At 45.1% G+C, this 288,358-nt stretch overlaps 3 protein-coding genes and 1 pseudogene across 10 annotated transcripts; 1 reads left to right on the top strand and 3 right to left on the bottom strand.

The window, feature by feature from the left end:
- The first annotated feature begins 497 nt into the window (after nt 1-497).
- INO80 (INO80 complex ATPase subunit) lies at nt 498-127,211 on the top strand. 6 transcript variants are annotated; one of them, XM_059722987.1, is made up of 37 exons: nt 498-821; nt 3,266-3,375; nt 22,063-22,248; nt 23,852-24,018; nt 24,160-24,227; nt 26,257-26,415; nt 27,041-27,161; nt 29,405-29,619; nt 30,770-30,823; nt 32,666-32,869; nt 37,732-37,927; nt 38,154-38,221; nt 38,564-38,773; nt 39,383-39,463; nt 40,122-40,217; nt 43,494-43,553; nt 43,871-44,013; nt 45,054-45,138; nt 45,591-45,708; nt 46,786-46,871; nt 48,451-48,618; nt 49,077-49,210; nt 50,603-50,670; nt 51,796-51,889; nt 53,621-53,795; nt 64,087-64,227; nt 75,370-75,595; nt 83,076-83,203; nt 102,838-102,932; nt 111,435-111,507; nt 115,822-115,980; nt 119,235-119,337; nt 119,869-119,957; nt 120,777-120,932; nt 122,088-122,247; nt 122,970-123,185; nt 125,141-127,211. In XM_059722987.1, the coding sequence occupies exons 3-37, from the start codon at nt 22,106-22,108 to the stop codon at nt 125,356-125,358; spliced, it is 4,677 nt and encodes a 1,558-aa protein (XP_059578970.1). In that variant the 5' UTR covers nt 498-821; nt 3,266-3,375; nt 22,063-22,105; the 3' UTR covers nt 125,359-127,211. The 6 variants fall into 6 exon arrangements, with proteins under 6 accessions (XP_059578970.1, XP_059578969.1, XP_019352103.1 ...); XM_014595487.3 differs by lacking the exon at nt 498-821 and adding an exon at nt 1,251-3,119; XM_059722986.1 differs by lacking the exon at nt 3,266-3,375.
- A 16,810-nt stretch (nt 127,212-144,021) lies between these two features.
- On the bottom strand, nt 144,022-146,627 carry CHAC1 (ChaC glutathione specific gamma-glutamylcyclotransferase 1). Of its 2 annotated transcripts, none has more exons than XM_059722989.1 (3): nt 146,445-146,627; nt 146,229-146,264; nt 144,022-145,944 (listed from the first exon to the last, which is right to left on the bottom strand). In XM_059722989.1, the coding sequence occupies exons 1-3, from the start codon at nt 146,559-146,561 to the stop codon at nt 145,510-145,512; spliced, it is 588 nt and encodes a 195-aa protein (XP_059578972.1). In that variant the 5' UTR covers nt 146,562-146,627; the 3' UTR covers nt 144,022-145,509. The 2 variants fall into 2 exon arrangements, with proteins under 2 accessions (XP_059578972.1, XP_006261435.1); XM_006261373.4 differs by having other exon boundaries at nt 146,373-146,627.
- Nucleotides 146,628-210,213: 63,586 nt separating this feature from the next.
- DLL4 (delta like canonical Notch ligand 4) lies at nt 210,214-223,433 on the bottom strand. Of its 2 annotated transcripts, XR_002093217.2 has the most exons (12): nt 223,230-223,433; nt 222,871-223,134; nt 222,534-222,591; nt 221,139-221,408; nt 220,506-220,566; nt 220,259-220,389; nt 218,347-218,516; nt 216,787-217,006; nt 215,604-216,312; nt 214,638-214,746; nt 212,384-212,456; nt 210,214-212,214 (listed from the first exon to the last, which is right to left on the bottom strand). XR_002093217.2 is itself a non-coding variant. In XM_006260862.4 (11 exons), exons 1-11 carry the CDS (start codon nt 223,293-223,295, stop codon nt 212,209-212,211), a joined length of 2,064 nt encoding a protein of 687 aa, XP_006260924.1. In that variant the 5' UTR covers nt 223,296-223,433; the 3' UTR covers nt 210,214-212,208. The 2 variants fall into 2 exon arrangements, 1 of the variants encoding a protein (XP_006260924.1); XM_006260862.4 differs by lacking the exon at nt 212,384-212,456.
- A 22,460-nt stretch (nt 223,434-245,893) lies between these two features.
- LOC106738228 (probable ATP-dependent RNA helicase DDX5) lies at nt 245,894-248,814 on the bottom strand (annotated as a pseudogene).
- Between the last annotated feature and the right edge of the window lie 39,544 nt (nt 248,815-288,358).

Here is a 288,358-nt window from a genome sequence, read left to right on the forward strand (position 1 = left end):
ACACCACCGAGACCCGCCCCCGCCCTTCCCCGACAGCCCGCGGCGCCGAGGCCCGTCCACCAGCGGGTGGAAGCCCGGTGACGCTCGGCTACGCTGTGCCCTGGGCCGGAGCTGCAGCACAGGAAGCAGCCCCAGGCGACCCCACGTGACAGCCCGGACGGGCGCTAGGGACTGAGAGACTGCTATTGCTTGCGTCACTTCCGGCTGCAGCAACACCCTCAGCTTGTTCCAGCCCTCGCGAGAATTGCCTCCTCCTTCACGCGAGATCTGCTGGCTCACCCGGCCGCTTCGGCCGAACCCCTTCGGCAATTTCCGTCAGCGCCAGGCTCAATCAATCGGCGGCGGGAGCGCATCGATGAGCGCTCGCCCCGCGCGGCCTCCGTGCGGGGGCGGCCCGGGAGAGCGGACGCGGGGGCCCGCAGAGCGGTTTCGGCGGCGCGCGAGGGGCGGCGGCGGCCGGGCGGGGCGCAGGAAGGCGGGTGGGCGTGCGGGGCTCGATTGTTCAGGCCTGGCCATGGCGCCTCTCCTCCCCCCCGCCATGGCTCCCCGTGTCCCTGCTCCTCTCCTCTCAGTGAGCGAAAGTGGCCGCCGCCGCCGTCCCAGCGCCCGCAGCCGCCGCCTCCTCCTCAGCAGCAGCAGCCGCGCGGCCGCCATCTTGGCGAGGCAGGAGCCGAGCGCGCCCCGCGGGAGGACACAGGCAGCGCCCGCCCGCGCAGCGCGGGGCGCCAGGCCGGCTGCAGCGAGCGGGGCAGTGAGCCCCGCTGCCCCCCTCGGGTCCCCGCCGCCCCGCGCCCGGGGCCGCAGCCGGGCCCGACACACAGGTGAGCCGGGGCCGCGGGGCCCCGCCCGGCCCCGCTCCCCCCGCCTTCCCCTCCCCCCGCCGGGCGGCGGCCGCGGCAGCCGGGCCTCTTCTTAAAGGGGCAGGGCCCGTCCCTGCGCCCCGGCCTCGCCCCCACGCCACCCCGCGGGGGGAGCCGTGGGGGACGCGCGCCGGCGGTCCCGTCCCGGGCCCTGCCGCTCGCACGTGCGGGAGGGAAGGAGGGAGGGGGGGCGCGTGGGGCCGCCCCGGGCCAGGGCGAGGCTGCTGCGCGCGGGTTGGCGGTTGATCGGGCCGCGGCGGCCGCCCCATCCGGGCCTCGCGCTCCCGCCGGGGGAGGGCGGGTTGCGGGGTGGAGGCCCAGCCGGCCGTGCGGCAGCGCGGGGCTCACGGGCCGGGCCGGGCGGGGGAAGGGCCCAGGCGCTGCGCTCTGCGCAGAGCCCGGCGCGAGGCTGGAGGAGCCGAGGAGCGCGGGCAGGGCGCGGCGCGGAGCAGGTCCCCTCGGCCTGGCTGTCTTGAACGGGCCGTCCCGTCTTGGGCCGGCCTCAGGGCAGCAGCCTGGGCCCAGCAGCCCTTGGACGTGTCCTGAGCCCGCTCTGCCTGGGCGGTGGCGGCTTGATCCTTGCGCCACCCGTGCATGGATGTAAACCGGATCATGCCAGGCCGCCACAGTCAGAAAGTATTTCAGTAACCGCTCAGGTTTTTCTCCTGAAAACTTTTGTCTCATTTGGGCACCTGGAGCTGCGCTGCGTTGTTTTGTACTAACACATTGCGTTGCAGAAAGTGCTTTTCAGTTTTAACAGGTTTTTCCCAGGAGCAAAGAAGCTGTGTTTGTGTAGTTCAGGCGTTGCCTTCCTGTGCCCCTGCACGTATTAAACGCTTCTTCCTATGTGGTGTAGTTAGGAAGTCTTGGTTCACTGTTATATTCTTAGTACAGGAGCAGTGAAACTGAAAACACCTGCTGCTTTATAATAGATCATGGGGGAAAACCCCTAGAAGTGGGCTGCAACCTGAACTTGGTTGGGTTTTTTTAACTCACTTTTTGCCCATCTGTTCTGGGTCTCATTTATGCCTGCAAGGAACAATTGTAATACTTGTCTTGTTGCCCTTGTCTCCTGGGGGGATAGGGTTTGACCCATCTGGCTACATTGTGGCCAGATGGGTCAACAAGCTCCGCAGGCTGAAGTTTACACTGAGAAACATCCTCTGGAGATGGCAAGGAAAAACATTTTTCCTTTAACTTTCCTTGGACACTTTACCAGGCTCAGGCTGAACAACCTCCCTGTAATTTATACCACAGCTATGTGGGGGGGAAGGGCACGGGTGGCGGCTGTAGCAGTGTGTCAGGGTGACAGCAGATGCCCTGATCATCCTTGGAGCGGGGCAGTGCACGTGGCAGCCCTGTAGGCAGATGCTTCAAAATGTAGAGGATGTGCCTGCCTGCTCTGTGTGGTGTTGCCACAACTGCAGTCCCCTACCTTCTGGAGTCAGCTTTGCTCCTAATTGTATAACAATCTGTTTGATTTCTTCAACTCACTTTCCTAGTTTTTTGTTTACATTTTTGAAGCCTGGGAGCTATATTTCTGGAAAGAGCGCCTGATTTTTGTTTTGGGTGGCTACATGCTCATGTTGTTAGCGCTCTCCTGCACTTGTATGTTTCTAATTACGCTGTCAAATGCATGCATGACATCTGACTCATGAGGCTCCCATAACTACTGTATTCTCTTGAGTTCACTTATAATAAAGTGTTTCTAGTTGGTTGGCATTGATACTAAAATCTAATTCTGTGCCTGTATGAGAGAGAGAGTTTGAAATGGCTAGCAGCATTTAATTGATTTCAGTTTCACTTTTTATTCCTTGGAAAAGAGAGAGTTTCTAGAAAAATTATATAACAAAAGAAAATGCCCTATAAAAGCTAATGGTAAAGTTTTAGCTGGCTTTTAATCAGAGAAGGCAAAGGAATGACTTATTGTTTGTAATCTCAAATTGTGGGGAGATGCAAACTTTTGTTATGTGCGTACAGAATCAGTCAAAAAATCATTTTTACATATGCATGCTCAAAGTGAATGGAGATTAAATACTGTAGGTACATAATGCTAATTTTTATTTCCTTATTTGTGTTTCTTTGCAGAAATTGTTCTTGTGCACTGCAGATATATGCAGGAAAAACAAATGAATGGGGACTGTGCTTGGCTTACTAGTATAGTCTGTACTGTACAGAGCCAGAAGGAGCTGTATGTGTACATACAATCACGTCAGAAAAAGTGCTTTTACTATGGCTTATACCAGTTTTCCAACCAAAGTAAGCTATAGTGGCTAAAGCACTTTTATGTTAGTACTAGCAAATTGCCTATCAAGAGTGATGGATGAATTCCATATAACAAAAACAAACAGATTTTACTTTTTATATTTATTAAATAAATTAAATGTTTATAAAACTTAAAATAGGCTGAACATTTGAAGATACCAATCCCTTCCTGCACTTGCTGTCATCCAGCGGGCTGAGGCGGACCCTCCCATGCTGTCACCTGGCCACCGTCTGTGCGCCTCTTTGCTGGGTAAGGGCAGGCGGGCTCCGCACTTCGCAACAGCCACCCATGCCCCAGGGCTTCCTCCGTGCTGCCCTCAGGCACCTCCTTCCCTGTTTGGGCTGTGGGACGGGGCTGCTACTGCTTGCCCACTACTTCATGACTCTGCCTGGCTCCCACTTTTCTTCAGATGGCCCCCCTCTCTGCCCTCCCTGCTGTCCCAGGCACCTCCTTCCATGCACGGAGTTTGGGATGGGGCCACCACTGCTTGCCCACTGTCTCGTGCCTCTGTCTGGCTCCCGCTTTTCCTTAGCCGGCCCCTCTGCCCTCTCCACCACACTGGGCTCCCAGCGCCCTCCCAGGAGGAGCTCAGTAGAAACAGCCCTGGCCCCTGACTTTTCTTCCCAGCTATGGAAGTTGGGATCATCCTGACATGGTCATTAAACAAATGCTAAAGTTTAACAAAGAAATTTCTCTGAAGACACAAATGTTCTCTCTCTTACAGTTTTCAAGCTATTCACATTTAAGGAGCATTAAGGACAGACAGATGCCTAAGCCCTTATATAGAACTGCATCTATCCAATACCTTTTGCTAGTATACAAATGTAATTTAAAAAAAAAATCACATCCCTAACTGGTGTTATTATATTGGCTTATGTTTTTGGTTGAGATATGGCTTGAGCCTCTACATGTCTGCAAGACTTACCTTGAGAATATTGCTACATTGTGGGATTTTTTTTTTTTGTCCCATGAGTAAATTTCTCCAAAAAAAAGAAAAATGAAATGTGCATCAGCAGAGCAAAATGCAGTGTTTCCAGGATTCATTGGCTGTGAAGACACTCCTGATCACTCTGGGTTTAAATGCAAAGAGCAAAAGGATGGAGGAAGTAAAAGAAAACAATCATAAAAGTCTAAAGGAGCTTTAGTAGTCAGATACGTAGGGTTCTTGCTGTTCAAGAGTTTGGGGTTCAATTTTTAGGTCTAGTCTACATGTAAAACTTGGTCATTTAGCCATTTCAGTTTGGGGTGTAACCAGTGTAGTTAAAAGCCATACACCTTCCTACTATAGACAAGGCTTGGGGCTTGGTCTATACTTCAAAGTTTTATCTGAGTCAGTTAAGAATACAAGGAAAAAATGCATCCCTAACTTATGCAGTTGTGCAGCAAAAGCTCTGTTATCGATATACTTATCCTGGCAAAACATCCCATTGGCATAATTTGGGGCACTGCTTTAAGCTGTACTGCCAAAAGAGCTCTCTTCCTAGCATAGGCTGCACCTTCATGAACTCTGACAAGCCCTTTTAAGTTGAAGAAAGCCTTTAGTTTTGCCTGACTTCCTCTCTTACCCCAGGTCAGTATGCCCATGCAATCAGGTTGATGAGGATGGCCTAGTCCATTATTTTATAACTGGGTGACATTGTTAGAGAGACCCAAGTTAAATAAGGTTGACAGGCTGATATAGTTAACTTAAATTCATGCTAATATGACATATGACTTGTTCATTGTAAATTTAGATCTAAAATGTTAGAGATTTTAAAAGATACTCTCGAACTATACTCTCAAATAGTAGTGTATCTCATTGGAATTCTACAAAACTGTTATAGGTGAAAACAAATTGAAAATGAAGGCCCCACTTCTGTAAAGATTTAGTCGTGTGCATAACTAATTGTACTCATTTACTTCAGTGGGGCTGGTTCTGTTTAAAACTAAATATGTGCTATATGTTTGAAGCGTAAACGGGTAACATTGTATTTTTATTAAATTGTCCTGTTACTAGCATAACATCTTTTTCATTTCAAAACAGTTTCAGTGTTGAGTGTACTTATTTAGACTTGGTGCATTAGCAGAAATAATTGTGCATTTGCTTTATGTATACAAGTCTACAGTAAGGTTTTAAACTTGTATTAAATTGTATAAGCATACAATATTTTAAAAGCATGTAAGTGATTTAAAAGAACAGGTCCCATTGACTTCAGACTGCAGATGTTCAGTGAGCATTTTAATTTCTTGATTTATGGAAGTTCATTATATTAAAGATGGTGTTGCAAATATGCCATTTGTTATTTCAGCAATTCTCAACCAGGGTGCAGCAAGATCCTTCTAAGGGTGTGGTGGGGTGCCAGGTAATATTAGTACTGTTAGATGTGCAGATGACTAGGTTTATCTTGTGAATCATGTATAAGCATCTCAGACAAGAATCCATAGTATCCAAAACCTTCTGACCAGTTGCAGTCTTTCTGGTTTCTTTGCAAGAGGAGAATTGCCCTATTTTTCTGTAGTAAAAAATGAGTGAAAACTAAGAGCTGGCATTTTCAAGGGGTTCCTTGAGTCTAATGAGAGGTGCCATGGCTCTGAAAAGATTGAGAACCATTGGGTTATTTGCTTATCAGCTGTGTTTGCATTTATGATCACACAGTGACAATGTTTACAGAGCCCTGGGTTTGCCTTTGTTCGGATAAAATTTTGAGCTAAATGAAATGTGCACAGAAAAAAATATGTATGTAAAATCTGGATTTCCATTACGAATTAAGAAATTAATAAACTAACAATCTAAAAATATAGATCTGGCAACACTTAATAAAATATTTTAAGTACAAAAAGGATAGAATATATGGTATGTCTTTTTTTTAAATCTCTGCTGTTCAAAAACAACCCATCCATGTGACTAAAGTGTAAAATGGATGGGCTTCCTTGGATTTTATAGCAGTTAAGCTGTAGGATAAATGTGCATTGCACTAGGGAGGCTGGGTTACCATGATGTTTGGCGTCAGTATTAGGTGTAAAGGGAGGGGAAAAGGCAATCCTTTGGGCTTCAGCTGGGAGGAGAGGTCCCATTGGGTTAAAAAAAAAAAAAAAAAGTGAGACAAGGCTATTGAGGAAAGATCCCATGTTACAATTAGACATGCAACAATTTTCTTTGTTCCTGCAGTAAAACATTATTTTTAAATTGTGAATGCATGTATGTAGAGCTTTTGGTTTAAATTGCTGTTTATTGCAAAAGCACATTGCATTCGAGTTCAGTAATAGCTAGTAAATATTTGTTTAACCTGGAAAATTGTACATTTTAAAGTTGAACACTCTCTCCACTTCCAGAAAGGCAGTATGTTTGATGTTGGTGGCTGCAGGATTATAGAAGTAAATGCCAAAACCCAGAAGCCCTTACTGTGAAACATAACTAGCTGCTTTCTGAATGTGTCCTTGGAGAGTTCTTTTCTAACATTTGTTTACTAACTAGCTACACATTAAAATAGACTGATTTAAAAGCAAAACTCTCTCTTCCCCTCCCTTCCCCTCCCAGCTCATTCCATTTAGTTGAGAAAGGGAGGGAAGGGTACTTCAGTTTAAATCTTCCACTGTGGTGTCTTGAAGGTTAATCAAGGTTACTTCTCTCAAGTTAAGGCTAGCTAGGACTCCAAACCTTTTGGCACAACCTCACTTCTGCCTCTCTTAAGGCTGTGGATAGATGTAAAACTAAACTTTTAAAAGTGCAGGGATTTACTGCTTGGGAGAACACACAGTAGTTGAACTGAAGTACAAGGGTGTTCAGAAACTTAAAGGCACAATGGCTGCCTCTACTGCATGTCTGCAACAAATGGGAAATTACACAGCAGGTGGGAGCCCTGGTGGCAGCATGGTCCAATGCACCCATCATTTTGCACTGGACACATGTGACGCTAACAAGTACTTCAACAGCATGCCAGCACAGCTGTTAATGTGCACCAAAGAGCAGCATTCTGTCCTTCATTTTTCATGGGCTGAGGGTGTGCCACCTAGTGAAATTCTCTATAGGATTTGGGCACAGCACAGTGATGGTTTCATGGCTCAGCAGAAGATCTTTGAATGGTGGAGAGAATCAAAAAGCCATGTGTGAAGTGAATGAACCCTAGGCAACTTGCCCCAACACAGCCATGATGGAGGACAGTGTTGCTAAGGTTGATGCTGCTGTATGTACAAACAGGTGAATGAGTATTCCAGATCTAGTGGTGGAGGTAGGCACAAGCGCTGACAGTATCCATGTTGTATGGCTTAATCACCTGAATTACTGGAACTTGTGTGCCCGTTGGCTGCCAAAGCAGCTAACGGATGTGCATACGCGACAATGTGTGGAAGTGCATGCCCAGCTTCTGCAATGTATAGGGTGATTGTGAGGGGTTCCTCTTGCAAATTAACTTTGGGTACAAGGCCTGGGTCCACTGTTACAATCCTGAGAGGAAAAGGCAGAGTGTGCAGTGGAAACGCACATTGTTGCCACCCTCTCTGTAAACACATCCTCTGACACAGTCTCACTCATCTGGCTTTGGTATTGCATAGAAGCACAGGGTCATGATCAACAACTACCTACTGCCACCTTGTCCAAAACCACCTAAAGCCAGCTAGTCAGACTAAATGTCATGGAAAGCTTGAGCAAGGTGTTTTCCATGACAGTGTGAGGCTGCATAGCGCAGACTTTGCACAGGCTGGGCTTTGAAATCTTACCACGTCTGCCCTACAGTACTTATCTTGTGAATATGAATATCACCTGTTTTGGACCACTGAAGAAGTTCTTTGTGGGCACAGGTTCATAATTAATGCAGGGGTGCAACTCACAGTACAGAAGTTGCTGTGACAGCAACCTAAAAGTTTGACTTGCAGGAATACCCGTGTTGCAAAGTAGGGCAGCTGTGTAGAGAAGTGATGTAGTCTAGTGCACATAATGTGGTTTTGTTATGAAATTGCCATTTAGTTTCTGAAACACTGTCATAACTGTTTGGTCCATTTGCTCCTGTGATGGCAAAGTGGAGCTTAACTATTGTAAAATTAAACCCAAATGAAATAATTTAAAGTTATGGAAGTGTACTCTAGATAGAGTGGGATGGAGTGGATGAAGTAGTTTCATAGATTCATAGATTGTAAGGCGCAGTGGTCACTAACCAGTTGACCGGTGGATCTCGGAGCCTCTTGAAGTTGATCCTGGGCTGTGGGGGCTGAACATGTGTGCACGGCACCCTCCCTCCCCCCCAAGTCCAGCTGGTCAGTCAGTGGGGGAGGGAAGGGGGCACATGCATCTGGGCTCAGGGTGCAAAGCCCAGCCTGCAGCTGCAGCCAGCTTGTCCAGAGGGTGCAGGGGTGGGGGGAAGCACATGCCCCTGTATGTGCATGCGGGTAAGTGCTGGGCTGTTCCTGGCTGGGCTGCATTCAGGCTGGGCAGCTGTGGCGGCAGGGCTGCAGCGGGGCCCATAGCCCCCCCAACCCCAACCCCTGTTCCCAGCACCACCACTGAGTGCAGCCATACAAGTCTCTGATCATACGGGTGGCCCTTCTCTGGACTCGAGCTTTACCACGTCCTTGTTAAAGCGCGGCGCCTAAAACTGGATGCAGTACTCCAGCTGCAGTCTCATCAATGCCCAGTAAAGCAGAAGAATCACTTCCTTGGTTTTGTTGGTGATGCATCGATTGATGCATGCCAGCATATTGTTTGCCCTGCTGGCTACAGTGTCACACTGCCAACTCATATTCATACTGTGGTCTATTATTATCCCCAGGTCTCTTTCATTCGTGGTGCTGGTCAGTTTGGCACCGCCAAGCCTGTAGGTGTGTAGGGGGTTGTTCGTCCCCAGGTGGAGCACTTTACATTTCTCAGTGTTGAACTTCATCTGGTTTCGACTTGCCCAACTTGCTAGTCTGTCTAGATCATCCTGTATCTGTAGCCTATCTTTAAGCTTGACCACACTTCTCCATAACTTGGTGCCGTCTGCGAACTTCGCCAGTGAGCTCTTTACCTCCACATCCAAATCATTGATAAATAAGTTGAAAAGTACTGGACCAAGCACTGACCCCTGTGGGACATCACTGGCTGCTTCTTGCCAGGACGACAGCAATCTGTTCATTAGGACTCTCTGGGTCCTACCCTGCAGCCAGCATCATACCCACCTGTCTCGCAGTTAAGCCCACAGTCCTCCAATTTTCTCGCAAGAGCATCATGGGATACCAGATCAAAGGGTTTTTGGAAGTCAAGGCATACAGTGTCAACCTCTTATCCAGGTGGCTAGTTACCTGATCATAAAAGGAGATTAGGTTAGTAAGACAAGGCCTTCCCACGATGAAGCCATGCTGGATGTCCTTCAGGATCCTACCTCTTGCAAGCCTATCGCACACACACTTCTTAATTAATTTTTCCAGGATTTTTCCTGAAATAGAGGTCAGGCAAATTAGCCTATGGTTACCCAGGTCCTCCCTCTTCCACTTCTTTAAGATGGGCACAACATTGGCCCTCTTCCAGTCCTCAGGGACCTCTCTGGAATTCCACCAGTTTGGAAGAGTTTTACCAGGGGCTCTGTGATGATGTTGGCCAGCTCTTTCAGCACTCTTGGATGTAGATCATCCAGTCCTGACTTCTATATGTCTAATTTCTTTAATTGCTCATGCACCAGTTCTACAGCAATAGTAGGAAGGCAGTTGTTCCCGCCCTGCTCATTCTGTACGCTATCTGGCACAAATTTCCCCTTGGGCCAATGAAATACCGAAGCAAAGTAGTCATTCAGGAGTTCAGTTTTCTCCTGAGTGCCAGTAACCAGCTGTCCTCAGTTGTTGACCAATGGCCCCACACTCCCCATTTGTTTTCCTCCTGTTCCCCACATACCTAAAGAAGGACTTCTTGTTGTCCTTGATTCCTGTTGCTAATTTAAGTTCAGTCACTGCCTTCGCTTTTCTAATCTCCTCCCTACAATTGCGGGCCGTTGTTTGTGTAGTCCTCCTTGGGGCCTGTCCCAAGCTTCCATTGTTTGTATGCCTCTTTCTTCTTTCTTAGGAGGACTGTGATTTCCCTGCTTTCTGGTACCTTTCTTTTGCATGGGAATAGACTTCCTATGTGCTTCAAGGGTCATGTCCTTAAGGAATGTCCACGCTCTGTGCACTCCTTTCACCTTCGGTCCCTGGTCCCACAGCACTATTCCTACTAGTGACCTGAGCTTGTTGAAATTTGCATTTTTGAAGTCCGAAACTTCAACCCTGCTATCTGATTTGTCTGCCTTGTGACAGACAGTGAACATGATGGTTTCATGGTTGCTATCACCCAGGGTACCCTCTGTATTTAAGTCAGTCACTAGGTTGTCTCCTTTGGCCAGGACCATGTCTAGGAGCGCTTTACCTCTAGTTGGCCTGTGCACCTCCTAAGCCTTCCCCCCGCTTGCAGCCTGACCCAGAGGGTTTCAAGCCATTCTTTGGAGCTGATGTCGGCCTCCAAGGAAGTGTACTGCTCCTTCACATAGGGACCTACACCTCTACATTTCTTCCTTGCCCGGTCCCCTCTGGCTGTGCTTCACTCATGTGAGGAGTCCCACCTGGTCTCTGTAATCCCTACTAGATTGTAATGCCCAGTTGAGAGCAGGAGGGCTAGCTCCTGCTGCTTGTTTCCCATGCTCCTGGCATTGGTGTATAGGCACCTGAGTTGTCCTATTGAGACCCTCTACTTCCTGTCATGCTGAAAGAGAACTGTTCCTTCAGCTCCTGCAAGAGTGGCTCTCCTAGTGTCCTTATCTACAGAGCTTTCTTGTACGTTGGTCCCCGGGAAAGCTCCAGTCAGTGTTTCCCCTTTTTGCTTGAGATGCATCGATCAACTGTAAAGCGTTGTAATTTTTTTAAGCACTTTAGCTCTGTCTGCAACCTTAGGATATGTGATATTGTTAAATCAGTGTCTGGTAACCTTTACAAGCCATAGGATGGTCCAGTGCAAATCAAGTGGCTTCAGCAAATCATCAGCCACGGGGGGCTTTGCAGGCGCATCAGGGCCAGGTAGTTGAGAGCTGCATCCCAACCACTGCTGCTTCTCTCTCGCCCTAGTTCCCTGGTTGTGGCATGGGCACAGATTCCAGTTAGTGGGCAGTGAACCAGGGCTTAGCTGCTGGATGCTACCCCTGTTCTTCCTCCCCTCCTTCTCTCCTTTAGCCTTCTGACTGCAGCATGAGCACAGCTGGAAGCTGTCCAGCCCTAGCACCAGGGCCGTCCCTGGGGTGGGTGAACAGGGGCAACTGCCCTGGTCCCTGCACTTTGAGGGGATCCACTGGAGTCGGGTGGAGCATCCGCCAGCTTCATGTCCAACCGCTCGGTGCCGCTCAGCACCGAGGACACCCCCACCCCGCCCCCCACCGAATCTGCCGCCGGCTTCCTCGCGTCCGGGGGCAGCGCCCCACACCCTCCTCAGGTTGCTTCTGGAACCTGCTGGAAGCTGTGTCTGCATCGTAGCCAGGGTACCAGAGGTAGAGAGAAGTGGCAGCAGCAAGGGACCAACACACAAGAAAGCTCCCACCTGCATGGCTATAGCCCATGCACAGCCAAAGGTTTTTGGCTCTGAGCTCCAAATCTAGTGGTTTCATGGGCCAGATCCAGCCTATGGGTCATATGTTGCTAACCCCTGTGCTAAATGTTTTACCTGAGCTTTTGGGTTAAGTTCTTTGTTATTCTCAAGTGCCATCTTTGGTACCACTACCAGTTCAGCCACAAGAACTATTTAGAAAAGCTGGACATGTAAAAGTCCATGGGGCCAGACAGGATGCACCTGAGGGTGCTGAAGGTGTTGGCTGATGTGATTGTAGGATCACTGCAATCATCTCAGATGAAAACCCATGGTGATTGGGAGAGATTCCAAACAGTTGGAAAAGGGCAAATACAGTACCCATACTTAAGAAAGGGAAAAAGGAGGATCCAGGGAATTACAGACCGGTCAGCTGCACCTCAGTCCCTGGAAAAATCATGGAACAGATCCTTAAGGAATCCATTTCTAAGCACTTGGAGGAGAAGGTGATTAGGAACAATCAGCATGGATTGACCAAGGGCAAGTCAGGTATGACCAACCTGATTGCCAGCTATGATGAGATGACCAGCTCTGTGGATGTGGTATACCTTGATTTTATCAAAGCTTTTGATATGGTCTCCCACGACTTCCTTGCAGGCAAGGTAAGGAAGTATTGGCTGGCTGATTGGACTGTAGGTGGATAGAAAACTGGCTGGATCATTGGGCTCAGAGGGTAGTAATCAATGGTTTGAAGTCTGGTTGGCAGCTGGTATCAGGAGTGCTCCAGGGGTCCATCCTGGGGCTGATTTTGTTCAGTATCTTCATCAACAGTGTGAAAGATGGCATAGAGCGCACCCTCAGCAAGTTTGCAGATGATGCCAAATAGGGGGAGTAGTAGATATGATGGAGGGTAGGGTTTGGATTCAGAGAGATCTACATAAATTGGAGGATTGGGCCAAAAGAAATGTCCTAAGGTTCAGTAAGGGACCAGTGCAAAGTCCTTCACTTAGGACTAGGGGTGCACCGATAGAGATTTTCTTGGCCAATACCAATAGCCGATCTAATAGCTGGGCAATGTGGAGAGCAGTGCTGTACAGGTATGTCTGTTCAGGAAAAAGGGTATGGGGTAGGGAAGGAGCATGGGGGGCAGATTAAGGCCCCCACAGTGAGGGTGGAGTGGGGTGGGGTGGAGGCTAGGGGTGCTGCCCAGCTAGGGTGGTGAATGGGACCCTGGGGCCAGGGTAGGGAGCAGGACAGAGCTGTGGGCAGCTCATCCATCTGTGGGCAGCTCATCCTGGCACTTAAAAATGATGGTGGGGGTGCTTGAACTAAAGCTCGTCAAATGAGCTTTAGTGCAAGTGCCTCCACTACCATTTTTAAGCATGGGGACGCGTTTAGGAGAAGAGCCAAACGGTGCAAGGGCAGAGGTGGGCTGTTTGCCATGGGCTTGGGTACACGGACGAAAGGCAGGAGGGTGGACATCCCTGAGCCCACAGTGGGCAGCCTGTCTCCACCTGTGCACAAATCTAAGGGGGGTACATGCCCCCCATGCCTTCTGCAGGGGTGCGTGCAGGGGCAGGGAGCCGCCTCCTTCCTTCCTCCCCACCGTGACCCTGGATAAGTCTCTATCCCCTGAGTCCCATTTACTGTCCTGGCTGGACAGCACCCCCAGCCCCTGCTCCTGCCCCACTTCCTTCCTCATCATGGGGGCCTCTGTCTGCACCCCCACACCACCCCCTTCCCCTTCACAGACTTACCCACAAGGCACTGCTCTCCACATTGCCGGGCTGCGCTCCTGGCTGTGTGCATACTGCAGCTGCGTGCATGCATGTGGCATCTGGGGGGCCTTGGCCAGAAGGTGTATTCTATGTATTGGTACATTACTGGCTACACTGGCCACAAAATGCTGATAGCCGATAATGTTAATTTTCCTTTTATTGGTGCCAATCCGATATGGCACCTGTATATTGGTCCACCTCTACTTGGGACAGAGCAATCCCATGCATTGGGAGCTGACTGGCTAGGCTGCAGAAAAGGACTTGGGGGTTACAGTGGACAATAAGCTTGTTGCCAAGAAGGCTAGGGGCATACTGGGCTGCATTAGTAAGAGTGTTGCCAGCAGATTGAGGGAAGTGATTTTTCCCCTCTAATCAGCACTGGTGAGGCCACATCTGGAGTACTGTGTCCAGTTTTGGGCCCCCACGACAGAAAGGATGTGGACAAATTGGACAGAGTCCAGCAGAAGGCAGTGCAAATGGTGAGGGGGCTGGGGACAATGACTTCTGAGGAGAGGCTGAGGGAACTGGGCCTGTTTAGTCTAGGGAAGAGAAGACAGAGGGGATTTAATAGCATCCTTCAACTACCTGAAGTGAGGAGGTTCAAAAGAGGATGGAGCTAGAGTGTTCTCAGTGATGGCAGATGACAGAGCAAGGAGCAATGGTTTCCAGTTACAGCAAGGGAAGTTTAGGTTGGATATTAGGAACATTTTTCTTACTAGGTGGGTAGTAAAACATGGGAACAGGTTACCCAAAGAGTATCATAGTACTTAGGGTCGGAAGGGACCTAAACAGATCATCAAGTCCGACCCCCTGCCCCAGGTTGAGAGGTTGTGGAGTTTCAATCTTTGGAGGTTTTTAAGACCCAGGTAGAAAAAGCCTCATCTGGAATAATCTAGTTGGGGCTGGTCCTGTTTTGAGTAGGGGGTTGGACTGGATGACCTCCTGAGGTCCCTTCCAACCCTAATTTTCTATGATTCTAAGAAATGATGTATAATGTAACTTTCTATTTGTTTTAACACAGATTTTATAAGGGGAATATAAACTATACTTACCACCTAATAAAATGTATGTTCTCTTTTTAACATAAATGTGGAAGTGGATATTGCCTTAAATTAGAAAATTAAACGTCCCACGATACAAAAAAGAAAGCAAGGTAATTGGATAGGATAAGTATCTCATAAGAATTGGATATGCATCCCATAATACTCATCAGTGGGAAAATGTAACAGAAAGGCTTTCTCTTTTTGGTTATTTTCGGTCATTGTAGTTCTGAGAGGATATTACGGATAGCTTTCAGGAATAGTGCTTTGGGATACATATGGCAAATAGTGTGATTTCCCACTTTGATACATTTCTATTTTCTATTGGATTTATTATCTAATTGTTCCCATTATACAAATAACAGATTATTTCTGGGAAGAGCCATTAGTTTAATTCATATATTAAACAAGTGGTTCTCAACCTTTTTTGTACCTGGACCCATTTGTCTTAACCCAATGCCCCTCTCTCCCAACCCATGTGGGGGTGTATGGGGCATTGCGGTGGGGGCAACCAGCCCCTTGCAGACTGGAACTCTGCCTGGTTGCAAGGGAAAAGCTAGTTTCCCATGTTTTTCTCCATTAAAGGAAAATCCATTTTTAATGTTCATTGATCCATTTTTTAAGTTTATCACAACCTTTTGATATATTCTTGCAACCCACTGTCACGACCCACAGGTTGAGAAGCACCGTGATGTGGGCAGCAGTGTACCCCAGGGGTCAGTACTTGGCCAAGTGCTGTTCAATATCTTCATCAGTGACCTGGATGAGGGGGTAAAAAGCCCATTGGCCAAGTTTGTGGATGACACCAAGATATGGGGTTGTGCGGACACTCCTGTAGATAGGCTGCAGATACAAGCAGACCTAGACAGGTTGGTACGTTGGGCAGAATGGAACCAGATGAGGTTCAACATAGAGAAATGTAAAGTGCTGCATCTGGGAAGAAAGAACCCCCAGCACACCTACAGGCTGGGCATTGCTAACCTGACCAGCACTACAGATGAAAGTGATCTGGGGGTATCAATTGACCCCAGCATGAATGTGAGCTGGCAATGTGACGCAGTAGCCACTAGGGCCAATAAAACTCTGGCATGCATCAATCGATGCATCTCCAGTAAATCCAAATAAGTGATTTTCCCACTTTACCGAACATCGGTGTGGCTGCAGCTGGAGTATTGCATCTAGTTCTGGGCGCTGCACTTCAACAAGGACATGCTAAAGCTCGAGAGGGTCCAGAGAAGGGCCACCCGCATGATCAGGGACTTGCATGGCAAGCCATATGAAGAAAGGCTGAGGGATCTTGGACTCTTCAGCCTAAAGAAAAGAAGGCTGAGAGGACACCTGATTGCAGCTTACCACTATATCAAAGGCATGTATCGGGCTCGGTGAACAACTGTTCACCAGGGTGGCCGGGGGGAAAACTAGAAACAATGGCCACAAAATCCTGGAAGATAGTTTCAGGCTGAACATTAGGAAAAACTTGTTTACAGCTAGAGAGTCCAGACTATGGAACAAGCTCCTCCCAAAGGTGGTGCAATCATCTTCCCCAGAGGTCTTCAAGAGAAGACTGGATGGTCACCTGACTGGGGTCGTCTGACCCCAGATGTCTTTCCTGCTCATGCAAGCGGCTGGATGCGTTGATCCTTTGGGGTCCCTTCCAGCTCTATGATTCTTTGAACACACTTCAGCTCAGTTGCTTTTCTGACCATTGTCCCATCTCTCTTCTGCCTTTCATCCTTAAGCTCAGGGGTGGGCAACCCATGGCATGTACGCTGCAGGTAGCATGGGCAACCTGCGTGTGTGACATGGCAGATCAGCGAGGCAGCGGGGAACACAGTGGTAGATAGGTCATGGAGCAGAAAGAGAGCAACAGATCAGGTAGGGAAAAGAGATTGGAGTGGCACTTGGGGAGGGTGCAGGGCTTACTTGGGCACACCTGCCAGAAAGGTTGGCCCACACTGCTCATTAATCAGATAGTCTACAGTCACTAGGGTTCTCCCCACTTACTAGCCAAGACCAACCTATGCCCCGGTTATTCAACTCAAGCCTCTCACCAATTTTTCTAATGACCTTTCTAGCCAAATCTCAGAACAGATATTCCATCCTTATCTCCCTGCTTTGTTGGGAGCTTCCTTTGACACAGATTCATAGACGTTAAGGTCGGAAGGGACCTCAATAGATCATCAAGTCCGACCCCCTGCATAAGCAGGAAAGAGTGCTGGGTCTAGATGACCCCAGCTAGATACTCGTCTAACCTCCTCTTGAAGACCCCCAGGGTAGGGGAGAGCACCACCTCCCTTGGGAGCCCGTTCCAGACCTTGGCCACTCGAACTGTGAAGAAGTTCTTCCTAATGTCCAGTCTAAATCTGCTCTCTGCTAGCTTGTGGCCATTGTTTCTTGTAACCCCCGGGGGCGCCTTGGTGAATAAATCCTCACCAATTCCCTTCTGCGCCCCAGTGATGAACTTATAGGCAGCCACAAGGACCACCGGACTGTGCAGTCATCCACATCACAGCCTCTTAATTTGTTCACCAGTATGGGGTGGGATACCGTATCGAAGACCTTCCTGAAGTCCAAGTATACTACATCCACCCCTCCTCCTGTGTCCAGGCGTTTCGTAACCTGGTCATAGAAAGAGACTAGGTTGGTCAGGCACGATCTGCCTGCCACAAACCCTTGCTGGTTTCCCCTCAGCATAATTTGTCCTGCCGGGCTCTCACAAATGTGAGCCTTGATAATTTTTTCAAATACTTTACCAAGGATGGAGGTGAGACTGACCGGCCTATAGTTGCCTGGGTCCTCCTTCCTCCCCTTTTTGAAAATGGGGACCACGTTAGCCCTTTTCCAGTCCTCCGGGACTTGGCCTGTGCGCCATGAGCATTCGAATATTCCCGCCAGTGGCTCTGCAATGACGTCGGCCAGTGCCTTCAGCACCCTCGGATGGAGCCCATCCGGGCCTGCCGACTTAAAGGCATCCAGTTCTTCCAAGTGACTCTGCACCACCTCAGGATCTACGCATGGAAGTCTGGCGCCTTGCTGCTGCCTCTCTACAACCCCAGTGAGAGACTTGTCGTGCCCCTCGCTTAGGAACACTGAGGCAAAGAACTCGTTGAGGAGTTCAGCCTTGTCCCCCCTGACTGTCACCAATTGCTTCTGCCCATTTAGCAGTGGTCCTATTCCTCCCTGGGCCTTCCTTTTACTCCCTATATATCTAAAAAACAATTTCTTGTTGTCCTTTACTTGGGTGCTAAAAAACAATTTCTTGTTGTCCTTTACTTGAGTGATTGTGGGTTTTCTTGAAGGCTTCTGTGCGTCTGTCATTTCTTGGTTTTCCTCCTTCCTCTCTTATTGTTCCCTTAACATGTCCTTCAGAGGATCTTCCTTATGAGTACTCCAAGTCTCTGTGGAAGTTTTCTGGACTCCGTGGTACTCTCTTCTTGTCCCTCTGTACCTTATCTCTGGATAACCTCACCTACAAGCAAAAATTCATCCATCTCCTGTATATGGATTACTTATGATTCAGATCTGTCTCCTGTATATGGATTACTCTGTTTCAGACCTGTCTCCTTCTGTTCTGACTGAACTCTTTGCTTATCTTCCTGAAATTACCCTATGGATTTCATGATCAAGCTGAGCATGGTTAAAATGGTGCTGTTAGTTGCTGCTTCTTTTCTCAGTCACTTTGGACAGTACAGTTGTCCTGCCATTATCATCATCAACTCTCCAGATCTAATAGAGCTGTGTCGATAAGTAGTAGGGATTATTTCTGCATAACATATCTAAGATAGGGCCTTTCCTTTCTACCTATGTTATTAAAACTCCTGTCCAAGGTGTCTTCATCTCATGTCTCGGTTATTGCAACATCCTTTTCTGTAGCCCTGACAAATGCAATCTTGTCGTCCTTATATCCAGTGATTTTTTTTTCTGTCTCATTTCTCTGATTGTTATCTGTTTGCTGTCTTTGTCTTTTTTTTGAAGAGCAAGCTTCACTAATAAGCTGCTTCACTTTCAGAGCTCTGGTGGCCAGTCCCCACTCCAGCTCTCACTTCTCACTATCAAGAAGTCAGCTTTAGTCTGTGAGCAGTCCATGATGGCAGCACTTTTTCCTGTTTCCTTTCATGCTAGCAAGGAGCTCCTTGTAAGCATCCACAAATACACTTCGTTGTTCTCAGTCGAATCTCTCCTCTGCTGCAGTGCCTACAAAATATGACAGTTTGTTGTCACAGTCGTCTGTCAGGTTGACCAGCATTATTACGTTGTGCTTCCCTAGTTGTTTGTAAGCTTAGCTTGTAAGTTCTGTGGGGCAGGACATTTCTTTGTTTACATGGCACCTATTACAGTGAGATCCTGGTCCATGAATATAGCTTCTAGGTGCTTTGATAATATAGTAATAAATACTAATAATTCACATCATTGCTGATAATCTGCAAATGACCTTAAGACTGTATAAATTGTAAATAATGAAGACAAGTCCCTGATACAGAGCAATCAGGATTGTTAGGTAAGATGGGTATGAACAAAATACTTCCATCTCTGTGTCATCAGATGTAGAGTCTAGCAACTAGAAGCAAAATATATGGACTTCAGAAGGGGGTGGGAAGTAGTGTTTCTGAATAAAGCTTTAGGATCGCAGCAGATAATCGGCTAAATGTAATCTTCCTGGGCAACGCTAAGTTTAAGGGAGCTGTTGTAATCCTCAGCTGTATAAAAAGGGAAATGTTGAGTAGGAGTTGAGGTTGTATTTCCCCTGCAGCTGACATTTCAGTAAAACCACTACTGGAATGTGGTGTCTAATTTTGGTGTCATCATTTTAAAAAGGGTGTTAGGGGGGTTCAGAGAAGTACTAAAAAATGACATGCTCAAGGAGCTCAATCTGTTCGGCTCATCAGAGAAAAAGTTAAGGGGTGAGGTATTTGGTTTATACATGTCTACACCAGTGGTCACCAACCGGTGGATCCCGCTTGTCCTACCACTTGGCCAAGCCAAGCCTATTCCCTCCAGCTCCTGCTCCTGCCTGTGCCCAGCTTCCTCCTTCACCACTGGGGCCTTGATCTGCCCTGGCCCCCCATAGCCCTTTTCCGTCTCCTCCACCCCATTGCTCCACGGGCTTACCTGCTGAGGGGTGACCCCAAATAATTTTTTTCCCCTCTGCCTCGATCCCCCCCCCCCCCCCCCGACTGGCCTCTGGGAGGGGGCAGCACACAGTAGATCAAGATTAATTCAAAAAGTGACCTCCTACTCAAAAAGGTTGGAGACCACTGGTCTACACAAACAAATTTGAAGTTACACTAGTTTAGCCAAGAAAAAGTTTAACTGACGATAAATTTATCATTCAAACATTTTATTGGGTTGTGATGGATTCTCCATGACTACAACAAGATTGGATGTTTTCCTAAAATGCATATGTTGGCTCAAGTGTAACAGGAGTTAATGAAGGGGAATCCTGTGGTTTGTGTTGCCCAGGGAGTTAGAGTAGGTGATCAGAATGGTCTCTTTTGCTTTAAAAGCTTTTGAAAATATGGAGAATCCACTTCAGATCATGCACATGAATACACATGACAAAGAGCACAACACTAAATGCTAGTTCTGCTTGTGTAAGCTTAAAAATATATATATTTGTTTCATTTCCAAGATTTCCCAAAATGATTCTTTGGGCTTGTATTGTATGCTTTATGTGACACAGATCTCAGGGGAGACTATCCCCTCCATAGTTGTAGCAAAGTATTGCTACATTCAGTGACTAAAATGAGCAGATAAGTCTCTTCAACATGCTCTTTAATGCTTCTTGAGAAACATAAGCTCAAGCTTGAACAAATTCAGTTACAACTGCATGTTGCCATATTTAAGTCTTAAGTAGCTCTTTCAGATTAAATAAACTGCTGTGCATGTTTGAAATAACTATGCTATACAAATAAGTTCTCTCACTACTATCATAACTATTATACCTATATTTGTAACAGAAGAATGTAAGTTTTGTTAAACGTTTGTCATTCTAAGTATCAAATGAGCTTTAGTTCAAGTGCTACCACCACTATTTTTAAGTGCGGGGTTGCTTTTAGGAGTGGAGCTAAATAGGGCGAGGGCAGAGGCGAGCTGCCCGCTGTGAGCTTGGGGCTTTCCGCCCTGCTGCCGTTGCCCTGGGAGCCGTGCATTGGCCACATCGTGTCTCCCACCTGACAGTGGGAGGCATAACTCACCGCCCCCCACTGCCGCCAGACAGGCAGGGGGCATGAAGCCAGTGAGTGGCTCCTGGGACAAAGGCAGGAGGATGGAAAGCCCTAAACCTACAGTGGGAAGCCCATGTCTGCCCCATCCGCAAATCTCCCCCCCTGCCCTGCACCCCCTGGACGAGCTGCCTGCAGTTCCTTCCCAATCCCAGCCCTGGGGTCCCATTCACTGCCCTGGCTAGGCAGTGCCCTCAGCTCCAGCCCCTACGTCTGCCCCTACCCCACTCCTTTCCTCACTGTGGGGCGTTCAGTCTCCTCCCCCCCCCCCCCCAACACCCCTTCCCTTCCAAAGATTTACCTCCAGGGCGCTGCTCTCCATGCTGCCCAGCTGTGCTCCTGGCTGCGTGCATGCTGCAGCTGCATGTGTGCATGTGGTGTCTAGAGGCCCCAGCCAGAAGGCATAATTTATTTATTGATATGTTATTGGCTACAACAGCCAAAAAAAGCTGAAAGCTTATAACATTAATTTTCCTTTTATCAGTGTCGATCCGATACGGCACTGATAGATAAGTGCACAGCCTGGTTCAGTCCCCCCAGTGCTGCCCCCAGTCCACAGCAGCAGCCTGCCTTTGCCCTGCACACAGATCTGGGGGGCATAAACACCCTACGACCTCCTGGGGTGCGCACAGCGGCAGGAGCAGCACCCTATTTCCCCTCCCGTGCCGCCGAGACAAGCTGCTTGCAGCTCTGTCCCTGCCCCGCCCTGCCCTGGTTGTGCAGTGCCTGCCCCAGCCCCCCTCCCTCCCTCCCTCCCTTACTGTGGGGACCTCGATCTGCCCACCTCCACTCTTCCCATGCCCCTTCCCTCCCCTCCCCCACAACAGACTTACCAGCCAGATGCTGCTTTCCACGCTGATGAGCTGCACTCCTGCCCACCTTCATGCTGTGCGCATGCATGGGGCATTTATTGGCAACATTATTGGCCACATCAGCCAAACAAAGCTGATTGCCAGTAATGTCAATTTGCCTTGTATCAGTGCCAATGTGATATGGGACTGATGTATTGGTGCACCTCTAGTTTTCTTTAATATTTACTAATCTATACAGGAACCTCTGGGAACCCCATAAAATTGGGCCCCTAATAAAGTCCATGGTCTGTTGTGACCTATTTATAAAACTTTTCTAAAAAGGTTACTTGAATATATTATCTCAAATAGTATATAATTAAAAGTTATAATCTGTATTCTATGATGATATCTTTGAGCTTTAACGCATCTTACATTAAAACTATCTTTATATGGGCTTATAATTTAAAAAAGCATCTTAAAATAAAAAAAAGCTTAAATTAAAAAAATTGTTGATTTTTAATCCAGCCTGTGTAGTGGGTTCCATCAGTTCATCTAGTTTTTTCTCTTTAGCCCTACCTAGGGAGGTGACAATAATGAGTGCACTCTGTTTTCATGCAGCTGTGTGTTTGGAGGCATCTGTGCATGAGGAGAGGTTTGTTCTATGGCCTCAGAGCTGGGTGCCACGGAGGATGGCAGCTGCACAGAGCTGGCAAAGCCCCTCTATCTGCAATATCTGGAAAAAGCTCTACGACTGGATCAGTTTCTCCGACAGACATCTGCCATCTTCAACAGAAGCATATCCAGGTATCAAAATCTTTCCTATTTTAGATATAGGACACCTGGAAAATAAAGATTATGTAATATTGTTTCTGAGTAAACCCACAGTAAAGGGTTAATTATCCAGTATGAGCTCTGCATTTTAAAGCATTTTATATTGCAGTCTTTTCATCTTATATTGATTGGTAACTTGACACATTATAGTAGCAGAAGGAACTCAGGGAGTCATCTAGTCCAACCCCCAGCTCAAGGTAGGAGCATACCCATCTATACCAGCCCAGATAAGTATTTGTCTAACTTGCTCTGAAACTGCCTGCAAAAAAGGTTCCACAGCTTTTCTAGGTACCCTTTCCAGTGCATTGTTAGTCCAGATGCAAATTATCAAAGCCTTTCAAAACTTTTTCTATAGTTCAGTGGTTGATTCTGTTTGTTAGTTTTGTGAAAATTAGGTGAAATTTATTAAATATTAAGTTGATTTTACGAGAAGTTAGCCTTTAACTATCTGTAGCATCACTGTACTGTGGCCAGATAAAGAATTATGTGGTAGGAAACAAATACAAGTATTAAGATACAAATCTCCAAGTATGAAGTACCTTCCAGAAATGATGGATTTTCAAGTTTTTGACTGTTCTAGAATAGGGGTCACAGCACTGAAGCTAGGGTGAGCCATGACATATACACATTAAGACCTGGAGAAGAAATGTGCTCCAGACTTGGCAAAGGGTGAGGCCGATCCCTGCTTACCCTTCCTCCAATTTCCCAACACAGCATAGCTGCTGGGAGATGAGATCAGAAAAACTGTGCTCAGGCTTAGACTTCTCAAGGAAAAGTTCTATGTGTGATAAGCTAAATGAACTCTCCACAAACTGATTCAGCTGGTGACTCAGAGTGATAGTGGGGTGAACTTTCACTTTTACCTTTGAGAGGATGGCAAACTTGGGACTATTACTGTACCTTAACCCTACCTAACCAAATTTGCCACTTTGTCCCGTGATATATTTGGAGGTATGTTGTGTATAATGTGATTATTGTCTTGTTTTATTGCTTCATTGTGTTTGTGGCTGAGAAACAATAGTGTTTATTGAGGCCCATAAATTCCCAGCAGAGCACTGGATGTGTTTCCCTATATAGGACAGCAAGTATATTGCAGAGGCGTTTGCAATGCTTGCCTTAATTGCAATTTCTATAAAGAGTATCATATGTAAGTTATGAGAACTGATCTTCAGAGTTTTTAATTGTGTAGTGGCCATCCGTCAAGCCTGATTTTTCTACAACTTTCCTTTCCAAAATTATTCAAGCTAAATTGCATTACACCCTTCTTCCTATTTTCTTAAGATACTTCCATCTTTCAATCTGTGTTGCATTTCTTTTTTTATTGGATCATTTGTTAAGCTCTTTTAATAAGTTGATAATGCTGTCAAAATACAAAACAATTGCCAAATTCATGGAAAAAAAACTTAGCAATGGCTAAATAATTATTGCATACATATAGAAACCTTTGCAGTCCCTAATTCCCAATCCCCTGTATAAGTGTCAGCCCATAAGAAAATTGGATATTGCAGTTGCAAATTGTCCCTGATTCTGTGTCTTTCTTTCTTGCTGTGATCATGTTTTATTACTCTTATTACAGTGATGAAAGTGAGGATGGACTGGATGACAATCCTTTACTGCCTCAGTCTGGGGGTCCCCTGATGCAAGTTAAGGAGGAACCCCCAAACTCGTTGCTTGGGGAATCTTCTGAAGCAGGGAATTCGGGGATGTTAAATGCACATTCCCTCAATGGGATATTGCAGCCAGGTAAGTTGTTCATCAGACAGAATTCCTGTTTGCTTAAGGTCCGGTGCGGTACAGTAGTATCCTTGATTGGGTTTGTGGAGTGCATTTTTATTATAAAATAATGACTGCTTTTTAAAACAAACGTTCTTTCTTCTTTCTCAGAGCCAAAGTCAGAAAAGGGGAGTCTGTATAACTTTTCCAAACTGAAGAAAAGCAGAAAGTGGCTGAAGGTAAGATTATTGAAAGGGAAGGGGAGCTGTGATCAAAAACTGCTGTAGCATACCCACTAGTAGGTCCCACCCAGAGTTGGGAAATCAAAGGAATTTTGTGATTTTACTCCCTGTTACACTTATGGAGTTCTGAATGCTTTTTAAAGAAACTTGAAGTTGTTAATAACTGTTGATTAAAGTATGTTTCACCCAAATACTAGATTGTACCTACTAAATTGAAGTTGCATGTGGTTCACTCACGTTTTGCCCTCTGTATCTCTTGAGTCCACTTCATTTGACCTCATCTTTTCAAAACTTTAAATTTAATGAAAAGCTGTTGAAAGTATAGTTGCCCTAACGTTCCTGAGCATTGGGGCTTCCTGTCGCTGCACCGGTGATACAGTGAAGACCTCAAGTATGTAGATTCAGCCTCATGGGGAAGCCCTTAACCCAAGGAAATCTTTCCTTAGCGTTGAGACGTGTAGCAATTCTGTACCACCTTTCTTGGGTGTTAGAACAGGGCGTCTGGCTATGAAAATAATGTGTGGCCAGGACTCCATTATGCTTCAACAGCCCCTTGTCAAGAATAGCTTTAGGGAGCCATTAGCAGTTGTTTGAAGGTTTGTGTAATTTACGTCAGGGACCCAACTGGCACAGTATCAGCTCCATGGTAGGAGGAATATAAAAATAGTTCAAAGCCATGTTTGTAACCCCTGCTTTTTAGGTGTACTGTGTGCTTGTTGGACCAGCCAAACTAGAACTATTTTTTCCAAGAGAGAACTTATGAAGATGTGATATCATCTTAATTGGTATATTCACCCCTCTTCATGGGCTGGATCAGGATGTGGCAGTGGGGTGAATGTCAGCAATGGTGGCTGTGGGGCTCAACAAAGCCATCTCCTCCCCTCCTTACCAACACATGTCACCCAACAGTCCTCCCTTTGTAAGATTTTGGTGGTGGGGCCTCTCCCTGCTCACTGTGCCCCCAAGTTCCGAGACCTTCAGAAGGTCCCACAGGCCAGGCAACACAGCTCTGCAGGCCATGCATTTGACATCCCCGGTATAGAACATGTATTTGGAAAGTGTACATATGTGTACAGTAATGTGTGAACATTTTGTATTTCTCTGAAAAGAGGAAGATACTTTGAATTCTTATTTGCTCTTATACTGTCTTGGTCTCCTGGTCCCTGTCAGTCTTCTGCTTTGTATTAAACTGACTACTTATTAAAAAGTTTTGAATACCCTGTTATTGAGAGGGAAGAAGACCTTTAATTTGCACCAAAAAAAATCCCTCCAAAGCTCTAACAAAGCTGAACATTACACTGCACACAGTTCTTGTTCTGGGCAGAGGAAGAAAGAGAGACTGCATGTGACACATACTAGCCACACTGCACTACTGAAAGGTGTTCAGATATTGTCATGTGTGCAGTAGAAGAACCTATGTAAAACAGAACTGTGGTCATCTTGGCCCTGGGATTTAGTTACCTTTCTTTTCTAAAATAGTGATTAAACTGATGAGGCTGAAGGACTAAGAATGTTTTAGTTTAATGATGAGTGTGCATTCAAAAATGTGAAGCAGGTTTGATACAGCATCCACACTACAGTAACTTGTAGTCATAACAAAGAAATGGACATTTGGAGACCATCTCAACCTTGTGCCTATGGAAAGAAAAACACAGAATGATGGCTTTATGTCATTTTTACAACTTTGTTCTGGAGCCAGCTCCACTGAAAATGAAGTTGTTTTAGGAGCCACCTTTATCTAGGCTTCAGACCACGAGTCCATCAAATTTGATGTCTTGCATCTGATACAGATATAAGTAAAGGCAACAGTGTTGAAACTGCTATGGATGTTATATTCCATTTCATAGAAGAGAATAAAAACTGCTTTCCTGCATGGAAATCCATTTTCAGTGGGTTCAGATAGGAAGCATTACCTAAGAACAAAGTATTGTTGTTGAGCCAATCCTGCAGCTATTCTGCCTGAGTAAAGAAGTCAGCAAGTAGGGTCCATAAGTAGTTAAATTAGAGATCATTACACTCTTGTCAGAGCATTCTCCTGAGTGATGACTCCAGCGACACGGATTCACCCAGCGATGAGGATGGAGAGGAAGAGGAATTTTCTCTTTCCAGGGAGGAGCTTCACAATATGCTTCGATTGCACAAGTATAAGAAACTGCATCAAAGTAAATACAGCAAGGACAAAGAGGTAACTATCCCAGTGGCGAACCCCAATTTTTACTTGATTCTTTTTTCCCCTTTTTTCTTTTAATAGGGTGCAATATTTGGATATTAATATGGTAGAATATTTATTCTTCAGCCTATTTGCAAAATTTGTTAAACTTTTGCAGGCTCGGAAAAGATCCTATTCAGCAATCCAAGACAACCTAATATATGGTCCAAACAAGTATAACTTAAATTAGGTCCAGATGAGTGGGCAAGGTGCTGGCCTGCTTTTTATATTCCCTTATAGTAAGAATCCCCCAGTATTACATAAAAAGGTGTACTAGTAGCAGTACATTTCCCTTCCCCAGCCCATATGCTTCTCACTAGAGTGAGCTTACTGTTATAAAGATGAGAATTCATTCAATACAAGCAGTGGCCCCTTGCATCTAGTCTCTACAGGCTGCAGTTCCACTGTTATCAGTGGAGTAGCTGTAATTGTTTTGTAGAATCACATATCATCCAGTGGCTTCACTTTGGGCAACTTGTCTTAACCAATATCAGTGCTAGAAATAGAGGAATACATATTTTCCAAACTTTAGGGACAAGATTTTTATTTCTTTTGCAGTTTTATTTATTTTCATTATTTTTCCTGTTTCCTTCTATTTCAGTTGCAGCAATACCAATACTACAGCGCAGGGTTGCTGTCCACACATGATCCGTACTATGAGCAACAGCGTCATCTCCTTGGGCCCAAGAAAAAGAAATTTAAAGAAGAGAAAAAATTAAAAGGTGAGGAATATACACTGCATTGCTAGCTAGTTTGTGTCTAAATTTGTTCCATACTGTATATTCGTGTAGCATGTTGGGGTCCCAGGGGTGGTTGTAATGCCTCCCTGGTGTCTCTGCAACCGTGCCCCGTTTTGCCCCTAGGGCACCTTTTCTTCTTTCCTGCCACGCCTGGATGTAACAATAATAATAATGGAGAAGCTACCCACAGGCCTTTGTGTGGCCCCCGTCCAACTGGACTCCCACTGGCCTTTACTGCTCCCAGGCCCTTTGCTGGACCTCTCTGGTCTCAGGCCCCCTGCTGGACCTTGCTGGTTGACCATGCCCTGCAGGGCACCTAAAGCCTTAAAAGCTAATTGCATGGTTCAGTCCTTCCCTATACCATGCCCCAAGCCTCATGGATGTTACCGTAACATTGTCCGCTGGTTGGGGGCTTTGGCCTCCTCAGCCTCCACCTCTTTACTCTTGTTAGACCTTCTAGCCCTGGCCCACTGTATTGCACCTGGGTTTGAGGCACTAGCTCTGGTTTGGCCCTTTTGGGCACCTTGCCCCTGGCCCCTATGAGGCTCTGTGGCCTCAGTCTCTGCCCACTCCTGGCTCATTAGTCACTTTAGTCTTGAGCTTGCCCCTGGCTATATCATAACATAAAGCAGAAACAGTCCTCTGCCCCTTTAAGAAGGAAAACTTTCCCTCACCTAGCCTAGCCTCCCAGCCCTGGGCTATATCCTAGTGAGCTCCCCTAGCCTCACCAGAGATCCAGATGTGGCACTGCAAATCCCTTCAGGAACCCAGCTGCCTGGGAGCTCTTCACCCTGTGGCTGTCAGGGAGAGACTAGCCTGCTAGTCCACACCTCTGGCTTACATCCTTCCAGGGCCCTGCCCCCTTCCCATCAGCAGACTGCAGGGTTGCCTGTAGGTGTCTGCTAATTGGCCCAATTGTCCTGTTATCCTAACAGCCTGCAACTGCTGTGTCCTGCCTGGCCTGCTTTTGCCTTGAAGTAAAAGAAGGCCTCAAGCTCTGTGTTACAATCCACCTAACAAACATTATTCTTCAGCACTTTTTAATAGTAGTACAATAGGTAAAACCCCTTTTTATAAAAGAAAGAATATAAGATGCATATTATGGCTTACTTAGCTCCCAGGGAGAATTGGTATGAAAAATGTGATTGGAAAGTAAGAGTTTCTGGCTCCAACTTGTATGTTCAGACCTCCGTATTACACCTATCTACCTCATTCTATAGCAGTTGATTACTCTTTTAGTTGCTTCTTGACTCAGTAATGATTTTGAATCCATAGCTGTCATTGCATTCAGTTTTCTTGTAAATATAGTACATCTTTGAAAAGCTTAAGATGTTGCCAAGAACTTGGCATAGCCCTCCCTATGTGTGTAATTCTTCTGAGCAAGAAATTATGGGGAGTGGGACTGTAGTCTGAAAGCTAAGGGAAGTTTATAGGAAATTGCTATCTGTGAATTAAAATAGAACTATTTCTCTCACCTCTCAGCTGGAGTGTCTCAGATGCTTGCTTGCCAGGAAATACAAGTTTCCTTTTTTGAGTGAGCTGACAAACAGCTGAAAATCTGGGAGGAAACAGGAAAAGAAGTTTGTAGACTATCTGCAAAGCAGATTCTGACTAATGCAACTACTGGAAGTCTGAGATGTGTTGGAGGTTATTTTGGGCATCCTTCCTTCTCTGTTCTTCTGCACATTCTTCCAACTACGTGTGTTTTTCCCCCCAGGACCTTGTAACATACTTGGCTTTGCAGAATCTCAGAAGTGTATTTATTAATAATCTGATCCTAATTTTCTCTTAGTTTGTCTGAACAGCTAGTAACTGTATTGAATTTAAGATCTTTTTCAAATGACACTGCTTGATTTGAGACTTTTGCTACAGAATGCTGATCTTGTTCTTTTCAATATCTGTAAACAGATCTTCATTCAAGTGTAGGAAGTATTGCACTAGATCCCAAATATTTTAATTTAGCAGGTTCATTTATCTGTGGAGAGGATCTAATTGGTGCTGCTGAGCAGTAAGGGGGGTTTCTTTGGTGGTCACATGATGAAAATAGGGCCACTTATAAAGAATATGTAGTCCCAAATATGGTGGACATAGATCCAGTCTTTATGTTTGGTCCCATTTGTTTGAAGTGGCTAGTATGGCAGGGTTAGGCAGAATACATGAACTGACATGGAGGATCACAAATGCTAGGAAAAGAACCTCATCTTGTCACCTTTTTTGCCATGCAGCCAAATTGAAAAAGGTTAAGAAAAAGAGGAGACGGGAAGAAGAACTCTCCTCAGAGGAATCACCACGACGCCACCATCACCAGACCAAAGTTTTTGCCAAGTTTTCGCATGATGCACCTCCACCAGGGTCCAAGAAAAAACACTTGACTATTGAACAGCTCAATGCTCGCCGGCGGAAAGTCTGGCTTAGCATTGTTAAAAAGGAACTGCCAAAGGTGAGTTTGGCCAGTTGAATTGACTTGGAGGATGCTAGAGTCGAGATAAAATAGAGGATTGTGTTATCAAGAAGTCAGCATGATAGAATTAGTAGACCCAGCACTCTTTCCTGCCTATGCAGGGGGTTGGACTCGATCTATTGAGGTCCCTTCCAACCCTAACATCTATGAATCTCTGAATTAATTGACCAGATACCTCTCTGTTATTCCATAATCCATCAGGTGGGATTGGTAAATTTGCAGCTTTTCCTTTTGCTTTTTTTTTAATATATTAAAAGCTTATTAGATTTTAGTTTATTTTTAAGTGAAAGGAATATAAGTGCACTGAAAGAAGGGAAAAGCTGACTGTGGGAAAAGAAAGGGCGGAACAGCAGAAGTGCAAAAACAGAGGAGAAATCTAGGAGTTGTTTCAAAGACAAAGGACATAAGTGAGGCTTTTCTTTGAATTGCCATTGTTCAGCAGTAAAAGAAAATGAAGCATCATTTCAAATAACAATTTTGCCTTCTTTACAATGAAGAAAATTATTTATCATAGAATCATAGAAAATGAGGGTTGGAAAGGGACCTCAGGAGGTTATCTAGTCCACCCCCTGCTCCAAGCAGGACCATCCCCAACTGTATTATCCCAGTATTGTCAAGCCTGATCTTAAAAACCTCCAAGGATGGAAATTGCTCTCAGGGTAGACTGTCCCAGTACTTTACCACCCTCCTACTGAGAACTTTTCCTAATATCTTACCTTAACTTCCTTTGCTTTAGTTTGAGCCCATTGCCCCTTGTCCTGTCATCTGGCACCACTGAGAACAGTCTAGCTCCTCCATCCTCTTTGGAGAACCACCTTTCTCAGGTAGTTGAAGGCTGCTGTTAAATCCCCCACCTTGGTCTTCTCTTTTCAGAGAGCAAAATATTTTTAAAAGTTTAATTTTAAAAAAATCCTTCAACAGTTGCAATGCATGAGTATTTCCTTAGTAGCCAGTAGGAAGACCATTCTTTTGCTTCAGAGAAAAGCAGTATTCCATTTAGTTAATTATACAAGGCCATATAATATTAGGGCTGTTGGGCACACGTGTATTCAAAGCTAGTTAGGTAGCTTCTAAAATGTTACTAAGCCAGACTGCTTATATGGTCATGTAAAATGTTGTCTCCTTGCAGGCATACAAACAGAAAGCTTCAGCACGCAACCTCTTCTTGACTAACAGCAGGAAGGTAAGAGGGGTTCAGCCTTATAGTGTTTGCTTATTATACATTGTGTAAGAAACATTATTTCTATGTTGCTTTCATCTCAGTGCAGTAGTGTGTCTTTAGACCTTTACTGATAAGGTAGCATTTATGGAAATACATAAGTTTTTGTCATTATAAATTTTCTTTCACTCTAGGTCTTTAATTTGTCCCTGTATAAGTAGGAATGTGACTAGAAACTGGTGGTAGTCTCAAATCCAGCTCCTAGGGCCTTTTTTGAAGCTAGCAAAAGTAAATGGGTATCCCCTAATTCAGGAGTGTCAAACCCATTTGGCTGGAGTGCAGGGCTGATCTGTGGGCTGGATCAGGCCTGCAGGCCAGCCTCATGTGCTGGATTCAGCCCCCAGCACTGATCTGGTGTGGGTGCCACATGCAGTGTATGCCCTGACCTTGATTATGTGTGCTGCTTGCACCATGTGCGTGAGGTGTGACTTCGCATGGGGCCAGTTTGGTACATGTGCTGTGCATGGCACCTGTGCTGGACTGGCCCTTTGCCCTGGATCTGGCATGCAGGGCTGGTCTGATTTGGACCAACTCCAAACTAATGTATAAGGCTGGTTTAGTGCAGGCACCACATGTAGCATGCACTCCATACCAGCCCTGGGTCCTGCATATAGCCCATGCCAACTCTAGCTTTGTGGGGCATGTGGCACATAAAGCTGGACTCAGGCGTGTCCTGCATATGGCGCCTGCACCGTACCAGCCATGCTTACCAAGATCCAGCATCGGTTTGTGGGCCTGATCTGGACCAGCCCAGGATCCAGCTTGCAGGGCCGGTCAGGTATGGGCACTGCATGCAGCACATACTGCAGACTGGCCCCAGGCTGTGTGCAGCCTGTGCTAAATGGGCTCAACGCACAGGGCCAAGGCCAGCACATGCGGCATGTGGGGCCAATCAATGATCCGTAAGCAACTCTACGAGCCAGATGTTATGGCTCCATGTGTTGGGTCTGGCCCGTGGACTGTATCTTTCGCACCCCTGCTCTAACCCCTGAATTGAGTAAGATTTTGTGAGCAGGTTGTCCAGGTCACCAAAAATTATTAGTCTTCTTTTTGCGAGAGGCAAGGATTTTTCAGGGTGGTTTCTTTTATTGGACCAGCTGCACAGTTGGAATAAAGTTAGACAAGCTTTCGAATGCAAGACATTCTTCATCAGGTCACTTGGGCTGGTATGTGTGCTGCTTGCAGTGCATGCTCTGGCTCCTTCCCTGCATACCACATGCACGTGAAGCTGGTTCAGTGTGTGCCATGTATGGCACCCATGCTGAACTGGCTTTGTGCACTGGATCCAGCATGCAGGGCTGGTCTTCAGACCCTATTTGGACCAGCCCTGGATCCAGCATTACCTCACGAAGAATGATGCATTCAGAAGCTTGTCTAATTTTATTCCAACCATGCAGCTGGTCCAATAAAAGTTATTGCCCACAAAAATCCTTGCCTTGCATAATTCCTGAACCATCATGGCTACAACATTGCTCTAACACTACGATAGCATTCTTTTTGGCTGTCTCAGAAAAGCAGTTTCAAGTTAGACACCAAGAATAAAAATGGTATTGTCTCCAAATAGAGTTTGGGAGGACAGTAGGAGGAAAGCTGGTATAGCCACTGTCAGTTTTGTAACCTTTAAGAAAGTCTGCATTCTTCCGGTCTGTCAGTGTGGCATGTTTAATGAGCAATAGATGCACCCTAGCAAACAAAATCATGCATTTCTTTTGCAAGATCTGGCTGTTAGAAAACATTGCCTTTTGTCAGTGGTTATTTTAAACCTGTTTTTTTCTTCTGTTTCTCAACTCTGTAATGCCATGTCAGTTGGCCCATCAGTGCATGAGAGAGGTGCGTCGAGCTGCCATACAAGCCCAGAAGAACTGTAAGGAAACTCTACCACGGGCACGTCGCCTCACCAAGGAAATGCTGCTTTACTGGAAGAAGTATGAGAAAGTAGAAAAAGAACACCGCAAACGGGCTGAGAAAGAAGCTCTGGAGCAGCGCAAGCTGGATGAAGAGATGAGAGAGGTAGGATCCAAACCACAGGCAGCTGATAGGTAATCAGGTAGGAGTCAGGACTGAACTGAAGAGATGTAGGAATGACTCCAAAAGTTCAAAGCAAGTGTTTTTTGGTTTTGTTTTTTATATTTTATATTTATATTTTATATTTTATTGGACCAGCTGTGTAGTTGAGATGTTAGACAAACTGTTGGACACAAAGGGCACCTACGCACATGCCTAACGACTGTTCCGACTCATGATAATTAGACATTAATTGAGTCTTTTGGATCATACTACTGAGCATGCTTCAGCAGCCTCAGTGTCTCGTGTATTCAGCGTCTCTATGCTTCAAAATAGTAGCAGGAGCTCTTTAACTAAAGCTGTTTGAGCAAGCTTTAGTTAAAGCACCCCCACCACCATTTTGAAGCATGGGATTCTGAGTTCACAAGATGCTGCAGGCACTTTAATTAAAGCAGCTCTTGGCAGCTGCTTTAATTAAAGCGCAGCCCCCTCACCACAGAGTACATGTAAAGACACCCAAAGTGCCCTTCTTCAGGTCATGCTTTGTGCCCAAAACCGTGTCCAGTATCTCTCCCAACTATGCAGTTGGTGCAGTAAAAGATCTCACAAAAGACCCTTGCCTCTTAGGGCATTTATACACATATCTTTGTCTGCTCCAACATGTTGGAAATCCAGCATGTTGGAGCAGACTCGATTAATCGTCACTGTCGATTAATTGACTCTGCGGAGCATGCAAGCTGATGCTCTTGGTGCTGAATTGCATATATTTGTATAAAAAGCAAAATGCACGTCAGCACACAGAAAATGGTGGCAGTGTGCTTTTGAACTAAAATACCTTTGTGTTTTAGTTCAAATGTGCGCCGCCACCATTTTCTCAGCACTGACACGCATTTCACCATTTATACAGATGCATGCGCTGCAGTGCTGGGCACTTTTAAAAAGTGCCTGGTGCTGTGGCGCACACATGTGCAAATGCCCTTACATTTTTTGGGCCATCACAGTTACAGCAACACTCCAACCTTACCTTAAGTTTGAATTTTTTAAATTGAACAAACTTTCACTTTCTTTTCAGCAGTTTTCAAGAGATTTTCCTTGTGCTTTACTGTCTTATGATTTGCTAGAATCTTCTTATGAGTGGCTAGCTATAACCAGAATCTTTGAACTGCAGGGATTATAGGTTACAGATGATAATATTTAAAGTGTGTGAGACAAGTGCAGATAGTGTGCCTGGTTTGCACATTGCTCAATGCTGCATATTTCTAGTGTACGGTCTTTTGTGATAGTCTGTATTTTTGACCCCTCATCAAGTTCAGAAATGAAGCTGTGTCTAAATCAATATTTTTGCATAAATTGACTTTAAAATGTATATAATTGACAATATCTCTGTGATCCATTTATGTTGATCATAATGCAGAATCTACAAAGCACTCAAATCATTCTCTCAGAACTCAGTGCCAGCTCTGGGTTGGATTCAGGCAAAGCTGGTTATCTCTCAGGAGGTTTTTTAGGACTTTGTATTCTTAACCTCTACAGGTAATAAGGAAACTTGCAGCATGGAGGTTCAGTGGCCTACCTAGGGCCACAAAATCATTACCAGCTGGGATTAGGACTTCGGAACACTTTGTTTCAGTATTGTGCTCATGTCATTAGTCACTTCTGTATCTATTATGTATTCCTCACTCATGCCTCTTAAGCATTTTACGAAAACTTTCTTCTGGTTCAGATTAATGCACAGAATTTCCATAGCACCCTTTCACCTGGATCTAAAAAAAATGGAATTTATACAACAAAATCATATTGAACACTGGCTGTTGCATCTCATTCTTAACTTGTCATCCTGATGCTGTTTTACTTAAAGATGGATTTTGTGTGTTCATAGATTCATAGATGTTAGGGTCGGAAGGGACCTCAATAGATCATCGAGTCCGACCCCCTGCATAAGCAGGAAAGAGTGCTGGGTCTAGATGACCCCAGCTAGATACTCGTCTAACCTCCTCTTGAAGACCCCCAGGGTAGGGGAGAGCACCACCTCCCTTGGGAGCCCGTTCCAGACCTTGGCCACTCGAACTGTGAAGAAGTTCTTCCTAATGTCCAATCTAAATCTGCTCTCTGCTAGCTTGTGGCCATTATTTCTTGTAAACCCCGGGGGCGCCTTGGTGAATAAATACTCACCAATTCCCTTCTGTGCCCCGGTGATGAGCTTATAGGCAGCCACAAGGTCGCCTCTCAACCTTCTCTTGCGGAGGCTGAAAAGATCCAGTTTCTCTAGTCTCTCCTCGTAGGGCTTGGTCTGCAGGTCCTTGACCATACGAGTTGCCCTTCTCTGGACCCTCTCCAGGTTATCCGCATCCTTCTTGAAGTGTGGCGCCCAGAATTGCACGCAGTACTCCAACTGCGGTCTGACCAGCACCCGATAGAGGGGAAGTATCACCTCCTTGGACCTATTTGTCATGCATCTGCTGATGCACGATAAAGTGCCATTGGCTTTTCTGATGGCTTCGCCACACTGCCGGCTCATGTTCATCTTGGAGTCCACTAGGACTCCAAGATCCCTTCCCACCTCTGTGGCACCCAGCAGGTCATTCCCTAGGCTGTAGGTGTGCTGGACATTTTTCCTCCCTAGGTGCAGCACTTTGCATTTCTCCTTGTTGAACTGCATCCTGTTGTTTTCTGCTCACTTGTCCAACCTATCCAGGTCTGCCTGCAGCTGTTCCCTGCCCTCCGGCGTGTCCACTTCTCCCCATAGCTTTGTGTCATCTGCAAACTTGGACAGAGTACATTTGACTCCCTCGTCCAAGTCACTGATGAAGACATTAAAGAGTATCGGTCCAAGGACCAAGCCCTGCGGGACCCCACTGCCCACACCCTTCCAGGTTGAGACCGACCCATCCACCACGACTCTTTGGGTGCGACCCTCTAGCCAATTCGCCACCCACCGGACTGTGTAGTCATCCACATCACAGCCTCTTAGCTTGTTTACCAGTATGGGGTGGGATACCGTATCGAAGGCCTTCCTGAAGTCTAAGTATACAACATCCACCCCTCCTCCTGTGTCCAGGCGTTTCGTAACCTGGTCATAGAAAGAGACTAGATTGGTCAGGCACGATCTGCCCGCCACAAACCCGTGCTGGTTTCCCCTCAGCATAATTTGCCCTGCCGGGCTCTCACAAATGTGAGCCTTGATAATTTTTTCAAAGACTTTACCAACGATGGAGGTGAGACTGACCGGCCTATAGTTGCCCGGGTCCTCCTTCCTCCCCTTTTTGAAAATGGGGACCACGTTAGCCCTTTTCCAGTCCTCCGGGACTTGACCCGTGCGCCACGAGCGTTCGAATATTCCTGCCAGTGGCTCTGCAATGATGTCGGCCAGTGCCTTCAGCACCCTCGGATGGAGCCCATCCGGGCCTGCCGATTTAAAGGCATCCAGTTCTTCCAAATGACTCTGCACCACCTCAGGATTTACGTATGGAAGTCTGGCGCCTTGCTGCTGCCTCTCTACAACCCCAGTGAGAGACTTGTTGTGCCCCTCACTTAGGAACACTGAGGCAAAGAACTCGTTGAGGAGTTCAGCCTTGTCCCCCCTGACTGTCACCAATTGTTTCTGCCCATTTAGCAGTGGTCCTATTCCTCCCTGGGCCTTCCTTTTACTCCCAGTATCTCTAAAAAACAATTTCTTGTTGTCTTTTACTTGGGTTGCCATCCTCAGCTCCATGGTAGCTTTGGCCCGCCTAACTGCCTCCCTACAAGCACGAGCAGAGGAGGTATATTCATCTTTAGTGATCTCACCTTGTTTCCACTTTTTATGTGCTCCCCTTTTGGCCCTTAGGCTGCCCTGGATTTCTCTGGTCAGCCAGGGAAGCCTCCTGGCCCCTTTCCCTTTTTTGCCTCGCTCGGGGATCGTCTTGCTTTGTGCCCGAAGGATTGTTTCCTTAAGGCACAGCCACCCTTCTTGGGCTCCCATCCCTTCAAAACTCCTACTCTGCAGTGCTTCTTTGACTAATCGCCTGAGTGCATTGAGATCAGCTTTCCTAAAGTCTAGCACTTTCACCCTACTAGTTACCCTACCCACTCGCCGTCTTATGTTGAATTCTATTATTAGGTGATCACTGTCTCCCAAATGGCTACCGATCTGGAGGTCCCCTATCATGTCATCCCCTGTTGCCAATACCAGATCCAGTATGGCATTCCCCCTAGTGGGACCATGCACCTCCTGTGTCAGGTGGAGGTCCTGTATACAGGTTAGAAACCTGCGTGAGCGATGGGACCTTGCTGTCTGCGTCTCCCAGCAGATGTCCGGGTAGTTTAGGTCCCCCATGACTACCGCCTCTTTAGCTTTTATGGTCTCCCCGAGAGTTGCCTCAGGAGCCCCGCATCTATTTCTTCCCCTTGGTGTGGGGGTCTGTAGCAGACCCCTACCACCAAATCCCTTTCTCCTTGCCCCCCATGAAGCCTAACCCACAATTTATAGTGGGTTATATTTAATTAATTTATATATTTATAATGATAGTGTTATCACTATCATTATTCACTCTGCCAGAAAAGAGAATAGTGAAGGTTCATGTATACTGCTAACTTAACATGCCGGGCAGTGCCATGCTGAAAAGCACAGCATTGCTCTGCACGCAGTGCCTCCAAACCAGAAATAGTTTAGCCATGTTTGCACAGCAGTGTATCTGAGACCGTCAGCTCAGCCTTTCAACAGGGTATATTTGTTCACCTATAGCATCACAGTAAAGTAAATTAGCAACCATTAATTGTGTTGCCATACCTTTAATATAGGTATTTGGGCTTGCATTTTTGTGTTTTACTTTTTTTTTTTAATATTAAACCTTATCTCACTTTTTTGTTCCTGTGAATTCTCTTTTCAGGCTAAGAGGCAGCAGCGAAAACTTAACTTCCTGATCACACAGACTGAACTATATGCACATTTCATGAGTCGCAAACGAGATATTGGACACGATGGCATACAGGAGGAAATTCTGCGCAAGTTGGAAGATAGCTCAACCCAAAGGCAGATTGATATTGGCGGTGGAGTAGTGGTCAACATCACCCAAGAAGATTATGGTAATACTAGTAACAGAATTCGTGTAGGGTGTGGGAAGCACTGAAAGTGAATTACATAGTCCTGCAGACAATCATGATGCCAAGAGGACTTCAGTGTTTGGGATTATTCCTGAAGAAGCCTTGCAAAATTTCCAGTAAATTAATTGGAATTTATGCAGATGTTACATTGAGTTGGTAATTGCAATGTGGTTAACTGAAGTGTTTAATGTGCTGGTATTGTTTTCAGATAGTAACTACTACAAGGCCCAGGCTCTGAAGAATGCAGAAGATGCTTACCAGATTCATCAGGCCCGGGTGTGTACTTCTTCAGTGCATGAGGTGGAAGGGGAAGTGAAATAAATTGTAGATGCCCTAGAACCAGCCTTTTCTATAGTAGTCTTCTGTCAGGACCCCTGTTTGAATTGTGGATGCCAAAATTATTTTAATTTAATTATGTTGCCCTGTTCATTTGTGAACAGTTGGGAAACTGGAGGGCAGAGGATTGGATGGAAACAAATTGTGTAAGCTATGGAGACAGGCTTGTTTTCCATTACTTACATCACTATGAGTTAACATCAAGACCTTTTCCCAGTGAAATTCTTGATGTGTGCGAGTTTGTCTTGTATCTTACCCCAGTTTTTTCCCCTCCTTGTTTAGACCAGATCGTTTGATGAAGATGCAAAGGAGAGTAGAGCAGCTGCCTTACGAGCTGCCAACAAATCTGGCACTGGCTTTGGAGAGAGCTATAGCCTAGCAAACCCATCTATTCGGGCTGGAGAGGACATTCCACAGCCTACTATTTTCAACGGTAAACTGAAAGGATACCAGTTGAAAGGCATGAATTGGCTGGCCAACCTGTACGAGCAGGTATATTAATACTTCTTGCAGGCATTTACATCAGTACTGAGTTTGTCTCTAAAATGCAATTCTGCTATAGTTAATAGTATAATAGCTAAAATTTGGCTAAAAGTATCATAATAATTAGAAGATCATTTATGGGATGTAGAAATATTTCAGACTTCAAATATGTTGCCTGCCTTTTTAAAAGAAAATAATATGTAGTAGCAAGCAGTACTCTTAATTTCTTTAAGAAATCATAAGATAAAGTACATGTGATATTGTCCTCTAAATTGTTCTCTGCATATATCTATATCCTCTTGCCAAAACTAAATTGTGCCTGAGGGGATTATACCATGCATTCATCATTTTTTATGCCTAGATCAGTCTCTAAATTGGAGACAGCCTTGCTTTTCAATACAAACATGGTTTACACTTACATTGTGAAGAGCAGACTGATTGAGAAAAAAATTGGGCCCAGAAATGGATGAAAATGTAAGAGGGATGAACAGAAGGGGGAAGGAGTAGGAAGCTTCAGACTTGTAAAGTGGGCTGCTGGACCTTGAATTGATGACAGGTGTTCTGATAGTCCTCTGTTTGCAAGTGATGGAGATGTTCATATGCAGATCTTTTTTGCAGGGTATCAATGGAATCCTGGCAGATGAAATGGGTTTGGGTAAAACAGTGCAGAGTATTGCTCTGCTTGCACATCTGGCTGAGGTAGGTGGATTCTTTATGATCAGCATACTTGTTAGAAGTGGTATACTTAACATGAGATTGAACTGAGTTCTAGTTCATAAAATTTGAATGCTTTTAAGATGTGTTTTGGGTAGGGGCCAGAGTAGAAGCTGCAGCAAGTCCCCTGCAACGGCATGATTCCCCCCACATGTCCCCTATGCACCATGCAGTTTCTTCTGCACCCTCTCTCCTACAGCACACTTTCTCTTCTGCCACTCCAGCCACCCTAGCCCCACCAGGTAGCAGTGGCTGTGGCAGCTCTGGCCCTGGCCTCCAGTACTTGAATCCAAGACAAGGCTTTCCCTCCTTGTTGAATGGGGGAAAAAAACCTTGTCTAGATATTACTGTAAATACAGTAACAGTATTGGGCAAAGTTTAGAGATGGGTCAGAGTTTGAACTCATTTTTCAAACCACCAGTGGCTGTTGGTGGAACAACACTGTGGGTTTGAAAATAGACCTTGTCGCATGTTTAATCTGCTGAATGTAGGTGTGCACCACCTTACAATACTGGTAGGAAGCTTTGTTATATAATTTGTATACTTCTCTCTCTTGTGCACACCTTTTGTCATTAAGTAATCATAATGCTATGTGAAATTGTTGGATTCTCTCTTGTTAATTTGGCATTGTTTCCTGTTCTAGAGAGAAAACATCTGGGGACCCTTTTTAATAATTTCACCTGCCTCTACACTCAACAACTGGCATCAGGAATTTGCCAGATTTGTTCCTAAATTTAAGGTAATGTACATGCTTAGGAAATGTATTTCTTTTGGCTCACAAAAACTTAACTTCCATGTTCCATTAAGTTATTTGCCACATCTGAATGATCTGATTTGCTTTCAGTTTGAAGAGGTATAATGGAGCTGATCCTTTTCTCTTGAGTCTTTCTTCCTGGAGTATTACATTGTTTGATGCTTAAATTGTTATGACTTAAAATATATCATTTTAATTTGGGACAGATATTTCTTTTAAATAAATTCTCAATGAGATGTTAAGATTGTGCGGTGGCATAAGAAGGTAATTGACATGCCCTTGTTAAATGTGTATATGCCACAGTAGCAAGCAAGAGTTTGCTTTCTGAATTTAACACGTCGTCTCTTGTCAGTCTTTTGGAGCATTCAAAATTAATGCAGTTGAGTGACAAAGTATTAAATTGTGGACCGAAGCAGAATTCTAAAAAGCCTCAGCATTGTTAAAGGAAAATAAGCCCCAGAGAAAAATAGATAGGAAGTACTAATTAAGAAAAATAGGTAGGAAGTACTAATTTAGGTTGTTGAATGAAAAATAATAAGGCAACAAAGTAAAGAATTACTGATTAATGAAAAAACAACTGCTAACCATATGTGCATGAACAATATTTTGAGTACTGCAAAAGATAATTAAAAAAAAAAACTGAGATCACTGAACAAGTGCTAAGGAAATATTTTAATTAAAGATAAACAAACCAGTAGTAGCTATGAGTGGTAGGAGTTTTATGAATCAAATACATGAGTCATTGTCAAGCATTTAAGTAGCTTCCTGATGCTGGAGAAGTCCTGGTTTGTTGTAAAACAAGAAATTAAGAGGCTTGCATACATGGTGGCTGTGATAAAAGTGGGATTATTTGGAGCAATTTAACAGGAGATGACAAAGTATTTAAATTGGCCCAGGGTTATTATAAATAGAGGTGCACTGATATATTGGTCCATATCGGATTGGCACTGATAAAAGGGAAATTGACATTATCGGCAGCCAGCTTTTTTTGGCTGGTGTAGCTGATAACGTCACTGATAAATGCCGCATACATGTGCACAGCCACAGCATGTACGCAGCCACGAATGCAGCCTGGCAGCTTGGAGAGTGGTGTCTGGCTGGTAAGTCTTGTTGGGGGGAGGGGCAGGGGGGCATGGGAGGCAGATTGAGGTCCCCATGGTGAGGGAGGGAGTGGGGCTGAGGTAGGTGTTGCCTAGTCAGGTTGGAGCATGGGACAAAGCCATGGATGACTCATCTGGGGGGGTGGAGAATAGTGTGGCTCTCACCACTGTGCACACCCCGGGGGGGGGATGTGCCTCCTCAGTTTGTGGGCAGGCTGCCCACTGTAGGCTCATGGCTGGGAGCTATGCTGGCCTCTTTCTGGGGCGGGGGCTGTGCTCGGGGTGGGTGGAGGGGGTCTATGGGAAATTTTGGAGTGCCTGTAGTCCACCCTGTAGCCCCCGTCCCAGCGCTGCCGCCACCACCCTGCTGCGTTCCGCTTCTCCAGCCCTGAGCCTGCAGTGGGCAGCCTGCCCTTGCCCTGCATGCAAATCCAGGGAGGCACATGCCCCCATGCCTCCCCGGGGCCATGCACAGCAGTGAGAGCTGCCCCCTCCCCACATCCCACAGCCTTGGATGAGTCGCCCATGGCTCTGTCTGGCACCTGCCCCGCCCTTGCAGAGACTGCCCCTGTCCCAGCCCCACTCCCTCCCTCACCGTGGGGACCTTGATCTGCCCCCCCCATGCCCCTTCACTCGCCCACGCCCCTTCCCCCCACAGACTTACAGGCCAGATGCTGGACTTCAAGCTGCCAGGCTGCGTTTCGGCTATCAATCAGTATTGGCCAGTGTGGCTGGTTAATAATTGGCCACTGGTATTGGCCAAAAAAATCTTACCAGTGTATCCCTAATTATAAATTAAGCGTGTTGATTTTTGAGGTCACTGAATAGACCAAAGCCAAATCAGATCTGGGTTAGAATAAGAGGTATTAATTTACAGAAAATGAATGTATGGAATAGTTTTCCTAAACAGTTAGTTTTATATGTGGGAATGAAAGGTTGATTTTATTTGGAGGTAAGGAAGAGAGTACATGTGTGGCTATTTTTGTTGATTTACTAATTTATTGTATAACTTTTCCTCATCCCACAGTAAAAAAAAAAAAATAATAATTTTTAAATATTCATTTTTCTAAATATTTATACTTTTTACAAGTTGAAAAATACGTAGGAAAAATTCACCGTTGCATTTTACCGGCCACAAAGAACTCGCACCACTTTCTGGTCATATCTAACTGTATAATTAATTTGCTTATATTGAAATATAAATGGTGAATTTCTTTAGGCCCATGGTATAATTTCTAAAATAATTCTACCTAATCTGACGTCTCTCTCTCAACAGTCTTCTTTCAGCATGGCAGAACACTCAGTATTAACTTAGTTTAATACCAAATACATGCAGTTCTGTGAGGGGCTATAGAAAGTTAGGGTTTATTAGTTGAGATGGCAGGAAGATTAAAGAGATTTTTTTCTGTGCCTCATTTTCCTTTTATTCTCAATCTCAGCCCTAAGCATTTTCTGTATTAGACAACAGGTGGCAGTGTTACACTGTTGATGTTGACCCCATTTTACTGAACTGCAGTGACACTAGATACTAAGCTTAATGCTCTTTTCTGGGGAAACAGGTCAGCTGGATCCTGAGCTGTGAGAGAATTAAGGCCACTTTGGCTGTTGTGCTTACCCTTACTTCTTATGGACACACTCCACTAGAGATTACTTCAGTTTTTGTCCATAGCATAGTATGGAAGCAAGGCCTTAAAATGTAAAAGCAGTTGATCCAGAATGATAGAGGCAGAAGAGAGCAATTAAATAGTAGGGAAGTTAATCTGCTTATCATTCAAGGATGTCCAAAAGTGAGTTTCTAAAGCAGCTAACAGCCTAGGACAGGCTTCTTTCTTACAATACTGAAAGTATCAGTATTGTTTTCTTTAGAAGGTTTAACTGGAAAAGGGCACAGCTTCTTCTGGGTATTAAGGGTTTAATTAAGAAAATTGTTGTCATTTTTGCATTATGTACCAGCTGCTTGAGACTTTTGCTTGTGAGAGGCTATTTCTAAATATGCTTTTTTTTTCCTTTGGGTTAAGGAAAATTTTCTCTTATATTCTTTTTGGGTGTTTGGGGAGGGGGTAGGGTTGTGTTTAGAATATTTTGATTTTGTTTTGCTATGTATGCAGTTTTATTTCAGTAATGTCAGTATTGAAAATAACATTTTTATACTTGTTTTCAGGTGCTACCATACTGGGGAAACCCCCATGACAGAAAAGTGATCAGGAAATTCTGGAGTCAGGTAACATTGGTGCCCCTTTGCTTTTACCAGAGAGTTCCATCTTTTTCATCTCTGTTTCCTTCAACTTTATCATGTGGACGGGCTGCCTGATCAGTCCAAATCTAAGCTTTTTCATTTCAGGAAGTGACTGTGGTTCTGCAAATAAAGTAGAGAATTTAAAGCAGATAATGTTTTAAAACATTAACTTGTGAAAAAATAGACACATTTGTAGACGAGCGTAAGGACTGTGGATACTTATGGAATAGAAGTATGAAAACAAACAGCTTAGACTCTTTCTTCACAATGTGTGCATATCATCTATACTTTTTTTATTATAGAAGACATTGTATACTCAGGATGCCCCCTTTCACGTGGTGATCACCAGTTACCAGCTGGTAGTCCAGGATGTGAAGTATTTCCAGCGAGTGAAGTGGCAATATATGGTACTTGATGAAGCACAGGCACTCAAAAGTAGCTCCAGGTAACATAGACTTAAAATTTGAAAGAAAAGTTAAATTGCATTGGGATCTGACAGAGAAGTAAAGCTTACTGATGATGCTTGAGAGAGGCTGCATTCTTTTATGCACATGTTTTCAAGAGATCCAGTGAGGATTTATCCCTGTTCTCAAGCCTTCCTAACTGACAGGCACTTGTGTCAATAAGGAGGAGTACCAGACACTGTTTCTCCTCTCAAAGGAATATGGATCAAATTAGGGTTGGTCCCTGTCATCCTGATGTTGGTGCTGTTCTGTATCCTGCTGGCCTGTTGCCCCGGCCCACATCGCTGCAAAATCTTGAATTTACTTTGCTTGACATTTTTTAAAATTTCATCTACGTATAGATGAAAAAAATATCATGTGTGAGTAGTATCTGTCTTAAGCATCTAACTGAACCTACATAGATAGTTGTATGGGGGTTTTTTTACTTCATAACAAAGCTTATGTCTAGGGTGGTTCATGTCTATTTCCTTAATAAAGTTTTATTAGCTTGTCTTTTCTTTAATTGCTTTTTCTTGACACTTTCCAGAAATTGGAATTAATACACTTTAATTCTCCTCTGTGTGTTTAAAAACATCTCCAGAGCCAGGTTTATCTACATTAATGAGATAGAAAATTCCCACAGAATGTAAAGAAGCTATTCCAAGGGAGCTAAAACAGATAGTTTAGCTCTCCTTAATTATGGCCTATAAACTTAGTAAAATGTTGCAAAAAATAAGGGCAAATGCTGGGGGTAATTTTGCTAGTTTAAAGGGATACACATTCTGATGTAGTTTTACTGCCAAGTATTTACATGCTACAAAAAGGATGTCTGCTGTGCATACAGTAAGTAAATTTGGTCTCTCTGATACCTGTCATATAATATAGCCAAGTTTTCCAATAGCAGGATAATCTTGTAGCCCCTTAAAATCACTCAGAATTAGGTCCAAAAAGCACTTAATTCTAAACATTGAGTTGATTGCTGTTCTTTTTTCCCTTGTTTTTACTTTGTATTAACAGTTTTTTAAACGTTTTTGTTGGTCAGTGTTCGCTGGAAAATCCTGTTGCAGTTCCAGTGTCGAAATCGACTCTTACTGACTGGAACCCCGATCCAGAACACTATGGCTGAGGTAAGCTGGAGGCTATCTAGGGATGAATTTTGTTCACAGCTGCAATCTATTCAAGTGATAATGAGTTGCTGAGAGGCTTGCTGTTCTTTTGTGCAAATATATGTTTTTGGGCTATGTTTTGGCAAATCAGAGGGAAGCAACTGTGGTATTAGCTTCAAGAAAGAAAATGTGTGCATATTGCTGTCATTGGGATGACATGTAACTGAAGATTGCTGGGATTCAGTCATCCTTAACTCCTGGGATAAAAATACACCCCTTTTGGTTTTTCCTTTACCTCGGTTTGAAAAGTTTTCTGTATCTGGCTTTTTGTCTCTTGTGAAAAGGAAGCTTTTTTTGCCATGCCAAAGAAAAACGTTGCATCTTTTGATGAGATCGCTCAAGATGGTCTGCATTATGTTGAGATTCCTAATAAGCTTTAGCTGATCCACGTGCTCTTTGCTGCTTCTTTGTAGCTGTGGGCTCTGCTGCACTTTATCATGCCGACACTGTTTGATTCCCATGAGGAGTTCAACGAGTGGTTTTCTAAGGATATAGAGAGCCATGCAGAGAACAAATCTGCCATCGATGAGAGTGAGTACAGAGAGTAATCATAGTAGATTTCAGCTCTTAATTTCAGTCTGCCTTCTTATGACCCTCACCCCTGCCCCCAGATCCACTTCAAGTATATCCTTTGCATGTGTTCTGGTACAGAAAGGCAGATTAAGTGGCTCTGATTGTTTGGGCTGTGTGTTCTGTAGGTAGATTTGTGTTTCCAAACCCACTGTATCTTGCTTTATACATAGGAAAAGTTTCACACACAGAGAAAGTACCTGTTTTCATTTTTTTCACCCATTCAACAGAACACACACATGCACGCACACCACTTCACTTTGAAGGAGTCTAAAGTGTTTTGCAGGGGATATATAATATAAGATACCAAGAGATTATACCGTTCAACACTAAATGGAAGCTACCTTTCCATTTTAGGAGAAGGTCATAATTCAATGTCAACAAAACTACAATGAAACACTGGGCAGTTAGGGAGAAGTAAAGAGTTTGTTTTTTTTAAAAAGAAAAAAACTCTGGAGAAATGTAGTTAACCTAGACAGAATAATTAACTGACCTGAAATTGGGCCAGAATAGCAGTTCATTTTACTTTTGCAGCATTTCAGGATTTTTTTAACTATTGGAAAAACATTAGAACTTGGATTTGTATCTCAGCCCAAAGACTGCACATTTCTACTAGTACAGTGCCTTCTTGGCCCATGTTGGTTTAATATGTTCTCTGGGAAAAACTTGCCAAAAATGTTATAGTGACAAGCATTTATTCCAATAATATTGGCCCAGCTGAATAACCAAATATGATCTCCCCTTTTTTTTTAGTTGAAATGAGTGTCTGTTATGTTGCAGCCTTGTTCAGTTTGGGATTGTAACACACTGAATTGTTGCAGAAATTCATTTCTTGAGAGAGAACTCCAGATTTCCATGGTCACCTGTCCATCTCAATATGCTTTTAAAAAGAGTCAGTCAGAGTGGAAGGATCAATCCTGTGTGATAACTTTGTTGAGGAGAAATGGTCAAACAAGAAGCATTTAATTTGCAAGTGGATATGGTACAGTTTCTGTCTACTGGTAAAGTAATTATGCTTTTCTCCCCTTGGCCTTTCAGATCAGCTATCCCGTTTGCACATGATCCTGAAGCCTTTCATGTTGAGAAGAATCAAAAAGGATGTGGAAAATGAGCTGTCAGACAAGGTGCAAAATAAAATAATTTGGAAGCAAACATTTAATCTGACTTTTTAAAGGTCATCTGTTCTCAAACGTTTACATTCATTTGAAAAAAAATATAGACCTCTACCTGAAGTTTAATCAAAGATTGCCCATTTACATCCCTTTCATTTCACCCAGCTCATTACAGTCTTAACATACCTTTGTTTAACTGGAGAACTCAACACAAATCTGTTAATGATCTCTTCCAGAAGTAAAACATTCATGTGAAATGCAGCAAATAAAAGAAACTTAAATCTTATGTTTCACAGCAAAGTAGCTGACAGAAAAAGTAAATGAACTGAAGGAGACTAATACAGCATTAAAATATCAGGAAGAAACAATAATGCCATGCACCTTATCTTTATCTTCCTTTGGTGGTGTGCACTGGGTGTTAATAAAGAAATCATCCTGTAGATATCGCCCACCATTCTAAATACATAACATTCCTGTAACTATAGCAGTTGTCTATATGGAAAACTAGTATTAGGAATGTCTTATTACATTTATTATGTGCTTTTTTTCTAATGCATTTTTGTAGCAAGAGACAAGGAAATAATTCTTAAGCATAAATGAATGATTACACATAATTGAAATGAATGATTACACATGAATGAATAAATGAATGATTACACATAATATTGAAATAATAGGAGGTTTGTCTTGCACTTAATTTAGTTATTTCAGTCCAGTTGCAAGTTTTGCATATACCTATACACAGAACAGCCCATTTTTTATATTTGCACACATACCCATACGTGCTCTGAGACACAAATTCTCATTTCAGTATATGTCTAGAATAAGTAGGGTGCTTGGTAATGACTTCTGCACACAAGCGATTTTGCCCATCATGTCACGGAGTTGCATTGGAGTTAGTATGACTAAATGTTTCCCTGTAGTTTCTACCCTCTCCTTTCCTTCTGTGGATGATGGACCCATGCAGTCCTGTGTCCACCCCTGTACCCCTGTGGTGCCTTCCCTCTTTCCTAGATTTTTCTCTAAACTCTGGGTAAGAGGATAGGGGGACGGGGCCTTGCTGGAGTCTTTAAGGTCAGCAAGAATTTAAGGGGTTCTTCTTTTCTCTGACAGACTTTTAACCTTTTCCATGCTGGAATTCCTCCTTTGCACCTATTTAGTATATGTAAAGACCCTGGTGACTGATGCTTGCTACCCCTCTGGTCAACAGTACTTTACTCAAATGAGGACTGTGGGTCAAAATTTTTCAAGGTATTTAGGCCTTTAAAAATACAAGTGAAGCTTTTCAAAAGTTTCTTAGGTGTCTGCACATTTAATTACCTAAATAACTAAAATCTGCCATCCAGTTGTTGACTGCTTTTCTGCCTCCTTACATCATCAAATAAAGCCTTCCATGGCAGTATCTTCCTCTGTTAGGAAGAGCTGTTCAGGCTAGATCCTAGATTACTTCATTACTGATCAGGAGGAAGTTGCCTATGTATTTCTGGGAGATTCTGAGCATACACCTGTGATATCAGCCTGTCAGCAGTGTGCATTGATCTGATATTACTCTCTGGGATAATAGGCCTTTAACCTCACTTCTGTTTTGCAGATTGAGATTCTTATGTACTGCCAGCAGACTAGCCGACAGAAGCTGCTATACCAGGCTCTAAAGAACAAAATCTCTATTGATGACCTGCTGCAGTCCTCCATGGGCACTACCCAGCAAGCACAGAACACCACTAGTAGTCTCATGAATCTAGTCATGCAGTTCAGAAAGGTAAGGCTAGTACCAAGTGAATAAACATTATTATAATGATCACTATTACAGTAATCATAATTATTATAATACTCATCTTGTAATAAGGGGCTAGGTGATGCATCTTAAAAACACCATATTAAAAATCCTAGAATAGGCTGGCAAATTGCATACAGCCTCAATTATGGCTCTGATGCTTTGCAACCAGCAGTTGGAATATGACCTGAAACACAGCTCCTACCCATGCAGTGCATGTAGCTGACGTCAAGGTCCCTGGCTAATTACTGAAAAAAATCATTTACCTGGTGAGGAGGCAATAAAAGTGATGTGGGCTGAAATTAATGCCACATGGTATTCAGAGTTGGATGGAAATTCTATGAAATATCATTGAGTCCTCATCAGTTGCACAGTTTCAGATTAGGCCATATCCTTAAAGATCAGGGTGGAATCCAGTATTTGATATCCTCTTTTTCTTGTAGGTGTGTAATCACCCAGAGCTGTTTGAGCGACAAGAAACTTGGTCTCCGTTTTACATCTCCTTAAAGCCATACCAGATTTCAAAGTTCATCTACCGTCATGGACAGATCAGGGTCTTTAACCACTCACGGGACAGGCAAGCCAACTCAACCTTCTCTTCAGCTTTTCCAACACCTTTTATTTCTTTTTTAACTTGGTTGCTAACTGTCTCTCTTTACATTGATTTAATTCTGCAGCAGTTTGATTTTTTCATATCAATTTCTCATCCAAAATTTTGGTTTTGGGCAAAATGAAGATGGTACACTTTTAAGCAGAAATACTGAAATAGTAGCCTCCACAGCACTGACATTTCTGTTATATGGCTTGTTTCCTTTCTGCATATCCTCTGTTATTTACATTCACACCTACTGGAAAGCTACCTCAATGAATGGGCATTTAGCATTGCTTAAGTGGACATTAGTACTTGTCTTCTAAATTGTGTGTGTTAGCGTACACCTGTTTCTTATGGAAAGTGACTGGCTGTATTTTTGTGCACTGTTATTTTAAAGAGGTCCTGTAAGGTGAACATTTTGGTTTTTTCCCCTCTCCTAGCTAGTTTCAGTATTGTCCACCCTTCATGCTGGCTAGAGTTACCTGCAGTTCCCTCTCAAGTCAGTTTGACCCCTTTAATATTGGATGAGTTAGATATTACTAGAGAGTAACGAAAGGCAACCCATCTTCCCACAGGCTATATTTGCTGTGTTCACAGCATTCTGCCTTGACTGACTTGCAGCCCATTTAATTGGTGCTACTTGTCATGCCTGCTAGATGATCAGTGCAGCTGTTAAAAGTACCTTGAATTGTGCATTTATAAAGCTATTCAGCTTCCTGTAGCTCTGTAAGTGATGATCAGTCCTGTTGCCTAAGATTCTGAAGTAGCACTAGCCAAAGGACATTTTTCTAGATTTAGTTCACTTTATTCAGTTATTAAATACCCAGTGTCTGATGTTCTTTCATAATAAAAGGCTATCTGATGATCATAGGTTCCAGAAAATATAGTAAAGTAAAGGAATTTAGTCTTTTTCACTTTTCACTGATTCCATGCAACATAATTAACTGGAAAAACCTGATTTCCCTCGAGTGGCTTTTCATATTTAAGGAATTTCAGTGTCAGTTTGCGTTAACATCATATGTTGTGGGCATCTTCTGTTGCTATGTACAGTAGAGCAGCACAGTAGATCACAAACCCTTAATTTAACAATAAGGACAATATTAGCCTTTTCCTAACATGCAAATCAAACAGAAATGATATTCTGGACCATTATGAGGTACATTTAGACTGATGTTTTTCATTAGTTAATCATCATGTGAATCCAAGTTGCTTAACCTTTAAAGAACTACATTTTGTAGAGTCCCTGATAGGAGTCCAGTAAAACTCTTATACTACAACTACATGTCACTTTGGCTTGGGGATATAGCTGTAGTGGTTATGTTATCCCAACTGTGAATGTACTTAGTTTTTCCTTTATTTATTTATTTTTAATTTCAGGTGGTTACGGGTTTTGCTTTCGCCATTCGCACCGGATCACATCCAGCAGTCTCTTTTTCATAGAAGAAGTAAGTTAACATTGTGATGTTGCAAGCACTCGTGTTCAGAGAGAGAATTGAGGTAGATCAACTTGTCCTTAAGGTCAGGAGACATCTGTCTGGTCACAGTTTATTAGAATCCTGTGACCTCAGCCTTTGGTATGAAGTCAGCCAATTTATTTAATCTGATTGATAGGGAGCAAGATAGAAAGATACTATATGAGAATTCTGCTTAATCCTATCACTGTCCTACTTCTCTATCTTTCCCTTTTTTTCCAACTTATTTTAGTCCAGTTTGGGTGAAAGTTTATTTATGAATTCAAGATTGAAATTGTGAATGCTTTATAGGTTTCCGTGAGTGAAATCTCAGGTGCATTCTAGTTCAGTTTCTATTGGGCACTAAACTGCAGGTTCCTCTTTCACTTGAACAAGTTGAAGAATGCATATGATCCTGAATAAGTCAGAATCATTGGATCCAAATCAGAGACAAGATCAGAAAAGAAAACAAGCTTTGTACATTGACTCAGATTTGTCTTTCTCTCTCCCCTTGTGCAAGAGAACTTAATTGTTCAACATGTAGGGGCATAATTTGAGTGGAGAGCAAGAGCATATATACTATGACCAAATTCCTATGTTGAGATCTGTTAGCATGGATCCTTTCATCTGTTTAGGGTTTTGAAGTTACGATTTTGTTTAACCACAGGGGCATGGGCCTCATGGAAGGTTAGTACCTACCTTTATTGTTCTTCTGCAATTAAAACAGGTTTCTCTGTGGGGCATAATTCATTTTAGCATTGATAATGGGCTTTTCATTGGAGACATGTTTTTGGCATTAGAATATAGCCTTGCTGTAAAGTTAACTGTGGTAAGAAAATAAACAAGTGTACCTTTTTGTACCTTTTAAACTTTTCCCATCTTGTCTGTGTTGGAAACAGTGACTTGAAGACGGGGAACAACCAGTAAGGTGAAATTTTAGTATGCCTTAAAAGTCTATCTTAAGTTGGGAGTTCTTGTAAATTGCATATTATTTCTGTATTTGTATATCATGAAACCTGGGGTGAAAGTACATCAAGGCTGTTAAAGTTTGCTTATTGTCTTCCTGTATGTGGGTTTGCAGTAGGTATCAATCTTAACTTTGACATTTTTATGACCTAGGTGCCAATGAAGAAAGCTGTTTTTCTTTCCTCCGGTTTATTGATATGTGTCCGGCAGAAATGGCAAAACTCATGCATCAGGGACATTTAGCCAGGTGTGGAAAGTTTGCTGATCTGATTAATTTTTTGAAAATCACTTATTGGAAAAGTATATGCAATTTAAAAGAGATCGCCTTATGAAACTTGTATTTTTGAAGCTATGAACTTTTACCTATTTGTATTATTATTATTGCTGCTGTTGTTGTTGTTGTTGTTACTACAAATAATGTCTGGAGAAGTGGTGTCCAACTCATTTGGTCCTACAGACTTGATACCACCTCATTCAGCCTATGGTGCTTGAATTTTATGGTGGCGGTGTTAATTGCTGTGGATTCTGGAGCTGCAGCAACCTCCTCTCCTCCCACTGCTAAATGTCTAGCCCCACAGGCAGCCCTGTGGGCCAGATAACACAGCTTCACTGCCTAGCTCCAGCCCATGGGGTTGGAAATTTGTCATCAGGATGAGCCATGGCAGAATTAATTGATTACTGATAGTCTCTACCTCAAAGTGCTTACAGTCCAAATTCACAAAGTAGATGAAGTGAAAGGGAAAGAAAATTGCCCAGGATAACATTGGAGGTCACTAGAATAAACAAGAATACAATCCAGCCCCCCAGAATCCCAAGCCATTGTGCTGTCCAGAGACTGCACTTCATTTCTTATTATGAATTTTTAAATATACAGAGAACAAGATTCTGTTAGAATACTGATCATTCTTTAACTCCACGTATTGCCTGTTTTTGTGTGCCTCTCACAATGTGGAATGTAACTGTAAAACATATTGACAGGACTATGGAGTTTTAACCATGAAGAAATTCATGCTACATCAGTAATATGAGCTCTCTTGTGAAAAGAGGAACAGTTACTTTAGAAATCATAGAATCATAGAGCTAAAGGAGACCTCAGAAAGTCAACCCTCTGTCCTAATCTTGTCTAAACCGTCCCGGGCAAATATTTGTCTAATCTGTATTTAAGAATGTCGTATAACAGATTCCATGGCCTCTCTGGGTACTCTGTTCCAATAATTAACCACTCTTATAGTGAAAAAGTTCTTAATATTCAATCTAAATCTCCCTTTTTGCAATTGTAACCAATTACTTTTTTCCCCTGTGAACATACCAAAGTGTTGATTGCCGTGAAGTATTGGGAGAGGGGGAAGAGTTTAAAGTGAATGTCTAAATGTCAGCACTTTGAAGTGAACCATCTTTGTAAAATGGATTAGTTTTCTTTAACAATGCACTATGTCAGCATAACTGGCATTAGGTATTAATGGAAGATAGCTCAATGTAAAAATGAGTGCTTTATAGTAATCTAGATGCCTTGGTAGGGCCATATCTAAGAATTGCTTACTTTCATGGTCATGGTTATTTGACCAGTCGCTTCAGTTCTTTAGTTTTGTAACATGATACAACTTTCTCCTGAGTTAGCTAGTCACTGAAATGAATTATTGAATGTTGTACACTTATAATGCTGGGTCCTTATCACAAATAACTTTTCTATGCAGGGGCAAAGAGAGGTGTTAAGTAGCAATGGCAACTTCTGAGTTGAGTCTCTGGAGGAAGTGCTTCAGCATGTTTTGACTTATCACTGTAACTCAAGGAAAACTTCTTAGAAAAAACTAAAACAAGACATATGTGTTAGTTTTCCCCTATCCATTTTCTATTTTCCCCAAACCCAGGGTACTGTAAGCATGAACTATTAAAGGAATAAGATTTGTGACAAACCAAACCTTTTTGTATATATGTCAAACCCACATAGAATAAGTGCATGTACTGTGTTTTGTTTCAGATGGTTAGCTCTTTTCCTGTCTCTGAAAGCCGCCTACAGGCTCCATCACCTGCGCTCCTGGACAGAGCCAGGAGAGAACCAGCAGGCATCTCACTGTTTGAGGAACAAAGATTTCTTGCTTGGAGTCAATTTTCCACTCTCTTTCCCCAACCTGCACAGCTGCACTTTGCTGCAGGTAAGTAAAATTTTCAATGACAGGCACATCTTTTATTTAGCAAGTGCTAGCAGGTTGTGAAACAGTGAAAACCTGTGAAAAACATAAATTAATATATCTATCCACAGGAGTGCTAGTTAGCCAATTTATAGGACACAGTGTAAGGCTAATCTTTTCAGCCAAAAATCTGTTTGATCTTCAGGAAAGACTTTGGGAGGTTTTCCTGTTAGGAATGGTTGATGTCAATGGGGTGATTGGGGTTAGACAGTATACTACAGCCTGTGTGGACCTCACAGTTGATGTTTTGTTTTTAAAGTATGTAAAGTATTCAGTGGAGCATAGTAAGTAACTAATATTTCAGTAACTCTTTTGTAAGCTATTCTCATTCATTACCAAAGGGAATATTTTTGCATTTAATTATGGAAGATACAATTACAATTACCTGTGGGAAAGATGAGGAGGAAATAAACAACAAAACCTAATCTAATGTGTTGAGCACATGGTTCCTTTTCAGCCCATATCTTTTACATGTAATATGATGCTGTCACCAAACTATAGACTTGGAAAGGAAAACTCAAGCTACGGTGAGATATCGATCATTCACAGTAAAAAATAGCTGTGCAATTTGTCTGTGGAATTAGGGACTCTTGCTGCTACTCATGAAACACAGCTGTATGTAATGAAGTGATCATCTCTTTCTTTTTTCAGGTCCCCTTTTCAGGTTGTGTTTGAAATATATACAAAGATGCATTTATTCTCTCGCATGTGCTTTATGGTTAGAATTGTAGTGATAGATACTGGTCTTATTTTGGTTGGGTAGCATAAGGTGGCATAGCATAGGATACGAAAGCATAGTTAGCAACAATATGGGTAATCTTTAGCACATCAGATCAATAAAAATGAAGACCTTACATCGCTAGTAAAACTGATACTTAATATCCCAAAGCGTTTAAGTCTTTTTGATAGCTAGGCTTAATCAACTATTTGGATTTGTACATGCCATGAGCATCACCAAGTGATAAAGGATTAACGTAACAGTTCCTAACCCCCTACTCCATCTCAAGCCTGCCCAATCCCCACCCAGTCTCCAGCTGCTTTTAAAGTCCCTTGAGGCCATAAGTATACAACAGCCTTGATGCCACACTCTTGCAGCTGAATTGCTGCCTGCCTGCTGTTCCCATCTTCCTCCAGTCATCCATTGATCGCAGTTTGGCAAGTGTGGTGAATACGGTTCAAAATGTTTTGTAGCCCAGTTTGTACTCACATCTCTTCTATACAGTTAGTTGTCACATGGAATAGACGGTATGTGAATTTATGGAATGGGGAGCATGCTTTATTTTGGGTTATTTGGTAATATCCCAAAAGAGATTTGGGGCCTAGCGGTGGGGAGGAGAGATTTTTATGGTGGGAGATGGAAACATATTGATAAGATGTGCCTTAGGTATAATGTGAAAAGGGTTGATTCTTTAAAACTGAGTTACTGTTATTTTTATGAGGAAATCATCAAGTGCCTATAGGTGCCTACAAAAGGGAGGAAAAAGTGAAGGACTAGGAAACAGCCAGAGAAGAGTAGTTTGCAGTTCTAAGGTACAAAGGAAGTGAACACACAAACTACATAGGGCTAAGAGGCCGGTGTAAACAGAGACCTCAGCCTAACAATGCATAGATTAAATGTGTGAGACGCTGGTAGTCTGACATAGTCACTGGTGTGTCTTTCAGCTCCGGATTTTGCTTTTACTGGGCAGACTGAATCCAAATCTGTTAACTTGTAGCATACAGCATCAAGTTAGTTACTTTTTTCCATGGTTTTGCCTGAAAAAATGTGCGTGTATTCTTTTTTATGATTAGTAGACCTATTAACTTTTTAAAATGTACTGTACTGTTTGGGTTTTGATATTTGATCCCATGTTACAAATATGTTCACAAAAGAATAAGGGTAGAGTAAGCTTGGATAGAGTTGAAATGACTCATCTAGTGGCAGTTAACACATTTACGGAGGGAAACCCTTTTTCTGAAGCAGTGGGATCTTGCTTGAACAGACTCCATTTCTGAAAGGAATGTGGCTTCTCGCCACAACTCTGTGGAGGTAAAGGAGAAAGCCAAAATTCAGCCAGCATGAAGGGGAAGTTTTGTTTCCTGCCTTTACGCATGTGAAATACAATCTTGGGCTTGGTGTTATATTTTGCAGCGTTATCAGAAAGGCCAGCTACCATTAATCTAATATTCAGACAGACAAACAGCTGGCCAACAGTATACATAACTCTGGCTGCACTGGAGTTCAGGTAGAACTTGATTCCAGATCTGATTTGGTGAAATGTCTGCTCTTCTCCTGTGTGGGTTTGACTGATATAAATTTCCTAAGTTTCTGATCGGCCAGGGCAAAAGTCACAAAGGGACTTGGGCTGAGCATCCCCATCCCTGAAAATTAAGTGCCTGACTCCAGGCCTGGGATCCATAAACTTGAGTTAGGTGTCTACGTTCCCTGCATTTTAAATGGGAAGATTAGGTACTTATAACTGGGATTTGCAATGCACAACACGCTGAAGAGGGAGGACACTTAAGTCAGTTAATGGAAGAAGGGTGCATGTCTCTCCCAGATTGATATGGCAGTTTGGTGCCTAACTCAGGGCTGCATTGAGGCATCTGTATGAAATGGGGTTTCGTAGCTTGAAACTCCTGCCTAGACTTAGGCCTAAATGATTTCTTCATGTAGTCTTCAGCTGGTGTTGGTCATCTTTTATGTCATAGATAGTAGGTAGAGAACTTGCATAGGAAATAAGAGACCTGGGTTTTAGGTCCCCCTCTGTCTGAGAGGATTCAAGCTCATCTTCCGCTTCCCAGGAGATTGCCATGACTCAGATGGGCATTTGTTAAAGCTGGACTTCTGGACAGCAAAGAATGGGGCCACAGAGCCCAAGCAAGACGAAGCACGTCTCTTTTTCAGTGAAAGGGGGGGCAGAGAGCTGGAAAGGAAAGAGTGCAGAGATGCCTAATCTGTGAACCTCAAATAGGCTTAAGCAGGACATAGGTAGTGAATTGCTCAGCTCAGCCAGGATGGTGGCAATTCTGTGTAGGTTCTGTTGCAGGATTTTAGGTGCATAAGTCAGTGTTTTCCTAAAAACTTGACTGTCAGTGTCTAGGGGTTCTCTGTTGCCTAACAGGTTTTCTGTGGATCACTTCTTTGGACTTAGGTGGCTAACTTCTGTCAAAGTAATTTAAGAACCAGAATTATTTTGTGAATTTCATGGTTATGGACTACATATGCAGCACTGGTCTAGTAGACCATGCCATAGTGCTGCTTTGTTCAGAAGGACAGTGTGCAATCTCTCTCTCTCTCTGATTCTAATTGCGTATTCAGTTAAAAAAAAAAAAAAAAAAAAAAAAAAAAAAAAAAAAGCTTGTGGATGACCAGAAGCTTTTCACTCTCGCACAGTAAAGGGGGATAAGATGACATGTTCTTGGGCAAGTAGCTTTTTCTAAGTGGGCTGGTGCACCAGCTACTTCAACAGAGCTCTACTGATCTAGAGAAAGTGGTCTAACAGTGTTACTTTTATATGGACCAGCGAATTCGGATACTAACATTCGCTCAGAGTAGGGCCCCCTAATATGATTATCTGCAGGCTGGAATCTTTAGGTTTCATTTACTATATTTTCAAGACTTTTTCTGATTATAGCTGGCCCAAGGTCTGTGTCCCATACAGCTATTAATGGAGTCCCATATGAACAACTAGCTAATAAATGACTATTAGCTTCAAGTTGATTTCGGGCATTTGGTTGTTCAAATTTCCTTTTGAGGTTAGTATAGGAGAGCTAAGAGTAAAATGTGCAGCTGTATAGCTATTTCGGTTTGGCTGTATAAATGTTTAAATGACAGAGAATGTCTTACTATTTTAAATGGAAGAGAGCAGAAAAGTTTGTTTTGGGTAGTGAATTATGGTTTTATATGCTTTCCAGGATGTATAGCTAGCTGCTGTTAATACTAATGAATAACAAGCACATGTGAGGAATATAACCTCATCCATATGTGAACCTAGCCAGACTTAAGTAGAGGTACATCGATACATCGGTCCAATATTGAATCAGTACTGCTATAAAGAAAATTTACTGTATTGAAAATCAGCTTTTTTTTTTGCCTGATGTGGCTGATAAATGCCCTGTGCACGCACACAGCCACAGAGGAGCACAGCCCAGCAGCATAGAGAGCTGCATCCAGCTGGTAAGTCTGTTGTGGTGGAAGGGGAGGGGGGAGGGAAGAGGCGTTGAGGGGCAAATCAAGGCCCCTGCAGTGAGGGAGGGAGTGGGGTTGGGGCTGGGGCAGGCGCTGCCCAGGTGGGGCGGGGCATGGGACAGAGCCATGGCTCATATGGAGGGCTTAGGGAGGGGGGGTGGCTCCTGCTGCTGTGCACACCCCAGGAGAGCACCAGAAGGGGTGTACCCTGGATCTGGGCTGGGTGGGGCGGGCTGAAGCTGCGGGCTGTGGCACGGCTGCACTGAGCTCTTCCCAGCAGGAGGCTGGCCAGGCTGCGCTTGAGTAAGGCAGTAGCGGTGCTTGGAGTGGGGGGTTGGGGTGGCTACAGCAAATTTTGGGGTGGCTGCAGCCCTCTCCTTCCACCGTAGCCTCCCTCCCAGTGCTGCTGCCACGCAACCCAAGTTCAGTGTGGCCTAGCTCCCACCAGGAGCAGTTCGGTATAGACCCAGCCTGCAGTGGCAGCTCACCCTCACCCCATGCAGATCTGGGGGCACCCCCGCACCCTCTGGGGTTGTGCGCAGTGGCAGGAGCCACCTTCCTTCCCCTCCCTGTGCCCCCTGGACAAGCCACGGCAACATCCCATGCCCCAGCCCCACTCCCTCCCTCACTGCAGGGGCCTCAATTTATGCCCCCCCTTCCCCCCCCCTCCCTTTTTTCCACCACAACATACTTACCAGCTGAACACTGCTCTTCAAGCTGCCAGGCTGCATATTGGATCAGTATCAGAAGCTGATATGCCTCCTTAAAAATCGGCTATCAGTATCGGCCCCAAAAATCTCTGTTGGTGCACCCCTAGACTTAAGTACAGTTCAGTTCTTCAAGCCCTCTCTATCATTATTTTTTACCCGTTGCTGTCAGGTGGCTCAGCTTTTTCTGCAAAATCTGCTGGATTCACCAAAGTCATAAGACCAGTAGTAAGTACAACAAAGCATGCCTGGTTGCACTCACAGGTCTAATGGAAATTCAGCTTGGGAATGTGAAGGATTCCCGAGAGCTTTGTCCAAAACTCTGAGCTATAGTATGTTGAACCTTGAGTTTAGCTGCAATTGTTTAAAAATGGTATGATAAATTAAAGCATCTCTTCACAAAAAAGGATTTCATTATTGTATCGCATGCACACCTTACGTGCTTACAGAGTCTCTTCTGACACTTCATATGTAGAATTGAAATTTACTTCTTTCAGCAGCCTGAAACCAAAGTAATAGTTGATCTATATGCTATTGGTCAGATTTGCCATATTTTTATGTTGTGTGAACTGGAAAAATGGAACTCCTGTTCTTAACATGAGCTTGTTTTGAGATGTTCGCACAGAGAAGTTCCTTAAGTTTGTATCTAGGCTTAAGCAAGAGAAAAGCATATAGACAACCCCACAGAAAAAAAAGAAATAGGGGAAGTCTCTTCCTACGTGCTTCAAGTCAACACTTCAATTTCAAGTTAAAATAGGAATTTATGGCAATTGGTAAAAAGAAAAACTGGGATTCTTTTATACATGTTTTTTTCTGAGACTGAAATATGGTGGTAAGTTAAACATCTTCAGCAAGTTTTGCTCATATTGGCATTGGAATTGCAATTATGAGTGTGTGTTGTTGAGAAGATATTTTATCTGCAGTTGCGCATACATGCTTTTACTGTGTACATTATAAATATAGCATTTGAGAGTAAGGCCTCTTCCTTTTGCTTTCCTTATTTTTAAAGCAGGGGTACCCGAGTTTTTTTCCTGGAGGGCACATCTCGCTGGGGCCCGCATAAAAAGAGTCTGCAAAGCAGTATTTTTTTATGTTCGGTAGATGTAACATCATAAGTCTGTGTAACACATCGGGGTCCCAGGGGTGGCTGACACACCCCCCGGTGGCTCCACGACTATGCCTTGCACCGCTCCGAAGGTGCTCTCCCCATCTCTCCTGTGTCTTGTTGGAAAATAAGTAGATAAAGGGAGGCTGCTCCCGGACCTTGGTCTTAGGCTCACTGGTATTAGTCTCTGTAATCTCAGGCCCCAGACTGATCCTCTGTAGTCTATGGTGCCCAGCTGGGCACCCAAAGCTTTATGGGCTAATTGCGTGGCTCTATAACATCCCCTTTACTATGCCCCATGCCTCGTGGGTGTTACCAGTATGATGTCCCTTTGTTGGGGCCTCAGCTTCCTTGGCCTCTGCCCCATCACTCTTGCTAGGCCTACCAGCCTAGGCCCACTGAGTAGGACCTGGCTTTGAGGCACTAGCTTCTCTTATCCACTCTCAAGTTATTGAGCCCCTGGCTCCTGTATATAGGGCCCCTAGCCCCTCTGTCTGCACCCCCTTGCTGGCGCTGGGCCCCTGGCCCCTGTGTGGCTCGCTTAGCACTCCAGGCCTGAGCCTGCCCCTGGCAGGTCTCAAGGTGGTCAAGTGCCCCCCTGGATACTAGTGAGGTCTCCACCTCCCCTACAGCCTCTTCCACAAACCAAGGGTGAACATAACATAAATACAAGCCCCCAGGCTATAACTTAAATAATAACATGCAGCAGCCTTCTGTCCCTTTAAGCATATAAGCCTCTGCTTAGCCCAGTGTCCTGTCTTCCCTGAGCAGGAGCTCCTCTTCTGGTGGAAGCCACGGAGAGACTGCCCGTGCTAGCCCCAGCCCTGGGCTTAAATGCTCCCCTGGTGCTACCTGCATCCGACCGGCTGCAGGTGCTGGCCAATTACCGCATTGGCCAGTCGCACTGGCAACCTGCAGCTGTGGCCCCCTGCTTGCCTGCAGAGCTCCTTTGCTAGGCTATTTCCTCCTGCAAGTAACAGGTCCTGGGGCTGTCTGTTATGGTCTAACATATACACAGTTACAATGAGGAAAATCACTGGGCTGCTGCTAATGTTTGTCAAGTCAGTTACTGCTGAGCAGGCAGTGCCCAGCCTCACTGACCACCTGATTCCTCTGAAGGTAGGCACTATTAAAATGTCCTTTTGCAGGCTGGATACAGATGCTTTCATGGGCAGCACTTTAGGAATCCTGTTTTTAGAGCATGGATGGCCAGCCCGTAGCCTGGGTGCCACAAGTGGCACAGGCAGACTGTGTGTGTAGCACATGGTAGACTGGGGATGGGACAGGCAGCACAGCAGCAAATAGTGCAGGGAGCAGAAAGCAGAGCATCAGATCAGGCAGGGAACAGCTCAGGAAGCAGTAAACTGAGCAGCAGATTGCATATGGCAAAGGGATTGGAGTGGTACTTGGGGTATGGGCCTTATTTGTGGCACACCTGGCAAAAAGGCCCCCACTGTTTTAGAGAATGGTGGGAACCATACTGTGAAGGATCTGGAAGCCTTTGTTCCATATTGTTTGCAGTCAATTTTGCTGCGCAGAGAAGGCTGGTGACTGCACGTTTGTGACAGTTATGCACATTCTTATTGATATTTCCACCTTTGTTTCCTGGTTTCTTGAATGGAGGTAGATAGTCTTAGAGCTGTATCTGTATTTTGTTCTGTAATTTTATCCAGTCCTTTCCCACGTTTGTGAATCTGGTGGGAAGCTATTTTTCCACTGTCTGCTTCATCCTCAAATATATACTGGAAGTACATGTCATGAAATTCACATAGGATTATTTCTCATGCGACTTGCTCATGTTACACAAAAAAAATGGAGTTGAGAACTAGGACTTATGTGCACATACAAAAAAACATTGAGTGACTTCCTATAAAGGGGCCCAGGGCATATGCATGTACAAACTATTCTTCAAAATCTTTCCTTTGTTTTTTCCTGTGCTTCTAATTGGGCTGAAGCCAACATAGCTTACCCTTTGATATCAGTGACCAATGAAGAAACAGTGAAGATATCCTTGGGAAAGTGGGTATGGAATTAACATTTCTTAGCAAATTGTTGCTGTCTAGTAGGGATGTGCAAAATGGGCCGTATTCGATTCTGATTCAGATTCGGCCTGAACTGGGGACAGAGACTCGATTAGTTGTTTCAGATCACTGTCCCGATTCGATTCAGTCAAATCCGAATCTGGAGATTCAATGCTGATTCAGAGAATCAGTGATTCGGCCATAGACACAGCTTTAAATGTTTTTTCTACATACCTTGAAGTACCAACCGTGGCTCGTGAATGCTGCAGTGGTGGGGCAGATGGAGCATCCCACAGGAGCGCGGGGCGGTGCCCTGTGTGCTCAGTGGCAAACCCGGAACTGGACCAGAAGTACTTCCAGTCCACTTCTGGGTCCGCCTCCGAGCGTGCAGGGGGGGCCCCCCTATGCACCCCCAGCTTGGTGATCAGCCACGGGGGGGACCCCAGGTGCCCTCCCCAGACCCAGAAGGCACCAGTCGCCAAGCCAGCAGGGCGTAGGGGGTTCCCCCTGCGCACTCCCCAGTGGACCTGGAAGTGCTTCTGGTCTACTTCTGGGTCTAATGCCAAGCGCACTGGGGACCCCCTCGCACTCCTGGGGGATTGTTCTGTCCACCCCAGCATCTCAGCATTCATGAGCCACCTGGTACCTTGAGGTATGTAGAAAAACATTTAAAGTGGTGTCTATGTCTGAATCATCGAATCTCTCCAAATCGATTCAGAGGGTTCCGATTTGGTTCAAAGAGATTAAAGGATCTCCTGATTCTGTTCGTTTTCAGATATTTGGCCACCAAATCAGGCCAAACCTCCACCCAATCAGATCAGCAACCAAAGCTTCGCACAGCCCTGCTGTCTAGTACCCCAAGAGACCTCTCTAGGTTTTGCGTGGGGAGAGATTCTGTTTTCCCACCAGTTCATATATTACTCTCTGGGAAGTAAAATGTTTATGTGCATGTATGTATATAAACACCTGCAACAGTTACAGTGGCTGCATCTACATGAGACACCGACTGCGCAGTCATTACTGCACAGCCATTTAGTACTTGTATAAATGAGTACTAAATGACTATGTAGTAACGAGTTACTGCGCAGTAGTGTCGCCAAACAGCTTTTTCATGATGCTGACTGCACAGTAGCTTGTTACTACTGTGCAGTAGCATCGTATCATGCTTCCTGATATATGACCCTACTGGACAGAAGTAATGGGCTATTGCACAGTCAGCATCTCATGTTGATATGGCCGGTATCACAGTACTGTACGTATTGTCATGGGACTTGTGGAAAAATTCTTGCTCCTGCACAAATCTTAGGGAAGCACAAATTCAGAGTTCATGAATATGCTTGTTGCTAGCTCTAAGTGAGAAGCTGACCTAAGTGCTGCAGCTCTGTTTTCAGAGTTGGATCTGACTGTGTGTGCTTGGAGTTCTTTGCTAGTAGCAGGCAGGGCTACTAGCAGAGATTTGCCATGAAAATAGTTACTTCCCTTACATTTAAGAGTTTAAAGTTATTGAGGCAAAATAACAGATTTTGTCTTGCCTTTAATGTGAATTTGCAGCTCTGGTATTTTTCGTTAGTGCTTGCTTGGACTGTGAAGTAGTAGTATCCAGCTAAAGGCCCACTGATGGCTCATACATCTCTGACTGCCCCCCCTTTCCCCCCCTTTTTTTTGTCAAATTTTGTGTGGGGGGCACTGAGGGACCTGATGATAAATTTAGAGGAATTTTGCCTAGGAAAATAACAAACATTGGAAAAGGGATGCATATAGAAACATAATAGTCTGTTAGTTTCTGATGTTTTTGTAGTGCTCTGTCTTGCTCAGGATTTTTCTATCCATGTATGGTGTCCTATAAAGATTATGGGAGGGTCATTTCTACTGGAATAGGTGCATGCTTTTCTGACACCAAGAGCTACACTGAAAATGTGCTGAGGAAGAAAAATAATGTCTCCAATTCTAGAATCTGTCAAAATGAAGAAGAGAAAACTAGGCCAGCTCCCTTCGGATTAAAAAAAAGTGTTTGTCAGTGTCCCGCCTTAGCAAGGTTTGAGAAAACTGAATAAAGGACCCTCCTCTAATAACTAGGGGCACAGAGAATCCTTTTCATATTCAGTGACAGGACTATGTCGAGGTCTGTGTTTCTGAGGGAGATGTTTGGTGATTGTTAATTATCAATTATTTTTTCTTACCCAGGGTTAAACAACTTGAAATCATTTTGCTATTGACTAAACTAATATTTTTTGGTTAATTTTGTTTTTAGAACCTTGTGTTCAGTAGCCACTGTAAAGCAGTTACTGGCTTTTCAGACCACGTAATACATCGAAGGAGATCAGCTACCTCATGTGTACGGTGCTGTCAGGTCACTGAGCTGCCGTCCTTTCTGTGCATGGCCAGTCCACGGGTAAGTCCTGCAAAAGATACTACTGCAATAATGGAATGTATTCTTTTGAGTAACTGCTTAAGAAGCTGTTCACTTTTGTAAAGAATCCTGTCTTTGGACATAAAATTATTTTGTGTACTTAAAGTGCATTCTGAAGTCCTGTCCCCACAAAGTTACAATTTCATCTACTCTTGGACTAAATTCAGGAATACGTTGGTGTGTTTGACCTGGGGAAGTTATACAGCACTTGTTCGCAAACAGTTTTCTCTCTCAGACCTGTCTCTAAGTTTTCTACATAGCTGTGCACCCCATAATGCCATGGCATAAAGAATGAACAAAGTAACAACTGTCACTGTAACTACGCTGTAAGGTCTCCAGGAACTCTAGAAATATTCTGAAGTTGTTCATTGTTTCTTTTTCTTCCTTTTCCTCCATTTAGCTTCTCTCTATTCCTGTCTTTCACATACTTTTTAGAACAGTGATTCTTAATCATGATGCTGTAAAATACTTTAAAGCAGAGGTGGGCAAAATGCAGCCCACGGGCTATTCTGTCCAGCCTGCAGGACCCCTAAAAAATTTAGAAAATTAATATTTATCTGCCCTGGGCTGCCTGTCATGCGGCCCTTGATGGCTTGCCAAAACTCAGTAAGCAGCCCTCCACCCAAAATAATTGCCCACCCCTGCTTTAAAGGGTGCTATGAGGTGCTGTGCAAAAAAAAAGGACAGAGCATTTACGAGATAATCCCAGAAATTTCAAATAAGAGTCCACAATGTCAAAAATATGCTGAGTTCTTTGCAACCGAAAAATTGCTGTATACTTTTCCATAGTAAAAAATGAAGAGGGGGCATTTTCCTGAGGTGCCTTAAGTCTTATGGGATGGACAACCGCTGCCCTAGAAATGTGCTATGTAGCCCTGTTTGAAAAATACTGTTATACAGAACTGATAAGATAGTAACTAATGCAGTTCTATAGAAACCACCCCAGCTATGTAGTTAAAGAAAATATTTCTTTCTGTTCTAGGGATAGAATTATCCATTAAATGGCTGGTTAAAAAATGTAGTAAAGTTATACTTTGCTATTAAATTCTCAAATACTTTTTTAAAAAGGGAAGTGAGCATAGCATACATATTGAGGGGGAGGAAGGACAAAATTGTAGTAAGGCACAACCAACTGGAATTTGCAACAGTAATGGTTGTTCCTTCTACCACTCTGTCCACTATGAGCATTGAAAAACTATCTTTTTCTATTATAATGGTGTTTTTCTTTTGCTCCTTGGCATGTAACTTGCACCATGTATCACTTTTGATCTATAGTATTCTCTGCAGCTGTGATGTTTGTGTAATCCCTTACTTAAATTCAAATCAATTATAGCGGCAAAATGTCTGGCCAGTAGCATTCTGTTTTCTTGCAGCATGTTTTGCCTATTCCAGTAAGATGTCTCTCTTTAAATTCTCTCCTAGTCTCCAACATTATAAAATACAGTGTAGTACTTGGTCAAGCAGACTACAGGCAAACTTTTAGGCTCAAAGTACTGGGCTATTTGAAGAGGCTAGAGAGCTTTTTATCAACAGCAATCTTTAGTGAGGAGGAGTGTGAGATCTGTTTGATGGTTGAGGGCCTATATGATGGTTCTTATTAGTTTAGCTTGTACTTCAGCATCCCAGTATTTAGAAATTTCTCTTTCTGGCATTTCCAAACACTTCTAAGGGTAAGTGGCACTGGCCAGACAGGTTTCCAATACCACTTACCTTATTAAACAGCATTTTTAAATTATGTGCAACACTCCTTGTCTTATGAAACTCTTGTTCCTCATTGCTTTGTTTTCTGATGTTGTATTCTCTTAGTTTCTGCTGCTTTCCTTTTTATTCATACTTGTCCTCATCTTGCCTAACTGCAATAAACATGATGGGACTCTGGGGACCCCAGTGAGAAGCTGTTTCCTTTTGTCAGTTTGAAAACACATGGACACTTATCTTTATTTCCTATCCTCCTCTAACGCATACCTTTCTTTGTAATATATGCAGTATATTTCTCAATGAAAGTTATTTAGGAAGAATGGAGACTGCTTATCCAGAATGTTGTTACAGAGACTGAATTTAGCAAATATTCTTGTATTCATTGCATCCCATATGAATGTGTGGGTTTTCTTTAAATCAGAGACTTTGCCCCTCCTTATAATACTGTAGGAAACCCATCTTTACTAGACTTTAATTGCAGCACTCTAGAGATACAGTTGTCTTGCTTATGAATTCACAGCTCTGTAAGTATAACTTTTTTGTAATGGGAAGCTTCTGACGCACTGCTTTTTAATACAAGCTGATCCCTTGAGTCCTGGTTTTCCCAGGTGCTTGGATGACCTGCAATTTTTGTGAAACAGCAGAAAGTGAGAAAAGTGATGGTGTTTGTTTAACTGCATGCATTATGCTAGGCCTCACAGCACAGTGATGGGCCACAGTATAAAGGTAATTGCGCTGCAGAAGTCTGATCTGAACATATTCTACACTGCCCTTAAAATCGATGGAAAGTGAGGGTGCTCAGCCCCAAGCACGCAGCTCACAGCCAAGGACCAAAATTGCTCCCGTAGGTTGTCAAGTTTCCTGACTTGAGAACTTAATAATCACCACGACCAATAGAGACTTGAGGGTCTCAAATGACCACAAGATGAACATGTGCCACCGATGCAATGCCATAACCAGCAAAGCAAACCAAACTCTGGCATGCATCCACCGATGCATCTCTAGCAAAACCAGTGATGTTATCCTCCCATTTTACATTGTCGTAATGAGGCCATAGCTGGATTACTGTGTCCAGTTTTGGGCCCCCCACTTCATGAGGGACGTGGATAAGCTGGAGAGAGTTCAAAGGAGAGCCACCCATATGATCAAAGGCTAAGAGAGCTAGCCTTATGAGGAGAGGCTGAGGGACATGGGACTCTTCAGCCTGGAGAAGAGAAGGCTCGGGGGGATTTGGTGGCACCCTATAAGTGTATAAGGGGTGTGCATCAGGATCTGGGAGAACAGTTGTTCACCAAGGCTCCCCAAGGGATAACAAGGTCTAATGGCCACAAACTTCTGAAAGGCCGATTTGGACTAGACGTAAGGAAAAACTTCTTTATAGTCTGAGTGTCCAGGATCTGGAACAGACTCCACCTAGAGGTGGTGCATTCACCTACTCTGGACTCATTCAAGAAGTGTTTGGATGTTTATCTTGCTGGGATCATTTGACCCCCCCAGCAGATTTCCTGCCTTTGGCAGAGGGGCTGAACTTGATGATTTCGCAAGGTCCCTTCCAGCCCCTTATGTCTATGAAATCATCCTCTACTTCAGGGGTCATATCTGGGCCAAAAAGCTCTAATCCAGCCCATATTTTACTAACAGCGGGCTGATCCCCTCCTGCTGTTCAGAGCGGTGCTCCCTTCCGTCCCCTCTGCACACTGCAGTATCTGCTTATCACTACTGAAATTTGCCCCTCCAAATTGTTGATCACTGTGCTTTTCGGTGGTGTGTTTTTTCAGTGGAGGCTGCAGTAAGAGGAAAAGAGCAGGGATGGCTGGGGTGGCAGCAGGAATTTGGCAGCCTGTGGGGATGACCAGCTTGCAAAGAATAGCTTGCCATTATTAAAAAGGTTGCCAATGCCTGCAGTGCTTCACTGCGAGTAAGGAGTTGTACTCGGAGAATAAGAAACAGCTTAAGTGGGGCAAAACCCCAGATATGCAAGGAATGACTCATGTAGCATGCTTGTCTTCTACTCCCTTTATCTTATGGTTCAATAAAATGTGAAATCTTTCACTCTTATGAGCAGTAATTACTTTTATGGCTATGAAAAGCCTTTGCATATTATCCTGTATAGCTCCAGAAGTCCAGTCAACCACCTGCTCTTGTAGGGGGAAAAAAACACCCTAAATGCAGTGGAGGCTGGGTGCAAAGGAGTTGGGAGTGAAGACATCTGCTTCCAATTAGTCTGCATTTTCAAGCCTGATGTCTGCTTGGAAGTGATAGCAAGCCAATAAAACCCTTTCTGCTTGGGGAGAGGCAGCAATAGTAGTAAACATACAGAGACAGGCTGGGAGCAGAAGTCCCTTATCATCAAGCTACCCAAATGTTCCACTTCTAATCTGTGTTTGTGTTATAGCTGGATTTACCACCAAGGTTCATTGAACGTGTAGGTGTGGGTACTTATGCACTGCTGCCTGTCGAAAGGAACTTAGCAAATAACACTCTGCACCCATGACCTGGGTTCTTCTCTTTTGTACCTTCTGACATGAGTTCATCTTGTCCCTTGATTCTGGGGCCAAGTGTCTGTCTAGATCAGAGATTCCCAAACTTTTTTTTATTGTGCACCCTTTCCAGATTTACCAGCTGCCCGCGTATCCCTACCAGCATACGTTTTATATTTTACATGCCAATTGTTATAATGAAAATTAAATCCGCCATTATACAATTTGTCCTGTATACCCCCCAGCGATGTCTTGTGCACCCCCAAGGGTATGAGTACCACTGTTTGGGAGCCTCTGGTCTAGATCTTCCAGAGCGGCAGTGGCACATGCATAAGTTCCATTATATCAGAGCTGTCCAACTGACAGCCTATGGGCTGCATTTGGCTTGCAGAAGGGTAATTTATGGTCCTTGGGCTCCCATCTGGCTGCTGCTCCACCCCATCACTTTAGCTGCAGCCCTTCAGGATTCCTCTCCCTTTTTCATCTTCCTTTTCTGCTCCCTGCTCCTGCCCTAGGAGGTTTGGTGGTATGGCACTGCACTGCACAGCACAGCCTTGGAGTTCATGGCACAGAGCAGCAGGGAAGCCCAGGACTGAGAAGCTGAGAGTGAGAGGCCTCTACAGTGTGGTGTAGTGGGGGGTTCATGACCCATATTGGTGTGGTCTGTGCAGCAAGCAACCTCAGCCAGCCCTGCATTAGTTCAGGGATTGACAGTCAGCCAAAAAAATAGATGTGGATGAAACACAACTTTGCTTTAGTTCCATTTTATATTGTAAAGGCTTTTTTACTGCTATCTGTAACTAAATTGGGGGGGGTGTGGAGGCAAGTACAGCATAGTTAAAATGCCAATTTAAGAACTGACCTGTTAATCCACAGATATGGGGAAATTAGGTCTGCAGTCTATTTTGTCAGAAATCTTGTGCATGAGAAATTATTTTAGCTTGGTAGGCATGTAGAAAGCGTTAATAGGGGCATGGCTTTGCTCTCCTAGGAAGCTGAAAACTTTTCACACTTGTACATTCTTGTCAGAAGCTACAAAGTCTTTAAACAGCAGAAACCAAAATGCTCCCAGAATGAATGTTCTGATGTTGTTGATATGGTCTGGAAAGGTAATGGAGTGAGTGATAGAGGTTAGGACTGTATGTGGATGATGGTGGTGTGAGTTTATTTTGAATGTTAGAGGAAAGTAACACTTTGTATCCATGGGCAAGCCCTAATACTGAATCAGACAGGCTTGGAATATGAAAAGTGATTCAGAGGATGGATATGTCTCCTGTTCCCACTTAGTGGGAAATATGTTTGTTTTCTTCGATCATTTTATTTCAGGAGCTTGATAGACCCTTGTATGTAGCCTTTATCACAATGATAGGTAATTTTTAAACTCTTAATCACACAAAAAAGGGAAAGCAAGGTGGCACCTTGGAGACTAACTATATGCCTGGTTAACATGGCATGAAAAGATGTGGTTTGGGAAGATTAGGAATCTTCATCTTGATCTCAGTAGCCAAAATAGGTTCCTTTTTAGGATCTGTCATCTTCACTAACCATAGTCCTATATTAAATGTGAATGACTATGATCTTCCCTGTTTTATGTAAAATGGCTCTCTCAGTCTCTTTGCAAGTAATAAATGTGCTGGTTGGATTGAAAAATTTTGGACACTCCTGTTTTAAGGAGTATTGTTTTCTGTTCTCACTTAGGTTTATCCGGAATAGAAACATGAATTAAAACTTAGAGGTAAATAATGTCCTGTGAAGGAAGGATATGCCATTGTAAATCTTTGCTGTTATCACTGGGGAAGTAAGTGGTCAGGCACCAAGGCTGAGTTTTTCATCACAAGAAACCTTGGCTCCTTGTGTTAAAAGATCATGCCCTGCTTTAACTGCAGATGGCAGTGCAGTATAACAGATCCTCATAGATTCAGTGTGAAGTAAGTGCTCAACCCTGCCCTTTTGATTCTGGGTAATTTAAATTGTTCATCATAGTATTCAATTGAGTTATCAGAAAGTGAGCTGTTATGTATCCCTTTGTGATTTTAGATCCTGAAGCTCTGAGCTTCCTTTTCTACTCTCCCCAATTCCTATTTCTTGGTGTTAAGAGTTGTAGCTTTGTGCACCTGCACTGCTTCTGTGCAAAGAGGTTGTCTTTTTTTACTCCAGGAGTAGACTAGGCACTGGGCACCTCAATACTGGGTGTTGAGTAACACCTGTATACTCAAGACATACCCTTTAACTCTGGGGGCTTAGCATCTGGGTCTGAGCCACCTAGGTTAGCCTAATCTGTGTGTTTAGTGCCTCTACCCCAAAGCTTTGCCTGTTTTACTTAGTCCTTGCTCTTTCCACACTTGCCTGTGCATGCCTAAAGTCAAATTCTCTGCTGCTTTGTGCTGAGATGCCCATAGTTCTTCTTAGTCAAAGAAGAATTTCTTTCGGAGGAAATTGCAGGGAGGTTATTCGAAATTGTTGCCAGCTGAGTGATTTTGCTTATGTCCTTCCAAAGTGGTCGGGTTCTAGTTGGATTAAAGCTGAGTGTAGGATCTTACCCAACAAAGTGAATTTGCCCAGACCGTAACACACGTCCAGATCTGTTTTAGGGAATTTTATATAGGGATGGCTGGGAATGTGAGGCTAAAACTCAGGTAAAAGTACAGATTTACTTTTCAGTTAAGAGCTGTCTTAACCCCTGTTAAATTAGTCCTTCTTTGCTCTGGTGTCTTTGGTGCATCACCTCTGGTATGCACCTATTCATTGGGCTGTAGAGTGGCTCTTGGTGACTTGTAAATCTGTGTCCTTGTCATCATTGGCATGACCTTGTCTGTATTGAAAAGCAGAAACAAATGCTTGCATTTTTCTGTCTTGTATTTGTATTATAATTTTGCTCAAGAACCAGTCTACTTAAAAAAAAAACCAAACAAACCAAGCAACCAACCCCCCCCCCCCAAAAAAAAAACCAAACAAACCCCAAAACAAATGCTCTAACCTTTGTGGTTGGCATAAAAAACCTTGCATTTATGAAACCACAAGTTGTATGTTTAACAAAAAGCGGTAAAAATTAGGTACAGATTAACTGATACATTAGCCACAGTCTTTCCTATAGATAAATGTAGGTTAAATGCTGAGATTTGTGAGCTAATCCAGTTATTGCATGAGTCTGTTAACTTTGAAGTTCAATAAGGATACTTTAAATGTCAGCAATATTAACTGTATATTAACTAATATTCATTGTTTATCATTTAATAAAAAAATCCTTGTCCTTCATCTCTACCTGATATAGTAGTTTGTGAGCCATGGAGGGGTCAGATGGCTACATTTTATCAAATTTCTCCACACTACAAATTTTTTGATTTGTAGTGATGGCTTTCATAGCTGTCCCTTGAGTCAGTCTAGTTTTGCCTGACTGCTGGGAACTGGAGCAGAGAATTTCTAGTTTTACATAGACCTGCATCAATCCTTTTTCCAATATATAACAGTTTGGCTGCTTGCAGACATGGAAAAAAAACCCAAAACAAAATGGTGCTTTACTTTAAGTTTGGTGCTGGACCATGCTGAGCCCAGCACATGCCCAGAAGAGGCAGTGCATTAGTTGGACCCAACTTTTCCAACATCTTTATAGATCAGGCACTTTAGTGGGGCTTTTTTGGCACCTTTATCTAATAGTTGATTGAATCAGCATTAGCTGAAAATGCCAAAAAGCCCTGCTGAAAGGCCCAATCTATAGACACTGAGGAGCCGGGTCAAAGTAATGTGCTGCTGCTTCCGGTAAAGTGTGGGGTTTCCCGTGGGTGACTGGTGTCTCCTAATACTGGGGCGGCACCAGCCAATCGCAGACCGGATTGGGGGGGGGGGGGGAGGCTGTTGTGCATGCATGCGTGCACCCCCCTCCGTGCAAAAGTCTCTGGGGGAAGGGGAAAGGGCCATGGGTGGGGACGGGGCAGGGAGGAAGCAAAGCTGAAGCTGGTACTGGGCAGGGCTTGGGCTTGGGGCCAGGGTCGGCTGTACCCATGCAGCTGCTCCTTACCCTGCGTCAGGGATCATTGCTCAGCACTGGCATCCACCTTCCCCCGGCCCTTTACTGGCCCTGGCTGCCTCCCTGAACTGGCCCTGGTCTGGCCCCAGCCCCACACGGCCCAGGGAGGGGCGCCTGGAGCTTGAGCATGGCCAGCCTTGGCTGCACCGCCAGGCCAGAGGAGACGGAGTCCCTGGGACCCCCTGCCCTGCCCTGTTTAAGTCATCCCTGGGAAGAGCCCGGTGGCTCCTGCAGAGTCACGGCGCCAGGGAGCCAAGGGGGGCACGTGGCACCCGCCCCTGATCTTTGCACAGGGCAAGGGTGGGCTGCAGCTGTGAGGCAAGCTGGGCTCTGCCTACTTCACGCCTCGCTGCAGCCTTTGAAAGTGGTGTGTCCCACCACTATGTGGGCCAGGCAGCGAGGCACATGGCGCTATGCCACGCCACTTTCAAAGGCTGCAGCAAGGCGTGGAGCAGACAGAGCCCAGCTTACCTCGCAGCTGCAGCCTGCCCTTGCTCCGTGCAGAGATTGAGGAGGGGCACATGTCCCCCTTGGCTCCCCGGCGCCACAACTGAGGAGCCATAGGGCTCCGCTTGTCCCACAACCTGGCCTGGCCAGGGGGCTCCATTCACCATGAATGGGGCCCCAACTGGGCCAGGTTGTGGGGCAATCAGAGCCCAGCAGCTCATCCAGGGCAGCCGCGTATTGGAGCCAAGGTTTTGGGGGAATGTGCCTCCCCTTGGGCTCCAATTGTCCCATGAACCCGCCCGGCTGGGTTCATGGGACAATTCTCATTCTCTGTGAATGAGGCCTCAGCCAGGCCAGGTTGGGGGACAGTCCCCACAGTGCAGCAGGGAACGGGGCAGGGGTGAATGATTTGGCTGCCCCTACCCCACTCCTTCCTGCACTGTGGGGGTCTTGATCCCCCTCCCTTGACACTTCCCCCTCAAGCCTAGAAACTAGAGGAAGAAAAGAAATCTTACCTACCTGCCTGCTGGGCTGGGCTGGCTGCAAGCCTGGCGTGCCTGTCCCCCCTGCTGCAGCAGCCTGAAGTCAGGTTGCCCTGGCGTTTGGGGGGTCTGAGCCCTGTTAACCTCCCCTTCCGTCGCCCCCCAGTACTTCTCTTGTGGGGCACTGCCAGTCTCAAGGGGTGCACGTGCATCTATGGGCACTACCCCCTACATGTTGCCAGTGGGGTTTCCTGTTTTGCTTGGTTTTTTTGCAGGGTGGGGGGGGACTCAGTACCCTGTATCTTCTAATGTGGTTTTCTGGATTATAAAAGAAACCAATAAGTTGACCATTATCAATAAATAACTTGCTTTTAAAGTTTAGGGAGTCATTTTTACAATGTGCGTTCAGATATTGAGATTTAGTTTGGAAGTTCTTGGGATAAATAGAAGTCAGAGAGCATTTTCCAGTTGTGAAAAATACACAAACTTCTGTCTTTCTTATACTAAGTGAAATGAATTTAAAGAGCTCTTGGATACCTTTTTCCCAAGAATGCTTGGTCCCGAACAGACCTGAACTAAGAAAAGTAGAAGGAAGTTATCACTCAGTTTACCTCTTGTAAAGAACTGTAGCTAATTAATGTTGGTGTTTTTTAATTTTGAGTGAGAGAGAGAATAAATATGTGCAGTTTGCTTTGGATGGTATTCTTTAACTGTTTGGTAAAAGATATGAAGGATGTTGACAGAGCAGTGGTACCCATCTTATCACAGTATGTGTCAGAGATTTGTTTGTTATTCCTCCTGTTTTCATCATTTCAGTGAAATGGAGAGAAGAAGAAACTGTCAGATTGCATTTGGGTCCCTGCATTACAATAGAATTGTACTTTTTTTTCCCCTCCAACCCTCCATTTAGGCAAAAATGGAGTGTATGGGATTGCGTAGTATAGTGTTCCCTGTCTTTCCTGTTGTTTCTTGTATCCAGTTCAGTTCTTTGCCCTTCTTTGGCCAGCAGTGAAAATGTGTGTTCAGAGCAATTATCTGCTTCACAGGATGGCACCTCAGAGTTGCCTGCTATCCTGGTGAGGAGAGATAAGAGAATACTATAGAATGTATAAAAAAAACCCCACAACCTTGTTTACTCTTTGTCAAGAGACTTTACAGCCATCTGAACACGTGACTGTTTGGCCAAGAAATACCTTCTACTCTGTCCAGATATCAGAAAAGATTATAATGATGGAGACAGTCCAAGATAGCTAGCCTAGTGTAAAGCCCGGGTTTCTGTGTTGTCAAGACTGTCCTCTATGATTGGGTGGTGTGTGCTGGAGCAAGGGGCACAGAATAACCAGATGAAAAGACCATGTGGACTACTGAGACCGTATATTCCTCGTATGGTTTAAAGTGCTTGTTAAGTTTATAACTAAACCCAAGAAATGTACTGTCTCTAAAAAGCCTCCCAAAATGTATGACTTTTTTTTTTTTAATCTCTTTTTTTATCTCCCCTCCCTCCTTTCTGATTGATTCTTTATTTTTGTCTTCAGAATTTCAAATTTAGATGAGTTCTTGCTAAAATAAAAAATCCTCTCTTCGCATACAGAAAAAGCTTGCAATGATTGTTCAGAGCTGGACTCTGACACACAAATACTTAATAGAAAGAGAGTAATTAAAATCAAATGTAGATGAAATGAATTATGCAACAATGCTGTCTGTTTTCTTCATTTTTGTCCAAAATCTTGCAACAGTGGCTCTAAGTGCAGGTCACAGCACAAATCATCAGGACAGTTGTTCATGCTTGAATATTTATTAATCATGTTTCTGAAGCTCTAGCTATTTTAAATTAGGCTAAGATTTTATTACCATCTGTATATTTCCGTAGTGACTTAACTTTTAAGTCTTGCTTCTCTGGGAAGCTAATATAACTGAAGAGGGATACTTGGGAAGAAAGTGATAATGTGAATGTGTGTCTTCATTATTATTTTATTTTGGTTTTCACTTGTAGGTGACAGCTGTGCCACTGGATTTCTACTGCAATGATCAAAGTGCAGAATATGAGCGTAAAGCACTAAAGGAAGGAGGAAGTCTTGAAGCAAAGCAGTGTGTATTAAATGGTTCTCCTGAACTTGCAGCTGATTGGCAGAAGCAAAGCTCCCAGTTCTTCCCAGAATATCCAGGAGGGTTGTTAGGGATTAGGCCTCAGAATGGTTGGTCTTTCATCCGGATACCAGGTGAGTTTTTGAGACCTTTGGTGGAATGCTAATGAGGTGAAGGAAAGGGGGCAGCTACACTTTTTCCCCTCTTCTTAGTGAAAAACATTCCAATGGTTGTGGAGAATGCTATTATTTTATTACTTGTGTATTGTGTGAAACAAATAGCCAGCAAAGACAGAAAACCTAACATAACCTCCTTTGGTGCATAAATCAACTAGTGCTTGTGGGTGGATAAATAGAGAGCTTTGCTTGTTAATCCACAGCGCTTTTTCTTGCTCCATCCCTTTCCCTCTGCCCTTCAGCTGGGAGGATATTAAAAATATTTCTTCCACCACAACTCCCAGAACTAAAGACTGTTTTAAGATTGGTATCTGGTGGTTGCCACCTTTTATCAGTGCATCCTACCAGGAGGTCTGCTGAAACACCTTGGTATTGGCCTAGGAGGATCATTTGTCAGTCCTCCCAACTGGAGAGAAAACATTATGCCTGCAGCAGTCTAAAAAGAGAAGTAATAGTCTGGGGACAAAATGGAATGAAAAATAGCCTGGAAAACAGTCTGGATGCTTTTCCAGTCTTTGACTGGACCTTGGTTGGAAAACTGCAGAAATGCCTTTAAATTCTGGAGCCAGGGTTGGAAAAGGATACCAATGCAGTAATAAAGCAAATTTAGTCTTTGTTTCCGTTCTTGGGATTAGACCTGGGTTCTTGCCACGGGTAACTAACTCTCAGGAGTTTGATTAACAGTGCTACAATGACATTCAGTGGTGAGAACTACTGTTGCCTTGTAGTATGATGGTGCTGAACAGTGAAAAGTATCTTCAGTGAAGCACTGGAGATCTGAGAGATGGCCAGGAGGAAATGTAGCTCATATTCCCAAAGTACTAACTTGTTCCCAGACTGTTATTGGTCAAAGATGTTTGTAGGAGGAAATGAAGAGGATGGAAGCAAAATGGGCTTCTGCTTGCTGGGGTCTGGTTTAGTGAGAGTGCTCATAAGGAAATTGGATCCAAGTAATCCAGAGGGATATGCATGTGTACTGGGGTAGCGTTTCAGATTAAACTGATTCAGTACCACGTGATAACACATTTTACAGCTTGTTTGTCTTGGCAGAATATTGGGTTGTTATTAGCAGTTAAAAGAAAATGGGAGAGGATACAAATGCTGGGATACAATGGATAGGAAGAAAGGCATGAAAGGAGGTGTGCATGAGTGCGAGAGGCTTTGGAGTAGTGATGGTGCTCAAAAGGGTAGCTTCTGTTCTGAAAATGGTCCTGTGTTCTTAAAACCCTGACTTCTGGCTGTGTTACTAGGAAAGCTTTATTAAAGAAGATGATAGGAATTAAACAAATGTATTTTGAATAATAAAACACAAGAGTCTTTTGGGAGTGAATGTGCTGAACGGCACATATGCAAGCATAAACATGGATGTCCAGGTGGGGGAGAACAATGTTAAGCAGGTGGTTGGGGAGTGAGTAATAAAGAATTAAGTTTAGTTGGTGGCTGTTGGCTTTTAACAAGTGTGTTCAGGAACAGATTTATGCAGGTTGGTGTTAGCTAGGTCAGAAGTAAGTTTGAGAGCGGATAGGAAGGAATGTAGATGCAAGGACAGTGCAGCTATGTATATAGGTATAATGGAGACCAGTACAGAAGGTGAATAATGATTAACTTGAAGTGGACTGTAGGGATAAAGTCCAATGAAGGTAACAGAACCAAAGGCATGAAGTTCTGTACTAAGTAGGCAAAGAGAACAAAGAAGTGGTTTCTATCTGTCTTAACCCTGCCTTCCCGTCTCTGACAGAGTTCCCAGTACCCTGGCAGCAGGCTCAGTTGCCTTCACTGTGGGAATCTCTTGAGGCTTTTCCTGTTCTTTGAAAGAAAAATGGTCCTGGATTAAATGGCAGGAAGTGTCTGAGTCCTTTTAGCATCGATAAAAAGTACCGGCCTCACTGGCTGTTTACTGTGAGAGCCAGCTCCTCACTGACCCCATTGTGCTGTGTAGACTGCTGCAGAGTAGGGCCAGGGTGGGGGGTGCACTGGAACCCACACTTTGTCTCCCTTCTCTCCAAATTTTTACATATTCAGAAGGGCATTTTCTAATTCCCCAGAGGAGCCTGGGCCTAGCCCCAAGGTACAGTCACCCACCCTGGTGATTTTCAAAAAGCATCTTGATGCCTGCCTTGCTGGGGTCATGTAACCCCAGCAGTCTTTCCTGTCCAAATGCAGGGGGGCTGGACCTGATGATCTTGTAAGGTCCCTTCCAGCCCCTAACATCTATGAATCAATTGGAGCTCCTCACTAGGGTTATTTTGAGTGATAATCAGTAGTGATTACCTCTGTTCCACAGGCATTAGTATCCCATAGCACCCCTAGACAACCAGCTTGAAGTTCATCCCCTACTAGCCTGGCAATAGTTCTGCATTCTGCTGGCTAAAGAGTCACCATTTGATCCATTGGCACTAGCTTGTTGATTCTGACCAGGCTGCTTTTCCTCTTCGCTTTCCATAGTACCAAAGGAATAAATTCAGTGATTGTTACCCAGAAGGCAGAATTTGCTATCAGATCTGTTGGGATAAATTACAAGTTTGATTTTTTTTTTTTAATTTATAATGAAAAATGGAATTTAATTGACAAGCTTTATATGGGAAAAAAACATTTCAAAATGAAATCTTGGTTAGAAAATAGAGATTTAAAAAAAAAAATTGGAGAAAATCCTACTGAAAGTATTTTTCCATGGGGAATAGTAGAAATTAAAAGCAAAGGGACATTAGAGGGTGAGAGGTATTCTTACCTTTTTGGATCAGCTCTAAGTTTCACAGTGGTGTTCTCTCTTGGGGATGATAGGAATACAGTCAGTCATGGGTCTCTCAAAGCAGTCTCTGTTATGACGTCAACACTAGATGGCAGCCTTTAAACAGGCAAAGGTTTTTTAAGTTTTAAATAACTAATACTGTTAGGACAGGGCACTGCAAAACATCAAATTAAAATGAACCATCTTTATTTCAGGAGTATTCTGCCATTAATTTTTACTCGCTTTCATTTAGGAATTTTGGCTGTGATCTCAGCAGCTTAGTCTGTTCCATTTGCCAGGAATTAAGCAAACTAGGGTTTTGTTGTCAGGTGGTTTTTGTGGTGTTCATTCTTGACACTGTGACCCCCTGCTTGCTTGATATGAAAGAGTTAAAAACCATCTGCTAAGAGGTCCTCCTTCATGCACAGTGTGCATTTTGTTGCTGTTTAAGCTACTGACATAGAGACATAAGGAACGAATAATAATCCATATAATGTTTCCAGTTACCAAAATGTAAAGCAGCCTGTTCACACTTTAAGAGACTGCAAAAGAAAAACGGTAGCATTTTGTCTTTTGAAACATCCCAGAAACTCTACTCAAGTTTTCAAGTCTATCTTAATTGACTTTGGACAGATTTATTTATAAACCCACTGTTCACTTCATTCCTTTTTTATTCTCATCACACTTTTAATAGACTATCACATTGGCTCTTTTTTGTGTCTATGCTCCTCATATTGCATTACTAAATAATTAAATGCATGCTGCAGTTGGAATCTAACATACTGGGAAAAGCACAAAAGTAAATGGGGTCTTTGGTTTAAAGGTAAATTTAATATAGTTTTTATTGTTTTTAAGGTCTCACCTGTGGAAACTTTAAAACATTATATATACACATTTTGAAACCATTTTGTTCTTAAATCATTTTCTCCACTTATCTGTCAAGACCTTAGTTAGGATTCAGTTTTTCTTATGAAACTTAATGAAATTACTTGATAGCATGTAAGGAATTGTGGTTGGGCTCTGTTGTAGAAATCCAAATTCTACTTATGTTGGCTAGAAAACACTTGCAGCCCTGAACTTGGGTCTTGTTCTATCCTTACTGGTGACTCTAGTCTGAGCATTCCCGAGATATGGGTCTAAAAGGATTCTAACTCTGAATTGCTGGTTAGCATGTTGCTAAGTCTTGGTAACACATGCTGATCACCCCCAGAAGTTCCCCACTGGACAAATGGGAGGAAGGGTATAATTGACAAACTGTGCATACAGGAAAACCAAAAGAAAAGATCATTAAAGTAACCTAAACAAGACAGACAAAGGCATGAAAAGTTGTCTGCATCAGTAAAAGATAAATGAAGACAAACTCTGACACCATTCCTAATATGGTAAGAGGCTGATTATACCAGAACAGAAAACATCCCAGGCTTAACTTAATAGTACAAAGATAATGGCTAATAATTTTACATATTGTTACCAACTCATAACATTAGGCCCAAAAAGAATTGTTCATGTGGTTTGATGTCTTGCATAGCAAAGGCCCAACATTTCACCCAATAATTCCTGTATCAAACCCATAACTTCTGGTTGACCTAGAGGATGTCATTTAGAAAGACATCTACAGTCTTGATTTTACAGACTTGAAGTGCTAGAAAATATGCCACATCCTATAAAGGTTTCCAATGGTTAATTTTCCTTACTGTTAAAAAAAAATCTGCCTTTTTTCTAAACACATTTTATTTAGTCTCAGTCACTGGATTTTATACCTTTCCTAGATTAGACAGACTCTTTACTATCAATAATTTTTTTTCTGTGTAGGTTCCGAGAGACTATTACCAAATTATTTCTTAACTCCCACAACATTCCTGCAGGTGAGCTAAGGCAGTACAGGTTGGATGAATAGGCTGTAAGGTGGATAGAAAACTGGCTGGATCATTGGGCTCAGAGGGTAATCAATGACTCGATGTCTAGTTGACAGCTGGTATCAAGTGGAGTGCCCAAGGGTTTGGTCCTGGGGCCAGTTTTGTTCAATATCTTCATCAATGACCTGGAAGATGACATAGAGTGCATCCTCAGCAAATTTGCAGATGACACCAAGGTGTGGGGGTAGTAGATACACTGGACGGTAGGGTCAGGATTCAGAGAGACCTTGACAAATTGGAGGATTGGACCACAAGAAATCTCATGAGATTCAATAAGGACATGTACAAAGTCCTGCACTTGGGATGGAACAGTCCCATAAATTGGTACAAGCTGGGGCTGACTGGTTAGGCAGTAGTTCTGCACAAAAGAACCTGGGGGTTACGGTGGACAACAAGCTGAATACGAGCCAACAATGTGCCTTTGTTGTCAAGAAGCCTAACAGCATACTGGGCTTCACTGGTAGGTGTGTTGCCAGCAGATCAAAGTGATTATTCTCCTTTATTTGGCACTGGTGAGGCCACATCTGGAGTATGGTATTCAGTTTTGGGCCCCCCACTACAGATTGGAAAAAGTCCAGCAGAGGGCAGTGAAAACAGTTCAGGGGCACATGACTTGTAAGGAGAGGCTGAGGGAACTGGGCTTATTTAGTCTAAAGAAGAGAAGCAGCCTTCAACTACTTAAAGGGTGGTTCGAAAGAGGATGGAGCTAGACTGTCAGTGGTGGAAGATGACAGAACAAGGAGCAATGGTCTCAGGTTGCAGCAAGGGAAGTTTAAGTTGGATATTAGGGAGAACTTTATCACTATGAGGGTAGTAAATCACTGGAACAGGTTACCCGGAGAGGTTATGGACTCTCCATCCTTGGAGGTTTTTAACACCTGAGTAGATAAAGGTTTGGCTGGGATGATATAGTTGGGGATGGTCCTGCTTTGAACAGGGGGTTGGACTAGATGACCTCCTGAGGTCCCTTCCAACCCTAGTTTTCTTTGATTCTATGATTCTAACTGCTTCTTGGATAACCAACATAGATTGAACATCTTAGTTCCCTCACTAAAGGTAGGCTTTCCAGGCCTTAAAGTAGTCTTATAATTCTTTTCTAACTCTTTTTCAGTTTTTCAGCAACATCTTTAAAGTGTGGACACTAGACCTAATCATGTTATTTCAACAAAATTCTCATTTATGCATTGTACAAATAAAATGCCACCTCCCTGCTCCTACTGGATAATCCTCTCTTTATTCATTCTTTTTAGTCCTCTTAGCCACATGATTGCATGAGAAACTCCATACTCAATTGGCTATCCTCCATAACCCATGTCTTATTCCAAAATATTACTTTTCCAGGGTACGGTCTCCTTTCCCTTTGCTTGATCTGCAGCCTGTGTTACTGAATACACAATCTTGCATTTATCTATATTAAAGTACACATCTTTATATGTTAATTGATTTGTTTAAGTAAACCTTTGCTTGTTGTTTACCTGTTCAGAAATTTGTGTCATATTCAAATGTTACCATCAATGATCTTACTTTTTTCCAGACTATTGATAAATATATTAGCACTCAGACTAAGAACAGATCATTTGTTCTGTTCTCACTAAAACAGAATCTCACCAAAAATGTTCCCAGTGGATGAAGATTCCTCATTATTAATTGTTCTTTTCTTAGATCTATCAGTTGTTCTGTTTTACTGAATTTAATCTGTGCTACAATCATTTTGTGTATTGCTAATTTTTCATCATGTTATGAAATACTAAATTAAAATTCCTTGTAGAAATAATTAGGTCAGTCCATCAGGTCAGGCTGAATTTGTATATCCCAAAGTATAAAATGGCATCTCTACATAATAGGGAGCTGGACTCGGAGAGTGGTTGCAGTCCACCCCAACATGAACCACCTGCAGTTGTCAGCTTTCCATTATGGTTTTAAGGCTGCGATTCAGGCATCAAAAGAATAAAAAGTCCTGTGTGCCCTTTCAGCTAAGAAGTTTTTTGAAGAAACATATCCTTTATCGCCACTTATCCCCTTTTCACTGGCAGTACATTGTTTATTAAAGATTATGTACACAGTCTACAAACAGGAAGTTCTCCTTCCTGGAAAATATTGCATGAGTAGTACTGAAGGAGAGGTCATGAAAAATAAGATTTCATGCATCTTTAAGATTGCCAGCTGGAAGCATTCTTAAAAAAACCCCTAACAATAGAGAGAGACTAGAAGAGTTGGACGTTGTTCTGAATTGTATTTCATTTTATATAAATGAGGGAAATGTGTTTCTGTGTCTGTGCGTCGGTGATGGATGTGGTTTTGCAAATAGATTAGTGACATGAAGGCTATAACCAAACCTCAAAGGCTATAGTACTGAATGTCCAAAAGACAGAATTTGAATGTCAGGCATGAAAATAAACAGACTGCTTTAAATGCTAGTTTGCACCATAAAAAAACATGTGAATGTGCTCCTGATAATACTTCAGATAAGGCCTTAAGTGGAACATGCCTGTCCAAATAAAGGCAGTTCCTTACTTGTGTGAACCTGTTTCCTAGAATGGCGGAAATGGAGCTTTTTAATTATAGCTGAGTGAGTATCCATTTAGACTTCAGTCCCAGCCCAGACCAGCAAGTTCCTGTCAATAGTAACGTTAGAAGTGTCAGTGAGGAGGGAGGTTGCAGCTCTTCCAATCACTTTAAGGAGATGCTACTGTATGAATATGCTGCAAAGTTTTAGAAGTATTTTTATCTCGGCTTGTTTTATGCAGGTGTTTCAGGCTTTTAAGTTGCCTTTTTCTTTTCCTCTCCTCCTCAGACAAAGAGAGCCTTATCACGGACAGTGGGAAGCTTTATGCTCTTGATCTTCTGTTGACACGGCTGAAATCTCAAGGACACAGAGTTCTAATCTACTCTCAGATGACACGGATGATTGACTTACTGGAGGTAGGAGAGGCTTTGCCTGATAGGAAGGGACTTCTGAAGAAACAGATTTGACATCTATCACTTCTGTAATTTGTATCAGGCAAGCCTGACACAAGTAATTGCATGGATAATTGCCTATTTAAGACATTCCCATAAAAGAAAGCCAGTGGACATTAATGATGAGGAGATGAATGGGAGATTTAGGTATATAATATATATAATAAACTAGCGAATTGCGCATCAAGAATAACGGGGGCGGAGCTGGGATGGAGTGCCGCCACCTAATGCCCCATGCTGCCGCAGTGCCTCTTTCAGGGAGTGGGGTGGGGGAGCTAAGGCCGGCGCTGGAGATGCTGTCACCAACGCGTGTTGTTGGAGCAGCATCTCTAGCTCTGGTGCAGAGCATATGGCAGTGACAGCTCTGGCTTCAGGTCTGGTATGTTGTGGCAGCAAGGCCAGTAGCTGAGGAGCTGGGGCCACAGCAGTGGCAATGGGTGGAGCAGCCAGAGGGTGACCAGGGCTGTGTCAGCTCTCGCTTGCCCCGCCCTCCCTCCCCCCCGCCACTGATCACCATGTCTACTTGAGCTCAAAGGTCCCAGATTCTATGGCAGGCCATTCCTTCTCCCCTTCCCCAAGTCATGGCCCTCAACTTCTGCTGGCCTGTTGGTAACCCAGCAGGTCAGATGCAGCAGCTCCATAGGCTGGCCCATATATTTGACACCCCTGCCTTACAGGAAACAAGGTCACTAGTCCCTTCTGTCTAAAGCCAGTAGGGCCTGGGATTCTTGCTGGAGCAGCATACATACACAAGAACCATGGAAAGAAGTGCCTTGTTTTATAGTTCCTCTGTTTTGTGAATGATCGACACTGATAGCTTTTGTGTCCATGCAGTTTTCCTCAAATAAAAAAATAATTGACATAATATATGTTAGATGGGAAATGGCTTTTGGGGGTTTTGAAAACCATTGGAATGTGTTTGAGTGGGGTAATTGGCAAAGAGGAAAAATACATGCTTTTAAGAAGCAGTGGAGTTTCACTGTGGCTGGAACGCCAGGGTCTTGGACCTCTATAGCCTAGTGATTAGAGCACTCCCTGGAACAAGGGAAGTCCTGGGTTTAGTCTCTACCAGCAGAATTATTTTTGTTTTTTATCCAATGATTGTCTTAATATAAAATGCTTGAACAGCATTGGGAGCAAGCAGGGTAGCCTGTGTCTGTAGCTTACTAGTTAGGGCATACTAGATGAGAGTTCTTGGTTCTTCCCAGAATTAAACAATATACACTATTTGTGCATTTTTCATTAGCCAGTCATTAGTAGAAAATGGAAATTATCCTATAGGAACCAAAATCCAGGATTCCACTGCCTCCATGGGTGCTCTCATTCCTTAGCTACAGAGGCAGGTTCCTTTTTAGTTAGTTCTCCTTCTGGCTTCATGACTTGCATTCTTCTCTGCCCAGCTTCAACAGGAGGGCTGGAGATTGCCTCTCTCAGGCTATTCTGTAGTCTAATGGCTAAGGCACTCTCTTGGGAAATGGGATATCTGGGTTCCTCATGGTGTGTTGGAGGTTTCCCAGGTCCAAGGAAAATAACCACCCAGACAGCATGAATCACTTGTTCCCAGAAACTCAGTATGCTGCCTCAGAAATGTGATTAGGTTTGTATCATAAGTAAACAGCAATGCTGAATGGACAGCTTGAGAAGAACAGGAGTTCAGAAGTAAACCTGGGCTTTAGAATTTCCCATTGGCCACCTCCTAAGTGTTTTATAAACCATTCTTTAGAGCATGAAATGCTCTCTATCTTGTGTAAAGACTTATATTCCTAAACCTGAATAGCTCATGCATCTCTAAGATCTTTCCACTGACTCTGGTGGAGATGCTAGACAACTAACTGGCTTATTTTGAATTTCCCTCGAGGCAGGCACTCAAAAGTTAGGCAGAGCAAGTTTAATCACATACCATTACAATTTGAATTCTGTCAAATACTTTTAGGCTTAAAAACATGAAAATTTTGAATCGGTATCCAAGTGTTTAGAAACCAATTGCTGCAATCTATTTGTGATAGATTTTAAACACAGAAACATGATTTTTGTGTATGCTCAGTTTTTCTTTCTGCTGCTCACAGATGACCATGCATTTCCAAATGAGAGGACAGTAGACTGTCTTTCTGAATCCTGGTCACTTCATCAGCCTGAGATGTTTAGGCTATACCTCTTTTCCTGCAAATACTGGCTGCAGTACAGTTTTGTGCCCAAACGTCAGGGGTTGTCTGCACTCCGCAGACCAAAGAATGAGGTAGTTTAAAGCCCCTACCTTGTTATTAGCATTCTATCCTTTAAATATTTTGAGGCACCAATGACCATTTGTTTTCCTGTTCAATCCCTTTCCACCAAAGAACCAGTATTCCAAGGCCTTATTACCTAGATTGATCTGTCTGCCAAGAGCTGTTTATATTCCCTTTCCCCACCCCCCACAGTTATGGTGGAAAAGTTCAAGGTGAGCAAGATGAAGCCCCAGAAGTCTTCTTTTTGTGAGAGAACTTGTTTGGAGCTGTACAGGGAGGGAGCTAGGCTACCGTTGCTCCTAGCCCTTAAATCCTTATTCTACCAAAGGAAAAGAATGGTCGTCTGGATGGCATGTTTGGGGCATTTGCCCCTTTCTGTACTGGTCAAAACATCATCAGTGACAGTTCTGGAAAGGTGGGCCTGTCTTTCTGAATGCCAAGGGAAGAGCAAACCTGATGTTCACTACACAGAAATGGGATTTCTCAGAGTTAAATCCCTGAACTTCTCACCATATTCAAGTCTACTGCAAAAAAGAAAAGCTCTGGGGCAATGGTTCTCAACTTCTCTAGAGTCGGAGCACTCCTTCAAAACTCTACCCTGGAGCCGGGGCATGCAGGCTGCAACTCACGGCTCTGCCCTGGCTGCGGACCACACTATCACCGCCACAAGATCCCAGCCTGGCTCCAGAGCAGCTCCCCACCCTGCCAGCAGGAGTGGTGCTAGGGGGGGACTTGGGGCTATAGCCACCCCAAAATTCCCTGTAGTCATCCCTCCCAGCAGTGCCACTGCCACTGCCCTCCCTGCATAGACGGTGGCAGCTGAACATGCCCTGCTCCTGCCCGCAGTACAGTCCCCTTCAGCCCCTCCACCAGGAAGAGGCTGGTGCTGCTGCTGCCTGCCAGTGCAACAGAGACCAGTCTCCTTGGAAACCCTGGCCCCGTGCTATCACAGGGCGCCTGCTGCTGGGGTCTCCATGGAAATCGGCCCCAGCCACGCAGGCAGGGGCTGCTGGGAACTGGAGTCCACTGCTGGCCAGATCTTGCCTGCAGTCTGGACTTTGCCTGCCTTTGCTCTATGGGAAGCCCCACCTCACTGTGGCTACTGCTTGAGCTCTGGCTGTGGTAACAGCTTCTGACTATTGTGCTGCTGAGGCTGCCTGGGTCCTAGCAAAAGCTGGGGCTCGGACTGCTCCTAGAAGCCCCACCACTTTGGCCAAAGCCCTGGCGCTGCCTGTGGTGCTGCCTGCCAGCATCCCAGCTCTCACCAGGGCACTGTCTGTCTTTAGCTTGTTTAGTTCAGTAGAGTGGAGAGAAACTGTGGACCCAAAGGCTTGATGTCAGATTGCAGAAGCAGAGTGAATTTACCAAGTTAAAACACATTTTGCATATGGGAAACATCAAAACCAATAAATTACATTAGTCACCAAGACTCACTAGATTCTTATGTTCTGTGAGCACATGTGTAGTAGCTGGAAGATGCAAACTGTATTCCTCACCTACCTCTTGCTGCCTAATATGTTTTGATTAAAGAAAAGATGAGGCTTGGTTTTCTGAAGATTCAGAAGTTGTAAAGCTTGTGTATTTCACTGGTCTCTATACTGCAGACAGGCAGAGCAGGAGGTACAAACATATAATTCCATTGTGCATTATCATGTGTCCTCCTTCCATTGCAGAGCTTTGCTGGTAGAAATCAGCAGAGAAGCTGATTTCCCGTTCCCTACACCCTCCAAGTTTTCAGGTTATATTTTAGAGAAAGAGCTGTTGTGTGTTTGGTACAGGAAAAAGAGTGGAAAAATTAAATGGCATAAAAGCAAGTGATATAGTGTGCTTGCTGGCTTTGATTGTCTGCAAGCATGATTTATAGTGTAATACATTTTTGGGTTTTTCATTTCACAGAGGTATAGAAAAGGCAAGCATCCTTATTTGGAACAGTTTTGTAACAGTAATGTCTTTACTGCTTGATAGAGCAGAAGTTTAATCAACCAAGGGGAAATACTTTTGGTTAAAGGGGAAGATCCTTGGATAAAAGTCCAAAGATGATTAATAATAGTGATAGTTTATTGCTGCTTTTCTGGTTTATTGACTTTTGCAAAATAATATTGGAGCAAAGGTGGCATGTTCCCAAAAGTGAAAGTAAAATTTAAGTACTTGGCGTTCAAGAATTTTTCAAAGCTGGTAGAATCACAATAACCATAGTTCAGCACATCCTAAAAGATGGAAATTCCACAATTTAGTATGATTCCTTTCAGCTTAATTTTTTTAAAAAAAATGTTTATTGTACATCAACAAAATCATAATAAGCTATCTCCACCTAATCAGAAACTAATGGCCTTACAAATCAATTTGGCATGTAACTAGAAAAAATAGCAATTAGAGAAATGTAATAAAATATTAAAGATGATGAAAAAAATCTAACTCATCAGAGTTTATTACCCTCAAAAGGGAGACCTGCTAAGAGACTCCATGGAGTCCCCTAGAGTCTTTGCTGTTGCTGTAGATTTTTATGTGGGAGGTGTTGGAGATGAGCGGAAGAATAAAACCAGAGATGTCAGTTATACAAAATAGTGTCACTGATTTAATATTATAATAGATGATGTAATAATGCTGAAATAAGAAGCTGTTCTTATTTAAATAAGAGGAATAGCCAAGGAGTCTATTCCTTCCCAGTACATAAGACTAATTTTGTAAAATACCCAATACCCCAAGTGAAAAATAGAATAACCACAGCCAGGTTATTTCTGTGGGTACTGACTAGTGCATATATCCCAAGTGACCTTATTTTTCTTTTCATTCTTTTGGATGAGAGTGAGAGATTAACTTTCCTGTTCCTCTCCATTTCAAGAATTTATTGAAAAGAAACCTTTGTCAAATGCCTTTCCCTCTATAGCTTCAGTATCCAAAACACGCCCTTTATGTGCTGTTCTATTTTTTTAATTATATTTCATATCAGAATAACAGTGGAAATGAGAGTTAACTGCTCTAACAGTGAGAACACCAAAATCCTAGACCTATGGGTATTTTGTATGGCAAGGAAACAATTTTTAATTCTGCTATTACAGAGCAGGAGATACAAAAAGCATAAATGAGGGAGAAAAGCAAATTTATTACAACTAATTCAGTGTTCATAAAGAAATAGCATTTTATGTGAGTGACTGCATACATGTTATATATTTTGCATCCTAGTTTAATCTGATTCTTACTTTATGGTATATAATTCTCTCCTCCGAGTACACAAGCAATCTCCTCTGTCTTCAGCACATTTATTTATCAAAGGACACAAACTGGCCTATCTTTAGAAGGAAGTAAAATTGTTGGTTTGTATTCTTCATATGATCATGTCAGCATTAAACGAATATTTCATTTCAAGGGATAATAACATTTTTGCAAACTGATTCATACACAAAAATTACATTAGAACCAAAAATTTCGAGGCGTTATAGACAAGTCTAGCACCTAAGCATGGTGCAGCTTCCCATTATCATGATACTGCAACATCTTGTTTCTGCTAGAACCCATGCATTTATTTCTAAACCGTCAATTCCCTGGTTTATATGGGTTTTGAAATTATTAATACTTCTATTGTCATTTTGTCATGTTAATGACCCAATCTGTAATATAGACAATATGTTGTAATTTTCAACAGTGTTGTTATGTTCCTGGATTGTAACTTTGGCTCAATTTATATATGGCTTTCCCAGTGTAAAAGAGGAATTTATCAGCAGGGACCCTGCTTTTCTCTGATAAAGTAGAAATTCTCTGATAAAAATTCACAAATTCTCTAATAAACCCCCCAAAATCCATTATTAAAATTAAAGGCCCCACTGGCCCTGCTCCCCCAGCCCTGCTGGAGGGAGCCTACAGGTTCCAAGCTTATGGGGCCAGGGACCCAGGTCCACAGCCTCCTGCCTCCCCAACAGGAGGTGGAGGCTGCCGCAGTGGAGCGGAGCCTGGCTCCCCCCACCCTTTCCCCTGGTGTCTGCTATGGGCTTAGGCAGGGTTGGCCCAGCTCCCCACCATGGCACGCACTCCCTGGGGGCAGGAGGAACTTCTCTCCCAAATTGGTGCGTGGGAGTGGGGGCAGGCATGGGCTGTGGGCTTGGGCTCCTGCCTTGCTGCGCGTCCCCGGGACCTCTAGTCCAGTGACCCAGCGTACCAGGGAAGAGTGGAGCCACATGGAGAAGCTGCTGCTGTGAGCTCCATGCTGCCCTGGCGACGTGCCCCCCTGCATGCATGGCTGCAGTGAGGGCAGCAGCATGGGCTTGTGCTCCTAACTGCTGCCACACACACAGGGAATATGTTGCCAGGGCAGCGTGTAGCTCGCAACAGTAAGCAGCTTTTCTTGCATGGCTGGCTGCACTTTGCCCTGCCATGCCGGGTCACACCCGCTGGGCTGTGGAGGCCCCAGGGAGGGCAGCAGGGCGGGAGCCCATGCCTGCAGAGTGCAGCCCACCCCCAGCCCTGCTCCACACGTAGATCTGGGGGGCACAGGCCCCCCCCTGCCTCCTGGGAGTGCGCGCCGTGGAAGGGACCTGGCCCTGTGGCCTGTCCCACTCCCCACTGGGGCCCTGCAGCTGCGCGTTGCAGCCCTGGTCCCAACCCCAGCCCTGCCCAGCTCCTTCTGTCCCTTCCTACAGGGGCCTCAATTCCCACCCCCCACCACTTACCTGTGGGAGCTGCTCTCCATGGCGCCCCCTGTCTGACTGCCCTCATCTAGCTCTCTCCCAGCCCTCTTCGGGCTGAAACTCTGCCAGCCTGCAGAGGGCTCGCTGCAAAATCTGTAGGTTTCTCTGCTAAAATAACAAATCAGTGTTTCCCTCCAGTAAGGAGGGAAATCTGTGTTTTACTCCGTTTTTCTGTGGGAAATGGAAAACCCGGCTCCCTGCTTATCAGCAATGCTGCCTGTGGACCAATAGTCACAGAGTAGCTGAGAATGCAATTGGCAGCTGAAGGTTCCTCCCTTTTATGGGTTTCATTTCTCCCAAGGATAAAATAAGACCTTGCCCACAAGGGTCCAGTTTTAGGGCAGTGAAGATTTTGCCAGCCATAAACACTGGACCAGTTTCCAGGGTTAAGCAAGGAGTGTGCAATGAGATCTCTACCAACTTAAATTGGCTTTTTGCTCATGATCTTTCTGTCCTATCTATTCTTTGCTGTGAGCATTGATTTATGGCCATCACATTGATAACATAATCTGCTGAAAGAAAGAGGTGGAATGGTTAGAAAGTTTTTCAATTTTTGCTAATGCTAGCATTTTTATTTCCTCCTGCTTAGTGTGGAGTCCCTGCTTTTTCTGACCAGCTCACAGTTCTCTTTCCTCTGACAGAAAGTTGCTTGGGTTGATAAGAGTAGAGCCAAAAATGTGGAAATAACAAATACCTGAAATAGTAAGACCACTTGTACCTACTTGATTTGGGTGTTCAGTGCTGCTAAGGGTTGGTAAGAGAGGCAGTTAGCAGTGTTCATCTGAGATTAGTCAAGAGGTATGGTAGATGTGTACCTTTATAGACTAAATAATTCAGATACATCTTTTGTGAACCCAAGTTCACTTCATCAGATACTGTGAAAGGATGTGCATAAAGCAGAGTATAAGGAGAGAGAACTAGATCACTGTGATAGAGGATTGCCTTCATGAGCTTAAGCTGTCATTTATATAAGTAGTTTAATTTAATAGGACCCCTTCTTGTTTCTAACAATGCCAAATAGGTTGCAAGATAGATTATTTACATTAAATAAGGAAGGGGTGTGAAGGTCAGTCACATCATTAATGGAGAATTGCAAATTCTAATTGTCCGCTTCATGGGAGGAGGAGGATAAATCTACCTGAAGCCTTGCTGTCAAGGGAAGAACCATTATTGTAGTTAGCAAATTTTCCTTATCTATTCATAGTTTACTTTTTCATGGAACCAATAATAGGTGTGACAAGAAATTGAAGAAACAATACAGCACTGTGAATTCTGAAAACCAGGGCAATGGGTTAATCAGTAAAAACCATGAGTGTCTTCTTCCATATGTAGATAGAGATGCTTTTCTGGCAGCATCACAGATGTACAAAAGCTTGTGGAAAATGGCTAATTAACTTAGACTCAGCTGTTAAGCTGTAGTTTATTAGTAAGTGCTTTGGAATGAGGATATGCAAGTAAACAAGGACAGAGTTATTCCTGTGGATAGTTTGGGTTTTTAAGGCTGATCCTGGAGATGTTGGTGATAAAACTTAATTTAGCCTTTCAAGTAATTGTCCACGTACATGTCATTTGTAGGTGTTTCTCATGCCCCTGAACTTTGATCAGTGACTTCTTTCTTTAGCAGTATCTGGTGCTCTGTTCCCACCTCTTGTACCACTCCCATGCCAAAGGCAAAAGTGCATTTTGTGCTTCTTAGGGTACTGTGTTGTCTGGCCCTCCTCTAATTTTATTGGCTAACTGATAATGTATACCTAGCTTGGAACAGCTCAGGGAGCACAGGGGCTGTGCACAGACCTGCTTGGACACAGCTGCTACTGGGAGATGCTCCCCAGAGCCTTTGATGGGGTGGGAGGGGGAAGGAGAAGTCAGCGGCAAGTCCTGACAGACAGCACAGCTCACATGAAGCTGTGGGCTGTAGTAGCAGCAGGCAAGAGCCTTTCCCAGCCCCAAGTTTGCTAGGAGAGAGTGAACAGACTACCTATGGGTACAACTCCCCTTCTCATCCCTCTCCTCCCTACTTCCCTGCCACCTTTCTTCCTGAGGCACTGCCCAGCTTCCCTTTCTCACCAGACTGTGCTCCATTCTAAACATTAACCAGTAATGCATTATCAATACAAATATACTTGTTTAAATGTTTAACTTTTCACATCCCTAATTCAATTCTGCCTCCTGGTTTCCTAGGAGCCTGTCTTCCACCCTCTCCTGGCTGAGCTGTTAGAGACCTGACTCCGAACAAGCATTGCTCCCTCCCAGTATTACTTGCTTGATATTCTGCTTTGTCCTAAGCCATCTAAGGTTGTACTGCCCATTAATGATGTGGTCATAAAACCTACTGTACTCATATAGCAAGCCCCTATGTCATGGCCCCTACTGATAAGAAAGTAGACAAGAAAGTACCATGTCACTCCAAAAGCAGCAACCTTTTTTTTATTTCTATTGTGCTCCATCATCACTAAGTGTAATGTTGGCTAATGAGAGAGCTTCTTTGTACAAGTCAGTTTCTAAAGAGAAAGTGCTGCTGAGATTGGACCTCTTAGGTCAAAGGTCTTCCTCCTCTGCAAGCTTACAATTTAGGATGGTGAGCTATCAAGCTGCACTGAACTACTTTGGTTTTAATTTTTTGACATATTGCATTTTTAGCTAAGGATCTTCGCAGAGGTTATGCAGACTCCCTCCTCTCTCCAGTGTTGAGGGGCACGAACCTACATTAGATGTCATGGGCTTGCTCTGTGGCACTGTGGTGGTCGTAAGGGGATCCTACTAGTTTTAAGGTTCCAGACTCCATAACAAGATCCCTCTCCCTTCCAGAGCCAGTTGGCCCTCTTTTATCTGGCCTGTGTCCAGAAAGCATTGGAACATTGAGTCCTGGACACAGTACACTATACAATTCCACATGCTCCCTACCACAAACCTGTATCTTTCCAACAACCGTTCTTGCGAGTGTTTCCTTCTGGAGGAAGGTCTGCTCCTTGTTGGCCTTGAAGGAAAGGGGTTTTACAGCAGTTAATTCCTGGTTCCAAAAACGAAAGAAGAATGGTGCCCCATGCTGAACTCACTGGAGCTCAGCTGGTTTATCTGCAGGCTCAAGTTCAAGTTGATGATACCGGTGACCATAATTCCATCCATGCACCAAAGTAACTAGCTGGCATGCCATAAGATCCCCTAAAGTGAGACAGGATGGTTTGTCATACAGGGCCCTCCTGTTTGGACTTTCCACTGTCCCATGTATTTTCTTTTTTTTACTGAGCACTTTCAAGTGGTAGCTGGAAATGGGATTGTAGTCTTTTCCCTGATTTGACAAAGGGGCTCCACAGAACATGTTAGAGTAGGAGTGAAAAAATATATGGCCCACAGAGCCTCTCTGTCCAGCCCACTGGACCACAGCACACACCAGAAATTGGGGATGTGGCCTGCCCCAAAATCCAGAGCCCTTTTGTCCCTGCTGGGCATGGACATCAGTGGTGAGCATGGCTTGCCGCCAGCACCACTGGACTCATTCCCCCAGACCCTATATTGCCACCATCAAACTCCTTGTTGCCACCTCTTCAGTGACCACTGCAGCAGCCCTCATACCCTGGGCTGGATCTGGTTTTCAGGGAACCCTGTGGCCCAGATCTAGTCCAGGGCCCCAAGTGAGTTTGTCACCCCTTTGTTAGAGAATCTTCACACAGCTACATGCCTCTTTAATGTCTTTTGTCTGAGAAATACCATCTTTGACCCTAGTATGCAACGGCTTTGGTTAATAGGGGTGACTCTAGAGTCAGTATCAACAAAGGTTTACTTTCTACAGGAGGACAATGAGCTCATGGAATAACTTATCTTATGTATCAAAAAACATGCTATGGAAATAGTAGGCTATTAGTTTGCTTGGAACATGACTTTTTCATCTTTGCAATACTGCACATCAGATATCATCTCAAGGTTATGCAAACCTGCTAGTGCAAAATATCTCCCGGGAGACATTCCCTCAGTATGGTTGCCACAGTCTTTCAGATTTTGTTGTGTTCCACATACTGGTAAAAAGACTCAAGAAATATATTTTAAAGGGTTCTCTCTCTGTTTCTCTCTGCCTCTCTCTGCCCTGATCCATACCTGTCATTAAAAATGCATACCCATCTGTACATTACTGTCAATACAAATGCCTCTTTTCTCGGATGGGGGGTGCCCACATAAAACTTCTAGGTTCAGAGTATCTGGATACTGGAGGAGATATAGCAAGCACCACATCAGTGTGGCTCAGGGCAACACAGAAGGCTTTCAGAACTTTTTCACAGGGGTGTCATATCCAAATAATGAAGAAAAGCACCACAACTATATTTAAATCAACAAACTCACTGGGCAGGGAAGCTGTCCATCTAGCAGCATTGTATCTATTACCAGATTCATATGCTGAAAGTGCATTGGGCTGGCCTGGCCTTCAGAACCCTGGGGTGAACCTTCGTAGCAAAGCTATCTCCATCATAAGTGAGAGATCCAACAGCTCTGCTATTTAGAGTAGATTTATCCAGGTGTGGGCCTCTTTGATGTAGATTGCCAACACATGTCAAAGCTTTTATGCTAGCAGAGGCCTCAGTCCAGGTCCTCTTCCTGGTCTTGTGGTGAAAGGTGTTCTGTCTGCCTTTCTTTGCCTCTGATCCCCTGAATACACTGCAGGGAGAGTCGGCTCTCAACTCTTCTGTTTCCTGCGGGACTAAGATAGTTTTGGTGCAGCGCCTTCTGCTGCTGAGGTCACCAGGGTATTCCTACTAGTATTGTTGACCCAAACAAGAGAGAGTGAGCTGCACCCAACCTTATACTCCCTTCATCTCAGCCTGGAGGCTGAATGGTTCTTGCAAATATAGCAAGAATGTTCTGCCCATATAAGGAGCATTCTCATACACAGCAGAAAGACCCCCTAACAGATGTCTATGCCAATGCCCTCTCTGTTGGCTATTACCCAAGCCAGATGGGTAGGTGAGATCTAGGATCTTATGATGGAGCTTCCCTCTACCACCTTTTACCTGTATATGGTGACCCTGAGACTCACCCATATTTCTACCTAAGGTGGTCTCTCAGTTAGGTTAACTTGCTTGTATTCTTTCCAAAATCTTATTCCTCCAGAACTGAGGCTTCTCTGTATTCATTAAATGTTAAAAGCTCTGGCTTATTATCTGGGGAGAATTAGGCCATTCCAAAACTCCATTGCTTTTTATTTCTACAGCAAAAAGATCTTAAAGCACTTGATATCAGCCCAAACTAAATGGATCTCTTCATAAAATTGTGCTATGACATTACCAGAACGGAACTGTCCTTTATGTGGGTTGGACAAGAGCCTAACCCACTCCCATAGCCTCCCTGATGGATGTTTCCAAAAGTGACATCTGCAAAGCAGTCACCTGGAGCTCAATGCTTACTTTTATTAATATTACACTATGGCAGACGCCTCAGCAGCATATACTGCATTTGGTAGAGCAGTCCTGCACTCAGAGTCCAGCCTAGGGGGACCACATACGTATGAGCACTGCTGGGAGTTGCTCACAAGTGAGAATGTGTGTAAGGTTACCTAATGGAGTTCTTTGAAATGCATTGTCTACATGTGCATTCACATTCTGCCCTCCTTCCCTTTTTTCCTCAGTTCAGTTTGGGACTCTCTGGTTAAGAGGGAACTGAGCAGGAAGTGTGCATTATCCTCTACCTTCAGCTTGGAGGACTGTGAGGGTGGACGTGGAATAGGGTGCAGATGCTGCTAAAGCAAAGTCTCCAGTGAAAGCTCAGAGGCATGGGATGTCAACAAGTGAGAATACGTATGTGAACAGTGCATCTCAAGGAACTAGTCTACTTACCGACAAGCAGCTTCATTTTCAATAAACAGTGTGAGGTAGTTAGCTAACTATGTTAGTTTACCCTGCCTTCATTTTCAATGATTCATAAGGAATATGAACTCATATATGCCTCTGAATGGATTAGTCTCTAAGGTGCCACCCTGCCTTGCCCCTCTGTTTTGACTTCAGACTAACACAGCTAACTTTCTCGCTCTAAAAAAGATAAGAACTACCTCTGTCTGCTTTCTGTACAAGAGAAACTAAACATTTCAGTGCGCTAAATTAGTTGTTTAATGAATTCAAACCTTGTAGACAGTGCATATAAAGCATTACAACTTCTGGGTATGGGAGATAGCACCATGTGCATACATAAGATAGAATGATGTGTTTCTGCATATAATCAGGGTCCCGTCTGTAAACTAGATGGAAATTCACAGCTGCAACTGGGATTTATAGGTGGGAAACTTGAGATTTGTTCATTCTTTCTCTTAACCCCTCAAGTGTGTGTGTCATCTGACAAGAGCTTACTGCAAAGGGATCTTCACTGCTTGTTGGATCTAAATTGCTTTGCCAATTACAACACTTGAGCATTTGGGGGTTTTCAACAAATATATCTGCATAGCATGTAAAGTTTTTCTATCATGCAGAAATCCCTGTAGGTTCCAGTGGATAAATGGGGGGAAGGAGAAGTGATAGCTTGACTGCTCTGTTGCCTCAGTAACAGAATTGCAGCCAGGGTTGATTTCATCATTTTCCTGGGTTAATACCCTTGGTGTCACACTGACCCCGTCAGCTAAACAAGATTAACAGAAGGATTTTCAGGCAGGTTTAATGTAGGTAGTCCAAACGGGATTAATCAACAGCTTCTGTTTTACTATTAAAAACATACTAGCCTGTATTTGGTTAGGGAGGTTGAACGGCTTTCTCTTAGTTATCACAGTGTAGTATTTGGACCATTTGGTGCCCTTATATTTGGCTCACTTTGTCTCTGTTGGGGTACCCTCTGTTCAATACGTTTGAGATTTTCTGAATCCCTCCATGTGTCTTGAAGTAAAATAACATTCCAGTCCATGGTCATTGTGTTTTTCTGGATTCCCCTCTTTAAGGGAGCTAGAATCCTGGATTATAAATGAACCTTCCCTCCAACCCCTTGTTTATCACTACCATTGATATATGTATAGCTTCTTTGTGCTTAGAATTATCTCCCCAGGGCTTTACAGTGTGTTGCAATGTCTGAATATTTCTAAAAAACACATTTAGGGAAACAAGGGCACTAAACTAAGTATGGGTGAATCATAGTAAAGTGTGTGTGTGTGCGCATGTGTGTGTGTGTACCTGTATTTCAAGTGAGAGAGAAATGTTAGTTGAAAAGGTTGAGGTTATCAAATAAGAAAGAAATCACCAAATTGGGTGTTTCATGGATGCAATGTTAGAATAGCTAGAGCAGGGGTGAGTAAAATACAGGTCTCAGTCTGCATCTGACCCACCAGATGATCCTATCCAGCCCACCAGCTGCTGCTGGGAGCCCAGGGAGGAAGGACTGTACTCCACTCCCTTCCACTTTGCTACAGCTGGGGCCAGGCCACACAGTGCACAGATTCTTCTGCCCCCACCCAGCTCCCTTTTGGGAGCTTACAGTCCTGGCATTGCCGCCACTGGCATTCAGGCCCTCCCAGCATGGAGTGTGATGCACCGTGCTGAGTAGCTGTCCTGCCTGCTATGATGAGCTGCTGCTACTGCAGCGCCAGTCGGAGGCGAGTCTGTGCTGGGCATGGAGGTTCAGCTCGGGACAGCTGCCCCAACTTTCCTGGCACAGAGTGGCAGCAGCAGCTCAACGTGGTAGGCACGCAGGGTGGCTACTCAGCACGCTGAATCGCACACTGTCTGATGTGGGCCTGGAGGCCTGGAGGCTGCAGTGCCAGAACTACACACAACCAACAGGAACTGGGGGTGGGGGGTGGAAATGACTTGGATGCAGGGGGGTAGAGAGGTCTGTGCCCTGTGTGACCTGGCCCCATCTGCAGCAGACCAGCGCAGGGCACAGCCCTCCCTGCTCAGGCTGGATAGGATCAATTAGCATCTTCCCATCCCTTCCCCTTCCCCCCGCCCTCTCTGTCCTTGGTCCTCAACAGCTCACTAATCATTCGTGAAGTGGTCCTCCAGCCCAAATAATTGCCCACTCCTGAGCCTGTAGGCTTTGTTACTTAGCATGGAGAAGTAGATGGGAAAGAGGGACTAAAGCCAGCAAAGTGATATAGTCAAATGGAGATGTATGAAAGATTAGGTTGGTGAGCTAATTTTTTATTAAAATTTGAAAGCTGGGATGCAAATATTGAATAGTGCTGTTTGGGAAATTGTGATTTAGTCAAAATCTCTAAAGCCCATGGCAATGGGTCACATAAATTTAATGAAGTGTGGATAGCTGTCTTAGTCATGCTGACGTTTTGTTAGGAGACTCTTGGAAAGATCAGTGGATGGACAGATGGTTATAACAAGTAAGATGAAAGAAGAGGATGGCATTGGTTAGGATGCTAACCAAGGGAATCAGGATCAGGACAGATGTGGGAAATTTCACAGAGGTGAAGAGGGAAAGGTCTTGTTGATAAGAGAAAAGGACAGTGCAATATCCAGAATAGTATGGGGCGTCATTCAGCATTGTATCACTCTGCTGTTACAAAGCAGTGTAAGAGTGGTGTAAGAATGGAGTTGATCAGTTGTGAATCAGGGACCCAAGATTTTTGGCCTTCTAAGTTAAACAAGTATTCTGGATTCTAATTTTTCACTCAGTTTCTTGGAGGTACTTTATTCATAGAAAATTCTAGGGCTAAGTCTCGCTCTTAATTTCCTTCTGCTAGGTTCTGTATCTAGAGGTGGAACTGTTTCGGTGGCTGAACTTTGCCATCTTTATTTTACAGGCAATTTATGTATTTTCTTTCTCCCTCTCTCCTTCCTCTTGTGTTGGAGAGCTTGACTGTACAAAGGCACATGTTCCCACTAAGCCCTTCTGTGTAGCACCTTGTACCTTCCCTACAATAGCAAAGCAGACTGAAAACACAAAAGGAAAAATGGAAAGGTCATTGAGGTAACATCCTCAGACTTTACTATTCCATTTCACAGCATATCAACTCTTACTTTGCTGAGGGTGGGAGCTTGGAGCCAGACCAATCGAATGACATTTGAACAGTATAACTACTCTCTTTTGCCACATCTGCATAAGGGGAAGTTACAACTTCTCAAAAACATGATGCATTAACAGCAGTTTTGCTTCTTCAACAAAGGACTTTAGTGATTGGAAAATTAGAGTGTCCTTTGGAGATATTTCAAGGCCACTACTACAGCCAAAAGTTTCCATCACAATTCATGTTTTGTTTGCATATCATAGCATTATTGCCAGAAAGTGGTAAAATATTTCCAAACCATGAAAATTTCTCATAATACTAAGAAGAAACTTAGGGTATAGTATTCTTGCTGCTACCATTTGATTTATGTACCAGTGGACTCAAATGTTAAGGCTTCTGTAATCATTTCTGTGTGTGCTAAAAATTCACAATTCCCTAATAGCAAGAGAAAAATTGCAGAAAATATCAATATAGCAAACATACTTGTCAGATGATCTTCAAAGAAATATTAGTCTTCTGCCAGGCAGAAATACTCCTTTCACTCCCACCAAACTAAGGTCACATCCTGTTTCAGAGAATGATAAGTAACTGGAAACCGTTCACATCCTTCAAACCAAAAATTCAGAACAACACTCTCAGCAACCACATACTTATCTGTACAGCCAAATCGCTTGTTTTCCAAATGCCCAGTGTAATGTAACAGAGACCTCCAACTCCTGTTACTTAAAGGGAGAGAGGGCAGTGTTATATAGCTGCAGATAGCTGTAAATTTCTGACTTGGGGGGGGGGGGGCAGGGGCGGCCAAAGGGAGCCAAGGACAAGAGCTACAGAGTTGCAGAGATGGCTGATACAAACTGTAGACAGCAGCAGAACTGAGGTGACTGGCAAAATTGAGGGAGAGTTGCAGTCTCCAAATGGACCCCTGCAACCCCTGTACCTGGTTAGGAGAGTTACAGAAGACGCTCTGTTTCAAAAAGCCTTCCTTTGATCCCTCATGCAGTGAGGGTTCAGACTTTCACCCAGTTGGCCATTTTTGAAGTGGTCTGAAGCTGTGTTCTTGTTTGGTCATATCTGTAGACTTCTTTCTGTGGCCAGATCAGGCAAAAATTGTCACTTCTGTCTGCACCCATGCCCCAAACATGTTACACCATTCAGTGTAGACAAATGAATGCTGGTGATGATTTATTGTTGTTGCCTCCTTGTCCATTCTTTATTCTATCCTGGTAATGGTAGACTCAGTAAAACATCAGATTATTGTGAAGAAACCATACACTTTTTGGAAAAAGGAAAAATATAGCCTTTTGATTTGGGAAAATAATTCTTAAGACTTTATTCTATATTCATGTTACAGGCAAAGTGAGGGGAGGGGGAAGCATCAAGTACCTACACAGTTTAACAGCTGAATGAAGATTAAGTTTTGCATATAGAAACTCATGTTTCCAGCTCAAGCTTTACCATTAAATGACTTCACATTTTCCATCCTTAGAGGCTTCATGAAGACATTAGTAAAGCTGCAATCCCAGGGGACACACCTGTGTACCTTTCTGGACAGCCTATTATAATAAATAAATAATCAATAATTATAATAAATAAATAATCATCCTGAATAGTTTCTTGCAAAGAGACAGATCTGTTTTTGACGATGCTTCTCTGAGTGCATGGAGTCTCGAGTAATAACAGAACCTGCCATCTGGGAGTGGTAATACATAAGGCAGTAGTTAAGATGACCCATAATGAGATTTCCAAAGATCCCAGCACTTGTATAATTGCAGCAAATCCATTCTCAGTGATACTGCTTTGCCTTTCACATTTTGAGCCTGCTAGCTGCCTACCATGAGTAAGTTTCAAAGTAAGAAGTTTTTGATTGGGATCTGAAACTTCTGGCCAGGTGTGATACAATTGTCAGGTTCCTCCTTTCAATGTGTATTTCAGTCATCAGACTAGTGGACCATCACTAAAAGCATATTCAGAGACTCTCTGTTTTAACAACTGGAATCTCATAGAGATGATTGATATAAGATGGGGAGAAAATTATATTGTATCACTTGAGAATTATGGGATCCAAGTGAAAGAAACGAGGGAGTTAAAACCATAAATCTACTTTTCTTGAGGGTGATGACCAGAGAAGTGCCAGACTCTTGGTACAGTCAGACAGCACTACAGCTTTGGCATGTCTGTACAAGTAAGGGCAGAGAACAGGACAATGCTGTAGTGATTCTACTCCCCCTTCTCCCATAGCATATATTTCCATAGCTTTGGAAGAGGTTTTCTGGCAGGTGAATGCAAGTGGCCCAGCTTATTGTTAGCAATAATGCCATGCTGTCTGTCAGATCCACGTGGATGAAGGAGTGGTATGTTGGTCACAGATTGGTGTATATGTTAATACTAGAGCAGAAGTCCAGGTACCATATTCTCTGGAGTTAAGAATGCCAGTGTGTTATTTTATTTTTGATAGTTGCATTTTACAATCTAGCCAAAGTTTGGCAGAAGCAAGCATTGACTGGAGAAATTAATTAAGGCAGAGATGTCTTCATAAGAGTTAAGCAAGAAAAATAATGGTGTTAAAGGAAAGAAATGTAATATTAAACTAACAAATATAATTGGAAGTCATTGCTGAATGGAAAGCTCTTGCAATATGCTTAATAGTTTCAGAAATTAATAAACAGGTTATGGCAAAACTACTGAGAACTGGGTGACTGGCTTTCTCAGTAAATAAAGGGACAAAAGAATAGGTAGTAACTGAAGAGTCCATTGCACTCTAACTGATTCAAAATCTGCAGGCTTTATTAATAATATAAGGGATAACTTATAGATTCATAGACATTGGGTCTGGAAGGGACCTTGCAAGATCGTTGGGTCCAGCCCCCTGCCCAAAGGGTAAGAAGTCAGCTGGGGTCAGATGACCTTAGCAAGGTGAGCATCCAGGCATTTCTTGAATGTATCCAAAGTAGGTGCTTGCACCACTTCTGGGGGGAGTCTATTCCAGACTTTGTACACTGGGATGGTAAAGAAGTTTTTCTTTATGTCCAGTCTAAAACGGTCTTCCACCAGTTTGTGATGCTAGACCTTGTCTTTCCTTGGGGTGCCCTGGTAAACAGACGTTCTAGTTCCTGATGCACACCACTTATATACTATAGGCTGCCACCAAGTCCCCCCATGAGCCTTCTCTTCTCCAGGCTAAAGAGTCCCATGCCTCTCAGCCTCTTCTCATAAGGCCTACTCTCTTGACCTCTAATCGTGCATGTGGCTCTCCTCTGGACTCTCTTGAATGAAGGGTTACTTAAAGAGAGAAACTGACAGTGCAGAATTTGGTCTTAAACTTTGATTTTGTAAAAACAAGCCTTAGTTTTAATAATCACACCAGAAGTATGTTCATGAGGTTTTTTTGTAGTGCATTTTTCCTTAGAAAAAAAGAATGCATATTCACAGAGGCAGTACCTCAGACCCAGGTATTTTAACCTTAGGATCCTGAAAATGAAACCTTAAATTAACAAACATTAAACAAACTTAATTTGTCATTCCCAATTTGAGTGAAACATAGAAAATAAAAAACAAATGATGGAATGTAACTTGGCTTTTTAAACTTATTTTATTAATCTTAGGTACTACTAATATGAATTAGATGGACACTATCAACTTAATCTTATGGTGATATTTCTTAGTCTTTTGGTTATACTTTAATTCCATTGCTAGCATTTTTGTTTGCAGAGTCAGAATGATGTGACTTCACAAAACCAACTCATATTTTTGTGTTTCTGTGTGCTTTATTAGGAGTACATGGTTTATAGGAAACATACCTATATGCGGCTGGATGGTTCTTCAAAGATCTCTGAGAGGAGAGACATGGTAGCTGACTTTCAGAACAGGTAACCTGTGTATAAAAGCGCTGAGTTAAGCCCTTTAGAGATGTTAAGACAACTTATTTTTTAAAAAAACCTTAAATGTAAAATAGACAATTAACATATGATATTTGAGAAAGGGATTTAAAGGGTGTCATTCTGATTAACCACTGAAGTTGAGTTCACATCATTTTAGAGCCATAATTTTAATTTAATTTTTTGTTTTTTATTTGAAGTTAACACAGTTTATCTAAAGGGTTTGTTGAACATATAAAACATTTAGATATTTGTTGTTTCATTAACTGGGATTTCCTTTCTTGTGGAATTTAGAAACTTATCCTTCTGTGAAAGTGTAGCATAAAGCAACTTTAGTGGACCAGAAAATCTTATTCTTACTGTCTTGAATATTTTATATTCTATAGATTGTCCCAGAGGTAATAAAGTGGTGGTACGTTGACTGTAGTATGTTCTAGGAAGTAATACTGAGGATTACATTGAAATGTCATGGATATGCTAAGCCTTTTGAAACTAGGACCCCCATTTCCCATGAAATTAAACAATGGTCTGTTCAGTGCTGTGTGTTTCATAGAACAGCTAAAGAAATAAACTATTATGTGTAATGTAGTGGGATCTACTAAAACCTTGACATTAAACTATAGCAATTGAATTTATATAATAAGCTGTATTGATCAATCCAGTTTACTGAAGTAAAGCTTCTAAATAAGTGCCTGTAAGTTAGCCGTATACTATAACAAGGGAAGGGGGTCTGCATAATCTTATAGGATTCCATATTGTGACACAACTTCATCTCCATTGATGCATGTCATAAATAGTGGCTATATATTAGGCCTGTGTGAAGTGGCAAGTATTCGATTCAGACTTGGCCAATTTGGAGGGACAGTGATTCAATTCAGTTATTTGAATCACTGTCCCAATTTGATTCAGCCGAATTGGATCCAAAGATTTGGCACCACTTCAGAGATTTGGCCATAGACTAAACAGGCAGCAGTAATCAGTGATGGACACAGGGCTGCGCTGGGCAGAAGGCCTTGGGAGCAGGGGCTATGCCCCCACCCCCACTGGTAGCCCAGCCAGCGTGGGGCTGGTGCAAGTCTGAAAAGCAGTGCACAGCGGCAGGAGCCAGCCCGGCCTCCCCACACCTCACGAAGTGGCTTCACCGCAGCTGGGCGAGCAACAGCAGGGCATGGGAGGGGCATATGCCTCCTGAAAACTCACTGCAGCCCTCTATAGCCCCTGCTCCGCTGCCTGCCCCGCCCCGATCCAGAGGCACGTGCCCTTCCCCCTGCATGCTCTGCCTCTGCTCGCCCAGCCAGGGCAAAGCCACTGCTTGTCTGGGAGTTGCAGGGAGTCTGGGCCAGCTCATGCCACTGCGCACTGCTTGTCTGGAGGCAGCACAGTGGCTCAGTCTCGCACTGGCCCTGCACCGGCTGAGTGAGCGGCGGGGGGACATAGCCCCTGCTCCCAGCACCTTCTGCCTTGCACGCGCCCATGTCCTCCTGGACCGGTGGCAGGAGCAGTGGCAAGAGCTGCTGGACAAGCTGCCACACAAGCAGCTCTGAGACCAGTGGCGTGCAGCAGCATGAGCTGCCCCACCCCCTCCCTGGATAGTGCTTGCCCCAGCCTGGGTCCCAGCCCCAATCTCTCCCTTGTTGTGGGGGCATCGATTTGCCTCCCCCCACGCTCCTTCCCTCCTCCCTCCATCCACCACAAAAGACCTATCAACTGGAGGCAGCTGTGTCCAGCATGGTGAGGACCGTTGCCTGTTTAGTGCATGGCCAAATCTTTTCTGAATTGATTTGGAGGCTTCCTGTTCAATTTGGACCTTTTAATGGGTCTTCCAATTTGATTTGGATTCGGAGATTCAGCTGCCAAATTCGGCCACATCGCCTCCAAATCGAATCGGCTACCAAAGCTTCACTCAGCCTTATCGTATATATGGTTACTAAAATTATCTTGGATGGGACACAATATATAACTTGATAAGATGTTTTTATAACATGTAGTATGTGGTCTGAGATGATATGATACCTTACTAAAATGAACCTTCTGAATGAATTCTGACAGTCATTAAGAGCAAGGTCACTGTTTTTTCACAGTGGTAAGATTCATAGATTATGGTTGTTCCACCATTATCAAGAGAGGAAAAAAAGAGACAGAAAAAAAGAACAATCTGGGTTGGCCTCAGAGTAGAATCATAGTTCTGAAGGTAGATTAGAATCCACGTGTGAACCCTGGAAGTCTGAAAATCAAATCAAGCACTGATGCCATTGAGGCAAAAAGCTTAAAAGAGGTTGTGTGCGATGTAGACATTTTATTAAGTAGGCCCCTCTAATAAGCACTGTTTGGAAAGGGATAGATGTGTGCAAATCAGAACCACAGTGAAGTAGGGCTTAAAGGGAACTTTAAATATTTAAAGCAAGTGAAATGACTGTGCACTGCCCTAATCTTTGATTGGGTCCATTTTCAAAAACTAGATTTTTAAATGATTATGATCTCTTCCCCACTAGTATTCTAGCATTTGTTCCTGTAAGAAGTTTTAACCAAGAATGCCTACCAAATTATATTTTATTAATGAATAGAACAACTAAAGAAAAATAAGCATTTTAGCTGGAAGTCCCTTTGATATAAAGGTTGGCCAGTCTAAACAAGAATTCCTATAAAGGTATTTAAATTCCTCTTGTGCTATGTTTGTTTATGAAGAATACTTCCAGGAAAAAGTCTGACTGAAACTACAGACAGTTCTGCAGGATGTCCTGGCAGGTCATGGCTGTAGAATTATAATCTCTTCATAAATTTTGAGGAAAAATCCTCCTTCCCCTCCCTGTGTCATTTTTCACCTTTGAAAGCTGTTGATCCTCCTTCTAATGATTGTTCATATCAGAGGTGGACAAAATCTGGCCCGCCAAGGGATTTTATCTGGCTTGCGGTGGGTCCCTTGGCCCTGCCCAGTCTAGGCATGGGGGGCAGCCCAGGCCATGGCATGTGCAGCCTGTCCTGCTGCACCCAGGCATGCAGCAGGGCTAGGGCAGTACTTCCTGACAGGGCTGTGGACTCCACTTCCCAACAGCCCTGGCAGCGGCTCTTTCAAGGTGCCACAACTAGTTTCACTGCTGCCCGGGCACCCTAGCCTGTCTGCCCTGCACTCAGTGCCTGGGGGTGCTGGACAGAGCAGACAGGCGTGGTCTAAAATGGAGACCAGATGGGACCCTTAGAGGCAGGGCATGCTTGGCTGGGTGTATGGGATGGGGCTGAGGGTGGTTTTTAGGAGTTTCGGTGAGCTGTGGGGTTCATTGGGGTTCTGACCTAGCCCGCTACAGCCTGTGGTGCGTTCGAGTTCTGACCTTCATAGATTCATAGATGCTAGGGTTGGAAGGGACCTCGATAGATCATTGAGTCCGACCCTCTGCATAGGCAGGAAAGAGTGCTGGGTCTAGATGACCCCAGCTAGATCCCTATCTAACCTCCTCTTGAAGACCCCCAGGGTAGGGGAGAGCACCACCTCCCTTGGGAGCCCATTCCAGACCTTGGCCACTCTAACTGTGAAGAAGTTCTTCCTAATGTCAAGTCTAAATCTGCTCTCTGCTAGCTTGTGGCCATTATTTCTTGTAACCCCCGGGGGCGCCTTGGTGGATAAAACCTCACCAATTCCCTTCTGTGCCCCTGTGATGAACTTATAGGCAGCCACAAGGTCGCCTCTCAACCTTCTCTTGCGGAGGCTGAAGAGGTCGAGGTGCCCCAGTCTCTCCTCATAGGGCTTGGCCTACAAGCCCTTAACCATACGAGTGGCCCTTCTCTGGACCCTCTCCAGGTTATCCACATCCCTCTTGAAGTGTGGTGCCCAAAATTGCACGCAGTACTCCAACTGCGGTCTGACCAGCGCCCTATAGAGGGGAAGTATTACCTCCTTGGACCTATTCGTCATGCATCTGCTGATGCACGATAACTGCCATTGGCTTTTCTGATGGCTTCGTCACACTGCCGACTCATGTTCATCTTGGAGTCCACTAGGACTCCAAGATCCCTTTCCACCTCTGTGGCACCCAGCAGGTCATTCCCTAGGCTGTAGGTGTGCTGGACATTTTTCCTCCCTAGGTGCAGCACTTTGCATTTCTCCTTGTTGAACTGCATCCTGTTGTTTTCTGCCCACTTGTCCAACCTATCCAGGTCTGCTTGCAGCTGTTCCCTGCCCTCCGGCGTGTCCACTTCTCCCCATAGCTTTGTGTCATCTGCAGACTTGGACAGAGTACATTTGACTCCCTCGTCCAAGTCACTGATGAAGACATTAAAGAGTATCGGTCCAAGGACCGAGCCCTGCGGGACCCCACTGCCCACACCCTTCCAGGTCGAGACCGACCCATCCACCATGACTATCTGGGTGCGACCCTCTAAGCCAATTCGCCACCCACCGGACTGTGTAGTCATCCACATCACAGCCTCCTAGCTTGTTCACCAGTATGGGGTGGGATACCGTATCGAAGGCCTTCCTGAAGTCTAAGTATACGACATCCACCCCTCCTCCTGTGTCCAGGCGTTTCGTAACCTGGTCATAGAAAGAGACTAGATTGGTCAGGCACGATCTGCCCGCCACAAACCCGTGCTGGTTTCCCCTCAGCATAATTTGCCCTGCCGGGCTCTCACAAATGTGAGCCTTGATAATTTTTTCAAAGACTTTACCAAGGATGGAGGTGAGACTGACTGGCCTATAGTTGCCCGGGTCCTCCTTCCTCCCCTTTTTGAAAATGGGGACCACGTTAGCCCTTTTCCAGTCCTCCGGGACTTGGCCCGTGCGCCACGAGCATTCGAATATTCCCGCCAGTGGCTCTGCAATGATGTCGGCCAGTGCCTTCAGCACCCTCGGATGGAGCCCATCTGGGCCTGCCGATTTAAAGGCATCCAGTTCTTCCAAGTGACTCTGCACCACCTCAGGATCTACGTATGGAAGTCTGGCGCTTTGCTGCTGCCTCTCTACAACCCCAGTGAGAGACTTGTTGTGCCCCTCACTTAGGAACACTTAGACAAAGAACTCATTGAGGAGTTCAGCCTTGTCCCCCCTGTCTGTCACCAATTGTTTCTGCCCATTTAGCAGGGGTCCTATTCCTCCCTGGGCCTTCCTTTTACTCCCAATATATCTAAAAAACAATTTCTTGTTGTCTTTTACTTGGGTTGCCATCCTCAGCTCCATGGTAGCTTTGGCCCGTCTAACTGCCTCCCTACAAGCACGAGCAGAGGAGGTATATTCATCTTTAGTGATCTCACCTTGTTTCCACTTTTTATGTGCTCCCCTTTTGGCCCTTAGGCTGCCCTGGATTTCTCTGGTCAGCCATGGAAGCCTCCTGGCCCCTTTCCCTCTTTTGCCTCGCTCGGGGATCGTCTTGCTTTGTGCCCGAAGGATCGTTTCCTTAAGGCACAGCCACCCTTCTTGGGCTCCCATCCCTTCAAAACTCCTATTCTGCAGTGCGTCCTTGACTAATCGCCTGAGTGCATTGAGATCAGCTTTCCTAAAGTCTAGCACTTTCACCCTACTAGTTACCTTACCCACTCGCCGTCTTATGTTGAATTCTGTTAATAGGTGATCACTGTCTCCCAAATGGCTACCGATCTGGAGGTCCCCTATCATGTCATCCCCTGTTGCCAATACCAGATCCAGTATGGCATTCCCCCTAGTGGGACCATGCACCTCCTGTGTCAGGTGGAGGTCCTGTACACAGGTTAGAAACCTGCGTGAGCGATGGGACCTTGCTGTCTGCGTCTCCCAGCAGATGTCTGGGTAGTTCAGGTCCCCCATGACTGCCGCCTCTTTAGCTTTTATGGTCTCCGAGAGTTGCCTCAGGAGCCCTGCATCTATTTCTTCCCCTTGGTGTGGGGGTCTGTAGCAGACCCCTACCACCAAATCCCTTTCTCCTTGCCCTCCATGTAGCCTAACCCACAATCCTTCTACTTCCTCAACCTTGGATTCTGTCTTGATGAGGGTTGATGTATATTGCTCACTGACATAAAGTGCAACCCCCCCCCCCCTTTCTTCCCCAACCTGTCCTTTCTGTACAATCTATAGCCCTCAATATGTACCGCCCAGTCGTGGGATGAATCCCACCAGGTTTCTGTTAGCCCCACTAAGTCATAGGTGTTTAGTGCAAGCAGCAGCAGAATTCCAGCTGTGTCAGCAGCCTCGCTACAAGCTTACTAAATGTCAAACAGTGTCAAAATCCTTCAGATTGCACACTGGATTTGACAAAGTGAAGAATCAGTCACAGTATTCTCTTGAGACTGAGATCCCACCTCCAGTTGAACTTTGATGCTTTGGAGTCATGAACAGTGGGACGTGTATATGGCAGTTACTTGAAGGAGAATGAGAAGTGTACCTTGGGCTACCTGGTATTTTTCAAGGTGTTGTCCATAGTTATATTTTGCAACCTACTTCTACCCTGTCTGCTTTGGATCGTTGCATGCCCAAGATTCCACAGCTGAAACAAAACTGAAGTGTGGTCAGTGTCCTCCATATTTTATCTCCTCTGTGCAAAGCGCACAGAATTTCAGGGGCATGTAAGTGTCAGACATAGATTGCTGGTCAAAAATTCTCTGGGGTTGTCCATTTTTAGTCACGCCCACCAGTAGTGGAATGTGCTTCTGGACAACACAGCTTCCAGTTAACATAAGGGAGCTAACTTTTCATTTTATTCATCATTCTTTTGTTAATAGGTCTGTGTAGTTGATCATCCTCCAGATGTTTAAGTCACTCACCACTGAATTCTCACAATATCCCTGTTTGATGGATAAGATGTTATTCCCATTGTTGGGAAAGGGAAAAAGAAGAAAAAAATTTCTTCTTCGCGGGGTTGGCGGCGGCGTGATGCACAGGCATGGCTTGCTCTGTGCGGAAGGCACTGGGAGCAAGGGCTCTACCCTGCCGCTGCTTGTGTAGCTGGGACAGGAGGGAGCGGGGCAGAGACACTGCCTTGAACAAGCGGCATGCTGCTGCCTCAGACAAGCAGCACGCAGCAGCAGAGCCACTCCAGCTTCCTCATGCCTCCCAGATGAGTCGTGGTTTCACTCTGCCCTGGCGAGTGGTGGCACGCCATGGCAGGGGCATGTGCCCTGGATCTGCTTGGGGTGGCCTGGGCAGGGGCTGCTCTGGGTGGGCAGTGGGGGCTGTGGGGAATTTTAGGGTAGCTGCATCTCCCCTATAGCCCCCGTTTCATCACCAACACCTCACAGATCCAGGGGCGCATGCCTCTGCCATTCCCTGCAGCTGCTGCCACTCGGCAGGGCGAAACCACAGCTCATCTGGGAAGCATGGGGTGGCTGGAGTGGCTCTGCCACTACACGCAACTTGTCTGAGGCAGTGCAGTGCAGCGCCTCTGTCCCACACCCCCCTCCCTGGCTGGACTAGCGGCAGCAGGGTGGAGCCTTTGCGCCCACGGAGCAAGCCTGTATCACGCACCCCCCTGCTCCGGCTGGGCAAGCGGCAGCAGGGCAGAACCTCCACTCCCAGTGCCTTCTGCCTGGCATGCAACCCTGGCCCCAGCTGCCCCACGCAGATCCGGCGCACACGCCACACGTGCCCTCCTGGATCTGTGGCATGCGGCAGTGGGAGTTGCCCCCCTGACCCGGCTGGGCAGCGCTTGCCACAGCCCCGGTCCCAGCCCCAATCACAATCCCTCCCATGCTGTGGGGGCGTTGATCTGCCTCCCCACGCCTCTTCCCTCCTTTCTTCCCTCCCCACCACAACAGACTTACCAGCTGGACACGCTTGTGTCCAGTGTCGTAAAGGCAAAACCCACGTCAGAACATTGAAAAAGGGTGTCAGTTTACAAGTGTTGTAAGTGCCATTTGATGTAACTCGAAACAACGTCGTAAGTCAAGGACTGCCTGTATAGTAGTTCTTATATTCAAGATTTCTACTTGGAAGGTTTTACCATATCTTTTTCCATCATACTTTTAATAGTCCAAGCCAAGGGATGTAGGAAATACAAATCATTTGGTGTTTAAAGAAAAGAGAAAACATTTAGTTTAGGACAGTTTTGTATCTCTGTTTTGGCTTCTTTTCCTTTATTCTTTACCTATAGACTAATATTAACATAGGATCTGGTTTGAGTTCATTAGCTTTTGTCTTCATTCCTTACCTGACAAACTAATCTTAGATTTAGAGTTTGTTCTGTGAAAATGTTTATGAAACTAGAGCAGGAAATACGAGAATTTCAGCAAGAGAATGAGCAAAATGGGCACAACAAGCCCAGTGTTGTTTTAAGTTAGCACAAGAGGCTGCAACTGTGATTTGAAAAGAACATTCACAAGTGTTTTTCAACACCACTAAACTGTATTTTAACTCCCCCTCCCTTCTTCCTTTTTTTACAGCCAGGAATAGGCCAAAACATTTTTGTAGTTGAGCTGATGGAAATAACTGTGATCATTTTCTTCAAGGCAAAGTATTTACCTTGCTGGGTGTTCTTCTCTAACTTGTGGTGTGATATCATCACAAAATAAGTGACTTGTTCTTTTCTCTGCCCCTAGGAATGATATTTTTGTGTTCCTGTTGAGCACAAGAGCTGGAGGCTTGGGCATTAACCTCACAGCTGCAGATACGGTATGTAAATAGTTTTGTATAATTGTAGAATACAAAATCTGTTTTCTAGAATGTAGCTGGCTTACTGCTGAGAAATAAGGATTACTAGCTTGGATGCAGCACTATGATAATGTGGCTATACTGCTTCTGGGGCTGGACCTAGCAAGTGCAAAGCTAACACAGAAATGCCTTCTGTCGTATAGACTCTGGAATCCAAGTTCACATATTCACGGCAAGCTTGGGGCATCTCTGCAGCACTGTATGCTGCTGTGTAAATATAGCTAGATGAAACAAGGAGTGTACAAAAGCAAATAGCACATTTGTATGGCAGATCTGGTTTTATCTGTCTACCTTGTGAACTTAAGTTTGAATAGTACAGGGATATTGGATCCTTGTTTAGCAAAATAATTACAGCACTGCCTTTCATTTTGAAAGCATTGTGTTGCTATGCCTGTTTGATTTCATGAGACGAGCTTCTTTCTGCACATTGTATTAAAGTTTCAAAGACTGACAGTAAGAACTACCTAGAGGAGATCTACAAAGTTTTCAGCTCTCATGTATCAGAATGCTAGTTGACCACCAGGTTGGGAAAACTTTTCTCCTCCCTCCTAGTCATCCTTCATATTTTATTGTACACCCAATTAAATGGGCAATGTCTTCTGATGAAACATCCTTCATACATAGAGACAAGCTTTTAGACCATATAAATGATCTTTTTAAAAATAGCTTGTTCATACTGAGATTTGACAGCAAATAAGACAGTGGCCCTCAGTTTCCAAAAGGCAGCAAACTCCTGAACCTAAAATCTTTCCCCTCTTTCTTTCTTTTCAATTCCCCTGTGCCTCTTGTAATTTCCGAAACAAATTGGAACAAAATGAACATCCACAGGGTAGCCTGGGCAAACCAAGATAGATACAAGTCAGAGAGCTTCAAAATGCTTGTAACTTCTGCAGATCCTGGAGTCTAAACAATACTTTGGTATGTGAACTCAAATTTTGAGTATAATCAGGAACAGATTCTATTGGTAGGGTTATGATGCTGTTGTACATCCTCAAAGGATCTTTTACTGTCAATATTAAGAACAGAGATTGACCTAGATTTTCTGTACCTTCATTCTATCGCACTGAGGATTTGTTTGGGAGACTCTGCTGACACCATCTTCTTTGCTCTCCCACTTACTTTCTCTTCAGCCTGCTTCTGCATTGTGATGTGCTCTACAGTACAAAGTTGTTTTCTCTATCTAGCAAGCTGGCATAACATAGACACAAGCAGAAATGTACACAGTGCAGGAAACCATTCCTGCCCAGCCCCAAATGTCCTTTATATTCATGTGTCCCGTATTTATCAGCCTTGTACAACCTTAAAAATGCAGGTTCCTTGTAAATATATTTTTTGTCTTTTGGTAGGAGCTAAGCTCCACAAGGACAGAAAGCAGTGGGAACCCTGCCAGCTCCAAACATGACATTCAGGAAGTAGCTGTTGCTGCCTGCCAAAGACAGGTCAGCCTCAGGGGACCAACAGCAGCATCTGCCCTTTGCCAGTGTCAGATTGGCATATGGACTGGGGGTTTTTACCTTCCTCGTAGGCCCCATTAACCAGTGGTTATACTAAAAAAGCTAAAATTAACTTTAATATGGCCAGAAAGAAATCTCTGCCTGTGCCTTTCCATTACAGACTCGCTGAATGGGATGCATGAGGACTCAGTGCAAAACCAGAAGCAAGCAAAACCCTCAGGCAACTCTGACTCAGACTCCTCCTCAGAATTATTATGCCTTATGGAGGAAGAATTTTCCAGTTAGGGGAAACTATAAAGATCTGGGTCAGGCTTTTTTTCCCTACAAATCCTTCAGTACCATGCTGAATGTAGTCACTTCCCCTGATTCTCAGTTTGAGGTACCATGTTATCAACATTCCCCACACCTCTCAAGCCTTCTGCTCCCCACAGATGTCCCCACTTAACTCACCTGCCATACCTTGCTCTTATCAGTGGGCAGGTCTCTGAAGAAAGAGGGAATCTAGCCAATAAGATATAGCCCCCTGGTCTGAGATTTCACTGAATCTTCCAAAATACCATTTCCTGTGTTCAGCCTTTCTGCTTAGTGTCCTTAAGCCTTGTTATCTGTCCTTGTTAGACTTATTTCCACTGGTAGGTCCTCCAGTTCTCTACCTGGTCTTTCCCCAGTCCAGTTCGCTTCTTTGAAGGCCTCTTAATCTTCTAGAGAGGTGGAGAATAAGCCAGACTTTCTTCATGGCCTGTTTGACCTTGGTCACCTTTACCACAGATTCACTCACAATTTATTCCCTGGGTCCACCTTCCTTTGGCAAAAACTTTGTTCTCCTCCCTGTTCAGAAACCTTCAACCCATCACTGCTGGGCCCCTTCCCTTGTACTTCTCTCTCAGGCTTCCACCCTGTATTGCTTCATTTGAAACAGGGGGGTGCCAGGCATACAGCTTGCGAGCCAGATCCGGCCCACAGTGACAGCTCATCTGGCCTGCAGCTTGGACCGGGGAGTAGCTTCTGGCTATTGTAGCCAAGCATCTGGTTGAGAGGCATAGTGCTGGAGCTCCAGCAGCACTGCGGGAAGAGGCCTGACATCATGGCTTATTCCTGTGGCATCAGCAAAGAGCCTGGGATGCTGGACTTCTTCCTGCCAACTCCTGAACCAGAACGGAGGGGGTCCGGCACCCATTCTGGCCCATGGGCCTGCCTTGCGCCATTCACCTGGCCCGTGGACCAGCCTCTGAGGCCAGATGAGTTTGACACCCCTGTCTTAAAGGAATCTGCTCTTGCTTCCCTATAATGGAGACAAGAGGGGCCCTGTTACAGTAAAAGAAGATCAAATTCCTGGTTGCAGCAATAGAGAATGGAATGATTCCTGCCTATATTTATAAAAGAGCCAGAACTACTTATTGATGCCAATATATAGAAGTGATAATGGGCTGAGAAAGATACCAGGCTATGAAAGGCAGGCACCTTAACAGTCTGTTTGTGAAAGCTGTACGGGTTACAAAAGAATCAATTCCATATAAGAACACTTTAAACTGGTACATGCTGCCATTGTTGGAGGAGTTTTGAAAACCCTTCAAGCCAAGTAGGATTCTTTAACAAAGAAAATAGTAAAAAATTAGGTTGAAACAGGAAGGTTCTGCAGTCTCTTATGAGGTCGCTGACAGATGTTAGTTTAAAGGCATGATGGGGTCTGATGCTTGATTCCAACAATTGTGTCTCCTGCCATGGCACATATGCATGGCAGGATGCATAGTTTTGGGGGTTGGGGATCAGATCGTAAGTACACCCTACTTGCCAGTGCAGGAGGAATCTGGGGTCATGATCCAACATGATTCAGCTACAATCCTACTGATGATCAGCTGATTGTCAGCTGCCAGGGACTCTACTGGGACTAATTAGAGGCCTGATGGGGTCCCAGTCCTGCCCCCAGTCAGCTGATAGTTGGCTAGGACTGCACCAATGCTGGTCAAAAACCCCTATGTGGTCTTAACCCTGCCACAGTTTAAGGAGCAATGGAAACCAGCCACAAGGATGGCATTTTTTGTGTAATATTTTTTTGACAGACTTCCATTTTTATGGCACCATTAATTCTCTGAATATGTGGCTGGATTACCACTTAAAGCACAATTAATGGACTAATCACATCTTAAGTGTAATATCTGCCAGGGACCTAAGCAACCACAGCTTTGGGTTTTCCTCATTTTTTGCAGTGCTTCACTTTGAAATCTTAGCCTTCTTTTGACATCTGTTTTTTATGGCATTTAGATGTAAAATACCTGGATCTTTTGGGATGAGAAGTTGCAATACCACAACCTCTAAAAATGTGGTTATAATGTAAATGACCACAAATCTTTAATTGTTGCAATGATATTATGCTGTAATATTTTTTTAGAATTTTGTGCTCCAAGCAGAACTTGGCAAAGTAGATGAAAATAGCTAAGCTGTTCTGTAATATGACACTGAGTAATTCAAAAGCACTTGAAGTACGGAGCAAAGGACATATCTGCCCTGTATTCTGGGAACCATTAGAATTTGCATGCAGTCTTCATGCCTTCTGTATGTCACGTGTATGGCAAGACATGCAATTTGGGGATTGGGAATAAGGTCCTAATTGCACCCTACTTGCCAGTGCCTGCAATTATGGTGCTGTTAGGACTTGCCTGCAATCAGCAAATATTACATGCAGTTTGGACTGTGTAGCAGAGTTAAATTCTCCCAATGGTAGGCTAGCTTTCTTTTTTCATTGGATGTACTTAAAAACAAAATATTGTAACAATTTGTGTCTGTTTAACACCTTTTGTGCTGCTGTAATGTTCCTCTATAGGTAATTTTCTATGACAGTGACTGGAACCCAACAGTAGACCAGCAGGCCATGGACCGGGCACACAGGCTGGGGCAGACAAAGCAGGTCACTGTGTACCGATTGATATGTAAAGGCACCATTGAGGAGCGCATCTTGCAGAGAGCCAAGGAGAAGAGTGAGGTGAGAATGAATAAATTGTCTTGAGCAGGAGAGGTTAGAAAGGGTACCAGAAGCCGTGAAATGAGAAGCAGAAAGGTCTCTCTGGATAGAAGGGGAACCAAAATGGGGAGTATCCATGCAATTAAAAAAAGACTAAACAAATGAGTATCCAGTTGTTACCAATATTTCAGCAACACTATAGCTCAGGGGTTGGCAGCCTCTGGCTGCTGTGGGCTGCTTTTTGCAACCTGGAACCATGGGTGACTGGTGCCTCATGAGTCAGGGGGAGCACGTGCCCCCCACCTGACACCAGTCAGCAACCTGATCTCACTAACCGGGGGAGGCAGTCCCCCAGCAGCCAACCACACTGACTAGGAGCAGGTTCCCCACAGCTGATCTCACTCACCAAAAAGGGGCCGCACAGGTTCCAGAAGTCCCACGGTCACTTCCGGAAGTAGCACAGCCACTTTTGCTGGTGGCCTCACTCCCCAGCTGACGCTCACGGGGGGGGCACTAGTGTTCCCACCTGCCCACTGATTAAATGGGGAGCATGGCCTGACAGGGGGTGCATCGGCGCTCTCACCCCCGTACACGCCCTATGCGTCACCACTGCCTAGAACCCTGCATGGGTCACAGATCTCTGCCCCCTGGAGCACCCAAGTACTTGCGCTCACCCTCACCACCGATTCCATTGCCACTGGGCACTTGAAAGAATTAAATCCAATGCCCCAAGCTGACAATGGTCAGATCCAGTCTTTGTGGGACAGATCTGACCTGTGGGCCATAAGTTGCTGACCTCTGCTATCACTGGAGTGTAGCAGCAGGGGCCAACATGTTTATACCAGCCTGTCACGAATCTAGGTTTTTACGCTACGATGTGGAACATGTCTGAACCCTGTCTACCATACAGCTTTATGCTATCACTGTGCTTACAGGTTTTAATTTTCTTGATGTAGGGAAGACCGTCCTTCCACTAATTTCTCCAGAACTGTAAACTAGTATCACTTAGGATTTGAGTGTTGTGATCTTTTTATCATGTTAGAATTTCTTTTCAGAAAGTCATTAAGATAATCAGATAATATACAAGGAATCACAGACGTGCACAGCATCAAGCAGTAAACGTTTTTTAAAAACCTTCCTTGTGGCTTAAGCTTAACCTTAAAACTTTAAGGCAGGAGTGGCCAACTTGTGGCACGTGCCACAAGCGGCAGGTACAACTGCTTTGCTTGTTGTGTGGCAGGGAGGAGAGAGTGAAGCAATAGATCGTATGGGGAAGGAGATCAAAGTATTACTCAGGGAGGGGGCAGGGTTTACATTGTGGCACAGTGACCAAAAAAGGGTTGGCCCCCTACTACTATAAAGAATGCTATTATGCTAGCAAAAATTGGATACCAGTTCCCAACATTTAGTAGCAGTAATACTGGAAGCTGTAGTGCAGACAGGTCTTGTGTATTCTTTCAGCTTTCCTGTCTATTGGGCCTTGTTTGTATTAGAACCTTCAAGTCACTGCATTTTGTGGTTGATGGCAGTGCAGTAGTGGACACCACATTACCCACCTCTGAATTAAGGTGTATTTCCACTTGTACCCGCATTAGGGCTGCCTAATGCTAATTTGGGAGGGAGGCTGTTCTGTTTGACATTGCCTGAAATGTCTGATCTTGCTTCTGTATTGTGCTGCTGATACTTGTCAGTAGAGGTGCACCGAAATATTGGTTGTGTATCAGATCAGCACCGATAAAAGGAATGTTAATGTTATTGGCTATTGGGTTTTTTGGCTGGTGTAGCCCAGAATGTTCACTGATATATATACCATGCCTTCTGGCTGGGGCCTCTGGATGCCATGTGCATGCACGCAGCCACATGTGTGTGCATGGTCAGGAATGCAGCCAAGCAGCATGGAGAGCAGTGCCCTGCAGGTAAGTCTCTCGAAGGGAAGGGTTGGGGTGGGGGCGGTGACTGAGGCCCCCACAGTGAGGAGTGGGGCTGGAGCTGGGGGCGCTGCCCAGCCAGGTTGGTGAATGGGACCCGGGGTGGGGAACAGGACAGAGCTGAAGGCAGCTCGTCCAGGGTGGTGCAGGGTGGGGGATGAGGAGCAGGTCCCCACTGTGTGCACCCCCCAAGTTGGCATGGGGGGTATGTGCCCCCTCCCCTCCAGATTTATGCGCAGGGCAGATGCAGGCTGCTCACCGTGGGCTCGGTGCTCTCCACTCTCTGCCTTTTCCTTCGTAGCCCCATGCCAGCCACATGCCCCCTGCCTGCCTGGCATTAGTGGGAGCATAAGCAGCAGAGCAGAGAGCCTCAAGCCTGCAGCAAGCAGCCCACCTCCACCATCGCCCCGCTCAGCTCCTCTCTGATTAAAAGCATCCCTACACTTAAAAATAGTGGTAGCAGTGGTGCTTGAACTAAAGCTTATTCAATGAGCTGTAGTTCAAGTGTCCTGCTGCCATTTTTAAGCACTGGGACACTGATCCTCTGGATGAGCTGCCCATGGCTCTGTCCTGCTCCCCACCCTGACCCTGGGTCCCATTCATCACCCTGGCTGGGCAGCGCTCCCAGCTGCAGCCCCCACCCTTGCCCTACTATTTCCCTCACCATGTGGGCCTGGATCTGCACCCCCCATACCCCTTCCCTCCCATATGCCTCTTCCCCTCTACAGGCTTACCTGCAGGGCACTGCTCTCCATGCTGCCCAGCTGCATTCCTGTAAATCTGTTATGAGATCGGTATCAGCCAATATGACTATCGGTATCAGCCAAGAAAATCTTTATTGGTGCACCCCTACTTGTCAGTCTAGATGCATCCAGAGAGGTCAAGTGATTGGCCAAACCTGCATATCAAATCACTGTCTGACCCAGGATTTAAAATCTAGGCTCTCTTAAATCATAAACCACAATGCTTCCAAAGTACTTGAAAAATGGAGAGAATAATACTTGACTATATCGCCAATGGCTGTGAGGATTAATAGTTAATGGTCAGCACTACATTAATGCAGTGACATTCATTATTTAGTAGGTGCTGCTTTAGTAGAAGACTGCTGCATTGCACAGTGGTCAGCAAATGTTCTTCCGTGTGGTCTCAGTTGCAATTTACTAAATCTGTTTTAGTTGATGTGTTAATAAAAGCTTCTATGTTCTGTTGCTGGGTTTACCAAGCTAGAATAATCAAATCTTTTCTTTTATGACTGTCAGCCACTTTACCAAACAGAAAATATTGCTACTTTTAATAAAGAGAAATGGGAGTGGTTCACAGCTTCTCTGTTGTGTTCTTTTCTTCTAGATTCAGCGAATGGTGATTTCAGGTGGCAATTTCAAACCAGACACCTTGAAACCCAAAGAGGTGGTCAGCCTTCTCCTGGATGATGAAGAACTCGAGAAGAAACGTATGTTATTCACATTACAATGCTTTTGAATTTTTTCTTATCTGTCTCTGCACATGTACTGTAGATAACTACTTCTGTTTCCTGGCTTATTTTATATCAATAGCTGCTTTAGTACAAGTTGGTTTCATAACACTGTTGGGTAAAATGGGCAAATATGTGTGTGAGAAATGAGATGATGTAGTTTAAAGATTTTATTGGCACTTACTAAAGATCACCACATTATTCATGAATGACAGCTTTAACAGAGTAAGGGGGATCACTTAAAATAAGTGCAAGAGGTATTTGAATGTGTAACGTATGTGCATCTTGATACCACTTTTGAGAGAGATTTTCCAGTAAGACTTGTACTTTTCTGGGTTTGACGACAGTTTTTCTTTGTAGGAGCCTTCAATGCATCAGTACAGCATTAATGGCTTTATTCAGGGATTTTCTAGAACCTAGCTACTGCGAAATGGATAATATTTATAGAAGGAATTTGGAGAGGTGTTCAGCCCTATAGTAGCCTTTTTTTCTATTTTTCTTTCTTGACAGTACGCCAGCGTCAGGAAGAGAAACGGCAGCAGGAGGAGACAAATCGTGTGAAAGAGCGTAAGCGAAAGAGGGAAAAGTACGCTGAAAAGGTACTTAGATGCAAAAAATACCTTTCTGTGCATGGTCAAGAGAGTCTGAAAAACTTCCAGCAGGGGTTCTTGCCTGTTACATCATGTGACAGAGTCTGGTTTAATAGTAGCCTCTTCTCTCATTCCCCAATGTGTAACATCCTTGTGGTAACTGCAGTGTTGCTTACACAGAGGAGTAATACCAGGAAACTATTATCAGTGCCCTTATTTTTCTCTTAATGAAATTTGCAGCTTGGGGGAAAGGAAGCACTGTGTGGTTTTAGACATCTGTTTGGATCTTTGAGTGATCCAAGCCAGCATTTTGGGACCCCCTGTTTGAAATCACTAAATGGCATGCAGTTTTCAGTATTTCATAAGGCAGAAGCTTAATACTCTCTTCATCTTATCAGATTTGGGGAATGTGAAAAAGGAATAGAAATTAAATACTGGGCAAAAGCCAAGATCTGATTTAGATTTTTTTTTCTTTTAAGCAACATTTTTGCATTTAAATAACTTGCATCTGAATTTAACAGGATAAGCATTTCAGCTTCACTTGCTTTCTCGTTTTAAATATCAAAATCCTCTTAACTCTTCATTAGTGGAAAGGTTACTCCAGCCTGCGAGCCATTTTAGGGAAACTTCCTAATCTAATGCAGAATTTCCTGCTGTATTTGGTGCCATGTCTTCCAAAACACTGTTATCAGAAAATGCTGTGTATGGCATTACTCTGATTACTGAATGATGAGCTCCATTTCTTTGGAGCTCTTTATTTATTTGTTCCATTTATCTTCTTTATCATGTTTTGTCCCTGTGTAACCTGTTCATTTTGCTTATTTGCAGAAAAAGAAAGAAGATGAGTTGGATGGAAAGAGAAAGAAAGAAAGCATGAACCTGGTGATCCCATTTGTTCCCTCAGCTGATAACTCCAACCTGTCTGCTGATGGTGATGACTCCTTCATTAGTGTAGACTCCGCCATGCCTAGTCCCTTCAGTGAGGTGAGATTTTTTTTTTTTAACTGTTTTCCATACTTAGATTCAGGGCACAAGGCTTTTGCAAATTAGCTTCTAGCTAGCATGGAGCCTCTTGTACTGTTTGGAAGCTTGGTGTATCTCAGTCTTCAGCTGTTGCATTGAAACTATTCTATCCAACTTGTAACAGCTCAAATTAATCTTCTTCTGCTCTAACTATGTATCTTTACATCCCATCTCCTTCACTGATTTCTGGCCTCTTTCTACATCAGATCTTGCTTCTTTCTCCTCACCTTCAGACTCTATAGAGCTCTGCGCATGCCTGCATCCCTGCTGGTTTCTTCCTGTTCTCTTCTCCCTGTCCTTCCTTTATGTCCTCCTCTCATGTATGGCTTCTCATGGCCTTTTCCCTAGCAACACGTTTCATGGTTAGGATAGAATTTCCACTTGTGAACCAAGCACCCTCCCTCTCCTCCTTCATAATACTTTATCGTACTTCAGTTTCTTTGTAAGTACCCTAACCAAACTCTCCTACAGCTTTTTCTGCTTCCTCACTTCCATCTGCCCTTTAGTTGTGGCGTTTCCTTTCTCTAATGGAAAGTTTAAATTATTTTGGGCACAAGCTTCCTTTCTTCATCTTTGTAAAAAGCGGTACAGGCCTGTGGCATTAAATATATAATAGTGCTTTCATATGAGATTGGGTTAAGATCTCTACATTATACATTTCACTTTTTAATAAAAGTTTTTGTCAGCAATAGTGGTGGAGCAGATAAGACAAATCTTAATCTTTCTCGTTTCAAAGGGCACATTCGCATGAGGGTTATCAGTCTAGAAAATCAACAGGGTTGAATAAAGAGGAACAAGGGTTTTCTTGGATATCTGCCAGGTTCCTGAATTTTTGTATTTAGCATATATTTTAGTTCACAGTTGAAATTAAAGCCTGGCAGGAAGGAACAGGTTTTAACGCTGATCCACTTTTAAGTAGAGAACTTAGTATGGTGAGGCAGCATATATATCATGTTGCTTTGTCTTGCACTGAGAGAAAAAGAGGCTAGTTGCTATTTAATTGTCTGGGGTGGGGGGGAACCTTCTTTAATGCAGTTGCACCTTTTCTGAAGTTTTTAGTCTGGTTGTCTTTGCTGCTGTCTTTACCCAACAAGGTTTGGTCTCTGTCTTGTCTAGATCTCCATCAGCAGTGAGTTGCATATGGGATCTATCCCTCCTGATGAAAGTAGCAATGATATGCTGGTAATTGTGGATGACCCAGCATCTTCAGCACCTCAGTCAAGGGCCACAAATTCTCCTGCTTCCATCATGGGCTCAGTCTCAGACACCATGAATGGTCAGTACTTTTCCCTTAGCTAAATATTTGCAAGCAGTCCAGCCTTGACCATTACATCTGTATTGGTATATCTAGTACATCTTACATCACTTCATGTCTGACTCTGTCAGATAGGAGAAGGGGTGTAAAGATCTACGAAAAATGCCTCCCTGCTATGAAATGACCTCAGATCTGACAGATTGTTTCTTCTGTTGATATATTCGGTCATTTGTTATGCTTTAGCATTTCTATGTTACTTAGTACTTCTGTTTCATAAGACTGCTTTTGGCTCTTTTGATGCAAAGGGCCCCTTCTTGCATAGCACATGAATCAGCAAAGCACAGTCTTTCCCAGGACTGTTCTCTTGTATGTTTAAATTGTTCCCTGTAATCACTCTGGGGCTGAGGGGGATGGTTCCTGATTTCCTTTTCTCCATTATATCAGTGAGCCAGCTGTAACTCTGTGATTTTTAGCTACCATCATTCTAGGTTTTGAAATAGTTAAAACCATAGTGCTTGATGAGTTTCTTCATAAACAACAAATGAAAAAGTCATAATATCCTCTTCCAAGTAAGAGCATGTTTTAATCCTGAGATGAAGAAAAATACCCCTACCACACATGCATCAAGTTTAAGAGTGAGGTTCAATGTACAACTGTCAGGTGTTTATGAAGCTGCATTTTGCTCATGAGTCACTTTTTATGTATTGCAGCAGTTGACATCTTCTTTTCCTCCTTTGCTTAAGGAATTTCAATGCAAGATATGTCTATCACAGGAAGAGGCCATTCAGGTAGAAGCCGGGGTCGTCCTAAAGGTTCAGGCAGTGGGTCAAAAGCCACAGGGAAAGGCCGAAGCCGGAAGTCAACAGCAGGAAGTGCAGCTGCAATGGCAGGCGCAAAAGCTGGGGCAGCAGCAGCCTCTGCAGCAGCATATGCAGCATACGGGTACAACGTGTCTAAAGGTATGAGAGCGAACCAAACCACATGTTTGGATGTAGGGCTCTTCAGGCATCCTGTCAAGAAATAGGTAATTTTATTTAAAGTGTTTCTTGTTCCTTCTCATTGAGGGTCAGTCATATAATGTCACGTAGCATTGTGATAATACATCAAGTTGCACCATAGCCATTCCAGGTGTAGTAAGAAATATAGCTAGCACTACCACTATCTGTAGGGATGGATCCAGGATTCTGTGAAGTAGGGGTATGGGAGCAGTGACTGGCACTTCAGGGGTAGCTGCACCCCTGCTCCCAGCTTGCCCCAAACCTCAGGCAGGCAGTCCATGCCTCAGGAGCAGCAGCAGAAATTTTTTTTTGCAAGTCCCCAAATCAGGTAAGAATCCTGTCCCTCCTACTCTTCCCCTCAGCTGTCGCCCTTGCCACTGCGCTTCCCGCCCCCCACCCCCTTGCTTCTCCTTCATCCTCAATAGTACATCCCCTCCCTTCCCCTCCCAGTTGCCCTCTCTCCTACCCACTGCTGTTACCAGCTGATGGGGGTGGCAGGTAGAGGGAGTCTTCTCACCATTCCTGCTCTGCTCCAGTTGGGCTAATCAGGGAACAGCAGCTGCAGTAGCGGGTGGGTTCCCCCTCTCAAGCACAGAGTTGGGGAGCTTGCCCAATGCTGCCGCTGTCCCCTATTGAGCTTGGCTGCAACAGCTCTGGAACCCTTCCCCCCACAACTGTCCCAAACCACAACTCCCCCATTTCATTTCACAGGGGGGAGGGGCTCCAGAGTCACTGCATCCAGGCTCTGCAGTGGGAGGGTTCTCCTGCCTCATGCTTGCGCTTGGATGCAGGGAACATTGTGGGGACAGGACAAAAGAGAAACCTGCTCACTGCTACCACTGTTCCTGGCTGGAGCTGGGCAGGAGTGGCTCTGGAGCCCACCCACCCCCATTGGCTGGGGACAGTGGCAGCAGCAGGCAGGGGAGGGGGTAAATGGGAGGGGAGGGGTTGTGCTGTTGAGGATGGAGGGGAAGGGAGGGGGTATCAGGAGTGGGAGATGAGGCAGGGGGATGGGATTCTTACCAGATTTGAGACTTTTAAAAAAAGTCCTTGCTGCTGATCCCACAGTGCAATCTGAAACAGAGTGAGTTAGCACCACTGCACCCCCTCTGGATCTTTCCCTGGTTGTCTATATTTTGCTCTTATGTACAGAAGTTTCATTGCATCCCTTAGAACTTGCAGTACATTCTACATCATCTTTCTCAGGTGTTTTTTGTCTCAGAGAAATGAGAACGTTCAGTCAAAAATGTTTGGTGTTGGTTCCATATGTTCTTGCATATAGCATGCCCCAAAATAAAATATGCACCTTGTTTTTGAAAGGCAGAATGAAATTAAAAATAACTTTGTTTGTAGTAATTGAGTAATAGCAGCTATGGAGCTGAGCCTGATCATTGTTCTGCACCCTGTGAGTTGCATGCAGATTTTACTTTCACTTAGCGATAACCAGCAGAAATTGTTCTTACTATATTTTTTTGCCAATAATGCACACTCCAAGTTTCAGCAGCTGGTTTTTGGGGAAAAAATGCATGTTGTGTATGTGAAAATATGGTACCTCTGAAATGGGGCTGTGGCTGTTTCTTTCTGTTGTGATATTGAAGCTTTATAGTGCTAGCAATAGAATATGAACCTAAGGTGTTACAAAGATGCTAATGGAGCTACAGTGCCTTACACTGCCAGTGGTACATACCAGTTGCATTGTACCTCTCTCTTAAAGGCCCCTCATTCTTATGTGATCTACAGGTGCACAGAGGAGTCAGGAAGAGCAAGTTGGATTAAGCGTTTAATTGAGGGTGCAATAAGCTATTCATAGCCACATGTTGCAGAAGCTAATTTTATATATTGTGGAGGAGTCACAGGATGTGAATGTTGTGTTCATCTGAGATTGGCTTACTTTCCTTTCCTTTTCCTGTTGCTAGGTATGTCTGCAAGTAGCCCTCTCCAGACATCAATTATTCGGCCTGCTGGACTTGCAGACTTTGGACCTTCAAGTGCTTCTTCTCCCTTGAGCTCCCCTTTGAGCAAAGGAAATAGTGTTTGTGGGACCCCAAAAAGCTTAAATCTGACCAGCAGCCTGATATCAGAAACCCCAATTCGGAAGCAAAGTAAAGGAGCCCATACATCAGGTGGGCGGTAGTAATTTTGAAGCCTTGAAGTTTCTCTAACCATATTGGCTTTCAAAGTAGCCCACCCTGCCAGCAGGAGGCATATATGCAGGGGAACACCTTTTACCATCCCACATGTGTATGAAAAGAAAATCAGCATAATAGGGATGGGTGGTTTACGTGAGCACTTTGATTACATGTATCCCAAAAAATTACCTTCGCAGACGCTACAAGGAGCAGGGATGGGGACTGGGGTTAAATGAGAGATTTTTTTTTACATAAATTTTTCACCCGTTTTACTGATGCATTCTACAAAGCTTACTGGAAAAAGATCTACCTACAAAGTGTGATGTCCTGCAACCATTTGTGTTTGTGGTCACACCAATGTACTGTTCTTCCTCCTCTTTCAGCTTCAGGTGGAGTTCAGTTCTATTCTTATTCTAAGAAAACAGTAGCTGAACTCTGAGGGTACCCTTCAGAGTTGGAGGAACCCTCTGCACTGAGGACTTGGCAGTGCATTTGGGGTGGGCGCATCTGTGGATATTGTGGCCATGTAGTTTGGTACCTCTAGTATGGATCTGTGGATTCCCAGAAGAATTCTCTAAAGACCTTGAGTTCAAGGGAAGGGAAAAGAAATCTCCCAAAAGTTTCCAAGGACTGGACTCTTGTCAGCACCATGTTTTTGATCCTGTTCTAGACATAAGGAGGTAATTACAACTGCAGTTGGGCAGAGTAGGCCTAGTGACAGTAATGTTGCTGTCTCTGCTTCATGGAGTGGGAGAGGCTACAGGTCACTGGTTTACATTTCAGAGCCCAAGTCTGTTAGCATGAATGTTCATTTTGTTGGGTTTAAGAATGATTTCTCCCATTTTGAGCTACGCTGAACTTTTAAGGCTTAGTAAAAGTCAGACTCTACTTGTATATATTTCAAGAAGAGGAAATGCTGATATGCAAGGGGAAGAAGTTCACTGGTATTCCTCTCACCGTGCCATAGCAGAGCTTGCTTATGTCATTTGCCTTTGGGTACTGCAGCTTGCCATGCCACAAGGGGAACAATAGAGAATTTGACTGAAACAAGGACTGTGCCATTTCCCCTTTCCAATCAACTCTTGGGAAAACTGAAATCTCCCATTCCAGCCATCCATCTGATCTGTTCTTCCAGCACATTTCCCTTTCGTCAGTGATCGTCACACATAGCTAGCTTGGTTGAGTTTTTTTTGGTTTTGTTTTATTTTATTTTTACAGTGTGCAGGCACTAGCAGACACACTCATGAAATGAACAGAAGCCAGTGCTTTCAGTGCCACTCTCTGTCCTCATTCTCTCAGATTGTTCTTTCCCCATTCTAAATACCCCTTGCTTGGCTATAAATGTCTGCATTGCACTGAGATACAGGTGGGGAGCAGTTCTCTCATCTCAATGGCTATACTGCAAGGGCACTTTCATCCCTTGAGAGAGAGAGAGAAGCAAGTTGAGTTACAGGTCCATGCTGTGACAGCAGAGGATGTTTTTTTCCCGATCCCAAGCCCCTTGCCTGGCGTCCCACCGTCTGGAGCAAGTGCTTCCTGTCGGCTCTGCCTCTAATTTGCACACCTAATAGCGGAAATGAATTTAGTTAGACTGATTTTTAAACAGATTTGGAGGGGATAATTGAGGGGGAGGTGTTGTTTAATTTAAATCATGAAGACTTCTCCCTTCCCCTCATATTCACATGTATATATGATATTTAGAGGGAATAAGAAAAATGCCAAGACTTTTTTTCTCTTTGAATGTGCTGTCTATTTTTATAACTGAACCTGTACATATGTATAAAAAGAGACACAACTTTCTTTTACTAACTGGAGAAAAAAATCTTAAATAAAATGGAGTGAGATAATTTTATGTAAATCAGAGTCTGTGGTTTGTATCCGTGTAGCTTTACGAACGAGCAACACGGGAAATAGATGTGGGGGGGAGTGCTGTGGGGCCATGTCCAAGTGTGTACAGGTTGCCAGAAATAGTGGGCCAACATGCTCTTTAGTTTCTACCCTCTTGGGTCACACGCTGTTCTTAACAGGGTTACAAATGTCCAGTGGACTTACTGCATATATATTGAGTATGTACACTTTGTATAATTACACAAAGGATGCTATGGCAGAGCAGGTAGGGCATCCCACTGTCTTGACTTGTGCCAAAGGCTACCCCCAGCTGTAAACAGGCATCTGTCAAGGAGTCACGAAGGCCTGACATGAATGCTTACCACATCACTCCCTTGTGTTACCACTGGTTATGGAAGCTGGCATACTTTAACCAGACTTGCCCAATAGGCCTTCTAGACCTGGGCAGCGCATCGCTGAAATAACACAACTAAGCAACCTATGCAGGATATGTACAGTACAGTACAGGGAAATGGATAGATTTATTACATGCAAGACTCACTGAGATTTTCTGACTAGAAAATAATGACTTGCTTCATTATAGTTGATTCCTTTTAGTATTTTAGCCCCCATAGATATTCACCTGTATTTTTTTTTTCAGCTGGAGTTATAAGGGGATTCCTGGGTCCAGTTTTGATTTTTAAAGTGTCAGGAAGTTTTAACAGAGATTGAAATACTTTGAGAGCAGAGTGAAGAAAGTTGTATGCAATGTGAGCAGGACTTTAGGAAAACATGTAAATCTGCAAAGAAGAAAGTTGGAGGATACTGGATGGAATATGAAGTTAACTAATTTAAAAATAAAATTTCAGTGGCCTACCAAGTTGTGTCAGGGAAGGGATAGAAGCCTAAATACTTGAGGGACAAACTAGGCCAGACTCTGGAAGATGTACCACAGAGCATTAGTTCTCAAACCTTTTTTGTTACCACAGCCTGCCTGCCACTCTACAGCCAACCTCCCTCCAACCCATGCATAACCCCACAATGCACCTTCTATTTGCCAAGTGTGTTGCAGACACCTAAGCTAGCTCCACACACACACACTCCAGAATGGAAGGAGCACAGTCACATTCACTTGGCACTACTGCACCTGGGCTTAACAGCTCTGCCTCTCAGCAAAGCTAATCGGTCTGCCCTCCACCCTAAGTTAAGTTCTGCTACGTTATATTCAACAGATAACGTGCACAAAGCAGTCCAATGTCTCAGCACTAAGTTGTCCGGCAGGGGAGGGGGTCCTCTGTGATGCCTATCTAGGGCTCCCTGGTTATGAACCACTGCTGTAGGGAACAATCCTTCATGGTCAGTGACAGGATGTCCTGCTGCCTCTGATTTCTATGAATACTTGTACCAAAAATGGATCAGTTCATTATTACCATTAGATGTGATACAAGCACAAGACTACCCATTCTAAAATTGCTTGGCAGTAACTTTAAAAGGAAGAAGTGTGTGCTACTCTATTCTGAATATTGTCAGCTTCTGGTATTCACTACTGCTGGAGATAATCCAGACAAATACATTGGTGGGGCTTTTCAAAGAGATGGTTATTGCCATTTTCCAGTAATAACACGTGACTATGCTTTGAAATGTCAAGAAGGAATCCTTTCCCCTTTCACCCAGATACAGCATTGCACAATTATCTTCAATGTGTTATTGGGGCAGGATATCACTTTACTCTGAAGCATCAGCCATTTGCAACTGGCGGAAACAAGATACTGGATTAAGTGAATTTATGATCTGAGCTGGCGTGGCAAAAAGTGTGTTGATAAGTTTGTGAGACACTGAGGACTATGTGTCCCTTCTGTCTTGTGTATGTAGCATTTACCCATTGCTGTAAAACTACAAACACTAACCACTGCTAAAATTACTATAAAAGATTTTAATCCCTGTACCCAAGCTTTTCCTAGACTATCTAGATTCAGCTTGGAACCTGTGCTTCAAATCCTTTCTTTCAATCCTGGCTGTAGCCTATTGCCCTTTTCAAACTTTTTTTTTTCAAGAGTAGATTGCCTCAATTATACTATTCTCTTACTCCTAGCTGTACTTCTGTTGCCTTCTTTCTCTTACCTCTGTTTCCAGCTTTCCTTTTCAGAGATTGTATATCTTGAAGCCAACATTTTATCTCCATGGTAGCTGTATAGAGGTATCTTGCATATCAATTGCTACTAAAAGAGAAAACAAATATGCTAAGTGTTGCCATTGAAATTTTTAAGTAGGTCAGAAACCACGAGTCGCATTGTTATTTGCAGTTGGGTCTACTCACAGAGACTTTTTGCATTTTTTAAAGCCCTGTGTGATAGAGTTGTTGTGTGCTATGAACAGGGTGATCACTTCTTATACTTCAGGGTATAAGCTCATCACCTACAGGAATTGAGGAGTCTTTCTTTATGTTGCAGTTTTATTGCAGTGGTTAATTGGAAAATCACAAATGGAAGTGGATGGGGAGGGGAAGGGGAATATAATTTTCTCCCTCAAAGAACATCAGCTATTGGCAAGATACCAGACTTAATCTCCCAACTATCTGAACCAATATTCTATCTGCTTTGTTCTGGACTGCAACCTTCCTCTTTCCAGCAGCATCTTGGGTTGCTCCTCCAAACAGCTGGTGGCCAAATGTCCTGTGAAATGGGGAAATGTAAGATGTGCTGGGCTGGGCTTTTATGACCATTACCCTGTCCTCAGTTTTACCCTGTACTTTTCTCTTCCTTTTAGTTTTACTGCTACAAGGCAGATGAAGGTCCCAGCCCATTTGATGTTGGACTTTGTGTACGTGATCTTCTTTTCAGGGATGCATGAGCCTAGGTACTTCCATCCAGGTGTTAGGAAGTGTCTCAGCATTCAGATATGAAATGGCCCTTCCTTCCTTAATCTAATATGGCATCATCTAGTGTGCCCAACAAAGAGGAGGCAAGTGGAGTGGAGGGAAGTCCTTCAAGAAGAGCTGTTTTCTTGAATTTTCATAAAGATAAACTACTTTCTTGCTTTCCTTGATTGCTGTCAGAAGAAAGTAAACCTTTAACCGATGTGAGCTGGTTGTGGGCAACCCTGGAGCAGAAAAGAACTGCTTTATAGACATACAGTGGTGGTGGTTGGGAGTGTTCTGAACTGGTTTGCAAAGGTAGGATGAAACATTTTCTGGTTTCCCAAGCCATCTGGTGCATATGGTAACTGCCTATTATTGAGATGTTGTGTACAAGCAGCAATCCTCTCTCTCCCTGTCTCTTTCTCTCCTCCCTTCCTCCCTCCCTTGTAAATGTTAATCAGCCATTCGCAAGATCTCCATATTGCATCAAGGATCCAGGGCTTTTCAGAAAAGCCTGGGTGAGTCTTTAACCTGAAGGGAAAAAAAATAGGAAAACCTGCTTTCATCCTAAGGCTATGAAAACCACATTAATTATAATAACCCTGTATTTATGTATGGGTTGCAGGCATCGTTTCCTGTATTACTTACAGAATCAGTTTGGGACTAAATACTTCTGCTCTGGACTATCATTCATATCTGCATAGGATAAGAGTGAAATTGAATTTAATATTTCTTTATTCATAGCTAACCTGGTTGGCTTATTCTCAGAATGCATTTAAATGCTGTCTCACACTGGGAGAGGTCACCTAAAAACTTAATTCCACCTCTTTCATCTCATGGCTTCCTGGTATCTCCTTTCCTTTTTGCTTTCACTTCTGTCTCCTGTAGAACAAGAGGATGATCAACATACTTAAAACACTTAACACAGTGTAAGAAGAAGCATTCCCCATATGTCTGTCTAGCCCTTCAATTTCTTGCCCCTATACCTTGTGATAATGTTCTCTGTGCTTTTCAAAAGCATATTGTAAGCCTAAATGGCCAGAAAAAAAAGTTTTCATTTATCACATATGATAAACAAGTCCCTTGAGGAAGTTAGAACTGAAATCTGAAGATTCTTTTTCATATTTAGTCTGCTGAGAGAGCTATTCTGTATTTGTTTTGGAGCTATTTTTGCCTGCTTTCTGGAATATATGATATACAAGGAATTCTTTTGGAATATGTATTCATGAATATCTCTCTAGTTTAAGTGGATAAGATACTCTTCTTCCAGAATAAGAGTATCCACATAAGATATTCTAATTCATAGATTCATAGAAGTAGGGTCTGAAGGGACCTTGTAGATCTTCTAGTTTGACCCCCTGCCCTGGGCAGGAGAGAGAACTGGGCTCAAATGACCCCAGCCAGGTAAACATTGAGCCTCCCCTTAAAGACCCCCAGGGTAGGAGCCATCACCACTTCCCTTGGAAGTTGGTTCCAGATCCTAGCCGCCCTGACTGTGAAGGTAGTGCCTTTGGATGTTTAGTCTAAACCTACTCTCCAGCAACTTATGGCCGTTATTCCTTGTTACTCCTGGAGGCGCTCAGAGGAACAAGGTCTCTCCCAAACCCTGCTGGTCCTCCCTAGTAAGTTTATAGATGGCCACCAGGTCCCCCCTTAGCCTTCTCTTGCGAAGACTGAACAGGTTAAGGTCCCGTCGTCTCTCCTTGTAGAGTCTGCCCTACTGTCCCTGGATCATGCAAGTGGTCCTCCTTTAGACCCTCTCAATGCTGTCCGCATCCCTCCTGAAGTGCGGCGCCCAGAACTGGACGCAGTTCTCCAGCTGCAGCCTGACCAGTGTCACATAGAGGGGGAAGATCACCTCCTTGGCCCTGCTTGTGATGCATCTCTGGATGCAGGACAAGGTATGGTTAGCCCTACTGACCGTGACCTCGCATTGTCGGCCCACGTTCATCTTGGAGTCAGTAATGACTCCAAGATCTCTTTCTGCCACCGTGCTTTCGAGAAGGGAGTTCCCCGGCCTATCGGTATGCTGCTGGTTCCTACTGCCCAAGTGCAGCACCCTGCACTTGTCAGTATTGAATCCCATCCTATTTTCATTTGCCCACCCCTGTAACCTGTCCAGGTCCTGCTGTAATCTGTCCTTCCCTTCTAGCGTGCCCACCTCACCCCAAATCTTGGTGTCGTCTGCGACTTTAAACAGGCTGCTCTTCGCCCCATCGCCCAAGTCGCTAATAAAGAAATTGAACAGTGTGGGCCCAAGGACCAAGCCCTGGGGGACCCCACTGTCCTCTTCCCTCCAGGTTGAAAATGACCCATCCACAACCACTCTTTCAGTACGACCCCTGAGTACGATGTGATTCAAATTCACATCTTACCTGAGTCCAAATTAACTTCCCCATGTATGCATCTCCCGATATAATTTGCATTGAAATAGCCCCCAGAATCACTAAAAGCTACAATAAAGTACCTGTGGCATACAGGGCGTGTTTGTGTGTGTGCATGTGCATATATTATCAGACTTGTTTTAAAAGAATAATTTTTGTAATCTTTATTAACTGTATGTCAACCTTAAATTGCAGTGCCAGCTATTATGTATAGATTCTTTCAGATAAAAGCATCTTGTTTTGTTAAAAAAATTGATAATCAACAAATTTCACATTCTGGGCATCTGAACACTCCTTTTTAAATTACTATTTTAAACTACATTAAACCTTAGCCATGTGATTGCAATTATCCACATGCTAATTGAAGTATGTAGCAGATTAGTACGTGAAGTGGAATGTTCCTCAACATACCCTGTAAACGTGTTAATTGTGCAGTAAACTGTAACATGCCACGTGTGCAAACATTTTTTCATAGGATAAAATGGCAAACCAGCCACAGGGATGTTACTTGTTAAATATGGAACATTTTTGTGGTTGGTCTGGATAATACCTTAATTTGAGTATGTGGCATGTTATATATTTGCCACCTAAAAGGAGACGGGCAGCAGCTAGTTCTTGTCAGACAAGCTTGCAGGCTGCCCTTTGAAGGTTTGGGCACATGGGGATCCCAAGTTCCCTGTGTCTCAGCAAGTTTAAAGGTATGCAGGAAGCATGACATTGGGGACCTTGGGGAGACTCCAGTTCAATTTTCTCCTCAGCCACATAGGTGATGCATAAGGAGAGGGCATATGTGGGGGTGGGGGCACGCGCCCCCTCTGAGAGTGAGCTGGTAGGGGGGCACGGAAAGCACTCAGGCTCCCCCTGAAATTGGTCCCGCTGGCAGGACATTGGCAGTGGAAGTGCCGCTGGCAGTGGAAGTCCCGCACCATGCTGCATGCAGAAGTGTAGGCACTTCCGCCGCCACTGTGCTGCTGGTACGCTCAGTGACTGGCCACTGGGGAACTCCCCACCCCCTCTGTCAGTGCAATTGGCTGCTGGAGGAGCCCCCCCCCAACCCCCCTTGGTCGCCAGCTGGCTGCTGAGAGACACCCCTCTCCCTCCCGGTTGTGCCCCACTGGGAGCCCCCCAGACTCAGGAGGCACCAGTCGCCCATGGCCAGAGAGAATTAAAATCCAGAGATACCATCTCCAGAGCGAGTCTAATCTCCCAACTTTGTGCTTGGCTGACTTGGGGGCATGCTTCTCCCCTGCTTGGTGAAGTTGTGCCACTGTACAGCCAAGTGCAGGATCATGGGGCCAGAGAAGAAGAGAAAAGCAGCAAGTGGGTGCTAGACTAGTCCAGGGATGAGAGCATTCACCTTGGAGTGTGCAGTCCAGGGTTTCAGGCCCTTCTAACACCTGCTTATGCAGTGACCAGAACCCCAGGGTCCACCCTCCCAGCAGAGTGGCTGACAGCTGTGCAGTCCAGGGCCCTAAGCACTGAGAGAGGCTTGAGCATGCTCAGTTAGGATGGAGTCTCAGAGTTTGTCTGCATAAAAATGAAGAAGTATTAACTGAATAAGTGCATGCTGAGGTTTTTCAAAAGCCTGTAACTTGGCCAAGTTTGGATAGACTTTTAGAGCGGGGTGCCAAGCAGCCTGCCTGCGGAGGTGGGTCATCTGGCGTGCCACCTTCTCCCAAGGCGAAAATGGGGGAACAGGGGCAGGAGTCACCCACTTAGAGCATTTGTGTCCTCATGTCGGCATCATGCTACAGGGGGAAGTCAATGTGGTGCCTACTGCAGCTGCCATTGAATTTACTGTTGCCATTGGTGGTACTCAGTGATGGGGTGGAGGAGCCGTGGCTGCAGTAGAGGTCACACCAGTACCTTCCCCTACAGCAGCCTGAGCCTGATGCAGGGATGCAAATCCATGTTAACCCCTTGGCTGCTGGCCTGGCCAATATATCCCCTGTAGCAGTGACTGGCCACGATGGTGGGGAGAGCCCCAACAAGAACTGGACTGCTGGCAGCCCCAGGAGCACCACAGATGGAGTTGACTACAGCCAGAGGGAGTGTGACACCCCTGTGTTAGAAGAAAAGCAACAGGCCTATCCCGGAAACAAAAGTATCCCCTATCAAATTTGAGGCAGAGCTGAGAACAGCTGAGCTTCTCAAAGAAAAGGTTGCCATAGCATTTTTTAATATTGCAAACCAACATTTCCCCCTAACATCACTCTTGGAAACAGCTGAACCATTTTGGCTGAAAATGTCCAAACAAATTCAGCTTGAGGCAGAGACTCAGCGTGCAACATTTTAGCCCAAATGGTTAAAGATTGGCAATGTTATATGAAACAGGGTGTTATAACAGGATGTGTCAGAAAACCTTAACAAATTTGATTGCTGTGATATGACAAAAAAGGAATCTTACATCTGCTTTATGTGAAAAATCTCAATGCAGCCTTAATTCTAGTATTGCCCGGGCACCCCCACATCATGTTTCAGTTGCTCTTCATTTGGATGGTTCAGAGTAGAATGGCAACCTAGCGCTCTGAACAGAAGACTGATCCTAGCTCCAGATTGACTTGGGGAAGCCACTTTCTCTCTCTCCCTGGGGATATTTATTTGCACTGGTGCTGTGGAGATCTAGACTTCTAAGCCACTTCAAAGGCTAAAAGTGCCATAAGTTCTAAGTAGTAGTACCCTTCTGAATGCCTTCTAGTTCCGTTAACTTTTCTGTATAACACACATGTAAACCAGTAAGATATTTTTGGGCTGAGTAAAATCTGTTTTGTGGGCATTTCATTTGTTTAAAACAAGGACTGTTTTTATATCCCTCTCAAATAGACAGGGCTGAATTATGTTTAGGTATTGCTAGATTCTGAAATACCTAGTACTGATCTCAGCCATTCCAGTTATCCCATTGGACCTGTTCTTAAGCAGTTTAAGTTAAAATCTTTCCCTTTCCTCAAGCTCTCTCTGATGTGAGCTTTAAATCCCAGCAACCATACTGGGATGCCCTGAGCTTCAAGGCCAAACTAATCCCCGGTGAAACTCTGTTGATTTCTCTTTTCGATACATGAGAATGAATTTGGCCCATTGGGTCCAGGAAGGATATGAATGAAACTAGTGATAGCTGAGGGAGGCAAAAATCTGAATGAACAGGATGACCCAAGAGAAGGGAGTGTTTATCTTTATGTTGCTCTAACAGGTGACCTGGAACAGAGTTTCATAGTTTATAGTTTCCTAGTTGGTAGGGTCGGAAGGGACCAGAGGAGATCATCTAGTCCGACCCCCTGCCGTGGCAGGAAAGAGTACTGGGGTCAAATGAGCCCAGCCAGATGTTTGTCCAGCCTCCTTTTAAAGACCCCCAGGGTAGGAGCCAGCACCACTTTTTTTGGAAGTTGGTTCCAGGTCCTAGCCACCCTGACAGTGAAATAGTGCTTCCTGATATCTAGCCTGAAACTATCCTCCTCTAGCTTGTGTCTGTTGTTTCTTAAACTTCCAGGATAGCTTGGGGGAACAGGGACTCTCCCAATGCCTGCTGGTCCCCCTTGACTAATTTGTAAATGGCCACTAGATCCCCCCCTCAGCCTTCTCTTGTGGAGACTGAACAGGTTCAGGTCCCTCAGCCTCTCCTCGTAGGGCCTGTCCTGCTGGCCCCTGATCATGCGGGTGGCCCTCCTCTGGACCCTCTCCATATTGGCCACATCCCTCCTGAAGTGCGGCGCCCAGAACTGGACACAGTACTCCAGCTGTGGCCTGACCAGTGTCGCATAGAGGGGGAGGATCAGCTCCTTGGACCTGCTTGAGATGCATCTGTGGATGCACGACAAAGTGCGGTTGGCCTTCCTGACCGCGTCCCCACACTTTCAACCCATGCTCATTGTGACATCAATGATTACTCCAAGATCCTTTTCTGTCTCAACACTGATGAGAAGGGAGTTTCTCAGCCTGTAGGTGTGCCGCTGGTTCTTCCTCCCCAGGTGCAGTACCCTGCACTTGTCAGAGTTTCTGTCCCAAGCTTGGTACACAGCACTTCTCTCTGTCTGAACTCCCCTGACTTTTCACAATATTTCAGTCCCATTCTCCAGAGTTCAGGGTACTGGCTGTACTTCAGGAATCCAAAATATAAACACTTACCAGTTTGGCTGGAAGACTGAACAGCATGAAAAGGAGCTCGAAGAGGGAAAGGACTTTTTAAACCAAGGGTTGGGTGGGGAGGGGGAAGCATGCTTTTTTTTTTTTTTGAAGAAAGCACATAGAACATCTGCAGCATCTCTAGAAATCCTACTTCCTCCCCACAAACCCCTAAGGCCCCTATACAACTTTACTGAAAAAGTTGATGTCTCTAGTGGGTTATGGAATAGAGAAAATCCCACACAATTTACTGATTCGTTTTGATGCACTGGCTGGGGGAGTAGTTAGTTGATTGCACGATTTCACAATGATTACACACTTATTCATACAACACAATTTTATTTTAAAATTCTTTGCTATGCATATAACACTGCTTAGCTTTAAGAAACACCACAAACATTAAGAACACAATAATTTCATATATCATAAACAATGCTCTGAATGCACTTCCTTCCCAAACAATGCTATAAGAATTAGTGTTACAAAAACAACTACAATTACAACTAAAAGTTAAATTTGAATCAATACTGTTATTTTCATAATATACTTACAATCCTAGAATTCCAAGAAGCCAAATACCAAAATATGGTTTCATTCCTCAGTAGTACAATTTAATGGGTTGGCCTCAGTAGTACGGTTCAATGGGCTTGCCTCAGTAATACAATTCAATGAGCTGGCCTCAATACTGATAGGACTAAGTCCCCTTCTTTCAGTCCCTTTCGGGCGCTCTGCAGCTTCAGTGTGAACTAAGAGATTCGTGTTCACAGAGAGGTTGGTTCAGGTGATCAATCTGATCCGGCCTACACTTGCGATTCTTCCTTCGTTGTTCTGCAAGTGAAGTCACCTCCAAATTGGGACAGTAAGTTACAGTTTTTATTGAGTGAGCTGCTGTCTTGGGCCACTCCTACTCAAACCTGTCATTACCCCCAAATTTGGGCTCGGATCTTACTCAACAGATTCTTTTGCTTAGAAATTAGTTTCTTTTGTTGATTATTTTAAATTACTTTTGGGGAACTTCCATATCACTGCAAGTGCCCTTTTCTTACCAATCTGTCAAAAGGCTTGATCTCTCGGAACTCAGGATATTTGCTCTTTGTAAAAGACTTCTAAAGATAAAATTCAGAAGTTAAGACTTTAAACAAAGTCAGGACCTTTTGCACGTAGTCCAAAACAATGACTTAGATAAGGAGATACGTCTTATCTTCTTCCTGAAACTGGCTAATGGGCAACCATTACAAACATTCAAACTATTTCATTCAATATGACAGTTGAGTTTATCGATCTAGAAATATTAGCACAGCAAAAAGTGAATTCAATCTGTCTGGTGGCAGAAAATCCCAACAGCTGCTGAGTGGAACCACTATGAAACAGTTACTTGATGGGTCTTTACGTCTTTTAGAAGCAATCCTTTGAAGAAGTCTGATAGGCAGGAAAGTGCAAGTAAGATCAAATTTATGAAAATACAAAGTTTAAACATCTGGAAATTCAGTCAAGGATGGGTTGAATTCTTCCCCTTTATCTGCTAAAGCAATTAATCATGGCACCTGTGATGTGTTTTAAATATTTGCTGACTTTGTCCTTTATGCAGAATATGGAATTAGAGCTTTGTTTTGAAGACACTGGGGTGGCACTCCTGTTTGTAGATGATATTTGTACTGTAGACAGGTCACAGATGAAGATGAGTGGTGTGTGATTGGCTGGGCCACCGTTCCACACTGGGAATAGAAGCAAGATATGAAGTTGCATTCTAATTTAGAGGGGGAATTAGAGTGGCAAATAAGTATGCTTGGAAACCACATGTAAAAAAGCGAAATGTAGAAAATCTCTCGAATGTTTTGGGATTAGAATGAGGACCAACAAGTCTTTGATCTATAGCTGGCAAGTGATAGATGGAATTGGGTTGGCTCATTGTGAAGGTGAATTTGAGGAGATCTTACCACAGGGGAGATTGTGCCTACACAGTAAGTCTGAATTCATACATATGAACATGAGATGGGGAAGATGGCTGTGTGCTTGTATGAGAAGTACATGGAAGGTGATAGTGTCAGAGTGTTTGTGAAATACAGTAGCAGGGCGAAACATAGGGGTTGTCACACTGTAATCTTTCTACTCCAGTTCAATACCAGATATTTCAAAGGAGGAAACTCCTTAATGTGCAATTATGGAAAGTTCTCAGACTCTAAGGTAATGAAGGTCATGTTAGTTGTAAGTACCTTGCCCATATAGGAGATTTCTTAATCTGATCAATGGTTGGCCTATATCCTGAACAAAAATCAATATCCTAAATATTTTTATATCCATCCTACTGCAACTGTGGCAGGGCTCATTATGTGCCTAAATAATTGATCCTTTTATGAATCCTTCTAAACTCTTAGACTTTGTGATATCTTGTGGTCATCACAATCTTGTTCCACAGATTAATTATGCATTGTGTACAGTAAAAATATTTCATCTGAAAATGCATCATTCAAAAATTTATTTCAATAGCCTCAGATTTCCCTGGTCACTCTCTTCAGACATAAGATTAAGTATTTAATACTTGAGGTTGAAACTGGGATTTTTTTTTCCAGTGTTAGTAGACGTGCGTCAAGATTAGGCTTAATTTTGAAGTCATTGCTGTTGGCATCTTGCAACTTCTAATGGATAAAATATCCACATCACTAAAACCACCATTATCCTTGCTGAGTGGCCTACTGAGATGATCCAGGTTTAAATGAATCTGGCAAATGATCTGCCATCCCTGCTGTAAAGGCATCAGTGTCTGTACTGAGGCTGAGGCACACTGGCAGGGTGATGTCTTGTGGAAATGTGTGCATCCACACCCTGTATTATGCCTGTCTGATTTATAGAGAACACCTGAGGTTTGCTGACACACAGTCCAGTGTGTTTTACAAGAATCTAAATCACTCAAAATAACTTAGAAAGCAACAATGAAAAACAAACTTCACAATCCAAACTTTGGTCATTCCTTGTTTCCTGTACCTTTAGGAATCAGGCTGTTGACTTGGGAAATAGAGCAGATAGGAAATGGATCATTCCTATCAGAGACTGGAAATAGATCATAGCATAAACTGATTTTAAAGCTAACATCTGCATAGACCTTTCCCATCATAAATTGAATTGAGCTTTAAGATGTTTGTGACAATTTTGTCACAGGTCTCTTGGCCATGGTAAGAATCCTGGCATTTTTATTTTACTTGGGATGTCTAGGATTTGTGCATAATTGAGGGATTTACTTATAACGTATTTAGAAGCTTCTTGACTAGTACACAGTAGCATCTTTCTGTTTTGCTTGAACTGATTCCTGTTGCAGTATGAAAACCAATCTTCCCCTTATTGCTGCAATTGCTTAGGCATCAGATTTCCTTGAAGATAGTAAGCGACCATGGCAAAGGTTGTTACTGTCTTAGAGACACCCACCATCTCAGGCAGAGAACAAGTGATGCTGGGGCTACTTGCATTGGAAGACCTCTGCTTAATGCAGCCATTTGCTAATAACATTTATTACTAAGAATGTAGACTGCTCACTAAATTACACACACCTGCTGGAATTGACACTGCTAGGAGCTGAGGCTAATCATCATATAGCCATGTTAAATTATTTTGCTTTATTTGTGAAGCAGCTGAAAGTGATTTATAGATGAAGATTACCTATTGTTTTGCCTTTTATTCAATGAGTTATACCAATGAAAAGCAGTTGTAAAATCCTACTGTTCTGATGTAGTGCACAGGAACAGTGAATGGAGACCATGTTCCCTATGGTGTGGAGCTTTCATGCTAAACAATGAATATAGAAAAAGGGGAGAGGTCAAGAAAGCACTTCAATTGTGTGAACTGTGCTGCACTGTTTAGACTGAAACATATTATGCATTGTTTAAATGTGTCGACTTCGTAAGTGTAAGAGGATGGTTACCAGTGGGAGGCAATCCAATAGATGTAAGTTGCTAGTAGGAGACTTGAAGGATGCACTCGAAGTACAATGGAGGAAGCAGTTATAGATATAACAACACCGTTCATCAGAGGGCTCCAAGCATTTTATAAGTGATGTCAGCATTATTGATTAACCTCTTTTACTGCTAGAGAAACTGAGGCAGAGACACTGAGCACATTGGTGGCAGAAGTGAGAACAGAACCAAGTTGTTCTGAATTCCTGTCCAGTTTTCTATTCACTAAGCCACAGTTTTCCTTGTACAGAGCATGTCAAAAAGGCACAAGCATGCAGAGGCAGCCTGTGGGGAAGGAGGAAGTAGCTGAGCAGATATTGCCTCCATGCAACTATTTTCATTTTTGGTTTTGGATACAAGCCACCATGGCCACTTTTTGTTGTGGGGGGAGTCTAGGGGGTGGAGGGATGTACCTGACACATCACATTAGCTGAGACATGCACTGACCATTACAGGTTCCAGCCTCTTTGCACACAAACTGCCAGAGGCTGAATGTGGAAGAGTAATATCTAAATTTAAAAACTGACTAAACCGCTATGAGCGTTGCGGTGTAGGAAAGTTCACAAGAGGAAGGAGAACTTCCGTAATACTGTCATCGCTTCTAATGTTGCCGAGATGTGGTAACAAGGTAATGATGTGAACGGAACAATTTTTGCCTTCCCCACCTGCTGAGCTGAGAGTGGGGTGGAAGTTCACCCTTCATACTACTGTTGGCTGCAAAGGACCAACTCTCTGGATCATCATAAATTCTAGTTTATTGGACAGGATGTGAAGTTACCAATAAAATCATAAATGCAAACTTTGAGTGATGAGTGGTACTGGTCACCTTAACATGCGCGCACACACATGCACTCACTCATTTAAACCCATGCACTATAGTATATAGTAGCTGCTATAGTGATTGAGAGCACTGGTGTCAATATATCTACCTGAGGCCCTGAAGTCTGCTGTCGATGGTCAGCTTCCTTCAATTCAAGGTGATGTCTTCTCCAGAAGGGGGTCACCTGCTTGTCCTTCTATCTCAGTAGGTCAGGTGCTGGATGAGAGGGCACCACTGAGGGTCACACTTCACTGCCTTTTATCCCTTTCTGGCAGACTTGTGTGATCCCCCAGCATCATCTTGGCTGCCCGATCTGGAGGTTGCTGTCCCATGTAGGTCTTGAGTAGTGCATGACAGCTGTTAGTCACAGGGGTCTCTGCCTGCTGGTACCTGAAGTTTTGGGAGTCCACCCTTGACTTATTGACTGAATGACTGTATTGTCATGGGTTACAGGAATAGTCCATAGGGTGGGTGCTCAGTTCCACGAATCAGTTCCTTGGCTTGATTAGCACAAAATAGCTTGTAGAGTTTTGTAATGGTTAGTTCCTCTGGCTAGGCTACTGTCAATTAACAGCCAGACGTACTTGGTTTGTCATTCGTACTCCCATTCATTCAAGGGACCGCCCAATATAGCAGATTTTATCACTTTACAATTACAATGCAGATTTTAACAATGGTCCAGGGTGTAACTTCATTCTACAGGGAGTACATTCCTTAAGGGTTTAAAAGTATAACATGCAACGTGCCATGGTAAAGACAAGACAGATGAAATATAAAAATGCACTGTTAGAAATATATAAAAATGCAATGTGAGATACTGAGGATCAAAGGCTACTGGGGACAGCAAGTGAGTTAGGTTAGCACCAGGATATATTTACAGTCTTTGAAGTGGATATTTTAGTTCTTTTGTTTTCTTTAGTGACACTCAGCTTAATTGGTATGTAGATATAGTTTCTAGGTTTCTCCTACAGAAAGCCACTTCAGCTTCCTGGCTTGCTCTGAGCCTTGCCACACCCATGCAATGAATGTGCTAGGTCTCTGCCAATACAAAGGAGGAAAAAGAATTGCACAAAATGTGGGGTACAGACAAGAAGGAATTTCTGTTACATCAATGTCCAGAAGGGAAATGTACGAAGGGGGCTTTCTACTACACTATAAACAGTCCAATCCGAAGTAAAGATGATAGCTTATGGGCAGCCCTGTATCTTCATGTTTTAATTGTTGGTTCCTTCCTTTAATGAAATAATACAAACAAAGGAACATTTCCATTGCAGAATCTTGCCAATAAGTATTCACTATCTCTTACCAACTACTGCTGTAGTCCCAACTGTGCTAATTTATGCTAAATGAAATTAAGCAAAACTTCCTTTCTTCTCACCCTACAATAATTTACCAGCAATACTGATTGACTGTTGAGTATTCACTCTTCCCTGTGGCAGATCTAGTCTCTCTGCAGCCTTCAGCAGTTTGGCAGGATTTGGGACTAGTTATGCTCCATTTAAGAATTATTTAGTGTGTGTTATTCTTTTCCTTTATTTCTGACAGTTTCCCCAAAAATGTGATGTGGTCTATTAATCCTTAGAATGCTTTGTAGCTGGAGGGTGCTGACAGAATGGAAAGGTTGATACCTGGGTGAGGAACAGGAACCTACAGGTCAGCTCGGCAGGGATATGAGCATTTAATGCAGATATAGCTGCAGAGTTTAGCAGCTAGAAATGAGTCACTTAGCATGACCATGGGAGTTGCTGCTGGTTCACACCAGAGAGGAAACTTATTATTAGCAGGCTCCACAAGGAAGCATTTTACCTACATCACTGAAGTTGGGCTTCAAGATACTGGGCTAGCCCTTTCTAGGAATGCTAAAGTAGTTATTTATGAAGTGAACTTACACCTTCCTAACCCAGATCTCTTTGGCTGAGAACACTGAAGGATAGTGACAGCTTGGCTCCTGGGTTGAGATAAAGATTAATAGTTTAAGAAAAGATTGGGCAGCTCTGCATCCAACCAGCATCAACAATTATGTTAACTTGTATTTCACACTTGCCTGAATTTTCTCTTGGTTTTCTTGTCTATGTACAGGCAGAGAACAGCTGCAATTAATAGCATTTCTTCTCCTTTCACAACCATTTCTTGGAAATATCAGGCCAGTGTTTATTAAGCCTTCCTTGGCATCCTAAGAAACACAGACAGCAGCACAACTGGGAAGGGGGGCAGGGAGCAGAAAAAATAGCTGCAGCTAGTACTGTCCAGGGCCCAGAGCTATGCTGTGCCTCTGCTGCCCAACTTTTAAAATGTACCGTTTAAGAAAGATTAATGGTCAATAAGTTGCACTCCAACATCTAGAGCCTAGAACCAGGGGAAGAACTAGACAGGATCTCCCTCCTTCTCTCAAGATAGGGAGGATCTTATGGTCTTCTAAAACTGGAATACCTGAAGAAATCATTTCAGCACCAAACAGCCAGAGGTGATGGTCTTTCTTTACCATCCACAAAGACATGTCAATGCAGATTAAAAAAAACAAAAAGACAGTAGGGAAAGATTATGTTGGTTGGCAATTGCCATCTGCACTAAAATTGTAAAGTAAGGAACATCAGCTTAGTCATGACTCCTCTAGTTATGGAATGAAAAGGATGCTGTGCAGTCATTCACACAGAGTACCATCCTGTGATTTACACTAGCTGTTTCTCTCACTTGCCACTTCCAAAAATGAAACCCATGTGTTTGTTTTTTTTACTTTAATGGCAGTTTGTTTTATTACTGGGCACAATACATTTTTACTTCCTCTTATACACAAGGCACAGTAACATTTTCCTTCCTCTTTCCCTGTTAAATACAGGTATTTAAAATAAAACAAGACACAAAAACAACGCCCCCCCCAAAAAACACAAACCATCTTGGACTAGTTCCACGTTTCAGGAATCCGTTCTTTAGAATGCTTCTTCTACTTCTTGAAATAGCAGCAGCTTTGTTACAAATAAATTTAATATCTGTAAGCTTCCTAGATGAAGCTGAAGAGTTTAAGCTTGTAGTATACATCCTCAGCTCCATTCTCCCAATGCTATCAGGGGATTTCCTCAGCCTGTCAAGCCAAGGTATGCCAAGATGCTTTAGTCCTTGAAAGCAGCCCAGGCACTGCACAAGACACATAGGATCACCTTAAACTTCCAGCATGTATGAAAGAGAATTCCCAAACTTCTCTCTAGGTGACATATAGGTATTTTACACCTATATACATCTAGAACAGCTGGGTACTGGGTCTGTGCAACACAGGGCAGGGATAGTCAAAATGCTTTTATTCTATACCCTATTCTTACAAGGACTTGCATCACACGGATGTTTTCCATACAGCTAGAACCATCCCTAAATGAGTTAATTAAGTGGTTTATAGCAGCATAAGGTCAGTGGAAGCTCTGAGTAAAGCTCCTCTTGCTAAAGGCAGCTTAACTCCAGAAAACTGATCTGAAGCTCAAAGGCACAAATGCAAGAATGAATCTGTGCTACACCCTGCACTGCAGGATGGATGCCTCTAAGCAGAAAGCTTGGCCTTTTTGCACCCCCCTTCCCCAACCTCTCCTTTAAGAAATACACTATACCCATTTACAATAAATACATCTTCAAGTTACAAAAATAAATGCATTCATCTGTTCCTTTAAGACATAAAAGGTAGGACCCATAACAGCCTACAGAGGCAAGTTAAATATTGCACAGAAGCCCCAGCATTACACTTTAAAGTCAAATGATGGTACTGGTGGCAGGAAAGGGAAGATGGTTTCATTTGGCATGAAGCACATTCCAGTCCCCACCACTGTACAAGCAGCTTTGCCAATCTGAGGTAGAATGGCCACCACATGCTGTTTAAAACTCTATTCTGTCCTGCTCAACTGATGTCCAAAATAAGAAGGGAAGCATTCCAAGTAGAATTGCCTCCTCCCCCATTAACAAAAGAAAACAAAAAAGTTAATGCTTGCATCAATTCTCAGAACCAAATTTTACAGATCTTAACTCAACCAGCCTAATTCCTAAACCAGCTAGGAGACCAGCAGTAGCCACCTGGTTTCCACAGGTGGAAAGTGGGAAAGCTGTACTGACCCTACATCACTAACTTTGCCCTTCTCTGCCCCCCCCCCAGTTCAGCATTTCATTGGAATTAGAAAGTGTGTCCTTATTTTTCTGCCCCTTGGGTCTGTTTGCCGTTTCCAAAGCACCTCCTATTTCAGTCCCTTGACTTCTGACAGATGTTCACCTTCCTCTAAAGGCTCCTCCTTGTGGCACAGACAAGGTAGGATAGAAATGAGGGCCTCCTCAATGGAAAACAAGTGCTCGTCCTCCACCTGGGGACAGAAGTAGCGCATGAAGTTCACCAGCTGTAGCAAGTACTCTATGTTGTGGCCAGCACGCCCACTGGAGACTATGATTTGAGCAGCAATGTCCTCTTCAGAGGCTGGACCAAGGTAGGAGGGATTCTGAGGTGTGGCAATGTAAACCAAGGCCAGAATGGGCTCATCAGCATCCTTCTCCAGGGGGTAGAACTTCACCAGCTTGGTATCATAGCCCCCGAGAACAGCTTCTCGCATGTTCAGGTACTGGAGTGATGCAGCAATCTGCTCCCCGCAGACATGGTAGGCAACGCCCCACGTGCAGGCCTGAAATTGCAAGCGAGGGGATTATTTGATGCAGCAGAGCAGACAGCAGCCAGGCGGGATAGGACCTCAGGAGGTCATCTGATCCAGCCCAAGGGAAGCAGGGCCTGCAATGCAGGGGGAGCTTGGACACCCCATAGCCGAGCTGCCCGCATCCCAGGGGAGCAGGGCAGCAGACGAGGGGCCCCAGGAGAGGGCAATGGACAGGGTGTCATCCCCCCCCAAAGCAACCGGGATGGTCAGAGCATCCTCTGCATGAACCACACCTCCTGCCCGGCCGCACTCACCTCGTGGTCCTCCAGCAGGGTGGCCACGCGCCCGGGCTGTGGGAAAGGCACAGGGTTAGTACGGAGCCGCTGCGCAGGCACAGCCCGCCCCGCCCCGCCCCCAGTCCCATCCCCATCCCCGCCGCACCCCGACCCCGGCCGTACCGCCTTCTCGCTGCCGCGGTGGAAGGTGTCGCCCTGCCAGAAGCGGCGGCTGTACCCACGGATGAAGCCCACCTTGCGGGCGCTAAACTCGAAGTCGGGCCGCCAGACCAGCGAGCCGTAGCCAAAGATCCAGACCGGCGGCTGCTGCGGGGCCGGCGGCACCTGCGGGGTCAGCCCCAGCAGCTTCATGGCGCAGCGGGGCCCGACTTACCCGGACCACCTATGAACGCGACTGCGCGCTTTGTACTGCAGCGCCCGCGCCCGCCGCCTTTTATATGCCGGCTCCTCCGGGCGCCCCGCCCCGCTGTCAGCCTCGTGCCGGGCCGGCCCAATCGGTGGCCCCGGCCCCGTTCCGCCTTTGGGACCTGCCCGCTCTGATTGGGTAGCGGAGCCGTCCATCTCGTGAGGAAGCCGCCCCCGCGCGGATTGGCCGGGCGCAGCTCGCGCACTCTTGGCGAATGATGCAACTGCGCCGGGCTCTTTCGCGGCGCAGAGCGGAGCATGGAGCAAAGCGGCCGGCCGATTGCGTCAGGGCGGGGGCACGGGGCGGGGCCTGCGTGCCGGGCAGCGGGCGCCGCGGTGTTTCCGTCTCTAAAATGGGTTGATCGCAAGGGCTTCCTGCCGCAGAGCCGCGCTGTGATAAGGACGGGGCCGCCTGAGCAGGGAGCCGGTGCCAGAAGAAAGACGCAGCCTGCAGTGAAGGGACATAAAGGCAGAAGCCAGCAGGCGGCTGTGCAGTGGAGAACGACCCCGGATGACCTGTCAGATGGCTGAATGATGTAGCTGCAGAGCCGGAGCGCTGGAGCCCCCCTCCTCCTGCGCCTGCCCCCCAGTGCTAATGACCTGCTTGGTGCCTGATCTCAGGCCAGCCTGTAACTCGCTGGGGCAGGGAGCAGTTTAGACAGCCCCAGTCTTCTACATGAACGTTGAAAACCGAGTGAAACAAGCAGAGCGACCAGATACTAGCACCTGGCTCCTCTATAGCACTTTCTATCAGCAGCTTTAAAGTGCTTCATGGAGGAGCTGGGGATTTGTATCATTATCCCTGACTGTTGATGGATGGTCAGGCTGAGGCACACATTGGTGAAGTCTTGCAGTCAGATAAGCACCAGGAACAGGACTCAGCGCTCTAGTCTACTGGGCAGGTTTGTCTGGTGGTGTCATCTTCACACTTCATCCAAGCCTGTTCTGAGGCTCCACTTCATAGTTTCATAGTAGCTAGGGTCAGGAGGGATCTGAACGGATTATCTAGCCTGACCCTCTGCCACAGGCAGGAATGAATGCTGGGTTCACAAGACCCCAGACAGGTGATCATCCAACCTCCTCTTGAATTTGCCCAAGGTAGGGGCGAGGACCACTTCCCTGGCAAGTTGGTTCCAGATTTTGGCCACCCTAACTGGAAAATATTGCCTTCTGATCTCCAACCTAAACCTATTCTCCGTCAGCTTATGCCCATTGTTCCTCGTCACCCCAGGTGGTGCTGGGAAGAAAAGAGCTCTGCCTATTTGCTGTTGATCCCCGTTGATGAGCTTGTAGGCAGCCACCAGGTCCCCCCTCAGCCTCTTCTCGCTGAGGCTGAACAGGTTCAAGTCCTTCAGTCTCTCCTCGTAGGACCTGTCCTGCCCACTCACCAAGCGGGTGGCCCTCCTCTGAACCCTTTCCAGGCAGGCCACGTCCCTTTTGAAGTGCGGCGCCCAGTACTGGATGCAGTACTCCAACTGCGGCCTGACCAAAGTCACACAGAGGGGGAGTATCACCTCTCTGGACCGGCTTGAGATGCACCTTTGGATGGACTTGTTTTTACAATCAATGATTTACTTAGGAGAAATCACAATCTTGCAACAACTGCACAGAATACAGGCAACCCTCCCCCCCCCCCATGCGGTTTTGCTTAGTGCCATTTCACTATAGTGCTCATTTTAAAATCATACCTGATTCCACTTAGCGCTCAGTGAGTTTCCTTATAACGCTGAGCGGGTGAACAGGAGTGGGGAGAAATGGCAGTGGCAGGCAGAAAAGCAGGGAAATGGCGCTGGCAGGCAGGGAGGTGAGTGGCAGTGAGTGGGTGGGCAGACATGAGCACAGGGCCTGCACTGGTGCCCCAGGGCCAAGGCCTGTGAAGGCCCAGGGTGGGGCAGCAGGAGCATGGGGCCTGGGCTGGCAGGGGCTCTATGGAGCCAGGCTGGACTGTGCCAGCGGGGAGAAGGGGGAGCTGGCCTGGAGTGACCACAACTGTGGTGATGACCACCCCCTCCCCTCCCCTCCCACCGCCTGCTGCTTGGAGGGGACCAACAGTACTGCCTCTATGGCCCGGCCTGGTAACGAATTATATTTATTTACATTAATTCCTATGGGGAAATGGTTTTCGCTTAATGCGGGTCCGCTTAACGCTTGGAACCAATTAAAAGCGATAAGTGGGGGTTGCCTGTATTGCCTTTAAAGCATCAGAAATCCAGCTGGCACTTTGTCCCCACCTATGCTGGTAAGAGAAAGCCTCCATAAACGCAATGAAAAAATTCCTGATAAAGCATATGTGTTCAGCATTCTACAGGAAACAGCCACTGAGTTCTCATTTTCACAGTTAGCTTTATGTACTTGGAATGACACCTGACAGACATCAACTGTATGAGATGTGATGTGGTGCCCATCTAAACTGGATTGCTGTAAGTGAACCATGGACTTCAGAAGAGGGATGCTTTGCTATGCCATGCATATAGTCGGAAGGAATTTGCACTTGTGTGAACCCAGGTATTCTAGAAATACCAGAATCATGATCAAATAGTAGGCAGAGTACAGGCATAGAAGGACATGCAACATTCCTTCTTCTTCATGTCCTGGTGACAAGGGTATTTTAGCCAAATTTGCAGATTTGTTGAAATCTGACAGGGCTGCACTTACAAACACTTCCACTATGGCCTTAAACTTGCAACCTCTGACCTATCAATTATGCAGCTTTAGCATCTGCACCTCTCCAGCCCCCAGCAGATCTGCCTTCATTCCATCTTTCCAAACATCTCCACATCTGCAGATATGGTGACAGCAGTGTAATTTAAAGGTCTCAGTCTCTTGACCCTGAGACATGCAGGACAACTTCAGTGAGAGGTGCAGGTACTGATCAAGCCCAAAGAAGGGATTGGGTGAGGGGTGGAAGTTTCATGTTAGAAACTGCATTTCTCACCGAGGAAGCCACAGCTATGAAGGAGGGCTCAGGTGGGAATTGATTGCTCTATTTTCATGCAGGTGTTCCGAAATATTGACAGTATTTTATGTTCCGCAGAAAGTACAGGGATACTGGCAGAGTCCTGGGACACTGATTTGTTGGAGATTGACGAACCAAAGCCATGCACTGATTTACCACAAGAATACCTTCCTCTTCCATTTATGGGAACAAAAAGGCCTGTTTACCAAATTGCAATCTGGTGAACGCTGTGGACCAGATCATCAGCCATTTACTCACACTGATGAGCTGTTACTCACCCAAGTAGTCCCACTGAAACTTCTCATGTAACAAGCATTACCAGAATTTTGAAACAAACATTTGATTGTACAATAGTGCATTGTCTATTGAGCCAAGATCATTGCGATGAGATGTATGCTTCACGGACCGTATGGAGGATTGAATCCAAATGCACTGTGCATTGGCAACACATAGGGGGTTGTGGCGGTGCACCCCCTGTGAAAAGGTGCCTCTCGCCACCCCCACCTCCATGCCGCCGACACCGCCAGCAGCTTCTGCAGGCAGTCTGCGATCATTTCTGGCCACCACTGGCAGTGTGCGGGTGGTCGCCAACCGCTGGTCAGTGCTCATCACCCCCCTCCCTGCTGCCGACAGCATCGTGGCTGCCTGCAGAACCTCCCTGCTTCCTGCTGTCCCACTCCTGCCGCCAACAGTGCTGCTGCCGCATGCAGGAGCTCGCCATGCCCCCCCAGCTTCCAGGGGCATGCGGCATTCATGGCACTGCATGGAAAATCATCAGTGTCTGAAGAAATATTCAAAGGAGTTTACAGAGGTAATGTTGATGGATACCTGTTATACAGAAGAAGACCAGGCAGAACAGCTCAAGTTGGTAATGACACAGTGGATAACAGAAACATGATGCTCTATAACAAGTATGACTTAGTAGGGCTAACAGAAACCTGGTGGGATTCTTCCCACAACTGGGCGGTACACATTGAGGGTTATAAGCTGTACAGAAAGGATAGAGTGGGGAAGAGAGGGGGAGGGGTTGCACTTTTTGTCAATGAATGATATACATAGACCCTTATCAAAACAGAATCGGAGGAGGAGAAAGTAGAAGGATTGTGGGTTAGTTACATGGGGGTCAAGGAGAAAGGGATTTGGTGGTAGGGGTCTGCTACATACCCCCACACCAAGGGGAAGAACTAGATTTGGGGCTCCTGAGGCAGCTCTCAGAGACCATAAAAACTAGGGAGGCGGTAGTCATGGGGGGCCTAAACTACCCAGACATCTGCTGGGAGACGCAGACAGCAAAGTCCCACCGTTCATGCAGGTTCCTATCCTGTGTACAGGACCTCCATCTGACGCAGGAGGTACATGGTCCCACTAGGGGGAATGCCTTACTGGACCTGGTATTGGCAACAGGGGATGACATAGTAGGAGACCTACAGATCGGTGGTCACCTGAGGGACAGTGATCACCAAATAATAGAATTAATCATAAGATGTCGAGTGGGTAAGGTAACTAGTAGGGTGAAAGTGCTAGACTTTAGGAAAGCTGATTTCAATGAACTCAGGCGTTTAGTCAAGGACGCACTGCAGAGTAGGAGTTTTGAAGAGATGGGAGCCCAAGAAGGGTGGCTGTGCCTTAAGGAAAGGAACCTTCGGGCACAGAGGGAGATGATCCCGATGTGGGGAAAAAGGGGGAAAGGGGCCAAGAGGCTTCCTTGGCTGACCAGAGAAATCCAGAGCAGCCTACAGGCAAAAAGGGGGGCATATAAAAAGTGGAAACGGGGAGAGATTACTAAAGAGGAGTATACCTCCTCTGCTCGCACTTGTAGGGAGGCAGTTAGACAGGCCAAAGCTACCATGGAGCTGAGGATGGCATCCCAAGTTAAGGATAACAAAAAATTGTTTTTTAGATATATAGGGAGTAAAAGAAGGCCCAGGGAGGAATAGGACCTCTACTAAATGGGCAGAAGCAATTGGTGACGGACAGGGGGGACAAGGCTGAACTCCTCAATGAGTTCTTTGTCTCAGTGTTCCTAAGTGAGGGGCAAGACAAGTCTCTCACTGGGATTGTAGAGAGGCAGCAGCATGGTGCCAGACTACCAAGCGTAGACCCTGAGATGGTGCAGAGGGACTTTGGAGGGACTGGATGTGTTTAAGTCGGCAGGCCTGGATGAGCTCCATCCGAGGGTACTGAAGGCACTGGCTGACGCCATTGCACAGCCACTGGCGGGAATATTTGAACACTCATGGCGCACAGGCCAGGTCCCGGAGGACTGGAAAAAGGCCAATGTGGTCCCCATTTTCAAAAAGGGGAGGAAGGAGGACCCAGGCAACTATAGGCCAGTCAGTCTCACCTCCATCCTTGGCAAAGTCTTTGAAAAAATTATCAAGGCTCACATTTGCAAGAGCCTGGCAGGACAAATTATGCTGAGGGGAAAACAGCATGGGTTCGTAGCAGGCAGATCATGCCTGACTAATCTAGTCTCTTTTTATGACCAGATTACAAAATACCTGGACGCAGGAGTAGGGGTTGACGTCGTTTACTTAGACTTCAGAAAGGCCTATGATACGGTATCCCACCCCATACTGGTGAACAAGTTAAGTGGCTGTGACATGGATGACTACACAGTCCGGTGGGTGGCGAATTGGCTAGAGGGTCGCACCCAGAGAGTCGTGGTGGATGGGTCGGTTTCGACCTGGAAGGGTGTGGGCAGTGGGGTCCCGCAGGGCTCGGTCCTTGGACCGATACTCTTCAATGTCTTCATCAGCGACTTGGACGAGGGAGTGAAGTGTACTCTGTCCAAGTTTGCAGATGACACAAAACTGTTGGGAGAAGTGGACACACCGGAGGGCAGGGAACAACTACAAGCAGACTTGGACAAGTTGGACATATGGGCAGAAAACAACAGAATGCAATTCAACAAGGAGAAATGCAAAGTGCTGCACCTAGGGAGGAAAAATGTCCAGCATACCTACTGCCTAGGAAATGACCTGCTTGGTGGCACGGAAGCGAAAAGGGATCTTGAAGTCCCAGTGGACTCCAAGATGAACATCAGTTGGCAGTGTGACGAAGCCATCAGAAAAGCTAATGGCACTTTATCGTGCATCAGCAGATGCATGATGAACAGAACCAAGGCGGTGATACTTCCTCTCTATCGGGTGCTGGTCAGACCGCAGTTGGAATACTGCATGCAATTTTGGGCGCTGCACTTCAAGAGGGATGTGGATAACCTGGAGAGGGTCCAGAGAAGGGCCACTTGTATGGTTAAGGGCTTGCAGGCCAAGCCCTATGAGGAGAGACTAGGGCACATGGACCTCTTCAGCCTCCAGAAGAGAAGGTTGAGAGGTGACCTTGTGGCTGCCTATAAGTTCATCACGGGGGCACAGAAGGGAATTGGAGAGGCTTTACTCACCAAGGCACCCCTGGTGGTTACAAGAAATAATGGCCATAAGCTAGCAGAGAGCAGATTTAGACTGGACATTAGGAAGAACTTCTTCACAGTTCTTCCTAAGGGTGGCCAAAGTCTGGAATGGGCTCCCAAGGGAGGTGGTGTTCTCCCCTACCCTGGGGGTCTTCAAGAGGAGGTTAGATAGGCATCTAGCTGGGGTCATCTTAACCCAGCACTCTTTCCTGCCTATGCAGGGGGTCGGACTCGATGATCTATTGAGGTCCCTTCTGACCCTAACATCTATGAATCTATGAAAGTAGCCTATTTTTGCCCGTCATTTTTTACGGGCTTTTACGCTAATGTTAAAATAGTTATTGATGCCTGAAAACTATTTTGAATCCAAAAATTGTGTGGGATACATCTACACTTCAGCTATAACCAAGCCAGTGAAACCGATTATATCACAGTTCACATTCAAAGAATAGATAAAACCTGAGGCCGTTCATGTAACAAGCCTCGGGCTTCAGACAATCTGGGGTTTTGACCAAGTTATGGAGACACTGTTAAGATATGTCCATATTAGAATTTTACCCACATTGCAATGATTCTGGGAGCCGCTCCTTTACCTATATGTCTGACTGGTCAGTGTAGTGCAGGTGGGTGTGCACAGTGAAAAATGCCCATTTTGACTCTCAGGAGTTGAGACAGACCAAGCTTGGTTGTTCTGTTTGTATGTGCTTAACCCTAACCCTAACCATTACCCTAACTCCCTCATCTGCCCTTAATCTCCTTGAATAGCCTGTTTACAACTTCTGGCTTGACTTCCTAACTTCCTCTTAGAACCCATCATCAAACCTGGCATCAAGCCTTCTCTTTTCACTGAAAAGGGTTTTCAGCTCCCTCTTTCTAATGAGATTTTGGTGCCTATACTTTATTTATCCTTCCTCAGCCTTCAGTGACATTGACCATTTCCTTTCACTCAATGACCTGCCTTCCTTTGGCTTTCATGGCCAGGCACTCTCTCAGCTCTCCTCCTGCCATCAGTCCATTAACTCTTTCAGCATATCATTGAGTGCTTCTTCCTCCTCTCTCCCTATGTATGCCATTGGACATTCTTTCTGCCTTCTCTTTTTTTCTTTTGACACATTAGCCTTGGGGATTTCATCCCATTGCTTGACTGTCATGTCTGTGCTACCCCTTCACACTTATATAGGACATCTTTCTGTTCTATATGCCACACCAGACAGTCTCTTTGACTGTTATCTTAGCTGATCTGTTACCAGCTTATCCTTAATATCACCCTGCTTACTTTTATTCTCCCACTTTTTTTGATTTATACCTTTCTCCATGACCTCCTCCTTGCTACTCTGGCTTCTTAGGGTCATCTTGGACTTTCTTTCTTCACATAACATATGCCAACCGTTACCAGTTCTTTCAGCTTCTTCCTGTACAGCATTCTTAACTCCATTCCTTGTCTTTCTCAACATCCAGAATACTTCTTCACACTCTTATCATCATTTGCATTATTTATAATTTGTATCATGATGGTGCCTAGGAGCCCCACTCATGGAGCAGGGCCTCACTGTGCTAGGTGCTCTACAAACACCAGATGAAGAGACAGCCCTGACCCAAGGAATTTACAATTTAAGTTTGAGATAAGAAATGGATACAGAGGCAGGCAAAGACAAGGGGACAGTATTAGTCAGCATGCCAGGCAGTAGTCTCACCACAGCAGAAGCCTAACCATTTTCAGATTGTCCATGAACTTCATGACCCAGGAGAATTTTAAGGCAGGATCTGAAGGAACACAATAGTTTGGCTTTGTGAATGCTTATAGTTTCATAGTTGGTAGGGTCAGAAGGGACCTGAGCAGATCATCAAGTCTGACCCCCTGCTATGGGCAGGAAAGAATGCTGGGGTCAAATGACCCTGGCTAGGTGATTATCTAGCCTCCTTTTGAAGACAAAAGGTTAAGGTGAGGCTCAACTTGGGAGAAAGCACAAAGGTGCTTGTTTGAAAATGTAATGAGTGGGAGATGGCATCTGGCATCATGGACTGAGCAGAGCTGGGATCTGACCTTTTGAACAGTGACTGAACAGAGAACAGTAGGGTGGAGGTAAGCCATGAAGGGTCTTGAAAGTGATGACAAGTAGCCTGTGTTTGGTGTGGTAAGGAAGCGGAAGCCACTGATGGGATGCAAAGACTTTAGTGATGTTGGCAAGATAATAGTCTAGGAGAAGTATCTTTGCAGCAACATTCTGGATTCATATGAGTAAAGCCAGCCTGGATTTGTCAAAACAAGACAAATAGTCTCTAATCTCCCATTTTGACTATTATAATTGTCATCTCTGTGGCTTTGCTGGCACCCATATACTTCTCTCTTTGCTCCAGCCAAATCTCAGTTGCTGCCCAGTTTGCCTTTGTCCCCTTCAAATCTACTGACTCTTCCTTGCCCCACCACATCAAGTTTAAAGTACCCATACTTGCCTCCAAGACCTTTCCCACTGCAGTCAATGAGACTATTTATATGTAGAAATGAGTAAATATTTAATAGGATCAAAAAGAGCCTTTGACCATATCTGACAGGATTTAACAAAGCTGCATTGTACTCTTCACCAAATAAGAGCACAGCTATTAAAATACAAAAGCTGTATGTGGGTGTATCTACATGAGACATTTACTGTGGGGGGGAGGGAGTTGACTAATTAGCTCCACAGTAAAACATCATCGTCTACACATGTGGTGCTATTAGGATGGAATAAATTAATTAACTCTGCTGTTGGATAGTACTGTCAGACACAAGTACTATCCTGTGGTGGCATTATTTACTCCTCCACAATGTATGTGTAGATGCTGATGGGACTGGCTGGGGCACGAGGGCTCTTGCCAGGTAGTCCCATACTGAAGCACCCTCATGCCCCAGCCAGCCCCTTTGCAGTACGTTGAACTGGGTCGAAGCAGCCCCAGGCTGGCAGGCTGACCCCCCGCACTGGGACCCGACCCAACATGCTGCTGTCCTGGGTGCACATACAAATACAGTACCTGGGAGAAATAAGCTCCAGCGTGAACTGTGCCAGAATTTATTCAGCTGCATTAATTGCACATGTAGATGCGCCTTGTACAGCATAAGCCAAAGTGGTTCTCATCTCTGGGCCAGGTTCTGTTCTCAGTTACACCAGTGGAAAAACAGGGTGGTACTGTAGACTTCCAGGCTCTTTCTCCTCCTTCCTAAGGTTTTTGAATCTGAGTACACTATTAGATTTATTAGGCTGTGCCTTCGCAAGGGAGGTGAAAGAAGCCTTATCCTTTGGGGCATGTTAAGAAAAATGGTAAAGCATTAGAAAATACATTGCATGGAAAATACCCTTCCTTTACTTACTGCTGGGGAGAGGGGAACTGGGGAGAGAATAGAGCAGGTGATATATTAGCTCCTGTCCATCTCCAATATTCCGGTTCTATTAAATTGCCAAAGGCTCAGATTGGATGAAGAGTGCTTTACTTTTGAAAGCTTGCCTAAATCTACCCAAACCAGATGGCTGGGCCAATAAAAAATACCACTTACAAAAAGTCTTTGCCAAAGGCCTTTGAAGCCATTTTATTAATCAGTCCATATTTTCAGTCAGTGAGGGCTAACACCTGGTGACTTCATTTGATTTGTACTCCGGCAAAATACCTATAAAGCCTGATTCATATCATACACTAGTTTACAGACATGTGCCTCCATTACTTCCACTGATGTTATTCCCGATTTAACTTAATGAGACTTTAGTCAGGTCTTTGACTCCAAAAGGAATTTTGCTTGCACATTGATATCGGAATATGGCCCTGTAATAGGATCACAGTCTGTGGTGAGACTATTTGGTTTTGGTAAATGCTTCAGGAGTGTGGTCTGTTTCAGTGGAGGCCAACCTTTTTGGCAAGTGTGCCACATATTAAGTGTGCCCCTTCTTGATCTGTTATGTACCACATGTGGAGGCAGCCAGTGCCACTTGTGGCATGTGTGCTGCAGGTTGGCCACCCCTGGTCTATTCAGTGGGATCTATAGCACCTTCTCCAATCATACATAACCAAGACTTCCATTTTTGCTACAGTAGCTCCATTGACTCACTTGAACCTATTCACTGCCACAATAACTTCCCTTTATTCTATTTGGTTAAGTAAAGCAAGCTCAACATGGGGATTGATACAGGTATAGGGAAAGAGCAAGTGACTGCCTTGAGGAATATATGGGTGCAGGAGTAAAACAAATAAGTGCTAGAGGAGAGAGACGTGTGTAAGAATAAAACAGATGGGTGCCAATGAGCCCATCTGGAGACAAACAATGGGACCTAGCCTCTCGTCTGTGCATGTGCGAATTGCAGCATCTGTTAGCCTTGCTAGTGCTTATGTGTTCATAACACAGGGACAGCACACTTCCAGGATAAAGCACCTGTATGCTACAGAAGCTGAGGTAAAATAGGTGGGAGGATGGGTAACGAATCAGTGAGACAGTTGAGCAATGAGGGGATGGATATAGGTGCATGGATATGGTAGCAGGAGATTTAAAAAAATATTGAAATCTAGTAGTTTACTATTGCCAAACAGACAACTAGTAGAGATGAATGGCACTGGGCCCTTAACAGTGAAAGGAGGAAAACATGTCTCCCTGCTGTTGTGTTGATTTTTTATCCTAGCCCACTGGCCTTTCACGGGGAGGAGAAAAAACTGATTGCAGACATAGGGTTTGCAGCCTGAATCTGGTTTCCCCAGGCAGGAAAAGAAAGACCCAGTTTATATTTATCAGTAAACATGTTGCTTCCCCCAGGGTGATCATTCTATGTGTTATTTCTACATGACTCATGGATAAGAGCAAGTACTGGATGGGTTTTAGGCCAGTGGTGAATCACTGCAGAGCAGGACCGTACTGGTCCGGCATGATGCATGGGAATGGACTGTAACAAATATAATTATCTTCATCTTGAATTTCAGGTCTCTTGCATATTCATATACACTGTGGATGCAACTGGATTGGAAGATGCACATTGTTATCACCAAAGGGATTGTACAGCACAGGAAATGCTGACAGTGAGATAGCATTGGCAGTCCCAAGACAGGGAAAATACTGGCCCATTTCTATCTACTCTTATCTTCCTACATCAGCTCTGTGCTTGGCACTGCCTTCCCTTCATTTATAGGAAGAAGAGAAGAGAATATCAAACACAGAATTACTCCTTTCCCCTCAGGCTTTAGCAGATGCTAGAGGTAGCAGGGTTGGAAACCTAGGTTTCACAGTGCTGTATCCACAAAGCAAGAATGGTGTAAATTAGCTTTGCTCTATTGTTTTCAGGGGCTGTAACCTAATTTAAACTAGTAGAAGATTCTGTTTATCTGTATCTGTACAGTTCTTACTGTAGCTACAATAATTTTTGAGGCATGAATATCTGTCAGATAAATACAAATTGCTAGGAACAATCATCCTTAGTTTGAATGAATTAGTTTTTAAGGTGCCATACTCCCCTACCTTCTACAAGGCTCATTTAAACAAACAAAGCTGAAAAAGATATTGCCAGGGTTTCTGAATGAAATTTTGTGGGGAGTTGGGTTGATATGGAACATGTGGGGATACAAAGTGATGTAGGAACATGAGAGGGCAGAGGATGGGGACACACACATTTGAATATACTTTTGTTGTTGGATATTTTAACTCACATCAAGACAAACAGATCTGAATCAGCATTATCTGAGAAAAATAAGAATTGGCAAAAGTTCTCTGGAGGCACTCCAATGGCTTAAAACATCAAGCAAAACAAAACTGCAGTGACTGGAGTGGTAGTGAAATGTGCCAGACTGAAAGGCATAATCTGTGCTGACCAGCTTCCTGAATCCCTAGATGAGAGAGAATACTGTCAGAAGCAGTGCAGGCTTACTTCACTACCCTACCAATGTATTTCCACTCTGAATTACTGGGTACCTTATATAGTATATTGTTGGCACATAACAAATAATAAAAAAAAATAATTTGAAGGTTCCTCCTTTAAGAATATTGGGGGTGGGGGTGGGGGGAATTCACACTGTTGATCCATTCAATCTGTTTACCAATATGTTTTCTTCTTTAAGGCTGTGGAGTAGAAAGAGAATGGGGTGATGGCTACTGCCAGAGTACTGGAGGTGACCTGAGGAGGAGAAGAGACAAAGAACACGATTAGATGTAGGAGGTGTGGGATGTACATTATCCTTTAGAGAGTATGTGATGGAATTTACTAATACTGGCATATGATATGCCACCTAATAGAGCTAGACAGGGCAGGAGATGTGGCTGGAGATGGTGGCGGTGGTGCTGGGGATTTGGATCCAGAGTGAAGGGGAAAGAAGACTGCACAATCAATTCAAAACCTGTAGACACCTGTCCAGGAAGAGGACCTGGAGGGCAGATTGTTAGATGAGAAAGGTGATGAATGTGACCATCAGGACACATAGGAAGGGTCTGGTTAGGGACGAAGCAGCTGAACTGAAGGGCAGGTTTGCTTCACTGGAGAAGCCAGAAGAAAATGGTCTGAAAAGGAACAAATGAAAGGAAGCAAGTCCCATGAAAACAGAGGAAGGGATGATGGAGATAATCAGAAGCTGGGAGCTATAAATAAATCCTAAATAAAGATGTTGCAAAGGGGACTTCAGGAGAGAATGGAATGCAGAATGACCTGCAGGCAGAAGGAAGAGCAGAAGGGAGGGGGACCCAAGATTCGCACCCACACTTGGAAGAAGCAGGGCTATGTGCATGTGGGATCCTTGGTAGGTCTCTGAAGAATCAACAGACCTGTCACCAGAGCAGATCTAGGAAACAGAAGATTGTGCTGTCTGGCAGGATTAAAGACATGAGATGTGGACCTAAAGCTAAAAAAGACCCTGCTGGAAGTAGTAGAAAACCTCCTAGGTTAGGTCATCCCTCATGTCAGGATGAATAACACTGACACATGCCCACTGGTATAGGGCAAGGTGACTGAGCAAGGCTGGAAAAGGTGCTCAGAGTGGGAGCTTAAATAATTTTCAGTGGCATTCTTATGATCCAAAAGCACAAAAGGTGGATAGGGGTATAAATAGCAAGGACTAATACTGATGAGAACATCAGTGAGACAAGTGATATTTCCTTACCTGACTAGGAAATTGTGTGTGGCCCAGTTTCCTAATCTGGCTAGGAAATTGTGGATGGCCCAAGAGAAACAACCAAGGTATTTATGCAGGAATGCAAGGGGCCTGGGCAACAAAATGGAGGAACTAAAACTACTGATATAGGACATGAACCCAGGTATTAGAGAAATATCAGAATCATGATGAAGTAGTAGCTATGGTCAGAACAGAGACATAGACAGACATGCAGCATTCCTTCCTTCTTTTTTTGTGTCCTTGTAGCAAGGCATTTTAGCAGAATTCACAGATCTGTTGAAATCTGGCAGGGCTGCACTTTTGCTATGACCTCAAACTTGCATCTTCTGGGCTATCAACTGTGTGCCTTGGCACCCATGCCACCCCAGCCCCTATGCAGTGCTTAGGAAAGGTAGAAATAAAGGTAAGGTGATAGGGCAGTATTGTACATCAATGACGAGGTGGACTGCAAAGAACTAAGTGATTGCATGCATATGAATAATGCAAACACACATGGATCATAATGACTTTAGAGAAGGATTATAAACGAGGGTTTACTAGGTAGTGCTGGAAGCCTGATACTCATCCCAAGGATCAGATTTCAATAGGGACAGAAATCTCTCAGTAATCAAGAAATACTACTGGGAATTGTCATTATAAGAGACTTTAACTTCACAAATTGACAAACGTGGTACTAATAGTGACATGTGCCTGTTATTCCTGGAAGTGATAGATGCTAGGTGTCTTCGCCAAATAATCACTGAATCAACAAAAGTGGTGCTCTTTCAGATCTGGTTTTGATATGTAGTGAAGGCATTATAAAAGAGCCACTTACAGGAAATAACCTGTGATTAAGTGATCATGAGTTGATTTATTGTAAATGAAATGGAACAAGAAACAAAAAAGTTGGTAATAAGCTTTTAATTCCAAAGTTGGCAGATTTTGAAATATTAAGGGAACAAGTTAGTGAAATCTTCAGGATGAAAGGGCTCTGGGACTTAAGGTATTTAGAATTTTTAAAGTCAAAGCTAAAAAGCAATACCTTGAACTTGCACTGCAAACAAGGAGGAACACCTTGTAAGGTAGGGCCCCAGACCTTCCCTAACCAGATGTCCTCAAACATCATCTCAAAAAGCATGCTAGGGGCAAACAGAGAGCTTACAAAGACACTATTTTAGAGGCCAGAAAAGTGTAGGGGTAAAGTGAAAATTGCCACAAGTCAAGCTGAATTCGATTTTGAAAAATAAAGAAATAGTAAAAGTTACATTATTTAAATAATAAACTTTATTAAATAATAATAATAAAGACAATGACAAGAGAAAACAAAAAGAGAACAAAATAGAAGAATCAGGGCTGTGATGTAGTGATGATGAGGTTCAGAGTATGGCCCAAAAACAGAATACTTTAATTAAGTTTTCAGTAGGATTAATGTAACAAAAGTCAGGAATGACTAATAGGAATGACTGTACAGAAATGTTTTGGGGGAGTTGGAGTGATGTTGTAGCCATGAATTATGTGATACGAGGAATTATGTGAGTGATATATTTTATTGGACCAACTTCATGGTTGGGATAAAGTTAGACAAGCTTTCAAATGTAATACAATAATCATCAAGTCTGAGGAAAGAAGCAGGCACAGCAACGATTAAGAACAGTAGGTAGGGATTTAAGATTGGAATAGGGGATATTCCCAGAGGTAGCAGAAAAACAATTAGCAGAAAAAAGAAGTTTGATTGATGGGTGATTAAGACCTATCAGAAGGGAGGAGGGGTCCTTATTACCTGTTGTGCAAATGACAAATTTCAGGAATCGTATATGCCATAATTGTAGTATATGCCATAAAGTCAGTATCAGTGTTCATTCCTTGGTTCTTAGTGTCCAGCCAGCTTATGCACAGAAATGTGATAATTTCAGTTTCTATTAGTTTAATGTGCTCAAGACAGGAGAATTGGGTAATTGTATTCCAGAGTGGTGAAAGAATGGGCAAACTAGTTCACAAGTCTGGAAACAAAGTTTTTTTTATACATCTACCAGATCAGGCACCCCTTGCCTAGAATATAGCAAGCATGGTACCCAGATTTAGAAAAGGAAAGAAATATGGGCTACAGACCTAGTAGCCTGATCTTACTAGTAGGTAAAAATATAGTACAAATGTTGAAGGAAAGAATAGTTAAAAGCATGGAGTTAAATGGAATATGGAATAAAATGCAACAGGGGTCTACCAAAAGTATATTGTGCCAGAATAAGCTGTCTTCTTTCTTTGGGAAGATAACTGATATTTTTATAAAGAAGGAAAATTCAGTTTGTATCAGCTATATGGGCTTCAATAAAGCATTTGATACAGTGCCAGATTAATAGTTAAGACGTAGAAGATGAGGATTAGTATAAGAATTGTAAGGGAAGTAAGGTGGCACTGAAAGGATAAACATCAGGCTAAGGGAGAAGATTTGTGGAGTTCCTCAAGGACAAGTCTTGTGCCTGATTTTATTTAATATTTTCATTAACCTGGCCAGAAAAAGCAAGAGCGTGCTAATTTAATCTGCCAATAACAGAAAGCTGCAAGGAACTGACAGTACAGTAGAAGATCAGAAAAACTGAAAAATAAAAGAAGAACTGAAAGAACTTGAGGACTGGAGTACTTGAAATTGGATCAAATTTAATAGCGTAAAGTACAAAGTCATGAAAAAGAAATTAGTAACAATATTTTTTGTCATAAACTGTGGGTTTACCAGCTGGAAATTACAAAGGAAGAAAAAGACCTGGGTGTGTTAGTTGATGAGGCTATGAAAAAGGCAGGTGTGATCCTGGGATGGCTCAGGCAAAGTACTTCTAGTATAGCTAGAGGGGCCATTAATACGAGGTACTGGGAAGGCCTCATCTGAAACACTCTGTGTAGGTCTGGCTATCTGTCCTCAAGAAAGAAGAGTTCAAACTGCAATAAGTGCAGGGATAAGCTACTAGGATAACCACTGGAGTACACTGCCTGATTTTTAAAAGGAGGCTAAAAGAGTCTGGCATGTTTAAGCTAGTAAAATAAAGACTGTGATGCAATATAGTTGTTCTCTTAAAATACTTCATGGGACTAAGCACCAGAGGCAGGAAGAAGCTATTTCTCCTGCTAAAAGACAATGTTGGCACAAGAAAAACATGGCATAAACCAGCCTTTAATAAATTTAGGCTACAGTTTGGAAGATGGTTTCCAATCATCAGAGCAGTGAAGCTCTGGAACAGCCTCCCAAAAGGATGAGTGGGGAGCTAAAAACCTAACCAGCTTTTAGAAAGAGCTTGATTTATACAAAGGATTATGTGGTGTGATTATCAACCCAGGAAGTCCCTTCTGTGCCTTTGTTCTTACTGGAAAACTAGAAAGCTCTGGTCTAGTCATGTCACAAAAACCAGTTGGCCTCCTCTGGGGACCTGTACGGTGGGCCAGACTCTAACTGGTAAAAACTGTTACAGCCTCCCTGATCTCCATGGAGCCTTGCCATTTTACAGGAGTGGAGAATCTAGCTTCATATTGTCTGCAATTACTCCAGGCCTGAAAGTCACAAGAAATTCCTGTTTATTAATTTATTTATTTATTTGCCACCAGAATAACATTCAAAATAAGGAAGTATAAAAAACCAAACTCCCCCTAAAATAATCCCTCAAGGTTCAAAAACAATCCACTGCATCCAGTTCTGCTCCCTGCCTCTGACCCATGAGAGTGCCCTCCCTTGCCCACACAGCCTCACTTCATAAAAGACAGGAAAACATATTTTCATCCTATATTCCCTTCCATACGTACCCACTCCCACCCCCACCCCTCTATCACACCTGGGGAGTCCCCGCTCTCCCCCTCAAGCTCATACCTCCCTCTCTCCGAAGGGGGCTGAGGCTGACCCTCCCCGCCCCACTAACTCCCCTACCCCTCACCACACACCCCTATCGAGAGACAGCTGAAATCTCTCTTCTCTCCACTGCGTACTGGAATGAAAACCCAGACCAGTTCAGCATGAGCCAGCGCGAACATGTCATTTAGGATCTGTCACATGATGAGGTGGGATTTTGGAGTGTCCCTGTCCCATATCTGCCCTATGCTTCAGTTTCTTCTCCCAGCTCAGATGACAGTGGGTCATAAGGAAGGCCTTTTGGAAAGAAGGAGGCCCACTGAAAGGCAGTTTCTGTCTCAGGAATGGAGGAAGCTGGAAGAGGGTCTCCAGGCCTTTAAAAGAAGGCATAGCAGCGAGCTAGAGCTAGTCCTGAGGAAGGCCAGCAGCCGGGGGTCCCTGAGCAGTGCAACAGAAAGTGGAGGAGTTTCCGGCAGCTGGGACGGCTCCTAGGGGAGCACAGGGGAGAATCAGGGAACAAATCTCAGGAGAAGTTTGCCTGAGAAAGCCTGAGGGAGGCCAAGAGGAGGGATGAAGAAAGGAAGTGGCCTCAGTAAAAGTGAAGCCAGAGGATTTGAGCGCTGAAATCATTTACTTCCTATTTCAGCGGGGAGGGAGGGCCTCTGGCTCTCACCTCAGCCACATCACCTGGAGGGGCTTCACAACAATCTTGTGGGCTTCGCAACAAGCCAGACTGTAGCTGTAGCAAAACACATGCCATGCCACGTATTGTCGATGACTGCCCGCTGACTAAATTCAATGGTGGACTACAGGACCTTCACAGGTCCAAGGAGGATGCTAGCGCATGGCTCAGCAGGTCTGCACACGCTGACTGATTGGCCTGGAGGGGCTGAGCTGGCCCCTGCAGCAAGCCGCTGGTAGAAAAGGAAAAGGTTATGACCTACAGGGAATGGGTCAGAGCAGGTGAAAGATCTCATGGAGATTTTGTACTGAAAATTAGTAAGGTTTAGGTTGGACTGTTGCTTGCCTGGGAAAGGGTAGATGCTTGCTTGGATGAAGGGGCCAAAAATACAAGATGAACAGGCCACCACAAGGAGGTTGTGGATGCACGTGACCTTGAGGATGTAACCTTCTGGCCCCAGAGGTAAGATTCTCCCTCACCAGCTCCTGTACCTGTACTTTATCAGATCCTTCCTTGTTTGCACAAATCATCATAGGTCATGTTTATGTTGCAACACGTCATTGTGTTTGAACTTGTTGGACTTGGCTGATACAGTTCTGGACAGTGTTCACTGCTGAGTGTTGAGCAGAAGATATCACGTTCCATATTGTGCCAGGGAAGCTGATTGTACTAGCTTCTGCAGTCGTTGAAGGGACTAGTGTGATATGGGTCAAGGGGCAGGAGATCCTAACAGACTTCAAGTATTTTAAATTTCTGAATCCCACAAAATAGTGTTGATGGGTTTTTTTAAGAAACAGTGGAATGTGCCCCAGTACTCTCTCTGGTACCGGAATGCACACAGATGCTGCCTGTTTTTCTCCCTGTCATGTAAGGAAGGCTTTGTAATTTGTGTGTTCAGTGATTAGCTCCTGTCCTTTAAGCTTGTGTACACTGGCTTCAATCTTACATCTTGACTTTGTAAGTCTCAGTAGAAAAAAACTCTGAAATTGCCACTTTTCTTAAGGGTTTTCCTTTCAGATACAAGCACCCACTTTATGATGCAGCAGGTTTGATTCCTGTCATGAGAGCTGCTTTGTGACAAATGGTTGGAGTAATTGCACAGGTGTTGTCAATGAGCTTCCAGGCCTGTCCTTATGATGATATTGGAGTGGAGCATCACAGTTCCCCTTGCTTTGTGGCCTTGTTGGCCAGATCCAGACATGCAGGCATTTTGTGGCACTGCAAACCTCTTTGTGGTGCCACAGACTGCGTGCCTGGCATGTTAAAATGTGCCCTGCACTACAAATTTGCAGTGCGGGGGCAAAATTTGCTCCTCGGAAACCCCAGTAGCAAAAAAACTCCCACTGGGATAAAAAGCAGCATGGTACATGCCACAGGAAAGTGCAGCATCAGACACAGAGGCTCAATCCTCCTAGGAAATGCTCTGGCTGATCAGAGCATCTCCCCTCCTCTAGTTCCTCCCAACCTCCATGGGCTCCTCCAGCATGCCTACAGCTGGGAGGAGCAGGGAAACGGCAGTTTCTCCAAAGTGGGGCATTTTGCTCTGCACGAAAATGCATATGCAGAGGCATGCACAGTGGCAAAAAGCAGCACAAATTTGTGCCGCTACTTTTTTTACCGCTGCAAGGACATGCCCATGCATGTGGGGACGTGCCCCTTTAGGGGATCTGCTTAGGTCCCAGGCCTGTGGTCATCCACCTTCTCAGGGTGTGAGTCATGTCCTCTGTCACATAGAACTTCTAGTTTTCAAATAAGTGACATGTGTCCCAAGACAAATCACTCCAAATTGAATGTTTCTTTAGTTTATTATGATGAAAAAGTATTTGCAGGCACTGTAGAGTGAGGAAAAGGAAAACAAGTCTTTGTTATCAGTTGTAGAATTTGTGCGTACAGTATCTTCACAGTACAAAAACATGCATTTACTTTTACAATAATTTCCAATTAATTATCCTGTTTGCTCTCCCAAATGGATCACATTGCACCTTCTCTGTGGCCTCAGTTTCATTAAAAAATAAATCTTCCATGAAACTTTGACTGTTTTCTTTGTATAGGAAACAATGTTTTATCTCTTCATCAACCTCAAAATACACCCATGAGGATTAGTGCATTGCATAATCAGGCTGTGTTGTATTAGGTAATTATGTAATGCAGGGGTCATTGTGGCATGTCATAATATTCATTGGAAAACAGTGCTGGGAACACAAGTGGATACATGTTTACATCAGGTAGCACAATGCTGGCACTGACTATACTGGGAGTGATGGGAGGAGAGCACCGCTGGCTGGGCTTCAGACACTCAGTCTGGTTGAGTCAGCTTTTATTTGGTATTCCTTTTCCTTCCCTGCTGAGGAGAGACCACATTAGGTCAAATCCAAACTCAATCTCTTTCTCACAGAGAAGGCCCTGTGATATAATAAGTACTGGACATAATGGATTTTGAAGTGAAATTCTAATTGTACCACTATGATGCGCTTGGTCTGAGAGACACGCTAAGTAGGTAGGTCTCTTCCATCAGCTATAAATTCTCAATCAAGCAATCCACCACTGAAAAATACATACATGTATCCTCCTTCTCAGCACATGGTTACTCTGACAGTTACATATTGTATGGGGCGTAGCAGGGTCCTGAGTGCACACCTCAACCCTGCTCTCAGGTGATCTGTCTCCAAAGAGTCCTGAGATCAGTGCTGAGGTGCTGGTTACATGTGGCTGTAAGCCAGGGTTTAGCAAAATATGACCCACAGGTGGGATCCTGCCTGCCAAGGGATTTTAGCTGGCCTGCAGCAGGTTCTTTGGCCCAGCCCAGGTGTGGGAAGCAGCTTGGGCCATGGCATGTGCAGCTGCTCCTGCTGCATCTGGGTGCACAGCAGGGCTGGGGTGGCATGGCAGCTGGACTTCACTTCCTTCTGGCTGCCATCACTAGTGTCACTGTTGCTGGACCCAGCTCATTGCTTGGGCACCCTGGCCTGTCTGCCCTGCCCCCACAGATGGGGATGCTGGACGAAACAGGCGGGAGTGGTCTCCATGGAGGTCAGTCTGTGGGCAGGGCACTCTTGACCGGATGCACAAGATGGGGCTGCAGGCAGGTGGGGAGTGGTGTCCGGGAGTGGGATAGGTGGCCAAGCCTGGGGCCGGGGCTGGGGCAGTAATGGGCCAGGATTATGGGGCAGTGACAGTGCAGGGATGTGTGGGGAGTGGATTGTCATTCTGCCTTGGGCTCTGCCCCATTCTGTCACCACCCTGTGATCTGGCCCTGGCCTCAGCCCTGGCCCTGCCACCCAACCTGCTCCTGGATACTGCTTCCTGCCTGCTCATGGCCCTATCCCATGCACCTGGCCACGTGTGCCCTGCCTGCAGGAGTCCTGGCTGGTCTCTATGGAGACTCTGCCCACTCCATCTGGTGTCCCCGGACCGCTTACACTTCCAGAGTTTTGCTGAGCTGTTGTGGGGGATGTGGGGGAGGAAGTTGGTGACCCCATGCAGCAGTGAGGAGGTGCTGCCCTGGTCCGCAACAGCTCACCAAACTGAGCTCACCTAAGTGGCCCTCCAGTCCAAATAATTTCCGACCCCTGCTCTAAGCTGTCAGGTCTGCCTAAAGGTGAGACTTGGGCAGAAGCAAGTGGCAGGGCTTTTGTTTTTAGCAATGGCTGCAGGCAGGGAGGCAGTATAGGCCTGGTTTAATTTCTTCCTGCTCCAGGTTTACAGAAAATATTCCTTTTGGAGGCTGAGGGAAATCTAGTCTGCAGCTAGGTACTGAATTACTGCAACACTTAACCCTCCTACCTCTGCTCCTGTCATTACTTTTTTTCTATTCCTATAGTGTTTTGACTCTGACTGTGCTCCTGCACTGACCCTAGCTAGTTATTGTCTCCACCTTGGCTCTGATCCTCTGCTGTCATCCTCTGGACCCCATCAGGTGTCTGATCCTCTCCTCAAACTTCCTCTTTTATATTAATCCTGATCTGCCCAGGGCGGATCCAAAGAGGGTGTCATGGAACAGCTGCTCTCTGTTTTGGATTGAACTACAAAATTGGAGCCTCCAGGGACTTTTTAAAGTGCCTAAAGTAGATGCAAATCCTCCCTCCCTTCCTCTTCCTGCTCAAAGACACAGCTTCTCCCTGCCCCTTCCCCCCTCCCTCCACCTGCCTTTCTCCAATGTCCCTGGGCTGCTAAATACCAGAACCATCCTTGCCTATGGGGCACTGGCTGGGCTCAACTGGGGTGGGGATAGAACACCTGTTGCAGGACCAGACAGGGTTGGGGAAGCTACTCTCCAGCTGCCCTCTTGCTGCTGTACCCTTCCCAGCTGAGCTCCATCAGACCTTTGACTTGACTTTGGATAGCCTATATATTAGCGTGTGATGGTTGCAGAGTGGCTGTATGTTGCATAATGGAACACAAGAGTCATGATATGAGCAAGTACGGTACTCTTATTACATAACATCACACTCATCCTGGAATGCAGTGTCTGAGCAGAAGAATCATCATGCTGTGCTCTGGTATTGGTGACACAAATGACTTCATGATGACATCAGGCTGTTGACTGCTGCCAATCAAACAACACTGGCCTGATGCCACGTATAAAGACTGGTAGTCAACTTTTGACTTAGTATTTGCATCCCAGCATTCCAGGGAAAAGACAAGGTCCTTTTAAGTACCCCACCCTCTCCCCTCACCTATGCTGGATGCTCCACCTCCCCCCTCTCAGCTGAAGTTTTCAGTCTTTAAGCATGTATGAGTGTTGCCAGCAGGTCAAGGGAAATGATTATTCCCCTCTATTCAGCACTGGTGAGACCACATCTGGGGTACTGTGTTCAGTTTTGGGCCCCCACTACAGAAAAGATGTGGACAAGTTGGAGAGAGTCCAGCAGAGGGCAGCAAAAATGGTGAGGGGGTTGGGACACATGAGGTATGAGGAGAGGCTGAGGAAACTGGGCGTATTTAGTTTGGAGAAGAGAAGTCGGAGAGGGGATTTAATAGCAGCCTTCAACTATCTGAAGGGGGGTTCAAAAGAGGATGGAGCTAGACTGTTCTCCGGCGGGCTTTAAACTAGGCTCGTTGGGGGAAGGGGAAGATGACGGCAGGGGAAACTGTGGACCACCAAACCATGTGGCACCCACAAGGACAGCCCAGCCTGAAGAAGGAGAACATTGGGAACCTGCAAGCCATGGGGTGGCCAGCAGTACAGCACAGGTAAGCAATAAGCAGGTAAGAAATAAGGGGCCCCTTGGGATTCGGAGCTGGGGGGCAGCAAAGGCACCAGTCACAGGGCTCAAGTGCCTATATACTAATGCTAGGAGCATGGGGAACAAGCAGGATGAACTGCTGCTCCTGCTTGCAGAAAACACCTATGACTTAGTAGGGCTAACAGAAACCTGGTGGGATTCATCCCACGACTAGGCGGTACATATTGAGGGTTATAGGCTGTACAGAAAGGACAGGGTGGGGTAGAAAGGGGGAGGGGTTGCGCTCTATGTCAATGAGCAATATACATCGACCCTCATCAAGACGGAATTGAAGGATGAGGAAGTAGAAGGATTGTGGGTTAGGTTACATGGGGGTCAAGGAGAAAGGGATTTGGTGGTAGGGGTCTGCTACAGACCCCCACACCAAGGGGAAGAACTAGATTCGGGGCTCCTGAGGCAGCTCTCGGAGACCATAAAAGCTAAGGAGGCGGTAGTCATGGGGGACCTAAACTACCCAGACATCTGCTGGGAGACGCAGACAGCAAAGTCCCACCGTTCACGCAGGTTCCTATCCTGTGTACAGGACCTCCACCTGACGCAGGAGGTACATGGTCCCACTAGGGGGAATGCCTTACTGGATCTGGTATTGGCAACGGGGGATGACATGGTAGGGGACCTACAGATCGGTGGCCATCTCGGGGACAGTGATCACCTAATAATAGAATTCTTCATAAGACGTCGAGTGGGTAAGGTAACTAGTAGGGTGAAAGTGCTAGACTTTAGGAAAGCTGATTTCAATGAACTCAGGTGATTAGTCAAAGATGCACTGCAGAGTAGGAGTTTTGAAGAGATGGGAGCCCAAGAAGGGTGGCTGTGCCTTAAGGAAATGATCCTTTGGGCACAAAGGGAGGCGATCCCGATGAGAGGAAAAAGAAGGAAAGGGGCCAAGAGGCTTCCTTGGCTGACCAGAGAAATCCATGGCAGCCTATGGGCCAAAAGGGGGGCCACATAAAAAGTGGAAACAGGGAGAGATCACCAAAGAGGAGTATACCTCCTCTGCTTGTGCTTGTAGGGAGGCAGTTAGACGGGCCAAAGCTACCATGGAGCTGAGGATGGCATCCCAAGTAAAGGATAACAAGAAATTGTTTTTTAGATATATAGGGAGTAAAAGAAGGCCCAGGGAGGAATAGGAGCCCTACTAAATGGGCAGAAGCAATTGGTGACGGACAGGGGGGACAAGGCTGAACTCCTCAACGAGTTCTTTGCCTCAGTGTTCCTAAGCGAGGGGCAGGACAAGTCTCTCACTGGGACTGTAGAGAGGCAGCAGAAAGATGCCAGACTACCAAGCGTAGACCCTGAGATGGTGCAGAGGCACTTGGAGGGACTGGATGCCTTTAAGTCAGCAGGCCCGGATGAGCTCAATCCGAGGGTACTGAAGGCACTGGCCGATGTCATTGCACAGCCACTGGCGGGAATATTTGAATTCTTGTGGCGCACGGGCCAGGTCCCGGAGGACTAGAAAAGGGCCAATGTGGTCCCCATTTTTAAGAAGGGGAGGAAGGAGGACCCGGGCAACTATAGGCCAGTCAGTCTCACCTCCATCCTTGGCAAAGTCTTTGAAAAAATTATCAAGGCTCACATTTGCAAGAGCCTGGCAGGACAAATTATGCTGAGGGGAAAACAGCATGGGTTCGTAGCAGGCAGATCATGCCTGACTAATCTAGTCTCTTTTTATGACCAGGTTACAAAACGCCTGGACACAGGAGTAGGGGTGGATGTCGTATACTTAGACTTCAGGTAGGCCTTCAATACGGCATCCCACCCCATACTGGTGAACAAGTTAAGAGGCTGTGACTTGGATGACTACACAGTCTGGTGGGTGGCGAATTGGCTAGAGGGTCACACCCAGAGAGTCGTGGTGGATGGGTCGGTTTCGACCTGGAAGGGTGTGGGCAGTAAGGTCCCACAGGGCTCAGTCCTTGGACCGATACTCTTCAATATCTTCATCAGCGACTTGGACGAGGGAGTGAAGTGTACTCTGTCCAAGTTTGCGGATGACACAAAACTGTGGGGAGAAGTGGACAGGCCAGAGGGCAGGGAACATCTGCAAGCACACCTGGACAGGTTGGACAAATGGGCAGGAAACAACAGGATGCAGTTCAACAAGGAGAAATGCAAAGTGCTGCACCTAGGGAGGAAAAATGTCCAGCATACCTACTGCCTAGGAAATGACCTGCTGGGTGGCACGGAAGTGGAAAGGGATCTCGGAGTCCTAGTGGACTCCAAGATGAACATGAGTTGACAGTGTGACGAAGCCATCAGAAAAGCTAATGGCACTTTATCGTGCATCAGCAGATGCATGACGAATGGATCCAAAGAGGTGATACTTCCCCTCTATCGGGTGCTGGTCAGACCGCAGTTGGAGTACTGCGTGCAATTATGGGCACCGCACTTCAAGAGGGATGTGGATAACCTGGAGAGGGTCCAGAGAAGGGCCACTCCTATGGTTAAGGGCTTGCAGGCCAGGCCCTATGAAGAGAGACTAGAGAACCTGGACCTTTTTAGCCTCCGCAAGAGAAGGTTGAGAGGCGACCTTGTGGCTGCCTATAAGTTCATCATGGGGGCACAGAAGGGAATTGGTGAGGTTTTTTTCACCAAGGCACCCCCAGGGGTTACAAGAAATAATGGCCACAAGCTAGCAGAGAGCAGATTTAGACTGGACATTAGGAGGAACTTCTTCACAGTTCGAGTGGCCAAGGTCTGGAACGGGCTCCCAAGGGAGGTGGTGCTCTCCCCTACCCTGGGGGTCTTCAAGAGGAGGTTGGATATGCATCTAACTGGGGTCATCTAGACCCAGCACTCTTTCCTGCCTATGCAGGGGGTCGGACTCGATGACCTATTGAGGTCCCTTCCGACCCTAACATCTATGAATCTATGACTCTATGGTGGCAGATGACAGAACAAGGAGCAATGGTCTCAAGTTGCAGCAAGGGACGCTTAGGTTAGAAATTAGAAAGAATCTCCATCTTTGGAGGTTTTCAACACCTGACTAGACAAAGCTTTGGCTGGGATGATCTAGCTGAGGATGGCCCTGCTTTCAGCAGGGGGTTGGACTAGATGACCTCCAGAGGTCCCTTCCAATCCTAATTTTGTATGATTCTATGTATGGAAACCAGCTTGATATGGGTCATTTTGCTGAGCAAAAGCTACCTTTTCCTGTTGCTTCTGCCTTTCCTCTTTTAATCCATCAATACTGCTCTGGTTTTAAGGGGAGAAATGGGTTTCCTACCCAGTGTCACAGATTATAACATACTCTGATATACCCCTTTTCATCCTAGGATCTCAGAGCCATGAGATAGCTTTGATTTACAGCACCTGTGTGAGTTACCCAACTTGGCACATTCTTTAATTCATGACTTTTCCCCTTTTTTCTGATGTAATAAATTCCAGGTAACTTCTCTGAATGCTGCAGTGTTTGTGGTAAAGTCCGCACCATTTCTTATGTGAAGACTCTCCCCACTCCGAGCCAGTTTGGTTTTCTTCCTCTTCTCACATCCTGGGTTCAGGAGCCAAAGCCCATAAGCTTCTGCAATTATTAAAAGGATGTTGCCAGGAGTTGCTGGGCTGTGTGTCTGTGCAGGTGCTGCTTAGTGTGTTGTGTGGGCTGGTTGCTGCAGGGAAGAACACTGGAGGCCTTCTAGCTAGGTTAACTAGAAAGCATTATCCTAGCTCGGGAGCTTGTTACTGGAGACTTATCTTTCAAACAATTGTTTTCAACCTCTTTGGACTCAAGATTCCCTCACTAGACTCAAGGTCCCACTTGGAAAATGCCGGATCTGAGATTTCATTTGTTTTTTGACTATGGAAAAATACCAGAGCAGATCTTCTGTTTCAAAAAGCTCAGAAAGGTCAAAATGGTTTTGACATTATGGTTTTCTATCTGAAATCTTGGGATGTATCTTGTTAATTATGTAGGTGTTTGCACACATATTAGTGCAAATGTTAAGTGGTACCAGACAGCACCCATTATGAACAAGCCCAGCAATATTTTAAAGACACAAAAGAAAGCTGATGTCTCCCTAAAGCCAGCCAGGTACAGGAGTCCTGAAGGTTCCTATGCAGATTACTTAAGCACATGCTTAAATCCCTTGAACTCACACTTAAGCATCAGATTCAAGCTCAGCAAGTGTTTAAGTGATTTTCTACTCTCCATAATTTATGCTGGATTTTCAGCAGCAAAATAAATACATTTGCTGCATCTGGACAAGGGATATTACAAGTGTGTTTCTTTGGGGTTGACTCTAACGTTTCATCATTTGGCCATGGGGCCCTCTTACAGGGATCATTAGGTGAGAGTTGCTTGGGTTTCCAGCACTTCTTTCTCTTAGCAGCCTCCCCACTCAGAAAAAACCCCAACCCACTAGAAATGGGAGGAGATGTACAAGTACCACTCTGCCAGCTCTACAGTAGCCAAATATTTCCCTGCAACTAACTAGGCTAAACTTTCCAGCTTCTTTGCATCACAGGAGTAGCACAAAGCATCCAGAGCAGACTGAGAACTGTGGGTAAGAGAAGTAGGCAATATGTGGGGTGGATTTGTATAGGTGAGGGGAGAGGAGAGTGAGGGTGGAGTGGTGTCTGAACTGCTTTTACTACACAAAGCATGTGGAACGGCCTAGGGTTGGGATGGACATGGTATAAGAATCTAGCCATGGCTCTAACCCAAAGACTCATCACTGTTGTAGCTAAATGATGTCAAGACTCAAAACAAAGAATTGTCTGTCTGTCCTGCCCTGCAGCTCATTGTAACTTTGTGTCAACAGGGGATATGTTGTGAATGAGAGCCACTCCTGACAGACGTGTTTATCCAGTCCTAAATACCATCAGGCTAGGCAGTGGTGTATAAGGCACAATTGGCACCTGGGACAAACCTGGAGGGAGAGCAGGGGGTCGAGTGTCTAGTTGAGAGCGGGGGCACTGTTCTGAGAGCTGAGCAGATGTGCATAGTTCTAACAGTTCTAACAGTCCTGGAGCAGGAGGGGGCAGCACTTGTACCCCTGCCAGGAACTCCTCCTAAACAGTCCTCAGATGAGCTACTGCTGCTGCCATACATTCTTCCTGCCTTGGCTGTTGCTCTTAAAGCATGGCAATGCTGCCAGGGTGTGGACTCCGCAGGTGGAGGCAACTGTGATGCCTCTCTTAATCTGTGCCCCTCTTGCCCACCCTGAGTTACACTACTGTGCCTAATTTCCTTTCGGTCTCATGTGGCAGGTATGCCTTGCTCTCAGTGCCTGATGGTCATAACTGGATTCCATGTCATCCCCCATGCAGCCCTTACTTTTGGAAAATAAAATTGAAATGAACTTTAGCTGTTTTCCTATAGGAACTATACATCTTTGAGCTGTGTCTGGCTGTGCTCGGTCTATATACATAATTGAGGATGACTAATTATGAGGGTGTTAACAAGGAATTGGAAGCGGCTGTAATATTCACAATGGAAAATTGGTGTCCTGAGGTGAGCACATCATTTCCATAACATATTGCATAAGGCTCATGTTGGAATGCGTTGAGAGAAGTAGAAGTGTAGCACCTGAGAGGAAGGGTCATCATGGCATGGTACTAATGACACACATAGCCTGAAGACTGCATCAGACTGCAGGACTCTGGCAGTGAGCCTGCCCACGGCTTTCTAGAGCAGGAGGAACACTGCCCCACTTCCAGCTACTGAACCTGGCTGAGTCAGCGTGCTGCTTGGGGTGCTGGACCAAGTCAAATACAAGTCCAACTCCAGACCCTTTCACTGGATCTTGTGATATTGGTTTTGGAAACAATACTGTATGCTGTAGCTAGGCTAACTAGAAAGGATTATCGTTTATCATATTAACCTGAATCTAAAATGAAGTTTCCCCTCAGTCAGCATGAGGAAAAAGGCCCCTCATCTTAGGTTTGTGTACAAAGTGGGGTGGAGGCAGAAGGCTGCTGTGGCTCTAATTCTGGCCCTGAGCATGGGTCAGGGCTAGAGTCAGAGCCACAGCAGCCTCCTGCCCTTCCTTCTGTTTGTCCTCTTCAGCTTCTGCCCCTACCTCTGCCCTCTTCTCCCTGCTTACTGTCAAACACAGCTCAGATTTGGCTTAGGCTGACAATACTGACAGAGCTGCATGGCCCAGCAAGGACTGAGCTTCCACGTGCTGTGCTCAGGAAGGGAACAGAGCCCTAGCAGTATCTGACAGTAAAGGGGGGTAGGGATGGGGGGAAGAGGCAGAGACTGCAAGGAGCAGAAGGGGAAGGGGCAGAGATTGTGAGGTGTGGGGTGGGGAGGGGCAGAGGCTGTGGGGAGCTGGGGGTGTGGAGGTGCAGTTGGCAGTGGGGCAGGAAGCCTGCAGGGTGAAGAAGGTGGGGCAGAGGGCAAGGGGGTCACCTGACCACCCCCCAGTCACTATATTCCCTGCTGTAACCATGGGAGGGGGACAGATTCATGACACCCCACTGATGATTAGATTCTGTACCAGAAAAATTATAACAAATTTATAAATTTTCCATTTATAGAATCTAATTACTGGGTGGGTCATCTTAAATTCAGGGTCAACTTAGATGTGAGTAAATATGGTATTAACCATAAATGCTTTGCAACCCAAGAAGGAATCACAGAAGAGATACAGGTCTTTAGCTGCAAATCTGGCACTTTGAAATAAACAGTGGGAAAAGACTTTGCCTAGTTTTCTGAATTAACTGTTGTGAAAATGAGGGAAACAACTTAATGCCCTTTGAGACAATGGGGTAGCTATTTTCATTGACTTTGTCAACCTATGGGATCACTGTACAGGAAATCTCTGTATCTTTATTGCTTCCAGAAATTGGATTGACAGGAGACACTGGTCAATTCCCAATGTTTTACCTTGAGACCCTATGAGAAAAGAGGGCATGTGAATGGTTCTTGTTCACTGCAAAGCAACGTTGCTTCTCTTTCTCTTTTTAGTTCCTTTCTCTATTTGTTTCTTGCTGTGTTCATTGGTCTGTGTGGTATCTCCAACACTCCTGAATGCCTTGTACTGCAGAACTACTCTCAGTGCTCTCAGCAAGTCCTTCCTTTCTATGAGAAGGAAAGGCATGCAAGGCTGACTACAGGGGTATTTGAAACCAATGTGGATATTTCATTTATATTCATGTCATTTCAGGCAACAGTGAGCATCCTGTATGTATACTGGAAGGTTGCCTTTGGCTACACTGTGCTAGTGACTCTGGCCCACTCTCACTGGTATTGGTGCTCTGAGCAGATTCTGGCATCCACTGACCTCTTGTAAACCTGATAATTACATCAGGTGTTCCTCGTATTAGCCAAGTAACTTTAACAACAGCACTGAGAAAAGGAGAGGAGTAAGCGTTACCACTATGTTATTAGTGAGGAAAGAGATGAAAGGTTAAATGACTGGCCCAAGGCTACAGATGAAATTAGTCAGAGCCAGCATTCGCAGATCTGGTTCCCAGACCTGTGTTCAAACTGTGCTTCTCTTTGCCACGCTCAATCTCTCAGCAGGCCTCAGACTAAGAAATAAAACTTCCATGAATTTTTAGTTAGGTGATTATGAAAGAAACCATTACTTTTATTGTTAACTTATAAAAGCAAGTAGAATGTCAAAATAAAATAGAAACCTCCAAACAATTTCCCAGCCTAGCCTTGCTTGCTAAATGCCTGCCCAAATAGGAAGGTCTGAAAATGCTGCCAGGAGATGTCGAGGCTCAGGTCTTGTGGGCCTCAGGCAGGAGGGAGTTCAAGAGCTGAGGTGTGACTGCCAAGAATGACCTCCAGTGTGTTTTCACCAAGCAGATTTGGTGGATTGATGGTACTTGCAGGAGGTTGCTTTCCGCTGACCTTGGAGATCTCATTGAGGCATAAGGGAGAAGGTGGTCTCTTAGGAACATAGAGCACAGACTATGATCTCATAGGTAAACCAGGACCTTGAATTGCGCACAGAAGGCTATTGGAGGTGCAGGCTCTGGAGCACTGAAGTAATGTATTCCTGGCAACTGACTCCCATCAGAAGGTGGACCACAATATTCTGCACCTTCTACAGCTTCTGGATGGTCATCAAAGGCAGTCCCACATAGAGCAAATTGCATTAGTCTGGCCTTAAGGTTACGAAGGCATGGATGATGGTGGCCAGATTTAAATTTGAAAGAAAGGGTTGCAGTCTTTTCACCAAATGGAGTTGATGAAAGGCACTCTTAGCCACCACTGTCACCTGAAGGTCCAGGTGTAGCAGAAGATCCAGGAGTACCACAAACCTGTGAACCTGAATGACAAGGGGAGGCTTAAATAAGAGGTGTCTCAACTCTCCCATTCCTTCAGGTCAAGTGGTCTGGCCATCACCATCACTTCTAAGTTGTCTGCATTCTGCTTCAATTTCTTCACCCACTTTAAAAGACCAAAGGGGGCTCATCTCTTCTCCTTATTAGTGCCTTTTACTCTCTTCTCGCCTGCTCCTATGCCTGCCATGGACTTCTTGATCCAATGAATAGTGCAGCATCACTGTCTTGTTTCATATCTCTCCTCAACTATGACTATGATCCCTTTCCGCTGCTGAGAAGGTCATCCCCCCAGCCTGTAAGTGTGTTGGTGGTTCTTTTTGTCCAGGTGCAGCTCTTTGCACTTGTCTTTGTTGAACTGCATCCTATTTCGTTGTCCCCATTTTTCCAACCTGTCCAAATCTGCCTGGATCTGTTCCCTACCCTCTGGTGTTAACTTTGCCCCGTTATTTGGTATCATCTGCGAACTTGGACAGGGTGCTCTGCATGCCCTTGTCCAAGTCACTGATGAAGACATTGAATAGCACTGTCCAAGGACCGAGCCTTGCAGGACGCCACTGCCCACATCTTTCCAGGTCGATATTGACCCATCCACCATCATTCTCTGGGTGTGATCCCTAAGCCAATTTGCCACCCACCTGACCGTGTAATCATCTACATCACAACCTGTCAGTTTATTTATGAGAACAGAATGAGATACTGTATTAAAGGCCTTCTTAAAGTCTAGGTAGATGACATCTACCTCAGCTCCTGTGTCTAAGCATTTTGTGACCTGGTCATAAAAAGAAACAAGGTTAGTCAGGAAGGATCTACCTGTAATGGATCTGTGCTGATTTCCTTTCATCATTATTTCCCTTGCTGGGCTCCCACAAATGTGATTCTTAATGGTTTTTTCCAGAGTTTTCCCAAGTATAGAGGTAAGACTAACTGGCCTATGGTTCCTCCCTCCTCCCCTTCTTGAAAATAGGGACCACACTGGCCCTTTTCCAGTCCTCTGGGACCTGACCTGAGCACCATGAGTGCTCAAACAGCCATGCCAGCAGCTCTGCTATGACACTGGCCAGTTCCTTCAGCACCCTTGGATGGAGTTCATCTGGGCTTGCTGATTTGAACACATCCAGCCAAATGTGCCTTCACTAAGTCTGCACTAACAGTTGGTGCGCTGGTGTCCCTTCTTTGTCTATCTATAATCCAATTGGGAGATTTGTTTTGGTCTGTGTCTAGGAATACAGATGCAAAGAACTCATTGAAGAGCTCAGCTTCATCCCCCCTGTCTATCACCAGTTGCCCTAGTTTGTCCTTTAGGGGTCCTATGCTACCCTGCACCTTCCTTTTGCTCCCTATATACCTGAAGAAGGACTTTTTCTTGTCCTTAATTTTTGTTGTCAGCCTAAATTCTAATCCTGCTTTGGCCTTCCTTACTGATTCCCTGCAAGTGCGAGCCAGAGAGGTATACTCCTCCTTGGTAGCTATGCTCTGTTTCCACAGCCTGTATACCTCTTTATTTGCCCTTAGGCTTTCCTAGACTTCCCGTTCAGTCAAGAGGGCTTCCCACCCTTTGCGCCCTTTTATGCACAATGGGATTGTCTCCTTCTGTGCCCGTAGGATCACTCCCTTTTCCCCCCAGTCTATCCCATCTTCATAGTTGCATTGTAGTTTCATAGTAGGTAGGGTTGGAAGGGACCTGAGCAGATCATCAAGTCTTACCCCTGCCATGGGCAGGAAAGAATGCTGGGGTCAAATGACCCCAGCTAGGTGATTATCTAGCCTCCTTTTGAAGACCCCCCAGGGTAGGAGCGAGTACCACTTCCCTTGGAAGTTGGTTCCAGATCCTAGCCACCGTGACAGTGAAGTAGCACCTCCTGATATCTAGCCTGAATCTACTCTCGGTCAACTTATGGCTGTTATTTCTTGTCACTCCTGGTAGTGCTCGGGGGAACAGGGACTCTTCCATAGCCTGCTGGTCCCCCTTGGCCAGTTTGTAGATGGCCACTAGATCCCTTCTTAGCCCTCTCTTGTGGAGGCTGAACAGGTTCAGGTCCTGTAGCCTCCGCTCGTAGGGCCTGCCTTGCTGCCCCCTGATCATGTGAGTGGCCTTCATCTATGGATGCATGACAAGGTGTGGTTAGCCTTCCTTTGGCAGCCCATGTTCATCTTGGAATCAATAGTGACTCCAAGATCCTTTTCTGCCTCGGTGCTGACGAGAAGGGAGTTCCCCAGCCTGTAGATATGCTGCTGGTTCTTCCTCCCCAGGTGCAGTACCTTGCACTTGTCAGTATTGAATCTCATCTTGTTCTCGTCTGCCCACCCCTGTAACCTGTCTAAAACTAGTTGCAGCCTGTCCCTCTCCTCCAGCGTGCCCACTTCTCCCCACATTTTAGTGTCATCTGCAAATTTGAACAAGGTCCTTGTCACCTCCTCGTCCAAGTCGCTGATGAAGATGTTGAACAGTGCGGGCCCAAGAACCGAGCCCTGGGGGACCCCAATGCCCGCATCCCTCCAGGTCGAAAAAGACCCATTCACCACTGTGCGGGCCGGGAGCGATCCGCGGCCTGTTTTGTGCACGCAGGCTGTGGCCAGCAGCCCGGGCACGCGGGGTCGGAGAAAACCGGGGGGTGAGCTAGAATTAGTCATGGACGCTTAGTGGTTGATTCAAGATTGTTTACTTACACCAAAGATGGTCGTGGTGTAGGCTGGACAGTTTTCCAGGCACAGCTCCGATTAAATCCTCGTTTGAGGACTACGACAAGTTCGCTCTCTCCCACGGAGTTGTTGAAGCTCCGTGGGTCCGTCTCTTTTGCGCGCAGGAAGGGATACGTCTAGGAATCTATCGGCGACAGGGAGAGGCCAGAGGCTGATCAGGCCCCTGTTGCCTTTTAAGAAATGCGTTGGGTCTGTAAGGATCTGCAGCGCTTAGAGATCTTCACGCAAGGCGAAGGTTTTTCTCTCTCTCTCTCGAACTCCGAACTCCGGCTTGGGCGGAAACCACCCAAGCTCTTTATACGGCTAGCAAGCCAATCGCTAGCCGCCACGTATGCATAATTTAATGTGAACCAATAATGTGGCTCGAATTTCAGTACAAATGGCGGGAACTCTTTGCACCGAGTATTTCTTAGATGCAAAAAGAAATGCACCCTGCAAAGAAAGCTACAAGTTGGTGGGAATTCTCCATTGCACCGGGGTTCTCTTCTGCAGCAGAAAACTCCACCGTGCAAAGAAGCTGCAATTTAGCGGGAAAATAATTTAGCAGTGCCGAAGCACACACAAAACACAAAATCACAACTTTGGGTTGTGACAACCACCACTCTCTGGGTACGGCCCTCCAGCCAATTTGTGACCCATCTAACTGTGTAGGCATCGACGCCACAGTCACCTAATTTCTTAATGAGAATGGGGTGAGAGACAGTGTCGAAGGCCTTCCTAAAGTCCAGAAAGACTATGTCCATCGTGACACCTGCGTCTAAGGATTTTGTGACCTGGTCGTAGAAGACCACCAGGTTGGTCTGACAGGACCTGCCTCGAATGAACCCCTAAGCATGAACTGCCCTGCTGGTCCCTTGCAGATGTGCTCCTGGATAATTTTCTCAAAGAGCTTCCCCAGGACTGAGGTAAGACTAATAGGCCTGTAGTTTCCTGAGTCCTCCTTCCTCCCTTTTTTGAAAATGGGGACCACATTGGCTCTTTTCCAGTCCTCTGGCAACTCACCAGAGCACCACGAGTGCTCATAAAGCTGTGCCAGGGGTCCTGCAATGACCTCTGCTAATTCCCTCAGCACTCTGGGGTGGAGATCGTCAGGACCTGCTGACTTGAACATGTCTAGACCCACCAGAAGTTCCCTGACTAGGTCCTCACTGACCCTGGGCCTGGCAGCACCTCTCCTGGGTCCGTCGGGGATCCCAGTGGGGAGGGTTGCCCTGGTCCCTGCTCAAGAAGATGGAGGCAAAGAAATTGTTAAAGAGGTTAGCTTTGTCATCTGGTGTGACCACCAGATTTCCTAGCATATCCTGCAGAAGCCCTATGTTACCCGGTACCTTCTTTTTACCCTCTACATATCTAAAAAAGGACTTCTTGTTATCCTTGATCCGGGTCACTAGTCCCAGTTCCATCTCCGCCTTAGCCTTCCTAACAGCCCGCCTACAATCTCGGGCAATGGAGGTATAATCCTCCTTGGTGATGGCCCCTCCCTTCCATTGGGTGTACACCTCCTTTTTAGCTTTGAGATGTTCGTGGATGCTTTTTGTGAGCCATGGGGGCTTTTGAGCACTCCTGTCCCCTTTGATCTGTGTGAAGATTGTCACCCTTTGGCTTGGAGGATCATCTCCTTAAGGAATGACCACTCTTCCTGGACTCCCAACTCCCCTCCCCTCCGGGACCTCAGTGCCTCCCTGACTAGTCTCCTTACCTCATTGAAATCCACCCTCCTGAGGTCTAGGGCTGTTGCCTTGCTGCAGGCCTTTGACACCCTGCGCTGGATGGTGAATTCCAGTAGGCGATGATCGCTGTCGCCCAGGTGGTCGAGAACCTGCAGTCCACTCATCAGGTTGTCACCCGTGGCCAGGACCAGGTCCAACAAGTCATTTCCCCTGGTGGGACTGTGCACCTCCTGGGTTAGATGGAGGTCCTGTAACTCGGCTAGGAACCTATGTGAGCAATCAGACCTGGCTGTCTGCTCTTCCCAGCAGATGTCTGGATAGTTTAGGTCACCCATGATGAACACGTCCCTTGACTTAACTGCTTCCACAAGCTGACCTGAGAATTCCCGGTCCAGCTCTTCCCTCTGGTTGGGTGGCCTGTAGTAAACCCCTACAATTAAGTCCCTTTCCCCATGACCCCCTTGTATATGGACCCAGAACACCTCAGTCTGCTCCTCCTCTGACCCAGTGCTGTTTGTTGAGGGTGTGTATTGCTCTTTGACATAGAGTGCCACACCCCTACCTTTCCTCCCTGTTCTATCCCTCCTGTATAGCCTATAGCCCCTGATGTTTACTGCCCAGTCATGCATTGGAGCCCACCAAGTTTCAGTGAGCCCCACTATGCCTGGGTTAGTGTTAGCTAGCAGGAGGGCAAGTTCCTCCTGCTTGTTCCTCATACTACAAGCATTAGTGTAGAGGCATTTAAGGCCTTCTGAAGGGCATGCACCGCCCCCCTAATCCCAGGACTATCTGGGCCCCTGTCTCTTACTTGGGTATTTCTTGTGCTCATCACCTGTCTTGGTTGGGCTGTTCCTGTGGGTGGCTCTTTGTTCGGTATTCCGTGGCTCCCTCCGTCCTCAACTTCCCCTTCCCCTGACAAGCCTAGTTTAAAGCCCGCTGGAGGAGATCGGCCAACCCTCTGTACAATCTGTAACCCTCAATGCCTACTGCCTCATCATCACCACTTCTTGAATTATTTTCACATTGGGCATTTATACACATAATTTTCTGTTCCATGATGTGCTGGAGATCCGCCGGAGATCCACATGAGTTGAGGCGAACTGCACTGTGCTGTGTGCAGTTATATAAAATATGCTCCAGAGCACAGAAAATGGTGGTGGTATGCTTTTGAACTAAAGCACCTCCAATGTGTTTTAGTTAAAAAATTCACCACCACCATTTTCTTAGCACTGATGTGCATTTTGCCACTTATACAACTACAAGCATCACAGAGCTGGACGCTGTGGTGCTTGCATGTGTAAAAATGTCATTGGGTGCATCTACATGAGAGGTCAACTGTGCAGTAAACTAATTAGCTCTGCAGTAAACATAGCATCTATAGGTGCAGTGCTATTAGGATGGAGTAAACTAATTAACTCAGCAGTAGGTTTGTACTTGTGAACACAAGTACTAACTTACAGCCGAGTTTTTTACTACACAGTAACACACATGGAGACCCTAATGAGGCTGGCTGGGGCTGCCTGCCAGCTAGCCCCACACTGAAGCACTCTCATGCCCCAGCCAGCCCCTCTGAAGCATTTTGAACCAAGTTGGAGCAGCCCCAGTGGGGTGCAGGGGCTGCTCCAACCCAGCCCAATGTGCTGCAGTCCTGGATGCATGTTCAAACATGGCACCTGGGAGCAATAAACTCCAATGGACTATGTGCATTAATTGCATGTGTAGATGAGCCCATTATATTGCAGTTGAGAAGAGGCCCTTCTTGTATTTATATTTTAAAGCATCACCCACAGCTAAGATGCTGTTTTAAATAGCAATAATCACTAAGAGTAGAAGGTTGTTTTCTGTCATCCTTCCTTACACTGAGCAGTAGCTCATACATGAGTAATCTGAATGAAATCAATGGGACATGGTGCACAGGAAGGCACTGAACTTTTAATAAGGACAATAGCACCTATCTCTAATACACTGTTAATGATAATTCAGAGAATGTAAGCTCTTTGAACAGGGACTGGATCTATGCTTGCAGAGTGACTGGCCCAATGTGGAGTCTCAGGGAGCTTTTGTAATATAAATAACAATTATCGTCACATTTCTTCATTATGAGCTGAAGGGTGAATTTCTTCTGGGCTTATTCAAGAAGCACTTTCTGGTTTGTTTAGCAGCACTGAGCAGTGTGTGCATATTCCATGCCATCCTCCCAGTGCAGCCCCCCCCTCCAGTAAACAAAATGTTGGTGAAGACACTGGCTACAAATAGATGTTGTCAAATGACATGAATCAGTTGTGCTGGGACGTGTCCTGGCACAGTTGATCTGCTTCACTGGGTGAAACACATTTTGCCTGTCTCTCCTGCTTATTGATCTTGTGGGCAATGGGTGATGTGTTCACAGAGATTGCCAGGGGCACATCTCTGGAAGCAAGGAAACCCAGGACACACCAGCACAGTCCCAGGACCGGGGTCACTAATCAGCTGATGGTCAAACTTGCTCTGGTGCTGTCCCAAAGCTGAAACCACCAGCCCTGGGACTACATCGGAATGTACCGGCTTTCCTTTTTTCCAGAGATATGCCCCTGACAATCTCCAGGGTGAGTCTCTGGAAGAGGGGAACCCTGGCTTTCCCTATCTCCAGAGATGTGCCCTGGAGATTGCTGGGGCTTGTTTCTGGAAATTGGGAAAGCTGGACAGGCACTTCTGCAGGTGGAGGAGCCTGAGCCTGTGTGCAAATTCCCAGGGCATGTAGGACCAGGCCCCCCAGTCTTGGGAGCATCTACCTAGGGCAATGGAACTGTGCAGGCAGCTCTGGCTGCCCATGCCTTCCCACCATAAAACAAATGGGTATCTGCTGCAATAAAGCAGCACAATTTATTACTACCTTTTGTTGCAGCCACAGTGTGGCACGATAAAAGGTATAGGTTTCTATCTGCTGTCACTTTGTGCTGCCATAATTTTTTTTTAAAATGTGGTGTCTATTTCCACCCACAATTTGTCCTTCCTTTAAAGGAGAGAGTGGATCAGATTTTCAGATGTAGTTGCCAAAGATGTGTTTGTCCTACTTTCAGGGAGAATGGTTGACTGTGCACTTAAATATCTCCACAGCACAGTTACAACCTTCCGTAAACACATACTGTTTTGCTTATTTAAATGTGTAGTTGTGTGAAACCTCCAGGCCCTTTTGTTTGAAAAAGCTAATCCTTTTGCCAAACTCAGACATGGGATAATGCCATTGAAATCAATGGAGCTGCCAGAGGCATTGACTTGGTCTTGTTTTTCTTTAAATTATTATTTTTTGGTTTCTACGTCATCAGATTTCCTAGATGGTACTTGAACACACACACGCACACCTCTGATGACAGGTTACACGACTCAGAAGGAGGAACCATCTTAGTCATCTATGCTGATGACCAGGAGGAGGATCTTTGGCAATTATTCATGGAAATGTGACTAAGATGAGTTAATTTGTGCAATTACTAGATTTATACAAACACATCCTGTACTGAGAAGCTGAGAACTACACAGAGTGGAAGAAGAAGATGCAGTCTTGTCTGTAGTCTGCATGTTTCATCAGGAGCTCAAAGTGCTTTACAAACTACCCAGTGACCCCCACTACCCAGAATGACCATCATAAAACCAGGAATAGGAGGGGAAAGAAAAGCAGCAGCTGCCTTACTTGGTATTCAGAATAACTAAACTGAAGCCACTAGAGTTATGCCAGTGTAAAAGCAGTGTGATTGACACTGGAATTGGGCTCCAGATCTCTTGACCCAGTGCCCATTGCTCTCACTATTAGCCCATGCTCTGTCTGTACACTGTGTCCCCAAGACTATGCATTCATGTGTGCATGGACTGTAAGTCTCTATCCAGCTGGTGCCATGTGGTCCACTGCATGTCTTGTGCCTAGGAAGAGGGAAACATGAGAGTTGTATATTGAATACTGTTGAGTTTAATGAAAACAGATTGGAGGCTCCTATTCAGCCAGTTCCAGAACATGAGAACAAGGGTTATTCAATGGAGATGAAAGACAGCCACATTAACAGATCAAAGGAAGTGCTTCTTGTTGTAATCACAGCAAGTCAATGGAATCCATTGCCACAGGATATCACTGGGCAAACAGAGTAGCAGGATTAAAAAGAATTACATAGTTGGTGGCTACGAACAAATAAATCAGAAAGTGAGAAGGAACGTGGACCATCACATGGTTGGGAAGAAGCTATATCATGGAGTTGGGAAAATGCTATCTCCTGCAAGGATTTGTGACATATTGTGGTGTCAGCTAGATGCATCTGGGACTCCTCTGCAGTGATATCTCATGTACCCAGCTCTCAAGGGAGACCGAGTGACTCCAATGGGAGCTACAGCCAGCCCTCCTCAATAAGCAGGTAGCACAATGCAGGCAATGCTGGAGGTGATTGGAAGGGGTGAAAACTACTGAGTGGATCTCTTAGAGGAGATCTTAAAAATACCTGTGCATAAATTGTAGATAGTCACATGCCATACTAGGCATGTATAGATGGAGACACATAATTTAGAACACAGATGCCAATGCCTACTTAAATAGTGCTACATGCCTGTTCACTGACAAATCCTGTGTGTGTGCACGTGTGTACGTGCATGTGTGTGCGTGTGTGTGTGTGCACATGTGCAAGAAGATGTGCCTAGAGCAAATCCATCCTATCATGGAAACTTCGTTGTTGTGAAGTTTCCTGATTATTTCAATGTCTTTGGGTCACCATGTCATGCACCACGCACATGCATTTCCTACTACAGGCCTTTCCTTTCCCTCACCCACTGACCAATGGGATCACTATCATGTAGGTGCAGTCTTGGGCCTAAATGCTTGGTGAAATTTTATTTATCCACACAGTTCTAAAGCCCTGTCCTCCCAGTCCCTCTGACTCACTGAAGCCTTCTGTGGGTTGGTGTTAGCAATTTATCATCGATGCATCAAACTAGCATCTGAGAGAAAATGGCATGCGAATGGACTGGTGCATGGCAGGCTAGATAGTTATTCCTGGTTCTATAAAAGAGTTACCAGGGTGTAAAAAGTGGCAGCACAAGAGGCTTGGTAAGCTGAGAGGGCAGGTGTATGATGAGGTAAGGGGGGAAGTGAGAGAGGGTCAGCAAAATGCTGAAGCTAGGTGCAGACATTCAAAAAGGCAGAACTGATCTAAGTTATGTGGCTTTCTGTAAGTGGCGTAGTTTAGATTGGCAGTGAACAGAACACACATTTACCCTTTGGTAGTGGGGAGAAATCTTAGACTGGGTTCTGCCATTTTTAAACCAGTCTGTGCGTGCTGAGCCTCTGTTCTGTTATGGGTATAGACCAGCTTTGTGTGCTGAACCTCTGTTCTGTTATGGATATAGACTAATTTCCAATCACTTATACTGGTAAAAGTGTAATGTCTGTACCTGGCCAGAGTGCCACAGCTTTGCTTTCTCTGCCTACCTTCTGTTTCATAGCACTTTTAGTAGTGAAGTTCATGTAGGGCCATGCTTTGAAATGTGAGCAGTGACTGTGAAAAGGACACAGTCCTTATGCACACATGGTTGTGCAACAGAATTCTGAGTGAAAACACACAAGTCTGTGGCTGCATGACTGAGCTGTCCTCTTACTGTCAATCATGAAAGACTTGGGGGTATAAACACCCTCAGATCTGAGGAAATGAATCCTTCTGTTTCTGTGAGGCTCTGAAGGTGTAAATCTTTTAATCTCTAACAGACTCTGGGGTGTTTTAATCTCTAACAGACTCTGGGGAAAGGCAGAGCAGAGGGGCACCTTAGAGACTAATTCATAGGCATGAGCTGTCATAAGTAATAGCTTTGTCAAACTCTGGGGAAATTAGATTCCATTCAGAATCTGCACATGTAACAATTTATCTCAAGAACTGAAGCAATGCTGCTACATTCTCAGTGACTTAGCATGTTCTTAACTATATAATAAGCTATATTTCTAATGTTAAAAAACCTGTGATTACATTTAGCTTGTGAGATGATTTTACTCCCCCAAAAAAGCAATGCTTTGTGGTATTGCACTCTCATTGCTGTACTTTCCTCAGCTGTATTATTCCCAATGGAGAGCTAGCACAGCTATATTCCCAAATGCCTATGATTATGGAAAAGAGCTGTTTGATCAAAGGGAACTTCAATTTGGTGATAACAAAACAGGTTACCAATGCTCCCAATACCCCGGTACCAGTTTGACTGCACATCATCGTGCTCCCAGTGGCAGACTGCACAGTAGTGCAGCTGCATGCACAGATACAACCCCTGCATTGATGCAGTACAACTGCATTCTCAATTACAACCCCATCCTTTGATTACTCAGCAGCACAACTGTATTCTGAGGCATGGCAGCACTCCCTAGCTATGTCCACACTGCTGATTTTTTCTGGCAGAGGTGTGTTGGTCAGAGGTGTGATGATATGCGATCTCTGATGGACATACTTGTACCATAGGCAACACTACAATTTTTTCTGTTATAGCTGGCTCTGCTTGGGATGGTACTTTTACTGTAGCAATACAAAAAGCAGCTAGGCCAGTATAGATGTGCCTAGCATAGGGGTATTTTTACATATATAAAACACTGTTAACACAGGTATAGCTCTCTTGGTGATGTACAGTTTCAGTAACTACCTCTAAACACATTGAATTTTTCATGCTTGGACATGCACAGTCGCCTGCAGCACACAATTATAAAATATAAGTGTCAGCTGGTAGATTTAATAGATTTCATAGACATTAGGGGCTGGAAGGGACCTCGTAAAATCTTTGAGTCCAGCCCCCCCACCCCCACCGTAGGCAAGAAGTCAGCTTGGATCAAGTGACCCCAGCAAGAAAAACATCCACATGTTTTTTGAAAGAGTCCAGAATAGGTGCTTGTACCACCTCTGGGGGGAGTCTGTTCCAGACCCTGGACACTCGCACCATAAAGAACTTTTTTCATATGTCTAGTCTAAATCAGCCTTCCTGGAGTTTATAGATTCATAGATTCATAGATGTTAGGGTTGGAAGGGACCTCAATAGATCATCGAGTCCGACCCCCTGCATTGGCAGGAAAGAGTGCTGGGTCTAGATGACCCCAGCTAGATGCGTATCCATTGCCGTTAGACCTTGCTATCCCTTGGGGAGCTCTGGTGAACAGCTGTTCTTCCAGGTCCTGATGTACCCCTCATTTAATTGTAGGCTGCTACCAAGTCCCCGCTGAGCCTTCTCTTTTCCAGACGGAAGAGTCCCAAGTCCCTCAGTGTCTCCTCTTATGGCCTGCCCTCCAGGCCTTGGATCATATGAATGGCTCTCCTCTGGCCTCTCTCAAGCTTTTCCACATCCTGCCTGAAGTGGGGGGGCCCAAAACTGGATGCAGTACTCCAGGTGCAGTCTCACCAGGGCTGAGTAAAGTGGGTGGATGACATCCCTGGTTTTGCTTGAAATGCATCAGTGGATGCACGCCAGAGTTTGGTTTGCTTTGCCAGCCACAGCATCGCATTGGTGGCTCATATTCATCTTGTGGTCAATCAAGACCCCCAAGTCTCTTTAGGTCGTGGTGCTAGCTAGTGTAGCACTGCCAAGCCTGTAAGTATGTTGAAGGTTCTTTCTACCAAGGTGCAGCACCTTACACTTCTCTACATTGAAGGCCATCAGGTTTTGGCCAGCCCACCTTGAGAGCATGTTGAAGTCGGCCTGTATCCCCAGCCTGCCCTGTGGTGTGACCACCCTCCCCCATAATTTGGTGTCATCTGCAAACTTTGCCAGTTTGCATCTGACTCCTGAATTCAGATCATTATTGAAGATGTTAAAGAGTACTGGCCCAAGTACCGAGACCTGAGGCAGTCCACTGGTCACCCTGTGCCGTGTTGATTTGCTCCCGTCGACTAGTACTCTTTGGGTCTGACCCCATAGCCAGTTACCTAGCCATTGGACCATAAGATGATCAAGGCAACAGTTCCCCAGCTTAACCATGAGGACATCATGGGGAACTAGGTCAAAGGCTTTTTTGAAATCTAGATATATGATATCCATGTCATCTCCCTTGTCCAGGGTGCATGTTACCTGGTCATAGAAGGAGATGAGGTTGGTCAGGCAAGACCTGCCAGTCACAAAGCCACATTGGCTGGCATTCAGATGCTTGCCTTCAGTTAGTCTGGTGTTGATGGTTCCCTTGACAATTTTCTCCAGGATTTTTACAGGGATGGATGTCAGACTGATTGGTCTATAATTCTCCGGGTCATCTCTCCTCCCTTTCTTGAAGATAGGGACCACATTGGCTCTTTTCCAGTCTTCTGGAACCTCGCCTGAGTGCCATGAGTTTTCAAATATCTTTGCCAAGGGGGATGCAGTGATGTCTGCCAGCTCCTTTAAGACTCTCAGGTGCATTCCATCTGGGTCTGCGGACTAGTGAACGTCCAGTTTTTCAAAGTGTTCTCTCACCTGATCCACATCAATTTTGGGCCTGTCACCCACTCCCAGGATGGTTTGTGTCTTTTCTGATACTGTGATCCTCTTGGGTAGGTGAAAAACCAATGCGAAAAAGTAATTTAGGAGATTGGCCCTCTCTTCGGCGTCAGATGTCAGTTGCCCCATTAGATCTCGCAGAGGCCCAATACTATCTTTGTTCTTTTTTCGACTTCCCTCATATCTGAAGAAGGACTTTTTGTTGTTCTTGATTCCCATAGCTACCCTGAGTTCAGTTTTTGCATTGGCTTTTCTGGACCACTCTCTACAGGTGCGGGCGAGTGCTGCGTAGTCCTCTTTGGTGATGCTTCCCATTTTCCAACAGGTGTAGGCTTCTCTGTTAAGTTTAATGAGGCCAAACAGTTCCTTGTTCAGGCAAGGGGGCTTCCTTGCCTGTTGACTACATTTCTTGCGAGATGGAATGGCTTTCCCCTGTGCTTCAAGGATTATGTTTTTGAGAGATGACAATTCCCTGTGTATGCCCTTTTCTAGTGGGGTATGGCCTCTAATTGCCTGACTGACCAAATCTCTGAGTTTGCAAAAGTCAGCCTTTCCAAAGTTAAGGATTTCTGTTTTACTGAGGGGTTTGCCTGCTCTTTGGTGAACTAAGAAGGTGACCAATTCATGGTTGCTGTCACCAACCTTCCCCTTGATCCTCACATCACTCACCAGGTCCTCCCCTTTGGCCAGGACCAGATCAAGCAATGCCTCTCCCCTAGTCAGCCCATAGACTTCCTGTGCTAGGTAGAGGTCATCAATGCAAGTGACAAAGCTATGTGACCTGTCAGATTTGGCTGCGTGCTTATCACAAGAGATGTCAGGGAAGTTGAAGTCCCTCATGACAATCATGCATTGGGAGTGTGCGGCCTCAACCAGTTCCCTATTGAATTCCCAATCTATTTCTTCCTCTTGATGGGGAGGTCTATAGCAGACTCATACAGGTATGTCACCCTCCCCATATTCTCCCTGTATTTTGACCCAGAGGGTCTCAAGATGCCCTTCCTGGCCAGAAAACTAAATTTTCAAGGAAGTAAACTGATCCTTGACGTAGAGAGCAACATCCCCACCCCTCCTCCCCACATGGTCTCTCCTATACAAGGTGTAACCCTCTAAAGCAACAGACCAATCACAGGTAGAGTCCCACCAGGTCTCCATTATCCCTACAAGGTCATAGTCATTTTCACATAGGAGAGGGTCAGTTCCTCTTGTTTCCCAAGCTCCTGGCATTCATGAACAGGCAATTAAGTCTGCCATGAGAAGCCCAATGCTTCCCTATGGAGTGAAGCAGGACCTTTCCTTGGGCTGTTGTCAGACAAGGTTCCCTTGGGCTGCCCAAGTTATTAGTAATGAAGCTGACATGACCTGAGCTAGAACTCTTAATAGACCGCCTGTCCCCCAGTGGTCTTAGCTTAAAGCCCTGTCAAGAAGGTCAGCCATTCTGGCCGCAAAGAGCTTCTTCCCTTTCCAGGTAAGGTAGAGGCCATCCCTTCCCAACAGTCCGCTTTCTCTGAAGTGCGGACTGTGGTCAGATAGTTGCGTGTTCCTTGGAAGTCAGTGGTTTTATCCAGTCCTTCACACTGACGTATATTTATAAAGTTTAGAATTAGGGAGCTAACAGCTCCCCTGAAGCCTGTTCCCAACAGTGGGTACATCTACATGAGACGTTTACTGCACGGTAACCTAATAACACTGTGTGGTAGCGAGCCAGTCAAAAACCATGCTAATAAGCTACTGCACAGCATTATTAGGTTCACTGATGCTACTGCATTGTAAATGTGGTTACTATGTATTCAGTTAGTGCTTCATTAAGGAAGTACTAAACTAAATCTGCAGTAGCTATGGCTTATTAATGAATGAGTAGACATACCCAGTGTGTTCTACAGCTATTTTGATTAGGAGAAAATGGAATGCAATGTTCCTGTACCAACCCAAGACCTGACTCCTGCCTGTAAATTTCATAGATTTCATAGACATTAGGTCTGGAAGGGACCTTGGAAGATCATTGAATCCACACCCTGCCCCAGGGGCAGGAAGTTGGCAGGGGTCATAGGATCTCAGCAAGATAAACATCCAAATGTCTCTTGAAGGTGTTCAAAGTAGGTGCTTGAACCACCTCTGGTGGCAGTCTATTCCAAACCTTGGGGGCTCGAACAATAAAGAAGTTCTTCCTTATGTCCAGCCTAAAACATTCATGGAGGAGTTTGTGACCATTCAATCTTGTCATCCCATGGGGCACTCTGGTGAACAGACATTTCCCCAGATCCTAGTGAGCACCCTGATAAACTTATAGGTGGCTACCAGATCACCCCTGAGCCTGCACCTTTCCAGGCTGAAAAGTCCCATAGCTCTCAGCCTCTCATCATAAGGTCTGTTTTTCTGACCTCTGATCATGCGTGTTGCTCTCTCTGCACCCTCTCAAGCTTCTCCACATCCTTTTTGAATTGTGGAGCCCAAAACTGGATGCAGTACTCCAGCTGTGGCCTCACCAAGGCCAAGTACAATGGGAGAATGACGTCCTGGGATTTGCTTGAGAAGCATCTATGGATGCAAGCCAGCATTTTGTGTGCTTTACTAGCTGCAGCATCACATTGATGGCTCATGTTCATCTTGTGGTCCGTCTTGACCACCAAGTGCCTTTCATCTGTAGTGCTAGCCAGCGTAGCACTGCCGAGCCTATAAGCATGCTGCAGGTTTTTCTTCCCAAGGTGGAGAACCTTGCATTTTTTGATGTTAAACACCATCAGGTTCTCATCTGCCCATTTTCTGAGCTTGTCAAGGTCAGCCTGGATCACCCTCCTGTCCTCTGGTGTGGACGCTTTACCCCAAAGTTTGGTGTTGTCAGCGAACTTGGCCAGTCCGCTTCTGATACCAACGTCCACATCATTAATGAAGTTGTTGAATAGTATAGGCCCCAGGACAGAGCTTTGGGGGACCCCACTGGTCACAGTGCACCATGACGATTGACTTCCATCAACCACCACCCTCTGGGTCCTACCATGGAGTCAATTCCCCAGCCAGCGGATCGTGGTGTGGCCGAGGCCACAGTTGGCCAGTTTTGCTAAGTGGTGGTCATAGGATACCAAATCAAAGGCTTTTTTAAAGTCAAGATTTATGACATCAATCTCTTCTTCCCTGTCCAGGTGATAGGTCACCTGATCATAAAAGGAAATAAGATTGGTCAAGCAAGACCTATCCACAACAAACCTGTGCTGGCTAATCCCTCAGGATGTTGCCATTGGCCAGTCTGTTAAGAATCGCCTCTTTGATAATCTTTTCTAAGACCTTCTCCAGGATAGAGGTCAGGCTGATGGGCCTGTAGTTTGCCAGATCCACTTTCCTCCCTTTGTTGAAGATAGGCACCACATTGGCCTTCTTCCACTCTTCGGGCACTTCACCAGAGCGCCAGGAGTTCTCAAAGATCTGTGCCAGGGGCTGGGCTATGATGCTAGCCAGCTCCTTGAGTACCCTGGAGTGTAAACTGTCAGGGCTGGCTGACTTGAAGGTATCCAGCCTCCCAAGGTGTTCCTTCACAAGGTCAGCATTGATGGAAGGAATCTCCCTCACCCAGGCCTTCCGATCCCGTAATGGGCAGAGACGTCTCATGGAACTAGAGAAAAACTGATGCAAAGTACTGATGCAAAGTACTTAGCAAAAACTGATGCAACTTAGCAAGTTGGCTTTTTCCTGGGCATCGGTTGTCAATTGTCCCATTTGGTTTAGCAGGGGTCCAGTGTTGCCCTTGCTTTTCCTCTGGCTCCCCACATATCTAAAAAAGGACTTGTTATTGTACTTGATACTTGCAGCTAGTTGGAGCTCAGTAGCAGCCTTGGCTTTCCTGGTTCGCTCCCCACAGGTCCAGACCAGTGCAGAGTATTCCTCCTTGGAGGTGGATCCAGTCCTCCATCCTTTGTAGGTCTGTCTTTTTAGATGCAGGAAGTCCGCTAGTTCCCTGCAGAGCCAAGGGGGCTGCTGTGCCTTTTTGCTGTCTTTCCTCCGAGATGGAATAGACTTTGCTTGTGTGTCCAGGATCGCTCCTTTGAGAAGCAACCACTCATTCTGAACTCCCCTCCCCTTTGGGTTGTGGCCCTTTAGGGCCTCACTGACAAGCCTCCTGACTTGTCAAAGTCAGCTTTCCTGAAGTCAAGGACTTCTGTATTGCTGACTGACTTGCCAGCTTTACGGTGGATGGTGAAGGTGATCAGCTCATGGTCACTGTCACCCAGCTTCTCTTTGATCATTAGGTCACTGATTAGGTTGTCCCCCATTGCCAGTACCAGGTTGAGCAGCTCTTTACCTCTCATTGGCCCACAGACTTCTTGCATCGGATACAGCTCATCCATGCACAAGAGAAAGCTTAGCGACCGTTTGGATTTGGCTGAGCGCTCTTCCCACGAGATGTCTGGGTAGTTAAAGTCTCCCATGACAACCATGCACTTGGAGCATGCGGCCTCAGCCAATTCCCTGGCGAACTCTTGGTCAAGCTCTTGATCCTGGGTCAGAGGTCTGTAGTGGACTCCCACCATTGTGTCCCCTGTGCTGTGCACCCCACAGATTTTAACCCAGAGGGTTTCCAGTCATCACCAACTTGCAGGGACATATAGCTCTCCTTGACATAGAAAGCTACACCCCCACCCCTTTTGTCCACTCGATCCCTCCTGTACAGGCTATAGCTGTCTATACCTGTTGCCAAGTCATGGGTGGTATCCCACCAGGTCTCTGTTATCCCTATGACATCATAATTATTTGTGTTAAGCAGGAGGACAAGTTCCTCCTGTTTATTCCCCAAGCTCCTGGCATTTGTGTACAGGCAGGTGAGTGCCCCTTTTGGGGCCCTTGCTTTGCCCACAACTCATTCCAGGGCTGGGGCAGGGGTGGGCTCCCTTAAGTGCCTCAACCTGCTGGCTTTGCAAGTGTTGCTCAGCGGGCCAGTGGTGGCAGTAGTCCCCCCATCCCCCGGCGGGCTTAGTTTTAAAGCCTGGTGGAGCAGGTCAGCCAGTCTGGCTGAGAAGAACCTTCTCCCCAGCGGAGAGAGGTGGAGGCCATCCCTTCCCTGCAGCTTACTGCCTCTCTCACCAAAGAGCAGGCTGTGGTCATGGAAGCCAAAGCCTTCCTGATGACACCAGTGCCACAGTCTTTGGTTCACTACCTCAACCACAGTCTTTGGTTTACTATCTCAAATGATGAGAATGGAGTGACTGTGAAGATACATAGTGCAAATGCGCCATTAAAAGGGATATGGTCTGTTTTACTGAGAAAGTCCTCAGGAAAAACTAAAGGCAGACGAATATCATGTTTGCATGGTTAGGTTGAGTATGAACTAAGGCAGTAGGCCTTTATTTTTCACAAAAGATTTGCTACTGCTGCTTCTGTCTCCTCACTGTACAATTTGGAATATTTTGAATCTCCCCCAGTATATAATTCAGGATCCCTGGCACAATGGTTATTATTATTTATCTAAGCAGATCAGCTCCCCCATTGTGCTGTCTCATAGGAAGAAATAATCCCTAGGTGGAATGTTGGTCAAATAGATGGGGCAGACAGAAGGAAAGAAAAGTCCTGTTGTTTCATTTGTAGATAAGGAAATTAAGTGCTTTCCCTTCTTAACACTGTGATGGACTTGTACTTAAATCCAGATTTGCAGTCTGGAACTTTAAACACAAGACTATTCCAAGGCTCCCGTTTTGACATCCATAAGGTCTCAGATAACTTAAGGCTTCTAAACCCTCAGGCTCACTGTTGGCTTGCCATGTTCTTTTTGCAGATACATACCGTACACTTTGCAGATTTATTTGCAAAAGGCCAACAAAAGCAGATGCGAAGCTTTAGGGACTGAAGAATTGTTTCTTTCAGCCTGCCACTTATGTTTCCAGCCCACAACATTATTTTCCAAACTACATGTTACAACAACCCAGATACATTTACACATGCATTTGATCTGGGACCAGTTTACTTGAGAGTAAACTTATTCGTGTATAAATGCTCCCAGGCAGGCATCTACATATGCAGGGATATGGAAGCAGATTTGCTGCTCCTACCAGCAAACTGCTCCTACTTCCTGTGACCCTGCAGTGGTCCCCTGCTGCTACCAGGGAGAGCTCTGGCCTCCCCCTGGGTGCTAGCCCAGGGGCTAGCAGGGAGCACCAGGCCAGGAGACAGCTGTCTCTTGACCAGGGCTGGGACATTACTCAGCCCCAGGGAGCTGCCTGCTGCCAGGGCGGGGACAATGTTCCTCTGCCCTAGCAGCGGCGAGCTTCTAGCCCCACCTCCCTGATTGGGGCAGGGGACTTGGAAAGAGCTGCAGGGGTGGGGCAGGTTCCAGCCACCTGCCCTAATCCCAGCCCCATGATCACAGTGCTGAGTGGTAAACAGGCTCTCCAGCCTATGCCACCAGGGAGCTCCCAATGCCAGATCCACGACTACGGGTCTGGTGCTGGAAGATCCTTATCTTCCAGCACCAGCTCTGCGGTTGCAGGGCTCCGGCTGGGAGATAAGCAGTGAGAGATAAGGATCTCCCAGCTCCCCAGTCTATGATAATGATGGTGAAGGATCTCCCAGCTCCCCACTCTGATAATGATGAGGATCTTCCATTCCCCGCTCCCAGATTGTGACCTTGGAGTGGGGTGCTTGGAGCTCCCTGCTGCCAGGGCAAGTGGACATAGTCCCCACCAGGGCTTTTGTGGCAGAGCCCACTTTGGCAACAGGCAGCTCCCAGGGCAGGGAGCAATCTCCCACTCCCTGGTGGCCGGCTGAATGGGAGCACATTTGCTCCCAGTCAGGCATCTACATGTGTGTTACCACACAGGAAAACCTCATGAGTAAATTTGCTACTTGCATTTGCAGGTAGCAATTTTGCTTGTGATTAACAAGGTTTACTGCGCAGTAAGCATGTGCATGTGTACTTACTGCACAGTAAATTACACTACTTCCCAGTGAAGCATCCCATGTATACACCCCCCTCCCCCTTTGCAGTTACTGTGTCAAATGCCAAATGGAATTGCTCTGCATTTCATATGTTGTTCTGCTTATATATAAAGTTCTCAGGCTAGTTCCATATAATCTTTTAAACTGATTTTTATGAAGAGATGAGCTAAGGCACTATCAGGCTAATATCCATTATGTTAATAGTAGTAATTAATGGATAACCTTGCACTATTATGTACCTGTGCTCAAGGACCTCAACAAAGATGTGATTAATAAAACTAAGAACTAATAAGGCAATGGGGTCTCACCAAATCATAGAACTGGCACTAGACAGAAAGCACAAGCTCTTCAAGCATCCCAAAAGAACTCAAACTACTTTGCAAGCTTGGGCCCCAGGCCTGCAAACATTCTATACTGGGTGCAGTGCTTAGAACAGTTGGGCTTTGTTCTGCAACCTTGGCTTTCCAGGGTATTCTTATTTTTTTCACTGGGGTAAGGTATCATTCAGTATAAGTAAGGATGGCATTTTTTGGTCCCCATACAGCAAACAAGCAAACAGTAATAAGAGTTTGCTAGATCCGGCCATGACAAACTATTACCATATAAGCATGATTCTCTTACTGTATTTACTCAACTCCAAGACAAGGTCTCTTGAGTTCGAGTACAAAGTGGGGACCCTTCCCTCCCCCCTTCTCTCCTACACACTTACCTGCTGGGCGCTGCTCCACATGCAGCAGAGCTGGGCTGAGTTCCTGGTTGCCTGCAGGCTCTGGCTACTCATCTATCTGTGCATGCCCCTCCCCCACTGTTGCATCCGCCCGGAGGCCGCACCCAGGCTGCTTTGTGGCCCTCTACCCTGCCACTGCTGCCCCATGTTTGGACGGCAGCTAAACCCCATTAGCTCCAACCTTCCGCCACCTATGCCTGGGAGTGCATGCAGCAGCAGGAGCCGCCCTTCCCCCATCCCTGCACCCCACCAAACAAGCCTCTTGCAGCTCTGTCCCATGCCCCACTGCAGCTGGACAGCACCTGTTGGCACCCTTTTGCTTTGATGCCCCAGGTGGCCGCCCCACTCACCTCTCCCACCCCCCGCTGCCATGGCACTGATCAGGTGTCAAGTAGAAGAGGTTCTGTGTGAGGAAGTATTGGAGCCTGCAGTTCTTTTCAATTATTTTTTTGAATCTGAAGCTTGAATGTACCATCTCTTCTACACCCTTTTTTCTTCACCCTTCAATGACCTGAAGGGGGGTTCCAAAGAGGATGGAGCTAGACTGTTCTCAGTGGTTGCGGATAAGAGAACAAGGAGCAATGGTCTCAAGTTGCAGTAAGGGAAGTTGATGTTAGATATTAGGGAAAACTCTCTCCCTAGGAGGGTAGTAAAACACTGGAACAAGTTACCTAGAGAGGGTGGAATCTCCATCCTTGGAGGTTTTTTAAGAACCAGCTAGACAGAGCTTTGGCTGGGATGATGTAGTTGGGGATGGTCCTGCTTTGAACAGGAGGTTGGACTGGATGATCTTCTGAGGTCCCTTCTAACCCTAATTTTCTATGATTCTATGATTCTTTCTGAAGTTGAACAGATTTAATTAACAATTCCCAAATCATAATTATCAAAAAAGGGGAGGAAGGAGGACCCGGGCAACTATAGGCCAGTCAGTCTCACCTCCATCCTTGGTAAAGTCTTTGAAAAAATTATCAAGGCTCACATTTGTGAGAGCCCAGCAGGGCAAATTATGCTGAGGGGAAACCAGCACGGGTTCGTGGCGGGCAGATCGTGCCTGACCAATCTAGTCTCTTTCTATGACCAGGTTACGAAACGCCTGGACACAGGAGGAGGGGTGGATGTCGTATACTTAGACTTCAGGAAGGCCTTCGATACGGTATCCCACCCCATACTGGTGAACAAGTTAAGTGACTGTGACATGGATGACTACACAGTCCGGTGGGTGGCGAATTGGCTAGAGGGTTGCACCCAGAGAGTCGTGGTGGATGGGTCGGTTTCGACCTGGAAGGGTGTGGGCAGTGGGGTCCCGCAGGGCTTGGTCCTTGGACCAATACTCTTTAATGTCTTCATCAGTGACTTGGACGAGGGAGTGAAATGTACTCTGTCCAAGTTTGCAGATGACACAAAGCTATGGGGAGATGTGGACACACCAGAGGGCAGGGAACAGCTGCAGGCAGACCTGGATAGGTTGGACAAGTGGGCAGAAAACAACAGGATGCAGTTCAACAAGGAGAAATGCAAAGTGCTGCACCTAGGGAGGAAGAATGTCCAGCACACCTACAGCCTAGGGAATGACCTGCTGGGTGGCACAGAGGTGGAAAGGGATCTTGGAGTCCTAGTGGACTCCAAGATGAACATGAGTCGGCAGTGTGACGAAGCCATCAAAAAAGCCAATGGCACTTTATCGTGCATCAGCAGATGCATGACGAATAGGTCCAAGGAGGAGATACTTCCCCTCTATCGGGTGCTGATCAGACCACAGTTGGAGTACTGTGTGCAATTCTGGGCGCCACACTTCAAGAAGGACGCGGATAACCTGGAGAGGGTCCAGAGAAGGGCAACTCGTATGGTCAAGGGCCTACAGACCAAGCAAGCCCTATGAGGAGAGACTAGAGAAACCGGACCTTTTCAGCCTCCACAAGAGAAGGTTGAGAGGCGACCTTGTGGCTGCCTATAAGTTCATCACGGGGGCACAGAAGGGAATTGGTGAGTATTTATTCACCAAGGCGCCCCCGGGGGTTACAAGAAACAATGGCCACAAGCTAGCAGAGAGCAGATTTAGATTGGACATTAGGAAGAACTTCTTCACAGTTCTAGTGGCCAAGGTCTGGAACGGGCTCCCAAGGGAGGTGGTGCTCTCCCCTACCCTGGGGGTCTTCAAGAGGAGGTTAGATGAGTATCTAGCTGGGGTCATCTAGACCCAGCACTCTTTCCTGCTTATGCAGGGGGTCGGACTCGATGATCTATTGAGGTCCCTTCCGACCCTAACATCTATGAATCTATGAATCTCTTTGAAAGGACACCTCTGGTATCCTTAAAGGATAGAAGAAACTTCCCTTTCCCTCTTTCTCTTCCCCACACCCTTGAAACCTAAACTCATTTAAATTGGTGCTGTGTATACACTATATATACCCTGATTCAGTAAGGTATGAAAACATATGCCTTATTTTACTCTTGGCAATAGTCCAACTGAAGTTAATTGAACTACTTGTGTATTTAAAATTAGCCATGTGCTTAAACACTTTGCTGAATCAGGGCCATAAAATGCATTTATTGTATTCTATAGATGCTTGCCATACCCTGGCTGCTGCTTTCCACAGACTGTCAGGATTTATCTTTCTCAGCCTGTGAGCTTTTCATGTGTTCTTAGGGCACCCTCTGTTGGTGGATGTTTGTAAGAGAAATTGCCACCTTAGCAAAAAAGCCCTGGAGGCTTCCATTTCAACAGCATTATTCATGGCGCAGGTTTTAATTTTAACTTACCATCAAAATTAAAAAGAAATCAAAAAGTTCACTTCAGCTCTGAAGAGCCATTATAAATACATGTTTTAAATACAAAACAGTGATCTAAAGGGGACACGAAGATAATAAATGTACAAATACATGTATAGGAAATCAATATAAAATAATGAATAGACAGTGAAGCAAAGGCAACCATCATTATAATAATCCTTACACTTTGGTAGTAGTTGTTAAGTCTAAGTTTTTCATTCTTGTTGATATCTCAAATACAGTTTGTCTGCCAGAAGCTAGGGGTGGTAAATCAGAGATATTCCTGCTCTGTGTTGTCAGCTTGTCAGAAAAAATGTAAAATGGTTGCTCGGCATAGGTCTGTTTCTGTGGGTCCCTGGGAGCAGGCCCTGGGAAGCTTGTGTTGGCTTGATGTACTTACAAGAGGTTAATACCAAGACACCTTATGGGAATTTTCCTTGGGCACATGTTTAGGTCCAAGCTAAGATTTGTTCTGGGAGGAAAACCTTCCAAGAAGGGGGCCCTGCAGCACCTCCAGATGCAGGCCTGAAATCTGCACTTCTTTAAATCCAGTTTCCTTAACCTCAGGGGGAGGAAGACTGGAGGAGGCTGCCTTTGGAGCATTGTCAATGGGTTCCTATTGACCAATAAACAGTTACAGTGGAGCTTCAAAACGCCTAGGATACCTGGCACTTTTTGTTGCGAAGAGGTGTTTTGAAGCATCAGCACTGCAAACAGACATTGCTGTATGTGTGTATCTGTGCTTGGATCAGCATCCCTTTTCCCATGCAGCATGCTTCCTCCTCCCGCCTCTTCATTTCCCTCCAGTAAGGTCCTGATCTTAAAAAGCACTGCTGTGTGAGTAACACTGCTCATGCAAAAATCCCAGTAGAGCAATTCAGCTGAGTAAAATCATTCACATACATCTTTGTAGGAATGGGATTGAAAGTCCATTTATGTCACAGAGCCTTTGGCTCACAACCTCCTTGAGAATTAGGAATCCAAGTGCTTTTAAAATCAGTGGGAGTTAAGCACCCAAAAGGAGCTTGACAATTCCAAACTCCAATTACTAAATTTCTGTCAAGGAACCTATCTACCTATGAATTCTGCACAGTTCTCAACTGCTTTGTACACTGAGAAAGATAACCAATGATCTAAAGCTTAAGATCTACTAAGCAACAAGATTTGTAGTGTTGGTCATTACTTTTATTCTCTAGGGTTGTAGCTAGCGGAGTTGCAGTCTGTACCAGGCAGTCCAGCCATGGAGAGGTTAACTGGGAGAATGGTGTTCTGTCAGGGCCTCCGGTTACAGTGATATTTATTATGGTATTTTTGTTTAAAAAAGAAGGGGGGGTATGGGAAGTTGGTTAATGTTTGAGAAAAACAGTTGGCAGGGTTATAATCAGACAGGAAACAGGAAATGATGTCATTAGGTAACAAACAGGAAGCAATGATTATAACACAATGAGATCTCCTTGCTTTGGGCTGAAACTTAAGGAAAATTCTCCTGCACCATGAGTAAAAGAGGAGGGGCCAATTGTGTCTCCATGTATTTCAACTCCAGCATTTTATTTTCCCAGATACTATTTACATAAAGATATTATTAAAACGGTAAAAAATATTTACACTTTTGTAGCATCCTTCAGCAGAGAACCTAAAAATGCTTTCTGAATATGATTTAATTGTTCCAGCACCTTGATGCAATAGATTAATATTTTTACCTCCACGTCACGGGGAAAGTGGGACAGTGGTTAAAAGGGACATTATTCAAAGTCATATGTAGAAGTTAGGTAACTTGTTCCCACTGATCTTCAGTAGGATTTGAGTACCTTATTCCCTTATATCCCCATGAAAATTCAACCCTACATGACTTCCAGATTCATAAAGCAAATCAGTTGTAGTCTTGAGTAGATCCTCAAAGTACTATGGTAGAACCACTATGCAACTTTTCCTTCTAAAGATTTGAGAAGAGGCCTCCTGGAAGTATCGTTTCCCTAGTCATGTGAACTATTACAGTGAGAGAGGAGTCTTTTTGGCAGCATTTTCTCAATGTACAACAGTACATATACCTCTTCCTGGGGTATAAGTGCACACAAACTCTAGACATACTGCTCCATATTATTATTTATTACTCCAATTGGAGCATAATAGTACACAGCACTTCTGAGAACTTGAAAAAAGATGGGGACCCTATCTGAAAAGGCTTGTGCTAAAAGTAAAAAAAAAATCCTAGTCAGTGGGCACGTCTTCATGAGACACCACATCACCGTAGCAATGAGCTATATCATCATAGCTTGTCACTACAGCAATTTAGTGTGTAAAAATAACTGTGTACTGCTGGGATTGTACAATACCAAATGTGAAGTACCAAATGACCCACCCAGTGGGAGAATCAACTCAATTAAAAGGAAAAGGTCTGAAAAAGAAAGAAAGGTTATGTGGTACCTGGCTGGTAGAAACCAGGGTTGGATTTGCGGGGGAAGAAGGTACATTGGTGCAGCTGCACGCCCCCACCCCTCGACTCCCCTCTTTGATTCCTGGTCCACTCTAATTTTAAAGCTAACTGCCTGGCATTGAGAACAACATGAGATATTAAACAACATTAAAGAAGTCAATTGACTTAATGGTTTCTTATAATCTACCTTATTTCTTCTAAACTCTGCACTCCACAGGTGTTAATGACCCTCTTTCCTTTTTAATGGTTTTGAGGATGTTCCACTAATTCAGCTATTCTTTCCTCAGCAATTCTGCTATTTGCTCCTCCTCTTAATGTAGCTCCTGTTTCAGAGCCCTGCACACTGTTTTTAACTCTAGTTAAACGCATTTACTCAGGTGAACATCAATGCAGGCATGGAAATAACTTTCAGTAAAATATTAGATGCACTGTCAAGATGCTCAAGAAGATTAAAGTGTGTTTTATGAATCTGAAAGAGATGTATATTTAATTCTAATGACAACAGGACTAAAAAACAATATCTTTTGCTTATTTTTTGCCTAGTTTGTTGTGTTTTTGTACATAATATATGACATAGCAAATCAACGCACATGCCAATAAAGTTTTTGTTTTTTTTCTTCTATCTTAAAATGAATAATTTGGCCCTAGGTCCAAATCCTATTATAAAGCTTCTAGTTTCTTTTTACTTGCAGAAAAATGTGTGTTGTTTTATATATGATGATGCACTGCACCATCTGCATCCCCCCTTTCAAAATCCTAGATCTTCCCGTGCTGGAGGCTGCTCCCAAATGTCAGGAAGTCTTAAAGGAAGATGTACAATGGGTGTGTCTACATGTGCATTTACTGCACAGTAAGTGGTTTTTACACCAGCATCTACACATGCAGGCGTTACAGTGCAGTAGTGCTGTGTGTGAACTGACTTGGCACTAAAGTTAGCCCCAAGTCAGCCCACACACACAGGATTACTGCACAGTAAGGTGTCTACACATGCCTTCCTTCCCAGTAACTATTCGGGTGTAAGTCTGCCCAAATTGGAGTAAGTCACCATAGTTACTGTGTAGTATGGATGTGCCTGTACTGCGCTGTAATTTTCAGTTACTGCACAGTAACTGTGCATGTGTAGACACGCCCAGTGAGTGGGAGGAGATAAAACACAACTAGAGAAGAATCTAACCAAAAGGACCAAAGCATCAGAATTTGAATCTTCCATGGCAGATATGCACTAACAGTAGAAGAGGATTTGTTATCAAGCACACATTAAACACCTGCATGTACAGAAGATACGACAGCTTGGAGAAGTGCTGCTGATGAACAGCGTCAATTATAAATGTTCATTTACAAACTGAAGTTGAGGCAGTCAGTGGAGGGCACCAGCTCCATCAATTGTGTTCCACTCACACTGGTTGAAATTGCTGTGGAGAGTGAGCGTATGTAAGCAGAGTATTTCCAGAAGACTTCTTATCAGTCCAAATAGCACAAAGTACATTTCTCTGGCCGCCTGTTGCAAGAGTTCCAGGATAAAAACCCATCCTATTCTCAGATAAAGTGGATAGTATTTCACCACTGCTTTTTGTGAAGGCAGGATTGGGCACTAACTCTTACCTCCCTAGAGTTCTTTCATGAGCTTAGGAGACAGCTAGAGCCAATCCCTGCAGCTTTGCCTGGTTGGTCCATGTGAAATGAAAAGGCTTCTCAGTACAGTTGAAAATAATTATAATTTGAGACTTGGTGTGACCCTGGCTTTCATGGCTGAGGACAACGTGCTGTTGTTCTGGACTGACATGAAGGCATCAGGCTGTTTGAACAGCAGAACAGGATAAATCAGCTCTGATCTGGTGAAGCTATTAAAGCTGCAGCGAGCAGGTGCAGGAGATAATTAAGAGCTGTCAGGGCTGGTGCATTTGCTCAGATAAAGTTGCCCAGAGATCCTCTTTGTGTCTGGGGTTCTGTTTTCTTAAGGTGTGGCTGGACTTGCTGCCAGTCTTCTTCCCATTTACACTGAGACTGACACAGACACTATTTAGTTATGCTATATGACCCAATCTGAGGTGGGGAGAGGATAATGGGGTAGAAATCCAAAAGGTAGGATTTATTTTTAAGCACTTGTTTTTTGCAAAGATACCTTTAATTGCAGTGGATTCCTCATGCTGATGGGTGAAATTCATCCCATGCAGGGAGCCACACAAAGCCTAAACACCACTTAGCTTATGTGGGAATTAGGTGGTTGCATAGCCATAGTGCTGTCCTCTTTGGAAAGGTGAATTTCACCTTGTCAGAATAACTCTTGAATGATCCTCCTAAGCAAAGCAGCTTTGTGTCTCTCTCGCTCATACTTCTCAAAAGCTGAACAGCAAAGTGGAAGGGAAGTCTGAGCTGTTCACAGAGTAAAACATCTTTCCAGTGTTGATGGTTGCTGTCAGGAGGTTAGGGGCAAAGAGTCATTCCCATCACCTTAATTTTTCCTCTGGCATTTTTATGTAGCACCATGAAGGCACACAGTGCTTTATAAAGTAGGTAAGGCAAAGTCCCAACCCTGATGTCCTATAGTGTAATAGACAGATAAAGGGAGGGGGGCATGAGGCAGCAGTGTAGAAATGGAGAGCAGTGTTGGTGGTGAGACACCCATATGGGGTGGATGACTAAATGTAGTTTTATGGACTTGAGGTAGCATGTTGTCTGGACAAGAGGTGGGTTGCTGTTCCAAGTAGACAAAGCTGCGGAGTGCTGAAGAGGGGAAGGGGCCTGTTCTCCAAGCATCACCACCTGCCATTAGGGCTCCAGGCCTTTTCCAAGCCTCTGTTAGATCTTGGTTAGTAAAACTGAAAGTGCTGTGTGTGGGTGAGAGGACAATCTTCACTCTGATGCTCCAGAGACGTGATAAAATGGAGGTCATAAAAGCAGAGGGTATGGCAGAGGGCCATGGAGTTATGCCACATCTTTGCATCTGGAGATTGGATGGTGAGCAAACTTCAGTGGGAGTGTCTTATCATCTGTGTGTGACTGATAGGTATATATTAATCATAAAAGCTAGATAAGGAAAGGAAATCCCCAATTTTCAGATTGAAAAAAGTAACCCAAAATGCACATTTTTCATATCTATATTAGTGGTGTTTTATTTTAATCACAGAGAAATGTAGATTTTGGGTTACTTTTTTTAATCCAAAAATTTGGGATATTTTTTTTCTAGAGAAAATCAGGATCCGTGGTGATCAGAAACTGGTTTAAACCTGTAACAGAATAGAAGTTCAGCACACATAAACCAGTTTCAAAATGGCCAAAACTGGTTTAAGATAAGCCTGGTTGAATGTAGTATCAGACTCAACTGATTTAGGTCAAACTGGTTTATGGAACTTCTGTCCCAGACTCCTTCCTGGTTCAAGTTAAATCAGAGTCCCCCAGCATCCCAGGATGCTTTGCAGCCCTAGGCTGGGCTGGGCTGTCTGTTTAAGCAGAGCAAGGTTGGCCCTGTCCTTCTGCTCTCTAGCTGGAGCAGTGGGGGCTGGCTGACAAGGGGGTGGGGGTGGAAAATCTAACTGGGGACAGAGCCCAGTCTGTCTGGCAGAGGTAGAGTAGCTCCTGCCAGACTCTTCCCCACTAGAGCAGAGGGGGCTGGAATATGGAACAGCAGACTCAGGCAGAGGGGAAGGAGGGGAATTAAACCCCCCTGCCATCCCTCTCCCACTGGCATGGGCCCTCAGCCACAGTCTGCCTGGTTTTTCCCCCCTGCTCATGGTTCGAGTGACGGGAGGCGTAGGCAGCTGGCAGTGCCTCAGGTGAAGGGGGGGAGGGCAGGGGATTAACACCCCCCCCCCCGCCTCTCTTCTCCCATTGGCACAGGACCCCAACTGGAATCTGCCTGACTTTTCCTCCCTTCTCACTCCTCGGGGCCACCGGCTAGCCACACCCACTGCTGCTTGGGGACACACCTGGCAAGGGCTCCTTCCCCCTTCAGGCCACCCCCCCACCCTAGCTCAGCTCAGCTCAGCTCAGCTTCCCTCCAGCCTTCCAGCCACTGTGGAAGGAAGGGGAAGGCTTGTTCTAGTGCCCCCCCAGCTTCTAGCCTGAGCCACTCTAGGCAAGTGCCTGCATTTCCGGAATCAAAAGTAAATCTCTATTCACTTGCTTCTTAGTTCAATCTATGCAGGTTAGATTAACCTGCACAGAAGATTGAATCAATTCAGGCTCAGGCTTTTTGAATGTCAGTACTTAGCCCTGAGGAGCAAAGATTTCCACTGGTTAAGTGCTCTGACACTTGGATGGTGTTGAACCCTTGTTACCCCCTTTATCCAGTCTTTGCACTATGCAATGTTTTAATGATCAAGCGTACTCAACACTAAACCTAAATAATGTCTATGTCCTGTGCTTGGTTTGAATAAACAAAGCTCTGCTGTGTATTGTAGCAGTGCCACTGGCACTGTTGCAGTTATGGGTATGTCCCAGCATCTGTTTCCCTCCATACCAGCTGTTTTCAAAGGCAAAAGATTAAAGGCCAAATCCTGAAACTGGATCCATTTAAGGAGACTTTTGCACTCGACTGGCTTTATTATAACACTCAAAACAAGAGATGTCAAAGTGGTTTCGGTACCAAAAGTCTTCGAAAATATCCACTCTTTTAACTTCAAAAACTGGAAACTAAGTTTAAATACAGTCCTTTGGATAAACCCAGAGTTCTGTTGTCATTGACAAAGGGACAAATTTGGCTTTATTAGTCCATAGGGGTTTTAAGTTTATTCTGCAAAACGTAATGCTAAATTATCATTAAAGAAATATTTCTCTTAGTACATTGAAGGAACTGGGTGAATCAAAACTAGCTTATATCTATATTTACAGCGCTGGCATTATATGTATTCAAGGGAATATTTCATACCCACAGAACATTTTTCAGTCTGAAGGATCAGGAGGCTGTTCTCAAACAACTGTCAGAGAACTGCTGAGCTGCAGCCATGTCTTGGGTGACAGGAAGGTAAGCAGCCAGTGCACAATGGTGGTGGGGGCAGGGACGAAGTTTTGGCCAAAGGAGCCAAGTTAAATCCAGGTCAGATTATGTATTTAGTTGATATGCTTCTAATTTTTCTGGCAATGTGTCTTAGGTATGTGGTTGTGCATGGATTCACACATTTTGTATAATATACACTGTGAATGAAACCTCTCCTTCCTCCCCTCCATGCACCCTTTTTTCCCTGTGTGGGATCTGTGATCTGTTCTGGAAGTTGTGTGGCAATTTCCTCAGAACATCTACACATAGATTTCCTTATAAGCCAACGCACAGGGCCTTTTTTTGTCAGCTCTCCTATGTGGAAATGCATAAAGGCACGTGCTGTCCCTGTTTTACTACAGTTGGAGCTACATAATCTGCTCCATGGTTTTTAATGGATTCAGCTCCCTCCTGTCTACAGATATGGTTTCCTGTTTCATTTTGAACAGGAAGAACTAGGTCTTGTTGGGCTTTGCATTATGCTTGCTTAGGCTGTAGGAAGAGCTATTTTCCTGTTTGATTTTGTGTGTGTTTTGTTTTAAGCAAGACAGAGTCCGTGTGTGTATGTAATCCGTGTGCTCAATTAAGAGAGGCATCTGTTGGGCTTATTTCACATTGCCGAGGAAGGGCTGCAAGCAGGGAGCATCTGCTCCGCTTTTTGTCAATGGCTTGTTTTTCATAATTTGCTCCACAGGGTGAATGTTTGGGGATGGGAGGGAGCTTTTTATTTCCTTGTTCCATCTTGCATGTTTTTTTTAATGGTAGCCAAGGAAATTGATTAGGATTTAAAAGCTAATTTTACTAAGAAAGAAACTGAGCAGAAAAGAGAGCAAAAACAAATAAAGCTGCTGATAATAACAGCACTTGTATGTTAGTTTTTCTGCATTTACTGACCATCATTTGCAGTAGTTTAATAGCAAAGTAAAGATTCTGTGGGAGATGCTCTCTAAATTAGATATTTTCTTTTAAAACAGTAATCTATTTAAGGTATATGGGGGGAATGACACTTTAATGTACTTTTTGGCATTTTCAAAACAAAAAAGAATAAATTATTAATTTCCAAATGGGGTGACAACTTTGTCCTGTTTTGAGAGTTGTTTCACCCACACAGTTGGATTAGGTGCATGACAGCTAGGCTTTCATGATGTCTTAAAAGATTCAGTTATTTTTTGTTTATGATGCATATTTCCAGAGCGTGATAGCCCTCTGGGCATTATCTTAATCCATTTTTTCACTGCTTGTTGAAACCACCCCAAAAGGGCCTTTGGATGTAGTCACAGGTCACATACAGATAGTAGAATTCAACACAGAATCTCAGGAAATCTATGTGGCTGGAGAACTGGGCACAAAACCCTTACTAGTTCTGTAGAGGAAGAAAAACCTTGCCCATTCTTGACTGGGTGAGCAGAAAAGAAAAAAAAAATGTGAACACTATGTAGAAGTAACCTCCTCCCCACCATAAAGCTGGGTGGTAAAGACAAGCCACAGCAATACTTCAGTGTAGCAGGAAGATATTTTCATTGTTTGAAAAAAAAAAAATAAAATTCAAACTTTGTCCTCACATTAAAAACATTACATGAGAAGTAATAAACATATTTACACTTTTGTTTTGATTATAAATATACATTATATACAAAATAAAGTTATAAAACGTAGAAAGTTCAGTGCTTCTGATTTTTTTTAAATTATGAAATACTAGGCTTCAAAATAAAACTACAAAACAGACAAACTAAAAACCATATTATTGATTTCTGAAGGTTATCTTCAAATTGCTCTTATGTGGTCAGAGTAGAAGGTCAGTAGTGGATGTAATGACAGGTTGTTGCCTGCACAGTTCAAGGCAGTTGACAGAATAGTTCAACAATAAGGATTTACAAGGGCAGGAATATCAAATGTCCTATAGAAAGCACAGTCCTAGGTTTTCTTGAGTTTCCACCCTCCTCAGTCTGCTCTACCCCAGGGTCCTGTTATCATTAGAGTATGTCACAGCACTTTCCAATTGGGTGTCAAATATTATTGCTGTAAATGTATGCATGTAGAAGGAGATAGTCTATCTGCACTGAACTTGCCAGTTCACAGCTGCAACTCTGGATCAAGGAGCAGGCTTCCCCATATCCCTGTAGCTGTGGGTTGGAGTGAAACAAAACAGGACAAGTTCCAAATTCTATTCTGGGCCTGTCCTTGAAGAGGGGATCCTGGTAGCCACTTCTGTTTTGGGCATTTGGAACTGGAATGAAGGACAGTGTTGGGGGGGGGGGGGGGGGGGGGGAAGGGGGAAAGGAAGAGGAGGCAGTTCTGCAACTGGGCAGAAGGATCCCCCCCCCCCCCCTTTTTTTAAAAAAAAAAGAGAAAAGAGTAAAGTAAAAGCTGGTACTTTAAGACATTTTGCTGTTGAAGGTGGCACCAGATTCCAAAAAAACACCACACAGTCCCAAATCCTCACAAAAGGGAGGGGCTGTGGGGAATAAGGAAGGGGAAGTAAAATAGTCAGTTCTATTCACAATCACTGGTAGTGCAAAGGGCATGAAAAAACAGCTGAGGCAGCTCAGCTTGTGTAGGTTCCAGTAGCTGATTGATTTTAAACGCATTTGTAAGGCTTTCAGTTAGGGCTGGGCTTGTGTCTCTTCTCATAATTGAGGATGAAGAGGCAGCAGGCATTCGTTATTACACCTTCCCCTGCTCCAGTTTAAAATTTGTGATAGGTCCTCTATCATTTCAGAGATGGAACCCTGGCTCACAACTACTGCTAGGGTCAACCAGGTCTCCAACGCATCACCAGATGATATGACGTGTAAATCCTGGGTCTCTCCTCCTTTCCTTCTCTCCCCTCTCATATCTTGAAGTACATGCAGCAGGAGAAAAGGAGTGTAAATAGAGGAACAGCAGCCCCTGCCCAATACTGTTTAGGTACTGCAAAAAGGAGGCAGTTGAGTCTGTTTGGGCTCTCTAGATTCTCTGACATGCTTTAGGCACTTTTAAACCCAGAAAGAAAAGAAAAAAAAAATAAAAAAAAAAATGGAGACCTCGTTTATTCTGTATCCGTGATCTGCATAGCAACATATCTTTTTCTTCACGAATGCTTTCTACAGCAACGTCCGTGATAGTTTTGTGCCTTCTGCATCTACTAGCACCTCCCATAACTGGAGTTCTGGAAAGCCACAGGTCTGTCCATGAGGAACTGGCCTCAATATCATTTAAAAACTTAGGCAAAACCTGGCAAAGCCACCTGCTTGATCCCTCTCTCCGTATCCTCCCTTTTCTATTGCCAGTTACATTCCTTGCATCAAACATGGGCATTAAAAAGCACAAAGGTGTATTGCATCTTTCAGTAAAATTCACAGTCTGTCCAGTTCACCCAGTTCCATCCTCCTCCTGAGAGCAGCAAGTTGCATATAATTAAAAAACAGTCCAATCCAGTTCTGAATTGTAAACAATGCAGCAGGAATGTTCATCTACTGGCATAATCTGAGGTGCAAATGGGCTGGCCTTCAGCCTTATACCTACAAGGAAACAAAATAATGAAAAGAGAATGAGAAGGAGACACTGTGTGGAGTACTGAAGATTTAAAACAAAACAAATAAACCATAAGCCAGGCCCCTCCAAATCAAAGATGAAGGGCATGGATGGGCAGACAGCTTTAAAGGGATGGTGGGGGAAGAGGATGCTTACCACTTGGGAGTCCGCATTCCATCCATTCGCTCCTATCCCACAGTAAGTGAAGGTAAAACTGCAATAATTATCCCTGAACAAAACATGGGATAAGTTATTCTGGTTTAGCTTCACTTACCACGGGACAGGGGCAGAAAGATAAGACAGTTACAGTAAACTCATCTGAACCTTGACATAGCTCCACTTCTGTCTTTAAAACAAAGTAACTACTACATAAATCCTCAGCCTAAATCTGAGCCAGAGCTGTAGCAAACCCATCAGTATTCAGCAGGAGCAAGCTGGCCCTACAGGTCATAGAATTGCTAGCAAATGCTTCTGTCCCATTTCACTTCCTGCTAGGAAGGACCAGATTGGAATAGATCATTTAGGCTAAAGTTATTAAACCTGGATGCCTCAAGTTAGCCACTCAAACCCATATCAGGCCATTTCTAAAAGATTTTGCAACCTGAATAGGAGTGCTAAGAACCACCAAGCACAAATGAACAGCAACAGCACCTATAGACACTCAGCATCTATGAAAAGATCAGAATTCATATTTATAGATTTAGGAGCCTAACTTTAGACAGTCAGGTTTGGGGGATATTTTCCAAGACAGATGGTATAAAAAAAAAAATAAAAACACAAAACAACCCCCCCCAAAAAAACCAACCAACCAACCAAACAAACAAAAAAAACAAACCAAAACACTTAACTGCTACGGCCGCTGATGGGAATTAGCTTTCTACCTGCCAGTTGTACTTTTGAAAAATCCCTTCTGTGAGTTGTGCACTTAAAATTTGGCTGGTTGATTTTGTATTGCCACTATTTTTCCAGTTTGCCATTTGAGCAGGAATTTTATGATCAACTTCTGAAAAATAATTGGAATTCCATTGCACTGTGAGAGATGCTACTGTGCTATAAGTATTTAGTACTTGTATTAGCAAGTACTAAATAAAGTGTGCAGTAACTGGAGTTACTACACAGTAGTGCCAGGAAACATTTTTTAGGTGATGCTACTGCACAGTAGCCTAATAATACTGCACAGTAGTGTATTAGTACTGTCTGTGCTGTGACATGCTACTGTGCGGTCAACATCTCATTTAGACATGCCCTTTGTGTAGGGCATTTTATTATTTCCTTAGTTAATGTATTAATTCCTTCAGGAATGATTGATAAGTGACACAGCAAATTATTCCTTCCCCAGGCCTTCTGAGATTACAACAACAAAACTGGGTACATAGGCAGAAGAGTGTCTGTGTGTGTCGGGAGGGGCAGGAAGAGGGAAGAACCCCACATACAATATACATCCCAACACCAACCCCCCCCCCCCCAAACAATTAGTAAAAAAAAGACCCAAAAAATCCACAAACCAACCAAAAAAACAAAACCAAAACAAAAAAAACCAAAACACACACCAACCCCTCACCCAGCTCAAGTGATATCTAGTGATTTGTTGGTGTTACACTACCCTAAACTTCCTATTTGGCCTTTTTCTAACAGGTCTGTATCCCTTAGGAAATACCTGTTCCTTATTAGTTGTTTAAGTTTGTAAACTTAGCAGGTGCTGAACAAATCCAATACAATCTGCCTCAGCATTACCCCCTGGCTTTTCTAACAAAAGTGTTAGGATCTAGGAGGCATTAATACCAAAGCAAGTAGTGTTGATTTAAACTGGAGCCAGGAACAAAAACAGGATCCCGTGTGACAAGGAGTTGAACTTTCATTCCAGACTTATTGTGCATTTCCTGTGTGCACACTAAACCTATAAGCTAGTGTACTCAGCTATTCTACATCTGTTGCTGGAACTCCATGGCTTTATCTGTGACCAGATAATGCCTACGGATTATCATCTTATGCCCACTTGCTGTTGTGAGGCACTCCCCTAATTTTGTCTGTCCTAGGACCTCCTGAGAGAAAATGCTTGTTTGCAGCACTGCTCCTGTGCATCCAGTTATTACACCTCTTTCCTAATCTCATTTTTAATGGTGCTGAGCACTTTCAGCTCCCATTCATCACACATTTGATCTTAGCACCTCGGAAAATCTAGACCATGTTATTAATTTCCTAATGCATAAGGAATATAAGACTCTGTCCTGGTGTTTACCAGAAAGCTTTCACCACAGATAGTCTATCATACCTTGAGCACCCTTCATAGGCTGCAACTGTATGTAGAATATTCTTTCACCCTTTAAGATTTAGCTCTTAAGAATAAATATGACCCCTCACTCTGACTCAGTGGCCGCTGAGGATGAGTTTTAGGGAACTGTGTACTTACCTCTGTGGCTATGACGCACTCATTCCGCTCCTCTGTTATCACAAAAACAGACTGGTACATTGAATCCCTTGGAGAGCATATTGCTGATATCCTACATTCCGGCTTTTCACTAAGAGAAGCAGAGAGAGGGGGGGAAAAAAAAAACAATGTAAGGGTGCTGAGGAAGATACGAGCTCAAGTGTGAGCCTATCATCAAGATCTTCTGCAAATAACCTTGGGTAAAACAAGAGTAGGCTAAAAATGAATGAGGACAGATGAGTGGCAATACCCTGAATTAAGTGACAACTGTTTCAAGTATTCTATATAATGGATGTTAGGTTACATTTGAAAAGTGAAAGTGCTGTCCAGCTCCACTTCCCCTATGCCCAGTCTAATAGTTTACAATTCATTTCCATTTCCTGACATGTCACTGTTGTAATGCAGTATTTAAAATCTCCATGTGGTTTATTATGTGTAATGCAAGATTCAAAGGCCAGTAGAAGAGTCATCCTCTCTCTTTCAACTTGAATCTTGTTATTTTTCCTTAATCCCCCAACCTCTACAAATAAGTCAACCTTGGGAAGATGTTTGCATGTTTCCCTTGTAAAGTCTGAAATATACATTTAAATTTAAAAAAACAAAACAAAACAACAACAAAAAAACAACACAGTTCTGGCCTCTCCATGTTTAGTTACCAGTTACTTTCATAACTAATCTATCTGCCAATGTCCCCTCTTATTCTTTTTTTTTTTTGGTCCAGGATGCTGCCAGAAAGAGAAAACACAAGAGTCTGCTCTCTAGGCAGAGTTAGGGGTGGCACATCCTAAATGGTGAAATTCATGCTCCAGTTTGGAGATTTCCCCACCTACTCTGATTTGTTTCTTACTTTAGCTCCTTGAAGGAAGAGCTATCTTTCTACAGTCCTCCTTGGATGCCTGTGGAGACCAGAGAGCATAAAGAAGGCTGCAGGGGAAACTGCATTCTTACCTGTGTAATCGGAGGGGAGATTTCTCTCCTAAACACTTTTCACTTTTATAATATTTATCCTCCTGTGTCGCTCTGCTTGTCAGATCCTTTACCAAGTTATATTCCAGTGTATGATTCTTAGGTTTGTAGTTTGATTTCTCCAGCCCACAGTCCACCTCCAGGTCTTTATTTTTATTGGTGTTTTTGAGTTGGGAAGCTGGAATAAGATTGTCCTTCTGAAAGTCAGACAGGTTGTTCATAGTCTCTCGATCCTGCTCTGGGTGCCTCCGCATCTGTCTGATGACCATAGCTATCATGCAGAACAGTACAAGCAAAGCCACTAGCCCCACGCCCATGGAGATAGCAATCCAAGGAACTGGTCTGGGAGGAACTGGAACAGGTAATGTATAAACTGGGAATTCACAACGGCTGCCCATGAAGCCAGGAGGACAGTTACAGATAAAGTTGGCACTATAAAGTCCACCATAGCATGTGGCTCCATTCTGGCACGGCCCAGACGCACATTCATCTGTGGTTTTGATGTCACAGTTCCTGCCAGTGTAGCCTGGCAAGCAGGTGCAAGTGTAATCATTGATCAGGTCATGACAAGTGCCCCCACTGGAACATGGGCTCCGGGCACACTCATTGATGTTTATCTCACACTTCTGACCAGAAAAACCAGCACGGCATCGGCATACACGGATTTGACCCAAGTCATAGCAGTGACCACCTGGGGGGGGTGTCGGGGGAAAAAAGTCAGTGCAGTTCATTCTGGACACTAAAAATCTCTTTCTTGGTAAGCTTTTACTATCACAGTGGAAAGGACATACTTGCACATTAAATATGACAAGAGCCATGACTAAAAAGATTCTGATACCACTGAAATGATACCACTGTGGTCCACATGAGTGAGTCTTTAAAGTGTATCTAGCTACAGTCAAATTTATTATTTTATATATTTCTCCCTTTTCTACATCTATTGATAAGCCCTCTGGAATTCTGATGCACTGGTCACTTGCATACAATACAAGAGTGCTTCTGACACCATACTTTAGTATGGTAAGGTAAAGAATATAATGGAAAAAGGAAGACTGGTAGATCAGAGAAAAGGCTAAAAATTGGATTAAAGGCCTGTCATTTTTGTAGTGAAGAGCATGAAGGAGCCAGAGAGAGAGATGTGGGCACTTCTAGGGAGAAGACTTACCATTTGCACATGGGTTACTTGTGCACCTGTCCACTTTCTTTTCACAATTAGATCCTGTAAAGCCCAGGGGGCAGAGGCAAGTGTAACTGGCTCCTTGTTCCTTTTCTAAGCATGTGCCCCCATTAAAACATGGTGAATCAATACAAGTCAAAGCACTGTGCTCACAGTGAGTTCCATAGTATCCAGGTGGGCACATGCAATGGTAACCATTCTCCATATCCTGCAAAAATTAAAAGACATAGCATCAGACCCCACAGTTTAATTCTGTTGTCTAGCAATTACTTTCAAGTGTTATTCCACCCCTGCTCCTCCACCAAGGTTAATTTATGATTCTCAGTGGCAAGTAGAATATTGGGAGGGGAAAATATGCAGATAGGACTCAGAGGGATTAAGCAGCCACATTTATATATTGGGGGAACTGCATAGCTACTCAAGCAGATCAGGTCTGATTTTGGAGACCCAGCAGGAAAAACTAAATAGACACTACTACTACCACCACCACATACACTTGTTGCCTAATAGGATCTCCAAAGCCCTCTTAGCCCTGAGCTGTAGGTTTCTGATAAGACAGTTTTAAGCATGGTAGCCAGTTTGATGAGGACAGATTTTGCTATGCTTTGAAAGGACCCACTTGGTAGACCACAACTAAATCCTCTGCACTTTCCAGATATAGTTTTTGCACGTCCTTGGAAGTAAGCAGACAGGTCTTGTGCCACTATCTGACCAAAAACTGCAACAGAGTTAGGGGTGACCATATGGGAAAAAGTCAGGACAGCCCCCTGCCACCTCTCCGAAGTCAGCAGCGCTGCTGCAGGCAGAGGCAGAGCAGCATGGTACACCAAGCAGATGGGTAGCAGTGGTGCCTGCCCTCCCAACTTCCTGGCACACTGCACTGCTAGTCTTCCTTGCTGGAATCACAAGGGCATGGAGTGCAGTCCGGGACGCTCATTATAAGCTTCCAGCCAGCTGGGACTGGTCTACAAAATCCAGGACTGTCCTGGGCAAACTGGGACGTATGGTCCCCCTAAACAGAGTACATTTGATATGCTTGATCTGCTGATCCTTATCAAGAGGTAGAATTAACCACTGAATGGTTCTGCAAATGCACTGAAACACTAGACCGTAGAATGTTGGAAAATGCATAAACTTGTTCCATCAAAGAGGTTTTTCACAGATCAACTTTTTTTGTATGATATTTGTAATCCTGTAACGGAACACAAGCTCACACCTTTCACTATTATGAAAGTTGTAGTACATGCATGTGTCCAATTTGGTTTGGAGAAGCTTATCTGTTCCCTTAAGAATTTTCAGTCTCAAAGGCTCTCATAAAGAGCCTTTGCAGCAACATAAACTTAGTCGAGTAGTTCTGATCCAGGCAGTATATTTCTGCCTGTAACAAACACCCTCCTCTGACACCTCCAGGTAAGAATCTGTACAATATCTGTGAGCTTTTGAAATGAACCTACGCACTTATTCCCCAATATGTTGGTTAAGCTATTTTAAAGGTATACTTGGGGATTGTCTTACAGACTGGCTTCCCATTTAAAAATTAATCTTTACCGTGCAACTACCGCCGTTCCGACAGGGATTGCTATCACACTCGCTGATTTCATGTTCACAGTCAACACCAGTGAAACCAGGTTTGCATGAACATGTGTAACTGCCCTGGCCAGTGTTCATGCAGGTGGCTCCGTTTTTGCATGGTTTGTGGTGAGTGCAGTAGTTCAGATCTGCAAAAATACCCAAGACGGCAGACAAGAGTTACTTTGACAGCTGGCAAAAGGCATTCATTTCTCAAAGTATGACTGCAGATAACAAAAAAAACAAACAAACCAAAAAACAAAAAAAAAAAAACACAACCCCCAAAAAAACAAAAACAAAAAAAAAAACCACAATAAAAAAGTTTCAACTAAAAGGTTTTTCCATTTTGCTGTCAATAGGAACAGTGCGGATTATTTGACTTTTCACATCATTGTACCAGTCTGTTGTGTCTCCTTTTTGCAATACTTTCTAAGCCCTGGACTGTGGGAGACCTTATAAAACCTCAACTGTCTTAGTGCTGTAGTGTATTCTCCACTTTGTGTATGCATAAACCCTTTAGCCTTAATGGGATTTAGATGTGCACTTATCAAGTTGAGAAATATACCCTTAAGTCTGTCCAGTATGCGTCTCAAGAAAGGCCCCAGGCAGCCTGGTAGATGTACAGAGTGTATTTGTCACACCTGGGCCTTATCTTTTAAAGGTGTGTTCTGAGACATGTGTGAGTGGGATAAAAAGAGAGAGTCATCTTTAAAAGCTCAAAGTCCCAGAACATATCTTAAAAATGTTGTTTATGGTCTTCTATTATGTGCGACAATGGGGTAAGTTGCCTAAAATCTATTAAGCAGGTTCTGGGGTGTCCCCCACAAGCAAAATAAATCACACAAGTAGGAAGCCTTTATAAATCAGCATAAATTCCATGAAGTAATTAAGATTTGATGGCTAGTCAATAACTGTATGGGGGGAGGAAAGGAACTGAATCTTTGTTTTTTCCTGTCTATTCAGATTTACCTGGCCTACCATAATCATCTCCACAGTTGTTTATTCCATTTCAAAATAAGACTTTGTGATCTCAGTTTCAGCAGTATATATATGGCCTTGAGGACACTTGTTCAGTTGGCTACAGTTCAGAGATTCAATGGGTTGAATAGCTGGAAGGGGTCTGATGTCCCTTAAAGTGGAACCTGTACATTTCATTCTTGCCATTTGATTTCTCTCACGCTTAAGCTTCATCACATGAGTTTACTTCCTCGTGTAGAAATAAGGAAGCCCCAAATGCTGGTGTTTAGTAAACAGTTTTTCCAACAGCAGTAAACTGTTTGGTTTCTACTATTAGCAGGCTGAACTTAGTTTGCTTATGTAAACAAACAAAAAGACTGCAACTTCAGCACTTCATCCAGTTTTTTTTAAAGAAAAAAAAGTCTGCACCTACCAAACAAGAAAGTGCATCTATGTTTTCAGTTAAGTGTTAAATACAGTATAACTGTATTTAGAAGAGGCTTTGAACAACCTGTTGACTATCAACAGGTCACTGGAAGAGAGATGCTGTATACCTTATGGCAGCAGTTTTCAACTTTTTTAGACTCAAGGAACCACTTCTTAAAACTCAAGGCACCCATCAGAAAATGCCAGCTCTTTTTTTTTTTTTTTTAAACAAACTAATACAGAAAAATAAAGCAATTCTTTGGTTGTAAAGAACTCAAAGCACGGCAGGTAGGTCAGAATGTTTCAACGCTATGGCTTTCTATTTGAAGTCTCTGGGGGTATCCTGTGAATTGTGTTTGTCCATTTAACAGTGCTAACATTGCATGGCACCCTTGAAAGGTTCTCAAGGCATCCTGCTTGAAAACCACTACTTTGCAGGTCAGATTTCTTAGTTTATTATGTGCTACTCTGCTACTTCAAATCTTTAAGCATGGCCATCAGCACTAACCTTGATCACAGAAAAGGCCGCCCCAGCCTTCATCACATATGCACTGCCACTGTGTTTTGCAAGTCCCATGGCGACAGCCTACATGTGGAATGCACTCATCACAATAACGGCCTTGCCAACCTGGGCGACATCTGAGGAAAGCAAATGAAAAAGGTGATGAATGTAGCTGGTAATGATCAGAACTAGTTAAGTTACTGTTGTTACAAGGAGGGGATTGCTAAAGCTCTGAATGAGAATTTCTACTCACATGCACTCTCCTGGCTTGTTGCAGTACCCGTTTTGTTCAGTGCACCCAGACAGACAGATGGCTGTAAAGTGAAAAAACCCAGAAAAGTTGAGACAAAACCATACTGCCAGGTGTACTAATACATACCAAAGTCCCACGGCTGCCTACTGTATGCTGCATAACGTTGTTTTACAAATGCAGATCACAGGGACTCTAGTCACAGGAAGGGAAATTGGAGTGTGACATCTGACAGGGACAAGGATGTCCTTTACTTTGCCTCTTGTCCCAACAGATGCCAGCTCAGAGGCTGCAGCTGTAATACTAAAGCTTGCCCGCCCTCTATCCACCTCCACTGCTGGCCCATGTGCTGGGATGGTAGCAGAGGGGAGCATGAGCCACTGCTATTTGGGGGTGCAGGCTTCATGTCACTGTGGCGGTGGGGGAGGAAGTTGCAGGGCTCGATCCCTCCTGCCCTCTATTCCCTGCAGGCTCAAGGTGGTCAAGCCTGACACCACTCTGCCATGCTGCCAGCACCCCCAGTGGAGCATTCCAAAGCATGGAGGAGTCAACCTGGATTCCACCCACCCAGTCAGGGGTAGTGCCATCCCCCACCCTGTGACAGTGGTAGGGCCCCAGCAGTGTCCGCGCACTCACGCTCTGTGCAGTACTCGCCAGCCCAGCCAGGCAGGCAAGCCAGGCTGCCATCGGACTCGCACACATAGTGGCCAAAGCGGTCGTCGCGGCGCTTGCAGAGGCGTGAACAGCTGTCGCCATAGTAGTTGTCGCTACAGATGACGCGGTAGGAGTAGCGCAGCTGGGTCTGTGGCCCACTCTGCACATCCTGTGACCACTCTTCACCTACGGCTAGCGGGCGCTGGATTGCCATCTGGCTAATCAGCCCATCCTCAGGCAGTGGTTGGGAGCCTGCAGCAGGGGTACCCACACTCAGCACAGGTCAGGTGACTGGGGGCAGGGTCAACCCCCTTTCCTACATTACACCCTCTCCCCACACTCCCTGATGGGATGCATGCACCTCCCAGCCTGCTCTGCTGCACAGTGCACCCAGCCTGTGCTACTGTTGGCAGCAAGCAGCTGGGCCTTGCCAAGCCATGGCAGCAGGAGCAACCCCCACCATATCTCATTGCATCTAAACACCCAAGACTGTCTGCGAGTATAAAATTAGGAGGAAATCATAAGAAGGCTGTGCTGTTTGTGTGCATGCTATGGGATGGAAAGTGGGAGCTCAATGCAACCCAGCCCTGCCTCTCTTGTCCCCACCAGCAATGATTATTAAACCCCAGGCTCAAGAGGCTTTGCAGGAAGCTTTTTCCAAGAGAGATGGGCCTGAGAGAGAGAGAGTCTCTTCCTCTCTGGCAGGGAAAAATCCCTCCTCCCCCCCCAAACGCCCCCAGGCCATTCTTCCTTTTCCAGAAGGGCGGCATTTGTTACAAGGTGTAAACTACAGGAAGAGGTGGTCAGGCCCTCTTTTGTTTTTTTGGCAGCCTCCTCGCTTTCTCACCAAACAGCACCGCGCTTTCCCACGCCAAAAATAAAACGGGAGGAAACGCAATTGTGTTGGGAGATTAGGTAGGGGACAGACACATGCATGGACACACACACTATAAAGTTGCAGCCAGGGGAAGTTGAGGTTAGATACTAGGAAGAACTTTGTCACTAGGAGGGCAGCGAAGCACTGGGGCAGAATGCCCAGAGAGGTGGAGGCATCTCCATCCTTGGGAGATGTTGAAGCCCTGGGTAGACAAAGCCCTGGCTGGGATATTCTAGTGGGGGCTGGTCCTGTTCCGAGCCGGGTTGGACTGGACTCCCTTCCCACCTGCATTTTCTGCGCTATGAAAGCAGGACCTGTGCAGGGCTGGGCTGGCTGCTGCAGGCAGGGCCGAGCCTCTGCATTCAGTCAGCGCAAGTTCATTATTTCCTTTAACTAAAAAAGGCACCCCCCCCTCCCCTCCAAAGGAGAAAACAAAACAAAAACCACAACCCCCCTCAAACAAACCAAAAGCGTTGGCGCCCGCCGCCCCCGCGGCTCACCTTGCGGGAGGTAGTTGGCCGGCGCGTGCCAGGCTTCGATGATGAGTGAGAAGGTGCCCTGCGGGGAGAGAGCAGCGGCGTGAGGCGGGAGCCCGGGGCCGGGGAGCGGGGCAGGCTGCGGGCCCCCCCGCCCCGGGCTCCAGCCAGCGCGTGGAAGTCGCCAAGCTCTGCGGCCGTTTTAATTAAACTAATTGCAGATAGCATTACTGCGAGCCGGATCTCCCGGCCTCTGGGGACGGCGGCTCTCGCCTTTCAGCGCCCGCGGGGCCAGACTGGTGCTGCTGCGACTGGCGGCGCGTACGCGTGCCCCGGCCCGCACCTCCGGCTGGGAGCTCACCGGCCACGTGAAGTTGAAAGGCAGCTGCATGGGGCTGTCGAAGCGCTCCGTGTCCTGGATGCTGAAGGAGTTGACGCCCAGCACCGGCGTGACGAGGCTGCCGAAGGTGCAGGAGCCCGGCAGCACGACGGCCTGGAAATGCTTGAGGCAGACGCGGAAGAAGGTGCGGCAGTGCGGGGCGCAGGGCTTGCCGCTGGCCAGGGCGCCCTGCCGGTTCACGAACTCCTGCAGCTCGAGCTGGAAGACGCCGGAGCCCTCAGCCCTCTGCACAAAGGGAGACACGCGCGCACCCGCACATGAGCGCCTGCCCGGGCGCTGCCCTCCGCGGGCGCCAGCTCCCCCCGCCCGGCCGCCGTTACCTGCTGCAAGCCCAGCAGCAGCAGCAGCAGCAGCAGCGTCCAGCCCCCGAGGCGCCCGCCTGCCATCCTGCGCGGCCGCAACCACAGCGCTCGCGGTGCCCCAAAGCCGCACCAGCCGCCCAGGTGGCCCCGCAGCCGGGGCGAGGTATAATCCAGGTGTCGGCGCCACCCGCCCGGTGGGAAGTAATCCTGCAGCGAGCGAGCGACGTGTCCGGCGCGGCCCTGCTGCTCCGTGCCCCGGCGCTGCCTCACTGCCCGGCTCGCTCCCCTCCGCGCTGCTTATATACGCGCCCGCCGGCCGCGCGGCTCATTATGCAGCCTGCCAGTCAGGCGGCGCCGGCCCGCCCCCAGCCCCCCTCTGCTCGCTTTTTTTTTTTCCCATCTTTCCTTTCTGGAAGAAGAAGAAAAAAAAAATGAGCCAAATGTTGTGGCGAGCCCGCGCGGCCCGAATTAATACCCTGCTGCTGCCGCCGCTGCTGCCGCGGAGGCGCGGAGCGGCCCGGAGCCGAGCTGATTATTAACAAGCCTAGCATCTGTTGAGATATTTACAGCACGGGCCCGCGGCGGCCCGGGCTCCTGCTCCCCCCACGACAGGAGCCTGCACCGAGGCAGGGACACGAGGGGGGAGGGAGCTGGGGAGGCACCCGGGGCGGCAGGACCAGCCCCGCCCGCATCATCCCCTTTGTCTCCGGGGATGGAGGCTTCACCGCCCTCCCTCTCGGAAAGTTCTTCCCAACATCCAGCCTCGACTTCCCCTGCTGCAACCTGAGCCCACTGCCCCTTTCCGTCACCTGAGCAAAGCCCGGCTCCCTCCTCTCTGCTCTCAACCCCTTCCCCCCCGTCCCCCCCCCCCCCCCAGTCTTCTCTTCTGCAGACTGGGCGCAACGCCCTCGGGTCCTGCCCCTCGCTCTCTGCACCTTGCCCACAGCCTCACTGCAGTGGGGGGCCGGCACGGGCCACGGGGCTGCAGATGTGCCCGTCCCGGCTCAGTGGGGGAGTGCGGGGACCAGCTGGCTCGGCCGGGGCCCCGCGGGAAGGCAGGAAGGAAGGGGCCAGGCTGATGTCCTCGGGGAAGGTGGGGGAGGCTCACCTGCCTCGGCCGCCGCGGGTGGGAGCGGGAGAAAGTAAAAGCAAAATCGCGTTTCTGAGAAACTGAGAGTGGAAGCAGGCGGGAAGCACCTGCGGGCCGGGCCGGGGGGCAGCCCCTCCGCGCCCCCTGCCTCCCAGGCCGGCAAGCAGAGCACAGGGGGCAGGAGGGGGGGGGGAGATTGGGGGGCACCTCCGGGGCTGCTCACTCTTGCCCCCGCTGTTGGGCAGAAGACACAAACCAAGCCACAAACGCGCTTCCCCGCCCCGCTTCAGCGCCCGTGGGAGGTGCGCTGGACGTGCCCCGGTGCCCGCCCGGCGTGTGCCCGGCCCGACGGCAAGGCGCGCCCATTGTTGGGTCGCGTGGCCCTCATTAGAGCCGAGCACACAGAGCGCCTTTCATGTGGCTTTCCCCCTCCCTTCCCGCAGCTCGTTAATGGCCGGGGCCGGGGGGAGAGGAGCCTTCAGCTGTATGGTAATGAGGCCGCCACCTAGACACCGCTGCCCGCTCCGCAGCCTGGAAACCTCGCTGCCGCCGCGGGTCACCTGCAGCCCGGCCCCTGGGGGCGGCTCGGCCGAGCCCGGCAGCCGCTCTGCTCCGCTCCCTGTAGCGGGGGGGCGGCTCGAGCCGGGGATCTCCCGGGGCCCGCTCGGGAGCGGAGCGGGGGTGGTGCCCACTTACACCTGCTTCGTTCCCCTTCTGCCCCGTGCTGGGTGGGATGTGCACTGTGAGCTATATGGGGTCCCCGGCTGTTTAGATGCTTGGATTGCATCATTAATGCCCCCCAGCAGAAATACACCCCCCCCTTCATGTGCCCCTTCCCCCCCCCGGCAGGGCACATGCTCACTGCAGTGTCACCCTCCCGCGTGGACGGGAGCCCAGACAGGTGCTGGGACGTGGAGCGGGTCCTGATCACACCGCACCTGTAGCTGAGACTTGGCCTCCCCCTGGCTCCCCTGGAGGCTCTCTGCTCCGGCTCTGGCCCCCTGCAGCCTCCTCCCCCCGTGTGGCCCCAGCCCCTCTCTGCGGGCCCGGGGGCAGGAAAGCTCCGGGCCCAGGAGCCGGACCAGCAGCGGTCGGGCCCGGCAGAGCTCGGCTTCCCCAGCAGCAGCCTCAACTGTCACAATCAAATCTGATGCTAATAGCTTCGGTCCTAAATAAGATGAGAGGCCAGATAACATCAGTGCTTGATAAATGGTAATGAGCGCCTAACCTAGAGGAACAGAAGGGCTGTGGGGCTCTTTAATTCAGTCTTGAAAGGCTGGCTGGGTACTGCAGGCTCTAGCAGATGTTAGTATGTGTGTGTTTTGATTTTTGACTTGTATTGGAGGTTTATTAGGCTAACCAGAGCCACCCCACGCATGGCCACTTGGTCCAGGCGCCATCTGGCACAAGCAGGGCGGCGCGCAGGAACAGGGCATCGCATTGGTGCTGAGCATCCACAGGCAGCATCTACCATATGGGCTCGGAGCTAATAATGTAGGTTAAAGCAAGACAAGCTGATCTCTTCTTTTCACAGCTCCGCCAAACCTCCCCGAAATCACCCCGACGTGCACCTTTGCAGCTAGAGTTTCACCTCTAATCTGGACGCTTCGGGCATCAGGCTCTGGGCACCGATCAAAACACTGCCACGGGGCTGTGCCTTTCTGTGGCCCTCGCCTTCCTCTCCTTACCCAGCTCGCCGCTCTTGGGGGAGGGAGGGCAGGGGATTGTGTATGTTTTCTTCCCTCAGCTGCCACGACCTGAAATTGCTGCAATTGCCCCAGCGTCGCCACAAGATAAATATTTTCAGGTACCAGCTGTAAAAATCCGCCCCTAAACCCCAGCGAACCATTACGATTGCAGCCATAAAAGAAGCTGCAATAAAATAATAAAGACGAAATATAATGGACCACCTGCTGCATGTTGACAAAAATGTTTAGATAATAATAATAATAAAAGTTGCGTTCATAGCATCAAACAGCTGGGTCGAAAAAGTTTATAGGGTGCAGGTTAAAAGCCTAAATCTATCTCATTGTTTGCGTTTTGCATTCCTAGCAAGCAAGGGAGCTCAGGGTAGGCTGCAAGCGTCCAGTAGCCTGCCTAACGCTTCTGCAGTTTGGTCTCGACCTCCTAAAAACTCGGGTCCATCGGTTTCAAGCTTGATCACGCAATGCTAGTTTTCATCTCAAGCAGGTAACTCACCGCCACCACCATATTGCTCAAACAGAAAAATAGGAGCAGAAAAATAGATGTGAAGGGTTTTTTTGTTGGTTTGTTTTTTGGGGGGGGTGGGGGTTTTTTTTGGTTTTGGGTTTTTTGTTGTTTTTTGTTTGTTTTATTTCTCAAATTAAGTCATATTTAAAAATCACTAAACCCCTGGTCTCGCAAGGACTTGCACGCGCTTAACTTTAAGCACAGGAGTATTAGGGTTGAAATCCCTGGATCTACTTATGTGGTTAAAGGTAAGCTCCCAACTAAGTGTTTAATGGATCGAGGCCTTTATTTAAAAACATCACTTTTGCAGATTTTTTTTCCTTGCCTGAACAGACTACAGCCTTTTAGTATTTTAAAGAGAAAAACCTTTGAAGTGAGAGAAGTTTACATAGATGAATAGTTAGGACCCCATGCATTGTTGTGGGCTATTTTGCTTGTTTAATTAGTATATTACTGCGATATTATTTATACAATGCACATATGCATATTCATCGGAATATAATTTTACAACTATTGATTACCAGGGCAGCCAATCTGATTCAATTTAAATCCTTGGGCGACAGACACTAGTTTTTTTCAAAGAAATTTAAAATACAGTTCATTAGGATATTACTTTTAACTCTTATTGAAACAATCAAACTATCTTTAGCGTCCTGGTCCAGCATCCAGGCTGTTCAGCTCTTTGCAGTTTCACACCGATTCTGTACTGTCTAGGTTTTCTATCTTGTCCTTTTATGTCAAACCGAGCTGAAGTTTATTACAGGAATTCACAGGGCAAATGCAGTTACTCTGTCTAGGGTGCGGTTCATTTAGTTCTGCTAAAAAGTACCAGACTGCCCAAGTGTTCTTGTCACAGAACAAGTAACCACAGCAGCAACCATAGCCTTTATATCCCCAAAGGATCTCCAGAGTTAGTTTCTATCTCTTCCCTCTCTGTCTGGGTAAAAATCACCATTGTTTGGAAGGTAACGCAGGCCTATGCATCCTTTATGGTCCAATTCCTCCCTATTTTGAGGGTTTAAGTGGGATTCAAGCAGTGCATAAAGTCTTATGATCATTCCCTGTGAGCAGCGATGCTATCCCAGTTGCTGGATATTGAAAAGTGCGACTCTGTGAACTGAGACAAGCAACTCATTTCTCATGGCCAGTGAAGATGCTAACAGCTTCTAGTGACTGTTCAGCATTGTCCACTGGTGACCTCTGGTCCCTGTTGTCACTTAGCAAAATTCACACCAGTGCCTGAAATAGGAGACATGATGTTTTCCCAGTACTCGGAGTTCATCTACTTGATTATTGTTCTGGTGGTTATTTGCTCTGTGTCCTATGCTCACTTCTGGGTTTCCGGTGATTTTTTTTCTATGGCTTAAATAAAAAATCGTGAACTGATATGGAACCAGGAGTTTTTACTATTTTGAAAAAACAAAAACTAATACAACCTGAAAAATGTGTAATGGCGCCCAAATAGGCTTTATTTTCTTTTTAACCAGGGAGGGTTTACATTCTGGATTACATTCTTCATTAAAAAACAAACAAACAAACAAAGATTTCGGCTAGGTTTTCTAACAAAACGCTCCTGTCCAACCCTGAAATGGAGAGACAAGTCCCCAAGCTGCATTTCCTCTTTGTTCATTTAAAATAAATCTGATTGTATTGCATTTTCTGAAAATCCACGCGAATGTCTTGAGCAGTGTCATTTTCCTTTGCATGTATTGAAGCAGCCTTGGAGGTCTTGCAGGGGAAAGTAAGAGAGAGAAAAGTGGAGTGGGGGAGTGAAGAAAGAGGGGCGGGGGGAGGAAGACAGGGGGACTGAAAAAGAAGTGGGAAAGTGAGACAAAAAGGGGAAAGTAGGAGCTGCATTAGATCAGACATTGTTTACTAACCTTCAGTCCCCCATGATTTTCTCACTGAAGATTATGTGGGCCACCAAAATTAGTATTACACTGCCATAATCTTCTTTATGATACGTAACGGACTACAAAGCTTTGGATTAGTTACTTCATCTCACAAGTGGGGATGCTTGAATGTCAGTGGGAGTTTGAATGCGCCAGCAATAGTGACCGGCGTCCTGCCCAGACGCAGGCGCGGACCACAGGCTGCAGGGCGGGCTTTGCTCCTAGTCGCCCCCGGTTTGGGACCGCTCTCACCTCGCTTTACGCGGGTCCATCTAGGCTGGGAGAGGCGGGTGGAGGGTGAACAAGGCAAGCCCCGCACGTACCCCGCACCCCCACCGACACCTGTCTGTAAGGACCCGAGGGGCTGGAGGGAGAGCAGCGGGGCGGGGGTGAGCTGCTTGGCCCGCCGGCTCTTGCCCGTCTCCCCCCCCCCGCGCGGTGCGCGTCCCCCCGGGGATCCAGAGCCCCGCAGCGCCAGGCTACCACGGGCCCCAAAGGGCTCTGAAATCCGCTCCTATTGGCTGCGTTTCAGCTACTCCCACCAGGTTAGCCACGCCCCCGGAGGCAGGAGGGGATCGGGCCAGCCGAGTGGCCGGGACTACCCCGGAGTAACCTCAACCTCCCAGCGGGGAATTCGGATTAAGTGAGGGCAGTGGGAACAGGGGCCCGAGGCCCGAGGGTTAGGACAGGACCCTCCCCCGGGAGGGTGGCCAGACCCGATCAGAGAGTGGCTCAAGGGACAGCTCCGACAGCCGGAGGGAGAAGCCCCAGGGCTGGAGGAAGCCAGTGGAGCAGCGCTAGGAAGATGGTGCTGGAGAGCGCCCCTGGGAGCGCCCCGGAGCCCCACGGGGGGATCCTCGTGTGACCGGTGTCTCTACACTGTCCTGCACGCCGGGCCCCACCCCTCATTGAGCCTCCCAGGCGCTCCGTTGAACCCATGAGCAAGGAAGAACCACGTTGAGGTGATTTCCAGGGGGGTCTTCAGGATCCGCGTGGTCACAAGCCTGCTCCACCTGGGTCGAAGCAAGTCCTGTTAGGAGTAATCCCATTCACCGCCTCAGCAGAAGGAGTAGGGGAGAACTCAGAACTATGTCCGAAACCGGAGTGCTTGCATGACCCTCTTCACTGATTTCAGTCAGTACAGAGGCAGGCTCTTGTTGGTGCTGGATTGAATTTCGAGTCCTTTTAGAATTCCTTAGATTCTAAGGGGAGACTGAGCATGGGAGGCAAACCCCGTCAGGTGGTATTCCCGTCCCTTGCTAAAGTCAGATAGTGCCCAGCGAGCTTTCTGGACTGAACACACATATGCATATTATTCCTTTTGAGCTGAGTTAATGCTGCTGGAAATGCAGCAGCAGGACCAAAAAGCCCTGCCTTGATTCAGGCACAGCGGGAAATGCTTTGCAAATTCCCTTTCCTAGGATCCTGTTCTGCCCCTATGGCCCCCTCGTATACCTCGGGGGACCGCAGCAGTTAATGCTGGCAGAAGTATGATCCGTTCCGGCTCCTGGAGCCACGCCCTGCACTTCGTTACACCTGTGCACCCACCTGGACAGCGTCGGGGTCCCAGCCCGGGATTACCGCGCCAGGGTAGAGCAGTGGTGCCCTCGGTTCAGCATCCCATCCCGGACAGTGGCCAGGCCAGTTGCTCCAGCGGCTGAAATCGAGATCACACTACTGATCCACAGCCTTCTTGCTCTTCCAGTTCTGGGACTCTGTCTAGCAGGGGCTTTCTGAAGCGTATGGGCTGGTGTCTACAAATGGACGTACATGGACTCGCAGTGTCTGGTCCTGGTAGCAACTGGCGTCTGGTTTGGGACCAAGCTAATCCCCAATTCTGGGAGTATTCTGAACTCCGTCCTTCAAAAGTATTGAACCAAAAAGCATCATCTCGGCCACGAAATAATCAATACTTTACGCAGTTTGTTGCGGGTTTTTTTTCCCACGTGTTCCTAAAAGTGGGTTTTATCTTGGAAAAAGTCAGGATCAGAGTAGCACCCACATTTCCAAGTCTACGTCTGATTCCTTTCTATTTAATGAAGGAGAACCTTTATTTTGGATAACAAATAGTTAGTGCATGGTTATCTCAGCACCTTTCAGTAGCTATCTTTTTTTTTGGGGGGGGGGGGGGGGGGGGAGGAAAGGTCATTATATCCAAAGCCTTATAAGCCTGTGATTTGCCTCTTGTGCAGTAATGTGTTTCCCACATGGGCAATTATAGAAAGGTGCACACTCGAGCAAGCCGTGGGGCAGAAAGATTGCACTCAGGTTATGCAGGTAGACGGTGTAAGAAGGCACCCGAACAAACCTTATGACTACAGAAATAGCCTTTGTGTTTTCAGTCGTCGGTTTCTGAGAGAATAAATTAATTCCAAGTAGCTTTTGGGTTTTTTAGCTGTCGTTGATCAAATTAGTCGTAATGACTTTGTTGTTCATCAGGGGAGAGAGACAGAGAAGGCGACAGAGTCCTTATAAAGATGAGGCTGTTGTCATGAGCCTCGGATGTCCCCAGTGGGAGCAGCTCCTCTCTCTCCTGCACACAGATTCATTTTGCGGCTTGGCTCTCCTGATCGCTTTTTAAATCCTGCGTTAGAAAGTGGCCCATCTATTCACTGTTCGCAGCCCTTTCCCTGGGCACAGATCTACTTTGTGCTTTGAATTCTCTGCTGGCTTTTAAACCCCTTAGTTAAAAAGTTGCGCATCTATTCAGTGCTGACACACACCCAGAGACGGGAGAGGGGGAGGGCTCCCACTTGCTTGTTTTGTTTCAGTCTAAATGTCCACAGCTCACAGTATCTCTCCGGGGACAGAGGCTCCGAGGGGTGTTAATGCGGTCGATTTGGGGTACAAATGTTTGGAAATGTTTCCTGATTTGCACAGAAGGAGGGGAGATTTGCAAACTGTTGCTGCCACATGGCTTCTTCATTCTGTCCATTCTCATTGTAATGAGGCCGGCGCGTGCCTCATCTGCTCCAGGGGAGCTGCCACGAGCCGGCCAACCACGCCACGTGCCAACTGGGACAACAAGGCCCAGCCCAGCCTGGGATGTAGACACCAGGCAGCAGCAGCGAGGAAGGGAGGCACAAAGGGCACCTGCAGCCCCGGCAGCTGCAGGGTGCCCGGCAAACCTTAGAAGAGGAGGCAGCTTTCTTTTAACACTTGCCACTTACTCCCTTTACAGCAGTCCCGGCTCGGGGCGCTGGGCTTTTGATCCCGATCGGGCTCTGTTTAAGGGCAAGCGAGGCGTGTTCGTGTCACACGGGCGGGTGTGTGTGTGCGTGCGCGTGTGCACGTGTGATCAGCCTCGGAAGGGGAAGTGCAGGAGCCGTCCTGGGCGCTGCACTTCCCCAGCTCACACCTGCACTCCCGGGCGGGCCGGGGCTGGCTCCCTTCATCCCCATCCCTCCCGACTCTGGGGGCGAGGGGGAGCCCGATCTGTACAGAGGGGCCCCTGGAGGGTAAGAAAACCCCCGAAGATATAAACCAGGAGAGGAAAACAGCTCTTTTGCCACGGGGCAGCGCTTGGGCTGGGTGCAGCTCCAACCCGTGGGTGTGTCGCCTCCCCATTGTTATTCAGAGTTTAACCCATAAAATAAGAACATTTCTATTAAATGGTATAACGATTACTATTGAATCTTTGGCTCCAAATCGATGGCTTCTTTTCCATACACATGCCTACTTATGCCTTTATGTTCTCCATCTGTTTGTAGCTAACACCTGCCATTCAATAAATCGATTTTACAATTTAATGTAACAGCTTCCCGGGACATTTTTTCATGCCAGATGCCACAGCAGCTCCAAACCTTCACCCCCCCTCCCCACCCTCGGCTCCTTCCTCAGCCCCAAATCACCGCTCTCCTTCCCCCAGCCACTACCCGGCGGCGTTCACAGCCGAAAAGTCATCAGGAGAAATCCTGAGCCAGGGTTTCAAGTCAGCGCCCCAAATGTGCCTTTTCGCGGAGCCTGACCTCCACAGCCCTCTCCTGCACCCCCCCCCTCCCGCCCAGGCCAGCTGACCCTGGGGAGAGGGGCAAAGTGCCCCCCACCCCCCGGAGCGATGGGACCGCACCGCCCGCCTGCGCCTGCCTGGAGGAGCTCGGCGCGGGCCTTTGTGCAAACCGCTCGTGCTGAGTCCCGGTTTTGAGGTCACTGTCACTGTGTCCGTCCCCCCTCCCCGCCCCCGTCTTCGTGTTTTAACACAACCGATTCTTTGCATGATTGAAGGAAATGGAGTTAAGTCCAGCCCTAGCCCTCTCCTCCCCCAACCACACACACACACGCGTACACCCATGCGCGCACACACGCACACTGAGACACACACGCGCACACATACACTCACGCATGCACACCCATGCAGACCCACAGGCACGCACACAGACTCTCACACACGCACACACTCAAACACACACGCGCGCGCGCACACGCACACTCGAGTGTGCCCCCCGCGTGCCCTGCGGAGCTCCTGGAGCTGCTCCTGCTCCGCGGTGCCAGGGCGGGGGCTCCAGTCGGTGCCAGCCGGCACCTGCCACCCTCGCCCTGGTTTCCCTAGCTGCGCCCCTCACCCCGCCGCGATGCCCGGGGTGGCTGTATTGTATGTAGCAGGGAGGCTCCCGCAGCCTTTCTAATCCCCGCACAAATGCTACCAGATCCTCCAGCCCGGAGATCAGGTGCCTCCTTTGCTCTCTTTGGCTGTAGCCTGGGGCAGCTGGCTTTCTGAGGTTCTTCCGGTACCCTTCCTGGTGCTGGTCTCTCAGGGCAAAGGCAGATGATTTCGATGTCTAGTGGAGCTCAAGCCAACCAAAACCCCCAGACAAAAGCCTAGAGCCCAGCCACCCTGCCGGTTGGGTCCTTTCTGGCTCTCCCAAGTTTAGAGCCTTTGTCTGAGCTTCCCCCCAGCCCGAGCCAGTTTACTAAACACTGGCACAAAGATGCTGCTTTGGATTAGGAGGGGAGCCCGGCTGCTGAGTCTCTGCTAGTCCCGCCTGGTTCCGGCGAGTTGGAGCCCTGCGAGAGCTGCTGCAGCACCAGGGAGTCTGGCTGGGCAGCAGGATTAACCTAGTTAAGGAGTTGTGAGCCCTGCAGCCAAGGTTGCCAGCATCTGAATGCGTGGAGAGCAAGTCCGGGTGCTCTTGGAAAACATCCTCTGTTCCTAGTCATGTCTCTGCGCTGCAGGTCACCCTGCTCGGGGTTGCACTGTCTGCACAGCACAGCTCTCCCCAGGAAGGCATTCAGGGAAATGTTTAAGGGAGGATTAATGAAACTATGGGAGGTATTCCTGCCAGATTACCCATTTCCCCACTGGGGTCTGCAAAGACAAGCCCGCCTCTCTCTCCATCCCTATGAAACATAAAGGCATTGTCTTTCTAAGTAGTGAAAAGACACCTTTCTTTTTATGTAAAAACATTCCTTTTCCTCTCTCTCATTAAGTACTTGAGCCAGCTATCAGCAAATAACCCAGTGGAAATGAAAGCTTTAACATACCATGAACAGGACAAAGGACAAAAATAGGCCATGCTTCCTAGTTGATCAAAGGGTTGGAGATTGGATGGCTGGAAGGGATGGTTTCAATAGGGCTGTGATCTAATTAACTGTATGTATTATGTAGTTAGGTTGAGAGGGGCTAGCACCTTGGAAAGGCATATTTATCATTTTACACACAAATACAAATGTAAGTGCAGAAAATAGAAGAGGTGATCTAGACTCTGCAAAGTAAGGTTAGACTGGCTAGCCTGAAAAACTTCTTAGATTAGTGAAGCAACTGGAGGAGCTGGGGACTCTCCATCACTGGAGGTGTTAGACAGCTATCTATGTCTGTGTTCTACTGCCGGTATTTCCCATGCTTCTGGACTTTGCTTTTTGCCCCCACCGTCCCTTTCTGCTGCATGTATCAGGGTGTTTTTAAGCCTTCCCAGAGACATTGGGTGTTGGCTACAGCTAAGGCTGCAGACTTTGACTGGGGTGTGCCAATGCTCCTGCTGGGACCAAAGCCCAAGGTTCCTGGCTAGAGGGTCTTGTCCCTCTGTCCAGGGTCAGACCAATCACTATATTTGGGGTCAGGGACAAATTTTACCCCATGATCAGACTGGTATGGACTGAGGGGATTTGGCTTTCTTTAGCCAGGGCATGGCCCTCTAACCGGGATCTCTTGGGCATATATTGACAACATTCCATAGAAGGAGGACATTGGCTGCCGTGGTTCCCCTGCTTTGCCTGTAGCAGGTTAGGGTGTTAGGTCTTCATAGTGATGGGTGTGTAGGTTGATGGGTGTGTAGGTGATGGTTTGAATAGGGATGATCCTGCCTCAGACAGGGGTTTGGACTAGAAGACCTTTGGAGGTCCCTTCCAGCCCCACTTCTCAATGATTCTATGACTCTATGGGCATGTCTACATGTGTTGCTATGACATTGTTACTGCACCGTGATTTAGTACTTCCTTCTGGGAAGGAAGTACTAAATCACGGCACAGTAACAGCCCGCACTGCACTGTGTGTGCAGTACACAGTTATTTTTAGCAGCTACTTCGCTGTAGCAGTGCGCTATACAGAGGGGAGTGCATCGCTACAGCAAAGTAGCTGCTGGTCATGTGTAGATGCCTGTTGATGCTATGTCATCGTAATGTGTTGCTACGGCGAGGCAGGGTCACCCGTAGACATGCCCTATGTGTGTGTGAGAGTGATCTGGTGTGTGTATGTTTTTTCTTAAGTGATACAGTATAGGTATGGGATAATATTTCCAAAAGCGACAGACTTAGAAGTATAAGTTCCACTGAAAGTCACTTAGGCAAATTTGTAATTGAGATAATTCAGCATGAGCAATTGGGGTTTCTGATAGAAAAAATGTCAGATATAAAGTGTAAAACAGTTTCAGCAGCTTTAGAGATAATCAAACCTCTCTGTCCATTTCTAAATGTTCCTGCTATAGGTGGCATTGGCATGTGGATGGCATTGTCCTTTTATTCTTACTCTTCAAACACTTCTGAATGTCTCTGGATTTAAGTGAATGCAGTGTAAATCTGAGGCTGTGCTCACTGGCTTGTAATTCAGGAAGAGTTCAGGGGGCATACGTTTCCATTCATTACCCAGCACTGAGTGAAGAAACTTGCTGCAAAATAATACAAAAAGTAATTTTAACACTTCCTACAAGAGGTGGAGAAAGATCTGATGCCGATATATGCCCACACTTTGCAACAAGTCCCCATCTCTCCATGAAGCTTATCAAACCCATTGAAAGCTGAGCACAGTTTGGATCCAAATCAAAAAAGAAGCTTCAGGTCCCAAACATGAGGATAAATGCCTAAGAAGAACAGAAAGCATGCATGCTTCTCAAATACTGAATGCTTGGGAGCAATCTACAGCCTCCTGGGACGTTCCCAGAATGTCTGGAACATGACCATCACCATTACACAGAACTAAGAATGTGTCAATGCCTTTCTGAGCAGCCAGAACTTTTATTTCAGTATAAGGAGAGCACTCTTGATGATGTGAGCAGTCCACAAAAGACAGCATAAAAATGGAGATGATAGTGCTAGGGACTCGCGCACAATAAAGCTGCACCACACACCATTGCTCTGATCTAGTCCACATACACAGGACTCAGGCAGTAGATTCTCAGAAGATACATAGGTGTCAGGGATAGGGCTTCAGTCTACTGCATTCTTTTGTTTTCTGCACTTTGTTAATAATCTGGCGTTAGAAACTGTAGCTGCCGAGCACCTGGGAATTAAATCCTGATGATATTCAAGGGCTCAAATTCACTTTTGGCATAAGCAGACATTGCTCAGTTGGAGTTGATGGAGTTGCTCTTGGTTTGCCAGTGGAGAACCTGGATTGAAATGCTCGTGTTCCATTGTTGCATGAGGCCATAAGTAACAGTGCAGATTTGGGGTGTCTGTGTATCGCAACATTTCTTTAAATCTTTTCATTGGAGGAAAAACCACCAGCACCCACAACTCTGTTTCCATACATACAGCATTCCTATATGTTAGTAGTGAAAGGATTTGTAATAATGAGTAGCTGTCCTCACATAGGCCATCAAAAATAGTCCCAGATGGAGTCACTCAGGACAGACACACAATGCAGAACTGCTACCACTTCCAGAATTTCCAAGACTGTTCTATTTTAAGAGTCCCCTAAATGCTGCTTGTAAAAAACACTTGGATACTGAAATCACATTGGGGGCCCAGGAGCTAACCTCATGTGAAAATACAACATTGTGGCAGGATGAGATTTTGATACAATGGGATGATGTTTTTATTTTTATGCTGGAATCAGCCATGTAAGAACAAGCTAAATATTGCCTGTATTGTTCAGAAAAATGAAATCATATTGTGAAACCCAATGACTGATACAGACTCTTTGGATCCTCATAAAGCCACCTACAGTCAAGGAGGCTGAAGGGATCAACACAGTGGTGCTGCCAGTACCCCTTTCTCGTCTACATACAGGGAGCTAGTGCAAAGAACCTTCTGTGCTAAGAAACCCACTTAGTAGTAGAGAAGCAGCCTGGATTTTTCCCTTATGAACGTTTTTGCGGTTCAGAAGACACTTAACCAATAGTGATAATTATATTACAATTGAATGGAAATGAACTTTTGCAATATTCTTCAGTTAGTACAACTGGCACAGTGGGTTTACATAATAGCCAATGAAAAAATGTGTATGCATATATGTTCAGTAAAAAGCATATGCAGATTTTTTGTAGATTATATGGCAGTAGCAGATCTATTAGGATGAGAGTTGTCTACCCACACAAGAGGCACAGAAGCTTTGTCCTAGTTGTGTCTTACCAGTGTGCCTGATTTTGAGGCAGAAAGATCATATTAAGTTCTGAAAGGGCTACTCCGTTTCCTTATTTGTCTGGCTACTACTTGATCTCATTGGTGTGACAGCCAAAAGAGGCCAGCTGTTGTCAAACCCCTATGGTGGATTTTGTGGACACTTGCACAGAGAGTCTATCAAACTCACTTAACTTAGGCTACCTCATACCCAGTAGACAGAAACAACATTTGCTACTTCCAATCTGGTTTGATTCTGCCAGTCTCCCATCCATGTTCTTTACTCAGAAAAACTACATTTCTTTGGATGAGCTGTTAGACTAAAGAAGTCTAGCAATTGCTCAAGTTGCTTGTAACGAATGTACAGCAATAATTAGTCATAGTGACAGAAGATGCAAAAACTCAGAATACTGATTGCATTTGGCTCTGAAATCATAGTCAAGACAAAGAATTTCTAATGTTTACTAAGCCTATGGCCACTCTGCCCATAGATGAGAAGCAGGGTGGGGGAATTGCATGTTTAACCTGCACAGTAGTTTGTCATAAATTATGTCACACGGTTCACATGGTCAGATGCTTTTGTCCCCATACCTTGAGTTTTACTACCAGTGAGGACATGGAGTTGGAGGATAAAGAAGACATTTGAACCATAATTATGATGATAATTAATTATTATTGTTTACTGTTCCATTTATAGTAGTGCCTAGAGGGGCCAACTGAGATCAAAGGCCTATTATGCTAGGTCCTGTACATACATAGACTAGGAGAGGCCCCTGCCCCAAGGAGCTTCCAGTCTACATAGTCAAGATGGTCAAAGAGTAAGAGGGAAAGGAAAGCACAGAGAGGTAAAGGGCTTTGCCCAGGGCCATGTAGTAGGTCAGTAGCAGAGCTGGGAATAGCTATCAGGGTTCTTAACACCCAGGTCCCTAATTCAGATTTTCAGTTAGTGCTTGGGAGACCCACCTGAAGGCAGAGTCAAAGGTTGCTCAATTTCAGTGAAAACAAAATCTGTGATTCAAAATTAATAGGATATGCCCAAAAGTTTGCATCCACCAAATCTCTGCCATCCCTCCTATGAACTCATGTGGCCACCACAACTGAAGCCCCTGGTAAAGTCTAGGAATGGGTTCCAATGAAAACATTTGGATTCAGATCTGGAGTTTAAGCACTCTCCAGAATATGTCTGCTCTACAGAATGGAGCCACTTGCAAAATTCAGGTTTGTATTTGAGTTTAGATTTCAAGGTATTTTGCTGGAGACCTGGAATTTTGTTTGGATCTGGCTTTAGGAAATTTGAGACTGTTGCAAATCTAGGGGAAGCTGCCTTTCAAATGACATATGGTGCAACCTCTAACATCTAATAGCTTATAAAGAGTTTCCATCTCACCGTGTATAAATTCAGAATGCCCAATAACAGCCGTGGTAATGGATCAATAGGCTTCTTAAATATCTCTAGGTGTTCTTAATTTATTAGGGGATCTCATAGTGGACCCTTGAATAATCAGCTTAAGGACAGAAGGCAGATTTACTGGCATACGGTTTTACATGAATGTTTTGCTGGTCAAATGCCAAGATATTTAACAATTTAGATATCCAGTGTGTTTATTGTCAGAGATCCAGCAAACACTTCAGCTTTCAGTGTCTGAAATTCACACAGAGACAGCTGAAAGTGTCTCACCAAACTGGAACATATTGTCTCTTGCAGGTGGAATACTGGAAAAGGTTTCACACTTTTAACAACAAACTGTTCAACAAAGTTGCTGTACATAAAATACTGTACAACTGCTTATCTTACTATGTGCTTATTTTGTGGCAGAAGAGGCAGGCCACATTTTCAAGTTCTGTTTCATTTTATGCTCCCAGCTGTCTCTGCAGGTGAGGGCTACTTCTCTCCTGTTGTTAGAGACAATTGCAGCTAATTAATGTTTGATGATTTTTCAAATTAGCATATATAGTCAATATTAATTCACGGGGGTTACTTCCAATTTTATGGTACTTCTGTCTGGCATTTGTTTTCGAGACTTTCTACCTGTGTCTACACAAGCCTTCTTTCCTTAAATTTCCTACCCCTGATACTCCTCCAGGGCGTGTTAGGACAGTCCAGGTGTGATTGGCTAGAGTTTTAACTCCCCTGTCACCTGCCTCTTTTTAGAGCAGGCAGACATGACATGACAATTAAAATACCAGAGGTTGAGGGGCCTTGGCCTATATAAGCACTCCTGCATTCCCAGTTTCAGAGGAAATGTACTGGGGAAGCAATAGGGGAAATTTTTAGATGGCAAAAGCCTAATACAGATATGGCAGGTGGTATATTAACTGTTTGCTACCCCTTAGTTTATTCTTGCTGTGTGTAAACACAATTCATTGGTGCATGTAGGGTGGAGGATTTAGGGGCCCTGTAGCTCCTAAGAACACCATCATTGCTGGGTTCATTTAAAAGCTCTCTTTGGATTTAGAGGGGTTACTGATGATAGTGGTTGAATACAGGGAATCTATCCATCTGTTTTATGGCTCCAGTTAACATAATATCTGAGTGCCTCCAAGTCTTTAATGTATTTACTACAGTATCACCCCTCTGAAGTATGGCAATGCTTTTATCTAGATTTTACAGCTGAAGATCTGACGTGCAGAGACAAAGTGACTTGCCCAGGTCAACAGAAAGTCTGTGCTGAACTGTGCAGAGAACTGAGCCCAGGTGTTGAACCTAGAGGCCTAAGCCGTAGATTACCCTTCTGAGTGAGACAGTATCTCTAAAATCTTTTCTATCTCTAGACTGTAATTTGAATGAACATTTTAAGTAGGTCCCTGAAGCTTGTAGCTGTCCAGTTGCTTTGTCTGGATGATGTGTGCTTCAGGGACTCAGGTAGATGTATATATCAGTCAATACCAGGAAGCACTGTGCTGAGTCCAGATGCAATGTTCCCTCACTGCAGGATGTGTTGTGTTCCCTGAGTTTTTTCAGCAGCTAATACTGTGCTATGGTGGAACAGGCAGGTTGGAGAGAATCAAGAAAGCTGACAGGAAAAGAAGAGAGATTTGTATTGCAGTTATGTCAGGAGGCCCCAGATGAGCTCAGAAACTAGGCTAGGACTGTACATCCATTTGCAATAGACAGTCTCTGTCCCAAAGTGTTTACAGCCTGAATAATGAGAAAAAGCTAGAGAGAGACACAAAAATGGAAGAAGAGTGAGGATATACTGGAGTGGAAGAAAGGAGAGAAGATGCAATGAGGGCAATAGTGAAGATAAATGGAAGAAGAAATGAACAGGAACAGGCAAGAAGAAAGCAGGAGACAGAAGGGAATAGAGATGAGGAGAAGCTGCCTGTTAGTGCCAGACAGGGGCACTGTCAGACATGGGCAGATCTAGGATTTTGAAAAGGGGGCAGAGGGTGTGGTGCATCATCCCATATAACACAACACATATTTTTCTCCACGTTAAAAGAAACTAGAAGTTTTATTAATATGCTAGGGGCCTAGGGCTATATTATTCAGTGTAACATTAAAGCAAAAATAAATAGAATGTCATTGGAATGAATTAAAAATAGTCTACAGGGCTGTGAAATGGGAGCTACATTACCATGAGCAATTTACAGACAGCAGAACTGCAGAAGAAAGACTACCTGATTAGTGGAACATCACAACCATTAAAAAGAAGAGAGGGCTATAAACACTTGTGGAACGAAGAATTTAGAAGGAATCAGGTAGATTTTAATGAACCATGAATTTAATTGAGGCTGTCTCTGCTGCCTGAACAGAAATGCTACTGCCACTGCAAGACAGTTGATTTTAAACTTTGGGTGGAGCAGGAATCAAAGTGGGGGTAGGGGTGCAACTGCACCAGTGCACCTCCCCGGATCCCCCTTGCTGCCAGAAGTGGGGCTGATTTGGGCATCTGGAAGTGACAAGAGCAAAAGTAAGAGCTAAATCACCAGGACCAAGGAATGTTGAAACCATCATATCAAAAGCAAGGTGAGAAAGGTAGAAAGAATTATAGCATTAAATGCTTCCACATCTCAGTGGTTTCCAAAATTTCTTTGAGTGCATTTGTATATAATAAAGGGCTTAGTCCATGTGTCTGTCTGTAACACTCTTGGAGCACTCTGATTGGTTAGTGAAACAACCAGAGTGTGGAGCACCACCATGACAGAGGGAACAGAGGGGTGGACCGGGGGGACAAGGCCAATACCACTAGCTTTGCCCCCCCGGTCCTGCTCCTTGGAGGTGGCTGCTGGTCTCGCCCGGCCCCCCCCCCCCCCTGTCCCTGCCATCACGGCGGTGCTCCACCACCTCCGAAGAGCAGGGCCGGGAGAGGGGGGAGGGGCAAGGCCAGTGGTGCTGGAGGTGGCAGCAGTGTGGGGGGCTGGCAGAGGGAGATGGATGGAAGGAAGCTTCCTCCCTCCCCCTGGCAGGTGGCAGTGGCGCAGGATGGTGGGTGGTGGTGCTCCGTCCCCACCTACCCCCCCTCCTGTCATTCTCGATGGACAATTTGCTAGTTCAGCAATAAGTATTTCACACAAATTCCCATGATATGCAGAAAGTCAGATTAGGTCCCATCTAATCATAGCCATCATGGTCATCATAGACATCAATCCAAGGGATCATCATGGTCCCTTCTAATCATAACCAAAAACCTTTGAAATTAATTTCTTCCTGGAGTGAACACATTTTACTTTATTCTAATGCAACATTTAAGAACAGTGTTTTAGGGCACAGATATACAATAGCCTGTGAAATCCAAAGAGGAACTTCCCTGTTATTCCTCCAGCACAAGGATTTGAAAACCAAACATTTGCCTCTTCATTAGGGCATCAGTTTGTATCCATTCTCAGAATAAGTGTTTAACTCTGGCTGCAAACAGCTTTTGTGACACAGCTGTTTGACGTATGAATCATTGAAAATGGTGTTTGCTTTTTTTTTTAAATTGATTTTTTATTAGCCTTTCATATTCTATTGAACGGTTGTTCAAAGGCTTTTAGCAAAGACGATTACAAGGACTTCATGTCTAGAATTTTAGTTAATTACTGCCCCAAATAAGAAGACTATTTAAAAAAACCTTTAAAACTCCAAGACCCTGGAAATTAGATAATTATAGGAAAAAAATTGGAGCAGACAAAGATCATTGATCAAAATAAAATATGTTTGAGTTCTGGGGTATATAAAGATTAAGCATACCAAAAATAATTGATCAATTCAAGTTTATTGCACAAATATTATTGATCCTTAGAAATGGTTGTATTTTGTTATTCAGGAGTTGTCAAATGGCCTGATTCAAACTCATTCAGATCAGTTTTTCAGTAGTTCATTTGCTCCAGTGGAAATACGACTTATGTTGTAACTGATCCCCAACTGGTGCCTCAGCCTGAGTAGCCTCTATAACCTTACCTTCCCATCACAAACTCAGTAAATCTGTAATATTTTGTCATACCTCTTTGCAAACCTTAACCAGCGAAAAACACTGTAATATATGTGTTTTATAGACTCCTATCAGACACTTTGTTGATGAATGCCATAGAAAAGCTTATAAATTGAATGAATAAAATGATTTGTCTGTGACAATCGGTAAGTATTTCTGGTTTCAAATTAAATTAACATTTATATGATGCACAAAACCCTTGAATTTAACATTACAAGATTCAGGAATGGTACCAAGAAGACTGATTTCTCTCCTCTAACTATAGATTCAGTACAGCACAAGTAATAGCATCAGTGTAAACTACTCTGCACTCCAAGTTGACCTGGAGGAACTGCCTTTATGGGTGCCACTCTACTCCCCAACAAGGGTGTTAGTTGTAATGGCAGGTTTTGTGATGTGGTCAGGAATGGAACAGAGACTAGCAATCTCATCTCACATAGGTCTGCAATAGCCATCGGATGGCAATACCTTTTGGTCATTAGAATTCGGGCTGGGCTTGAAGTGGTGCCCTAGAGAAAAGTTCATACTAGCTCTCTGATCTAGCCAGTGCCTGCTGGTGACCTTGTTCATTGGTTGATGAGCAATTAATTTCAGTGTGGTTGGTTAGTAAGTTAATTAGTTGGTTAGTTAATTAGTTAGGCATAGTTGTACCTGAACAGGCTTTATGGTTAAAGAAAACCCCAGTCCTACCAGGTGAGAATGAAATTTTATGGCCATGATTTAAACATTATTATACCACAGAACATAAGGTCACTGCATTTGAGTCCATTGAACTCAAACCTAGGATGTTCTTATACAAGTCTGACAAAGTCAAAGACAGCTGGTTTCACCAGAGTTCACACTTTTTTTTTTTTTTCAGTTGTTCTTTCTTTCCATTTATAATCATAACACTATGGTGTTCTGAGCTCAGGAAGAAATGAGGAGGTCTTACCATGGCTGATTTCAGGGAAGAATTCTCCCCTCTGTGTGGTTCTTATCCATACTCCCCAATCCCTGTGGTTATTCTGGACTCCTTCAATAGACATAATTCCTATTGTAGGGGTCTTCTAGCAGTTCAGCAAGAGGAGACTATACAACAAAGCAGTGCAGTGCCAAACAAGGATCAGGATTCAAACATGCAATGCTGTATTTACATAGACGGTTATTTTTCCAGGCTGCCAGAAAGACTCTGCTGTCAGGACCCAGTTCCCCAGCCAGTCAGCAAATACTGAAAGCTGGTCTGGCAAGGTGACCATTTCTGTGGAGATGAGATAATGACTGGCCATTCATGCCAGCTCTCTGTTGGAAAGACAGCTCACAAATCAGGGAAAATATGAATTTGAAACCCCCGGGAGAGGTGAACTCTTTACCGTGACTATCACACTTGGAACTGGTGCATGCATGTGTGTATGTGTGTATGTATGTGGATGGTATTTTCCATCCTGCACTAATTGATATTTTCGTTCAATTTATTAGACCTTTTCCAAAAATCAGAAAGTTGCTATAATCAGCCAGGAATTGGCAAAGACTAGTAGGAATTTTATTTCTGTAAGCTCTGATTGTTAGCATGCCATCTGCCTGCAATACTGAAAACTGGATTGGTACTCATTATGAATACTCTCTAATTCATAATTAATCCTGAAACCTGTATGCTGACACACATCATCATATACACACCCTCAGTACTATTATGTAGCCTTTTATAGACATGTCTGCTGAGGATCTCAAAGCTTTTCATGAAGGCAGATAGGTGTAATGGCAAGGACAGAGAAGAAGGAGAGATGAAGAGGTACAGAGGGGAATTCAGCTCTTTGATGTCTCCCCGCCCCATCCTCACACTCCAGTTCAACAATGAGCTGCTCATGAGGCTGCAGGTAATGGCAAAAGGATATAAGAGAGAAGTCAGCATTACTCATGCTTGCTTGGGATGGGCTACCATCTAATTTACAGTCATAAAAAGACATACTTTAGCTCAATCTATAGGTATGGACTTCATGCAGGAGCCACTGAGTGACACTCTATGGCCTGTGTCATCCAGAAGAGTGGACTAGATCATCACAGTGTCCTTTCTGGCCATGAAATCTGTAAATATATAAACTAAGTCTATTAACCTTGAGGTCCTTTCCATCCCTACCTGAATTCTAAAGAAGCTTTTCCCTCCTTTCCCCATCTTTGTTAAAACTGTAGGCCCCATCTTTCTGGCTGTCACACTAGTTGATATTTTCTTTGGAGCTGCTTACTTAAAATGTCAGATACGTTTCCATAGGATGATGTGGACTCTTACAGATTCAACAATGACTCCAATGGGCTTTGGATCAAGCCCTTGAAAGAGTTCTATGGTATCTGTCAGAGCTGATTTGGATCAGTGCCTCGACACAGTGGAACTTTCCAGCACAAGGCACGGTAAGGCAGGGGAAGTCTCGGCATGGTGAAGAGTTCCGGCGTGGATAGAGTTCCTGCCGAGGAAATGCAGATTTGCATAATACGATTGGCCGATGTTAAATTATTCCCACATGGCGGCTGGCAATTGGCTCACTAGCTGTATAAAAGGTTAGGGGCGTTTCCGCCCTAGTTGGAGAACTCCGCGATTCCCCCTGGAGTGGAACTCCGGCAGCTTGATCACCTGCCAACGACTCCCCGTCGACGAAGCCTTGCGACGTATCCTCCGTGTTGCATGCCCGAGTTAGACCCGAGCTACCTGGTCTACAAGAGCTCCTCGATTAGCGACTAGAGATTAGAATTGTTGCAACTACGATTGCCTGCGCTGTATACGACTCTACAGTGTAAGTAAAGCCATCTCTGTTTTTTCCAATTGATACGTGTCTCATCTGTGCCTAATTCCGCTCCGGTGATAGAGAGTACCCATCTGCCCGTCACGGGATCGCAGCCGCAACCCCAGCTAGCGTTCCCAAGGATTCCTGGTCCTCCATCCCCCCTTGGCCCCCACAGTATCCTTTAATAATGGCCCCAGATCCTACAGTTTGCAACAGTAATTGTTTGGCCATGAGAAATTTCTGTTCAACATTACAGTATTTTTAAAGGCCCTGTCCTATCCCACTAGGGCTAGGTGGCTAACCTCAAGTTATCCCCTGTTCCTACCTGGAATGGGGAGTAAGTGACAGGGATCAAAATAAACACATGCACACAAACACACACACATGTTTAGGGCTTGTATTCTTGGGATACTCAAAGGTTGTGCCTAGCTCTTCTATAGCATTAGTCATCTGCAGACTTCAAAGAACTTTTCAAGGGAGGTCGATGTTATTGTTTCTTTTTATAGATGAAGAAACTGGGTCTCAGAAAAGTGGAGATAGTTGGCTAAGGTCAATCTATAAACCAGTGACAGAGCCAGGGATGTACATATTCCTTCAAGAAGTCTTCAGCAAGCTGCCTGACTTCTTTGGGCCATGTTGCACTCCACATCAGGTTTTGCCTATCAGGTCTTATCTGATCTACAATTTTTCTGACTGAGATTCAAATCCCATGTCAAGCATTCTGTCAGCTTCATCAAGCACAAGGTAAGTACACTTCCTGAGATTGATCTTCCCAGTTTCTAAGAAGTCTATGAGCCTTTCAGGCATCATAATCACCATACCTCTTTCCAAGTCACGGATCTGTGGTCCTTTTGAAACACCACCATAAATACACTTGGACTTCAAACGACACGCTCTACTATATTCAGCAGCCATTTGCTGCACTTGTTGAGCCAGTTCTTGAATTGGTGCCAGAACAAAACAAATAGGTCCATCTCCATGCTTTAGGAATGGCTGATGATTTATATGCAGTATGGCAGGCAACAAGTAAGACCGTGTTTTCCCTGATCCAGTCTGTGCTACTCCAACCATATCCAATCCACTCAAGGCAACAGGTCATCCCTGGGCTTGAATAGTAGTTGGTTCAGAAAAATTCTACCTCTGATTTACCTCCATAACATTTGCAGGAAAGTTAGCTTCATAAAAGTTTATGAGCCATTTTGGATAGGTATGGTCCTTAACTGTAATTTCTTTGCTTACTCTGTATTGTTCAACTTTTTGTGCAGTACGCCTGTTACATAAATTGCCAGTTGCTCAAATCACAAGCAAGACCTTATGAGGGAGGAGAAGGCAAGATGCTGCGTTTATTGATTAAGTGCTTAATACAAATACACACTGTGGGAGGGGAGACAGAAGGCCCCCTCCCAGCATGTATTGCTTGATGAGCCCCAATACTTACCACAGGGGCCAGGATGAGCGGCAGCTGGGGGAAGATGCCGATGCAGGCTCGATGGCTCCGCAGCTGCCTGATCCTGCGGATTGGCGATCTGTGGGGGTGGAGCCTGGGAGTAGCACGGGTTGCTCAAAAGGCAGCTGGGGAGACACCCAGCTGCTGGGAAGGAGAGATGGAGGCTGCTGGCATGAGGCGGGCCAGGGAGCCAACAGAGGAGCAGCGGGATGCCAGCAAGCAAGGTCAGGATGCCAGCGGAGAGTCCTGGATGGTGGAGTCTAGTGGAGAGGAGCAGAACGCCGTCAGGGAGAAGCAGGACGCCAGTGGGGAGCCACAGGCGGTGAAGCTGGGTAGGAGCGGAGGAGCAGGGCTTAGGGCAAGAAGCCCCAGTGTCTGACAGGGCAGCTCGGCAGAAAAAACCCCAGGGTGGAGCTCAAGGAGCTGGAGTTGGCCAGAGAGGCGCAGCAGGGAGAGGAACGTTGTCCCCACACTCGCGGACGAAGATCAGGCTCTGTGGGAGCAGCCAAATACCCTGGTGGGGAAGGGCAGTGAGTGACACCAAGACTTGGTGGGCAGATGAGTGAAGGAAGAGGAGCAGGCAGCAACTGGCCCAGAACCTGGCGGGAAAGGGGCAACTCCCACCCATTGGTGGGAACAGGATTGACTAGCTCCCAACCTGTGGGCCCCCTGGAAAGAGTAAGCGGAGGGATCAATGTCAAGTCTCTTTCTCTCCCCAGGGAGGCAGAAGGGTCCGGGGAGCCGGAGTCCCCTGTACTCCATCAGTAGACTGCTAATGCCTTCACAGGGAGTGAAGGACCTTTTGAGTTATTGTCACCCCAGGCTGGGGTGTGCTTAGTTTGTCCGTGGGTTGACCTGAAGATTAAGGATCAGTCCCGTGGTGATTAATAGCCGGACACCCTACCCCGCTCAGGGTGAGCCTCGTGGGTGAGGGGACATCACACCGGGGTAAAGTACAAGGAGGCTGAGCTCTCCCAGGCTGTGGATGTAGTTAGGGTGGGGTAAAGGGGAGGTTTTGGAGCCCCATGAAGAAAGACCCAGGCCTGCAACCCCACTGGGACCACCTACAGGGAACTGCCTCCCCCATCTATCAACATCAAAGTCATGGCAGGAAAGTAGGGGCAGTGCTCAGAACCATCTAGGAGGCCCTAAGGTGTGGTCTCATTCTGACATCACTAGGGAGGAGGGCACCAACCAAGAAGGGGCCAAAGCCATACAACACCTATCAGTGACACACACACACACACACACACACACACACACACACCCCTCCACATTCATACATCAGTTTCTGTTCTGTGCTGGTATACATTACCAGTCTTATTGGTGCTCAGATCAGCTTAATGGCCAGCCAAGTTGATCTGAGTGGGAGCCAGGCTCTTGCCGGTTCATCTTGTTAAACGAACCAATGCTCCAGGATGACATGCAGAACAAGACCCAAAATCGATATGTCTTGCCTCATCTTTTATAGCCTTGTTAGTTCACCCAGTCCTCTGGGCTTTTGCTGGGTTATCACTGTGTTCTTTCTTGAAGGTTGATTGCCGTTGTTCTCTCGCTGTTCTAGGGCGGATTTTTCTTGTTTGGTCTCTTATCTGTCTGCGTTCTTCAGCCAGTCACCAGCTGATGTTTTCCTTTTCCACAAACACACTCTCACCCATACAGCAAAAGAGCAAAAGGTTCAGCGCTTATGTCAAGCTACAGACCAATACAAAATGGAGTTTCTTAAGGCAGAGAAAAACTCAAGAAAATACATAAGATTAAAACAATAGGCAAAAGTCTACTTCCATGTTATTTATCTAACATCAAGCTGGTATTTATGTTTTTTGTATAACATGCCTAGCTACATTGGGATGTTCTTGATAAAAATTCTTCTCAAATTTGGGCAATTCATCCAAGTTCCATTTCTTTTTGGTAAGTTTCTCCCCGGGGTTTCCAAACTTCTTCCTGGTTAGTAGGCCACCTCTACTTCCACCAAAGCGAGGGGCTCTAAACTCTTGGTCCCCATCGCTGGAGTACCTGGGCATAGTGGTGCTGCTGCAGGAAGCAATTTTGCTGGTTAACGGTGACATCAATGGAGAAGAAAAAGATCCTGGTCTGCCAGCGGGGACCAATGAATGGGGAGTGTCTGGCCGGCCGGATGCCAGTTATATAGCTGGCGCTGTGAGGCATACTGGGAGCCAGCTCATGAGAGCCAGGAATATAATCAGGTCTCCTGAGTTCCTGCTCAGGGTTTTTTCATGGATGGGAATTCCTGGAGCTTCTGCTCCCATGTGTCTTTCAAAAGGGCCTCATCAGCTACAAGGCTGAATGTTTCCACAAAGCACATATTTCACACCATCCTAGTGGTGTTGCCAAATATTGTGCAGGGGAAATATGTGCTGGAAGGGACTTGAAGGGTTGTCTTTTCCAACCTCCTGAACAGATGCAGGGTTCACTGTTCCTAAACTATGCCAGACTGATGTCTGTCCAGGTTTTTTTTTAAAACCTCCAGTAAAGGCGACTCCACACTTCCCTGGGCAGCTTGTTCCATTGTCCTACTGATCTTACAGTTAGGGAGCTTTTTCTGAGATCTGATCAACCATAAATCTGAATTGCTGCAGTCCATTGCCTTATGTCCTGCCCTCTATGGCAAAGGAGAACAATTTTTCTCCTCTTTCTTCATGGAAACCTTTCAGATATTTGAAAAGTGCTGTCATGTCTCCCATTAAGCTCCTTTTCTCTAGGCTAAATATAATTAGTTTTCTATCTATACATAGATTGAAAACCATATAAATAGATGGATAGATATATACCTGCTGTTGTGATGCAGAGGATTTAAAATATCTGCCTTGACATTAACCTAATTACACACCCAGTATAAAGCAGCAAGCTGGCCCACGTCCTCTTCCCATCTGTAATCCATTCTTTCATCACCTCCCACCCTTTGTCCCAAATGAATACAACTTGATCCAGAAGAACATAGTTAAATGCAGGGAGGGAGAAGTGTATATAAATAAATGTCACTACACCATAGTGCTCTGGCTGCCATGCCTTATATTGCTGTTGCTTTCATTTTGTCTTCATTCCAGTCTCCTCCTCTTATTGTCTCCCATTGCTTCTCTGTTTCCCACACTTCCCTTTCTTTCTCCTCCTTCGTGTCTAGCTTGTTTTCTGTGCTCCTGTGACTGCACTTTTCTCCTTGCAAAATTATCCTTATATTTGAGAAGGCAGAAGAGCATCATCCCTATTCTGTTCTGCTTCTACCTTGGCCCATTGTCTCTTTCCTCTGTTCTGTTGTTCCATCCCTTTTCCCGCCTGGGTCTGTTGCCCTTTCCTCTCTTTCTTCTTCCTCTGTTTTGTTTTTACCCCTGGCTTTACCTCACTTGCTCCCCATGGGTGCTCTTCCTTGCTCTTTCCTGTTGCCCTCTCTCTCCTGGCTGTTCCTTCCCCTCCTAATGGCATTCTCTCTGACTTGTTCTCCTTTTCCCCTCCTCCTATGTGCCCACCCGGTCTGTCCATTCTCCCATTCTTTCCCCCCTCCTTCCTTTTACTTGTTCCCATTTGTTGTTGCTCCAGTTCTATTTCCTTTTATCACAATGACTTGGTAAGATGCCCCTGTGAGCAGATCATTTTGCATAACCAGACACCCTGCTAAAGAAAAGTCTTGGTTTTGGAAAACTACAGTTAATGGACATGTCAGAGTCTGGAATGATGCATATTCCTACATAAGGAAGATTCATTTAAACAAAGGGAGCCAGTGTAATGCATTCTTCACATGAGGCTAAATTATACATTTCCTCATGAAAATTGTTGTTACTTTAAAGTTGTTCAGGTGCACTTCCCATTGATCCAGTCACAGAAATTCAAGGAAATTGCCACTGCAGTAGTCTTCATTACCACACAGAATGACCTATATCTGCCTGCCTTCCCATCCAGACCTCAAAATGTCCACATACAATCACAAACTATTTGCAGCAGGCTACCTTTCATGTCCCACATTCATTGTTCCTGATTTCACAAGCAAGTGTGACAGTTTAAACTCAGCCTCAGGGGGATGAAATTATAGAAATGACAGACACATTTTCCCCATGACAGACAATGTGTTCTTACTGCAAGCCCAGGTAATAGTCAAGTCCAGGGTGTCTGAGTGTGACTTAGACTAGGAATTAAATGTATGCATTGTGGGTGCTTGCTTGGAGGAAGCTAGAGACTGTGCCCTGTTCCTAGGCTGGGTAGTGTGTAATGCACTGATAGGTAATCCATCAGCCTGTGAAGGAGGGGAGATGCAGCAATGGCCCTAACAGGAAGTCTCCTTTTGCCAAAGAGCCACAGGAGGTTTGTCTAGTGCAGTGGTTCTCAATAGTTTATACTCCAGGCATTCTTCAGAAAATACCAGCTCTTAGCTTTTATTTGTTTTTTTAACTAGAGAAAAGCAGTAGTTCAATTCTTCTGTTGCAAAGGGCTCAGGAAGGCCACAACGGGTCAGAATGTGTTAAACACTATGGATTCCTATCTTAAATCGCCGGGTTCATCTTTTGAATCGCTTTTGCATACCTAACAGTGCTAACATTGTGTGCCCCCTATGTGGCACCCTTGAAAGGACCTCAAGGCACCTAAGGGTGCTGCAGCACCTTGGTTGAGAATCACTGGTCTAGTAGGCAAGGCTCCCTCTACCAGGTGCCCCCTTCCCACCTCAGCTCGCCTTCACTTCCCTGTAGCACAGGGGAGCCCCACAATTTGGCAGCAATATCCCCACTTATTCCTTCATCCCCTCTAAACTCTTGTATTCCCTCCACTTTCATTCTTTAACGCATCTGTAGTCCGAAGGCTTCAGTGACTAACAGTGGGCATGTCTATGCTTTCATTAATGGGCCTTAGATATTGTGCATTTAGTTTAGTACTTCCTTAATAAAGTACTAACTAAATATACAGTACCTAAATTTACTATGCAGTAGCACTGGCACACGGTTATTTAGTGACACTTACTGCGCAGTAGCCTAATTATACTGTGCAATAGGCTATTAAGATGGTTTTTGCCATGACATGCTATTGCACAATGTTATTTGGCTAATTTGCAATAAGCATCTCATGGAAACGTGCACTCTGAGAACAAAACAACTGCTTTCTGTGCCTTCTGAGAAACTTAAAGACATAATACACGAAGCCAGGACAGCTTTAAAAGACCAGAGGCTGGACCTAGAGCTAGTTGAGAAGTTGAACTTCCCAGTATCAGACGGTAAAAGGATCTCAGTTAAAGAGCTCATTGTGTTTTATGGGGAAAAAAACAGTGCATTGGCTAATATTTTCTCCTAAAGGTCTCAAAGTTAGGCATGTGTTTAAATACCTTTCTGAATCAGTGGCTATCAGAATATGATTAGGTGCCTCAAGGTCATTCATTTAGCAGATTTCCACTGGAGCTGTTTACAAATGTGGAAATTGCTGGATTTGGCTTCATAAAAGATAGAAAAATTGGCAGCAGAAGGGATTCTTAAAAGGGCAAATTAAAGCAAAGGAAAGCAAGGGGTGTGAATTAAATTATCTGCACTGGAGTCTTTTCCTTTCTGAGCCTGCAGTGAGTGGAAGGGTATTTCCTGGGGAGAAGAATGTCACATTTAGAAGTGTCTTTCCTCTACTAACACAGAGATGAAACTCCTGCAAAGCTGAAATTTGCAGCAGAGAACAAAGTTGGAGCAGAAATGAGCAAGCAAGTTTTTCCAAATCATGTTGTTTCACATGCATCGGCGTAATTCCTGCAAAGGAAGAAACATGGACTTACATAATTTATTTATCCCACAGTTCAGAGACTGTTTTGGTCATTGCCAGAAAGATTTCTTTTCGTAAACCTGTTTATTGATTTTTTTGCATGAGAAATAGTTTTTCTGTATGGCATTGTCACTTTCCTTCTCTGTAGGTCAGAGCTACTTGAGACAGAGCAGAAGCTTTCTACTGCAGGGAACACTTTGAACTACTTTCGAGACAGTCCTTGGCCAATCCTGGCATGGTGGCCTCAGCCTGCAGACAGAGTTCCTACTCCAGGAGGACAGATCAGCTTAATGCAGGGTCCTTAATGACAGACAGGGGGGTACAAAACACAAATTCAAGGGAATGCTTACACCTTTTCTTCCCAGAAAAATACTCTTGCAGATGATCTGTCAGCCACTACCAGAACCTCCTGGGGCTGCCCAAGCAGGCCTGAGACTCACATTTCTCGTAGACCTGAGAAACCAGTATCTTTGCTGAGACTCCCATCCTTCACAGACAAATTATTCCTGCCTATCACTGTCACAGCAGTAGAACTTGGACTGGCTTAGGGGAGGGGGAAGGGTCGTACAATAATTCCCATCTGTAAATAGCACATATTACACAAAAAATGCCTGTGTGTGTGTGGCCTTCAGGTCCTCCCAGCCTCCTGCTGTACAAGTGGAGACCAGATGCTGCCTCCAATGATGGGTTTGGATCAGTTTACCATTCAGTTTATGTTTTCAAGACTATTTTATCAAAGAAAAGCCAAGAAGTGTAACATAAATTTCTCTGTGTTCCCAGTTCCTCTGAATCTGGCGGTGGAGTCGTGATCCTGTATTTGTTGGTTTCAAGTGTTTTGAAGATCATAAAAGAACCTTTTTCAGAACATTTCACCTTTATAGTCCTTGAAGCTCACAGGTGTGTGTCAATGAGAGACTCCGTGTGTGTGTGTATATGCATGCACATGTGTTGTAGATATCCAAGACTCAGAGCCTTGGTAAGGTATATTTCATATTTGTTTGTAGAAAAGGGTGAAAGTTTGGGTTAAGAGGTCATTCTTAGTGTTCCCGGTTAGTTTCACACAGCCTCAATTTAGGTGTCCAAGGGTCTCCTTCTGAGAACCATTCCCAGGGGTTCATATTTTCAGAAGATCTATGCACAAGCTGCACAATTAGGATATAAATCAAAATATCCTCAAAGCTCAGGTGTTTTGGATCTGGGCTTTTGATACTGTTTGTTACACAGTGAAGGACTAGCTTCTGGGTGTTGACTCTGAGATGCACTTCCACTGAATATGGGGATGTTCAGATTTGGGTGTTTGGGTTACTTTAGTAGAAATACTGGGGCCATTTGCACATTTCAGACCCAAATACTCAGTACACATGAAAAGAACATGCAAGCATCATGTATGGAATGTGCAAGAGTGTCCTTCCCCTGAGCCAGTCCTAGCATGTTTCTTGCCTTAATCCTCCAATAATAACTTATTTTTGCACTAAGGCTCCTGTCACCAGTGAGTGAACCTTGCCCTGTTGCTGCGGTGGCCCCCCCTGCTCTTGGGGTCAGGATCTGTGGTGGTGCTTCAGAGGCATTCTAATTATTAGCAAAATGCAGCATCTCTGTGATATCCCATCAGTCCAGAGACTCCATTCTAAGGGCAGGAAATTCCCATAATTAAAGGGTTTGCTGATCTCTCCCTCTCCAGAAAACGACATTTACTAATTACATCATTTTGATGTATATGATACCCAAACCAAACATGTTATAAATTAGCAAATGCTCATTTGTTTCATGAAAAGTATTGTTCTTCTTTTATTCAATGACCTTTTTGTTCTTCTACATCCTGGACCAATCAAGTGCCTGGGCAGTAGCTGAGTCCTGAGCACAGACAATAGCTTATTCCGTCTATTCTGTTCAGATGACTGTAGCAATAGGCAGTCACTTTGTCATGTGGAGACTGGAGGTTGTTTAAAACTGTTTTTCCCACCATTTAGAGAGAGTCTGAATCCTGAGAGGAAAACCCTGTCATAATAATAATAATAATCCAGAAGTTAGAGCTCATTGAAGTTTTCTCAGCTTTATGATTTGGGTGGGGTTGGAATGCAGCCCTCCCTGGATGAGGCACCATTTAATTTTGGAGGTATAGTATGCACTGGCATTTTGTGTGTTTCCGACAGAAGTTCTTTCAGTGACTGTTCTCGTAGTCTGCACACCAAACATGTAGTCCGCGCTGATGTAAGGACTCCAGGATCTGACACTGGTGTGACCGTAATGATGTAGAGTATAAGCTCTCTCAACCGGGAATGTCTTTCTATTGCATGTGTAGAGAATGGCCCGGCACAGTGAGACTCTGCTTCTTGATTGGGTTGCCTTTGACCTGTTGTCATTGAAAGAAATAATCATGGGCCAGAGTCTTAAGACTGCTTCAGTCTTTTGGCACTGCTCAGACAATGCAGAGCTGTCTCTCACTTTTGTGAAATTGGAGGGGCCAGCTTCTGCATCAGCCACCTAAACCTAGTGCTGGAGGTGCACTGGGGAGAGTGTGGAGGGGCACAGGTGAGGTGGGGAGAAGCTCTTAGGGATCTTATACCAATGGCATCCATTGAATCACCCCATGGCTGCTCTGACTCACACCCAGGCTGCAAATGTTCTCTTCTGCTGAGCTGAGTTTGGATGCTAGTGCGAACCAAGCTCTGGAATATTACAGATGGAGAAAATGAAATGCAGGAGACCTGAATCCCCACAGATTTAGACTTCATGAAGTCTTTTTGCCCTGTGCATATAGTGTACAAATTTTTCTTGCAGTGTAAGAGGTTTCTAGTTTGCCAGCCCAGTTTGCACCTGTGTAAATGATGACATACATTGTAGGTTCAATTTTACTAAAGAATCAGCTCCAGAGAAGTGAAAATAAAAGACTCAGAGTTGTACGCCACACTGGTACCAGTGCTGACTTGCATTCCTATCATCACTCAGCTAGGCAGGAGTACCAGCCACAGACCACATACAGGCCCTGAGTACATGGAGTACAAGTTTGAACCAGGACTTACAACTCAAAGCTGGAAGGGAACTTGAGGAAGTAGTGGGCACTACACAATAATATGATAGGAAGTAACAAAAGAATGGGTTAAAAGAATACAAGTAAACTAAGTCATCATTTATTTAAAGGAACACAGAGGACCTACTGTGCTGCAGACATTCTTCTTCTGACTATTGCAATATGAATTAAATGGGAGTTGCCTATATTAACCGGCACTAAGATAGAGCCTAAGGATTTCACTGGCATTGTCCAGTAGGCATCACACGCAGTCCTTCCTATGAATCCCCTTGGAAGCTAGTATGTACTGTTCGAAAGTGTTTATCTGCCAGCTTTTAAAAAAGACGTCAGAATATTTCCCTCCTTATTTATGCTCCATCTTTTCTCACAGTCCAGTTATTTATGACATCATCACTCCTTCCTCCTCAGCCCCAGACACAGTGTTTCTTTGGCTACAATTTCCTGAACAAGAATTTCCAGTTTGCATTGTTGAGAAAAAAAAAGTGGTGGGGAAGAGGGGGAGGAGAGGGCTTTGCTTCTTGTGGAAGTATTAAATGAGAAACACAGATATGGCAAACTCAGACACACACACACACACACACACACACAGATACACACGCACGTGCACACAAATAACAACCACCAAGGTTTTTATAATTAATTTAAAATCTGTTTAGAAAAGGGTTCCTTTTATGTTGGACTGGCTCTTTAAGTGGCTCAAGAAGTATGAAAAACAGGAAATCAAACTGCCTCATTAGGAATTGACTCCACTCAGTAATTAGTAGCTAGAAAACAAAACAAGGAAAAGCAGGTGGTGAGTGAACTCCAGGCAGGCAACTATTTTATGACTTCAGTGCTCATTAGGGTAACAAAATGGTTTTTTTGAAAAATGCTGCTTCCATGGTTAAGATGTGTGAGAAGCATGATTTGAATTTCTACATGTTTAATGGTAAAGTGTGCTTGCTTGAAATCAGCCTTTGAGTTTTGGCTGATCTGTAGTCTGGAGTTTAATTAGACAGCATTTTTCTCTATTTTAAAAGACTCTGTTCTTTAACATCCACTGACCTCCTGCTAAAATCAAGTTAAAAGTAATTAGTGAGTGATACCATACTTTGCTGATACAATCAGATGAGATAACCTCAGACAGTAATATCAATTATAGTTCCTAACAATAACCTGAGCTAGGCAAAGAATGCAAGCCATTTCCAGCAAATATCTTTTTTATACTTTGAAATGAATTGCATCATGCTAGAGTCCTTTTTGGTGTTTGCTTTCTGTCAGCACTTCCTTGATAAGTGTTTTACTCCCACATGATTCTGCAGAAGCTACGTTCTAAAATGCAATGCACAAACATTTGCAGAAAATGAATTTTAAATATGAAACTGCAGATAGACATGTTAGAGGTGCCTGCACAATACACGACAACAGTGCTTGGTGTAACGTATCTGATTCAGCACTGCTAAATCACACATCTCAAATAGCAAATAGTCATGGAGGCCAGGTACAGACATTACACTTTTACCAGCATAAGTGATCAGAAACTAGTCTATGCCAGTAACAGAACAGAAGTTCGACACACAAAACTGATCTATACCCATAACAGAAGTTTGGTACATATAGACAGGTTTAAAACTGGTGGAACCTGGTCTAAGATTTGTCCCCTGTACCAAAGGGCATGTGTATGTTCTGGTCGCTACTGATCTAAACTATGCTGCTTACAGAAAACCACTTAACATAGATAGATTCCACCTTGAGCTTTTTTAATGTCTGTACCTACCTGGGGAGTGGTTCTTTATTAAGCCACAGATTTACCAAAAAAAATAATAAAAAATGACCCACAAAATCATCAAACACTTTGTATGAAGAATAACTGAGGGCAACTGGGTGCGTCTACATGAGATGCTTTACTGCGCATTAAACTAATCTAATGCATGGTAAAATGCCACTGTCTACACATGCACAGTAATTACTGTGCAGTAGGTTAAACTAATGTGCCATTTTCTAGTACCTGTAGATACAGGTACTAGATATTGGCACATTAAACTAATATGCTGAAGAGCATGTGTAGACACTGACCCAAAGCAAATTGCTCCCAGTCAGCCTAGGAATCAGGGGGCCACAGGGGGCAGGGAGAGTTGTCCTGGCTCAGTGGGACACTGTCTGCTGTCTATCTGGAGATTGGGACCCATCCCAATCTCTATGTGACTGGGAGAGCTGCCCGGCAGCTGGAACAGCTCTCCCTCACTCTGCAGACATTGGGACCAGCTCCTGTGCTCTCTGCCAACCCAGGGCTGGCACCTGGGGGAGCCTGGAGCTCCCTGCAGCTGCTGTACAAGGGGACAAGCAGGGCAGGAGCAGCCCTAGACTGAATTGCTCCTATTGGGAACAAATTTGCTTCCAATGGGCACACATTCAGATAAGTGTGTGGGTGCAATTTAATGTGCCTGAATTGTCTGCTCAGAAAATTCAGGCACATTAACTGCACATGCAGACACACCCACTGTTATCTACTCATGGATATCCTATGGGCAGAAAAAAAGAAGCTAATTCTAGAAAATGTTTAATGGAAATTTTATCTCTCAGCAATAATAACAAATAATAACTGATTATAAAGCATGATTATTTACATGCTGTGTATCGTTAAGTATCCTATTACTATGTTTTGATAAAAAAAAAGATTCATGATGAGACTGGTGGGTTTGCACTTTGCAATAAAGATGTGAAGATATAGATTAGGATTACTTAAGAGATTGTTTTATGATGATTGATTTAAGTAGTATGTTTTATCACTAGCCAGATTATTCAATCCTACGCTAGGTCAGCCTAAATGACTTGTATTGCAGCGGGATCACAGAGTGGAGTTGTTCAATGTACACTGCTACATGCTCTGTGGTGTAAAACCAGTGGGGAGAACCAAAAACTCACTTGAAGCCAAGGGAGTTTTTACTTGTGTGGAGATGTTGTAAAGAAGATAAGACTCAGCCCTTTGTGAGGCCAAGCCAAGCATGGCCATGTCACCGTGGCAAAGTATGTGATAAACAACAGTTGCCTGGGTTAGTCATGAAGTCAGGGCAATAGGCCTAGGAAGTGATGGTGGCTGTTGTGGGAGTAGAGTGACCAAGGGAGTGTGGGGGGAAGAGTGGAGAGAATGGGAGTTGCTAGGTCAGTTCTGAGATATTAGGGAGTCCCCATGCACTGGGAAAAGCCTCTCCTAGATGAATCTGGGGAGTTCAACTACTGTTATCCAATTTACTCCTATGGAGAGGGTCCAAATAAGGCATTAGGAAGCACAGAACTAAGGCTTGAGTTGCAACTTAACTACAGGACTTTTAGGGCATGTCCAGATGAGCGCAGATGTGCAGTATGCAGCGCCACAGACCCATTTGTAGCGCCACACATGTCGCACATGCAAGTGGGGGGTGGGGGGGAAGGAAGGTTTAACACTAGGAGATTCCGGTGTCAAAAAACTCACATCTTAAAAAAGTAGGGCGGCCTATTGCTGGCACAGCTGAGTGAGGCCTGTTGTTGCACCACAAAGGAGCTTTTGCTGGTCTGAACTGAGTTGCGTTGTAGGGGGCAGGAAGAGGAGGGAGTCAGACAAGCTCTGTCCACTCTGTGTCTGGCTTCTAGCCAACACTTTGAAACCTGCCTTTTCACAGGTTCACAAAATCCACCTGCAAAAATCACAGCAGAGGTAATGTAGGTTGGAGAGTAGGAGGCACTTTCTAACTATGAGGGTGGGATGGTTTAGTCAGGGATGATCCTGTTTTGAGCAGAGGACTGGACTAGATGACTTTGTGAGGTCACTTCCAGCCCTGTGCTTCTGTGTTCCTATAAAAAAATACATCCAGGACCCTTATAGGACCATTCCATTTATGAGTGCCCTGTTTCTCCCAATCCCTCAGTCTCTGATATCACTGCTCATTCTGTGTGGAGGCACATCTGACATGAAGTTTCTGGCAGAGGAGGAAAAGCAGGGGAGTACTTACCCATCAACAGTGGAGGGAAAGCATTAAAACTTCAGTGGAACACCTCCAATATGCATTAGCAATGGAGAGGCCCTATAAAGGCTTACTTCTCTCAATGAAGTGTGAGACTCATGGGTATTTTGTGGTGCTTTTTGTGCCACTAGAAACCACCTTTTTGAACAGAGGAATGTTGTGTTAGCAAAGAAGTTCAAATAATTAGAACACACAACGACTCGTGGATCTCCCCTTAGTGGAATGACCTGGAGAACCAGTGGAGTGTGCCTGACTGAGTTTTCCTCTGCCATGGTTTTGCCTTTGGTTAGTACTTTGCAGTCCTTTATCCCTATACATTACACATTTGATAAAATCTTAGGAGCTGCCTTAGTAGCATCCTGACCCATGATCTGTTGATACTTGTTATTAATGCTTGAGCTGGGCAAATAATCCATCCTTGTACGTTGACATTGCTAATGAATTTGTTTTGGCCATGATTGCATCTGTTGATGGATCACTTTCTGCAAATAGTCAAAGAATTGAATTTTACCGGCATAAAAATTTCTGGGGAATGGATTTCTATGGCTCATAAGCAAGCATTCTCAGAAGCCAGTGTTGAAACTGGCATATGCAAATATTTGACCCCGTGCTGCTTACATACCCAGTAAGTCAGAGAACAGAAACAATTCCACAGTGATTTAACCACCCAAGTCCAGGTCAGCAGCAAATTTGCAGATAGGGTATCTAAAAGAAGGTATGGTAGAATGGCACCAGAGACTAAACAGTTCAGAGCTATGAGCCCTTATAGGCCACAGCCTACTTTGTCAGATGCTATGAATGGACCAGCAAAATGCAACATCTGTGCAATATCCCATTCATAGCTTCTGATAAAGTAGATTGTGGCCTATGAAAACTCATGGTTCTCTGAATTATTTAGTCTCTGAGGTGCCACCCTTCCCTATCTTCTGCCTGATCTCCAAATAGGGTGTCTGTGATTCAGGAGGTCCCTTTCAGCCCTGTTTCCCTAGAGTCAGTCCAGAAACTAGATTAGAAGAGATTTTCACTGAATAAAATCAAAGAACATATGTGGAAACTGAGGAACCATAAAACTACCAGCAGCAAAAGACACCCCAAAATATCAAATATATTATTCACTTTGAATAATTTGCTCAGCTCTAATAATTGCCAACAGGCAGGGTTAATGCTTGGCATTTTTTTCTATATCTGGGTAGCCAAAACATATATTTAGTGATGTGTGTGATGCCATATTATCATTTTCTGATTGTGATTTTTGAAGATGGAGTTTGTGAATCTGTGAAAAGGCAGGTTTCAAAGTGTTAGCTAGAAGCCAGACACAGAGTGAACAGAGTGTGTCTGACTCCCTCCTCCTCCTGCCCCCTACAATGCATCTCAGGTCAGACCAGCAAAAGCTCCTTGCTGGTGCAACAACAGGCCTCACTCAGCTGTGCCAGCATAGGCCTGCTATTTCAGTCTGAGGGATCCCACATGTTGGTGGATTGTATTGGTTTTGTGATGTCCCTGAGTGGTTAAGCTGAGCCAATGAAAATCAGGTGCTAGGAAGACAAGCGATTTCCTGAGGTTTTTTTAAATGTGGGGGGGAGAAGACAACTACAAAATGCTGCAAGGTTAAATAACATGTAAAATGTTCTTAATCTTGCACGTCTTCCTTGTGTTCCCAAAACCAGAAGTGACCTGTAGAAAACTGAAAGAATTCTTTGCTTGCTGTGTATGCTTATAAAAAAATCCAAAAAAACTTGTTACACAAAACATTGTTTTTTTCAATTTCAGGAAGTCTCTTGATGCCCTTTGGTTGATTTTGTTTTGCTTGTTATCGGGACAACTAATATTTTTTCCTGTTAGGAGAAAAAAAAAGATTTTCCCAAGCAGATTAAAGATGTTTTTTGAGTATATGAATGGTGACATGGTTCACTTTCATTGCTTTGTTTATTTTTAATAACGGAAAACACCTTAATTTATTGTAGCAAGACGTCCATCCTGGAGCAAACCTTGAATTGAATTTTCGCCTGGTTTTTTCACTTGTTTGTGGTTACTTATCTAATAGACCTCTGCGGGTTTGTGAAAATATTCTATGTACTAAAATTTTGCTTCATGTTGTATTGGTGATTTCAGAAACAGGGAAAACAATGACGTTTGTGCAAAATCTCCATTTTATATTATGGGTTGGGACAATGGGTTAATTCAAGGCAAATTACAATTAAGCTTCTGTAAGAAAGGCAAGTTCATCCAGCCCCGAGTCAAGGTGTCCAGGCTTGTTCTTTTATTTAAGAACCCCCCCCCCCCCCACCTCCCACCCCCGAAATGGGTTCAAGTCAGGAAGTTCTGGTCTGCAGAGGGGTAACTGTGCTCTAGCACACCGTGCACTCTACTGGCCATCAGGACACTTGAGAGCTTATTCCTTGCACTTCAGTTTATCATTCACCCCTTTGCAAAATGAGCTCAAGGCTCTGTGCCATCTGAATAGTGGTGTTTTACCCCCACATTACACAGGTGTAAATGCACATATGAGCTGCAAGGCATTGGAGAATCAGGCCCACTGACTTATGTCCCTTTCTTGATTAGATAACTGGTGTTGTGACCTTGACATTTTTAAGCTCTCTGTATCTCAGTTACCCTGTTCGTGAACTGTGGATACCTGGAAGCAGCATTCACTAAGTAGCTGAGCCAGGCAGTAGGGGCAGACACATTGGCCAAGTTGGTGAGGCAGGGAAGGAAAAGTCTTCCTGAGGACCTGGTGCATCTAAGGTCACCTACTCAAGACAGTTATGCACTCTCTCCCTCCGGGAATAGGGCACTCATCCATACCCTCCTTGCCCCATTATATGTGTGGTTCACACATAGCGGAAGTCATTTCTGCACTGCATAGAGCAGGTGTGTGTATAATTGTTGGTTCATCTTGTCCAATTGAGCTGAACAAGCCAACTCTGCTTCATGTATGGAACTTTGGTGGCTGATGAGGATGAAGCTTGCCACTTTAAGTTATAAGTGTTATTATTTGCATCCAGCCTGAACACTCTTCAAAGACTGAGGTGGTTTGAACTTGGCTTTCTAGCATAGTCAATGGGAGGTGGGGGAAGCAGTTCAGAGAGAGCATGAAGTTTGAGGCCGGATCTGACTCTGCCCATTTGTGCTAAACACTTTCTCTCACTGTATCTCAGTTTGCTGTTGCTCAGTGGTGATAAATATCCCTCCACTAAAAAGTGTGGCAGCTGAATACTGAACCTTGTTTGCTTTTAAGATGTAGATGGTCATAAAGCAGAGCTGATGCTAGGAAATGTGGTTTTCATGGAGGAATTCTTCTGGGAGGGCTAGTTAGTTTAATTTGTGACTTATAAACCACAGAATATGCCTATGAATCTGTTGAACTGCCTGGAAATAAATACACTGGCAAATATACAGGTGATGATGTTTCTTTACATAAAAGCCCAGAAGACAGGCTAGATAGGGAAGGCTTTGTCTTTTGTGTCCTAAGTAATGTCTCACAGTGTAAGAAGGTTTCAGATTCAAAATTGTCTTTAGTGGAAAGCAGCTGACTTTGTGACACACTGGTGCCTCAGAAGAATTCAGCACTTAGTAGGTGTGTCTATACATGTGTTTTAATGTGCAGAAACCTATTTTACTGCTCATTAGAGTGTCATGTCAAAAAAAGTGCTAATATGCTAATACACAGTAAAAATATGCTACTACACATTAAGCATCACTAAGAATGTGTGTGCTTTCACTACTGAGTGTTAGAGCAGCCTAATGCATGTTTATTTAGTACCTCACATAAGAGGTACTAAATTAATGAGCAGTAGCAAAAGCACATTAATGAATTTGTAGACGTACCTAGTGAAAACTTCCAAAAATTAGAGGGGACACTCTAGAAAAGAAACACATTAGAGAGCAGACCAAGAGGGAAACAGGTTCCTTTGCAATTTCTTTCCACGCTGAAACATGATGAAGTGGGATTCAATATAAGCAAACCTTTTATGGAAGTCAAAGTCTTTTACCAGAGTGCAAGTGGGTTGTGCAGTGGGTGGTGGAATCACAGTAATGAGATTTGCACACTGCTGAAAATTATGGGAGAACATAGGATGCTCAGGTGGAACGTTTAGTATTTGATCACCTACTTCCTTTCCCTTCCCCTTTTCTCTGTGTTCTCAGCCGAGCCTTTAGCTGAAATTCAGAGCTTCTCCCCATCACATTCTGTCGCCACAAATGAGCCAATAGGGCATAACTGATAAAAACTAAGTGCTGAAAACTATTTTACCCATATTATCTGCATTCATATACATAAACATGCTTCTCTTTCTTTTTCAGTGCATCAATGTACTGCAGCATCAACATACTTTTTCAGTGGATCAATAATTCAGACATCAACATGCTTCTCTTTTTTGCTGTTACTGGGCACCTACCTACCTACCTATTTTATAAACAGTGACAGGCAAGAGTGAATAGTCAGTCATGGATGCAGATAATTAGAGACCTACTCAAATCGCGATTTCATGGGTTCACAGAAATCACAAAATCAGGTGATGTCTGTGAAATCCACAGGAAAAAAGGGAGGGGGGATGTTCGTGTGAACTGGAGCCAGTAAGATGGTTGCTTTCCCCACCCCTTGCCACTGATTGGCTGAGAGGGCTGCCTGTCATGTGGCCCCCTGCCCCTCTCCACCAATCAGTGGCAAGGGGTGAGACTGCATGATGGACAGCCCTCTCAGCCAGTCAGTGGGGAGAAGCAGGGCCATATGATTACTCTACTCCACAGTAAACATCTTGTATAGATGTGACCCCTGGTTCCTGCCACATGTGCAATTAAAGTTGGATAGAAACCAGTTAGTGGCAGGAGGTGGGATCCCTTGACCAATCAGGGGTGTGGCAGGGTAGGAGGGGGGTGCCATGATAAACCCATGAAAATGGTTGCCAGTCCCAAGATCTGCCCTTGAAATCCACCACCTGCCTCCTTGTGTTTGGTAGATCCCTACAGATAATTATTCTTATATTAAGTACCAGTGGTGTGCTTGGTGTTGTAGTGATAAGACGACATCCTGCCTCATACTGGTTATTAGGGCTGTGCAAAGTTTTGGGTGCTGATTCGATTTTGAGGAGGTTCGGTTTGATTCGACGGCCAAATCGCCAAATCTGAATTGAATCGGGAGACCAATAAAAAGGTCCAAATGGATTCGAAGCTCTCTGAATCAATTTGGAAAAGATTTGGAGAGCTTCAGAGAGACTTGGAGATTTGGGCAGTCTCTGCTTGCCACCACAGGGAGCTGGACCCAGACTCTGTGCCAGTAAGTAGGGGGCAGGGTGTGAGGGGGGCTGGAGGAGGGAAGGGGACCATTAGGGGGACCCCCACCAGGCCCTATCCCCTGCCTGCTCCCCCAGCCTCCCTTAGCACCCTCTGACCTCTGCCTGCTCTCCCAGCCCCATCAATGGCTGCCCAGCCTGGCCCCAGTGTCCTGGCACTTTAAAAAAAAAAGCCCCACACTCACCAGCTGCTGCAGTGGCCATCAGGGCTCCTGGGGGCTCATGGCAGAGCCCCCCATGTACCACTGGGCAGTGGAGGGCACCAGGGATTGCCGCCCACCCCCACCAGCCTGGCAGGAGCTGATGAATGCAGGGCTTTTTTTTTTAAAGAGCCGGAATCGAATCACTGCCTCCTGAATCAGCCGAATCTGAATCCAAAGCAAATACTAGCTGCTTCGCACAGCCCTAGTGGTTACAACAAGGGACTGATGCAAAGTCCATTGAAATCAATCAGAGGATTCCTGTTGAATAAATTGGACCTAGAGGCTAAGGCTGTGGTCACCAACTGGTTGATCCTAATTGACTGGTCAATCAGGGATCTCCTGATAATCTATCTCAGTCTGGGTGGGCTAGCTGGGAGCAGCCAGGACACAGTCTGGGAGTGGCAGGACATGGGAGCTGCAGGATGCATGTGGCTGGGCTGAGCCATGTTCCCTGCTGCCAGGGCTGGGCCAGGTGAGTGGGATGCTTCCCCTCTGTAGCTCTTACAACTGGGTGAGTGGGGCCTCGCTCAGACCAGGGGAGGGTTGGAGCCTGGGTGGCTCATCCAGGCATGTGGGGGAGCTCCCACCACTGCACACACCCTGACAAAGGCCTGGGGGTCACGTGCCCCACTGGTCTGTGTGCAGGGTGAGGCAGCTGCCACAGTGCACTGGGCTTTGCTCCCTGAGCCCTCCTGCAGCTCGTGGCTTGGGGCACAAAGCCCAGTGAGTAGTAGCAGCCACCTCACCCCATGCACAAATTGGGGGGGCATGTGCCCCCTGGGCCTCTCCCTGGGTGTGTGCAGCAGCGGGAGCCCGGGAGCCCCCCTGTGCACCTGGACGAGCCACCTGGAAATTATATATCCTTTCTGCCACCTTTTGATACTGTAGCAGGGCAGGAGTTGTCTCTTAGTGGTTTCTGCCCCATTACATATATTACACAATTAACTAGTTAATTGCGCAATAAATTCTGACCAGCCATATGTGCAAAATAATTATCATGCCATGAGAATATCTACCCAGCTATAAAAAGTGACAACCAGCTGCAAAGTTAGTGTTTAAAAGTGTGTAACAACTTTATAGCTGCTTTCTATCCAGCTTTAATTTGAACATATGGCAGGACCCAGTGGATGCATCTATACGAGATGTTTACTGCAGAGTAGACTAATTAGCTCCACAGTAAATTTCTCGCGTCAATACGTGCAGCCCTATTAGGCCCCAATTTACTCTTTAGCGGGGTAGTACTAATGACTCTGCAGCAGTGCCAAAGCAGACACTGATGCAGTTGGCTGGGACACAAGGTTGCTTCAGTGTGGGTGCTGCCTTCTGGTTAGCCCTGCGCTGGAGCACCCTTGTTCCTCAGGCAGTGCCCCCTGCAGCATGGTGAGCCAGGTTGGAGCAGCCTGGGCAGGCAGACTGACCTCCCTTGGATGCCTTGCCAGCTGGGGCTGCTCTGACCTGGCTCAACATGCTGGTCCTGGACATGCATTCCAACAACATGCCTGGGAGCAATAAACTCCAGTGCAATATGTGCCAGAGTTTATTGCTGTGTGCTAATAGCACATATAGATGTGCCCAGTATGTATTACAAGAATGCCTGTCACTATGGCGCCACTCTCAGGGCTTCTTGATCCTACCATTATTAATTTCTTGTCATCAGATCTTCAGGGATCCTGGTTTTCTCTGATAAAAAAATCCCCAATTTTTGGATTAAAAAAGTAACCCAAAATCCACATTTTTTCATAATTAAAACAAAACATCACTGTATATACATTTATATATTTGCGGTGTTTCATGTTAATAATGGAAAAATGTGGATTTTGGGTTACTTTTTTATCCAAAAATTGGGGATTTTTTTTTTTATCAGAGAAAACCAGGATCCCTGCTGATCATTCATTCTCTGGTAATAGAAAGAGAGGATTGAGAAGAAAGGTCAAAATAAGGAAAGAGATACAAGAAAAAGCAGCAGAGAAAAACCCTAGTGGCGACAGGTGATAAGAATGCAAAGTTGTATGATGCAGTCATTGCTATTTAAATAATAAGACTGGTATGTAGTATACAAACTGCTTTGTAGACTAGTAGTCATCAAGATATCAGAATGTATGGGAAATAGTTGTTTAGAACAACATACTAAAATAGACTCAGGCAAAGAGAAAAGGCTCAGATTTTATTTGTCTGAAACTTTGCTTTTTCTTTCACAATTATAGCTCATTTCTACATTCATAGAAACTCAAATTCTCTTGATCCTCAAGGTTACAATGGAGGATGTCAGTAGCTTTGAATCATTTCCTTCCCCCTTTGACACACGGAACTATGACTGTAGCAAATCAAAAAGTTTTGGGATAGTAGAAAAACATCTTAAAATGAAGGAAGTTTTAATGATTTTGGAGGGCACAAGTGTCCCTGCTTTGAAGTCTGCAGGACCTCAACTTGAATGCCCTGCCTTCATAGTGTGAAATGCACCCAGTCGACAGCAGCGACAATTTGTGCTGCAATTTGTACTGCTGGCAAAATCCACAACAGCAGTCACAAAACTTTTTATAGCTGGACATGAGACCAGATCCAAGTACAACAAACACTCCCATTTGTCCGTTTAGCCGCCAATCCGGAGGAAACAACGGGGTTGTCCTGCCTACAACAGCACGGAAGAAGCTCAACTAAGATATTTTTCTTGGCACGAAGATCTCTGATGTTACAGGACTGCACGTGCCACTTGACCCCAACTAACTGCCTCCATCAGTGAATGGAGCTTGTTTCCTTTTTCTTTGAAGAAAAGGCTATTTCAGGCAGGCTTCTGGGACAACTGGGCTTGTAACTCCCTGTTTGCAGTAGCAGCCTACTCTGTTCTGTTCTAGTTTTCATTTCTGTTTTCTCAGCCTTAGTGCAGTGGTGGCTATGGGAGCCCTTGCTGGCAAAGTACAGCTTAGATCAAATGCCAGCTGCCAAGAGTTTTGAATATAGACACTTTTGAACTCTGCAGCTGGATACAGCACCCTGCTTTACTATCTGCCTATCTGCCCTGTGCTGTCAATTAGCTGGCATGAGCTCTGTGCTCTTATAGACAAGTAGTTTCCAGTGCCTCAGCAAGATCATTTAAAACTAGCTCAGGTACCTCAAGATTACACTACTGTCTCCACTGTATATATAATCACCTGCAACCTGTGCTGAAAAGGAATTACAAAGATGTGTGTCAATGCCAGATGCTGCAGGGCACCGTAATGCTCGGGGTGTATTTTCTGAAGCTGGTTTCCTCTCACAGAAGCGTAATCTTTTCTTTGCATGAAAATATTGGCATCCTTTGTTCCTTGAATTGGGTTTAGAATGCTTCAGTTTGGATGCTTTGGTCCCCCTTGCATTGAACATTGATTATGTGGGTTACTCAAGTTGGAAAAAGGAGTTTCTTACTCTTGGTCTGTGACTTAGTCCTCTGCTACCTACCAGGGGCAGCATGGTATGCCCTGTTCTGCACACTTCAAACCTCCAGACTGTCCATGATATTAATGAAAGGTACTGTATTCACAGGGCCTTTGGCACCTGCTCATTGGAATTCTGTCCCTGTGTTATACTAGACTCTTCCTACAGTCACATCTTTCTGCTGGAGGTGCTGGTTTTCACCTCATACTCTCCTAGCTCTCCACAAAGCAGTGGAAGGCACAAAAATAATAAATCTTTAAAAAAAGTGTGGAGACATTGAGGAAATCTTTTTCTGAACATGGGGTCTTCATCTGTTTAATCTCTCTCTCTACCCACCTAATTATCCATCCATCCGTCTATCACAGGTATATATAACCATGGTCATTAACATGATTACCTACCCTTTTTAATCCAGCCTAGATGGCAGAGGCAGATAAAACCATGTAGTTGATTTAAAATGTTTTATGGATGAGGTGCAAATTCCACTTTGTTGTAACACCAGAACTGCCTTTAGGTCAGGACCATCAAAGGCAGATTCTGACAAAAGAACCTTTTGTGATGAAATGCTTGGGATCAAAATTCAGCTTTCCCCATTCCTGAATGTTTAATAATAATGTTAATAACAACAATAACATTTTTTCTTATTAGCAGTTGATTACAAAGAAGAAAAACAAAACTAATGTATCACAATTTTAGCTTTACCTAAAAGGATCTGAATTCTGGCAGAGGGAGCAGCTGGTCTTTCAGACAGCTGGCATAAACAGCTGGAACAGGCACAGAGAAGGGCTGTTGTTATTATCTATATTACATTTGCAACTGAGAAATGCCAGGTGCTGCACAGGCACAGTCCAATGATGATGATGATGATGATGATGATGAGAGTGATTACTGTACATTCTTGTGATAATGCTGAAAGGTCCTAAGAAGGATTGGGGTCCTGAAAAGGGAGGTGTGGTGGACAGCTCACTGTCATGGGGGTGTGACCAGCATCAGAGAGCAGTAGTGGAGACCAAAGCCCTAGGCAGTAGAGAGCTCACTGCGTGTGCACTATGCAGTCAGAGGCGGGTGTCACCACACCACTGCACCCCACACTACATCTGCTCCTGGGGTCTATCCAAATGCTCCTTAGGCTCTATCCAAATGTGGAGAAAGACAGAAAAGTCCCTCTCCCATGAGTGGAGATTTCCAATATATGAAAGGTGAGGGAAGAGATATAACTAGCCCTGCATTACTTCAATACTGCACTGACTATAAAATTAGTTTGTTGTTTGTACACATGTGTTCACACTAGGTACCGAAGTACCATATATGAAGACATAGTCCCTTGCCTAGATGGCTTCCATTCTGAAAACACAGGCAATCAGAAAAAAGTCAAATGCTAAGGATACAACATGCATATTAAATGTACAGACTGATGATCAGCAGGTGTTAGCATTAGTTCTGAAGTTTAAAATATTATATATAAATAATATATATAAATATTATAAATATTACATATACATTATATATGTTATTATATTATATATAATGTTATATAATAATATAGATAATATTATATATAACAATATTTATTATTATTATTTATATATAATATTATATATAAATAAGTGCTGTTTAGTCCGGGCTCTGAAGTCAGTAGTAACCAAAAAACCTCAATAATATAGACACCCCTAAGTGGATTGTGGAAAATACAGTCTGGTTCAAAAAGGAATAAGTGGAGTATGTCATGAGTGGATATGCTATACATTTCCAAAGACATTGGGACATGACTTTATGGATGTATTTCATACAGTGCAATATGGGCAATAGAAGGAAAGAAAAAAACCCCTGAAACTCAGAAACCACAGGCTGAGTACAATGTATCCTTGTCATTCGGATCCTGCATATTAAAACCAAGCCCAAAGCCAAAAGCATTGTACTACATGAATTTGCTGACATATAGTAGAATCTTGCTTAATAGAATCCTCTGAAACTGTACTCTAGGCATACACGCTTTTTCTTCCATTGGCTATTAGAATCAAGATTGCTTCTATTCACTTTGCCCACATACATTCTTGGTCACTGCACAGCCAGACTGCTATTGTAAGGTCATTGTTTGAAGTTTATTGTAGTAAGTTTATTGTTTGAAGTTTGTAGTAATAAATGAGTAAAATACAACAAGGTGCTGAAACTACACAGAATTTCTTGATGGGATTCTTCATGGGCTTGGTACTTTATTTACTTCATTGCCACTTCTTAAAATAAAAAGGGTTCAGCCCAAAACAATTCTAATAAACAGTGGACACTGAACCACTGAGTTGTTTCACTAACTATTTCTGTTGTAAGATGCCTAATTTTTTTGCAAGCCTTGCAATGGAATGTAAGCATGTGCTTACATGTGTTGTTGAACAAGCTCAAATGGGCAAGCAGCTGGAGGAGAGGTACTGAGGTGCAATGTACATTCACCTCTCCCTAATTTATCATGTGGTTATCTGATATTCTTATGGTCCTGAGGTATATATGGGGGAAAATGAGAAGATGGAGATGAGGGAAAGAAATCTTTAAAAAGCTGAAAGTGTAACAGATATTTTCACTGACAAATATTCTGTCCCTGACTAAGCACTTTGTAACAGGATAGGACATACCTTCAGACAAATGAGCCACTGAATTAAAACCCAGGGAACCCTCTGCAGTGAAGGATTTATCAGTACTTCAGGCATATAAAAATCAGAAAGGAAACTGAAAGGGTTTTGATGAGGTTTAAATGTGGGCCTTGTTAACAATGCTAGGAGATGACGAAACATCCTAAGCATACCGTAATACCCTGATTTCAAGACAATAGATATGGGAGTTCTCTTTGTGAAAGGGTTAGGTCACCATTTCTTTCTAGACTTGCAGCCACAATAAGCCCCCTTACGTGTGTCTACACGTTCATTAATGCAACGTGGTTACTGCACCTTTAATTTAGTATTTGTATAATCAAGTACTAAATAAATGTGCAGTAACCAGAGTTACTGGGCCATAGCGCTGGCAAATACCTTTTTAGTGATAAGACTGTAGTCTAATAATACTGTGCAGTAGTGTTTTAGCACTGTCCATGATCTGATTCTGTACTGTGCAGTGTTATTAGACTATTGCGCAGTTAGCATCTAATGTAGAAGCACCCCTTGGTAATTAAGGTTTTTTACCAGAAGGGACACTGTGAGATACCAGTGTGGTGCTGAAAGTGCAAGGGGGGTAAGGAGACAAGGTTCCTTGGGTGAATTTGATATCTTTTATTAGACCAACCCAAATAGTTGGAGAATATTTATTAAGCAAGCTTTTGGGTTCAAAAACCCTTCGTCAGGCTAAGGAAGTTTCAGCAGTTGGTGTGTGCTCTTCCTGGATGGAATGAAAAGTAAACAAGCCAGGGGCTGGGCTGGGGTAAGGAAGGGTTTGTGGTGCAAGACTGAGTGATATTAGGACTATCCCAAGGAATTATGGGCTGAATGAATGGACTGTAATAAGGAGGTATGGGCTAGATGAATAGACGATAAGATGGATAGAAAACTGGCTGGAACATCGGGCTCTGAGAATAGTAATCAATGGCTTGATGTCTAGTTAGCAGCTGGTATCAAGTGCCCCAGGGGTCGGTCCTGGGGCCAGTTTTGTTCATTGTCTTTATCAACGACCTGGAAGATGGCTTAAAGTGCAGTTGGCACCAAGTGGGAGGGAATAGTAGATATGCTGGAGAGTAGGACTAGGATTCAGAGTGATGTAGATAAATTGGAGGATTGGGAGAAGAGGTTCAACAAAGACAAGTGCATAGTCCTGCACTTAGGACAGAACAGTCCCATGTACCAGTAGAGGCTGGGGGCTGACTGGCAGTGCAGCAGCTCTGCAGAAAAGGACCTGGGGGTTACAGTGGACAATAAACTGAATATGAGCTAGCAATGTGCCCTTGTTGCCAAGAAGGCTAACGGTATCCTGGGCTGCATTGGTAGGTATGTTGCCAGTAGGTCAAGTGAAGTGATTATTCCTCTCTATTCAGCACTGGTGAGGCCACATCTGGAGTACTGCGTTCAGTTTTGGGTCTCCCACTACAGAAAGGATGTGGACAAATTGGAGAGACACCAGTGGAGGGCAACAACAATGATGAGGAGGCTGGGGCACATGACTTATGAGTCTGAGGGAACTGGGCTTATTTAGTCTAGAGAAGAGAAGACTGAGAAGGGATTGAATAGCAGCCTTCAACTACCTGAAGGGGAGTTCAAAAAAAGGATGGAGCTAGACTGTTCTCAGTGTTGGCAGATGACAGAACAAGGAGCAACAGTCTCAAGTTGCAACAAGGGAAGTTTAAGTTAGATATTAGGAAGAATTTTCTCACTAGGAGGATAGTAAAACACTGGAACAGGTTATCCAGAGAGGTTGTCAACTCTCCATCCTTGGAGGTTTTCAAGACCTGGCTAGACAAAGCCTTGGCTGGGATGATATATTTGGGGTAGTTCCGCTTTGAGCAGGGGGTTGGACTAGAGGACCTCCTGAGGTCCCTTCCAACCCTAATTATCTATGATTCTGTCTCCAACCCTAGGGTTTTGCTCTGGGCAGGTTCGCTTAACTGCTCTGTTTCCTCATCTGTAAAATAGGGATCATTCTTGCCTGCCTTGCCAGCTTGTGGTCAGGAAGAGTTCAGTGGAGCTGTTCAAATACTGATGAATGCCAGAGAAAAGACTATAAGTAAGGCTATAAGTAGATTATGTAAAATGTCCATTTCCAGATGGGTATAACATGTATGGAATTTAGTGGATTAATTTAATGTATTTTAACAATTACTGTGCTTCTCTTCAGTGATCTATATCAAGGTGGCTAAACTGTGGCACACATGCCACAAGTGGCAAAGGCAGCCTTTGTGTCTGGCATATGGCAAATGGGGGAACACAGTGGTGGATAAAGAAAGGAGTATTAAGCAGAGTAGTAGATCAGGCAAGGACCACAGGGCAGGGAGCAGCAAGCAGAGCAACAGAGTGGGCAAGGGAAAGGGATTGGAGTGTCATTTGAGGAGGGCACAGGGCTTACCTTGTAGTAAGCCTACCAAAAGGGTTGGCCCCCACTGATGTATAGCTGAGTAATTTTCATGATATGTAAATTCCTCAGTCAGAAGGGAGATTGTATTGGATCATGGGAGATGTAGTTTAGCCAGAAATGCTGACCTATAGGAAAGAAGGCAGCATAGGACTGCACCTTAGGGCAGCGGTGGGTAAAATGCGGCCTGCGGGCCACATGAGGCCCACCAGGCCATTCTATCTGGCCTGCAGGGCCCCTAAAAATTTAGAAAATTAATATTTATCTGCCCCTGGCTGCCTGTCATGCGGCTCTCGATGGTTTGCCAAAACTCAGTAAGTGGCCCTCTGCCTGAAATAATTGCCCAACCCTACCTTAGGGCATCTTTACACATAGCGCTGGGAGGGGGAGCTTTAATTAGGGCAGCTCTTGGGAGTTGCTTTAATTAAAACACCCATGGAGTCTTGTATATTCAGCATCCTGTGCTTCAAAATGGCAGTGGGGGGGCTTTAACTAAAGCTCACCGCCATTTTGAAATGTGGGGACACTGAGTACATGAGATGCTAGAGTGTGCTAATTAGTGATTAATCGAGTCTACTCTGATGCACTTTAATTACAGTATGTTGGAGCAGGTGTCCTTTATGTCTACAGGCACCCTTAGAGACTAACTGGCTCACAGAGGCATAAGCTTTCTTAGTTGACAGCCTACTTTGTCAAATGCTGCTAAAGGAAAGAATGGAGGCAATAGCCCTCCTAACCACAACTCCCATGAAGCAATAGACTACAGTACGAAAATTCACTTGGTAAGCTTAGTGTTTAGCTATTATGTATGTTTCATATGGTGGAAACTACATACACTGAGATCCTCTCTGTCAGTATAGGTTTTTTCACACTTCTGCTATGAAATGTAGTAAACATTGTCAAGCTAAAATTGTGGTCTTACATATAACTACATTTAAATTAAAGCTTTGATGTGCTTTAGCATGGGTTGGAGTAGCATAAAGGTGTTGGTATAAGCTGCATCATCTACCTGACTCACCTTCTTTACCTTGTCTTATCTGGGGAATATCGCACCTTTCCCTCTCCTCCTAGTTAAAGGAAACCTTGTCTTAGAGTTCTCCTAGTTCCCTCCACAAAGGTTTATTATCATGTTTGCTTGATTCTAAGACAAGATTTTTATCCCTATTTAAATGGGGTGGAAGCCCCTCCTCTTACAATCGAGGAGGGGGGTGGGGGTGCACAGGTACCTCTGCTGCTTGGGCTCCAGCCCCTATCTGGGGCCAGCACTGTAGCTGCAGCTGCCCACCACCATCTTCTCCTTGCAATCTCTTCCCCCAAACACCTCTCCTCATGCAGCTTCTGCTCCCCCACCTGCCCCTCGCCCTCCCCCTTACCCCTGCTCTGCACCAGCAGGCTCCATTCAAGCTGCAGCCCTGTAGCAGCAGTCCTCCAGACTGCTACAGGAGTTGGGCTGGAGTCATGCTTCATGCCCCAGGGTAGAATGAGGATGGAGCCTGCCAGTGCAGAGCAAGGGTAAGGTTGGGGAATGAGGAGCAGAGGCTGAGGAGGAGGAGGAGGGAAGGAGGAAGGTGGTGCAAAGGCTGGAGGGAGAGGAGAGAGCAGAGGTTGGTGGGAGGGGGGACCAGAGCTGGGGGGGAAGGAGGGGAAGGAGGGGGAGCACAAATAGAGGTGGGAGGGGTGGACCCAAGGCTGGTGGGGGGTAGGCAGGGTGCTGATGTGGCCAAGCAGGACATACAAGCAGGGAACAAGCTGCTTGACCTCCCCACACCACCTGGCCCTCCAGTTCCTGGCCCCGTGCAGTGGTTGGGGGTGATGAATTAAACACGATCCTCTAATTTATAAATTGTCCATGTATAGAATCTAGTTACTGGGGGCTTGTCTTAAATTCAGGGTCATCTAAGATTTGAGTAAATGCGGTAAATATCCCACATCATCTTTGAGACCTGTAGCCCAAAATGCAGGCACAGGTGTCATATCTGATCTCTCTAACCCTGACACTGCATGATGTTGTCATTGCCAGACACTGTAGCCTACAAGAAGTGATATGCAAATGCCCTAATGCAAATCACAAAGTCAAGGTATGAACATGTGACTATCTTTGACACCACTCAGCCCAGGGGAAATAGTGTACCTTAATAGACCCAGGGGTGGCAACATGTGGCATAAGTGGCACAGGCCATAGGCACAGATTCCATAGGTGCTCTGGGGCTCAAGCACCCACCAGAAAAAATTAGCAGGTGCTCAGTACCCACAAGCCACATCAGGTGAGCTGAGTTGAAATAATGCACTGCCTCTTCTGGGCATGTGCAGGAATATACACAGAAAAAAAGCAAAAACCAAAGTCGGTGCCTATGGCATGGGCAATCTTTGTGTGTGGCACATGACAGATCAGGGGGTGGACTGGCAGTACAGTAGCAGATAGGAAAGGAAGCAGAAGGCAGAGCAGAACATGAGGCAGGGAGCACAAGGCAAGAAGCAGATAGCAGAGCAGCAGATCAGGCAGAGGAAGGGGATTGGAGTGACACTTGGGGACTGTGCCTCAGCATTTTGTTCCTGGCTCTGCCAATAGCTTGCTTGGTGACCTCCGGCAAATCACTTCCCCTCCCCATGCCTCAGTTTCTCCATCAGTAAAATGGAGTTTCTCTCTTTTGCAGAGCACTTTGGCTGCAAATAGACATCACATTTATCCCAGGATAAACCATTTTATCCTGGGACAAAGTGCAAGCATACAGACACCCATGCCCTTTATCCTGGGATAAATCCTTAAAAAATACTTCTCAGATAAAACATAGTAACAAATTATCCCGAGATATTACAAGTACATCTGTACAGTTATTCCAGGATAGCATGATTGAATCAAAGGTAGAAAAGCAGCACTACATTCCTCTGCTCACTAAACCTGATTAAAAAGTTACATGGGTATACATTAATCCCAGAATATTTTATTCCAGAATTAAAACAGACACAATTGATCCAGGGAAAATGCAACATCTGTCCCTAATCTTTGAGAACTAGGCAAGAGAAGCACTCAGGAGAAAGAGTTACTATTTCTGGCTGCTGTGGGAACTAGCCCTGGGCATGGTTGCTCTAATTCATTTGCTCAGTCCTCACAGCAACCCCATGCATAAATTAGGACTGTGTGGTCAGCAGTCAACTCTCTGACTATGAGACAAAGCAGAGCAAGAGGACCATCCTCCCAAAACCATCTATTTCATGAAAACCACCCGCGGGGTTTCACATAGCTGTGCCTGTGTCTGGAGGCACAGGGTGAGTTGTTACCACTTTAGCTAGTCAAGAACAACAGTGTTAATGGGCTCTCTAGGGAGTCCTGTCCACTCCTCAGCTGGAAGATTTGCAGCTGCAAACCAGGATCCAGGAAAAAAGAAAGCCTAGTAAAGGAAGAATCCTCAGAACCCCTTTGATTGTTAAAGCTGGAACTGTTTAAAGGCAAGCTGCTTTCCAACCCATCTTCTCCTCCTGTGTTTTGTGGTGAAGTTGTAATGCTGAGTTCACAATTGTTTTCAATAATACTTTGTTACAAATGCAGGATCATGACTTTCCTGCACAATCAAACAGAAACCCCCCCAAAACAAAACACTTTTAAAATACAGGTATCTTCCAAAATGACCAAGGGAACAGAAGTGAAAAACTGATCAAGTATATTTCAGTGTGTTCAAATGTCCTCTATTTTCTCCAAATGCTTGAAAGGAAATGTTGTGTTAACCTGTGGCCTAAATAAAAGGATGTGTGTTTGTTATACTTAAGGTCCTGTTTATAATACATGGCTCATACTACTGTATACATATTTTTGGGTGTGCTGTTGCATTCTCCAATTGGACAACAGTCTCATCCTTTACTGCTAGAGCTATGGCTTAAAAACTGTGCTGGAGTGTATCAGCCAGGCATGTAGGTGTATAAGAACCAGCTAGGTATGCATGTGTGTTCATGCATGTGTGTGCATATGTGTGTATACATGCAAACTGGATACTTGCTGTTTCTTAAGTGAACTTAATGCATGTAGAATAATGAACAAAACTCTATTTGCCTCTGAGCAGAGCATCATTTTAACAGAGGAATGGAGAAATCTCCAGCCCCCCTGGCCCCTCCCCCCCCGTCACTCCATCAGGGAGTAACACTGGATTCTAGGGATAATTCTTTAACCCTTTTGTGCGTGGGCCTTTATATGAAGTACATAAGTGAGACTGAAATAATAGATCCCAGGACATTTTTAGCCTTCTTTTACTTTCACATATTATCCTCCAAGAAGTTGGGCTTTGGCCAGTTTGCCCATGACTTGCAACAATTTTATGTGACAGGTGACTTGTGAATGGGCCACTCACTGTAAGCATTCATTGTATTGTGGTTGATGCCTCACGTGGTACAAGCCCAGCTTGGTTATGTAGCATTGTTTCCAGTCCCTGTTTGAGTGACCTAAGCTTCATCAATGGGGGAAGGGAGTCCCTGTAACATTTGCAAATCATCAATGGCGTTTGTAATGTATTACAGGATTGGATCAGAGGCTATTTTCTCACTGGCCACCTGGACACTTCCTGTGCAGGATCTGTTCATGCTAGTCTACACAATGGATTTCCTTTCCATGAACATTCTTGGAAATAAAACCTCATTCCCCAGAATGTCTATGAATAAACAAGGTAATGGATTCCTCTGGAATGAAGCAACAGTTCTATGTACAAGGGTATTTATTGATATTGCTTTGCTGCTTTTGCACAGCCCTAGGCCATTTTAGCTTCATAAGCAGCATCTGCCTTTATTTGAGAGCACTGTGCTTGAGAGTGTTAGTGCATGTTTACAGAAGGACTGGCCCCAGAGAATGCTTTAGCCAAAGCAGGACTCAGACCAGAGCCCTGGGATTGTTTTATTGCATGAATCAGATTAACTCATATTATCTCATTCTCTCTCTGCTCCTCATATGTACCCTGCAGGGAACAATCCTGTATTGGCTGAGGGCAGGGGTAGGACTAGATGATATCAGAGGCCTTAGCCATCTCTAATTTCTGTGATTCATTTACATATTTATCCTTTCTATTTTATTTTCTCCTGAAATTCTCCTCTCCCTTGTGAGGTGCAGATGGGATGATTCCATGGAGGAAAGCATGGTGTAGGCTCTGAACAGTGCCTCTCAGGACTCTGTAGAGCTCACCACTCTTCAAATATGTCTGGTGCTTGGGACTGATTTTCCTTGATGTTCCCTTCTCTGTAGTTGCAAGAAGAGTTGCTCTGCTTGCTCCTATTGGCAACTGAGTTAATGAACTTGCTTTAATCTTTGAAAGATTTTGCCCAGACACTAAGATTTAGATATTTGTGCCTGTTATCATCACCCCTCTTTCTATGACCTCACCATGTGGTGCTCTCTTGTAGGGAGGAACTAGGAGGAGTAGCCGCAAGTTCAGAGGTGCCATGCAGGTGCTAAGGAAAGTGAGGGAAAGCCAGGAGGCACAGTGTCTCCTTGAACTCCCTGAGATTCATGCTAGTCTTGGATAACCAAGTTATTCAAGCTTAAAATGAGCCTTTTATGAGTATTCACTCAGTTAAGTTTATTCAGTAAAACACTGCATGAAGGATGTAAATATAGTCACAGCTCCACCTCTCCACCAAATCTGTCTACCTCTCCACCAAATCTGGTACCATTACCCCTATTAGTAGGTTTGCATGGTCACATCTCCAGCCTTTTCACAGGGGAGGAAACTTTTGTCTACCTCTCCACCATTAAGGTGATGTATAAAAAAACCTTGTGAACTGAACCCATCAAACTTCCTGAACTTCAAAAAATAGGTCTAAATTATGATTGACATGTATTTCTCACTTTTGAATGTTTTGGAAGCTTCACAACAGAGTTGATCCACTGCCGGTGAAGTCAGTGGGGAGGTTTGCATTTATTATAATGGAAGTTTAAATGGGACTCTAACTGCTGGTCTACTGATAACCAGGGATACAGGTTTTCTGTTTGCCACAGAAAAACATGGAAAAAATTGGATTTTCTCATTTTATGGAGAAAAACGTGGATTTTCTCTTTTTAAGGAGAAAAATGGAGATTTTCTCCTTTAAAGCAGAAAAACATGGGAGATGGCAGGTTTCCCCTTGCAGACTGGCAGCAGAGGGGTTGGCTATTTGCAGGGTGGGGGCAGATGCAGTCTGCCTGCTGCAGGTTCAGGACTTCCCACCATACTGCCCTCCCCCTGGATGCCTTTGCATCCAGGGGGAGGGCAGGTCTTTGCATCCCAGTGGGCAGGTCCCACCATGGCAGAGCAGGGCAGATTGGGGTGAGAAGTGTTGGTGCCACCACCAGGAGCCCTGGGCCACCATGACAAGGTGCCCCCTACCCACCCGGCAGCAGTGGGGGTGGCGGTGTGGAGTAATGCCCACTGCTGCTGCTCGGTGGGCAGAGAGTGTCTCATCATGGTGGCATGTGGCTCTCAACAGTGACACCAAGCCTCTCCACCCTGCCCTGCTCTGCCCTCCCATGCCAGGTCCTGCCCGCTGAGCCGCGGAGGCCCCAGGGAGAGGGCAGTAGGGCGGGAAGCCACAAGCCTGTAGCTGCCAGTCCACATCCACCCCCTGCTATGGGCTCTGCTTCAGCTGTGCCTCCCATGGGGAAGGGGGAGCTGGGCTTTCCTCTCCACTGCAGCGTGCAGCAGTCGCTGTCTCCCATGGGTGGCAGCCAGGGCTTAGGTGCTGCTGTGGGAGGGGGGGGAGGGACAGGGGGCTGCACACCCAGGTTCCTGGCCCCATAGTCCTGGCAGCTGGGGGCCTTCTCCAGCAGGGTTGGGTGGGGGGAGGCAGGGGGCTGCAGGTTGCAAGTGAGGAGCACCAACAGGGGTGGGGGGGCTATGGGAGGGGGCGAGGGCCACCGACAGGGCCAGGGTGCTGTGGGTGGGGTGCAAGGGGCACCAGCAGGGGTTGTGGAGGTTATGAATGGGGAGTGAGGGGCACCAGCAGGATTGGGGGCCTGTGGGTTGGAAGTGAGGGGCAATGGCATGGGCAGGGCACCAGCATATCCAGGCTGCTCAATGTCACAAAGCAGTGCGGGGTGGGGGACATGGCTGCAGCTAGACCTGTATCCTGGTGACTGAAGGGGACAGGGGAAGCTCTGATTTTCCAATCCTAAAAAACCCAGAGTCAAACACCAAAATGTATAGGTATTTATTATTTATTTTATTATAATCATTAAGGCACTGGTAGCCTTCCAAATCATTTTAAAAATTGTAAATATATCAATAAAACATTGTGTTCAGTGTATACCTATATATATATATAGTGGTGTTTCATTTTAATCATATGCGGATTTGGGGATTTTTAATCAAAGAATTTGAGAAAACTTTTATCAGAGAATTTGCAGTTTTTAAACAGAGAAAACCAGGATCCTTGCTGATAACTTCCTCTTATCCATGCAAAATCTTTTCAGGGGAAAACATTCCAACACAGCTCAGTTTGCTGCAGGGGTTCACCTCCATGGCCCCAATTTCATCCACTCATCCATGTTTCCATTTCTGTTCAAATCAAAGTTCAAAAGCAAGATGTGTAATAGTTTCCAGCCATGTCACAGGCATTGCTTTATTACAAGTCTTGTTTTGTGTTCATGAGATATGCTTTCTAAACTATATGCAATGTGTACAATGATTTTATAGGGGCTCTGCTCTCCTCCTCTCTCCAGGCCAGTGTTTTTGTAAGGAGAAGCAAGCCTGTGAATCTGCAGAGTTCCCATGATCTCCCATGCAGACTGGGTAAACTCACATTCCAACGGTGAGCTGGACACAACAAAGGCCCCTTGGGAGGCTGTTTGACTGATACCAAGTACCATGAGCCTAAGGGGGAAAATGTGCATGCCCCTGCTATTTTGGGCCATTGCAAGAGGAGTGACAGAGCATGGGTCTACACTATAATTCCCCTGGGGTGCCATGAGAGAGAGAGACCATCTACATCCCATTATAGCCTGAAAGGTTCTGAAAGGAGTTTGAGACGATCCTCAGTGGCCTGGGAAACTATAGTAATAATAATACCTACTTCATGCATAGTAATAATACCTACAATACCTCCTTCAGTAATAATACCTACTTTATCTATGCCTTTCACCCATAGATCTTGAAATGCTTTACAAAGGACGTTAGTATCATGATTCCTATTCTACAGTTGGGGAAACTGAGCCATAAAGAGGTGAAGTGCCTTGCCCAAGAATATACGGTAAGCCAGTAATAGCCCAAGTATCAAGATAATGGATCCCATTGGGACACATAATCCCTTAAGTGGAGTCTTGAGGACCTCTTCAAAGGGTCCAGTGGTAACAACATCTCACACTATGGCCAGAGATGGTGCAAGGAGGGGTGTGAAGGAATTGTTATCGAAGGGGAGAGGCAGGATTTGTTGAAGCTGTATGCAATAACTGGTCTAGTGGTGAGGAATATATGCTAAGGCAATTGCCTGATGTGGAAGAAAAACATGTTTGTGGCAATCACTAGGGAAGAGTTTGTCAGTGTAAAAATATGACCCCTTTTATACAGACAGAACAAGCAAACTATGGGGATTTTCTGGAGTGGTGCCAGATTACAGATGGTGGGGATGCAGTTTGGGCAGGACCAGGGGAACCACTTTCACCTAGGTAATTTTTTCCAAAATTTCTAAAGCTGTTGAGAGAGGAGGCTGTTTTCCAGCTTGTTCTCCCGTTCCCCTTTTTGATGCAAGTTTCCCTTGCACCCATCAGAAATGAAGCAAAAGGGTATTGATGGTGAATGAGTGAAGCCAGGGAGTCACGATGACTTCTAACATTAAGGGAAATCCCACACCAGACAGCATGAGAGATCATTGCCTGCATTCTGCATTTAAGGCACAAAGCACTGATGTGGAGGGGCAGCAGATTTTAGGGCAAAACACAAAAGCAGATCTCCCCTCCCTTCAGAAAAAACAAACAAACAAAACCCCCCAAAAAGCTATAGAAAGGAAGAGAAAGCCAGACAGAAATGGCACAAGATCTCGCTGCATTTCTGCAGCTTGCCCCTCTGAGAGAATATGTAGGAAACACTGTGTGCTCTGTGGTGTCCCTGAGGCCTTGCTGAGGGCCCAAGAGGTGAGATGAGCCCTTTATCCTGTAAAGAACCCAAAGGAGCAGGCAAATCCTGCCGATTGCAGGGCCTCTGCCCATGGAGCTGGCCCCTTCTATAGCACTCCCCCCTCCCTGTTGGCAGCATGGCTTCTGCAGCTGCCACAAGAGATCCAGGCAAATCTGATAAAAGAAAAAGGAATGAAAAGAGCCCTCTGTCATATGTGGGTTGTTTTCAAAGGGTGGCATTGCTGCTTTCCCAGGCAACAGCAGGCTGAGAGGCAACTTGGGCGGGCAGGTGACCTGGGCAAAAGGGGAAAAACTGCCAGCTCTTGCTGAGATCAGGATGCTGTTTACAATAAACAGAAAACTATAAAAAGAAGGAGGGAGAGTGGGGAGGGAGCTGCTGAAATCTCCATGGAGACATTTAACCTGCTGCAATGGGTGCCTTCAGGGGATTGGCACTGACCAGGTCCTTAGGAAGAAAAGAGCCTGGCACAAGAACTGCAGGATCCTCATTACACATGTGGCCCATAGTGAGATGGAGCTTTCCAGGCCTGCTGTTCAGCACATGAGACAAAATTGCATTGAAATAACATTAAGGCTGGGACCAAGCCATAAAAAGCCAAGACATTTAAAAAAGTACAGGCCAGCTGTTGCTCTGATCCTGAAATGAGAGAAAGGGGCCCGAATGCAGGGGAAAGATGCAGCACTGGCCTGGCTCACAGTGCAATGGCTTTTGTTGCTTTCTGTCACAGATTTAGGATAACAAAAATGATTGTTTTGTTGGAGCAGTTGCTGGGGGAGAAAAAAGGAAGGACAGGAAAAGCAACCTTCTCTTGGACAGCCATAAAGGCCTAGGCAGCCGTTTCACGATCTGTCCATTGTGCTGCCTCAGGCACAGACCTGGGACCCACTCTCAGGGGGAATGTCTTCCCTGCCTGCCCTTTTGCTTCACAGGGAAATAAGGATGTGTCAATGCCCTTGGTTCAGCTCTGATGGCTAATATTTTGTGATTGTGGAGTCAAAGCTTTCCCTGTTCCCTGCCTCTGCAAAAGGAAGAAGAATAATGGCTCTGCTTCTCCCCCATATTTATCTGTGCTAGTTATCTGGTCATAGGCCTGAGCACCTCCAAATCTCGAAGTGCTGCAGAGCAGGCAAGCAGAGATATTTGCAGACAGTAAATATCTACCTGGGTAAGATTAAGTGACTTCCCAAGGTGACTTTGAAAGTGCCTTGCAGAGCAGGGAATTGACCCAAGCTAGTGGCCTAACCACCGGATTACCCTTTCTGCTGACGGGGAGGGGGAGGGGGGGGTACCACATGCAAGAAACCAAGCCAGAATCATGAAGAAATTACTAGGAATGTGGCATTAGTGCCGCACAGAGGATTTTGTAAATATTGTATGGGCCACACACAGGCATGGGCTGTGCATGATCTTCCTACAGCTCTAGCTTTTAGGGGTGGTCAGAATTACTCACCCTGGGAGTCACATCCAAACCTCCACCGAAGTTCAAGAGCTAGAGAGCTGGGGGAGGGGACTGAGCAACCCGGAGTAGAGGCGACCACCCGCACACTGCTGAGCCACTCCAGCTTTCCCCGCAGGGAGCATGACCCAGGTTGAGCAGCACAGCTGCAGCCCCTGCTGCAGCAGCCCAGCACCTGAGCTGGCAGTCCCAGAGGAAGAGCAGGAGGGAGGAGGGCGGGCTTGGGGTGCACTCCCTGCAGGGAAAGCTGGCGTGGTGGGAGGTGCCAGGCTGCCCTGACCCCCAGAGCCACCTTGGGGAGAAGTGGGCAGGGCTTTGGCCAATTTCTGGAGAGCCACGAGTACTGTGCCGGCAAGCTGCATCTGGCTGGTGAGCCATGGTTTGGGGGCTGCAGCTTTATACCATTCTGGGCAAAAAGTGTGTACTGGCAAGTGTCAGCTTTTCAAACAGGGCCTTGAGTCAACAGGGTCAAAGAGTGGCATGAAGAGTTGCCCAGGCCCAAATGGGAAGGAGTTTGTAGTGCTCTCTCAGCGAGGGTGGCACTTCCTAAGAGCTCCAGTGAGGCTGTTGTCATTCCTCCTTAGGGGTGTTCCTGAATGAGGCCTTTATATAGCAGCATGTGAGTTAGAGGAAAGATGATGAGTAAATCATTAGTTTATTGGCAGGATAAATAGAAACAAATATGGGGCCTCTCGCATTGCCATGAGGTTGAGCCCAGAACCTCGCAAAGCTCAATATTCAGTGTGGTAGGGTCTCTCCTCCATCTGCTCCAGCTTCGCATTCCTGGAGGAATTGGCCAGGCCTTCAGAACTGAGGTGTGTTTTTGGAAAGGAAATGAGAGGAAGAGTTGATGGAGTTTTCCATGGAAAGACCCACGATGTGCCAAAGCTAGGACGGTGACAAAGGGAGAGGAGGACACATTCTGATGGCCTAAGGGCTTGTGGCTGTCATTTCAACACAGAGCTCTAAGGTCGCATGAAGCAGCTTATAGCCCAGAAGAAATGTAACCAGTGTGTTAGCATTTTGGCTGTCCCTGGTGGGCTAACGTTCCTGTGGCCACAGGTTCCACGGAATTGTCTGAATGGACTGAGGAGAGTAGGGGAGAGAAATGAAGTTGTTCCAACTGAACCTCAGCCAGCTTTCTTCAATCTTCTTCCAAGTGACTGAGCTGTAGTAACTCATATGATGAAACCATGGTATGCACTGTGCTTACATGCCAAGGTCTGCATTACATGTACGTGGAAACCACCGAGTCCACCTAGAGTAAACAAAGGAAATGAGGAACTGATTTACTGTTAACGAGAATTTGGTATATCTCAAAAGGAAATGCATGTGCTGCACATTCAGGTTTTGATGAGATGGGGGGATTGGCTAACTGGAAGGCGGCCTAGCCAGGGAGATCAGCACTTCAGAAAGCTCCCGGGGGACTACCACAGCATTATCCTGCAAATTCCTGCTCTGTGCTGCCAACGTTGTGCTGTGGGGATGATGTAGAAAGGCTAGCCAGAAGGTAATGGAAGGACAGTTTCCCAAAGAGGAGGCTTTTCTTTGTGTGCTGTAGGTGTGCATGGGCTTGTCAGTTATTAGTAACACAGAGAAAGGTTTTTCTTTTCCTCCTACGTGTGGTTTATGACCTTCCAGTGTCTTTTTAATGCCAATAAAAGGGAGTGCCCATGTACACTTCATGTTGTAGGTTACTTGAATGCTATATCCCCAGAATTGTTGTACTCTCTGCCTTCACAAGTATGGTCCAGGGGTCCTGTGAGTCCTTGCCCTGGGGATACAGCAGATGGAGAAACACATCCACAGTATCATCCCCTTGTAACCTTCATCCTTCACATGCAGCTTGCAATGGACTCTGTGGGACTGAACAGAAGCAGTACTCTGCTGCTTTTGAAGCAGTTCAAAGGGCAGTGATGGTGATGGAATCCATATTAGCATAGATTATCACAGGCCTGAAAGGGCTAGAAAAGAAGCCCATGACAGTTACAGAGACCGCTTATTCTGAGTGCATGTAACAAAAGGCAATTCTCCCCTCTGTGAAATTATGTGTAGAAAATTTATGGCATGGATACACCATGTCAGTCTGGTGCTAGAGAGTGTTTTGGGGAGATGCACCAGCCTGCCCCAGGCTCTCTACCTCTTATTTCAAAAGATAAGTGGTTAGCTGCTATTTTGCCTAAACCAGAGGTGTCAAACTCATCTGGCTCTGTGGGACAGGTGAGTAATGTGGGGCTTATCTGTGGGACCCACAGACCTGTCCTGTGTACTGAATATAGCACATAAGGCTGGTCCTGAGTGCATACTGCATACAGCATGTGTAGTGGATCTGGCCCTGTGCACACTACATGGTCCTGTGCACAGTCCAGTCCAAGTCCTGTGGACAGCACCACAGGCCAGATGATAGGGCTGCACAAGCTGTATCCAATCTGCAGGCCATATTCTTGATCCCTAGGGCTAAACAATGCCTAAGCACAGACTTGTTTTCTACACATTTATAAAGGATATACTCCGAAGGAGGGGGGGGAAACTGTTTAGAGCAGGGCAGACTAGCTTCTAAATACCTGGGGGCTACATGCAATGTGGGCCACACCAGCGAGGGTTGCACACTGAGCAGCCTATGGGACTCCTGGTCTGCACACCATGAAGGCCATGCATTGAATAATCTTGTTTTAGAGTGATACAAAGGCAATAACCAGAAGCCAGAGGGATATATGAACAAAGGCAACTGAAGATTTAAAAGTCTTCCCAACTTTGAATAAATGGATTATGGAATAATGGTTTATGGAGGGGAGCAGAGGAAACTCTGGGTCCTAGAGTTATTTAAACCTTGACTGGATGATACTAGCTAGTTTGCTTTGACAGTGAGTGAAGGGTCTCACGTAAAGATCCTTCTATGATTCTTTATAGTATGAGGTGACACAAAGAGTGGCCATTTGTTTCAATGAGTACGGTTTAGTTAAAGATGTCATAGATTTCTAACCCTGACTGGATGATATCTATGCAAACTTTTAAATCTTTAACTAAACTGTCCTCTTTGAAACAAATGGCCACTTTTTGGGTCACCTCATACTATAAAGAATCATAGAAGGATCTTTAGCTCAGACCTGATGAGTACAGTTTAGTTAAAGATCACTGACTTATGTCAGTCAAGTGTGTTGTTCTTATGCTTTTAGCAGGAATCTTTTATTCTTTAAGTGCCAACATTCAAATACCTCTTATCATAACCACCACAATTCTCCTTCAAGCTCTGGACAGCCACAGCCAACTTGCCAGACTTGCATACAGGGCAGGGATTTTTTAGAAAGCCAACAAGGTACTGTGATCCTATTGAGAGTCTGATGGGCAAGTTTTACTTTCTTCTTAAGTATCAGATACTGGGCACTCAGGATGCAGGGCTAAATGGAGCAATGATCTAAATAAATCTAGCAGCACAGGCTGCTCGAAAATGTTGAATGACCTGTAAATACCAATAGTTTTGTCCATCTTGTTTAGCCTGAATGGTACCTTCTGGTTTTCTAAGTATTAGCTTTGAAATTCCTAAGGCCTACCCTATTCCTATGGCAGTGTTAAGAGCATAAGAAGTGCCATAGCGGATTAGACCAATGGTCAATTTAGCTCAGAATCCTCTCTCTGACAGTGGCAGAAGTGGATGCTATACAGGGAACCAGATATAATCTACAGATTGATCTATCCCCTATTCAATACACCTCCTTGGTATCCACCATTTATTGGGTTAGAAATATAAAGGAAGCATCTGCAATCAGTCTGTTCAATAGCCATTAACAGATCTATTATCCATGAATTTATCCAGCCCCTTTTTTAATCTGGCTATGCTATCTACCTCCATGACCTCCTGTGGCAATGAATTCCACAAGTTAAGTATGTGTTGCATAAAAAGTATTTTTTCTTTTTAGTTTTAAATCTATCACCTATTAATTTCAGCATGTGTCCCTTAGTCGCAGTATTCTGGGACTTCATGAACAACAGTTCCCCACTCACTTGGTCCATATCCTTCATGATTTTATAGACCTCTATCATATCCCCCCTCAGCTTTCTCCTTTCCGAACTGACGAGTTCTACCCTTTTTAGTCTCTCTTGGTATGGCAAATAGTCCAGGTCCCTGATTATTTTGGTTGCTCTTCTCTGAATCTTTTCTAATTCCACTACATCCTTTTTAAGAGTGGGTACCAGAACTGCACACAGTATTCAAGGATGTGGGCACACCGCAGATTTGTACAATGGCATGATGATGTTCTGTTTTGTTTTCAGTTCCATTCTTAATGATGCCTAACATTTTATTGGCTTTGACTCCAAGGTCTCTTTCCTCA

Source organism: Alligator mississippiensis, chromosome 2 (assembly GCF_030867095.1).
Source record: "Alligator mississippiensis isolate rAllMis1 chromosome 2, rAllMis1, whole genome shotgun sequence".
Taxonomy (NCBI): Eukaryota; Metazoa; Chordata; order Crocodylia; family Alligatoridae; genus Alligator; species Alligator mississippiensis.

Coding starts and splice junctions, on each gene's coding strand:
- CHAC1 (XM_006261373.4), bottom strand. CDS start 146,561: ATGAAGCTGCTGGGGCTGACCCCGCAGGTGCCGCCGGCCCCGCAGCAG. Junction 146,265..146,372: donor ACCGCGGCAGCGAGAAGGCG/GTACGGCCGGGG, acceptor CCTTTCCCACAG/CCCGGGCGCGTGGCCACCCT. Junction 145,945..146,228: donor CCCTGCTGGAGGACCACGAG/GTGAGTGCGGCC, acceptor TTGCAATTTCAG/GCCTGCACGTGGGGCGTTGC.
- INO80 (XM_059722987.1), top strand. CDS start 22,106: ATGGCCTCAGAGCTGGGTGCCACGGAGGATGGCAGCTGCACAGAGCTG. Junction 38,222..38,563: donor ACCAGATTCATCAGGCCCGG/GTGTGTACTTCT, acceptor CTCCTTGTTTAG/ACCAGATCGTTTGATGAAGA. Junction 83,204..102,837: donor GGATGATTGACTTACTGGAG/GTAGGAGAGGCT, acceptor GTGCTTTATTAG/GAGTACATGGTTTATAGGAA.
- DLL4 (XM_006260862.4), bottom strand. CDS start 223,295: ATGGCAGGCGGGCGCCTCGGGGGCTGGACGCTGCTGCTGCTGCTGCTG. Junction 222,592..222,870: donor CTTTCAACTTCACGTGGCCG/GTGAGCTCCCAG, acceptor CTCTCCCCGCAG/GGCACCTTCTCACTCATCAT. Junction 220,567..221,138: donor TGGCGAGTACTGCACAGAGC/GTGAGTGCGCGG, acceptor TTCACTTTACAG/CCATCTGTCTGTCTGGGTGC.